Raw genomic sequence first — 267919 nt, forward strand, 5'->3', positions numbered from 1 at the left:
TCTGCTGTTATGTGGGTGTTCACGCTCATCATGCATTCATGATTAACAGTTTTATTCCTGTTTAATGTTCTTACTATTGCGAGTTAGTTTTAGACTCTTCAGTGTGGCCCCAAAAGCATTTTCAGCTGTGGAGATCATCAGGGAAATGTCGTGTGATGTAATTTCGAGGCCAGTAACGCTCTACGGTGCTTGCATTTTGTATTCCTGGGAAACCCATCCCAGTAGGTCCTGTAACCCCCTGATCTATTTATCCACGTTTGACTGCTGGGCAGGAGCACAGGAGCTCTGCTTTCCCTCAGCCTGCTCCCAGGGGAATTTGTTGTGGGTTTTTGAAGCATGGACGGGTTGGGGTGGGGAGGGCGAGGACGGAGCTGGGTAGTGTAGAGTGGGAACGGCTCCGTGGAGCTCGTTCTCAGCATGCCGTGGCTGTTGCCAGAAACTGTTTTCCCCCGTTGTCCCCGTGCCCAAGCATGCCTTTGTTCCTGCTTCCCTCGGGGAGCTCTCGCTAGTTTGCAGCCCTGGTGTCGCTCGGGCCCCAGAGCTGCCCGGGAGTCGTCGTGTGGTAGACGAGGTTGGTTCGCCTGTGAAACAAAAAACAAAAGTCATTTCTGCTCATTTTTCAGTGTTTTCCTCCCCAGGGAGCGAGGTGTTGGGCTCCCCTGCCTGCCTGCACAGGGTTTGGGTGTGGGCAGATTCCAGATCCCCCAGCAGGGGTGGAGGATGAGGATGAAGCTGCAGGTTTGGGGAGCACTAAAATCCCGAATTCCAGGATTTGGGTGCCTGTACCAAGCTCTGGCAGGGCTGGAGAGGATGAAGCTGCAGGTTTGGGGAGCAGTAAAATCTCAAATTCCAGGATTTGGGTGCCCGTGCTGAGCAGAGGTGGAGGATGAGGATGAAGCTGCAGGTTTGGGGAGCAGTAAAATCTCAAATTCCAGGATTTGGGTGCCCGTGCTGAGCAGAGGTGGAGGATGAGGATGAAGCTGCAGGTTTGGGGAGAATTAAAATCTCAAATTCCAGGATTTGGGTGCCTGTGCTGAGCAGGGCTGGAGAGGATGAAGCTGCAGGTTTGGGGAGCACTAAAATCCCGAATTCCAGGATTTAGGCGCCTGTACCAAGCTCTGGCAGGGCTGGAGAGGATGAAGCTGCAGGTTTGGGGAGAACTAAACACAAATTGTGTGTCCAGGTGCAACCTGACTGCCAATGCTGGATTTTCCTCCCTGCCCTTCCCTGCCTTTTCCAGCCCCGAGCACCCAGGGGAGTTGGCAGCTGAGAGGTGAGCGAAGAGGTGATGAGAATTTTCAGTCAGATTTGGAGAGGGAAGGGCAAATATTCATGGTAGAAATCTCATTTTGTCATATCAGAGGTGGCATCAGTGTATACAAACAAAGTAACTTGGGATTTTTTGTAATTGATATTCTCTTGTATTTTTTTTAGGTTGGATTAAGGGTTCTTGGTGACATGTTGAAACACGTTTTCTAAAGCAAATACTTGCAAATTATGCCTCTAGAAATTTAGGTTTCGTAGCTGACAGCTATGACTGATTCACGTTGTCATGTTGGAGGGACTTAGCTCAGAAAGCTCAAACCTTTTCAACCCCAAATTTGCTTTTATTGCCTTTTAATACTGACTTGAAATATGACAACTTGGTTTGTACATGAATATTGCAGTATTTTATTTCCATATATTAAGAAAATAACATTTCCACTCAGGACAACGGCGGTGTTTTCCTGGGAGGGAGTGGTATGAGTGTCATGACAATGTCATGTGATGGTAGAATTTCTTCATTGACGAATCTATAGTGGTTGTGTATACTTTATTTACCCATCGTTGCGTTCCTACCCAAAACCGGAGCCTTTCGTTGTTTCCTCCCTGCTGAGCCCTCCGGGGGCAGAATTGGAGAAAACCCCTCGCTACTGGGTCACTGACACCCCAAAAATCGTGCAGATCCCGGCGTTTTGGGTACGAGCAGCGCTGCAGGCGGTGGCAGAGCCCGAGTCTGCTGCTTTGGCCGAGCCTTGGATGCCTCCCCCAGCTGAGCAGCCTGGCTGAGACCAGCACCACTTCCCCTTCCTCCCACCAAAATCCGCTTTTTTCTCCTTTTTCTCCCGTTTTCTCTCCTGTTCCGAGCGGGGCCGGTCGCTCATTTTTGGCAGCAGAGCCCACCGGGTGCAGTTTGTGGGTTTTGGGGGGGCTGAGATTTGGGATGGGTTTGGAGCCGCCCCTGGGTGCTCCTGGCTGGGGTTTGGGTGACACCAGGGTGGCTCTGCCGTCCCCAGGGTGGCTCTGCCCTCCCGACCCCCCCTGTGCTGCCAGCCCCGATAATTCCCGTGTTTGTCTGTTCAGAACAACCTCTGGCATAACAAACTATTGACTGTTCTTAGGCGGTGGGGATAAATTTCCTTTTTTTTTTTTAATATTTTTTATTTCTCCCATGACTTTTCGTGACTGACTTCGGCTGTAAAACTTTTTTTTTTGGGGGGGGGTGGATTTTTTGTTCGATTATTTTTTGTTCGATTATTTTTTGTTCGATTATTTTTTGTTGTTCTCGTTCCGAGGTGTGTAATTCTTTCACGGATTTTTTTTTTTATTATTATTATTCTTTTTTTTTTTTTTTTCCTAACATTGCTTCATTAAACAACTAAATATTTAAAAATGTAATATTTGGACCAGATGTTGTGAATAATAGTAGATAAAGCTATTTTATTCTGTATTTTTAAAGCTGTTCAGTATAAATAAACGCGGGCATAGATGCAGTGGTTGTTCCTTTGGTGGTGAATTGTGCAATTACAGAATCCTGGGTTTGGGTTGGGAAGGATTTCTCCCTAATTGATCCATTTTTTCCTGATGGGTGATTGATTAATTGATTAATGGATTATTAATTTCAGAATCCAGGTGATGATGGCGAGACCCAACCCAGAGCCTTCCCTTTCTTGGGATTTCCTGCCTGTTCCTGGGATTCTTCCTGGGATTTCCTGCCTGTTCCTTTTGATTCCTGCCCCTTCCTGGGGTTCCCTCCCCATTCCTGGGGTTCTTCCTGGGATTCCTTCCTTCCAGGACATGGCAAAAATCAGGATTTAACCCCAATTCCACAGCCGAGATCCCCCTGTGCTCCCACAGGTCCCCACTCCAAACCCCTTGATTTCCATTTCCATTTCTATTTCCATTTCTAGTTCCATTTCTATTTCTATATTTCCATTTCCATTTCAATTTCTATTTCTGTATTTCCATTTCCATTTCTATTTTTCTCTTTGCATCCCCCCCAGAGCTGAGGGCCAGGGGAAGCTCTCCCCCTGTTTGGGGACAATTCCGGCCCCATTGTCCCCTGTCCCCACCACAAAGGGCCTCCCATCCCTGCCAGCCCTGGAGATGCTGCTGGAATATCAATCCCGACCCAGCCCCGCTCCCTTTCGCCGAGCCAGGCCTTCCCTGAGCCAGAACTTCTCATATTTTACACAGAAATCCAAGAAAATTGGGGAAAAAGGCCCATTCCAGCCTGCGCTGCCTGTTTGGCTCAAGCAGCTGCTTTGATTATTTCTTTGTTTTGGGGTTATTTGGGCTTTTTATTTTTTTTTTTTCCTTTTCATGTGGGCTGTTTCTAGGCAAATTCCTTCAAAAGAAAAAAAGCCCAGAGGAGCCACGAAGCTCTGGGAAAGGTCAGGGGCAGACAAAGGAGGAGGGACACGGCTGCTGCTGCTCTGGAATACTGAACACCCCCAAACTCTCTCCAAACACCCCCAAATTCCCCCCAAACACCCCCAAACTCTCTGTAAATTCCCCCAAACTGTCCCCAGGGTGCTGGGGCCGGACGGGCAGGATGAGACGCCGATCCTGGGCGCGCTCAGTGCTGCAGCTGCTGCTCCAGGCGGATTTAATTTGAATTTCTCTCCTCCTCCATCCCAGCTCGGGGGCGGTTTTGGATCCGGGTGGGATCCCGAGGCCGAGGGGAGCAGCCAAGCGTGTGTGTGCTCTGTGCTGGGCTCTGGCCCTGGATATCCCCGGATTTGGGGCTTTTTGGGGCAGAAACACTGCTCCAGCCTGGGGGATGCAGCCCAGGAATTCCCTCTGGGGATTCTGCACAGAGCTGGAGCCGATTGTGGGAGCATTTCCAGCCCGGCTGCGTGGGATGGGGATTCCTTCGGGATTCTGGTCTTGGCAGTGGGGTTGGAGAATCCCTTGGGATCCAGTTCCTCACATTGGGAATGGGGAATGTTTTGGGATCCAGTTCTGGCCATCAGGAAAGGGGATTCCTTTGGGATCCTGTTCCTGACACTGAGAATGGGGATTCCTTTGGGATCCTGTTCCTCACATTGGGAATTGGGCATTTTTGGGATTCTGTTCCTAACACTGGAAATGGGGAAACTTTTGGGATCCAGTTCCTGACACTGGGAATGTGGAACCTTTGGGATCCTGTTCCTGCATTGGAAATGGGGAATCCTTTGGGATCCAGTTCCTGACGTTGGGAATGGGGCATTTTTGGGATTCTGTTCCTCACACTGGAAATGGGCTTTGCATTTTTGGGGTCCTGGCTGTGACAGTGGGGACAGGGCGTCCTTTGGGACTCTGCCCTTGGCAGCAGGGATGGAGAATCAGGTGCTGGAGCCGCGGTGTCCTTGGGGAAGGCAGAACCTGCCCAGGGACGTTCCTGGAGCATCCCTCGGGATGTTTGGGCGGGGACAACGCGGCTCCCGGGGGTGCCATCCTTTGGGGTGCCCAGCCCTGGGGCCGGGCAGGGATCCGGGATGCGGGATGTGCTCCGGGATGCGGGTTCCGGGCTGGCCCCGGTTGCGGGAGGGAGGGATGGAGGGCGGGACGGGGCTGTCCCCGGGGAGGGACGGGGGTGTCCCCGCGCTGCCACCCCCGGCCCCGCCCGCGCCCCTCCCCGCCCCGCCCCGCCCAGGGGCGGCTCCGGGGGCACCGGAGCGAGCGGAGCGGCACCGGCTCCGGGTGAGTGCGGGCGGGACGGGGCATCCCCCTCATCCTCATCCTTATCCCCATCCCCATCCCCGTCCCCCGCGCCGGGAGCGGCCCCGGGGCTGAGCGCGCTCCCCCCGCAGCCGCGAGCTCACGGGAAACCTCCGGGATCTCCGGGATCTCCGGGCTCCGTCCCCCACCCCCGGTGTCACCTCAGCCCCCCCAGCGTCGCCCCCGAGCGGGGCTGGAGCAGCCGCGGGCTCCGCGCTCCCTGCCCGGCTTCGGCACCTTCTCCTCCCGTCCCGTCCCGTCCCGTCCCGTCCCGGGCCCGCCCCAGCCCCGGCTCCTCCCGAGGCTCCACCCGAGCGCGGCCGCGCCGGCCCCGAGCCCCGAGCCCCGAGCGCGGCCCCTCCGCGGGCGCTGAGCGCTCCCTCCCTGCCCCGTTCGTTCCCGCAGGACGGAGCGGCCGGGCCGCAGAACAATAGCGGCGCTGGGAACAATGGAGCGGCCGAGGGCAGAGATCCCGGCCCGGCAGTAGCGCAGGAACCGCGGCCAGCGCAAGATCCGCGCCCCGGGGTGAGCGCCGGGCTCGGTGCCCGCTCCGCCCGGGCCCGGCGCCGCCTGCGGGCGATGCTCGGGCACCGGGGCGGCCTCGGGCCGGGAGCGGCGGCGGGGAGGGAGCATCGCGGCCTCTCCGGGGATGGGATATTCCCACAATGCTCGGCTGCGCCCGATCCGCGCTCCCGCCCCAGCCGGGGATGCTGCCGGGGCGGGGTGGGACCGAGGCAGCGAAAAAACCCCAAAACCCGCAGATTTCTTTGCAGGAGCAGGAAAAAACATCGCTCTCCTGGTAAAACCGCGGGTTTGGGGGGTTTGGCTACTTTTTTCCTTGTTTTGTTGTGCTAGAGCGGGGCAGGGGCTGTGCGGGGCTGTGGATGCGGCCGGGCTGGGCTGCGGGGATGCGGGACGGGGTTTTGGGGGGTTGTTTTTGGGGAGGGGAACAAGTCCGAACAAGAGAAGGCAGAGAGGGCCGGAACCCTCCCTGGTTTGCCCCGGAGCTGTGCTAAAAACGCTTTTCAAAGCACCAAGAGAGGCTCGGGCAGGGCAAGGTGGAACCGAGGGGGAAACTGAGGCACGGGGGTGCCGGGAACGGAGCCGGCCCCAAACTGCCGGGGTTGAGCAATGCAGCGACTTCCACTTGGCCAGCGCCTTGATTTGGGTGATTCCCGGCCTGTCCCGGGTTATCCCAGCCTGTCCCAGGTTATCCCAGTTTTTCCCATGATATCCCATCCTGTCCCGGGTTATCCCAGTTTTTCCCATGTTATCCCAGCCTGTCCCGGGCTATCCCAGCCTGTCCCTGGTTATCCCAGCCTCTCCTGGCTGATTCCCAGTTTTTCCTGGGTTATCCCAGCCTCTCCCGGATTGTCCCAGCCTGTCCCGGGTGATTCTCAGCCTGTCCCGGGTTATCCCAGCCTGTCCCAGGTTATCCCAGTTTTTCCCATGTTATCCCAGCCTGTCCCGGGCTATCCCAGCCTGTCCTGGGTTGTTCCCGGTCTCTCCCCTCCGCCCCCAGCCCGGTTCTCTCTGCAGCCCCAAAAAAGGAAGAATTTGCCCCATTCCCAGCAGAGGAAGGGGATGTGATGACGGAGGAGGCCGAGGTGTAAACAGGAAACTCCTCGGCACGGGAGGATGAACCTGCGCGCTGGAGCTCCCCTTCCCACCCCAAAACGGGGATTTCTTATGGCTCCAGTTCATCCCCGTGTCCCCTTGGAGGGATTTGGGGTTTTGGGAATTGGGATTGGCCCAGGATGCTCTGGAAAAAAGCTCCGAGTGGTACCAAAGGCTCCACCCTGGGCTCTGCTGCTCCAGGAGGGGATTTTCACTCACTTTGATGATTTTACGGAAAAACTGAAGGTTTTTTCACTCGCTTTTGTGGTTTTCCTTCTCTAGGAAGGTTTTTCCCCACTCACTTTGGTAATTTTGCTGCTCCAGGAAGGTTTTTTTCACTCCCTTTGGAGTTTTTGCTGCTCCAGGCGGGTTCATTCCATCCTTTTTGGTGATTTTGCTGCTCTAGGAGAGGTCTTTCCACAATCTTTGGTGATTTTGCTGCTCCAGGAGGGTTCTTTTCACTCCCTTTGGTGATTTTGCTGCTCCAGGATGAGTTTTCCCGCTCACTTTTGTTGTTTTGCTGCTCCAGGAGGGTCCTTCTCCCTCATTTTGGTGTTTTTGGCACCATTTTCACATCTGCCATGTCCTTCAATCCCCCCTGAACCTCCCCAGAGCTTTTCCTTCCCCACCAGGGGATGCCCCTTGTGCCCCTCACACCTGGAACCCCAAATTTGGGGGTCCCACACTCAGCTGCTGCCCCAAAACCCCATGGGTTTATCCCAAACCCTTGACCCAGCTGCAAAATCCCCTCCTGGTACCACTTGTGGTGGATAAATTGGATTATTCCTGTGGGAGGATGAATGGAGGGAGGAGGTTTGGTGCCGGATTTTGCTGAATTTTGCTGAATTTGACCCGATTTTACCAAAATACTCCCACAGCTCATCAGGAAACCCAAAGCTTTGTCAGCTCTTCCGCGATTTCTCTTCTCCTTCTGCTTTTTCTCTGAGCCCCAGGGCTGGGCTGGGCCCATTTCCTGCCCTTCCCCTTTTGCCACCGAGGAGTTTCTGCTGCTGCAAATCAGATTTTCCCCATTTGTTTGTCCCACCGTGTGGGATGGAGCCCCCAGGATTGCTGCCCTGCAGGGTTTTAGGGTTTGGGTGCATCCCCTGGCAGGTTTCACTGCCCTGGCCTGGATTTTGGGGCGAATTTGGGGTTTTTCTTGCAGGAAAAGGGGGATTTGTGTCCCAGGGGGCTGGGAGGAAGCACATGGAGAGGTGGGAGGAAATCAGAGCCTTGAGGAGCAAACGCTTTTTATCCACCTCAGTTCCTCTTCCAGGAGAAGGGGAGGGAAGGAAAAGACCCTGAAAATTAAAGTTTTCCATGCAAAGAAAAGCATGACCCTAAAAATAATTTCATCATTTAAAACCACCCCAGTTCCCCATTCTGAGGCCTCAGATTTCCAAACTGAGCCCCCCAAACCCAAAAATCCCCCCGAGCTCCGAGCCAGGGCCTGTCCCGGGTGGGATTTGGGGTTCCCAAGGGTTTCTGTGGTTTCTGGGATCACATCGGCCCAGGATTTCTGCCCGCCGGGAAATCCATCCCAGGGGCTGCCCAAGGGAGCAGCAGCCGCTCCCAGCCCCGAGCCTTGCAGCTCCGGGAGATGGAAAAGAGTAAAAAAATCGGGAAAAAAGGACAATTCCCATTGCCCGGCCTGGCTGGGACACCCGCGGGGGCTGCGAATGCAAATGCGGCGGGAGCAGGGTAAGGAGATCTCCCTCCCGGGGATTAAATTTTCAGTGAGTTCGGCGCCTCCGGCCTTATCTGATCTCGCTCGGTCCCCGGAGGAGCCGCCGAGCCCCGCCCGCCCCCCGAGCCCTTTCCAGCCCCGGGGGGGTTGTTTCTATTTATTGAGTTCGTTAGGTTTCGGTTTAGTTTTAGTTTTTAGCTATTTATTTATTACATTGATTTAAATTATATTTATCTCCTTATCATTTATTTATTTATTTATTTATTTAGAGGTTTAGTTTTAATTTCCCATTTATTTATTTATTTTATAGTTTATTTTTTATTTATTTATTTAAAGTTTTATTAATTTATTATTCTATATTATTTTAAATTTTAATTTTAATTTATTTTGATTATTGATTAATTTTTATTATCTTTAATTTTTATTCTTACTTTTTTTTCTTATTTTTGGTTTGTTTTCATTGCCTTTTAATTTGTTATTTATTTTATTTTCATTTTTAATTTGTTTCGTTCTTAGCTTTAGTTTTACTTTTATTTTCATTTTTATTTCCATTTTTATTTCCATTTCCTTTATATTTATAATTTATAATTTATATTTATATTGCTGCTTTGGTTTTATTTTTTAATTTTTATTTCCATTATATTTATACATTTATACATTTATATATATGTATACCTATATTCTAAAATTATTTATATGTATATGTATATGTGTATTTATAATTGTGTCTATATTTATTATTGTATTTATATTTATATTTATATTTAATATTTATATTTATATCTATGTTATTTATATATTTCTATTCTATTTACATTTATATTTATAAAATATTTATAGTTATATTTATAATTTTTATTTATAAGTTTAATTATAATTTTATTTATAATTATATTTATATTTATGTTCATAAATTTATTTTATTTTATTTTTATTTTATTTTTATTTCCATTTTCAGTTTTCTCCCCCCGGGCAGGGTGGCTGGCTTGCCTTTCCTGACCCCGCCGTGTCCCCCCAGCCCGGCTCCCCCCATGCCCGCCCGGCCCCGCCATGGAGCTCAGCACGGGGGGCGCGGTGCCCTGCGGGAAGGACAAGTTCATCTCCAGGTGTGGGGACACGGGGGGACACGGGGGAAAAGGGCGGGACATGGTGAGGGACACAGGGGACACGGTGGGGAAAGGTTGGGGACACGGGACTGGAGTGTTCCTGGTGTTCAGGGGATGTGGGATATGGGATATGGGATATGGGATGGATGTGGGGTGTGAGATGTGGAGTATGGGATCTGGGATGTGGGGAGATGGATATGGGATGATGGATGTGGAGTATGGGGTATGGGATCTGGGATGTGGGATATGGGATATGGGATATGGGATATGGGATGGATGTGGGGTATGAGATGTGGAGTATGGGATATGGGGAGATGGATATGGGATATGGGGTGATGGATGTGGAGTATGGGATCTGGGATGTGGGGTATGGGATCTGGGATGTGGGATATGGGATCTGGGATGGATTTGCGATAGGGGATATGGGATGGATTTGAGATGTGGGATGTGGGATATGGGATGGATGTGGGGTATGGGATATGGGATATGGGACGGATATGCGATATAGGGTATAGAATGTGGGATATGGGATGGATGTGGGATATGGGATATGGGATATGGGATATGGGATGGATGTGGGGTATGAGATGTGGAGTATGGGATATGGGATATGGGGAGATGGATATGGGATATGGGGTGATGGATGTGGAGTGTGGGATCTGGGATGTGGGGAGATGGATATGGGATATGGGGTGATGGATGTGGGGTATGGGATCTGGGATGTGGGATATGGGATCTGGGATGGATTTGGGATAGGGGATATGGGATGGATTTGAGATGTGGGATGTGGGATATGGGATATGAGATGGATGTGGGGTATAGGATATGGGATATGGGACGGACATGGGATATGGGGTATAGAATGTGGGATATGGGATGGATGTGGGGTATGGGGTATGGGATATGGGATATAGGATGGGTTAGCTGGAACCTGAAATGGGGAATCTGGTGTGGGATGTGTTATCCGGAACCTAAAATATACAATATCTAACAATATATACAGTATCTTACAATATATACAATATACAACAAGATATACAATATCTAACAAGATATTCAATCTATATATTGTATTGTATATATACAATATATAACAACACTATCTAATGTATAATATATAATATATACAATATAAAACAACACTATAGAACGTGTAATATATAGCAATATCTAACAATATATACAATGTATATATTGTATTGTATATATATGATATTTAAAATATACAAGAATATATACAATATGTACCAACATATAACAATATATACAATATATAACAACACTGTGTAATATATAGCAATATCTAACAATATATACAATATATATACCATATCTAACAATATACAAGAATATATACAATATATACCAACATATAACAATATATACTATATATAACAACACTCTAGAATGTGTAATATATAACAATGTATAACAATATCTAACAATATATAACAGTCTATAACAATATATACTATAAATATATCTAGCTATTGTATTGTATGTATACTATATCTAACAATATACAACAATATATACAGCATATAACAATATATACAATATGTAACAACACTATCTCATGTATAACATATAATAATATACAACAATATCAAACAATTCCCAAGATTCGGGCTGGTTTCTATCAGCTGAGCATCCTGAACCTCTCTTGGCCAGCCCAGCTTTGGGAGCTGAGGATTAATTAATTAATTAATTAACTGGGAATTAATGCTGGAGGCATCATGTCCTGTGATCCTCAGCCAGCCTGGCGTGCCTCACTTTGATTTTTCAATGATTTCCATTGCTGTAGTTTATTTATTTTATTTTTGTTTCCATACATATCTTTATTTCCACCTTTTAATTTTTTTTTTAATCTCAATTTTTGTCCTTGTTTTTGATTTTTATTTTTATTTATTTTTGTTTTCCTCACCACTTTGCCCCTCGGAGCTTTGTTCTGAGCTGGAGGAGCCCGGCATGGCCACCTCGCCTGTGACCACTCGTGACTCCAGCGTGACCCCCAGAAATCTGATATAATTATTTGGTTTTCAGCTCGTGACCAACTGCCCCCAGCTCCTTTGGGGTTTCCTGTGCCTTTTGGGGACGTTTATGGGGGACACCCTCACGGGGAGCTGCTCCCCCTGATTGTGGCTGCAAAACGTTGGACCCCCACAAAACCTTCAATGAGGGAGGAGGAAAATGACGCAAATCTGCCTCAAATAAAGCAATTTTTGGGTCTCCAGCAGCACAGAGGGTTCCTCAGCCAGGGCAGCAATTCCTGCTTTTCCCATAGCAGCTCAGGGGTCACTGGTGGTGCCTGCAGCGTCTCACCCCAAACCCCATCTCAGCACCTTTTTTCCTAATTTTTAAAATTTTTTTTAATTTTTTCCCACAGGAATGAACTGCTCCTGCACCTCAAGACCTACAACATCTACTACGAGGGGCAGAACCTGCAGCTGCGGCACCGGGAGGTGAGAGAGGAGGGGAGTGAGGGGCACAAAAGGGAATCCAGGGGCAGCCACGGCTCCTCTGGGAATTCCAAATTTATATGATATATATATATTATAATTTTATATTTTTATATATGTATGTAATTTGCATTCACATTATATATATATATATATATATATATATATATATATATATAAAATTTTTACATATAAATCTACATATAAATACTATATACAAAATCTTTACACTATATATATACATATACAGTCTGCACTGGGATTTATATATATATTAAAAATATTTAGATTTTATGTATGTAATTTGCATTCAGTTTATATAGATATATGAATTTTTATATATCGCTCTATATATAATCTTTACATTATAGATAGAAAATCTGCATTTGGATTATATATATATATATAAAAAAGATCTTTATATATATGTAATTTGCATTCAGATTACATAGATATATGAATTTATATATATAAATCTTTACCATTTATATATATAAACCTTTACCATATATATTATATATTTGCATTACTTATATATATATTTACATTATATATATAAAATCTGCATTCTAATTATACATATATATATATGATTTTTATATGATATGTAGACCTTTTTATTCTATATAAATGTTTATATTATATATATAAAATCCTTATATTATATGTATAAAATCCTTATATTGCATGCATAAAATCCTTGTAGTCTACGTATAAAATCCATATATTCTGTATATAAAATCCTTACAGTCTACATATAAAATCTTTATATTCTGTGTATAAAATCCTTATATTCTACATATAAAATCCCTGTGTTCTGTGTGTAAACTTCCCATTTTCTGTGTGTAAAAATTCCCATTTTTTGTGTGTAAAATTCCCATTTTCTGTGTGTAACTGTGGCTGCAGGAGGAAGGGGAGCTGATTGTGGAGGGGCTGCTGAACATCTCGTGGGGGCTGCGCCGCCCCATCCGCCTGCAGATGCAGGACGACAACCAGCGCATCCGCCCGCCACCCTCCTCCTCCTCCTGGCACTCGGGCTGCAACCTGGGCGCCCACGGGTGAGTCAGGGCAGGGGCAGCCCCAAAACACAGCCCTGAAAACACGCAGACCTAAAAAACACAGCCCCAAAACACAGCCCTGAAAATCTCTGAAAAATACAACAGCTCTGAAAATACAGACCCGAAAAACACAGCCCTGAAAAACACAGCCCTGAAAATGAGCAGGCAGCCCCAAAACATGGCCCTGAAAACAAAGCCCTGAAAACCACACACCCAAAAATACATAGCCCCAAAAACGGGCAGGCATCCCCAAAAATACACACAGACAGACACAAAACCACACAGCCCCAAAACCACACAGACAGCACCCAAAAAGAGGCAGAGGGCCCCAAAACCACACACAGACAACCCAAAAACATTCAGCCCCAAAACCACACAGCCCCAAAAACCACACAAACAGCCCCAAACCCACACAAACAGCCCCAAAACCTCCCTCCAGCCTGTCAGGCTGTGCAGGGCAAGGCACCCCGGGACAGGGACCCAGGACAGGTCACCCACCCCTCTCTGTCCCCCCAGGTCCGTGCTGAAGCCCAGCACCCTGCCGGACATCCAGGTGACAGATGTGGACACGGCCACCGGCACGGAGAATCCCGGGAATGGTACAGGTGAGCTGGGCTTGGGTCCACTGGGACTGGAATCCACAGGGATCAGATCCACCGGGAGTGGTGCCAGGGCTTGGATCCACCAGGTTCAGATCCACTGGGATGGGTCCTGGGGCTTGGATTCACCAGGATGGGATCCACCAGGATCTGGCTTGGATCCACCAGGATAAGATCCACCGGGATTGGTGCTGGGGCTCGGATCCACTGGGAGTGGTCCAAGGGCTTGGATCCACTGAGATTGGATCCACCAGGATCAGTCCTGGGGCTCAGATCCATCAGGTTTGGATCCAGCAGGATTGGACTTGGATCCATCAGGATCGGATACACTGGGATCGGTGCTGGGGCTCAAATCCACTGGGAGTGGTCCCAGGGCTTGGATCCACCGGGATTGGATCCACCAGGATCGATCACAGGGCTCAGATCCACTGGGATGGATCACAAGGCTCAGATCCACCAGGTTTGGATCCACTAGGAGTGGTCGCTGGGCTTGGACCCATCAGGAGTGGTCCAAGAGCCCGGATCCATCAGGAGTAGTCCCAGGGCTTGGATCCATTGGGGTTGGGTCCACCAGGATCAGTCCCGGGGCTCTCCTGGGGCTCGGATCCTCCAGGATAGGATCCACTGGGAGTAGTCCCAGGGTCGGGATCCACTGCAGTGGAAGGTGTTGTGCAGCCCCCAGGGCAGAGGAGGCCCCGCAGCTGATGAGGACCCGCAGCGACGTCGGCGTCCGGCCCCGCGGCAGCGCCCGCACGGCCGGCGAGCAGCGGCGGCTGCGGCGGCACCGCTTCTCCATCAACGGGCACTTCTACAACCACAAGGTGAGCCTGGTGCCACCATCGGGCCTCAGGGGTGGGTTTCGTGGTGGTTTGTGATCCCAGAGTTCAAAAAGAACCATCACGGTACAAGGTGATGCTTCGTGATCCCAGAGTGCAAAAAGAACCGATATGGTACAAGGGGGTTTGCAGTGATAATCGAAACAAATGCAGCTTTATTGGAAAACCACAGTGAAATGTGATGAGGAGGAATTGCGGGGAAAAAAGGGGAAAAATAAAGAAAAGAGGGAGGGAAAAAAGAAAGGTATGTAGCTACCAAACTTAGAATGGCGGAGTCCTTCAGTGTCCAGCCCATGGAGTTCACTAGGCCCTATCCAGGGAGATCTCAGAGGTTCCAGTTCATCAAGACCCTAATTATACTCTTTTTTGATGAGGGAAGGGGACGAATCTTGATACCAAATCAGACGTTGTCTATTGTATCTTTGGGGGAAAGAATGGTGTTTGGGAAGGGTACACGCAGTCCGTGTTCTCAGCAGAGATTTCAGGCGGGGTCTTCTCTTCAGTGCTCCCCAATGAGGATTGTGAGGCAAAAATGAGAGGAATTTTGGACAGAATCTTACATAGGGCTCTGGGGAGGGGTCCAGGGGGTCCTGGCAGGGCTCTCAGTGCCCGCTGTGCCCCACAGACCTCAGTGTTCACACCCGCCTACGGCTCCGTCACCAACGTGCGCATCAACAGCACCATGACCACGCCCCAGGTGCTCAAACTGCTGCTCAACAAATTCAAGGTATGGGCACCACCCTCCGCTCAGTGCTCTGAGTGCAGCTTGTGTTGTGGTTAAAGTAAGTTAAAATGTTTTATAGGTTATATGTATAAAATCTGTGTTCAGATTATATATATATATATAAATTATTATTATTATATATTTGTATTTATATTTGTAATTGTATTTATATTTATATTTATATTTATATTTATATTTATATTTATATTTATATTTATATTTATATATTTATATTTATATTATTTATAGATCTTTATGTTATATATAAACATTTATATTATATATAATATATTTATATTGTATGTATAAAATCTGCATTCACATTTTATATATGTATATATGTATACATACACACACATATATGTATGTGTGTATATATATACACACACACACATATATATATATGTATATCTAGTATACCAGGGCAGAACCCATCCCTTTATCAGAGCTTTGTGTCTCCCCCCAGATCGAGAACTCAGCAGAGGAGTTTGCCCTGTACATGGTGCACACGAGCGGAGGTGAGTGCCCCAAACCCCTGGGCATGAGCACCTCAAAACCCTGGCTGTGAGTGCCCCAAATTCTCCTGGACATGAGTGCCCCAAATTATTCCCAAACTGCTGGACATGAGTGCCCCAAATCCCCAGCACCAGGGCCAAAGTGCTGCCACCTTGGCCCTGGTGTTGCCCAGGCACTGTCAGTACCACCCTGGCACTGCTGGTACCGCTCTGGCACTGCCAGGACCTCCGGTACCACTGGGGCACTGGCAGAACCACCCTGGCACTGCTGGTACCACCCAGACACTGCTGGTACCTCATGGGCAGTGCCAGTACCACCCAGGCACCACCGGTACCACTGGGGCACGGGCAGAACCACCCTGGCACTGCTGGTACCACCCAGACACTGCTGGTACCTCATGGGCAGTGCCAGTACCACCCAGGCACCACCGGTACCACTGGGGCACTGGCAGAACCACCCAGGCACTGCTGGTACCTCATGGGCAGTGTTGGCACCACCCAGGCACCGCTGGTACCGCCCTGGCACTACTGGTACCTTATGGGCACTGCCGGAAGCACTCAGGCACCACCGGTACCACTGGGGCACTGGTGGAACCACCCAGGCACTGCCAGAACCACCCTGGCACTGCTGGTACCACCCAGACACTGCCAGAGCCACCCTGGCACTGCCAGAACCACCTGGGCGCTGCCGGTACTGTTCTGCCACTGCTGGTAGCACCCTGGCACTGCCAGTACCACTCAGGCACTGCCACTACCACCTGTGCACTGCTTGTACCACCGTGCCCTGCTGGTGTTGCCTTGGCACCTCCAGTACCACCCAGGCACTGCCAGAACCACCTGGGCGCTGCCAGTACTTCATGAGCAGTGCTGGTACCTCATGGGCACTGCCAGTACCGCGCAGGCACTTCTGGTACCACTCAGACACTGCCAGAACCACCCTGGCACTGCCGGTACCCCGTGGGCACAGCCGGTACCGCGGTGCCCCGGCGGTGCCAAGGCCGCGGTTCCATCGCTGTCCTTGCAGAGAAGCAGCGGCTGCGCGGCAGCGATTTCCCGCTGCTGGCCCGCGTGCTGCAGGGCCCCTGCGAGCAGGTGTCCAAGGTGTTCCTCATGGAGAAGGACCAGGTGGAGGAGGTCACCTACGACGTGAGTGCGCCCTGGGGGTGCGGGGGCACTTTGGGGTGTTTGGGGAGAGCCGGGTTTGGGTGGGAGGGACCCCAAAGCCCACCCGGTGCCACCCCTGCCGTGGCAGGGACCCTCCCCTGGCCCTGCTGGCTCCAAGCCCCAGTGCCCAGCCTGGGGCGCTGCCAGGGATCCTGGGGGGGCTTTTTTGGGAACTCCGTGCCAGCCCCTCCTCACCCCCACAGGGGAGGGTTTGTCCCCGATGGACAGAGACGTGCTGGGGCTGCGGGAGCTGCTCTGTCCATGGAAACTCCTGATCCTCCAGGAAATTCCCCAGGGCATTCCCAGTGGGTTCCCAGTGCACTCCCAGAGCATTCCCAGTGCACTCCCAGTTCATTCCCAGAGCAGCCCCAGTGCATTCCCAGTATAATCCCAGTCCATTCCCAGTGCATTCCCAGTGCATTCCCAGAGCATTCCCAGTCTGTTCCCAGTGTATTCCCAGTGTATTCATTCCCAGTTGCCTTCCCAGTCCATTCCCAGTTCATTCCCAGTTGCCTTCCCAGTACATTCCCAGTTCATTCCCAGAGCATTCCCAGAATATTCCCAGTACATTCCCAGTACATTCGCAGAGCAGCCCCCAGTCCATTCCCACTCTGTTCCCAGTGCATTCCCAGTTCATTCCCAGTTCATTCCCAATGCATTCCCAGTGCATTCCCAGTGCACTCCCAGTACATTCCCAGTCCATTCCCAGTTAATCCCCAGTGCATCCCCAGCCCCGTTCTGCCATCCCAGCCCTGCCATCCCCAGAACAGGAATTTCCCAAATTGTTTTTCCGCCGGCTGGGAGCGGCTCCCTTGTGCCATCTGCCGGCTCTGCTCTGAAATCCCGCCCCAAACCCGGCACTTTTGGGGTCAATTTGGGATCAAACAGCTCCGAGACCTTGGGGACACTCAGAGCCACCTCCAGCAGCCAGTGGGTGAATTAAAATAAAAATAAAACAAATAAACCTTAGGCACATCTTTTCCCCATAATTATCCATTTGTTTCCACGAGCTGATGGTCACAAACATCATTTATTTTTTTTAGGGTTCACTGCAAAATTTTGGGATCTTTGGTGAAATCTAAGGGGAGGAATGGGCGTGGGTCAGCTCATCCCCCTCCTCACCATCTCCTGCCTCTCCCGTGCCCCTCAGGTCGCCCAGTACATCAAATTCGAGATGCCCATCCTCAGGAGCTTCATCCAGAAGCTGGAGGAGGAGGAGGACCGGGAAGTGAAGAAGCTGAAGCACAAGTACGTGGGGCTGGGAGGGAAGAAAATCCCAAAAAACAAATCTCATTTGTGCAGCCCTGGGATGCTCCAGCACTGGGATTTTCCCTGCCTGGCCATCCCTAATTTGGGGAAGCAGAGAGGGGGGGGAAATAGGAGGGAAAAATCCTCATTTTGGGATTTTTTGGTGTGATTTTCTGCCTGGTTTTGTGGTGAAAGTGGGGTTTAACGTCCCCAAACAGGGTTTGAATTATTGCAGGGTGGAAAAATCCTTTATTTAAAATTTCTGTGCCCCCTCCCCAGGTACTCCATCCTGCGGCTGATGATCGAGCAGAGGCTGGAGGAGATCTGCGAGGGCCCCACGGCCATGTGAGCATCCCGGGGATGTGCTGCACCAAATCCCCAAAACGCTCCTGGACGGCCCCGAGCCCGAGCCAAACCCCCCCACCAAAAACTCCATCCCTCAAAACCCTTGGGGGGCTCCTCCCAGCAGGGCTCTGGCTGGGGCAGCTCCAGCCAAAGCCTCAGATCCGGGGAAAAAAAGGCCAAAAAAATGAATAGAAAAAAGAGGAAATCTGTGAGCAGCACCGAGGTGGGGATGCCAGAACTGCAGAGCTGGGAATTTTGGGGGGCTCGGGTTGGAAATGCCCAATTCTGGAAAACACAGGGGGGAAAAAAAACAACAAAAAAAACAGAAAAGAGGAGAATTCCAGACCTGGAATTTTAGGGGCTCAGGTTGGAAATACCCAATTCTGGAAAACACAGCGAAAAAAAAAAAAAAACCCAACAAAAAAAAAGAGAAAAGAGAGGAGAATTCCAGAGCTGGAATTCTGGGGGGGGCTCAAGTTGGAAATGCCCAATTCTGGAAAATACAGGGGGAAAAAAAAATTTAAAAAAAAAGAGAAAAAAGAGGAGAGCTGGAATTCTGGGGGCGTTCAGGTTGGAAATTCCCAATTCTGGAAAACACAGGGGAAAAAAAATTTTAAAAAAAGAGAAAAGAGAGGAGAATTCCAGAGCTGGAATTCTGGGGGGGCGCAGATTGGAAATTCCAAATTCTGGAAAACACAGGGGGAAAAAAAACAACAAAAAAAGAGAGAAAAGAGAGGAGAATTCCAGACCTGGAATTTTGGGGGGCTCAGGTTGGAAATGCCCGTTGTGGCTCCCCGTGAAGGTCCTGCTGCTCGGCAGCAACAGAGCACAAAAAATTCCTCTTTTTTTTAATGAGAAAAGCACATTCCTGCCCCATCACCGCAATAATTCCCAGGTGTGGGGAGGATTTGTAAATCCCAAGGGTTGGCTGAGGTTTTGGGGGGTTTAACCTGACCTGGGGGCTCTGGGTGCGTTTCCCATTTTTCCCCCCAAAGCTGCAGCCACGGCGTGGCCCCTCGCCCCCCCTGTAATTTGCACTAATATTTCAGGATTTTGCAGAAAACCACGATGTCAAACCTCTCTGGTAGCTGAAAATGCCAAAAACCACAAAAGCGAATGGCTGAGGGCCTCGAGCGCCTCGAGGGGTCCGGGTGGGGAAAGGGGAGAGGCAGGAGGAGGCAGAAATAAGAGGATTTTGTTTTCCAAATCCGTTTTCTAGCCAGGAAACGATCCTGGTGAAACCAGGAAAAACCTCTTTCCTCCCCGGCTAAACCAGCAATACCCATTTTATACCTCGATGTGAATTAACCTCTGACTTTCCCCCCACCTCCCTTTGAGTTTTTGCAAATGCATCTTTGTAATTTTTTTCTTTTTTTTTTAATTTTTAATGTTTTAAATTTAAATTTTAATTTTAATGGTACCTTTTCCACCTTTAACTCGCGTTGGTGAAAGTATTTGTACAGCGAGAGGAGCTTTGGGTGTGTTTGAAGGATGATTGTGGCACTGCTGCGTGGATTAACAAGGAAATAAAATAAAATAAATAAAATAAAATAAAATATCTAGCAACTTCATGCAGAATCAAACCCCCCGAGTCAGAGCCTGGCTTTGTCCAGAATAAATCGCTTTTGTGGGTAGAAATGCCGTGGAAATGAGTAAAAAATGGGGGAAAAGAGTAAAATCCTAGTGGAGAATTCCCAAGGAGAAACGCTCTCACCTCCCAGATTTACAGATTCCCACCTAAATTTCTGGCAGATTTTTAGGGAATATTGGGGCAGGTTTAGGATTTACCCATCCCTTAGGAATTACCCATCCCAGGGATAATTTACCCCTGCAATCTGCAGGCTCCAGCCTTGGGCATTTCCCTCCAGCAGGTAAACCCACCTTATTTTGGGTTGTTTTGGGATATGTTGGGCTATTTTGGGCTATTTTGGTTATTTTTGGGTTATTGTGGGTTATTTTGGGCTATGTTGGGTTATGTTGGGCTATTTTGGTTTATTTTGGGCTATTTTGGTTTATTTGGGGCTATTTTGGGTTATTGTGGGTTATTTTGGGCTATTTTGGGTTATTTTGGGTTATTTTGGGCAATTTGGGTTATTTTGGGCTCTTTTGTGTTATTTTGGGCTATGTTGGGTTATGTTGGGCTATTTTGGGTTAGTTTGGGCTATTTTGGGCTATGTTGGGTTAGTTTGGGCTATTTTGGGCTAGTTTGGGTTAGTTTGGGTTATCTTGGGTTATTTTTTGTTATTTTGGGCTATTTGGGGTTATTGTGGACTATTTTGGGCTATTTGGGTTATATTTTGGTTATTTTGGGTTATATTTTGGGCTATTTTTGGCTATTTTGGCCCCCTGGAAGCCGCCCCGGGGCTGTCCCCGGGCCCTCCCCGCTCTCCCTCCCCTCCGGGGGCCGGACCTGCCCCGATCCTGCGGGAAAAGCCGAACCCGGCAGAGCCAGCGGGGCCCCGGCACGGGTAAGGGCAGCACCGCGCCCTTCTGGGCTGAAAACACCGGGAATCGGGTGCGGAAACGGCAAAAAAAAATAATCGGGGTTGGTTTGGCACAAAGCTGGGCTGGGGGGTGGGATGGATGGGGAGAGCCGCGCTGGATGCTCCGGCACTGCGATTTTCCCTGGATGATGATCCCGAAATTTGGGGAAATAGAGAGGGGGAAAAATAGGAAGGGGAAAAACAGGAGGGGAAAATCCTCATTTTGGATTTTTTTGGATTTACACCCGGTTTTGTGGTGTTTATGCCAACAGCTGGAAGTGCGGGACGCTCCTCGGCGCTTTCTCTAAAACAACCCCGAAAGCCGAAGGAGCGGGGCAGGAAAAGGAGGGGAATTAAGCTAAATTAAATGAATTTCCATGTTTTTGGAGCGCTGGGCCAGGCCTGGCAGGTTCCAGCGGGGCGGGAATCGCTGACACAGCCGTGCCGCGGCCGGGGGGGCTCTGTTTGTCCCAAATCCCTTTGTCGGGGCTGCGATGGCTCAGCAGCTCCGGCACAATGGGGGATGGATGTGTTTGCTCAGCCCCGGGGGAGGGGGACAGGGGGGGATCTCTGCCCTTCCTGGGGCCCTTTGGGCATTTTTTGGGTCTCTGCCCCGCGGTGCCCGCGCTCGCTGCTCGGTGGAAGAGTGGAATGAGGTAAAAATGTGAAATGATGAGTTAAATTAGGGAATTGTGGAATGGGGTGGGTGGGGAGGGGCCTTAAAAGATCAGCCAGGTCAGCCCCTTGTTAGGGGGAGGGTTACCTGCCACTGGAATGTATTAATTACCTATCAATAGAATATATAAAAATAGGTATAAATACATTAAAATGTAATAAAGTAATACCACACTCATTCATATAATAATATAATAATATAATAATATAATAATATATAATAATAGTATAATAGTATAATAGTATAATAATATAGAATATAATATAATAAATATAATAATATTACAATATAATAGTATAATAATATAATAATATAGAATAAAACATCACAATATACAATTATAGTAATATAGAATAAAATAACACAAGCTTATTAATATAACAACATAATAGTATATAAAAAATGTAATAACATATAAAATAGAATAACACAATGCTTAATAACATAATAATATAGTAATATAATATAATAATCTTATATTATGTGATAGACGACATTATCTATTATTATGTATTAATGGTCTCCATTAGAAATCATTGGTTATTGATCACATATTGTTATATATTCTGTATTAATCTATAATACGTAGCGACCTGGACAATAAATGAGTATATAAATCATAAAATAGAGTTAATAGAGGGATAAATAGAGACAATATAGAGATAATATAGAGAGGCAAATAGAGATAATATAGAGAGATATATAGAGATAATATAGAGAGATATATAAAGATAATATAAATAAATATATAGAGATAATATAGAGATAAATAGAATACATAGATAAATCGATAAATAGAAATATTATAGAAATAAATAGAGACAATATAGAGAGATGTATAGAGATAATATAATAATATAATAGAGATAATATAGAGAGATAAATACAGATAATATAATAATATAATAGAGATAATATAGAGAGTTAATTAGAGATAATGTAGAAATAAATAGAGACAATATAGAGAGATAAATACAGATAATAGAGAGATAAATAGAGACAATATAAATAGACAAATAGGATAAATAGATAAGTACATAAATAGAAATAGTATAGAGGTAAATAGAGACAACATAGAGAGATAAATAGAGATAATATAGAAATAAATAGAGACAATATAGAGAGATAGAGATAATATAGAAATAGAGACAACATAGAGAGATAAATAGAGATAATATAGAAATAAATAGAGACAATATAGAGAGATAGAGATAATAGAGAAATAGAGACAATATAGAGAGATAAATAGAGATAATACAGACATAGAGATAAATAGAGATCATATAGAGGTAAATAAAGACAATATGGACAGATAATTAGAGATAATATAGAGATAAATAGAGACAGTATATAGACATAAAAGCCACTGAGCTTAGCTTGGTGCTAATAACACCAAGTTTGGGGTGTTGAATTAGAATTAGAATTGGAATATGCTAAAGAACCCCAGACCCACAGAATGGTTGGAAAAGCCTCACAAAGGTCGGAGAAGACCTTTGAGGTCACCGAGTCCTCCCACCACCCAACCCAGCGAGGAGCCGCTCCCCATCCTCGGGGTTCCCTCGGAGGCAAAAAGAGACAAGCGCCCCCAAACCCCTCAGGCCCCCCGCTCTGACCCCTCAGGCCCCCCCGCCCCGCTCTGACCCCTCAGGACCCCCCGCTCTGACCCCTCAGGACCCCCCGCTCTGACCCCTCAGGCCCCCCGCTCTGACCCCTCAGGACCCCCCGCCCCGCTCTGACCCCTCAGGACCCCGCTCTGACCCCTCAGGCCCCCCGCTCTGACCCCTCAGGACCCCGCTCTGACCCCTCAGGACCCCGCTCTGACCCCTCAGGACCCCGCTCTGACCCCTCAGGCCCCCCCGCCCCGCTCTGACCCCTCAGGACCCCGCTCTGACCCCTCAGGCCCCCCCGCTCTGACCCCTCAGGACCCCGCTCTGACCCCTCAGGCCCCCCCGCCCCGCTCTGACCCCTCAGGACCCCGCTCTGACCCCTCAGGCCCCCCCAGACCCCTCAGGACCCCGCTCTGACCCCTCAGGCCCCCCCAGACCCCTCAGGCCCCCCGCTCTGACCCCTCAGGACCCCGCTCCGCTCTGACCCCTCAGGCCCCCCCAGACCCCTCAGGCCCCCCGCTCTGACCCCTCAGGACCCCGCTCTGACCCCTCAGGACCCCCCGCTCCGCTCTGACCCCTCAGGACCCCCCGCTCCGCTGACCCCTCAGGCCCCCCCAGACCCCTCAGGACCCCGCTCTGACCCCTCAGGCCCCCCGCTCCGCTCTGACCCCTCAGGACCCCGCTCTGACCCCTCAGGACCCCCCGCTCCGCTCTGACCCCCGTGTCCCGCAGGTGGGGCAGGATGCGCCCCCCGCCCCGCGCCCGCCGCCGTTCGCTGCCGCTGCCGCTGCTGCTGCTGCTGCTGCTCGCCCTGCTCGGCGCTGCCGCCGGCGGCCGCCGCGGGGCCCCGGGCCGGAGCTCCGCGCCCGGGGGGCTCCGCGGGGGCTTCCGCGCCGTGTCCCGCGCCGGGAGCGCCCCGGGCCGCGGCTCCAAGGTGGCCGGAGCCGTCGCGGCCGGGGCGGCGGCGGGGTACGGCATGGGGCTGCTGGGGCGCCCGCGGCCCGCCCGCCTGGGGCACGGCGTGCCCGCGGCCCGGCAGCCCCCGGCCGGGTTCCACGGGGCGTGGCCCGAGCTGGGCGCGAAGCGGGGAGCCCCCAGCGGAGCCCCCGGGCCGCGGAGAGCCGGGCTGGGGCTGGTGCTGCTGCTGGCATCGGGAGCGTGCGTGGTGAGCCACGGGATGCAGCGCTGAGGGCACCGCGGGCATCCCCGGGCGGGGTTTCGGACTGAAGCGACTTTCAAGTGACTTTCCTGGGAGATTGGATGTGGCTTGGGGAGGTGGGAGAGGCGCTCCGGAGATGGGGGCGCAGCGGGAGCCGGACCCTGCGAGCTCCGGCCGGGATCGGGTGGATCCTGCGAACACCAGCTGGGATCGGGTGGGTCCTACAAACCCCAGCCGGGACCAGGTGGCTCCTGAGAACCCTCCCGGGACCGGAGAGATTCTGCAAATCCACCCGGAACCGATGGATCCTGCGAGCTCAGCCGGGACCAGGTGGGTCCTGCAAACCCCACCAGGGACCGGGTGGCTCCTGAGAACCCACCCGAGACCAGAGGGATCCTGCAAATCCCCCCGGCACTGGAGAGATTCTGAGAACCCACCTGGGACCGTAGGGATCCTGTAAATCCCACCTGAGACCGGAGGGATCCTGCAAATCCACTCGGGACTGGACGGATCCTGCAAACCCCACCTGAGACTGGAGGGATCCTGCAAATCCACCTGGAAACGATGGATCCTGCGAGCCCACCCAGGATCGGATGGATCCTGTGAACCCACCCGGGACCAGAGGGATCCTGCAAATCCACTCGAGACCAGATGAATCCTGCAAACCCACCCCGGGATCGGGTGGATCCCACCCGGGACAGGACCTGCGTGAGCACGGGCAGCCCTGCCGGCACCTGCGGAGCTCGGCCCCCGCAGCCATCCCCGCTGCACGGCTGCCCCAAAACCCGCTCCTTTCCCCCCAAAAGAGCGCTGGGACTCGCGGGGAGGGGGGCGTGGGGCTGGGAACCCGAGGCCTCGGCCTCGCAATAAAGTTTGGCCTTGAGACGTGCTCTGGTTTTGACCAAATCCATCGTTCCTAGCGCTGGGATGTGTGACCGTGTTCACAGGGGTCCGAGGATGAGGGAAGAGATGAAGATCTGACTCCTTTCAGAAGGCGTGATTTATTATTTTATGGTATATGTTACATTAAAACTATACTAAAAGAATAGAAGAAAAGGTTTCATCAGAAGGCTGGCTAAGAATAGAAAAAGAAAGATAACAAAGGTTTGTGGCTTGGACTCTGTAATTCTATTCTATTCTATTCTATTCTATTCTATTCTATTCTATTCTATTCCATTCCATTCCATTCCATTCCATTCTATTCTATTCTATTCTATTCTATTCCATTCCATTCCATTCCATTCTATTCTATTCCATTCTATTCCATTCCATTCCATTCCATTCCATTCCATTCCATTCTATTCACAGCTGACTGTGATTGGCCATTAATTAGAAACAACCACACGAGCCCAATCACAGATGCACCTGTCGCATTCCACAGCAGCAAATAATCAATATTCGCATTTTATTCCTGAGGCCTCTCAGCTTCTCAGGAGGAAAAACCCTAAAAAAAGGATTTTCCATAAAAGACGTCTGTGCCAGGGACGGGAATCTCTGATGGGGATGCGCTTCCACAGGTGGGTGGAGGAGCCAAATCCAGGCATTTCCCAGCCGCACAAAGCCCAGCCGGGGTTTGGAGCGGATTTTTTGGCTTTTCAGCCCAAATTCAGCCGTGTAAAGCCAAGCTCGGACGGGAGATGGAGCTGTTGGCCCGGGATAAAACCAGGCTGAGATCCGGGCTCCTCTAAACCCGGCTGCTCCTCCTCCGGCTCTCTGCTAACCGGGCGGCCGTGCACCAAAATTCCTCCTTTTACGGCCTTTTCCAGGCAGGAAAAACGTATTCAGCTGGGTGGGGTGTTTATTTGGGGAGATGGGGGGTGCCAAGGGCTGTGGGATGAGAGATTTGGAGAAAACTCTAAAAAACCCTCAGATTTTATTGTATTTATATTTTTGGGGGGGGTATTTACATTTTGAGGTGGGTATTTACACTTTGGGGTGTATTTGGGAGATACCAAGATCTGTGTCATGAGATATTTGGCGAAAACTCAAAAAAACCCCTCAGATTTTATTGTATTTATATTTGGGGGGGGGGGTATTTACATTTTGGGGTGTATTTGGGGGATGCTAAGAGCTGTGTGAGGAGAAATTTGGAGAAGACCCTAAAAAAAACACCTCAGATTTTATTGTACTTACACTTTGGGGGGTATTTATGCTTTGGGGGGTATTTACACTTTAGGGGGTATTTAAATTTTGGGGGGGTATTTACACTTTAGGGGGTATTTACATTGGGGGGGGTATTTATACTTATTTTGGGAGGAATTTACACTTTTTGGGGTATTTACATTTTGGGGGAATATTTACACATTTTGGGGGGCATTTAGACTTTGGGGGGATATTTATACTTGTTTTGGGGGGTATTTACACTTTGGTGTGCATTTACACTTTTGGGCTATTTACATTTTGGGGTGTATTTATTGCCATCCTGGTAAATCAGAAACTCCTCCATGCCTGGCTCCTGTGCATGCTACAGGATTTGGAGTTTTTAGCTCATTAATTAATTAATTAATTAATTAATTTCTCTGCTTCAGCAGAGGTGTAATGTGATCCAGCTGTCCTTAAAGGACACAAGAGTTCGGGCTGTGTCACCCCACTTGGGTGTTGCCAGAGCCAGGAAAGTTCTGACCTTCCAAAAACCACCCCAAACCCCTGTGGAGGGTTAAAAACCAGAGCGTTGCGTGTGCAGGGTGGGGAAAAATGTTATTTTTGAGCATTGCCAATGTGTTTCCCATGACTGGGAGGGAGGGAATTGAAGGTTTTGGGGTTAAAAATGAGAAATTTGTAATTGTGCTGCTGCTGAGGTCAAACCCTCCCTAGGGGAGTTCAGCAAGTTCTGGGAGCCTCTTCCTGGAAATATCCACGAGTTCATCTCGGGAAATAGGGGATTTTAAAATCCATTCTTTTATTCCCTTCCTTTGGATGAGGCGAAGTTTTCTCCTTCCTGATTTGGGGGGAATTTCTCCTCCAATTTGGGGCTGTTGGAGGAGGGGCCCTGCGGTTGCGAAATGCAAATAAATGGAAATAAATCCCATTGAGGCCGATTTGCATCTGCTCAGGTGAGACCTCACCTGCAGGGCTGGGAGCCCACCTGGAGATGGGAAATTCCAGGGAGAGCTGGGAATGTTCACCTGGAGAAGGGAAATGCCAGGGAGAGCTGGGAATGTTCACCTGGAGAAGGGAATGACCCAGGGAGAGCTTCCAGCACATTCCAGGCCTTGCAGGGGCTCCAGGAAAGCTGGGGAGGGATTTGGGACAAGGGATGGATGGGCAGGACACTGGGAATGTGTAAAGAGAGATTTAAATGGGATTTTGGGATGGAATTCCCAGAGCAGCCAGGGCTGCTCCATCCCTGGATGTGCCCAAGGCCAGGCTGGAGCACCTGGCACAGTGGGAATCGTCCCTGCCCACGGCAGGGGTGGCACTGGGTGGGATTTGAGGTCCCTCCCAACCCAAATCACTCCAGGATTCCACAACGAAGCCTCCAGGATGGAGCAGGGCTCGGCTCGGGCTCGACGCCAGCGAAACAGCGAATGTAAAAACTCCTTTATTAGCACAGAAACCGGAATGAGACAGAAATTAGAAAACAACTCTTGGGCTGCAGCGAGACCATGGGTGGGAGGAGAAGAGGTTAACTGGGAATGCGGGGTTTGGGCCAAATTGGAGCTGGAAGGGAACAAAAGCTCCCTCAGGGCAGGGAGGGAGGATGGGGAGGGCGGAAACGCAGAAATGCGGGAAATGCAGAAATGAGGGAAATGCAGAAATGCGGGAAATGCAGAAATGAGGGAAATGCAGAAATGCGGGAAATGCAGAAATGCGGGAAATTCCGGCACACAAAGGAGGCTGCCGGGCACCTTGGCTTGATCCTGTTTTAATTTGTACCAGACGTGGAACACTTAGAAAAGGCTCAGCACGGCAAATCCCGGGCATGCAGCGTGATGACGGGGTTACAAAACATCCGCGCGTCGCCAAGGACGGGGCGCCTCAAAGCCCTGCTTTGGCTGTCCTGGAAGGTTTCTCTCTGTTTATACGTATTTATATATAATATATATATCTTCACTTAGCTTACACCGATGCAAAAAAGGAAAAAAATAATTAAAAAAAAAAATCTCATTTAGGACAGTGTTATTCAGTGCCTTGCAAAAATAAAATCACACGAGGGATATCGAACGCAGCGCCACGGGTGTTACAGCTCGCCCCCAGCCCAGCATCCACAGAGAAGCAAGAATTAACAATTCCACCCGTTGCTTCCACAGGGCAAAGGAATTACTCACAAAAGTGATTTTTTTTTTAGCATTTCCCTTTCGCAGGCCCGTTTTTCCCGATGCTGTTTGCTGTACCGGCGTGGTTCAGCTGCTTTCAGTCTCTCGCTACGTGCCTGACCCCCTGAGAATCCTTTGTGCTGCATTTTAACGTCCTTTGGGCCCACGTGCTGAAGCACGAGCACGGCTTGTCACCTGGAGCACCCAAACTGGCTTTTTCTGGGGCTGTAACACCGTTTTGGGGGTGTTTGGGGCATTCAGCAGCACTTTCTGCCTCCAAACACCGACCAGTGCCCCAGCCCCGCTGTGACAGGGAGTACAAAATGATTTATTTGGGTGTCTTGCTGCAGGGGGTTTGTGCAGCATGCAGGGTGTGCAGTGGCAGCTCCTTATGTACACGGGGAAGGGGCTTTTTTTTTGGGGGGGTGGAAGGGTTCAAATTGCAACTTGGCAGCTTGAGAACCCCAGGGGTACCCCAGGGAATGGGGGTGACGGGGGGTGAGACAAATCCCTGCCTGTTAACGAAGAGGATTTTTGGAAAAGCTCCTGCAGGGACGCCAAGGGGAGCTCCCCTCCGCCCGGTCCCTCTCGGGGCGACCCCGAGGAGGAGGATGAGGAGGCGAAGGCCGCGGTTCTGCGCTCCAGCACCATCCCGGAGCCATTTTTGGGGCAGAAAACGACATTTTCATCCCACCGCCTGAACCCCGAGGCGCCGCGATCACGCCGGGGGGCTCCTCACCAAAACCGAGCGGGACCGGGGCGGGCGTGGGGACCCCGCGGGGGACACCCGGGCCGCACGGGCCGCCCTAGTGCAGGACGACGAGGACGAGGAGCAGCAGGGTGGCCAGCGGGGAGTCGGCCAGGCGCTGCCACGCGCCCGAGGCCAGCCGGTACTCCTGGTACTGCTGGATGCACATCTCGCGGATCACCTTGGTCACCACGCGCGTCTCCAGCTCCGCCTCCGTCTGGTTGAGGGCGTCCGAGGCGTTGCCCTTCCTGGCGGCCGGGCCGATGTTGTGCTCGGTGACGGTGATGTTGAAGCAGTCGGCCACGAAGACGTCCTGCGGCACGGGGCCGCGCTGGTCGCGGTAGTCGCGGTAGTAGACCTGGTTGGGGTAGCGCGCGGCGTTCTCGTTCCACCAGCGGTACTCGTCGGGGCTGTCGAAGCGGTAGTGCATGCCCGACATCACCCTGCCCATGGCGTAGCCCCCCAGGCCCCCCACCACGGCGCCCGCCGCCGCCGCGCCCGCCACGTGCTTGAAGTTGGTCTTGGGCTTGGGCGCCTTCCAGGGCTTCTGGTGGTAAGTCCCTCCGCTGGACGGGTTGTAGCCTTGGCCCCAGCCCGGGTAGCCGGGGTTGTGGGGGTAGCCGGGGTTGTGGGGGTAGCCCGGGTTGTGGGGGTAGCCGGGGTTGTGGGGGTAGCCCGGGTTTTGGGGGTAGCCGGGCTGGCGGGGGTAGCCGGACTGGCGGCCGCCCCCGCCCCAGCCGGGTTTGCCTTTGCCCTTCTTGGAGGAGGCGACGTCGGCGCAGAGCCCCAGGAGCAGCAGCAGCAGCAGGCAGGAGGTGCCGAGGAGCCGGGCCATGGCTGCGGGGACAAGGACAGAGTCAGGGCAGGGCCGCGCTCCCAGCCGGGGCAGCCCTGCCTCGCCCGTGGGGCACAACAAACACAAACACGGCCGGTCCCCCCAAATCCAGCTGCAGAATGAACAGCGTTGGACTAAAGGTATTCATCATCCCCCCAAACCCTTCATTTATACGTAAATGTAAAATATTTTATATATTTTTATACATATATGTGGGTGTTTATATATATATATATGTACTTATATGTATACATATTCTTTTTATATATGTATATATATAAATACATATATTTTATATATGTATTTTAATATATGTATATGTATGTATTTTTATATATGTATATATATGTATTTTTATATCTGTATATATATGTATTTTATATATGTATATAAAAAAATTTATTCATTATATGTATATATTTTATTTATTATTGTATTATTGTATTTATATTTACTACTTTTGTCTGATATATGCTCATTTTATTTTTATCTATTTTTATATATTTACATATATGCATATATATGTATATATTTTTATATATGTCTATATGTATTTTAAATATATTTTAAATATGTATTTATATTTTAGTGTATGTATATAAAAAATATATATATACATGTATTTATCTATTTTATATATGTGGAAATGTATGTATTTTTTATAATTTTATATATATATATTTTTTATATATATATATATATATATATATATATATATATATATATATGTATGTATTAATTTTTTTTTTTTTTTAATATATTCCCCAACAGGACCCCTGCTGGCAATGGCAGTTTTAAGTGATTAAACAAAAGCTTTTACAAGCAAATGCTTCACGTGATTTTGAGGTAAAACCCCGCTTATCAATCCCGCCCTACCCAGCCTGGGGGCAGAAATGAGATCCCCGCTGTGCCACCCTCGATGCCAAGGGGCACTCGGTGCTGCAGGGAAGGCAGCGCCCAGCCTGGCCCCGGGGGATTCCTTTCCCAAATTCTGCCGTGCTTTACCCAAATTCCCGTTCATTAATGGGTATTTTTGGGATTCAGAGTTTCCCAGCATCCAGTGACTCACTGAATGCTGCTGGCATTCCGGGCATCTCCCACACTGCCCGGGGGATAAATCCCATTTCCAGGGGGCATAAATCCCATTTCCAGGGGGCATAAATCCCATTTCCCCCATTTCCAGGGGGGATAAATCCCATTTCCTCCATTTCCAGGGGGGATAAATCCCATTTCCAGGGGGATAAATCCCATTTCCCCCATTTCCAGGAGGGATAAATCCCATTTCCCCCCCCCCCCCCGCCGTGTGCATAATCCGGCCAGGACAAGGGACAATCCCCACCGGGGCTGCAAATCCTTTGGAAAACACCTCAAAGACCAAAAAAACAAAAAGGCCAAGCTGCCAAAACCCGCTAATGCCTCCTGGCAATGCCAAGGGCTCTGAGTCACTGCTGCCGTGGGTTTAAGGTTAAAAAAGGGATTTTCCATCCTGCCCCCCAAAATCTCCCCTCGCTGCTGGGGAGGGCGAGAGGAGCATCCTCTGTGTGGGTGGGTGTGTCAGCATCCCTGGATACAGCAAGAAATAATTCAGTTTGGGCCCCAACTTTATTTTTTTGCAGAAATTACGGAGCTACCCCAGGAATAATCTTAATGCGGGAATGAGATGCTGAACTTTCCTACAGCCACAAAGGGCAAACCCTGTTCAAGCCAGAAATTCTCCTGTTGCCACCTGGACAAGGATTTGTGGGCCAGAAAAGCAAATTCATCCTTTTGGGTTCATTAGTGATGCTTTTTCTGCCAAAAATCTGGGTTTATGCCCAGAAATGTTTGAATTGAAGGCCCTTCAAGCTCAGTGGTTTGGGTGGGATCGTTGGCAAGGCCCAAAATGAAAACTCAGGGGGATGCACAGATCTGTCTCTGATGATGGGCAGCAATTCCAGGTTTGGGATTTGCAGTTCCAGGTTTGGGATTTGCTCATGCCTGGTGATGGGCAGCAGTTCCAGGTTTGGGATTTGCAATTCCAGATTTGGGATTTAGAATTCCACCTTTGGGATTTGGATTTGCTCGTCCCTGGTGATGGGCAGCAATTCCAGATTTGGGATTTGGAATTCCAGGTCTGGGATTCGGAATTCCAGGTTTGGGATTTGCTCATCCCTGGGGATTCCAGGTTTGGGATTTGCTTTTCCCTGGTGATGGGCAGCAATTCCAGGTTTGGGATTTGCAATTCCAGGTTTGAGATTCGCTCTTCCCTGGGAATTCCAGGTTTGGGATTTGGAATTTCAGGTTTGGGATTTGGAATTTCATGCTTGGGATTTGGATTTGCTCGTCCCTGGTGATGGGCAGCAGTTCCAGGTCTGGGATTTGCAATTCCAGCTTTGGGATTTGCTTTTCCCTGGGGCAGGAATTCCAGGTTTGGGATTTGTCAGTCCCAGGTTTGGGATTTGCTTGTCCCTGGGGGTGAGAAGCAATTCCAGGTTTGGGATTTGCTCATCCCTGGTGATGGGCAGCAACTCCAGGTTTGGGATTTGGAATCCCAGGTCTGGGATTTGTCAGTCCCTGGGATTTGCTCGTTCATGGTGATGGGCAGCAATTCCAGGCCTGGGATTTGCAATTCCAGGTGTGGGATTTGCAGTTCCAGGTCTGGGATTTGCCCATCCCTGGTGATGGGCAGCAATTCCAGGCCTGGGATTTGCAGTTCCAGGTCTGGGATTTGCAGTTCCAGGTCTGGGATTTGCTCGTCCCTGGTGATGGGCAGCAGTTCCGGGTCTGGGATTTGCAGTTCCAGGTCTGGGATTTGCAATTCCAGGTCTGGGATTTGCCCTTCCCTGGTGATGGGCAGCAGTTCCAGGTCTGGGATTTGCAGTTCCAGGTCTGGGATTTGCTCGTCCCTGGTGATGGGCAGCAATTCCAGGTCTGGGATTTGCAGTTCCAGGTGTGGGATTTGCAGTTCCAGGTCTGGGATTTGCTCCTCCATGGACAATCCCGGCCTCAAGGAGCGGGCTGGGGCTCGCTGCCTCCCTCACCCTGCAGCACCCACCCGCTGGGGGCAGGGATGAGATCAGGGGGGTTAAAAATAGCCAAAAGGCAGGGAAAACAACCGGCTCCTTGGGTGCTCGGCAAAATGGGCAGCGGAGGAGGAAAATCCACAGAATTGGGCATTTTTCAAATATATTTTTGGAGGCGTCGCTCCCCGCTCTGAGCTCCGAGGGGTTAAAAACCAGGCCCTGGTTAAATTAAAAATTTAAAACCCTGGTTGGAGAGGGGTTCTGGCAAAGCTCTGCCATGGTTTTATTGAGGAAATCGCGGGGTTTGAGGCTGATTCAGGGATCCTGCTCCTCTAATTGCCTTCAGAGCGCTGATAAACAGGATACGGCGCTAATTAGCGAGCCAGGAGCTTCGCCCCAAATAAATGAGTTCCCTGGCCAAATCCCTGAAGGAGCTGCTTGCTGAGAATCCGGGATTTTCTCCCTTTAAAATCCCAGATTTCTCTCGGAGAAGAGAAACGCGGAGCTGGGATCTCTGTGCTCGGGAATTCTATTTATGGCCTGACCATGACATTAATATTGAATTACACATCGAGTGATTTCACTGGGATTTTTTTTTTATTTTATTTTTAACCTTTCTGGCCCAGATTCGCCTTCTCGGCGGACGCTGGAAATGACGAATTAATTCAGGTGGTTTGTGGCGGAGCCGATTTTTCTCCGCGCCGGAGGAACCCAGCGGAAAATGGAGGCTGCAAGCAGCAATTACGTGCTCGGCGTTGGCAAGGAGGAGGATTCGCTTCGGAGGGGAAAAACCAACACCCAGGTGCCAAAACACGCCTGGAATAACCTTGGGAAGGTCCCCGGGGAGGCGGAGGAGGAGAGGAGGGAGGTGGGGATGGGAGGATGCTCGGGGATGGGGGAGTCCGGACCCTCATGGGCTCAAAATCCCGGCCTGGGGCTCTGGAAATTTTAATTAAATCGGAATTTCTCTGAAAATATCACCCCTGGGTTTAGAGATCTCCCCTCACCCCTTTGTCTTTCTCAAAAAAAGGGGGAGCAGCTGGTGGGTGGGAGAAAAGCCAAAACCCTCGGAGGAGAAATTCCCGATGTTGAGTAACCGCTGAGTAAACCAGAGCCGGGCAGGAGCGGGGCGCTGGCTTGTAAGGAACCGCTGGAAATGTCAATTTTTCACGGGGAAAAGAGGCAGCCCCGCACTCCCGGCGTTCAAACCCCCCTCGCCCCGGGGTTCGTCCCGCCCGCATCCCCTCCATCCCGGTTTCCCCGGTACTCACCGGCTGCAAACGGCGCTGCCCGCCCGCCCCGAGCTGATTCAGCCGCGGAGCTCCGCGCAGGAATAAATAGCGAGAGGGAGGAGCCGCTCCGAGCAGCCCGGCCCCGCTGAGCCCTCACCCATCATCATCGTCGTCATCGTCATCCTTCATCCTTCATCCGGCATCCGTCCCCGGGGAAAAGCCGGGGCCGCGCCCCGAAACCGCGGCTGCGCCCCGAAGCATCCCCGGGGCACGGGGAGCAAAGGAGAGCCTGAAAATCGAGGGGGGGTCGTGGTTTGATTGGAGAAATGTCAGGGTTTGAGGGTGGTGAAAAAACCCCGGCAAACTGCAGAACGCGGATGGTTTTGTTGGAGAATTATCAGGGTTTGAGGCTGGTGATAAAACCCTGGAAAACCTCAGAACATGGATGGTTTTATGGAAGAATTATCAGGGTTTGAGGCTGGTTATAAAATCTTGGAATACTGCAGCATTTGGATTTTATACTGAAGAAATATCAGGGCTTGGGGCTGATTTAAAAATCTTGTGAAACCTCAGCACCTGGAGGATTTTATTGAAGAATTATCAGGGTTTGAGGCTGGTGATAAAATCTTGGAATATTGCAAAACATGGATGGTTTTATTGAAGAAATATCAGGGTTTGGGGTTGATATAAAACCCTGGAAAACTGCGACCCATGGATGGTTTTATGGAGGAATTATCAGGGTTTGAGGCTGGTTATAAAATCAAACTGCAGAACGCGGATGGTTTTATTGGAGAAATATCAGGGTTTGAGGCTGGTGGTAAAACCCTGGAAAACCTCAGAACATGGATGGTTTTATTGAAGAAATATTAGGGTTTGAGGCTGGTTATAAAATCTTGGAACATTGCAGCATTTGGATTTTATACTGAGGAAATATCAGGGCTTGGGCAGATTTTAAAATCTTGGAAAACCTCAGCACCTGGATGGTTTTGTGGAAGAATTATCAGGGTTTGAGGCTGATTTGAAAATCCTGGAATATCGCAGCGTTTGGATTCCATACTGAAGGGATGTCAAGGCTTGGAAAATCCTGGGAAATCGCAGCATCTTGGTGGTTTATTGAAGAAATACCGAATGGAATGAGGAGGTTTGGGGCCGTTTTGGGAATCTTGGAGAATCACAACACTTGGATTTTTTTAAATGGAAGAAACTCCAGGGTTTGGGGCGGGTTGGAAATCTCCTGGTTGGGAATCTGGGAGAGGCCAGGATGCTTTTAGCAGCTGCTTTTAGCAGCTCCAGATCCATTATCCCCTGGAGCAGAGCTGCTCCCAGGGCTGGTGAATTGGAAATCAAACCAGGGAGAAAAGATGGGTTTGCCTTTCAAAGCTGTGTCCAAGCAGAGGAGCAGAACTCACTCCTGCAACTCAATTTGTGACGAGGAATCCTGAAATTCAGTGTGAGGAAATGCCACAGAAAACAACTAAAAATCCCACGGGATGGCAAAAATGGGGGTTTTTTAGAGGGTAAGGACACAAGAGTGGAATATGCAGAGACAAGAATGGGAGAGTTTCCCGATTTTTAGGGTTTTCCCAATTTTTAGGGTTTTCCCAATTTTTAGGGTTTCCCAGGGCCAGCACCCTGGGACAATGGGAGGTGTCCCTGCCACGGGTGAGTTTTAAGGTCCCTTCCAACCCAAATCCCAGGATTTTATGATTTTCACACCTCCCAAACGCTCCTGAGGCTGCCCAGAACAGCTGGGCCAGGAATGACCATCCTGGGCCACATCTGGATGGAAAAGGGATTTTCCTGTGACCCACCTGGGTAATGTTGAAATGAATTAAATTAAAGTGGTTTCTCCCTGTAACACAAATGTTAGTCCAGCCAGGAGAGAGTGAAATCAGCAGGACTGAGGGCTGTGGGGCTGGGGAAGCCCTGCCTGCAGGAGGAGTTTATTCTGTGTGTGCAATGGCTCCTGCCTGCCTGCTTTGGGTCCAAATATTCACCCAAATTCCATGCCAGGAAAAGGAGCAAACCAGGAATGGGCTGGTTGGGCGGAATGAATCCTGCATTAATCCAAAAACCAGGGGTTTACTATAATAATAACTTATCCCAGGAGAACAGCAACAACAACAACAAGGGAAAGTTATTTATCTTGAAAAGAACGTTTACTGAAAGCAGCGCTGCGGCTAACGCTGAAAAATAAACCAATTTTTATTTTCGAGCAGCAGAAATTCTGTTTGCAGAAACAGAGCCACTGCTCGTCAATCAGCAGCACGGATCGTTAATGAATTTTTAATTCCTGGTGGAAGCCGTCAGGGCTGAGGCCTCCCCGCCAGCGCATCCAGGGCAGATTTTTAATGGATTTTTGGCATCCCAGGGTCAAATTCCTCTCAGGCTCGGGGCAGGAGCTGCAGCTCCTCGGGATCCTGGTGGAAACGGTGCCCCAGGCCCCGGGCCAGCCCAGCAATCGTTCCTGGGATGGGTTTTGCTCAGGAAATGCTGACTGTGGGTCTGGGGAGGGAGGAAGGTTCATCTCCTTCATGGGCACTCGTGGATTGATTTCGTGTTGCTTTTTATGGCTTGGGTTCATTGGAGATGATTTATTCAGCCAGCCCTGGCTGTGCAAAGGCTGGTGGATATTTAACCCACTGGGGTTAAAATCTTCCTCCATTGGGGTTAAAAAGGGTCGTTTATTTGGGTTAAAATGTTCATCCATTGGGGTTAAAAATGTTCATCCATTGGGGTTTAAAATGTTCATTTATTGGGGTTAAAATGCCCATCCATTGGGGTTTAAAATGTTCATCCATTGGGGTTAAAATGTTCATCCATTTGGGTTAAAATGTTCATTTATTTGGGTTAAAATGTTCATCCATTTGGGTTAAAAATGTTCACTTATTTGGGTTAAAACGTTCATCCATGGGGTTAAAAATGTTCATTTATTTGGGTTAAAATGTCCATCCATTGGGGTTAAAAATGTTCATTTATTGGGGTTTAAATATTCATCCATGGGGTTATAAATGTGCATCCATTGGGGCTGTGATTATTTTAGGGTTAGGAATCTTTATCCACAGGGTTATAAATGTGCATCCATTGGGGCTGTGATTATTTTAGGGTTAGGAATCTTTATCCACAGGGTTATAAATGTCCCTGGAGCTGCTCCAAGCTGCTTAGGGCCGTGCTGAGCCCTGGGTAAGCTCCTTACCCGGTGGTGCCACATCCAGGCCTGGCATCACCTGCGTGGGGCGCAGCCCCAAAAAATTCATTTTGGTCCCTCCAGCATCACCAGGGCGCTGGGAGGTAAAATAGCAGATTTTATTTAAAAAATACAGCATTAAAATGCTCGTTTGGGGGAAAAAAATTGAATTTAGGGACAAAAATTGGTAATAAAAGTGCTTTGAAATAGGGGGAAATTGAGTTTTTGAGGCTTTCATTAAAAAAAAAAGCTAAAATGCTCGTTTGGGGGAAAATTAATTTATGAGTAAAAATTGGCAATAAATGTGCTTTGAAATGGGGGAGATATTGAGTTTTTGAGGCTCTATCTTATCAACTTGAAAAACCGAGTTTTTGAGGCCTTTATTAAAAAAAACCAAAACGTTTAAATCCTCGTTTGGAGAAAAAATTAATTTAGGAACAAAATTTGGTCATGAAAGCGCTCTGAAGTGGGGGAAAATTAATTAATTTAGGGACAAAACCTGCTAATAAAAGTGCTCTGAAATGAAAGGAAAAATGAATTTTGGAACAAAGATTGGCAATAACATTGCTCTGAAATGGGGGGAAAATGAATTTTGGAACAAAAACTGGCAATAAAATTGCTCTGAAATTGGGGGGGGATGAATTTAGGAAGAAAAACTGGTAATAAAAGTGCTCTGAAACGGGAGGGAAAAAATGAATTTTGGAACAAAAATTGGAACTAAAAGTGCTCAGAAATGGGGGAAAAAAGAGGTTTTGAGGCCCTTTCTGGATGAATGGCTGGGAGCTGGAGCAGCCCGTCCTTGTTTGCTGCTCCAGCTCCAGCCCAGCACTGGAGACAAAAATAAAATAAAATAAAAATAAAAATAACCCAGCAGCGCCTGGGAACAACAACCCCGACAATTCCCTGCCGTGCCTGGCAAGAGCTCCCGGGAAATAAAGGCTCCTTGTGCTGAGAAATCTCCTTTTTCCTGCTGGAACAGAACCCAGAGCAAAGCTCGGGAGCGAAGCCGTTCCAGAAACGCCGGAATTCCCAGAAACTGCCCCCAAATTCCGTCACCCTTGGCAGGAAAATGGGAATTTTCCTCCTCGGAGCAGGCGTGACTCACAGGGAGAATTTTCCTTTTCTTCCTCCCGGTTTTTGGGTTTGTCGCGACCTGGAAGGGACCCGGGCGAGGTCAGAGCCCCGAAATGTCCCGGATGGGCCCGGGAGCTCCCGGGGCTGCCCGTGAGTCGCGGAAATTCAGATTTGAAATCCCGGGCGGGGAATTCTCCGTGCTTTCCTGGCTGGAAAAGGGCAGGAAAAATCAGATTTCCCATTTAGAAAATGGGTTTTGAAGTGAGCTGGGGAAAGCTGGACCCCCCCCCCAAAAAAATGCAAATTGTAATTTAATTTTTTTTTTTTTTTAAGTCAAGAGATAGACTGAAACAGAGAAATCATTTTTAAAAGTGAGTAATAATTTTAATGAATTTTTTAAATGAGTTAGATAATAAGAGAAATAATTTTACAACTAAATAATACTTTTAAAATAAGTTAATTAATTCATTAATTTAAAATAAATTAAATAATAGGAGAAATAATTTTAAAACTAAATAATAATTTTAAAAAATAAGTTAGGTAATTAATTAATTTTAAATAAATTAAATAATAAGATAAATAATTTAAAACTGAAGAATAATTTTAAAAAATAAGTTAGTTAATTGATTAAAAAAATAAGTTATATAATATTATGTAATACGTAAAATTAAGTAATATTTTAAAAATTGAGTCAATTAATTTTAAAAATAAGTTACATAATAAGAGAAATCATGTTTAAAATAAGTAATTTTTTAAAATAATTAATTAATTTTAAAAATAAGTTAAATAATAAGAGAAAATATGTTTAAATGAGCTATAAATTGACTTTCATATATTTTTTTAGACAATTTTTTTCCTCGTTACAGCGATTTTTGGCCCAGGTCTCCACCTTGTTTATTCACCTGAGGACTGAGCGAGTTTTTCTGCCCTGACCTGGTTTCTCAAGGAGGATGAGATGATGAAACGCAGCGTCAATCCTCTCATGGTGAGGAAATTTCCCTGCACCTTAAAGGCCCTTTATGAAATTTGTCTTCACTGAGACACCACGGAAGTTTTAGACACCAAATATTAATTAATAATAGAGAATAGCATAGAATAAATAGACTATTTTAATGATATTAATCCATCGTTATTTAGGAACAAAAACTGGTAATAAATGTGCTTTGCCCTTTGCCAATTTGCCCTTTGACTCTGGAAGTGGAGCTGCCCATGAGACTCTTTATAAAGTTTGTATTTATAAAGACACCAGGGATTAATATAAATGTAATATAATATAATATAATATAATATAATATAATACTATATTATATCATATTATATCATATTATATCATATCATATCATATCATATCATAGTATATATATTATATAATATCATATCATATCATAGCATACATATTATATCATATAATATATATTATATTACATTACATTATATTATATTATATTATATTATATTATATTATATTATATTATATTATATTATATTATATTTATATTATTCCATCATTAAATGTCCAATCTGACTTTGACCCTGGAAGTGGAGCTGCCCCCGAGGCTCTTTATAAGGTTTGCCTTTATTAAGACACCAGGGAAGTTTTACACACCAAATATCAATTAATCATTAAATTAATAATAATTTTATTATTTTTAAATAATATAAAACCATCATTAAATTTGCCCTTTGGCCCTGGAAGTGGAGCTGCCCACGAGGCTCTTTATGGAGACACCAGGGGAGTTTTATACACCAAATATTCCAGAATTAAATCTCGAATCCTCTGGCCCTGGAAGAGCCCATGAGGGGGAGCCAGAACTCGGAGTTAAAGCCCGGGGGAGGCTCCGAGGATGCTCCTGGGGTTGCCATGGGCACGGGGCCGTTGCCATGGCTACCGAGGATGCAGGAGACAAACCCTGCTGGTCCCTCCCTCACTGAGTAAAATCCAGCTGGGATCTCATCCCTCCCCAAATAAAATCCAGCTGGGAATTTGGATCTCATCCCTCACTGAATAAAATCCGGGTGGGAATTGGGATCTCGACCTTCCTTCCCCAAATAAAATCCAGGTGGGATTTGGGATCTTGTCCTTCCCTGAATAAAATCCAACTGGGAATTGGGATCTCATCCCTCAATGAATAAAATCCAATTGGGAATTGGGATCTCATCCCTTCCTATCCAAATAAAATCCAGCTGGGAACTGGAATTCATCCCTTCCTATCCAAATAAAATCCAGCTGGGAATTGGGATCTCATCCCTCACTGAATAAAATCCAATTGGGAATTGGGATCTCATCCCTTCCTATCCAAATAAAATCCAGCTGGGAACTGGGATCTCATCCCTCGCTCACTGAATAAAATCCAGATGGGAATTGGAATTTTGTCCTTCCTTCACCAAATAAAATCCAGCTGGGAATGGGAATTTCATCCCTTCCTATCCAAATAAAATTTAGCTGGGAACTGGGACCTTGTCCCTCATTGAATAAAATCCAGCTGGGAATGGTGATTTCATCCCTCCCTCACCGAATAAAATCCAGCTGGGAATTGGGATCTCGTCCCTCCCTCACTCCTCGCTGCAGAAAGAGCTTTAAAAGGAACATTTTGGGGATGGGGATGAAATTCTGAACAATCCCCCCGGGCAGCTGCTCTGTGTCTCAGCTTCCCGAGCTGTTTTTAGGGGATGATGAGAAAAGCGGATGGAAGAGGTCACGGGTGCTTTTTGTGGAGAAGAAAAGGAGGATGGTGTTCAGTGAAAAACAGGGAGAAAAATGGGGGAAATGGAATAAGAATGGGGGAATTGAATGCTGCTACAATGGCAGGAATGAGCTGATCCTGGCTGGACTTTTCCTGCATTTCTCCTCCGTTCCGGGAATAGAGAAGAACAATTTCTGCCCTGAAATAGGAAATTTATAAACAATTTCTGCCCTGAAATAGGGAATTTATGAACAATTTGTGGCCTGAAATAGGAGCTGGGCAGCAGCAGCTGGGCTGAGCAGAGCTGCCAGAGCTGCAGCCCTGTGAATTAATAAATTATTGATTATTTATGGATTATTGACACTTCCCAGGGCAGCAGGGCCAGCAGGAGTGAGGTGAGGGGCTGAACCCCAAGGGGGAAGGGAAATGGTTTAATCAACACCAGTTAATTAAGTGCTTAGAAAGTAAAGAACATAGATCCAGATTAACTGGGATAGAGAAAAAAAAAATTCAAAGAATACAGGTCCAGATAAGCTGAGATAGAGGGGAAAACACCTGAGAGAAAACAGATCCAGATAAAGTGAGATAGAGGGGAAAAAATTCAAATAATACAGATACAGATAAAGTGAGATAGAGGGGAAAAAAAAAACTCAAAGAACACAGATACAGATAAAGTTAGATAGAGGAGAAAAAATTCAAAGAACACAGATCTAGATAAACTGAGATAGAGGAAAAAACACCTCAGAGAACACAGATCCATGTAAGGTGAGACAGGAAAAAGAACTTCAAAGAACACAGATCCAAACTGAGATAGGAAAAAACCAAACACCTCTGACAGAGGAGACAGCAAACCTTTTTTTAAAATCCATTTAGCAGGTGGAAATGAGCTGATTTCAGTCTTTAATTTATCAATGCAAGTAATAAAGAGGAGACAAGGTGCCTCTGAGAGGGTGGGACTGCAGGTTAATCATGAATCTGGGGCTGCAGGTTAATCATAAATCTGGGACTGCTTGAGGTGAGGAATCATTATCCAGCTCATCCTTATTTTTATTTTTCCCCTAGTAAACAGAGTCCAGTTGGTCCAGGACAATTTTCTGGATTATTCGTGGGGGATTTACCATTAACTCAAAGATCCTCTCATTTTTAATCCATCCACATCCCAGGCAAGGAAGAGGGATATTCATGGGTTTATAACAAACATTTATTTTGGTGTGAATCCCTCTGCCATTCATTATTTATCTGCAATTTAGAGTGGCCCAGCTACGAGAAACAACCTCAGGAAGAAGATGCAGCCGAATTAATCTCATTTGTTTGCCAACCCACTGCATTTGATGACCTCAAAGGTCTTTTCCAGCCCAAACAACCCCAGGTTTGTCTCTCTGATTTATTTAATCAGTTAATGGACTTGGTAAATATTATTGCTTTTATGCTATTTAACATTTCGAGTCCATAATCCCTTTTTGCTCTCTTGCACCACCAAGTGGGGATTACAGTATTTAAAATACAGCACTGCTGTGGAGTAATAAATAAATAAAAATAAATAAAAATTAATAAATAAAAAAATTAAAAATTATTTATAATAAATTTATAAAATAAATTATAAAATAAAATTTAAAATAAAATAAATTTATTAAAATATATATAATAAAAATTAAACTCAAATTATCAAAATTATTATGAAATTAATTTATTATAATAATTTATTTTAAATATATTTTTTATTAATTATGAAAACCTCTTCTTTTTATTATCTCAGAATTTTGTGACATTCAAAATGGATCCAGCTGGGAGCTTTTTGTTTCCTGGCTGAACCCCAGGTAAGAACATTTTCCACACACCTCTCCCCACCACAACCCCCTCTGACCCCAAAATCCTCAATTTTAACGCTGATTTTTGGTGCCATCAGGTGGTTTCCATGTGGGCTGAGGACATCCCTGTGGATGGGGGCTCCTGCAGAAATCCTTTTGGGGTTTTCATTCTAAATCCCTTTGGAAAAATCCTTTGCAATGCTGACCTCTGCAGGCTGAGGGACTGCTGAAAACCCCGGGCAGCAATAACCTAAATAATGCATGAACCAGGTGTTTTACTGCTGCTGGCTGTGGGTAGGAAGAGCCTATCATAAAATAAAAAAAACTTATAAATAATGCATTAAAATGGGGCATTTCTCTCTCAGCTGGCAGACAGAGAACATTTATGGGGAGGGAAACCCTCATTTGGTGGGTCTGAAAACCCCAGGATGGATTCTGTGAATAATTTGCTGCTTGGACCAAGACCTGCCAAACCAGGGGGTGAAGGATCTGGATGAAAAACAGGAATTTCACACCAAAAAAATCACAAATTGGGAGATAAAGAGCTGAGCTTCCTTGGACCTCAGGCCTGATCCTGGACCCTCATGGCCATGTCACTCCCTCAGCCCCAGGGTCCCCTTTGGCCCTGGAGCCCCCACATCCCTGTCACCCTCTTGGTCCTGGAGCCCCCGTGTCCCTGTCACCCTCTTGGTCCTGGAGCCACCTCAGGCCTGGTCCTGGACCCTCATGGCCATGTCACTCCCTCAGCCCCAGGGTCCCCTTTGGCCCTGGAGCCCCCATGTCCCTGTCACCCTCTTGGCCCTGAAGCCACGTCAGGTCTGGCCCCGGACCCTCATGGCCGTGTCAGTCCCTCAACCCCAGGGTCCCCTTTGGCCATGGAGCCACCTCAAGCCTGGCCCTGTCACCTCCATGTCCCTGTCACCCCCTCAGCCCTGGAGCCATCTTAGGCCTGGTCCTTCAGCCCTCATGGCCGTGTCACTCCCTCGGCCCCAGGGTCCCCTTTGGCTCTGGAGCCCCCATGGCCGTGTCACCCCCTCAGTCCTGGAGCCACCTCAGGCCTGGCCCTGAACCATCATGGCCGTGTTACCCCCTTGGCCATAATCCCAGCCCGAGTCCCCCTCAGTCCTGGAGCCCCTTCAGCCATAACCTCAACCCTGATGTTCCCCTAAACTCCTTCAAATCCAAAGCCATGGGGTCCCCTCAGCTCCAAGGCCCCTCAGCCATGGGCTCCTCTCATCCCAAATCCCTCACCCCAAAGCCCCTCAGAGCCATTCCCTGTGGATAATGGGGACACAAAGGGGGTGCACAAAAGAGTCAGGGGCAGATTTTTGGGGAGGATTTTAATGTGCCCCACACTGCCCAGGGGTGCTGGCAGTGGGGGATCGCTGTGGGGTATGAGAGGGGTCGGGGAGCCTCCCCTTCCAGCCAGGCTCTGGGACCACCCAGAGACCCCAAATCTCCGGGTGTCCCACGCTCGGGAAGGACGCCAGACCCCAAAGGACACCGAGAAAGAGACGCCAGAGGGATCCCAAGCCCTGAGAGGTGCCAGAGGGATCTGGACCTTTGGCACGCCTTTGGATTTGTGCTGCTTTGGGGTTGGGTTTGGGTTTGTGGCAGCTCCTGGGGCGCCGCACCCGGCAGAGCCCCGTCCTAGAGCTTGAGCGCCGTGACACGGGGGATGTGGAAGGGACAGGTCTCCTCTGACCCCGTGGAGCTGCAGGAGAGATGGAGAACGCCCGAGGGATGGTCAGGGAGGGGTCCACAGCCCCGTCCCTGTGCCCTCCCTGTCCCTTTGTCCCCCTTGTCCCTGTGTCCTCCCATCTCCTTATCCTCCCCTCTTTCCCGTGTCCTCCTCCTTATCCCAGTGTCCTCCCCATCCCTTTGTCCTCCTTGTCCACATGTCCTCCCCATCCCCTTGTCCCGCTGCCCCATGTCCCCCTCATCCTCTTGTCCCCCTTGTCCCCCCTTGTCCCCCGTGTCCCCGTCTGCCCCTCACATGAGGCGGTTGCGGATGGGTCGGAAGTGTTTGGTGAGCCTGACGGCGAAGATGATGCTGGGGATGAGGAAGAAGGTGCAGCAGCCCAGGCTGAACCAGAAGGCGTTCTGCAAGGAGAACCGGCGGGGCTGAGCGGTGCCGGGAGGGCAGGGACAGCCCCGGTGCTCCCGGAGCCCCGAGCAGCGGAGTCCTCACCCAGGGCTCGGCGATGCGGTCGCACAGGATCACCCGCCCGTTGTCCAGCGCCGTGGCCAGCGGCTGGCACGAAGCCACGTCCTCCCTCAGCTGCAACGAGACAAGCACCACGCCTGGCTGCTGTGTGCAGTTTGCTTGGGGAGGGGGATCCATGGGGGCTCCTGGGCCCCGAAAATCCCCGCGAGGTGACGGGGGGGGCTCTCACCGTCTGCCCGACCCAGTTGAGGTACTGGGTGAAATAGCGCAGCTCCTTCCTGCTGAAGCAGCCGAGCTCCTGGGCAGGGACAGGCAGCGTGGAGGGAGAGTCCTGCACTTCCCAGTTCCGATTCAACCCCACAACTCCCAATTCCCATTCAACCCTGCGCTTCCCAATTCCGATTCAACCCGCACTTCCCAGTTCGAATTTAACCCACAGTTCCCAATCTGGATTCAGCCCCACACTTTCCCAATTCTGATTCAACCCCACACTTCCCAATTCCGACTCAGCCCCCTCAGTTCCCAGTCTGGATTCAACCCTACAGTTCCCAGTTCTGATTCAACCCCAGTCTGGATTCAGCCCCACACTTCCCAATTCTGATTCCACCCCGCGTTTCCCATCCCGGCTCCATCCCCACATTTCCCATCCCAGCTCCATCCCCACATTTCCCATCCCGGCTCCAGCCTCTCTCCGGGCCAATGCAGGCTGGGAAACGAGGCCGAAGGCTCCCGGTGCCCTCTTCTCCCTCTTTCCTCCGGGCTGTGGGGGATTCCAGCCCCGCTGATCCACCCAGCCCTGCCTCACCTGCCGCAGGATCTGCTGGGCCTGCAGGGGCAGCCGGGCTTCCACCGAGGCCGTGGTGGCCAGAGTCCTCCTCACCCGCTCCTGGGGAGGCACAGCGAGGGCAGAGCATCCTCAGGGCCCCTGGGTGCCCGGGGGGTGCAGGGAGAAACCCCAAATTGGGTCTGGGTGCAGGGAAAGGGGGATGTGCCCTGAGCAGGAAAACCCCTTTATAGTGGGATTTCTGGTTTGTGACAGCAAATCTAACCCTAAAGGAGACTGATTCTCCTGGCTGGCATTTTTCCTGGCTCTCCCATCACCCTGCAGCTGTATTTTTTTGGTTTTTGGCAGATGGGGCCCATGGAGCACCAGAGTTTTTGGGGCTGGAAGAGACGCGTGAGTACCTTGAGGTGCGGTGCCAAACGGGACAAGAACTGGACGCTTTCCCCCAGCTTTGCCTGCGGGACAGAGAGGTGAGAAACGTTCAGAACCCTCGTTTTCCCCTTCAAGGGAGTACCAGCAGCACCGCTGCCACCAGCCCGGCACGGACTCACCACCAGAGCCTCCTGCGACTGCACCGTGGAGTTCTGCATGTGCCAGAGCGCCCTCGCCTCCGCTGCGAGCCGCCCGGCCACCGTGCTGTTCCTCTGCGGGGCACAGGGGGTCAGCCCGGCCCCGAGACCACCGGGGGCTCCCCTTTTACCTGCCCTGACACCCTGAGGGTTCCCGCTTTGCCTGCCCTAAAAACCACCGAGGGCTCCCCATTTACCTGCCCCAAAACCACCGAGGGCTCCCCATTTACCTGCCCCAAAACTACCGAGGGCTCCCCCTTTTACCTGCCCCAAAACCACCGAGGGCTCCCTGCCCCGAGACCACCGGGAGCTCCCCCTTTGCCTGCCCTGAGACCACTGAGGACTCCCTGTTTCCCTGCCCCAAAACCACCGAGGGCTCCCCCTTTCCCTGCCCTGAGACCACTGAGGGCTCCCCCTTTCCCTGCCCCAAAACCACCGAGGGCTCCCCTTTTCCCTGCCCTGACACCACCGAGGACTCCCCCTTTGCCTGCCCCGAGACCACCGAGGGCTCCCCCTTTCCCTCCACCAAAGCCTCCCCCTTTCCCTGCCCCAATACCACCGAGGTCTCCCCCTTTTTCTGCCCCACCGCTCACCTGCATCTTCTGCAGCCCCTCCAGGTTCCTTGCCAAGCCGGGCAGGCTGGTCTGCACCACGGGGTTCTTCATCTGCGGGGAACCAGAGTCGGGGGCTGCCCAAAATCCAGCCCCACACCCCGCAGCGGGGTCCGGCTGATGGTGAGCACCCTCACCTCCTCCTGGAAGCGCCCGTAGTCCACCTCGTCCAGCCCGCTGCGGGCGAAGGTCTCCAGGTCCTGCCTGCCCTCGCTGCGGAGCAGCCGCACGTCGCCCAGGTCGGCCGTGAAGTCTCCCAGGCGTTTTTGGAAGTCAGCCGTGTACTGCAGGGCGGGACAAGGCGTTCTGCAGGGCTCCCGGTGACCCCAGTAAAGCTCCTGCCTCCCCCTGACCGTGACCAGCAGCTGGGCCTCACCTGGGGCGTTCTCAGGTGCTCATCCAGGTCGTAGGAGCTGTCGAGCTGCAGCACCTCCCAGAGCCCCGCGCCGCTCTTGCACTCCCTGCAAGGCAGAGGGGGCGTTGGAGGGACCCCAAATCCACCCTGGTGGCACCGAGACCACCCCAGATCCTGCCACGCTCACCTGTACGCCGAGCTGAGGTTGGAGTCCCTCCTGAGGTTCAGCTGCCGCGTGAGGTTCATGGAGGGAGGGAGGTTGCCCGGGGTGTCGATGAACTGGGCCAAACAGGAGGAGAAACGGGGTCAGGGTAAGGCAGGGGCGCTCCCAGCAGGGATTCTGGGGGTGCTCTGCCCTCGCAGGGGTATCCTGGGGGAGCTCATGGCAGCCTGAACTGATTTTCGGTTCATTTGGATATTCCCCACCGAGGAGCCTGGCCTGGTGTGTTTGGAGGGACCTGCCTGAGTGTGGCACTGCCATGGGGACAGCCCTGACCCCAGTGCCACTGCCCCATCACCCCCATCTGCCCACCCCAAGGACCAGGGAACAGCAATTAGGAACTGAATTAACAGCACAAAGGCGATTCCCAGCTGATGTTGCAAACCCGAGGAGCTAACCCTAAACTTAATCTCTGGTCTAGGACGGGGCTTTTCTAGTCAGGCTTAGGGGGAGGACACCGAGCCTTTGGAGGAGTTTTGGTGCACGGAAGGAGAGATTTACACGGTGAAGGGTGGATGTGTGGCCACCCACCTTATAAATCTCCTGGTTGACCCAATTCCTGCAAACCAGCGTCTGGATGTTGCCCCCGACCAGGAAGGTGGCGAAAACCAGGAGGATGAGGAGCCAGGAGAACAGGAAAGCCAAGCCCACGCCGCTGAAAGAGAGAGGTGAGGAGGCGCGGCCAGTGGCTTCGCAGCCCCGAGCGGGCAGGAAGGGACCTGCCCGTCCAGCTGCAGCCCCGCGGCTCCTTCCCGAGCCCGGGCACGCCGGGCTGGGCTGGGCAGGGCGTGATGGTGTGATGCCAACTCCCAGGGAGGAGCAGCTTCTCCCAAAGCTGCCGGCGCAGGCGGTGCCTTCAAAGCTTTTCCGCTGGGACCTCTCCCAGTCCCTCCCTTGGCTTTGCTTGGGGTTTTTTGGGGGGGTGTGTGTGAGATGGAGCAGCCCCCCAGCACCCAGATGAACACAGTGAGATGGAGCAGCCCCCCAGCACCCAGATGAACACAGTGAGATGGAGCAGCCCCCCAGCACCCAGATGAACACAGTGAGATGGAGCAGGCCCCCAGCACCCAGATGAACGCTTACACCAGGAGAAACTTGGCGCCAGCTTCCCCTCGGCACTCGTAGTCGCTGGGGTCCTCCCGCTTGGAAAGGCCGTAGGCCCCCAGGGCCATGCCCGTCGCGTTGCAGGCGAGGATGAGGAGGATGATGGAGCACAGCACCGTGCCCGCGATCCACCTGCAGGGGAGAGCAGCGGGGCGCGGCCTGGAGACGCGGGGCTGAGGCACCGGGGGCTCGGGGCCCTTCTCTGCCAGGAATGGCGTTCCTGTTGCCGATGCTGAGGCATGCAGAGGTTGTGGGGAGTGCCTTTTGGAGCCCCCCTGCTTTTTGGATATCTTGTTCGCCATTTAGGAGAACAAGATATCCAAAATGAATGATGGAGCCTGAGCACAGGAAGAGCACGGCTTTGAAGAATGCGTGAGTTGAGAAGTGGAAGAAGGCGAGTTCGGGGAGGTTTAGTCCGATTGTGACTATTATTAGTCCTAGCTGGCTTGCAGTAGAGAAGACAATGATTTTTTTAATGTCGTTTTGGGTGAGGGCTGCCCCCGGGCTCACCTGTAGCGCTCGAAGCGCTCCGCCTCCCGCAGGTACGGCCGGCTCCGCCGCTCCGCCTCCGCCAGCGCCTCGCTGGCCGGCCGCGTGTAGTCGGGCAGGGGGAAGCCGTCGGCGATGGACTGCACCTTCTCCGCCGTGCGGGCCAGGTCGGCACGCAGATCTGCGGGAACAAGTTCGGCTGGATGGTCCCTGCACCCCATCCCGCGTCCCCAAAAGGATTCACCGCGCGGGGATGTCCCCGCTCGCTGCGGCAGCCCCACTCACCCTGGATGACCTGTGCCATCCTCTCCACGGCCAGCTCCGGGATGGAGTTGAAGGTGCCGTTGCCCTGCAGGGAAAGAGGGGGTGCTGGAGCTGCCTGCGGGTGCTGGACCCCCCATGCTTCACCCCGACCCCCAAACCTGGCGAATCATCTCCGCAAAGTCACTTCGGGGCAGACCGGCCAGCGCCTTCAACACCTTCTCCACCGACGGCACCTTGGGTTGGAGAAAAGACCCCGTGAGTGCCAGGGCGGCGGCGTTGGGAGGCGACCAGGGCCACCAGGAGCCCGTGCCCACCTTGCCGTAGTCAGCACCCAGCTGCAGGCCCTGTGCCCTGCCCAGGACGCTGGCGCACGAGGTGCAGCGCGGGTCGTCGAGGAGCGCGACCACGCGGCGCCTCCGCTCCCGCAGCGCCGGCTCCAGCTCGGCCCGCGCCGCCGCCAGCGCCCGCGCCGTCCTGTGCACCGTCTGCAAATGGTGCAGCGAGCTCCGGAGGTCTGAGAGAGAAAGCCCAGGGCTCGGTCACGCCGCTCCGCTCGGCCGCCACGGAGAGGCCGCGGTGGCGGGGCCGGGGACAGCGGAGCTCCGGCCGTACCTCGGGCCCTGTCCCGCAGGTCGGCGAGCGCCGCGTAGGTCATGGCCTGGAGCTGTGAATGGATGGAGAGCCCCACGCTCCGGCTGAGCCCTGCAAGGCACCGAGGCTCCATCAGCACTGAGTCCATCCCCGGGGCAAGATCAGCACCATCAGTACCGGGACCATCCCCAGGGCGAGCTCGGGGTGCTGCCGGTGCCCTGCTTACCACCCAGGTCGGAGCTGATCTGCTTTCGGGGCACCTCGAACTTGTCCACCACCATCTGCACGCCCTGCCGGGAAAGAGGAGCCGCTGAGCCGCGGGCTGAGGGAAGGGAGCCCCGCGTTGCCATTCGGAACTCATTTTTATGGCAGCCACGTCATCTCCTCTTGCCTGGCCAACCATCCCCTGAGGGAAACGCGGCCATCCCTGAACAGAGCGCTGTGCCAGGGGCGAGGCCATTTGGGGACACACCTGGGGGACATTGGCAAGGTGCCGGGGGCAATGCCACTTGGGGACTCACCTGGGGGACATTGGCAAGGCCGCTCAAGGACTCACCTGGGGGACGTTGGCAAGGCCGCTCAAGGACTCACCTGGGGCAATTCGCCAAGGCCGCTCGGGGACTCACCTGGGGGACGTTGGCAAGGTGCTGCTGCAGCGTGCGCAGGGTGTAGGGCACGGCCCCCAGCCCCGGCTCCATCTGTCCCTTCACCCTCTGGCTGGTGACGAAGGCGCAGGTGACGCTGACCCTGCGGGGAGCGAGCGGGCGGTGACGGCGCGGCCCCGCAGGACGTGGCTCCCCCAGCCCAGCGAGGATTTTGGGGGTGGTCCGGGGGACTCACAGGATGACGAGGGAGGTGAGGGACAGGCAGGCCAGCAGGCAGCGGCGGCGGCAGCCCAGCGAGCGCCGGTGGGCGCGGAGGCGGCCCCCGCAGCGCCGCCGGCTCCGGCAGTAGCAGAAGCACATCCCGGCCACCGGCACGGCCACGGTGAAGAGCAGAGCCACGGCGGCGCACACGACGTAGCCCAGCTCGTACTGCACCACCTGCGCCACGGGAGAGCCTCCTTGGGGCACCTCTGCACCGAGCTGGGGCGCTCCAGGTGCCCTGTGCCGGGTGGGAACATCCCCGTGGCATCCCCTGCCCACGGCCAGGCTCACCTGCGACGTCCTCACCGAGCTGGGGTCGTTCAGGGCTGTCCTGAGCAGCTCTGCAAGAAATAAATCATGGCACAGGCAGAGGAGGCCCCACCCGGTGCGTCCCCAACCTTCCTGGAGCAGCAGCACCGGGACAGGGGCACAACCCTCCTCTGAACCCCTGGAACTGCTCCGGGACAGAGGCAGGACCCTCTTCTGAACACTGAGACCCCCTGGAACTGCTCTGGGACAGAGGGATTGCACCCAGCAGAACGCCCAAGGTCCTGGCAGCAGTGGGATCGCTCTGCTTGAGGTGAGGAATCATTATCCAGCTCATCTTCACTTTTTATTTTTTCCCCTAGTAAGCAGAGTGCCCCCCAGTTGGTTCAGGACAATTTTCTGGATTATTCCTGGGGGATTTCTCATTAACTCCAAGATCCTCCCATTTTTAATCCCTCCACATCCCAGGCAAGGAAGGGGGATATTCATGGGTTTATAACAAACATTTATTTTGATGTGAATCCCTCTGCCAGGTGTGAATCCCTCTGCCAGGTGTGAATCCCTCTGCCATTCATTATTTATCTGTAATTTAGAGCGACCCAGCTACAAGAAACAACCTCAGGAAGGCGATCCAGCCCAACTAATCCCATTTCTTCGCAAACCCACCGGATCGAACGACCCCAAATTCCTTCCCGCCCAGCTCGGGGCTCACCTGTGGGCAGCGGGTTCTGCTGGATGAGGTCCAGGCAGCGCCGGACGAGGCCATAGAGCGGATCCAGCGGGCTGGGCACGCGGTGCAGCGCCGGCACCCGGATCTCGGCGTGCCTGTCGGTGAACCTCAGCACCGGCACTGCCCCGGGCCCGGCGGGCTGGCACTGCCGGCTGCCCGCGCCCCGCAGCATCGCCCCGGCCAGCAGCAGCAGCGGCAGCGGGGCCGCCCGCATGGCTCCGGCCAGCGCAGAGCCGGGGGGCTCGCTCCGCTGCGATCCGCGGCTGCTGCTGCTGCTGCTGCTGCTCCGGCAAACCGGCCCGACGGCTCGGCCGGGCCCAGACGCTGCCGTGGCTTGTTCCCCCAGCACGGCTCCCCCGGGGCGGCTGCGTGGAGGCGTCTCCCAAACCATCCCGGGCGTGTTTGGCAAGCGCCGGCACCCCTGAGTCACCGCCGCGGGGTCCCCGCTGCCGAGGCTGTCCCCAAAGTCACGGCAAGGCGTCCTATCCTCAGATTTTTGGGGTTTTTTTGGAGGTGCTGAACCTCCCGTGCTTGGCATGGAGGGTGCTGGACCACAGCGCAGCCAGCTTGGGAGGAGGGATTTGGGATTTTGGGGATGGTTTGAGGGGTGGGAATGCGCTTGTGTGTGGATGTGGTACCCAGGAGTCAGAAAAGCATCCTGAGAGCTGGGGTAGCAACAAGGAGCCGAAATTCAGGAGGAACAGGTGCAGAGGGGCACCGAGGCCCAGCCGGGTGTGAGATGAGCTCCCCAGCCGCAGCCAGCGCCGGTCCCACACCCGCGGCTCCTTCCCAGGCGCGGATCCCGCTCGCCGGCCCGGCCCGAGCGCTAATTACAGGCCGGGCTGGAAGGGCAGGAGCTCCAACCGGATCCGTGCGAGCGGGGGAGCGGCCCCGCCGTGCCCAGACGGCCCCGGGGCACCCCGAGAGCCGCGATCCCGCTCGGCCGGGCGGGTCGGACCGGCCCGAGCCCCCCGCCCTGCCCCGGCTGCCCGGCGGGGATGCTGAGGCGGTGCTTCCCTCCCTGTGGGAAAGGGGGATCCTCCCGGGTTTGATCCAGGCTCATCCCCACCACCCGCACGGGAATGGGATGTTGGGGATGGGAGAATCCTGAACCGGCTCGGTTTGTCCCATCCCAGGCCAGGAAATCCTGGGATTTTCACGATTTCTGTGCCCAGCAAGGGAGCCCCACTCTGGGCACTGCACTCTGGGCAGTGATGGGGATGGCAGGGATGATTTCCCACCATGATTTCCCATTCCCACCGTGATTTCCCATTCCCACCATGGTTTCCCAACCCGTTCCCACGGTGATTTCCTAACCCCAGCCTGGATTTCCCACTCCCACGAGGATTTCTTATCCCCATTCCCATTTGACTTCCATGTCCATGAGGATTCCCAACCCACAATCATTTCCCATTCCCATGAAGATTTCCCATCCCCATCTCCACAATGTTTTCCCATCCCCATTCCCATTTGACTTCCATGTCCACGATGATGATTTTCCATCCCCCAATCGCTCCCTACTCCCTGGTTCGGTACTGGGGCAGCGATGTTGGTGCTGGTGGGGTGATGCCAATGCTGGCACTGGACTGGTGACACTGGGTCAGTGGTCCCGGTTCAGTCCCGGTTCTGTCCCGGTTCTGTCCCGGTTCGGTCCCGGTTCGGTGGCCCCGGTTCGGTCCCAGTTCGGTCCAGGTCCTGTCCCGGTTCGGTCCCGTTCTGTCTCGGTTCAGTGTCCCCGGTTCTGCTCCGGTTCTGTCCAGGTTCGGTCCCGGTTCTGTCCCGGTTCGATCCCGGTTCAGTGTCCCCGGTTCTGTCCCGGTTCTGTCCCGGTTCTGCCCCGGTTCTCTCTCGGTTCAGTGTCCCCGGTTCTGTCCCGGTTCTATCCCGGTTCGGCGGCGCCGCCGCTCTGTACCTGCAGTACCGCCCGTGACCGCTACGCGGCGCGAGAGCCCCAGCGCGCCTGCGGGAGGCGTGGCCTCTCAGCGATGGGCGTGGCCAGTGTGGCGCCGCGCGCACGTGCGGCGGGCGCGTAAGTGACGTCAGGCGCCGGGCGCGAAAATGACGTCACGCGCGGGCGCAGTGGCGTCGCCATCATGGCGGGCAGGGGTTCCTGCCGCGTCCCGGAGCGGTGAGCGCGGCCCGGGCTCGGAGGGGCTCTGAGGGGCTGGGGATGCCGGGGCTGAGGGGATACCGGGGCTCTGGGGCCAGAGGGTGTGAGGGGATACATGGTGTGGGGGGATACAGAGTGTGAGGGCTGTGGGGATACGGGGTGTGGGGGGATACAGAGTGTGAGGGGATACAGGGTATGGGGGGATACAGAGTGTGAGGGCTGTGGGGATACGGGGTGTGGGGGGATACGGGGTGTGGGGGCATACAGGCTCCGTGGGGACACAGCGTGTGAGGGTCCCCGGGCCTGGGGACGCTTCAGGATCTCTGACCAGGGTGGGAGTTGAAGGTCCCTGAGCCAGGGAGGATTTGGGGGTCTGGGGAAGGTTTGAGGGGGATTTGGGAATTCCAGGCCCGGGGAAGTTTGAGGGGGGATTTGGGGATCCCGAGCCCAGTGAGGGTTTGAGGGGAAATTTGGGAATTCCGGGCCCGGGGGAGGTTTGAGGGTCCCCAGACCAGGGCCGTGGTTCCCAGGCTGGGGTGGTCTTGAGGGTCCTCAGGACTGGGGGGAATTTGGGGGTGGACAGAGTTTGAGGGGTCCCCAGGAGAATTTGGGGGTCCCCAGGACAGAGGTTTTGGCCGCCCATGGGTCGGGGGTCCCTGGCTGTGGGGGGTTTTTCCCTGAGGGCTCTCAGTGCTGCTGAATTGGGGGTTCCCGGCCCTGGGGGTGTCTGGGGGGGCCGGCCCGGGGGTCCCTGTCCGGTGTGACCCCCCCCCCAATGGCTCAGGTGGACCCAGTACAGCCCCCTGGGCCGCAGGATGGCCGGCACGCGCTTCGTGGCCTTCAAGGTGCCCCTGAGGAAGGTGAGGGGGGCTTTGGGGGGCACTTTGGGGCTGGGGGGGCGCTTTGGGGTGCGCTTTGGGGCTTTGGGGGGTTCCCTGGGGGAATTGCTGACCCCAAAATGCAGAGCTGGGTTTGACAGGGGCAGCAGCTGGGCTGTGCTCCAGGGGATGGGGACAGGAGGAATTTCATCATAGGAAAGGTTGGAACAAGGACAGGAGAAGAAAAATCAGCTCCAGGCTGGGCATCAGGAGTGATTTATGCCTGGAAAGGGAAGGGAGGGTTGGGACAGGGACAGAAGGACAAAAATCAGCTCCAGGATGGACAGCAGGAAGAATTTTTTCCTAGGAAGGGTGGGGAGGTTTGGGACAAGAACAGGGCAAGAAAAATCAGCTGCAGGATGGACGCTGGATGATTTTAATGTGAAAATTAAACTGGATTATTTTAATGTGAAAATGAAACTGGATAATTCCAATGTGAAAACCAAAATGACAGTTTTAATTTTCACCCTAACCAGCCTGGAATTCAATGACCAAACTGTGATTTTCTATTTTTTTTGCCTGAGTTGTTGCGTGTGATCTCCAGCGCAGTCCAAAGCCAGGAGCCTCTCCCCACCCCTCACACCACCTCTAGATTTTAGTAACTGCTGTCAAACATCATTAACTGCTTTCAAATAGAATTTATTTCTTTAAACCCTCGTTTCCTGCAGAGCTTTGAGCAGAACCTGCTGCCAGAGCAGAGGTTTTCCCCCCGGGACCTCCTCAGGAAGGTGCAGGAGAGGAAGGAGGAGCTGGGGCTGATCATCGACCTCACCTACACCACGCGCTACTACAGCAGGGGGGTGAGTGCTGAAATGGGGGGTTCACCCCAAAAACTGCACTCCAGATGGGGGAATTCACCCCAAAAACTGCACTGCTACAGCAAGGAGGTCAGTGCCAAAATGGGGAGTGCACCCCAAAAAGTGCACCCCAAATGGGGGAATTCACCCCAAAAAGTGCACCCCAAATGGGGGAATTCACCCCAAAAACTGCACTGCTACAGCAGGAAGGTCAGTGCTAAATGGGGGGTTCACCCCAAAAACTGCACTCCAGATGGGGGAATGCACCCCAAAAACTGCACCCCAAAAACTGCACCACTCACTACTACAGCAGGGAGGTCAGTGCCCAGATGGGGAGTGCACCCCAAAAACGGCACCCCAAATGGGGAGTGCACCCCAAAAACTGCACTCCAAACGGGGGAATTCACCCCAAAAACTGCACTGCTACAGCAGGGAGGTCAGTGCTAAAATGGGGGAATTCACCCCAAAAAGTGCACGACTACAGCAGGGAGGTCAGTGCTAAGTGGGGAGTGCACCCCAAAAACTGCACCCTGGGGGGCTGGGGGGGCTGCAGTGCCCTGCCAGGGGCTGAGGGGAGCAGGGGATGGTTCTGATCAAGTCTCCAACCCCCGGGTATTTTATTACCTGTGATTGTGTAATTAATGAGAATTTTTCTGTGAGGAAAACTGGGGTTTTTTTTCTGGTTTGTTGCCTGTGTTTGTGTAATTAATCAGAATTTTGGTGCTTTTTTCTGGCAATTCCTGATTCTCCCCAGGACCTGCCCCCCTCCATGCGCTACTGCAAGATCCTGACCAGGGGCCACGAGATCCCCAACAGGAAAAGCTTCCTGAGGTTCAGGTCCCTGGTGAGGAGGTTCCTGATGGCCAACAGGGACAATGGTGAGCCTGGCAATGGCCAGGAATGGAAGAAATGGGATTTTCTGGGGGAAAATGAGCCCAAATCCTGATACTTGGGGCAGGGATGGAGGCAGAGCTCACCCCAAACACTGCAGGGTTCTGTGGGATTGGAGCCTTCATTGGGATGGAGCAGCCAGAGTTAATGAGCTGAGTGCTAATTAGCTCTGAGCGTGGTGATTGGTGTGGGTATTGCACTGGGGGGGTGGCACTGGGGGGGTTTGGGGCAGGTGGGGGGTTTGGGGCCATTTGGGCTCATTTGGGCTCATTCTGGGGATATTTGGGCTCATTCTGAGACATTTGGGCTCATTCTGGGGCCATTTGGGCTCATTCTGGGGCCATTTGGGATCATTTGGGGCCATTTGGGCTCATTTGGGGCCATTTGGGCTCATTCTGGGGATATTTGGACTCCTTTTGGGGCCATTTGGGCTCTTCCTGGGGCCATTTGGGCTCTTCCTGGGGCCATTTAGGCTCATCCTGGGGCCATTTGGGCTCATTCTGGGGATATTTGGGCTCCTTCTGGGGATATTTGGGCTCGTTCTGGGGCCATTTGGGTCCCTGGGGAGGGGAGGCAGCTCAGGGTGCCCTCCCTGTGTGTGTTGCAGATAAACTCATCGGGGTGCACTGCACACACGGCCTCAACAGGACTGGCTACCTGGTCTGCAGGTGGGTGCTGGGGGTGGCACTGCCAGGTGGGTGCTGGGGGTGGCACTGCCAGGTGGGTGCTGGGGGTGGCACTGCCAGGTGAGTGCTGGGGGTGGCACTGCCAGGTGGGTGCTGGGGGTGGCACTGCCAGGTGGGTGCTGGGGGTGGCACTGCCAGGTGAGTGCTGGGGGTGGCACTGCCAGGTGGGTGCTGGGGGTGGCACTGCCAGGTGGGTGCTGGGGGTGGCACTGCCAGGTGAGTGCTGGGGGTGGCACTGCCAGGTGAGTGCTGGGGGTGGCACTGCCAGGTGGGTGCTGGGGGTGGCACTGCCAGGTGAGTGCTGGGGGTGGCACTGCCAGGTGAGTGCTGGGGGTGGCACTGCCAGGTGGGTGCTGGGGGTGGCACTGCCAGGTGGGTGCTGGGGGTGGCACTGCCAGGTCACTTCTCCTGGTGGCACTTCCAGGTGTGTTCTCCTTGCCCAGGTGGGCTCAGTGTTGGCAATGCCAGGTGAGTTCTCCCGGTGGCAATTCCAAGTGAGTTCTCCTTGCCCAGGTGGGCTCAGTGGTGGCAATGCCAGGTGAGTTCTTGGCCAGATGAGTTTCAGTGGTGGCACTTCCAGGTCAGCTCTCCTGGTGGCAATTCCAGGTGAGTTTTTGGCCACAGGGGCTCAGTGGTGGCAATGCCAGGTGTGTTCTCCTTGCCCAGAAGGGCTCAATGGTGGCACTTCCAGGTCAGTTCTCCTGGTGGCAATGCCAAGCAAGTTCTCCTTACCCAGGTGGGCTCAGTGGTGCAATTTCAGGTCAGTTCTCCTGGTGGCAATTCCAGGTGAGTTGTCCTTGCCCAGTGGGCTCACTGATGGCAATTCCAGGTCAGTTCTTGGCCAGATAAGGTCCAGTGGTGGCACTTCCAGGTCAGATCTGCTTGTGGCAATTCCAGGTCAGTTCTCCTTGCCCAGGTGGCCTCAGTAGTGGCAGTTCCAGGTGAGTTATTGCCCAGATGAGGTTCAGTGGTGGCAATTCCAGGTGATTTTTTTGCCCAGAGGGGCTCAGTGGTGACAATTCCAGGTCAGTTCTCCTTGGCCAGGTTGGCAATTCCAGGTCAGTTCTCCTGGTGGCAATTCCAGGTGAGTTCTCCTTGCCCAGGTTGGCAATTCCAGGTCAGTTCTCCTGGTGGCAATTCCAGGTGAGTTCTTGCCCAGAGGGGTTAATTGGTGGCAACTCCAGGTCAGTTCTTGCCCATGTTGGCAATTCCAGGTCACTTCTCCTCGTGGCAATTCCAGGTCAGTTCCCCTTGGCCAGGTTGGCAATTCCAGGTGAGTTCTTGCCCAGATGAAGTTCAGTGGTGGCAATTCCAGGTGAGTTCTCCTGGTGGCAATTCCAGGTGAGTTCTCCTTGCCCAGGTTGGCAATTCCAGGTCAGTTTTCCTGGTGGCAATTCCAGGTGAGTTCTTGCCCAGATGAAGTTCAGTGGTGGCAATTCCAGGTGAGTTCTCCTTGCCCAGGTTGGCAATTCCAGGTCAGTTCTCCTGGTGGCAATTCCAGGTGAGTTCTCCTTGCCCAGGTTGGCAATTCCAGGTGAGTTCTCCTGGTGGCAATTCCAGGTGAGTTCTCCTTGCCCAGGTTGGCAATTCCAGGTCAGTTCTCCTGGTGGCAATTCCAGGTGAGTTCTCCTTGCCCAGGTTGGCAATTCCAGGTCAGTTCTCCTGGTGGCAATTCCAGGTGAGTTCTCCTTGCCCAGGTTGGCAATTCCAGGTCAGTTCTCCTGGTGGCAATTCCAGGTGAGTTCTCCTTGCCCAGTTCACCTCCCCTGGTGCCCCTTCAGCAGGAATCCAGACTGGAATAATTTCTGTGACCCCAAACTTGCAAAAATTCACAGGAGGGCATTTTTCCATCCCAAAACCCAGCATTAAATGCTGATTCTCCATAAATAAAAAGTTTAAAACTCCCCAGTCCTTTTCTATCTGTTTGAATCATCACCAGCCCATCGATATTTTCATAATTAATTGTGTAATTAGAGATGTTCTGCTGCTCTTTCAGGTACCTGATTGAGGTTGAAGGCATGGAGCCCAATGCTGCCATAGAATGTGAGCAAACTGCTGGGATGGGGATGTTCAGGAGGGAGATTATTTTAGAAGTAGCTTTAAGTGGCTTTTATTTTTATTTGGAAAAAGATTTTTTTTTTGAGAAAAGTGGCAAAAATAGTTTATTTAACAAAGTGTTTATAGATATGAAAAATTAATAATGTTAATAAAACTTTTTGTTGTTTTCAGGAGAAATTAAATTAAAATTAGATAAATAAATTCTAAATTAAGTTTAGATTTTTTTGGGGTGGGTTGTAGTTTGGTTTGCTTGGTTTTTTATTGGTTTATTTTGGTGTTGGAATGCAGTGTTTTAGGCTCTGGTGGTTTTTGGGCTTTTAGTTTAGAGTAGATTTGAACAGTTAAAAAAAAAGGGAAAAATTACAGTTCAGGGAACTTTTTTTGTTTGTTTTAGTTAGCTAAAAAGGAAGTGCAGAGTAGAGTTGGGGATGGTTCCAGCTGCTCTGGGGTAACTCTGTGTGTCCCCAGTGTTCAACACGGCTCGAGGGCACCCCATGGAGAGACCCAACTACATCCAGGACCTGCAGAGGAGAGCCCCGGGGTGAGGCTGGCTCAGGAACCCCAGAGGGCAGGGGGAGCTGGGGAGGAACCCCCCCTGGGAGGGCTGGGCTGGCACTCCCAGCAAATCTGGGGCAGGGAAAGGTGTCCCTGGGTGTCCCTGGGTGGGGTTCGGGGTCCTTTCCAGCCCCATTGAGGGGCTGGAGCTGGATGGAAAATCCCCCCAGGCCCCTCTCAGAGTGTGAAGAGCTCATGGGATCCCTCAGTGGGTGAAAAACTCCATTTTCCAGTGCAAACATCCAAATTTCTCTTTCAAATTCCCTTCCAAAGCAGCTGTGAGCTGAAGGCTCAGATGTGAGGGAGGAGAGCAGTGCCACAACAAAGCCCCAGAAGGAGCAGCCTAGGGCAGGGAAAGGTGTCCCTGGGTGCTTTGGGTTGGAAAGGACCTTAAATCAAATTGAGGGTCTGGAGCTGGATGGAAAAACCCCCCTCAGGGTGTGAAGAGCTGGTGGGATCCCTCAGTGGGTGAGAAACTCCATTTTCCAGTGCAAACATCTGGAATTCTCTTTCCAAAGCAGCTGTGAGCTGCAGGATGTGGGCTCAGATGTGAGCAAGGAGAGCAGGGCCCCAGCACAGCCCCAGAAGCTCCCCCAGCCCCCCCTGGCAGTGCCCAGGTAGGTGTTTGCCCCTTCCCCTCTCCCTCCCTTTGGAACAGCCCCAGCTGGATCTTTCCAGGCTCCCCCAGCTCTGGGAGGGTGAAAAAAAGAATTTCTGAAAGTTGTTGAGAGCCAGAGTGGCAGCAGGGAGGCTCCTGTGCCTGGGAATGCTCACAGAGCTTCTCCAGGGCAGCTTTGGGCACAGCTGGGGCTCCTTCCCTCTGCCCCAGTTCCTGATGCAGATTGAGAAAAAATCCTGATGGAAATGGAAAAAAATTCCTGATGGAAATGGAAAAAAATTCCTGATGGAAATTTGAGAAAATTCCTGATGGAAATTGGGGAAAATTCCTGATGGAAATTTGAGAAAATTCCTGATGGAAATTGGGGGAAAAATCCCTGATGGAAATTGAAAAATATTCCTGATGGAGATTGAAAAAAATCCCTGGTGGAAATTGATAATTCCTGATGGAAATTGATAATTCCTGATGGAAATCCTGTCAGAAATGAGGAGTGAGCCTCTCTGGGAGTTCAGGCTGCAGGAAAGGCTCTGGGTGCTCCCCCAGCCCTTTTTGGGGTGCTGATCCCAAATTTCCCTGCAGGAGCAGCAGCAGTGGCAGGCAGAGGCAGGAAGAGCAGAAAAATCTGGAGCAGAGGAAGCAGAAAAAGCAGAATCATCAGGAGAGAGAACATCAGGAAGAGAGGAAACAGAAAAAGCAGAATTATCTGGAGAGAGAACATCAGGAAGAGAGGAAACAGAAAAAGCAGAATCATCAGGAGAGAGAACATCAGGAAGAGAGGAAACAGAAAAAGCAGAATTATCTGGAGAGAGAACATCAGGAAGAGAGGAAACAGAAAAAGCAGAATCATCAGGAGATGGAACATCAGGAAGAGAGGAAACAGAAAAAGCAGAATTATCTGGAGAGAGAACATCAGGAAGAGAGGAAACAGAAAAAGCAGAATTATCTGGAGAGAGAACATCAGGAAGAGAGGAAACAGAAAAAGCAGAATCATCAGGAGCAGAACCATCTGGAGATGGAGCATCAGGAAGAGAGGAAACAGAAGAAGCTGGAGCATCTGGAGACAGAGCAATTGGAGGAAGGGAAGCAGAATCATCAGGAGCAGAGGAAGCAGAAAAAGCTGAAACATCTGGAGCAGAACCACCTGGAGCAGAGGAAACAGAAAAAGCAGAATCACCTGGAGCTGGAACATCTGGAAATGGAGCATCAGGAGCAGAAAAAGCAGAAGAATCTGGAACAGAATAATCTGGAAATGGAGCATCAGGAGCAGACGGAGCAGAATCATCTGGAACAAAGGAAGCAGAAGAAGCTGGAGCTCCAGGAGAATCTGGAGCAGAGGAAACAAAAGAAGGTGGAACAGCAGAGGCAGAATCATCTGGAGCAGAGGAAGCAGAAGAAGCTGAAACACCTGGAGCTGGGGCATCAGAAGCAAAGGAAGCAGAAACAGCAGGAACGGAATCATGTGGAGCTGGAACGTCTGGAAATGGAACATCAGGAGCAGAGGGAACATCAGGGGCAGAATCATCTGGAACAGAGGAAGCAGAAAAATCTGGAACATCAGGAGCAGAATCATCTGGAAATGGAGCATCAGGAGAGAAGGAAGCAGAAAAAGCAGAGACATCAGGAACAGAATCTGGAGCAGGAGCATCATGAGCAGAGGAAGCAGAAAAAGCTGGAACATCTGGAGATGGAGCATCAGGAGCAGAGGAAGCAGAAGGAGCAGAATCAGGAGCAGAGGAAGCAGAAAAAGCTGAAACATCAGGAGCAGAACCATCTGCAAATAGAGCATCGGGAGCAGAGGAAGCAGAAAAAATTGGAATGTCAGGAACAGAATCATCTGGAGATGGAGCATCCAGAGCTGAAGCAGCAGAAAAAGCTGGAACATCTGGAGATGGAACATCAGAAGCAGAAGAAGCAGAAGAAGCTGGAACATCTGGAGACGGAGCATCAGGAGAAAAGGAAGCAGAAGGAGCAGAATCACCTGGAGCAGAGGAAGCAAAAAAAGCAGAAACATCAGGAACAGAATCATCTGGAACAGAACCATCTGGAGATGGAGCATCAGGAGCAGAGGAAAGAGAAGAAACAGAAACATCTGGAGCAGAAGCAGCAGAATAATTTGGAACAGAATCATCTGGAACAGAATCATCTGGAGGTGGAGCATCAGGAGCAGAGGAAGCAGAAAAATCTGGAGCTCCAGGAGCATCTTGAGCAGAAGAAGCAGAGAAAGCTGAACCATCAGGAGCAGGGGAAACAGAAGAAACAGAAACATCTGGAGCAGAGTGATCTGGAGATGGAGCAGCAGGAGCAGAGGAAGCAGAAAAAGCTGGACAAGAGACAGCAGAGGAAACAGAATCAGCAGGAGCAGAAGAAGCAGAATTCCCTGGAGCAGGATTCTCTGGAGCAGAATTTTTTGGACCACAATAATCAGGAGCAGGGGGCCCTGGAGCTGCCCAGGAACTGCTGCCTGTCCCCACCCCCCAAGAAGAAAAAGAAGAAGCAGCAGCAGGAGCTGCCCTGACACAGCCCCACCAGGGGAACCCTCCAGGGCTGCTTTAATCTCATTTGAATCTCATTTGAATCTCATTTTTAACCTGGTTTCTCTCACTGCCCACAGCTCTGCTGCTTTTCCAGCAGGAACTGTTTTTAAGAAAATCAAGGCTGGTTTTTGATCTGGTTCTGTCACAGCTCCGGTGTTTTTACAGGAATTTTCCATCGGTGCTGTGAGTGCTCCGTGATCGTTCCGTGATATTCTGGAATGATCCTAAAGAAACTTCCTCAGGTGCCCCTGGGCCTTCAACAAAACGGGATTTTGTTGATTTCCTCAGGGCGAAGAACGGGACTGACCATGAAAATTCTGATTTTTAGTCTCTTTTTTACCCGGTTTTGCTATAATGGGTAAATCAGCAACATTTTTTACCCGAGTATAAGATTTTTACTTTTGCTAAAGTAAATTTCCACGCTGTGCAAACTCCAGCCTGGCTGCGGAGCAGTGATTTCCCGTGAGGGGGGGGGTCGGGCGCGGTTTTGGGGTGAGAACTGCCGAGTTTGGGTTGGGCGGAGCGCGGCCTTTTCAGGGGCGCTGCCCCTTTAAGAGCTACCGCTGTGACGTCACGCACAACGTGGTGCGGAAGCCGCTTCGCAACCGGGCGGAAGTAGGTGTGGCTTGTCCCATACCCGGATGTTGAGGCGGCTTCTGATTGGCTGCCGAGAGCGAGGCTGCGGCAGGTGGGGAAGAACCCGGAAGTGCTGAGGGGGAACGGCGGCCGCCCGCGCCAGGTCAGGGCCGGGCCGGGCCGGGAGGGCTCTGCGGGACGGGCGGGCCCGGGCGCCGCTCGGGGTCCCGCTGGGCACCGGGGGCGGCGTGAGGGGCCGGGACCGCGGTGCTGGGGAGCCCCGAGAGCAGGAGGGCTCCGGCCGGCGGGTCCGGTATGGCGGCCGGACAGGGGGACTGGAACCTTCCCTTGTGCAGGGTGACCGGAACCTTCCCTTGAGCAGGGGGACCCGGCCCGGGCCGTTCCGGCCGTGGGATGGTCACTTTAGGATGGAGGATCCCATCGTGGGGGGACCCTGGCTGTGGGAAGCTTCGCTTTAGGTTCCTGTCGTAAATCCTAAATTAATTTCCAGCCTGAATTCATTTGGAACCGCCATGGCTGGTGGGAACTGCTGAGACCTGCTCGGGGCTGGGGGAGGTTTCTGCTCAGGACAGGGGGATTCGTGTTGGGGCTCCCTTTGCCCCGTTGTGGGGGGAGGATTTGGGATGGAGCCCGTTGGGTCAGGATGGATCCTATTGGGTCGGGATGGGTTTGGGATGGAGCCTGTTGGCTCAGGTTGGGTTTGGGAGGATCCTGTTGGCTCAGGTTGGGTTTGGGAGGATCCTGTTGGCTCAGGTTGGGTTTGGGATGGAGCCTGTTGGGTCAGGATGGGTCTGGGATGGATCCTGTTGGGTCGGGATGGGTTTGGGATGGAGCCTGTTGGATCAGGATGGAGCCTGTTGGCTCAGGTTGGGTTTGGGAGGATTCTGGAGCCCTGTGATTCCCTGATTCTGTGATTCCATGATTCCCTGGTTCCCCGATTCAGTGATTTCTGTGATTCCCCGATTCCCTGATCCATGATTCCCTGATTCCCTGATCCATGATTCCCTGATTTCTGTGGTTCCCTGATTTCTGTGATTCCCTGATCCATGATTCCGTGATTCCCCGATTCCCTGATTTCTGTGGTTCCCTGATTTCTGTGATTCCCTGATCCATGATTCCGTGATTCCCCGATTCCCTGATTCCCCGATTCCCTGATTTCTGTGATTCCCTGATTTCCTGATTCCCTGATCCCCGATTCCCTGATTTCTGTGATTCCCCGATTCCCTGATCCCCGATTCCCTGATTTCTGTGACTCAGTGGCGCAGTTCCCCACACTCTGACCCCTCTCTCTCTCCCCGCAGCCCCGTGCCGTCCCGCAGCCATGCCCGGCCCGTCGGGCAGTGCCAGCCTGGCACCCGAGGAGCGGGTGCGGCGGCTGGTGCGGGCGGGCAGCCTGGTGCAGGTGAGCCCCGACGTGCCCCCGCGGCGCTACTTCCGCTCGGGGGTGGAGATGCTGCGCATGGCCACGGTGTACTGCCAGGAGGGCAACCTGGAGCACGCCTTCATCCTCTACCACAAGTACATCACGTAAGGGACAGTGCCAGGGGGCACAGGGAGACCCATGGGGAATGGGGGGCACTGCCAGGAGGGCAGCCTGGAGCACGCCTTCATCCTCTACCACAAGTACATCACGTAAGGGACAGTGCCAGGGGAGCTGGGCACGGCCAGGGGGGAATGGGGGAAAACCATGGCTCTGGGGTCTGCTGCTCAGGGATCTGCCCCTCAGGGGTTTGAGGTGCCAAACTGGGGTGGGGTTTGGGGTGCTGTGTTCCCTGAGGGGTTTGGGGTGCTCTGCTGCTCGGGGCTTTGGGGTGGTTGTGAGGGCTTGGGGAGGTGGGGGAGACCCACGGGTCTGGGGTCTGCTCCTCAGGGGTTTGGGGTGTTCTGCTCCTCAGGATTTGCTCCTGAGGGCTTCGGGGTGCTCTGTCCTGAGGGCTTTGGGGTGGCTGTGAGGGCTCGGGGAGGTGGGAGAGCCCCACAGGTCCAGGATCTGCTCCTCAGAGGATTGGGGCGCTCTGCTCCCTGAGGGGTTTGGGGGTGCTCTGCCCTGAGGAGTTTAGGGTGCCAAACTAGGATGGGGTTTGGGGTGTTCTGCTGCTGAGGGCTTTGGGGTGCTCTGTGCTCCTCAGGGGTTTGGGGTGTTCTGCTCCTCAGGGGTTTTGGGGTAGTTGTGAGGGCTTGGGGAGGTGGGGGAGACTCAGGGGTTTGGGGTGTTCTGCTCCCTGAGGAGTTTGGGGTGCTCTGCTTCTCAGGGGATGTACAGTTGGGGTGCCACAGCTCCTGAGGGGTTTGGGGTGGCTGTGAGGGCTCGGGGAGGTGGGAGAGCCCCACAGGTCTGGGATCTGGCCAGGGATCTGCTTCTCAGGGCTTCTGCTACTCAGGGATCTGCGTCTCAGGGGTTTGGGGTGGCTGTGAGGGCTCAGGGAGGTGGGGGACCCCCATGGGGCTGGGGTCTGCCCCTCGGGGATCTGCTGCTCAGGGATCTGTTCCTCAGGGGTTTTGGGTACTCTGCTCCCTGAGGAGTTTGGGGTGTTCCGCTCCCTTAGGTGTAAAAATAAATAAAACTAAAAGGTGTAAAAGAAATAAATCCTCAGATAGTCCCTGATCCCAAAGGAGGAACTCCCCGCCCCCTCAGACACAGCTGTGGGTGTTTAAAAGGATAAAATCCCTGATCCCAACATGGCAGTGTCCTGTTCCTGTAGGGCTTTCCCCACATCTGCCCTCCTGCTTTGCCCTGCTGTGCTCTGTGCTGTGCCCCCTGTGCCCAGACAGCGTTGGCATCTCCGTGGGCACCTTCCCTGCCTGCCCCCCGTGCAGGGCTGCTGCCCCTCACACCCAGCACATTTTTCTGTGGTTAGCTTTGCTCCCTGCCTCGCCCTTGCTGAGCTTTTATGGGCATGGTGGCGAGGCCAGGAGGCTGCTCAGGGAGCTGGGCAGTGTAAAACCTTCGGGAAAGGTTCCCAGCAGGGCCTTGGCAAGGCTTCCAGAGCCCTGAGACAGGAGGAGAAACGTTTTAACTAAACAGAGGAGCTGCAGGCTGGGCCACTGCAGCAGCCACAGGGGCTGGCTTGTGTCCCCAGTTGCTTTCAGAGGATTCTGCTGGAAACCTTTTCCACCAGGGAAAAACCTTCTTTCTGAAATGCTGACAGTGTGAGCTGCTGCCCAGAGATAGGAGCTGAATGCCACTGTCGTTCCTTCCAGCTGAAGCTCTGGGTTTGGGTTTTCCTACATTCTGATCATCAAACATTGTGGTCAGAGAGCAGGAGGAGGCAGCAGGGCTGTGCATGGGAGCCAGGAGCTCTTCCAGCCCTTCCCCTCCTCTCCTCCTCCTCCTCCTCGTCCTGCCCACGTCTTTCCTCCTTCCTGCCTTGTGCAAACCCGGCTGGCTCTGCGGCTTTTCCCACCCAGCATCTGCTCTTAATCCTGCCTAATGAATCCCTTTAATGAATCCCTTCCATTGGATCCTGGGCTGCTGGCAGGGCTCGGGGCGCTGTTGCGTCTCCCCAGCACCGTGCCCTGCCTCACACCCGGCTGGGTTTGGGGTTCTGGAGGGCAGCCCCGGCCTCTGCAGGGCTCCAGCTGTGCCCTGGCCCTGCTGGGCATCCAGGGGGCACAGAGTGCTGGGGGGCTTGGGGCAGCTGCCTTTGTTTGCTGCACACACGTGGAGTGTTGGCAGGGTTTCTGTGGCTCCTGAGTGCTCCCTGCTTGGCTTTGCTTGGTTTGTTCTGCTCTCTGTGGAACTATCTATTCCTTTTTTCCCTTTTCCTTTTTTCCCTTTTTCCCTTTTCCCCCTTTTCCTTTTCCCCTTTTTCCTTTTCCTCTTTTTGCTTTTCCTCTTTTCCTTTTTTCCCTTTTTCCCCTCCCCCTTTTCCCCTCCCTTTTTCCCTCCTTTTTCCCCCATTTTCCCCCCCTTTTCCCAGGGTAACACAGAGGAAGAGCAGAGCTTTAAATTGGATTTTAAGGTTAAATTCTTCCCTGGGAGAAGGGCAGGGAGCCCCTGGATCCCTGGAGGTGCCCCTGGACAGGGCTGGGATCACCCTGGGACAGGGGAAGCTGAGTGGGAGGATGCTGAGCTCAGTTTTTATTTCCCTCCCAGAGCCAGCCCAGCATTCTCCTTGGAATACCTGGGGAGCTCAGGCTCCAAAGGCTCCTTCAGCAGCAGCTGGGGCTGTTGGGGATTTGCTTTTTGCTCCCCTGAGGTTCTCCCTGGCAGGGTCTGAGCTGATTTCCCCTCCTTGCAGAAGGACAGAGAGCTCTGAGTCAGCCCAGGTGGGATCCAGGGACACTGCCAGGTGTGGGAGCTGCTCCCTGAGGCACCCTTGGTGCTCACAGCAGGTTGTTAATGATTCCCTTCAAAAAAAAAAATGTGTTTATTAATGGTTCCCTTCCAAACAAAAATATATTAATGGTTCCCTTCCAAACAGAAATGTTCGTCCAGGTGCGGGGAGAACCTGTGCGGGGCTCTCCCTTGGGGCTGAGTGAGCTCTGGGTGCCGTGCAGGGCTCCAGGGGCTGCTGTGGGATGGAGCCTTCCTGCAGCCAGCCCGAGGGGGCACAGGGGTGCCCCAGAGCCCCCCAGAGCCCCCTGACCTGCGGCTTCTGTCCCCCTTTCCAGGCTCTTCATCGAGAAGCTGCCGCAGCACCGCGATTACAAAACCGCCGTCATCCCTGAGAAGAGGGAGACGGTCAAAGTGAGTGGGGCCGTGGTCAGGGTCATCCCTGGGGCTTCCCTGCCTCTGGGATCAGTGATCCACAGAAATGGAGGAGCCTTGGCGTGGCCAGGCAGTGCTGAGCCCTCAGCAGTTCAGTTCTGGGCCCCTCACTCCGTGGGATCCACTGTGGGGCTGGAGCGTGCCCAGAGGTGGGCAGGGGGATGGAGCCCAGCGGGAGCTGAGGGGGCTGGGATAGCTCAGAGGGGGAAAAGGGGGATCTGGGGGGTCCTTCTGGCTCTGCACAGCTCCTGGTCAGGCTCTGCTCCCAGGGAACAGGGACAGGATGAGGGGAAACAGCCTCAGGAGAGGTTTAAGCTGGATATTGGGAAAATTCTTCCCCAAAAGCATTGTCCAGTCCTGGCAGTGGCTTCCACCATCCCTGGAAGTGTTCCAAGACATCTGGGGACATGGATTAGTGGGGGGAATGGTTGAGCTCAATGATCTTGGAGGTGTTTCCAACCTGAGCAACTCCAGGGTTACACTTTGGGGGGTTCTCACCCCGTTGCACTTGCAATGTGGTGTCCAGTTGGGGTGTCCTTCCTTCCCTGTTCCACTCCCTGCTTCTCAAAGACCATGAATGGTGGCTGGTGGCTTTCTTTGCTCCAAGGGAATCCTTGGAGATTCCCCCCACCCCCCAGAGGCTGCAGCTCCTCTGCTCAGCGCTGACAGAAGAGGAAAGGGCAGCACTCAGCACTGCCCCAGTGATCTTGGTGCTGCTTTTTGGGCTCCCCAGCTGCTCAGGGTTCGTTTCCCCTCGCCTTGGGGCTGCCCCAGGCTGATGCTGGGTTTCCTCCCCCAGCAACTGAAGGAAGTGGCCTTTCCCAAGGCCGAGGAGCTGAAGGAGGAGCTGCTAAAGAGGTACGCCCAGGACTATGCTAAGTACAAGGAGCAGCAGGTGAGTGACAGCACAGGCTGCAGGCTCTGCTCCCTGCAGCCCCTCAGCCTTGCAGGGCTCCCTGGGGGCTGGGCAATGGCCGGGCTGGGTGGCCCCAATGTCACTGCAGGTGGCTCTGTCACAGGTGGTGGCCCTGGCTCTGCTCCCCGTGCATCCCCAGCCAGCCTGGGCTGTGTGCTTGGCGTGTTCTCTCTGCCCCGTGAAAGGAAAGCACCACGTGATGAAAAAATAGGAGCAAAAATCAAATTTTAAAAGGGGAAGGGGTTGTAATTCCACCAAAACCCCAGGATCTGTGCCCTGGCTCTGCTCCCTGTGCACCCCCAGCCAGCCTGGGCTGTGTGCTTGGCGTGTTCTCTCTGCCCCACGGAAGGAAAGCACCACGTGATGAAAAATGTGGTGCAAAAATTCAATTTAAAATGGGAAAGGTGTAGGGGTTGTAAAATACCATCACAACCCCAGGATCTGTGTGGGCAGAGCAGTCACATCACCTCTGCAGTCAGTTTGGCTCTGGACTTTGGAGCATGGAGGGAAATCAGCCCGGGACTGTAATTCCCTGGAAAAGGGAGGGCAAAGCTGTGCTTTTCCTGCCCTTGGTGCAGCTGGCTCTGGATCTGTGCCTCACAAGCTGAAATCTCCTCGCACAAAATCTCACAAGGAAATTTTGTGGTTTGCTGGTGGCCTTTAGGAACAACCTGGGAACGGCCGGGGGTCTGCCCCGGGCTGGTGCCCCCCTCCCTGTCCCTGTTCCTCGTGCAGCAGGAGGAGTAACCTGCACCCCCTGTGGCCTTGCAGCAGCAGCTGGAGGAGGAGAAGACCCGCGTGGCCCTGATGAAGCAGCAGCAGGCGGAGCAGGAGCAGTTCCACGCCTTCGAGGAGATGATCCGGCAGCAGGAGCTGGAGAAGGAGCGCCTGAGGATCGTGCAGGAGTTTGGGAAGCCAGAGCCACAGGCTGTGGATGGACCCCTCATCCCTGGCGTGGAGAAGCCCCCAACAGACCTGACCCCAAAGGTTCCGGCCTCTGCAGTTCCCCCAGCGAGCCCAGCAGCGGGGACTGTGCCCTGCAAACCTCCCGTTGTGGACAGATCCCTGAAGCCCAGTGCTTTGGGGAGCACAGAGAACAGTTAGTACCTCTGGGAGCAGCCCTTCTCCCTGCTGGGCTGGGGCAAGCACGGCCAGCTGCTCTGGAGAGCCTCTGGGGGCTCTTCAGCTGCTCTGGAGAGCCTCTGGGGGCTCTTCAGCTGCTCTGGGGAACCTCTGGGGGCTCTTCAGCTTCTCTGGGGAACCTCTGGGGGCTCTTCAGCTTCTCTGGAGAGCCTCTATGGGCTCCTCAGCTTCTCTGAGGAACTTCTGTGGGCTCTTCAGCTTCTCTGGAGAGCCTCTATGGGCTCTTCAGTTTCTCTGGAGAGCCTCTGGGGGCTCTTCAGCTTCTCTGGGAACCTCTGTGGGCTCTTACAGTTTCTCTGGAGAGCCTCTATGGGCTCTTCTAGCTTCTCTGGAGAACATCTGTGGGTTCTTCTCAGTTTCTCTGGAGAACCTCTGTGGGCTCTTCCAGCTTCTCTGGAGAGCCTCTGGGGGCTCTTCCAGCTTCTCTGGAGAATCTCTGTAGGCTCTTCTAGCTTCTCTGGAGAGCCTCTGGGTTGTTCTCAGATTCTCTGGGAAGCTCTTGGAATCTCCTGATGCTGGGGCTCTGCTCTCCTGGGTCGCTGGGTGTTGTCCTCCCTGCTCTTGCAGCCCGTCTGCCTTTCCTTGATCCCAAAACCTGCTGGGGATTGGGGTTCAGCTCCTGCCTGAATCCTCCTCCTGACCAAACCCCACTAAACGTGGTTCCAAAACACTGATCCTGACACACCCGCTGATCCTGGCACATCCTGCTTTAAATAACACTCCCTGAGGGTGTGTGCTTTCATTTTCAGTAACCAAACACTCCTCCTGACCCCCTGCCAGAGGACCCTTCCCCTCTCCATGTCCCTTTCCCCGCTCTGGGTGAGGTGTGGGTGTCACAGTGGCACGATTCCCTGAGGAATTTGCACAATTTATTGGGAAATTGTGGATTGGGTGGATTTTCCCGGTGTCACCCCCTCAGCCCCTGCCCCAGGGCCCTCCCTGCCCGTGCTCACTGTGCCCCCCTGCCCTCCCCAGGTGCAGGAGTGGACGTGCTCCGCCAGGTCATTGTCCCCAGGGAGCTGTGCCACAAGTTCCTGCAGCTGGCTGACGCCAACACGGTGCGGGGCGTGGAGACCTGTGGGATCCTCTGTGGGAAGCTGGTAAGGACACAGCCCCCCAAAAACAGCCCCATGGGCACCCCAGAAGTGCCACAGGGGCTGTTTGTCACGGTGCCACAGCTCAAGGAGCCTGATTTTTGATTTTGGATTCTTCAGTGGGGTGTCAGGCTTCAAAGTGAGTGTTAGGAATTATGTGCCTCTCCCTTTCCTCATTTTTGGGTTAGGTTTTGCCACCCTGAGTCTCCATTCAGTTTTTTCTGTCTCATTGGTGATTGACTTTCCTTGTCCAAAAGTGCCACAGGGGCTGTTTGTCACAGTGCCATAGCTCAAGGAGCCTGATTTTTGATTTTGGATTCTTCAGTGGGGTGTCAGGCTTCCACGTCAGTGTTAAGGGATGATGTGTCTCTCCCTTTCCTCAATTTTGGGTTAGAATTCCCCACCCTGAGTCCCCATTCAGTTTTTTCTGTCCCACTGGTGGCATTCCTTGTCCAGAAGTGCCACAAGGTTTGATTTTTGTACTGGATTCTTGTGAGGTGTCAGGCCTCCATGTGAAGGAATTATGTGTTAGGAATGGTGTGCCTCTCCCTTTCCTCATTTTTGGGTTAGGATTTCCCCACCCTGAGCCCCCATCCAGCTCCTGTGTCCCACTGGTGACATTCCTGGTGGCATTCCCTGTCCTTTGGGTGTCCCAGCTGCTGGCCCTCAGGCTTTGTTCCCCCCCAGCCTTTGCGTGCCCAGCTTTTGGCAGCTCTGCCCTGAGCCACTCCCAGAAGTTTGCTTTGAAATGAAATTGTTTTGATGGAGCAACTTCCTGCAGCCCAGCTGCTTCCAGAGCCTGGGGATGCTTCAGGGATGAGGCATTGTCCCCTTGGGAGTGCAGAGCTGGGTCTGGGGGTGTCCAGGGCTTCTCTGAGCTCCTGGGGTGCTCTGCACAGCAGGGAGAGTAAAACAGGGAAAAAATCCTGGAACTCCTTGGGAAAAAAAATCCTGGAACTCCTTTGAAAAAAAATCCTGGAGCTCCTTTGGAGAAATCCTGAAACTCCTTTGGAAAAAATCCTGGAACTCCTTGGGGAAAAATCCTGGAACTCCTTTGAAAAAATTCTAGAACTCCTTTGGAAAAATCCTGAAACTCCTTTGGAAAAATCCTGGAACTCCTTTGGAGAAGTCCTGCAACTCCTCTGAGCTGCACCTGCAGATGGGTGGTGAATGCATCCATGTGTAGGACTTTGCCTTCTGTTGATGGAGTAACCAAATTACTCTTTGTCTCCTTAAACTTCTGGGTTTTTTGCCTTTTTTTCTCCTCAATTTGGTAAAAAAGACACCTCCTAAGACCCTTTGAGACTTCACTTTAAACTTGGGGCTGCCCAGCTGGGCAGAGGCCAAGAGGTCTGGCCTGGGTAATTCACTAGAAAAATAAGAGAATAAGGGAAATAATCCCTTTTGTGGGGTATTTTACCAGGAGCAAAAACCTCTTACCCTTAGCTCAGTTTTTCTCTGTAGGAACTTTGTTATTTTGCCTTTTATTAGAACTTTTTCTGTTTCCATCACTACCTCAGAAGCCACCCTGCTAATCTGATGGCATTCGAGTAGCTGAGCTGTCTCAGGTGGAATAAGTTCCCTAAAATCTCATAACACCTAACTCGGAGAGAAAACCACCACCCCTGGGCTTGTCCCAAGGCTCAGGAGGGCCCTGGGCTGTGACCTGGGTGTCACAGTGGCCGTGGTGGCCCTGCCTTGCAGATGAGGAACGAGTTCACCGTCACGCACGTCATCGTGCCCAAGCAGCTGGGCGGCCCCGACTCGTGCACCACGCAGAGCGAGGAGGAGCTCTTTGTCATCCAGGACCAGCATGGCCTCGTCACCCTGGGCTGGATCCACGTGAGTCTGCCTGCCCTGGCCCTCCCTGCATCCAGGGGAAGGGCTGCTGGGGCACGGGGGGATGGCAGGGAGTGGGCAGCAGCCTCTGGTACAGCCTCGTTCACTGCTGTGCTGGGGAAATCCAGACTGGGTAATTTTGGGTCCCTTCCTAAAGCATCAAACCCTTTGAGAAGGAAAGAGGAAGGGTTTAGATGAGATATTGGGAAGAAGCTCTTCCCTGTGAGGAAGGAGGAGAGGTTTAGATGAGATATTGGGGAAACTCTTCCCTGTGAGGAAGGAGGAAAGATTTAGATGAGATATTGGGAAGAAACTCTTGAGGAAGGAGCAAAGGTTTAGATGAGATATTTGGGAGGAAACTCTTCCATGTGTGGAAGGAGGAAATATTTAGATGACATATTGGGAAAAACTCTTCTTTGAGGAAGGAGAAAAGGTTTAGATGAGATACTGAGAGGAAACTCTTCCCTGTGAGGAAGGAGGAGAGGTTGAGATGAGATACTGAGAAGAAGCTTCCCTATGAGGAAGGAGGAGAGGTTTAGATGAAATACTAAGAAACTCTTCCCTGTGAGGAAGGAGGAAAGATTTAGATGAGATATTGGGGAAGAAACTTCTTTGAGTAAGGAGGACAGGTTTAGATGAGATATTGAGAAGGAATTCTCCCCTGTGAGGAAGGAGGAGAGGTTTGGATACTGGGGAGAAACTCTCCTCTGTGAGGAAGGGGAAAAGGTTTAGATGAGAGATTGAGAAGAAATTCTTCTCTGTCAGGAGGGAGAAAATGTTTCGATGAGATACTGGGAAAAAAACTCTTCTGTGAGGAAGGAGGAAAGGTTTAGATGAGATAATGAGAAGAAACATCCTTGTGAGGAAGGAGGAAAAGTTTAATGAGATATTGGGGAAACTCTTCCCTGTGAGGAAGAAGGAAATGTTTAGATGAAATACTAAGAAATTCTTCCCTGTGAGGAAGGAGGAGAGGTTTAGAGGAGATACTGGAAAGAAACTCTTCTGTGAGGGTGGGCAGCCCTGGAAGAGGTGCCCACAGCAGCCCTGGCAGTGCCCAAGGCCAGCCTGTGGAGCCCCCTGGGACAGTGGCAGGTGTCCCCCCATGGCAGGGGTGGCCCTGGGTGGGCTCTGAGCTCCCTCCAGCCCAGCCCACTCTGGGATTCTCTGGCAGTGCCATCTCAGACACGGAGCTGACGTTTCCTGCAGCTGAGCCAGCCCCGGTGGCTGCGTGGGGACGCCCCAGCTGCTCTCCTGGAGGGACAGACAGACAGACACACTGCCAGCCCCGAGAGCTGTGCCAGCTGCAGGCTCCTCCCCGGCTGTGCCCCCTGGGACCCCTGCCAGGCCAGGCTGAGCAGTCTGGAGAGCAGCAGCTGCTCAGGGCAGGGCAGGGCTGCCCCAGGGCTGTGCCAGCCTCTGAGGGCTGTGCCCTGTGCCCTGCAGACCCACCCCACCCAGACAGCCTTCCTGTCCAGCGTGGACCTGCACACACACTGCTCCTACCAGATGATGCTGCCCGAGTCCATCGCCATCGTGTGCTCCCCCAAGTACCAGGAGTGAGTCTGGGGTGCCGGGGGGAGTGTGGGGTGCCAGGGGTGTGGGCTGGGATCCATGGGATGGGATGGAAAGGGATGGAATGGGATCCATGAGATGGGATCGATGGGATGGGATGGGATGGGATGGGATGGGATGGGATGGGATCCATGGGATGGGATCGATGGGATGGGATGGGATGGGATCCATGGGATGGGATGGGATCCATGGAATGGGATGGGATGGCATGGCATGGGATCCATGGGATGGGATGGGATGGGATGGGATGGGATCCATGGGATGGGATGGGATGGGATGGGATGGGATCCATGGGATGGGATGGGATGGGATCGATGGGATGGGATGGGATGGGATGGGATCCATGGGATGGGATGGGATGGGATGGGATGGCATGGCATGGCATGGGATCCATGGGATGGGATGGGATGGGATGGGATCCATGGCATGGGATGGGATGGGATCCATGGCATGGGATCCATGGGATGGGATGGCATGGGATCCATGGGATGGGATGGGATCCATGGAAAGGGATGAGATCCATGGGATGGGATGGGATGGCATGGGATCCATAGGATCCATAGGATGGGATGGGATCCATGGGATGTACAGGGATGGGCCAGGCCTGCAGAGCTGCAGTTGCAGAGCTGCTGTTCCTGCTGCAGGACAGGGTTCTTCAGGCTGACAGAGCACGGCCTGGAGGAGATCTCATCCTGCAGGCAGCAGGGCTTCCACCCACACCCCAAAGACCCCCCTCTCTTCACAGTGAGTGCCTGGGGGCTCTGGGGAGGGCTGCCTGTGCTGGGGGTACACCAGAGCTGCTGGGAGGCTCAGCCTGGCAGCAGGGGCTGCTCTGCAGTGCCCAGAGAGGAGGTGCAGGAGCCTCCTGAGGTTCTGCAGGTGCTGGAAGTGCTGCAGAGCTGCAGGAGCAGGGCCAGGCAGCAGCCCAGGGCTCTTTGGGGTGGGGGATTTGTGTCTGGGGCCTGCCAGGATCCCTGGGTGCCTCCAGGCAGGGCCAGCAGGTGGGGGGGTGCAAGAACGGGATCTAAGGGCTGTTGTGGGTCAGCACAGGCTGTGGCAGGAGTTGGGAACACCTGAGTAACCCCTGTCCCCCCTTGTCCCCTCTTGTCCAGGGGCTGTTCTGGGTCAGCACAGGCTGTGGCAGGAGTTGGGAACACCTGAGTAACCCCTGTCCCCTCTTGTCCCCTCTTGTCCAGGGGCTGTTCTGGGTCAGCACAGGCTGTGCCAGGAGGTGGGAACACCTCAGTAACCCCTGTCCCCCCCTGTCCTCTCTTGCAGACGTGCAGCCACGTGTCAGTGGTGGAGAGGGACGTGGTGCTGCTGGATCTCCGGTGACCCTCCTGCCTTGTGCCCTCTCAGGAGCCACCCCCTCCCCTCAGGCCCTGCTAGGGACTCTTTCCTCTCCTGCAGCAGCTGATTCCTCCCCACCATGCTGTGACCCCTCCCTGCCTCCCCTGGAGGCCCTGGACCCTCAGTGCTGCTCCAGGCGTGGGCAGAGGCCGGCTGGGAGCCCCGAGACAGAACCAACACTAAAGCAGTTGTTTAACTCTACCCCACGGCCTCCTGGGGAGGTTCTTTGGGACCTGCTGCAGCCCCGAGGTGTGGAAACCTCTCCAAGTGCTTTTGGGACTTGCCCACTTTAGCCCTGCCCTGTTGTGTCCCATTCTGGGCTGCTGGAGCAGATAAACCTTTCCCTTGGTTCAAACCCAAGCCTTGCTGGCCCTTGTGAGCGCCTCACCAGCTCAGGGCTGCTGTGGGTACCTGTGTGTCTGCCTGGGGAGGGGAGAGGGCCCAGGGGGTCCTTTGGGATCCCTCTGGCAGCATCTCAGGGCTGGAAATCCTGAGATGTGCACCCCAGCTGTGTTTGGGGGTGTCTGGGCACTCATCCCTTTTCCTGGCCTGGTGGAGGAGCTCAGTCTGGCTGCCACCACCGCTACAGGATGGGATTCCAGCAGCTTTTACTGCTCCCATCCCAGTCCAGGATGGGATTCCAGCAGCTTTTACCATCCCAATCCCACTCCAGGATGGGATTCCAGCAGCTTTTACCACTCCCATCCCACTCCAAGGTGGAATTCCAGGAGCTTTGACCTCTTCTGTCCCAGTCCAAGATGGGATTTCCAGCAGCTTTTACCACTCCCATCCCAATCCAAGCTGGGATTTCCAGCATTTTTGACCACCCCAGTCCCACTCCAATATGGGATTTCCAATAGCTTTTACTGCTCCCATCCCACTCCAAGATGGGATTTCCAGCAGCTTTGGCCACTTCCCTGCTCCCAGGGGTAGGGAATCATTCCAGGATGGCACAGAGGGAGGGAAGCAGCAGAAATTCAGGATAGCAGAGAGAGAGGGAATCGTTCCAAGGTGCCAGGCAGCTGTTCCAGCCGTGCTGTTGTCCCCAGCAGGGTGGGATGGGATAATGGGATGGGATAATGGGATGGGATGGGATCCATGGGATGGGATGGGATGGGATAATGGGATGGGATCCATGGGATGGGATGGGATAATGGGATGGGATAATGGGATGGGATGGGATGGGATAATGGGATGGGATCCATGGGATGGGATGGGATCCATGGGATGGGATGGAATGGGATGGGATCCATGGGATGGAATGGGATGGGATCCATGGGATGGGATGATGGGATGGGATGTTCAGCACATGGAGAAGGGGCTGGGGCCCCCCTCCCCCCTGCCATGCAGACGTTTGTGTGGGGCACACACGGACGGGATTATCCGGGCGGGATTTCCCCCTCCTGTCCCCAGGGCCCTCGCTGGGCTGGGCTCTGCCCCGGGGGATCCTTTCCTTTGGCTGTGCCGCCTGTGCTGTGCGTGCCAGCGCCGCCGCAGCCTTTCCCCAGCCCCTTTTGGGAACAGCCTGGCCCGGGCTGGGAGGGAGGAGCCTTCGGGGCATCTCTGGGAACGCTTTTCCAGCCCTGATTAATTGAAGCCGTGCCGGGAGGGGGTGCAGATTCCGTGCTGTTCATCCCACAGCTCCTCACCCCAAGCAGCAGTGCGGGGACAGCGAGTGGAAAATCCTGCAAAGCAGCAATTCCTTCAGGTCCGTGGGGATTTTTCCCAGCTGCACAGCCCTGCAGCTCTCAGGTGTCAGCTGGTGGCACATCACCCCTTTGGTGCTGTCCCAGGGGCTGGTGAACCTTCATAGGAAATTTTCCTTGGAGCAGGGAGTTCCTGCTGCCACTGAGCTCCCAGCCCTGCTCCCTGAATTCTCACATTTCCACCCCATTTTTTCACCCCAGCTCCCTCAATCCTCACTCTGTGTGTGTCAATGAACGCCAGTATCCAGGCCCTGCTGCCCAGCCTGGCTCTCCAGCTGCGCCAGATGTGGCTGCCACACCTTAACCCACCCAAACTTGGGCTGGGATTGGTTTGGGAGGAGCTCACCCCGACGATAAGCCAGGAGTGATTTATTGGCTGTGAGTTCTGGGGGATCCCGCGGGCAGGGAGCGATGGGCGATGCTTATCTGCACCTCAGCACAGGGAAACACATCCACATCTCTCTTTTCGCATCTTTTTCCCTTCCCCAGCAGCATCCCCGGAGCCTCCAGCCCCGAGCATCCCCCGAGCCTCCAGCCCGAGCATCCCCCGAGCCTCCAGCCCGAGCATCCCCCGGGGCCTCCAGCCCCGAGCATCCCCCGGGGCCTCCAGCCCGAGCATCCCCCGCGGGCGGTGCCGGTCCCGGGGGTTGGGAAGGAGCGGGGCCGGGGCCGGTGCCTGTCCCGTTCCGGGGGATGCCGGGCGTTCCTGCGAGCATCCCGGGCCCGCGGGATTGGCTGCGGGGGCCAAACCTTTCCTTTTTAGGCTGCGCCCGGCTCCGCTCGGGGCTGCGCTGCCGCCGGGCCCCGGCCGGCCCGGGATGCTCGGGGATCGCTCCGGGCTCGGGGATGCTCGGGGATGCTCGGGGATGTTCGGGGATGTTCAGAAATTCAGCATTGCTGGATGGACTGGCAATGCTGGGGACACACCGTGGCCCTGCACTGCCCTGGGGAGTGACAGCCCAGAGGGGACAGAGCCATCCCTGGGGGACACTGGGGCTGTGAATAGACTGGTAATGGTGGGGACACTGTCCTGCTCCATGGGTGACAGCCCAGAGGGGACAGAGCCATCCCTGGAGGACATTGGGCTGGGAATGGACTGGCAGAGCTAGGGACACTGTGTCCCTGTCCTGCTCTTGGAGGGTGACAGCTCAGAGGGTACAGAGCCAGTCCTGGGGGTGCTGGATGGACCGACAGTGCTGGGGACGCACTGTGGCCCTGTCCTGCTCTATGAGGTGACAGACCAGAGGGGACAGAGCCATCCCTGGGGACACTGTCCTGCCCCAGAGGGTGACAATACAGAGGTGACAGAGCCATGCCGGGGGACATTGGGCTGTGAATGGACTGGCAGTGCTGGGGACACTGTCCTGCCCCATGGGTGACACCCAGGGCCCATTCCCTCCCTCTGGAACCGTGGGGGACACCAGGACTTTGTGTCCCTGCCCGTGGTGACAGCTCCATGCTGGGATGTCCCTGCCCCGGGCACAGCTGGGGATCACCCCGGGCCCGCCGTGCCTCAGTTTCCCCGGAGCCCTCGCTGGCTCGGGGGGTGACCCGGGGCCATCTCTGCTCAGGGCCCGTTGTCCTTAAAAAGGCAGCCGGGACTCGGGAGCCTCTGGTTGGGCTCTGCAGGGCTGGGGGTGGCCCCGGGCTCGGGGACAGCTCCCACCGTGTCCCCGGGGGGCTCTGAGCTGATCCTGATCCCCTCTCCGGAACCCCCGGGAGGGATCAGAACCGGCCTTGGCACTTGGACCCACAGCCCCCGGGCCGGCTCAGGCCGAGGACTTGGGGCTTTGGGACAGCAAAAGCCCAAAAATGGGGGCGGAGAGAGAGAAAAGGCATCCCGGGAGCGCCGGTGGGGGAGCGGGGCCGGGAGGAGCCGGGGCGGCTCCGGCAGCTCCGATCCCGGGGGTGTCCCCGGGCAGCGCCCCCAGAGCCGCCCCCCGCCCGCTCCCCCAGCGCCCCCCGGCACCTGGAGCCGCTCCCCGCTCCTGTTCCCGGCCCTCGCTTATAAGGACTTGAGTCTCGCTTGTTTATCGCAGCGCAGCATAAAAGGAACGGATCCCGGCGGGGCCGGTGCTCCCAAGCATCCCTGCCATACATTTCCCTACAATAATTACCCGCGCCGGGTCCCGCCGCCGGCCCGAGGTCAATTTAATGAAATAAAACACCTTATATGGCCATATGGCCGGCACACCATCACCGAGCCTATTTAGGGTCTTTGTTTAGAGCGGATCCGCCTCTGAGGTTCCTCGGGCTCGCCGGTATTTATACCCGGGGCGCCGGGGCTCGGTCCCAGAGGAAAGGAGCTCTCGCCTCCGTGGTGAGTACTGCCCTGCCCTGCCCTGCCCTGCCCTGCTTCTCTTCTCCTCGCAGGACATGGAAAACACCTCACGGGGTTTATTGGGGCGCCCCGGCGTTTCTGGGGTGGCACCAGCCGGGTGTGCCTGGCACGGAGGGGGTGCCAAGCTCGGCACGACCCCACGGTGGAGGTGCTGAGAGCTGGGCTGAGGCCAAGGCAGGTGGTGCTCTCGCAGAAATCTCCGTGATTTGGGGTTTTTCTTTTGCTTTCTCCACGATTTAGAGTTTTTCTTTTGCTTTCTCCGTGATTTGGGGTTTTTCTTTTACTTGCTCCACAATTTGGGGTTTTTCTTTTCCTTTCTCCGCAGTTTGGGCTTTTTTCTTTTGCTTTTTGGTTTTTGCCCGTTTCCCTCTGGATCGGGGAGCTCATCCCCCGGCACAGGGGGCACCCCCTGGGAAGGGCAATTGTTTTCCCCCCATTTTTGGGGGCGGATGCGAGGTCAGAGCAGCAAAACGCTGGTGAGGCTGAAGCGGATGAGGAGAGGGCACCACCTGGCACCCCCTGCCCGCTTCGGGGGGCACCAACCGGGCACGGCAGCACCCGGGGGAAGCTTTGGCACCAATTTTGGCCACGAAGAGGCTGCAGAAGGATGGAGCAGCACCCATGGGGAACGAGCATCACCCAGGGAGGATTTACGGGGCTGCCCCTCCCCGAGGACTCCGACAGCTCCGAGCCCAAATCCCCGGTGATGGCAGCGTGGGATGAGCCCATCCCATCCCGTGTGTAACCCCCTTTCCCCCCCGGGCAGCTTTTCCCCCAGGTCCCCCCAGCACCGAGCGCTGCCACCCCGCCATGTGCGACGAGGAAACCACGGCCCTGGTGTGCGACAACGGCTCCGGGCTCTGCAAGGCCGGGTTCGCCGGCGACGATGCCCCCCGCGCCGTCTTCCCCTCCATCGTGGGCCGGCCCCGGCACCAGGTGGGTACCCGGGGGGCTCTGGGGGAGCCCCCGGCCCCAGCTGGGCAGCACAGCCCCGCTGACGAGGCCTCCGTCCCGTTAGGGCGTCATGGTGGGCATGGGGCAGAAGGACAGCTACGTGGGCGACGAGGCGCAGAGCAAGAGGGGCATCCTCACGCTCAAGTACCCCATCGAGCACGGCATCATCACCAACTGGGACGACATGGAGAAGGTGAGGCCCGGGCGGGGCGGGGAGAGGGGTCAGCCCCGCCTCGGTTCGGGGTGACGCCCCCCGGTTCTGTGCCCCGCTCAGATCTGGCACCACTCCTTCTACAACGAGCTGCGCGTGGCCCCCGAGGAGCACCCCACGCTGCTCACCGAGGCTCCCCTCAACCCCAAGGCCAACCGGGAGAAGATGACCCAGGTGGGGCCCTGGAGATCCCCCCTGCATGGGGCTGGAGCCTCCAAAACCGCAGGGAGGGCTGGGGAGGATTTGTGGGGTGCACGAGTGGGGAGTGGGGTGAGGGATAAGGGCAGAGATCCAGTGGGAAGTTCCCACTACTGACCCCAACCCTGATGGCCCTGGGGGTCTCTTGGCATTTTGTGGACCTGCAGGATTTGCCCCACCACGCGTTCCCCACTCTGCACAGCCCCACGTGGCTCTGTGAGATGCTGTGGCCCCCATTTCCATGCCACCCCTCGGCCCTCGTGCTCCCCACTCTGTGCACGGCCCCACGTGGCTCTGTGTCCTGCCCTCAGCCACATTTCCACCTCTTGGCCCACGTTTTCCCACATCCCATGTGTTTCCCTGTCCTCTTCTCTGCCCCACAACCCCACCATCCACCCATTCCTTGATGCCCCACAACCCCACATCCACCCATTCCTTGATGCCCCACAACCCCACCATCCACCCATTCTCCCGTGCCCCACACCATTCCCGTGTTTCTCCATGCCCCACACCATCCCCGTGTTTCTCCGTGCCATTCCCTGACCCCAGGAAGGCACAGGGCTGGGCTGGGCTGTGCTGGTGACCCCCATGCCCACCCCTCACCCCCTGCCCCTCTCCCGTCCCCCCCAGATCATGTTTGAAACCTTCAACGTCCCCGCCATGTACGTGGCCATCCAAGCCGTGCTCTCCCTCTACGCCTCCGGCCGCACCACCGGTGAGTTGGGGACACCGTGGGGGACAGGGGCCGGCCCGGGGCGTCCCCTCCTCACCCTCCCCGTGTCCCAGGCATCGTCCTGGACTCCGGCGACGGCGTCACCCACAACGTGCCCATCTACGAGGGCTACGCGCTGCCCCACGCCATCATGCGCCTGGACCTGGCCGGCCGCGACCTCACCGACTACCTCATGAAGATCCTCACCGAGAGGGGCTACAGCTTCGTCACCACCGGTAGGGCACGGGGACGGGGACGGGGCGGCGGCGCCGCGGGGACGCCGGGCTGAGCCGCCCTGTCCCGCAGCCGAGCGGGAAATCGTGCGCGACATCAAGGAGAAGCTGTGCTACGTGGCGCTGGACTTCGAGAACGAGATGGCCACGGCCGCCTCCTCCTCCTCGCTGGAGAAGAGCTACGAGCTGCCCGACGGGCAGGTGATCACCATCGGCAACGAGCGCTTCCGCTGCCCCGAGACGCTGTTCCAGCCCTCGTTCATCGGTGAGCGCGCCCCGGTGCCCCCAGACCCTGTCCCAGTGCCCCCAGTGCCCCCAGACCCTGCTCCAGTGCCCCCAATGCCCCCAGACCCTGCTCCAGTGCCCCCGGTGCCCCCAGACCCAGTTCCTGTGCCCCCAGACCCTGTTCCAGCCCTCGTTCATTGGTGAGCCAGCCCCAGTGCCCCCAGACCCTGTCCCAGTGCCCCCGCATCCCCCAGACTCTGTTGATCTTTCCTTCATGGCTGACCCCACCCCAATTCCCCCTGGCCATGGTTGCCCCCCTCCCCACCAGCAGACAAACACCAAATGCCCCTCTGGCCATCCCCCAGCTCCCCTGGTGCCCCGTGGTGACGTTTTGGGGCTCCCCCAAGCCCTCGGCACCCCCCAGACCCAGGGCAGCCCCCGTGGCTGTTTTGGGGAGCCCTGTGGGGGCACAGGGAGGTGACAGGAAGGTGACAGCCCCCTCCCACACCAGGCATGGAGTCCGCTGGGATCCACGAGACCACCTACAACTCCATCATGAAGTGCGACATCGACATCCGCAAGGACCTGTACGCCAACAACGTCCTGTCCGGGGGCACCACCATGTACCCGGGCATCGCCGACCGCATGCAGAAGGAGATCACGGCCCTGGCCCCCAGCACCATGAAGATCAAAGTAGGCCCCGGCTGAGCGGCCGCCACCCCAAAGCCCCTCCTGCTTTTTGGGGTTTCGGGGTGATCCTGAGCCCGGTGTCCCCGCAGATCATCGCCCCGCCGGAGCGCAAGTACTCGGTGTGGATCGGCGGCTCCATCCTGGCCTCCCTCTCCACCTTCCAGCAGATGTGGATCAGCAAACCCGAGTACGACGAGGCCGGACCCTCCATCGTCCACCGAAAATGCTTCTAAGCCCCCTCCCCGCCCCGCGGGCGCCCCCCGTGCCCAGGCTGGGGGGCCCCGCTCCCCCCGGACCCCGCTGCTCCTCCCACGCCCACCGCGCATTAAAAAAGCCTTTTCTCCATCTCGGAGCCTTCCTGGGACACCTGGGATGGGGGGACTGGGGGATGAGGGGGGAAGGAGCCCTGACCTCACCTTGGTGGCGTGTCCTGCTGGTGGCCTTGGTGTCCCCAACCCCATGGCAATGCCCTCAACCCCATGGCAATGCCCTCAACCCCATATTGGTGACCCCAACCCCATAGATAAACCCTCAACCCCATGCTGGTGACCCCAACCCTGTGATGATGCCCCTGGCCCAATGTCAGTGACCCCAACCCTGCCATGATGCCCTCGACCCCATGTTGGTGACCCCAATGTTCTATTGGTGATCCCAATGTGGTTTTGGTGACCCCAGTGTGGTTTGGGTGAACCCCAACTTCCTGTTGATGTCCTTACTCCCATACTGGGACCCCAACCCCCTTCTGGTGACCCCAATGTGGTTTTGGTGACCCCAACTCCCTGTTGATGTCCTCAGCCCCATGCTGGGGACCCCAACCCCATGTTGGTGACCCCAATTTTGTATAGGTGACCCTAATGTGGTTTTGGTGACCCCAACCCCCTGCTGGTGACCCCAACATTCTATTGGTGACCCCAATGTGGTTTTGGTGACCCCAACCCCATGTTGATGTCCTTAGCCCCATGCTGGGGACCCCAAGCCCATTTTGGAGACCCCAGTGTTGTTTTGGTGACCCCAATGTTGTTTTGGTGACCCCAATGTGGTTTTGGTGACCCCAACCTCGTGCTGATGTCCTTAGCCCCATTCTGGGGACCCCAACTCCCATGCTGGTGATCCCAATATGGTTTTGGGGACCTCAACATGGTTTTGGTGGCCCCAAGATTGCTTTGGTGACCCCAACCCCATTTTGGAGACCCCACTGTTGTTTTGGTGACCCCAAACCCCTGTTGGTGGCCCCATTATTGTTTCGGTGACCCCACCCCCATTTCGGTGCCCTTGACCCTCGGTTGGTGCCCCCGACCCCCCATTTCGTGCCCCACCCTCTCTCCCCTGCACCCCCCCGCATTGCCCTGACGCGCTGCGGACAGCGTCTCATTTGCATAAATTACCATACCGCCCCCGTCCCGCCTCCCCTCCCCTCGCTGTTTCCGCCTCCTCCACCCCGCCCACTTCCCGCGCGCTGACGTCACGGGGCGGTGGCGCGCGCTGCTGATTACCATCTCATTAGCATATGACGCGGGAAGGCGGAAGCGGCGGCGGCGGCGGGGGCATGGGGCGGTGCGGGGCCGGGCTGCGGCTGGCCCTGGAGGGGAACATCGGTACCGGGGGCACCGGGGGTGTGGGGGGCACCGGGGGTGTGGGGAGCCGGGGGAGCTAATGGCGTTAATTAACGGCCGTAATTAGCTTAATTATGGCTGCTGGGGGCGCGCCCAAAAACCCCGAGCTGCTGGGAGCTGGGAGCGGGACACAAAGGGTGCCCCGGGTTAGGGACACAAAGGGTCACCCCGAATTCTCGGGGTCGGGTTGGAGTCACCCAGGGTCACCCCGAATTCTCGGGGTCGCGTTGGAGTCACCGAGGGTCACCCCAAATTGCCAGGGCAGGGTTGGAGTCACCCAGGGTCACCCCAAATTCTCGGGGTCGGGTTGGAATCACCGAGGGTCACCCCAAATTGCCAGGGCAGGGTTGGAGTCACCCAGGGTCACCCCAAATTCTCGGGGTCGCGTTGGAGTCACCGAGGGTCACCCCACACTCCCAGGGCAGGGTTGGAGTCACCCAGGGTCACCCCAGATTTTCGGGGATCAGGTTGGAGTCACCGAGGGTCACCCCACACTCCCAGGAGCCAGGAAGGGGCACCCCCAGATTTGCCCAGTAGCCGCAGTGGGGAAACGCCAGGTTCACCCCAATATTTCCCAGATTTTGGGTGGGGGGAACCCCAAACTCATCCCGAGTCCTGAGGGGGACACTCAGGCTCACCCCAGGATCCCCGGAGCGGGAATGGGGGACCCCGGCTCATCCCAGGAGTGGGAATGGGGGACCCGGGCTCACCCCGGGATTTGGGGTGGGGGCACCCCGGCTCACCCCGTGTTACCGGGATTTGCTGGGGGGACCCCCAGGCTCCCCCCACACCCCAGGCTGACCCTGCTGTCCCTCCCGCAGCCGTGGGCAAATCCACCTTCCTGCGCCTGCTGGCCGCCGCCTTCCCGCGCTGGCACCTGGTGACAGAGCCGGTGGCGCAGTGGCGCCGGGTGCCAGGGGCCGCTGGCACTGCCCAGGTAACGGGGTACGGCCCCAAATGTGCCACCCTGACCCCAAATGTGCCACCCCGGACCGCAAAATGTCCCTGCAGGTGTCCCGGGGCTGTGCCAGCCTGCTGCCACCCCCGACCCCAAATGTGCCACCCGTGACCCCAAATGTGCCACCCCCGACCCCAAATGTGCCACCCCTGACCCCAAAATGTGCCCGCAGGTGTCCCAGGGCTGTGCCAGCCTGCTGCCACCCCTGACCCCAAAGGGTTTAGGGTGGGTTTATGGGGGTTAGGGGGGTTTCGGGTGGGTTTTGGGGAGGGGGTGCAGCATCGCCTGGGTTTGTGCTTCCCACATTCCTTCCCTGCCACTGAGCCCCTCTCCTGTTTTCCTGCATCCTGTTTTATATTTCTATATTTATATTTATGCAAATATAAATATATTATAATTATAAATATATTTTATGTATTATATCATATTTGTATTTATAAAATGTATATATGTATATCTAGAAAATATATATTTATATTTATAATTATATTTATATCTATATTTATATTGATGTGTATTTATAGAATGTGTATGATACTTATATATATAATTTATATATTTGTAAAGATATAATTTTATATATTTATAAATATATAAATTATATATTGTATATATAAAAACATAAATATGTTTATGTATATATGTGTATATATAATATATATTGTATATATATTATATATATATAGTGTATATATATATTATGTATATATATAATATATATAATAGGTATATATATAATTATGTGTATATATATAGTATATATTATGTATATATAATATATATTATATTTATATATATAATATATATATAAAATTTATATAATATGTATATCTATAAAATGTATATAATATTGAAATTTATATATAAATGTATATTTATAAAATGTATATCGTATTTATATTTATAAAAATATTATGCTTATAAATATAAGTATTTTTAAAATATTAAGTATATAAAAATATTTTTATGTATATTACATATATACATAAAATATGGATATTATATATACACATAAAAGATGGATGAAATATAAATATCTGTGGCCTGCCCCGCAGGATCCGGGGGGCAGTGCCAACCTGCTGCAGCTGATGTACCAGGCGCCCGCCCGCTGGTCCTTCACCTTCCAGAGCCTCTCGTGCCTGAGCCGCCTCCGGGCCGTGCTGGAGCCCCCCGGGGGCAGCGGGGGGACCCCCGGGAGCGCCCCCCCCGTCAGGGTCTTTGAGCGCTCCCTGTTCAGTGACAGGTACCCGAAATGGGGGCGCGGGTACCCCAAAATGGGGGAACGGGTACCCCAAAATGGGCGCATGGGTACCCCGAAATGGGGGCACGGGTACCCCAGAATGGGGGAACGGGCACACCCAAAAGGGTGAATGTATATCCCAAAAAAGGGGGAATGGGCACCCCAAAAAAGGGGAACAGGTGACCCAAAATGGGGGCACGGGTACCCCAAAAAGGGGAAACAGGTACCCCAGAATGGGGGAACAGGCACACCCAAAAGGGTGAATGGGTATCCCAAAAAAGGGGGAATGGGCACCCCAAAAAAGGGGAACAGGTGACCCAAAATGGGGGCACGGGTACCCCAAAAAGGGGAAACAGGTACCCCAAAATGGGGGCACGGGTACCCTAGAAAGGGGAGCAAGGGTACCCCAAAATGGAGGCATGGGTACCCCAAAATGGGGGCACGGGTGCCCCAAAAAGGGGAGCAAGGGTTCCCCAAATGGGGGCACGGGTACCCCAAAAAGGGGAACAGGTACCCTAAAATGGGGGCACGGGGTTGGGCTTGGGCTGGGGGTGCCCAGGGTGGGCAGGGTCTGTCCCCAGAGGTGCCCAGAGGGGTTTAATGGCAGGAATGGCATTTTGGGGTCATTTGGGGGTGCCCCATGAAGGTCTTTGGGTGATGCCAGGCTTGGTGGGCACTGCATGGCCCCCACACTGGGGTATTTCCCTTAATTTAACCTTGGCTTTTTTACCTTAATTTAACCTTGGTTTTAACCTTTGTCTTCAAGACATCTTGTTGATTAAACACGTATTTTTTAATATATTTTATTGTATAAGTTTTATATTTTAAAATATATATAATATATATTCTATATGTATTTTCTGTATGTTATATACATTATATATTTTAATATACATTCTATATTTTTATATTGATCTCCTACTTTATATATATATTATCTATTTTTTATCTATTATATATATTTTATAGAAATAGTATATATAATATACCTTGAAATAGTATATATAATATACCTTATATGTTTTTATTTTATCTTTATATATTATTTATATTTTATATATATTTTGTATACACCAAGGAGGAGCACCTGCGGCTCCTCGTTTTTATCTATATTTTATCTGTATTTTATCTATACTTTACCTGTACTTTATCTAATTTTTTTCTAAATTGTATCTATTTTTTTAAATTTTTCTATATAATATATATAGAATATTTTTATGTATTTTATTTCTATTTTCTATATATTTCATGTATTTATATATATATTTTATATTCATCAAGGAGGAGCACCTGCAGCTCCTCGTTTTTATCTGTATTTTATCTATACTTTACCTATACTTTATCTATACTTTTATCTATACTTTACCTATACTTTATCTAAATTTTATCTAAATTTTATCTATTTTTTAATGTTTTTCTATATTGTCTCTATATTTTTCTATATAATATATATAGAATATTTTTTTATATATTTTATTTCTATTTTCTATATATTTCATGTGTTTATATACATATTTTATATACACCAAGGAGGAGCACCTGCAGCTCCTTGTTTTTACCTATATTTTATCTGTATTTTATCTATACTTTATCTATACTTTTATCTATATTTTACCTATACTTTATCTAAATTTTTTTCAAATTTTTATATTTTTCTATATTGTCTATATTTTTGTATATTATATATATAGAATATTTTTATATATTTTAATTCTATTTTCTATATATTTCATGTGTTTATATACATATTTTATATACACCAAGGAGGAGCACCCGCATCTCCTCCTGACTACAAAAAAACCCCAAAAACCCCAAATCTGTGCCAAAATTCCCCCTGTGCCCATCCGTGCCCAGGTACGTCTTTGCCAAGACCCTGCTGGAGAACGGGCACCTGCAGCCCCTGGAGTGGGCGATCTACCAGGACTGGCACGAGCTGCTGCTGCGGCACCTGGCACCGCACGCTGCGCCCCACGGCTTCCTGTACCTGCGTGCCAGCCCCCAGGTGGGCACCGGGCATGGGGCTGCCCCAGGTGGGCACTGGGCATGGGGCTGCCCCAGGTGGGCATTGCACAGCCCCCAGGTGGGCACTGGGACTGGGACTGCCCCAGGTGGGCATTGCACAGCCCCCAGGTGGGCACTGGGACTGGGACTGCCCCAGGTGGGCACTGGGCATGGGGCTGCCCCAGGTGGGCATTGCACAGCCCCCAGGTGGGCACTGGGACTGGGACTGCCCCAGGTGGGCATTGCACAGCCCCCAGGTGGGCACCGGGCACCTGGAGTTCCCCACCTGGAAATCCACACCTGGACTTCCATACCTGGGGGAACAGGGCCGGGTTTATCCTGTGGGTTTAGGGTGGGTTTAGGATGGGTTTTAGGGTGGGTTTGTGGGGTTAAGGTTGGTTTTTAGGGTGGGTTTAGGATGGGGTTAAGGTTGGTTTTTAGGGTGGGTTTGTGGGGTTAAGGTTGGTTTTTAGGGTGGGTTTAGGATGGGGTTAAGGTTGGTTTTTAGGGTGGGTTTGTGGGGTTAAGGTTGGTTTTTAGGGTGGGTTTAGGATGGGGTTAAGGTTGGTGTTTAGGGTGGGTTTGTGGGGTTTAGGATGGGTTTTAGGGTGGGTTTAGGATGGGGTTAAGGTTGGTTTTTAGGGTGGGTTTGTGGGGTTAAGGTTGGCTTTTAGGGTGGGTTTGTGGGGGTTTAGGATGGGTTTTAGGGTGGGTTTGTGGGGTTTTAGGGTGGGGATTAGGGTGGGTTTAGGGTGAGTTAAGGGGGGCTTTAAGATGGGTTTTACGGTGAGTTTAGGTGGGGTTTAGGATGGGTTTTAGGGTGGGTTTAGGGTGAGGGTTAGGGAGGGTTTTGAATGGGTTTTAGGGTGGCATTAGGGTGGGTTTAGGGTGAGCGTTAGGGTGGGCTCAGGATGGGTTTTAGGGTGAGTTTAGGGTGAGGGTTAGGGTAGTTTCAGGGTGGGTTTGGGGTGAGCGTTAGGGTGGGCTCAGGATGGGCTTTAGGGTGGGTTTAGGATAAATAGTAATTTGATAAATATATTTATTGTAAAATATTCCCCCCCAGACGTGCCTGGAGCGGCTGCGGCGCCGAGGGAGGAGCGAGGAGGGCGGGATCCAGCTGGGCTACCTGGAGCAGCTGCACGGCCAGCACGAGCTCTGGCTGGTGGCCAGGGCCACTGAGTGAGTCCCCATGTGTGCCCAGCCTTGGGGTCACCCCAAACCCCGAGTTTTGGGGTTTTTTGGGGGATTTTTTTGGGGTTTAACCCCTCCAGGAGGGCAGGATCCAGCTGGGCTGCCTGCAGCAGCTCCATGGCCAGCACGAGCTCTGGCTGGTGGCCAGGGCCACTGAGTGAGTCCTGATACATGCCCAGCTTTGGGGTCACCTCAAACCCCGAGTTTTGGGGGCTTTTGTGGATTTTTTGGGGGGTTAACCCCTCCAGGAGGGCAGGATGCAGCTGGGTTACCTGCAGCAGCTCCATGGCCAGCACGAGCTCTGGCTGGTGGCCAGGGCCACTGAGTGAGTCCCAAAGCGTGCCCAGCTTTGGGGTGCCCTGGATTTTGGGCTTTTTTGGGGTTTTTTTGGAGGTTTTTGGGGTTTTTTTGGGGTTCAGCCCTCGCCGTCCCTCCCTCTGCAGGATCCACTGTGAGGCAGCGCGGCGCGCGCCCGTCCTGGTGCTGGACGTGGAGCAGGACTTCGAGCACGACGGGGCCAGGCAGGGCCAGCTCATGGCACAGGTGGGTGCCACGGCTGGGGTGGCACAGCTGGGCTGGGTGGCGCTGCCCTGGTGCCAGCAGAGCCGGGGTGGGGTGTGCCAGGGACATGCTGGTGTGCCCGGGACATGCTGGTGCCACCCTTGCACGGTCCTGGTGCCACCCCAGTCCATTCCTACACTGTCCCAGATCCGGTGCCATCCCAGTTCCATCCCACTGCCATCCCAGTGCCATCCCAGTCCATTCCTACACCATCCCAGTGCCACCCCAGTGCCACCCTGGTGCCACCCCAGTCCATTCCTACACCATCCCAGTGCCATCCCGGTGCCACCCCAGTCCATTCCTACACCATCCCAGTGCCATGCCAGTCCATCCCCGTTCCATCCCATCCTGGTGCCACCCCGGTGCCACCCCTTCAGCCAGGCTGTCCTTGCAGGTGGAGGCCTTTGTGACATCCCTGGGTGCCCACTCTGTGCCATCCCATCCTGAACCCCTGAGCTCCGGGCAAGGGGCGGCGTCTGCCTGAGGACCCCGAGGAGAGGGGACAGTCCCAGGGACAGTCCCAGGGACAGGGGACACGATCCTGAGGACAGGGGACAGTCCCAGGGACAGGGGACACGATCCTGAGGACAGGGGACACAGTCCTGGGAACAGGGGACACGATCCTGAGGACAGGGGACAGTCCCAGGGACAAGGGACACGTCCTGGTCCCCAGTGTCCCCTCATCCCCTGTGTCCTGGCCAGGGCAGGATCCTCAGGGCCCTGTGGGGTTTTGGGGTCAGGATTCCCCAGGCCTTGCTGTGACCCCCCTGCCCCTGTTTGGGGTGAATTTCCTGCTGGAATTCCCGTGGAAAATCCCGGTGTTTAACCCGACCCCCCTCGTTTGTTATTTTGTATTTAATTGTTTCCTTTAAATTAACATCAAATCGCTGAGGAGCTGTTCTGTGTCTGGGGGTGGCCCTGAGGGGACACGGGGGGACACGTGGGGGACGTTGTTCCCCCAGTTTTGGGGTGCTGTGATGGGGGATGGCAGTGCTCTGTGGGTTTGGGGGAAAGCCAAGGGGATTTGGGTCCTAAAAGGGGAATGGGGGACGGTGCTGAGCCTGGTGTGAGAGCCTAAAAAACACAGGGTCAAGGGCTGGGATTGGGGTGGTGATTTGGGATTTGGGGGGATATGGGGCAGGAATGGGGGATCTGGGGTGTGGGGGATTTGGGGCTGTGGGGTGGGATATGGGGCAATCTGGGGTGTGGGGGATTTGGGGCTGTGGGGTGGGATATGGGGGAATCGGGGGTAGGGTTAGGGTGGATTTGGGAGAATGTGGGGTGGGATATCTGGGGCAGGGTAGGGGGGATTTGGGGGACTGTGGGGTGGGATATGGGGCAGGAATGGGGGAATCTGGGGTGTGGGGGATTTGGGGCTGTGGGGTGGGATATGGGGCAATCTGGGGTGTGGGGGATTTGGGGCTGTGGGGTGGGATATGGGGCAATCTGGGCAGAGTAGGGGGGATTTTTGGGGCCGTGGAACAGGATCTGGTTCCCCCCATTCCCCCCGGTGCTCTCCCCTTTCCCGTTTCCCCGTTCCCCCCGGGGTTCTCCCCCTTCCGTTACCCCCGAGATCTCCCCCGTTGACCTCCCCGTTCCCCCCGGTGTTTCTCCCCCTCCCCATTTCCCCATTCCCCCCTGGATTTCCCCAGTTCCTCACGGGTTTCTCAACCTCTCCGTTCCCCCGTTCCCCCCGTTCCCCCAATTCCTCCCCTTCCCGTTCCCCCAAGGTTCCCCCCGTTGTTTTTTCCCCTCCCCGTTCCCTCGTTCCCCGCGGTGTTCCCCCATTCCCCCCGGTGTTTCTCCCCCTCCCCGTTGCCCCCGTTCCCCCCGGGGGTCCCCCCATTCTTCCCGTTGTTGTCCCCCTCCCCATTTTCCCCGTTCCCCCCGGCGTTCCCCCATTCCCCCCGGTGTTCCCCCCCTCCCATTCTCCCCGTTCCCCCCGTTGTTTTCCCCCTCCCCGTTCTCCCGTTCCCCCCGGGGTTCCCCCATCCCCCCGGTGTTCCCCCCCCTCCCCGTTCCCCCCGTTGTTTTCCCCCTCCCCGTTTCCCCGTTCCCCCCGTTTCCCTCCCCCTCCCGTTCCCCCATTCCCCCCGTTCCCCCCGGTGCTCCCCCCCTCCCGTTCCCTCCGTTACCCCCCGAGCCCCCCGGTGTTTCTCCCCCTCCCGTTCCCCCCATTCCCCCCGGGTTTCCCCCCGTTGCTCTCCTCCTCCCCGTTACCCCGAGCCCCCGGCCCGGAGCCCCCCGTGCTCCCGGCGGGTCCCCCCGAGCGGGCGCTGCAGAACAAAGGAAGCAGCGGCAGCGGCGGCGGCGGCGGCGGCGGCGGCAACAGCAACGTGCGGCGGCTCCGGGCTCCCCTCGGGGTGCCCGCGCCATCCCGGAGCCCCCCGGGGTCCCGCCGAGCGCCCTCGGCCGCGGGCAGCGCGCCAGCCCCGGCCCGACCCCGCCGCGAACGCGGGGCGGCGAACCCCGCTTTGTCCCGGGGCCGGTAAATTGGATTTTTCCCCGTGGAAATTCGGGGATTTTGGGGGAGGCGGAAAGTTGCCGGTGCGCGGCTGAAGAAGTTGGGAAGTTGCGCGGGTTGTGGCGGGGGGGGGGGGAGGAGGAAAAAAAGGGGGAAAAAAATATTAAAAAAAAAAAAAAAAAAGAGAGGAAAGGAAAACGCGGTGGAAGAAAGAAGGGGTGGGATCAAAGCGCACCCCGGTTTTTGGGGCGGGGGGGTGAGGGGTGGGGACACAGCGGGGGCCGCCCCCCCCGGTGTGTGGAAATTAAAACTGGGGGTGACTCGCGGCTCTGTCCCGCAGCAGCCGCGGTGCCCCCGGCCCGGGGGTCGCGCTGACCCCGCCATGTCGCCGTCGCCCCCCGGGGGCTCCGCCAGCCCCGCCCGGCCGCCCCCCCGGCCGGGGGGAGCCCGAAATCTGACGCTGCCCCCCGGGATGGAGATGGAGCGGGCTGCGCAGGGAGGTGAGCGAGCCCCGGCTCCCCCAAACCCCGTCCGCCCTCTTGTCCCCACTTTTTGGGGTGATTTGTGACCCCCAACCCCATCTCTCCCTCTCATTCCCACTTTTTGGGGTGATTTGTGACCCCAAACCCCGTCCCCACTTTTTGGGGTGATTTGTGATCCCCAAACCGGTGATTTGTGATCCCAACCCCGTCCCCCCCCTCTCGTCCCCACTTTTTTGGGTGATTTGTGACCCCAAACCGATGATTCGTGACCCCAAACCCCGTCCCCACATTTGGGGTGATTTGTGACCCCAATCTCGTCCCCCACTTTTTGGGGTGATTTGTGACCCCAAATCTCGTCCCCCACATTTTGGGGTGATTTGTGACCCCTTTGTAGCGTCGCCGTCGCTCGGAGGGGGTGGGCAGGGAAAGCCCCTCCTTGGCTGGGGTGGTGGTTTTTGGGTTTGGTTTTTATTTTTAAGGGTATTTCCGTGGGAAATGGGACTTTCTGCTGCCTTAAAGGCCGCTTGGATGCTTTAAACCACCCCCCAAAAAAAGGAGAAAAATTAATCTCGTCCCTGGGACGTCCCCAAAGCAGCGCCGCGGGACGGGCGGAACAAAACCAACTTTAAACCGAATTCCTTGGGATTTCTCTCAAAACGCTACACGGAACCCACCCGGCTGCCCCCCAAAAAAAGAGGGGGTGCCAAGGAAAGGGGAGGCAGAGCAGTGCCAAGGCGGGGGCACCTCGGAGCCCAACAAGTTTGTGGTGTTTCCTTCACCCAAAAAAATTCCACCGCGCTCCTGGTCCGACCGGCCGGGCTGCTTGGAGCGGGGATTTCACATTTTGTGCCCACGCAAAAAAAGGGGGGAATGCTCCAGCTTGGGGGGTCCCCAGCGTGGGAGGGACAAACATCTGCTTGGCGTTGGTTTTGGTGCTTTTTCCCTAAAAAACCCCCCAAATTCGGTGTTGCTTTGCGCTTTTTTGGTGGTGTTTTCCTGCGAGGTGGATCCAGGGTGTTTTTCCCCTCGGGAGGGTGGCATGGGTGGCACGGACTCTTGGCACAGGTGGCTCGGCGAGGCACGGGAGGGACTTTGCCCTTGGCAAAACGCGGAAAAGCGGCGGGGAGGGTTTGTCCGCGCCGCTTTTCCAGGCAGGGATTTGGGGGGAAAAGAGGAATTTTGGGATTTTAGCGGCGATCTCCCGGTGCTGGTGCTCGGGCCGGGTGTGCCGCGATTCCCACGAGTCTCTCCCCGCACCAGTTCCTCCAGTTCCTCCAGTTCTCCTGCTCGGCCAGGCCCGCCTGCAGCTCTGCCGTCCCCCCGGGGCTGATTTCCTGATTTTTCCCCCATTTTCCCCGTCCCGACGGGAGGAAGAGGAGGAGGAGGATGGCAGAGGTCAAGGCTGGGCTCTCAGACCCTCTGCTGCCATTCCGGGCGGCTCTGGGTGTTTTTCCCACTCATTTGCATAATTAATCAATGTCTTGGGGAGCCGCTCATTAGCGCGGGCTGCCCCAGCCCAGGGAAGGATGCTCCGACCTGTCCCCTTCAGATTTGGGGGATAAATCCTAAATAAACCCATGGAAAACCCCATTCCCAGCAAGGATGAGGGCACCAGCCCTGGAATCGGGTTTATCCAAGCCTAGATTTGGGTTTATCCAAACCTGGAACTCGGGTTTATCCAAGCCTGGACTCGGGTTTGTCCAAGCCTGAACTTGGGTTTATTCAAGCCTGGATTCAGGTTTATCCAGCCCTGGACTCAGATTTATCCAAGCCCCAGACCCGGGTTTATTCAAGCCAAATGACCGATGTTCCCCAATTAGCGTTCCCAAATTAACGGACAACAATTAACGAGGTTCTCAGGGGTTTAATGGCAGGAGAATATTGAGGTGTGTGTGTGTGTGTACAGAGCTTTTTGGGGGCTCCCCGGCTGCTTTTGGACTTTTTGGCTGCTCCCACCCCCTGCCTCAGTTTCCCGGGGGACAGTGACACAAAGGGCAGGGCTTGGGGGTCCTGTGACCCCGTTTTGGGGCTGTGGGGTCGTGTGTCTGTGTCCCTGTCCTTGTCCCCCTTGTGTGCCACCTGCACCGCCCCTCATGTCCCCACGTCCTCCTTGTGTCCTCTGTGTCCCCTCATGTCCCCACATCCCCCTCGTGTCCCCTTCATGTCCCCCCTGTGTCCCCACATCCCCCCGTGTCCCCCTCATGTCCCCCCCTCGTGTCCCCTTCATATCCCCTCGTCCCTCCTCCGTGTCCCCCTCGTGTCCCCAAATCCCCCCATGTCCCCCTCGTGTCACCCTTCGTGTCCCCCCATGTCCCACTCATGTCCTCCCCATGTCCCCCCTCCGTGTCCCCTTCGTGTTCCTTTCATGTCCCCCTCCGTATCCCCCTCATGTCCCCACATCCCCCCGTGTCCCCCTTCATGTCCTTCTCATGTCCCCTCCGTGTCCCCGTCCGTGTCCCCCGTCCGTGTCCCCACATCCCCCCGTGTCCCCCCCCGCGTCCCCCTCATGGCCCGCTCCTGCGCAGCGCAGGGAGCGAGCGGGCGGTGCCACTGCGTGGGGGAAAGGGGGGGGGGCTGTGCGTGGGGGGGAAAAGGAGGAGGAGGAGGGGGAGGAAGAAGGAGGAGGAAGGAGGAGGAGGAGGAAGGAGGGAAGAAGAAGAGGAGGAGGAGGAGGACAGGGGGGGAGCAGGGATGCGGCGCTCATTTCCCCCCCCGGCTGCAGCGGGGCGGCGGTGAGGGAGCGCGGAGGAGAGGGAGACAAGATGGCTTCCTCCTGAGGGCCGGCGCCGTGCGGGGCCGGCGGGGGCTGCGGGGCAGCGCGGGGGCAGCGGCGAGGTAAGCGCACCCCTTCTCCCCTCCAAAACCCTCCCTTTGCATCCCCCCAAACCCTCCCCAGAAAACCCCAATCCCTCCTTGGCCTTGCGGGGCGGTGCGGGGGAGGTTAAAGACCCCCCCCCCCCCCCCCCCCCCCCCCGCGGTGTTGGCGGCCCCGCGGGGCCGAGAGGACAAAGCGGCGGGGCCTGGGGAGGGCCCCGCGCCCCCGGCCCCCTTTCGGGGCTGTTTTCCTGCTTTTATCCCTTTCCTTTTCCTGCAGCATCGCTTCGTCGTTGGGGGGGGAAGGGGGGGGTGATGGTGTTTAGGGATGGGAGGGCGATAAACCTCAAGGTGCACCCCCCTCTCCCCCCCCATATCGTCATTCCCCCGTGTGCTTTTTTTCGCCTTTATTAATCATTATTTCCATGAAAACCATCGCGCGATGTGCTGAGCTCAGAGGTGCGGCGGGGTGATGCGAACAAGGGCGATGAGGCTCCCCGCCGTGACGTCACCGTGACGTCACCCGGGGCCGGTGGCAGCTGTCATCCCTCGCCGTGACGAAGTCCCGGGGTCCGGAGCGGGCATCCCCCCGCGTTCCGTCACGGCACGGCGGAGGTGGGCACCAAAACCCGCTGCTCCTCCTCGGGGGGGGGCTCACCCACCCGCCCGGGCGCTGATTTTGGTGACATCCCGGCGCGGTCTGGCACTTTTGGGCATCCCGAGCGCCTGCGGGTGTTGGTGGCTCCAAGGGACATCGCCGAGGTCAGGGTGGGCACAGCGTTGCCAAAAACCCGAGTTGGGAGCCGGCGGTGAGCGGCGTTTTTGGCACCACGTGTGGGGATGCTTCGGATCTCGCGGCCGGCGCGTGCGCCCGCCAACGCCGGAGCTGCCTCCGGATGCTGTGCAAAAAAAAACCCGAAAAAAACTCTCAAAAATCAGAAATCCCAGCTGGAGCCGGCGGCAGGTGCCGCGGCGGTCGGTGGGTTGTGCCGGGATGCGGTGAGCCCCGAGGTTGCATCATGCTGGGAAGGGCTGGGCAGAGTCCTCTAGGGTGTTATGGTGGCCCCATAAACCAGCCCAGCTCTTGGCCTTTGGCACCTCGTTAGCTGTGACCGGGTTTGTTTTTCGGATTTCCTGACATGGACTCTTTTTTGCAGGTAATTAAGGGGAAAGGTGGCTCTGGTGGGGTCTGGGACATGTGTGTCCCCAGGATTTTGGCCTTTTTTGAGGGGCTTTGCTGGCCCAGCTGGGAATGGGGATGGCAAAGTGGTGGCATAATGGCTCGGGGACATGTGGTTGTGCTGTGGGTCTGTGTCCCAAAAAGCCCTTGCTGGGGTGTCCCTGGGGCTGGCACGCTGGGGGTGAGCTGTCAACCACCCGTGCATGCTTGGCTCCCTGCTCCTGCAGCGCTGGCATTTCTGATCCCTTCCCTGTCTGTGCAGGGTCCCCTGTCCCCATTCCCATGCCATTGGGGTCCCTTGTCCCCATTCCCATGCCAGTGGAGTCCCTTGTCCCCATTCCCATGCCAGTAGGGTCCCTTGTCCCCATTCCCATGCCAGTGGGGTCCCCAGTCGCCTACCTGCCTGTGCTGGGGTCCCTTGTCCCTATTTCTGTGCCATTGGGGTCCCAAGTCTTCTACCTGCATGCACAAGAGTTCCTTGTCCCCATTCCCATGCCATTGGTGTCCCCAGTCCCTTCCCTGTGTGGACAGGGCTCCCTTGTCCCCATTCCCATGCCATTGGGGTCCCTTCCTGCCTGTGCAGGGTCCCTTGTCCCCATTCCCATGCCATTGGGGTCCCTTGTCCCCATTCCTGTTCCCCTGGGGTCCCTCCCTGCCTGTGCTGGACCCTCTGTGACATTGGGGTCCTCGGTGCCAGCTTCCCCTGTCCCTGTGGGTCCCCATTCCCTGTCCCCACCGTGTCCCTGACTCCTCGTGTGCCCAGGGTGTCCTCTCAGGGGGACATCCTGAAGGTGCCAGCCCCAGACCCAGCGTCCCTGTCCCCTCGCTGTCCCCTCTGTGGGCTGGGATGGGGGAGATGCCCCCAAACCCCTCCTGGGGACACCCCCATCTCCGTCCTGTGCCAGCTCTTTAATCTCGGTGCTTTGAGCTCTGTGGAGAAGGGTGCCAGACCGTTTGTGAGGATGAAAGAGCTTTTTTTATTTATCCCCCGCTCGCCGGGCCGCCGTCCAAGGGGAGATGAAATGGAACGGGGAGAGGCTGGAGGTGAAACAGCTGCGCCGGGCCCGTCCCCACCGCACATCTGCCCGCCACACCAACCCGGCTCAGCCCCTCTGTCCCGGGGCCAAAACCCCCTGTGCTGCAGGCAGGGACAATGCAGCGTGTTTGTTTGCTACAGCTAAAATGGCAGTTCTTAAGGGGGAAAAAAGAGAGCGAGAGCCAAGTGCTTCTGCACATCCAGTCGCCGCATCTTTCGATTAAATGAGATTTTGCTGTCGAAGGGGGGAGCTGGGGACCACGAGCTCCTGAGCCTGCAGTTCCCATCGCAGCCAAATGAGGGGAAAAAAAAATTCTGAACCACACCAAGCCCTGAAAATGCTGTTAAAAAAAAAAAAATTGGATTGGAGCAAGTTGTAAATGCTGCAGTTGTCAGTGTGGGGTGGCCGGAGGGTTTGTCACCACAGGGGCTGGTGGCACGGTCTGCTCTGCTTCTCAGGCTGGCTGGAAAGGATGGAGAAACATCCCAGGAGCTGGGATGGAGCAGGGAATGTGGGGCAGGATGAGTGAGGGGCTCCAAATGTGGGGCAGGGTGAGTGAGGGGCTCCAATGAGTGAGGGGCTCCAGAGGTGGGGCAGGATGAGTGAGGGGCTCCAAATGTGGGGCAGGGTGAGTGAGGGGCTCCAGTGAGTGAGGGGCTCCAGAGGTGGGGCAGGATGAGTGAGGGGCTCCAAATGTGGGGCAGGGTGAGTGAGGGGCTCCAGTGAGTGAGGGGCTCCAGAGGTGGGGCAGGATGAGTGAGGGGCTCCAAATGTGGGGCAGGGTGAGTGAGGGGCTCCAATGAGTGAGGGGCTCCAGAGGTGGGGCAGGGTGAGTGAGGGGCTCCAGTGAGTGAGGGGCTCCAGAGGAACCCACTGCGTTGCAATTGCAGCCTCTGCACTTGAGGCCGTTGCCTTGAAGCTGCTGCAGTTAAAGCTCAGGCGCCTAAACCTGCACCAATTAACGCCATGGCAATTAAAGGCCCGGCGCTTAATTAACGCCATGGCTGCACCAGCCATGGTGGCAGTGCCAGCGTCTCCCAGCTGTGCCAGGTGTTTCTGTGAGCCTCCCTGGCTGGGATGGTTGGTGTTGGAGCACACAGCCTGTCTGCCAGCTGGGGAGCACTGGGAGCACTGGGAGTGCACTGGGAACAGCCTGTCTGCCAGCTGGAGTGTATTGGGAGCGTACTGGGAGCACTGGGAACACCGTGTCTGCCGGCTGGAGAGCACTGGGAGCATACTGGGAGTGCACTGAGGGAGCTGGGATCACGCTGGGATCGTGCTGCGTACTCTCTGGGTCACACTGGGATTGCACTGGGAATGCACTGGGATCACACTGGGAGCACAGCTGCCCTGTGGATCTCCGTGCTCCCCTCTGGATCACACTGGGATCACACTAGGATCGTGCTGGGGTCGTGCTGGATTTACAGTGGGATCACCCTGGGATCACCCTGGGATCGCACTGGGACCATACTGGGATCACACTGGAATTGCACTGGGCTCACGCATGCCCTGTGGATCATACTGGGATCGCACTGGGATCACCCTGGGATCCCATGGGATCATACTGGGATCCCACTGGGATTGCACTGGGATCGCCCTGGGATCCCACTGGGATCATACTGGGATCGCACTGGGATCGCACTGGGATCGCCCTGGGATCATACTGGGATCCCACTGGGATTGCACTGGGATCGCCCTGGGATCCCATGGGATCGCACTGGGATCACACTGGGATCGCACTGGGATCCCACTGGGATCATACTGGGATCGCACTGGGATCGCCCTGGGATCCCACTGGGATCCCACTGGGACCATACTGGGATCGCCCTGGGCTCACTCCGCCTGCCCCGTGGCGCTCCCTCCCCGCCTCCGGCCGGCCCAGCACGCTGCCTGCCCGCACATGGCTTTTTTTAGGTTTACAAACACCACGGCCCCGTGCACGCGCAGCTTCCCCCCTCCTTCCTCCCTCCTGCCTTCCCCGTGAGTCATCAGAGCCATCATCATCAGCACCACCAGCATCACCGGGCCGGGGACACCGGAGGCGGCCGCGCCGCTTTCCCCGCGCTGCTGCTGGCCCCAGCGAGGGGAAAAGGAAAAAAGGCAAAACCTGATTTCATTTTTGTGTTCTTTCACCGTTTGGTGCCTTCCCCCACGGTGCTGCCGACCCCAGTGAGGAGGAGGGAAAGAAAAAAGGCAAAACCAAATTTCATTCTTCTGTTCTTTCACCATTCAGCGCTTTCCCCCGTGCAGCTGCTGCTGACCCCAGCTAGGAGTTGCGAAAAAAGGCAAAACCAGCTTTAATTTTTCTGTCCTTTCACCATTCAGCGCTTTCCCCCGTGCTGCTGCTGACTCCAACTAGGAGAGGGGAAAAAAGGCAAAACCAGATTTCATTTCTCTGTCCTTTCACTGTTCCATTTCCTCTTTTGGCCAGCGAGGAGGGGAGGCTGAGGGTGGCTGCCGTCCCGGCCCGCGGGTGGTCTGTGTGAGGTGTTTTTGGAGAGGACCACGGCGCGCTTGGAGGGTGGGAAGGTCGGAGACGTCGCCGGCTTCCCCGGCGCGCTCACCCTTTGCCGGTTGTGTTTCTGTGGTGTTGGGTTCGCGCTGTGGTTTCGGGGACGGCTGAGGAGGAGCTGCCGAGACCCCGGAATGCTGGCAGAGGTGTTGGCAGAGGCTCCGGGGGCCTGGCAGAGCCGAGGAGCAGCGTGGAGATGCCAAACCCCCGCGCTGAGCTCATGGGCTGAGGTGACTCAGCAGAGCCGGCGCTGACTCAGCGGCCCCGGCCCCCGGGGAGGCTGTGGGATAGCGGGAGAGACTCAAATGTTTGGGTACAAGAAGGGAGTTCTTTGTGCGGCGTGCTGCACTTTGCCGGCGCCGCGCTGCCGACACATTTTCCTCCAGCTCTGGGGAAGGGATTTCATCCCAAGGGGCAGCGTCTCCCACCTGCCACGGGATGGTTTTCCCCACGGGGAACGGGACGTGGCGGCGAAAGCGGCCGTGGCTTTGGCAGGGGAGGCGTTTCCCTGCTCCCGGGCGGGGCAGGGCCCGGCTCCCACTCATCCCCGGCTCTGCCCGCCGGCCGGCGCGCCAGCAGCGTGCCCGTGCTTGCCAGGCGGCACACGCGCCTCTCCTCCTCCTCCTCCTCCTCCTCTGCTGAAGGTTGGGCTGTGCGCGGCGTGAGGAGCCCCACGTCCTGGGCAGGGGGGCACAGCAGCATCCCCCAGGTATGACGGGATGGGGATGATGTGGAGGGGGCTGAGCACCCATGGGTACTGGCTGGCACATCCCTAATTTCCACCTGAGAAGCAGGGGGGGCACAGCAGCATCCCCCAGGTGTGATGGGATGGGGATAACTTGGAGGGGAGCTGAGCACCCATGGGTGCTGGCGGGCACATCCCTGACTTGTATTTGGGGACCGGGGGGGACACAGCAGCATCCCCCAGGTATGACGGGATGGGGATGGCCTGGAGAGGGACTGAGCACCCATGGGTGCTGCCTGGCACATCTCTGGCTTGCGCCTGGGGATCAGGAGGGTGCAGAGACTCCTCCTCTGTTCAAAGCCTTGGAAGCTGGGCTGCAGTTTGGTCAGTGCGTGGCTGTGGATGAAACCTTTCCTCCTCGCTGCCCCAAATCTGGGATTTCTCCCTGATTTGCAGTGCAAAGGAATTGGAGGGGTGGAAATGCCCCCACTGGGGGCTGGAGCGGCTGGGAGGGGACGGAGCCTGGTCCTGTGGGGCATTGTGGGGCAGTGAAACTGGGCTGGAGTGGGCTGGGAGGTGCAGCTGGGCCGGGTGGCAGGCGAGGAGAGGCCCCAGGCCTTTCCCACACAGCTCATGTGCTGCCACTTCCTTCCCATGTGTGTCCTTGTCCTTCCCTGTTCCTGTCCCCTTCCTCCTTGCCCTGTTCCCATTCTTCCCCTTGTTTCCCTTCCTCCCCATCCCCATCTTCCTTTTCTATCTCCCCTTCCCCTCCTTGCCCATCCCCTTTCTCCCATTCCTTCTTCCCCTTTCTTCCCTTTTTCGTTTTTCTTCCAATTTCTCTTCATTCCCTTCTTTCCCTTCTCCTTCCCCTCCTTCATCTCCTTCCTCTTTGCCTTCATTTCCTTCCCCATATTCCCCTTCCACTTCCCCCTTCCTCTTCCTCTTCCCCTTCCCTTCCTCCCCTCCTCTCCCCACCCAGGCTGGGTGATTCAGCCGTGCCAATCCGGGAGCCGGCACGAGGGCAGCCAGCTGTGTTTAAGGCAAAAACCGCTCCGAGAAACAAAAATAGTCCCGTGGGGTGGTTTGTTTTTTTTTTGTTTTTTTTTTTTTTTTTTTTTTTTTTTCCTCCTTTTTTTCCCTTTCAAGAGCTGGGCTCCGGGCCGGGGCCGGCAGCTGTGCCGTGCCAAGCCTTTCCCGTGCCTGTGCCAGCTGGCGGCTCCCGGTGCTGTGCTGGGAAGGCTCAGCAGCCCCAGCAGCGTGCTGGGAGCTCAGGCGAGGGCATTCGGCCTCCCAAAATCTGCTCTGCTGGGAGCGGCCACTGGGAGCAGCTGCGGAGGCAGTGCTGAGCATCCCCGGGTGCCCCTGTCCAGGGTGTCCTGCTCCAGGTGTCCCTGCTCTGGGTTTTCCTGCTCCTTGTCCATGTTCTGTGTCCCTGCTCCCTGTCCCTGCTTCATGTCCCTGCTCTGGGTTTTCCTGCTCCTTGTCCCTGCTCTGTGCTCCTGCTCTGAGTGTCCCTGCTCCAAGTGTCCCTGCTCCATGTCCCTGCTCCATGTCCCTTCCCCAAGTGTCCTGACCCCAAACATCTTCACCCCAAGCATCCCCAAAGATTCCAACCCCAAGCCTTCCTGCTTCGAACATCCCCTTGCCGAGCATTCCTGATCCCAAAATCCTCAACCCCAAACACCCTAACTCTTAGCACCCCCACTCTTGAGCATTCCCACCCTGAGCCTCCATTCCCAACCATCCTGACCCCCAACATCCCCACCTCAAGCTTCCCTTCCCTTCCTGGAGGAAACGAGGCATTTGGAGGTGGGAACAAATCCTCCATCTCCCTGGGAAGCCCCCGGTACTGGTGGGGTGGGGAGTGGGATTCTCTCACGTTCCAGCTCGTCACACCCCAAAGGAACAGGAAAAGGGGGTGCAGTGTTGCTGGGGTGGAAGGGCTCGTGCCGTGGGGGTCCCCAGGAGACCGGAGCAGATCAGAGCCAGGGTTCCCGCAGCGGAGGTCAGCTCAGCTCCGGGGTTACTCCGGCTTTGCTCCGGGCTAAATGAGGACAGGAGCGAGCGGCTCAGCCCCGCCGGGGTCAGCCCGGGCCGCGGAAGCAGCTCTGGAAACAGGGCGGGACCAGGGCGGGTACCCGGCCACGGGGGGGACCCGGGGGCTCTCACTCAGCCCTCGGCCTTCCCCTTTCCCTTGAATTCCCCTTTGCAGGGCAGCGAGTTGGATTTAGGTCATCTGCTCCTCTGCGGCCTGCCTCCCGCTTCTCCTTTCCCTTCATCTCCCTCCCCTCACCTCCTTCCTCTTCGCCTTCATCTCCTTCCCCGTATTCCCCTTCCACTTCCCTCTTTCCTTCCTGTGCCTGTCCCCTCCTCCCCGCAGCTGGGGGCTGTGGAGGGATCGGGATTGGGATGGGAAGGGATTTCCCATCTCTGGGGTCTGGTGGCGCTCCCAGAGCGTGCTGAGATCCCACAGCGTGGTGCGATCCCAGCCCTGGCACAGCCCTCGGGCTGTTACTGCAGGGTCTGCAGCGCTCAGGGCTTCCCCGGCGGTGCCCCAAAGCCACCATCCCACAGAGGAGGATCCCCGGGGCGGCTGCCAGAGGAGGAAACCGCGATCCGAGTGCCGGGGCTGGCCGGGCTCCACCGCAGCTCCAGCGGGGCCGGCGGCCAAAGCTCCCTCTGGGCCGGCCCGTGCCGCCGGCTGGCAGCGGCTGCTGCTGACCTGCACAGCTCCCGGCCGTGCCCTCGCTGCAGCCCCGGCACCCGCTGCCCCCTGAGCCACCCCGGTGTTCCCAAAACCACCCCAGTGTTCCCTGAGCCACCCCGGTGTGCCCTGAGCCGCCCCGGTGTTCTCAGAGCCATCGTGGTGTTCCCAGAGCCACCCCGGTGTCCCCTGATCCACCCCAGTGCCCCCAGGAAGGGCTCAGCGTTGCCACCGAGCTTCCTCTGGCCCCCAGATTCTCCACTTTTATTCAAATTGTGTGGTTTTTGCATGGGATGACACCGAGCTGTGTGTATGCTCCGTTCTCCGCTCTCTGCTCTCTGTTCTCTATCCCTGACCCCTTTGGCACCGTCCGTCCATCTATTCATCATCCATCCATCCATCATCCATCCATCCGTCCATCCATCCATCCATCCATCCATCCATCCATTCATCCATCCATGCCTCCATCTGTCCGTCCATCCATCCTTCCATCTGTCTCTCTGTCCATCCGTCCCTCCGTCTGTCCATCCATCCATCCATCCATCCATCCATCCATCCAGCCATCCATCCATCCATCCATCCATCTGTCCCTCTGTCCGTTCATCCCTTCCTCTGTCCTTCCGTCCATCCATCCCTCTGTCCATCCGTCTATCTGTCCGTCCGTCCATCCACCCATCCCTCTGTCTGTCCATCTGTCCCTCCATCCATCCTTCTGTCAGTCCCTCCATCCTTCTGTCCATCCATGCCTCCATCCATCCGTCCGTCCATCCCTCTGTCCGTTTGTCCTTCCATCCATCCCTCCGTCCGTCCCTCCATCCCTCCGTCCATCCCTTCCTCCGTCCATCTGCCCGTGCCTCCCTCCGTCCCTCTCTCCCTCCGTCCGTCCGTCCGCCGGTCCGGCCGGTCCGTACGTGCGCGCGGCGCGGGCGCCAATGGCTCCGGCCGCTGCTGTGGCGGGGGGCGGGGAGGGCCGGTGCTCCCGGTGCTCCCGGTGCTCCCGGTGCTCCGCGGGCCGCGCTCGCTCGCTCCCTCCTGCCCCGGCCGGTGCCGGTGCCGCCGCCATCGCCTCCCGCCCCCGCCCCGTGCGCTCCGGGCCGTTCCCAGGGAGCGCAGCCCGGGCTGGAGCTGCTCCAAGCCGCCCTCAGCCTCTGTGCGCCTGATTTCTATTTTTTTCCCTTCCTTCTCTCTGTTTACGGCATTTAAACTGGGGGGGATTTAAAAAGGGAGGAAAAACCGATTTAAAAAACAACAAAAAAAAGTTGTTGTCCTCACGGGGATTTTTCCCCTTTTGTAGGCTGCAGAAGGGGATGTGCTTAACCCCAACCATATCGCTTGGTTTTCTCTTTATTTTAATTTAAAATTTAAATTATTTTAATTTATTTCCTCCCCTCCCCAGCTTTTATCCCTTCTCGGGGTGAATGGAAGGAGGTTTGGGAGCTCTGGGAAAACTTTTTTCTGAGGAAAATAATCCGAGGGCAGAGGAATTGGTGCCCACGGCATTGAGGGGGGATCGATTTTTGGGGAGAAGCTGCGGGGTCTTAACATCTCCCAGGCAGCAGGGCTGGAACAAAAGGAGCTGGATGGGATGGCCAGGGAAAAAATTGTTTTATATATATATATGTATATATGTGTGATTTGTGTGAAGTTTTATTCCTGCACTGACTTAGGAGGGTTGTGGCTTTCGGGTTAACTCTTTAGGAGCAGCGGAGGATGTTCGCTCCTCCCTTTATTTCACACGATGAACTATTTTCCTGCATTCCCAGCCCGGCTCCATAACCCAGTTGATGGGCTGGAGCAGCCCAAGGTGCCTCCCTGGCCCCGCGGCTGATTTTTGGGGCTTCCCCTGCCCTTTCCCCGCAGGTTCTCCCCCGGGCAAACCCGGAGCGGGGCAGGTTTGCCCTCATTTCCCTGCGCTGCCGACCCTGGGGGCACCGGAGCCTTTGAGAGGGCGTTTATCTCCCCAGCGCTTGGGAAAATCCCCTTGGGCTGGGCAGGAGGAGGAGGAAGATGAGGGCGGAGGAAGGACGGGCGAGGCCGTTCCCTGCCGGGTTTGCAAAGCAGAGCGGAGGCGTGCTGTGCTGTGCTGTGCCGTGCTGTGCTGTGCTGTGCCGTGCTGTCCCCACCCTGCCCGGGCTGCGCTTTCTCCCCGGACCAGCCGGACCGGTCCCATCGCCCCGAAGGCACCGGAGCCCCTCTAAAATCCCTCTGAAAGCATCACGGGGTGATGCTGTACCAGCACCTGGGGGGATTCTCCGCTGGGGAAAAGGGGATTTTTGGATAGAGACCTGCTGGGAGTGGTTCCTGCGAGGTTTCGCCGGAGTCAGCAGCGCTCTTATCTCTGCAGCGTAGCGTTCTTATCTCTGCGGCGTGGCTGTGCTCACGCTCTCACAGCGAAGGGTGCAGGACTCTGTGCCGAAGCCGCGGTGCCTGAAGGGTTAAAGCGGCCACACTTTGAACACTCGGAGCCGTAACTTTGTATTTAATTTTGTATTTAACTTTGTATTTAACCTTGCATTTAACTTTGTATTCAACTTTGTGTTTAACTTTGTATTTCGGCTCGAATCTGGGCTGGGGATCCTTCCCACGGGCCGCTGGCGGCCCCATCCCGAGGCAGGAAGCTCTGCCCACAGCCTCTGCTTGCTTTGGCATGGTTTTTCCAGCGAACTCTGCTGTATTTTTAGCTCGCCGGAAGCTCCCCTTGCTTATCAGCAAACGGCACCGAAACCCCCGGTGCCGAGGTGGGACAGCACCAGGGAGAACAGAACAATCCCTCCGTCCCTGCAGAACCCCTGGGGGGATCTTAACCCCCAGGGTCGATGTTGGGGTCCCTGGGTGGCACCGGGTGGGTTTGGTGTGTGCCTGGCACAGCCCTGGCAGCCCTGGCCGGCCGTGTTGATGCAGACACGGGGTTATTTGAGGTGAGACAGCCCCTGGCACCGGCGTAGCCAACTCGGCGGCTTCCTGCCGTGCCGCGGCCGCCGGCGAAGGGGCCGGGATGTTCGCTCCTGGCACGGCTCCAGAACCCCCCTCTCCTCCTCGTGCTGCCTTCGGCCAAACCGTGCCACCGCAGCCAGGGACACCCTGCCTGCCCCACGGCGTGCGGGGCGCCCTCGGCGGCTGATGGAAATCCCGAGCGGTGCCGTGAGTGATTTCGAAAGCGAGTGGCGGGGCGGGGACGTGGGTGGCACGGCGGAAAGTGGCCGCCCTCAGAGCCGAGCTGCTCGTCACTCAGCCAGCCGGGCAGAACACGCGTGCCTCGTCTGCGTCTTCATCTCCTTGGTCAGAAAACGAAGTGGGGAAAGGGGAACTAAAGGAAACAGAGGAGAAAACTTAGGGTTTGGGCATGTGAAGATGCTCACGTCTCTTCTCTCTCCCTCCTCACAGACAGGTTCGGCGGGCGACGCGGTTGATGGACCCAGCAGAAGCCAAATGGAAGAAGGGCCAATTAATTATGTGGAAGAAAGGCGGCTGAAGGAGGGCAGCGGGCTCAGCCTGGTGAATGGGGGCCGGCCGGAGCCGGGGGGTCCCGTGCTGATGGAGCCCAGCGGGTGGTCGCCGGGCCAGCCACCCACCACTGGCAAAGCCCACTTGGAAGACGTGCGGAACCTGGTGGCCTTCTCAGCGGTGGCCGAGGCCGTTTCCTCCTACCGGCTCCCGCCGCCGGCGTCGCCGTCGCTGCTCTACGAGAAGTTCGACTCGGAGATGAGCCGGGGCGGGCTGGGCGCGGCGGACGGGGTGCCACGAGGAGAGGACCTGCACGCCCTCAAGGCCGCCCTGGCTTTGGCCAAGCACGGCGTGAAGCCCCCCAACTGCAACTGCGACGGCCCCGAGTGCCCCGACTACCTGGAATGGCTGGAGCAGAAGATCAAGACGGCTCTCGGAGAAGAGCCGGCGTCGCCGCGGCCCCGCACCGCCGCCGTCCCCCCGCCTCCTCCCCCAGAAGGTGCTATCGACCCCCAGCCGGTGCCTGAGGCTGCCGAGCCGTGCCCGCCCGACGGCCTCCCCTTTTCCCAGAGCGCGCTGACCATCGCCAAGGAGAAGAACATCAGCCTGCAGACCGCCATAGCCATCGAAGCCCTGACGCAGCTCTCGGCCGCCCTGCCCCAGCCCGCGGGCGATGGGCAGCCCCCGCCGCCGCCGCCCCCCGCCGTCCCCTTCGGCCCCGGCCCCCTCGGCCCGCCGGGGGCCGCGTGGCAGCGAGGGGACGAGCCCCGCTACCCGCCGGAGCCCGGAGCGGCCCCTGAGCCGTTTTTCGGCGCGGCGCCTCCGCGGGGGAGCTTCGCTTCCACGTGGGGGCTGGAGGCCGAGGGGGCAGCGGGGGCTGGAGACCCCATGGCAGAGCTGGAGCAGCTGCTGGGTAACGCTGACGACTACATCAAGGCGGCTTTCAAGAGACCCGAAGCCACGGCCGGCAAAGTGACAGCCCCCAAAACGGAACCCCCCGAGCGAGCAGCCAGCAAAGAAGCACCGGGCGGGCCCCGCTTGCCGCCGGCGCCTCCAGAGCCCGACCTGCACAAGAAGACGCAGCTGGTCCTGCAGCAGCATCTCCACCACAAGCGCAGCCTCTTCCTCGAGCAAAGCCTGGCGGCAGCAGCGGCGGCACCCCCGGAGCGGCCGAGCGGCTGGTGGGCTCCCGGCGCCCCCGCCGCGCCCCCCAAGCCCTTCGAGAAGCAGCCCAAAGAGAAGAAGAAGAAAACGCCTCCCGAAAAGCCCCCGCCGGCCAAACCTCTCCGCAAGCAAGTGCAGATCAAGAAGGCGAAGCAAAAAGACTCGCAGCCGCTCTTCCCTCCCCTCTGGCAGATCAGCCTGGAGGGGTTTCGGGCGCCCGCCGAACCCCCCGCCGAACCCCCCGCCGAAGAGATGCAAACGGAGCCGCCGCCGGCCTTCCCGCACCAGCCGCTTGCACTACCCCTGCCCGCCGCATGCCCCCCGCCACCAAACCCCCTGGACGGCGCCCCCCCGGCTCCCGACTCTCAGGAAAGGGGTGCCCCCGGGGGGGGCCCCCAAATTCACTCGGCGCCGGCGGGCTCGACCGGCTCGGAGGAAGCGCCGGCTGCCCCGCCGCCGGCCGGCTCGGCTCCCATCATGGTGGATGACAAGTTGGAAGAGCTCATCCGACAATTTGAAGCCGAATTTGGGGAGAATTTCAACCTGCCGCCCCCCGAGACGCCTGCCCCGCTCGGCCCCGGGGCTGCCGAGCTGCCGGGGGGGACAGCACCAGCTCCACAAGGGTCCCCCACCGTGGCCGCCGCCACCACGGCCACCACCACCACGGCCACCGCCCCGGCTCCCAGCAGCGCTGCCCAAGCCGGACCCAAAAGCGTCTCTCCAGGGAAGGGGCTGCTGTCAGAGCCGCCCTTCACTGCCCGCTCCCCCAAACAGATCAAAATCGAGTCTTCTGGTGCTATCACCGTGGTGTCCACCACGTGTTTTTACTCTGAGGAAAGCCAAAACCCCGACGTGGACGACGTCGACAGAACGCCCACCAAGGACGAGGTGCCGCTGACGCCCACCCTGAGCGGCTTCTTGGAGTCTCCGCTGAAATACCTGGACACGCCGACCAAAAGCCTCCTGGACACCCCTGCCAAGAGGGCACAGGCTGAATTCCCCACCTGTGACTGCGTTGGTGAGCCGGGGGTGGTGGGGAGGGTGGCAGAGGTGGCTTTGCAGGGTGGGAAGGTGACAGAAGGCGTGGCATCAGCAAAGCTCTGGTTTCTGGGGAGGTAAGGCCCTCACGTGGTGAAACCCCGGTGCTGTGGAGCTCCCTTTTGGTTTCTCTCCTCCTCTCTTGTTTTTACAGTTGGATGGAAATGGCTGTGTCACCCTGGGGGTGGCACTGGTGTCACTGGCTGTGCTGGAGTGGGGGAGTTGGATGAGCAGCAAAAGCAAAGGGCTGTTGGGTTTTCCTTCTATTTAACCTTAACCAGCTGAATCCTCCGAATTCATGGTGGTCCCAGTGCCCAAACCCACCTAAACTCCCTCTCACCTGGTTATCCCTGGTGTTTTCAGCCAAATTAGCTGGTTCAGTTTGCTTTGAGTAACCCAAACTTTAGTTTGATGCTTGGCTTGCCACTGGAGAAATACTTGCTGCTGCTTGCCTTGTTCACTGGCCAATCCCACTGAGATGCATTGAAAAATCACCAAACTCTTGGACTTGTGAGGTTTTTTTTTGTGGTTATTTTTGATGTGCATTGACTTTGTTAGACTTTGCAGCAAGTGCTGGAGAATTCCTCCCCAGTCCTTCCAGTCCACCTCCATCCAAGCGTGGGGAGCTGGATATTCCCTCCCCAGTATTTAGCCTGGACCTGTGTGCTCCCCTGGGAGCAGCAGGGTGAGGATTTTGGGGGGCATCCGCCCAGAGGATGCCCTGGGCTAAGCACAGGCTGCAGTTTATTAGTGGAGCTTATGATTCTTTATTTATTTGCTTGTGAATGGCAGCAGCAATGAGCCCAGACTCCATGGAGAGGAGGGAAAGCTTTCCTGAAGCCACTCAAACCCAGCCTCGGAGTTTGCCGGGAAAAGATTTGTTTAGGGGCTGGGAGAGGGGGGATTCCCCCCCTTCCCCTTCTCTGTTTTCTCAGGGAGAAAGAAATGCAGCAGGAGAGGGCTCGGTGCTTTATTGGGCGCGGGAGCTGTTGGAGGCTGGAATAAAATGAGCTTTTTCCAAGCCTCCCATATTGATCCCTGTCTGGACAGCTGCAGCCCAGCTGAGCCCGGCTTTCTCCTCCGCCTGGCTCCCGGCCAGCTGGACATGATGGGAATGAAAATCAGGCTGGTGAGAGAGCAGAGGGATGCAAACACAGAGCAGCCCTGGCCGTGGTGCGGGGCACATCCCAGCTGGTGGTTTTGGAGCACCCCCGTGTGCTTGGGGCATGCATCGCTTCCCACCCCAGCTCCTTCATGCCCTGAAAGCGGTTTGCTGTGTGCAGGGCTGTGTCCCAATGTCCTTCTGCAGCTCCAGGATCCTCTTCTTGCAACCCCAGGATCCTCCTGCAGCCCTAGGATCCTCTTCTTGATGCCCCAGGATCCTCCTGAAGTTCCAGCATCCATCTCCTGTTACTCCAGGATCCTCCTGTAGCTCCAGGATCCTTTCCTTGCAGCCCCAGGATCTTCTCCTTGCAGCCCCCAAGATCCTCCTGTAGCCCAAATCCTTCATCCATAGCCCACATCCTTCTCCCATAGCCCAGATCCTTCTCCTGCAGCCCAGATCCTTCTCCCATAGCCCAAACCCCTGAAGCAGGCAGGAAGAGCCTCCTGCCCCCAAAATCATCCCATGATGGCAGCATCCAGCTGGGCCAGTGCCTGTGAGAGGTTCTGGACAGGAGCCCTGGGTGGGAGCAGGGTGAGGAGGGGGTTTGGGGTCTCCGTCTCCCACCCAGCAGAGCTGCAGTGGTCAGAGCAGATTCCCTGCATGGAGCTGTGCTCACTGCCAGGGTGCTTCCAAGGGCTGTGGCTCCTCAGAAGGTTTTTGGGTCCCAAAAAGGGTTGGGTGTCGATGGGTGAGGGTTCTCCAGCAGCATATCAGTGCTGGCAGAATCTTCCAGAGCAGGGAATGAGGAGTTGCTGTTAACAAAGCCTTGATTTTTGGTGCAGAAGAGCTCGGGTTGAGGGGATTTGAGTGTTTGGAATCCTTCAGGGCAGCCAGCAAAGGTGAAAGCCCCAAAATCTCCGTTCCCCTCCTGTCTGTGCAGAGCAAATCGTGGAGAAGGATGAGGGGCCCTATTACACCCACCTGGGCTCGGGGCCCACCGTGGCCTCCATCAGGGAGCTCATGGAGGAGAGGTAAGAGCCCCTCACCGTGGGGCTGGGGTCCTGTCAGGGGAGTGGGGAGAGTGAGTGAGGTCCTGTCAGGGGAGTGGGGACTTGAGAGAATGACTGGGGGACTTGTGAGAGTGAGCAGGGTCCTGTCAGGGGAGTGGGGAGAGTGAATGGGGTCCTGTCAGGGGAGTGGGGATTTGTGGGGGTGACTGTGGTTTCCTGAGGGTGCCTGGGGGCTCCTGAAGGGCCCATGAAGGGACTGTGTGTGGCCGTGCCCTGGCAGGTATGGTGAGAAGGGCAAGGCCATCCGCATCGAGAAGGTCATCTACACGGGCAAGGAGGGCAAGAGCTCCCGGGGCTGCCCCATCGCCAAGTGGGTGAGTGCCTCTCATCCCCAGGCTCAGCCCCTTTGTGCCCCTCGGGGCTCCCCACGTTTGGCACTGGGGATGGCATGTCCAGAGCCAGCAGCTCCCCCAGACTGCCAAAATCCATGGGAACATGCCCAGCTCTGCCCTCCACACCCCACAGGGCATTGGGGAAGGCATGCAGGGCATAGCCCACATCCTTCTGCCATAGCCCAGATTCTTCTCCCATATTACAAATCCTCCTCCTGTAGCCCAAACCCTTCTCCCATACCGCAAATCTTTCTCCCGTACTCCAAATTCTTCTCCTGTACCCCAAATCCTCCTGTAGCCCAAACCCTTCTCTGTATCCCCCTTATCCTCCTGCCTCTCCCCCCTGCAGCAGCAGCTCCTTCCTGGCATGGGCTCAGCCAGCTCAGGGCACCCCAGGGCTTGTGGGATTCCCCATCCCGGCAGGTCTGACCCAGCCCCTCTGGTTCCAGGTGATCCGCAGACACAACCAGGAGGAGAAGCTGCTGTGCCTGGTGCGGCACCGCGCCGGCCACCACTGCCAGAACGCCGTCATCATCATCCTCATCCTGGCCTGGGAGGGCATCCCCCGCACGCTGGGGGACACGCTCTACCAGGAGCTCACCGACACCCTCACCAAGTACGGCAACCCCACCAGCCGCCGCTGCGGCCTCAACGACGAGTGAGTGCCACCGGCAGCGCGCCCCGGGGAGAGATGGGGTGGGAATGGGATATGGGATATGGGATATGGGATATGGGATATGGGGTATGGGGTACGGGGATGGGGTACGGAAATGGGATGTGGGGTATGGGATATGGGGTACAGAAATGGGGTATGGGATATGGGGTATGGGATATGGGAATGGGGTACAGGAATGGGGTACAGGAATGGGATATGGGATATGGGGTATGGGATATGGGGTATGGGATATGGGGTACAGGAATGGGGTACGGGATATGGGGTATGGGATATGGGGTACAGGAATGGAGTATGGGGTATGGGATGTCAGGTACAGGATACAGAATATGGGAATGGGGTGTGGGAATGGGGTACAGGATATGGGGTACAGGATATGGGGTACGAGAATGGGATACAGGATATGGGGTGTGGGGATGGGGTACAGGATATGGGGTACAGGATATGGGGTAGGAGAATGGGGTACGGGATATGGGGTACAGGATACGGGGTGTGGGAATGGGGTACAGGAACGGCGTATGGGAATGGGGTACGGGAATGGGATGTGGGAATGGGATGCAAGAATGGGGTATGGGAATGGGGTGTAGGTATGGGATGCAGAATCTGGATGCAGGAACAGGATGCAGGAATGGGATGCAGGAACTGGTTGCAGGAATGGGATATGAGAATGGGACGCAGGGAATGGGCTGGGGGCTCCCTCCCGTTCCCAGAGCTGCCGTCACCGCGCGGCACCGGCAGCTGACACTCCCGCCCCGTGTCCCCCCCCAGCCGGACCTGCGCGTGCCAGGGCAAGGACCCCAACACCTGCGGTGCTTCCTTCTCCTTCGGCTGCTCCTGGAGCATGTACTTCAACGGCTGCAAATACGCCCGCAGCAAAACTCCCCGCAAGTTCAGGCTGGTGGGAGACAACCCCAAAGAGGTGGGTGATGGAGGTGGAGCAGGGGCAGTGGTTTGGAGCTCCTTTCCTGTCAGGACTCTGAAAATAGGATTCCTTGAGGGGTTTTTATGGGCTAGAGATGAGGAAAGGAAAGGTGGCAGGAATGGGGCCTCTAGAAATCCCAGGGGACAGTGAGGCTGGAGCTTGAGTGGCCAAATCCTCACGAGGAATTTAAGCCACGTGCTTTGTGCTGTGGTGGATATTGTGGGAAGGTTGGCTGCCGTGTGGTGTCTGTGGGCTCTGTCCTCAGTTCCATCCCTGCCGCCAAAACCCCTGGGTGACATCCTCCTCCTTTCCCTACCACAGGAAGAGCTGCTCCGGAGAAGCTTTCAGGACTTGGCCACCGAGGTTGCTCCGCTTTACAAGAGGCTGGCGCCGCAAGCCTACCAAAACCAGGTCCTGCTCATCCCGCCCTTGGCACACACGGCTGGAATGGCTGTGGGGTGCTGCTGTTGGGGGATTTTGGGTGACCAGCTCCTCCTTCCACAGGTCACCAACGAGGATGTAGCCATCGACTGCCGGCTGGGCTTGAAGGAGGGGAGGCCGTTCTCGGGGGTGACGGCGTGCATGGACTTCTGTGCTCACGCTCACAAGGACCAGCACAACCTCTACAACGGCTGCACCGTGGTAAGCAGGCGCCTGGCAGGGCTTTTCGAGGTGCTCCCCTCTAATTTGGGATGCTCCTTTTTGAGGGGCTCCGTCCCCAGTTGTGCCACCCTCGTGACTCCAGGTGTTTGGTGTGGGCACACCTCACATGAGCTGCTCAGGTCTAACAGGGACCAGCATCAACTTTTGTCCAACCCAGACCCCATGGGAGATTTCTAAATATCAGGCTGGCGGGGTGCCAGGCTGCTGTGGCTTCATGTCAATGTGGGGAAGAAGTGGGAGGTTTGGCTCGTCCAGCACAGCCACATCCATCAGCATCCCACTGACAGCACCTGCTCTGGCCAGGTCTGCACGCTGACGAAGGAAGACAATCGTGTGGTGGGGAAAATTCCCGAAGATGAGCAGCTGCACGTCCTCCCCCTCTACAAGATGTCCAGCACGGATGAGTTTGGCAGCGAGGAGAACCAAAACGCCAAGGTGGGCAGCGGGGCCATCCAGGTGCTCACGTCCTTCCCCCGCGAGGTCCGCAAACTGCCCGAGCCCGCCAAGTCCTGCCGGCAGCGGCAGCTGGAAGCCAGGAGAGCTGCTGCTGAGAGGAAGAAACTGCAGAAAGAGAAGCTGATGACGCCAGAGAAGATCAAGCAGGAAGCGCTCGAGCTCCCCACGCTCCAGCCAAATGCAGGTAACGGGGGCACAGGTGAGGTCCTGCCACCCCGAGCTGCCCGGAAAGCGCGTGAGGGGATGGGGATGGGGTTGGGGACTTTTTTTGGGTTGCTGTGTTGTGGTGCTGGATGGCACCTCTGTGCCACCTGGGTTTTCGTGAAGGTGTGAATCGATGCCGGTGCGCCAGGCGATGGCAGGTGATGCCAACCTCTGCAGTTGGCTGGCAAACCCATCACCGTGGGATATCTGAGTCTGGCTGACCGTTTTGGGGTCCTGGCTCCCCTCCGGTGGCTCCCTCGGCCGGCAGGTCACGGGGGCTGTGTGTGCTGTCCCACAGGTATGGCGTTGAAAGGCGGGATACCCCCGCAGCCGCTGAAACCTTCCATCAAGGTGGAACCCCAGAGCCATTACAACGCCTTCAAGTACAACGGCAACGCCGTGGTGGAGAGCTACTCGGTGCTGGGCAGCTGCCGGCCCTCCGACCCGTACAGCATGAACAGTGTTTACTCTTACCATTCCTACTATGCACAGCCCAATCTGCCTTCCGTGAACGGGTTTCACTCCAAGTTCGCGCTTCCCTCCTTCGGGTATTACGGCTTTTCCAGCAACCACGTGTTCCCCTCGCAGTTTCTCAATTACGGGGCGCCCGAGAGGAGCGGGAGCAGCTGGGTCAGCAACGGCTACGAGAAGAAGCCCGACGTCTCGGCGCTGCAGGAGAACCTCAACCACACCTACGGGAACAGCAGTTTCCCCGAGCCCATCCCGCACGGCGTGCGGGGCAAAAACCATCACCAGCGCACCTACGAGCGAGCCAACCGCTACGCCAGCCAGCAGAAAGCGGCGGCGGCAGCGGCCGGGGCGCACAGGACTAGCTCGGGCTCGGAGGAGGCACCGGCGTTTGCACAGAACTGTTTCGGCAGCCGGCCCATCAAGCAGGAGCCTCCGGACCCCCCGCCCGCCATCGAGCCCCTTCCCAGCCCTGCGGCCGTGCCCGGCGCCGGTTTAACGCTGCCGGCCGTCCCCGCGCACGGCGCGGCGCCGGAGCAGCGCTGGAGCCCCTTCAAGGCGCCGCGGGGCACGGCGTCCCCCGAGAGGACTAGCACGGCCGAGGGCTCGTGGAGCGCGCTGGCGCCGGGCTCGGGCGGGCGGGAGAAGCTGAGCGCCTTTGACGCCGCCGCGCGCCTGCCGCCGCCGGAGAAGCAATGGTCCAACGTCCTGGCGGGAGAGCCGGCGGCGGCGGCGGCGCACGGCTCGGGCTTGCTGCCGAAACCGTGGAGCCCCTGCAAGCTGGGGGAGACGGCGCTGGCGGGCACGGGCAGCCCGGGCCTGCTGGGGTCACTGGGGTTCAACTCGGCTCTGCCGGGGCTCCCCGGCTTCCCCGAGGAGCCGTGGGGCTCCGTGAAGGTGGAGGAGCGGAGGACGCCGGCGCCCAGCCCGGGGCTGGCGGAGAAGCCGTGGGAGGCAGCGGTGGGTGAGAAGGGGGCGGCGGGGCCCCGCCAGGAGAAGACGTGGGACCCCTTTGGCCTGGAGGAGGATCTGCCGGAGAAGGCGGTGAAGGAGGAAGAGGAAGAGGAGGAGGAAGAAGAGGAGGAAGAGGAAGAGGAGTGGTCGGACAGCGAGCACAACTTCCTGGACGAGAACATCGGCGGCGTGGCCGTGGCGCCCGCCCACGGCTCCATCCTCATCGAGTGCGCCCGCCGCGAGCTCCACGCCACCACCCCGCTGAAGAAACCCAACCGCTGCCACCCCACCCGCATCTCCCTCGTCTTCTACCAACACAAGAACTTGAACCAGCCCAACCACGGCCTGGCGCTGTGGGAGGCCAAGGTGAAGCAGCTGGCGGAGCGGGCTCGGGCCCGGCAGGAGGAGGCGGCGCGTCTGGGGCTGCCGCCGGACGCCAAAGCCTTTGCCAAGAAGCGCAAGTGGGGCGGCGCGTTGGCGACGGAGGCGCCCAGCAAGGAGAGGAGGGACTCGGTGCCCACGCGGCAGGCGGTGGCCATCCCCACCAACTCCGCCATCACTGTGTCCTCCTACGCCTACACCAAGGTGACGGGCCCCTACAGCCGCTGGATCTGAGAGCGAGGCGACCGCCATGGCCCCATCTTACCTCAACCCTCGGCAGCGCCGCAGCCCGGCGTTGCTTCGTGGTGCTTTCTCCTCGGGCGTGGGGGAGAAGAAAACAAAAGTAAATAGACGAAACCGAAGCGAAACACAGCAACCATAAAAATAAAAAAAAAATCCAACCCATAGGAAACGAACCCAACGCGCGCGCTCGGGAGCAGCGGAGCCGGCGCGGGCTCACGCCGTCGGAGAGCTGCGCCCGGCGAGGAGTTGGCAAAGCAAGCAAAACTTGGTTAAAAAAACCCAAGAGGAACGATGCTGTTTGATGATTTTAGGTAATCTCATATTTATATCTCCATGTTTTTTAATCTAGCCTCGGATGAATTTCCTAGCGACCTTGCGCAAGGAGAGGTTTTTAATTCTACTTAAAATGGCCTGTTTGTTGGATTTGATTTTATTTTATTTTTTACTCCGATGACAACGACGAAGCCGATCTTCGAAAGAGAAGCCAACATTGAAAAACCACCCTAATCATGAATCCAAACCAACCTGAACACCAAACCAGCTCAAAGGCAAGAGGTGACTCCCTCCATCTCCTCCGCGTGGGGGCTGGTGGGACCGCGTGCTTTACCGTCAGCGGGACACGCTGAACATCCAATTATTTTTATTCCAAGGACCTAAAAATACCAATTTTGCAGCTCGAGGAGACCTTTCTCACAGCAACGGGAGCCCGCGAGCGAGCGGGCCGTCCCGGGTCGGCGCGTCTCCGCCCGGCTCCTCGCCTCCGGCGGGATCGGCTCTGCCGCCGCGGAGCAAAGCCGGCGTCGCTCCTGGCGCCGGAGACCTCAGGACACGTCCGGGCCGGGGAGCGCCGCTGCCGGGGGGCCGAGCTCGGGCTCGGACTTGGGGCTCCTTTGCCCACGGCCTCCGGAGCGAGCGGCAGCGGCGGCATCTCCGTAGGAGCCGACGGGACAAAAAGAGAAGAAAAAAAAGAAAAAAAAAAAAATTTACAAAAAACAGGAAAAAAACACAAACCAACCCCAAACTGTGAATAGCGAGTGTTGCTCTCTGTACATCACTGTTGCTAAAGTCTGGTGCTTTCCGTCTCCGGGGGACTTTCTCTCCGTGCAATCGGCTCTGGGAAGAGCGAATCCCAAGACTTGGCTGGCCAAAACCCCGCCGGGTCCGCCTTCCCCGCCGGTGCCGGCGAGCCGCGGCCAGCGCCGCCGGGGCTCGGTGCTCTTTTCTCTCCCCGGGTGCCATCCCTCCTTCCTACGGATCACCGTTCTTCCCTCAAAAAAACAAACAAAACAAAAACCCCAACCCAACCAATAACCCAGCAACGACGACAACCGCGTGGTGCTTCTGGAACACTCTCAGTCGAGACTTCCCGCCCGGCGCCGGGACGGACGGAGCGCGGCCGAGCTGCCCCGCGGCGCGGCCGGGGCCGGGGGCCGGCGTCCCCGGGCGGGGTCGTTGCTTTTGCACTTTGAGGTGCCTTTTGGAGAGCCAGCGAGGCAGCGCCGACGCCGTCGCCGTGCGGGATCACCTCGTGTTTACCGTCACCCTCCTTCCCCCCAACCTCGCGCACGGGCACGGATCAGCAGGATCTCGGTAAAACGGCCTGAACATTGACGTGGTCTGATTTTAAACCTGTAAATAGGGAAAGAAATTTTTTTAAAAGCACTTTCACCTAGATTTAAAAAACAAAAAAAGAAAAAAAAAAGAATGAAAGCGAAACTTAAAAAAGCAAACAACTCCCCTCTTTCCTCTCCCCCCACTCCCCCCCAACTTGAAGCAGTATGTTTTAAACAAGAGTATCGTGGGAGAACTGTAAATACTGGCAGAATATTTAACATGCTTTGTCCGTCCTTCATCATTAATATTTTTTTTTTTTGGTTTTTTTTTATGTTTTCTGTTCGTTTTTTAACCGTAATCTGTAAAGTCGCGTATATTTGACAAGGAAACTCAACGAGCTATTCCCGCTTTTCTTAGAAATACCCAATAGCATATCAGGATTGTAAGAGTCAGATTCTAGGGACGCCGGGGACCCGCCGCGTGGCCGTGCTTGGGGGCGCGGAGCGGGGACGATGCGGGGCCGGGTTCGGGTGCCGGCCCCGCTGTTGTCGCCCGGGGTCTCTGGCTGGCGTGACGGGGGTGCCTTGGAGGGGAAGGAGCGCTGGGAGAAGGCGATGGTCCGTGTAACCTGTCTAAGTCCTGCTTCCTCAGAGGTTTTTCGGTGCAGGGAGGGGTCGGTCCGGTTCAGCCCGGGAGAGCGGGGAGCTGCCGGCGCCGCGGGTCGGGGAGCGAGAACTGCTGCAGTCTCAACGTTTTTACACTACATAAACTTTGTCTAACCTACCTCAACTCTCAGTCATTACGAATTCGCACGCTTCAGACTTCTACACAAACTCGAAATCTATGCACAGCTCTTTACCCCTTGCTGCTGAGAGGCTGTTTCCAAGCAAAATCTTTTTTCCCTTTACCCGTCCCGGCGGCCGCGCTCGTCCCGCCCGTGCCGAGGCCGCGGGGGTCGCGGAGCTCGGCGGGGAGGGATGTTTTTAACGAGTGGGATGTGGGGACCTGGTTTTGCAGCAGGTCGTGGCCACAATGGTGCTAGAACAACAGCCGTGGTGGAAACCCCAGGGAGGGCTCGGCGCGGGGAGCCCCGACCGGCTCCTCCGTCCCGCTTTGGTTTTTCTGGCCGCGGTGCTTCGCCTCGGGCAGGAAACGAGGGATGCAATTTGGGTCCCCCTCCATCTCGATGCTCTCGGGATGAGGCATGGGAAGGAGAAGGAAACCAGAATCCCTGAGGTGCCTCAATTGCTGATTTTTCCTTTTAATACTGGAGTACGCTTTGTGGGCTCTATAAGGCATATTTTTATTAAATGAAATCTTGTAATACAAACGGTGCTATGGTGTTTTAACAAACTGTATCACGCTTCTGCCTGATTCCATCTCGCTGAGGTGCTACTAATGTATATATCAAATTAAGGAACCAAGATAAAAAAAAAAAAACAAAAACAAAAAAAAAAATACAAAATTTAAGCAATGTCGTTGAGAAGGAAGTTTACCTTTCCGGAGCGACAGCTCGAGGCGTGCCGGGAGCCGGTTGGGTTTATGCAAACTGAAAGAGGCGCCGCGTCCGAGGCGTGCCGCCGGCCGGGGTCGTGATGGAGCCGTTCCCTGCGGGTCCCAGGATGAGGTGCTGGAGGTGATGTCCAGGTGCAGGGCTTGGCCAAGGGTCCACAGGGCTCGGACACGTGTGTGGTCATGGTGCTTGGCCAGGTGTGTGGTCATGGTGCTCAGACAGGGTGCTCAGTCAGCCGTGTGGTCATGGTGCTTGGCCATAGTGCCTGGACAGGTGTGTGGTCATGGTGCTTGGACAGGGTGCTCAGCCAGGTGTGTGGTCATCATGCTTGGACAGGGTGCTCAGCCAGGTGTTTGGTCATGGTGCTTAGCTGCAGCACTTGGCCAGGTTTGTGGTCATGGTGCTTGGACAGGGTGCTCAGCCGGGTTTGTGGTCATGGTGCTTGGCCACTGTGCATGGACAGGCTGTTCGGACATGGCGTGTGGCCATAAGTGCTCGGACGTGGTGCTCAGACTCGGTGCTCAGGCTCAATGCTCGGCCACAGGTCATGGACATAGCGTGGTCATGGACGTGGTGCTCGGTCATGGTGCTCAGCCACAGGTCATGGACATAGCGTGGTCATGGACGTGGTGCTCGGTCATGGTGCTCAGCCACAGGTCATGGACATAGCGTGGTCATGGACGTGGTGCTCGGTCACGGTGCTCGGCCACGGGTCACGGACATAGCGTGGTCATGGACGTGGTGCTCGGTCATGGTGCTCGGCCACAGGTCATGGACATAGCGTGGTCATGGACGTGGTGCTCAGGAACAGTGCTCGGCCACTGCTTGTGGACATGGTGCTCGGACATGGTGCTCGGGTGTGGTGCTTGGACATGGTGCTTGGTCCCAGTGCTTGGCCACACATGATGGACGTGGTGCTCAGACGTGGTGCTCAGACATGGTGCTTGGACAGCTTGGACATGGTGCTTGGTCCCGGTGCTTGGCCACTCATGATGGACATGGTGCTCGACCACGGTGCTTGGACATGGTGCTCGGACACGCATCATGGACATGGTGCTCGGACGCGGTGTGCGGACATGGTGCTGTGTTTGGTGCTTGGACTTGGTGCATGGACATGGTGCTTGGGCACGGTGCTCTGCTGTGGTGCTCGGACATCGTGTGTGGACATGGTGCTTGACCCCAGTGCTCGGACATGGTGCATGGACGTGGCGTGTGGACACAGTGCTTGACCCCAGTGCTCGGACATGGTGCATGGACGTGGTGTGTGGACACGGTGCTTGACCACAGTGCTCGGACATGGTTCTCGGACATGGTGCATGGGCATGGTGCTCGGGCATGGTGCTCAGCCATGCACCATGGACGTGGTGCTCAGCTGTGGTGTGTGGACATGACGCGTGGACAGTGCTTGACCGCAGTGCTCGGACACGGTGCATGGACATGGTGCTCGGGCACGGTGCTCAGCCATGCCGCCGTGGACGTGGCGCTCGGACATGGTGCTCAGACATGATGTGTGGACATGGTGCTCAGCCAGGGTGTGTGGACATGGTGCATGGACCTGGTGCTTGGACAAGGTGCTCAGACATTGGTTCTTGGACATTGGTGCTTGCACACAGTGCTTGGACATGGTGAGTGGACATTGGTGCTCGGACATACTGGGTGGACATGGTGCTTGGACATGGTGAGTGGACATTGGTGCTTGGCCATGCACTGTGGACGTGGTGCTGGGACATGGGTGGACACCGTGCTCAGAGGTGGCACATGGGCACGGGTGCTCTGCTTGGTGCTTGGCCATGGCTCCTAGACCCGTGCTCTGCCGTGGCGCTTGGACGTGGCCCATGGTGCTCGGCCACGATGTGATTTGACCACGTGGTGTGGACGTGGTGCTTGAGCGTGGTGCTCGATGGTGGTGCTCAGGCGTGGACACGGCACTTGGCCACACACCCCGGACACGGTGCTCGGACACGGTGCTCAGACATGTGTGGGTGTGGGGCTGGGCTGGGGTGTGTGGACACAGCGCTCGGCCAAGGGGCTTGGACATGTGGGCTTGGCGTGTGGGCATGGTGGTTGGGCATGGAGCATGGACATGGTGCTCAGACACGGAGCATGGACATGATGGTTGGGCACAGAGCATGGACACAGTGGTTGCTCACCCTGCATGGGCACGGACACGGTGGTTGGGCACAGAGCATGGGCATGGTGCTTGGGCACGGAGCACGGACACGGTGGTTGCCCAGAGCATGGATATGGTGGTTGGGCACAGAGCATGGACACGGTGGTTGGGCACAGAGCATGGGCATGGTGCTTGGGCACGGAGCACGGACACGGTGGTTGCCCAGAGCATGGACACAGTGGTTGGGCACCCCCATGGCACCGCTTGGCCAAGCTCAGTCCTGGTGCTGTTCCCCTTCAGCACCAACCTTGAGTAACCAACCCTGTGCTCCTGGTGCTCAGCCCTGCGCCAGCACCACGTCCGTCCCGTGTCCATCCCGTGTTCATCCCATGTCCATCGCTGTGCCCATCACCATGTCCATCACTGTGTCCATCCCATGTCCATCACCAGGTCCGTCACCCTGTCCATCCCATGTCCATCCCGTGTCCATCACCATGTCCATCCCGTGTCCATCCCATGTCCAGCCTGTGTCCATCTCACGTCCACCCCGTGTCCATCCCGTGTCCAGCCGTGTCCAGCCGTGTCCAGGCTCCCCCAGCTCCTCGCTCTCATCCCCTCCCGCCTCCCCCAGCTCCTCCCGCCTCTCTCTTTCCCCTTCCCCTTTTTTTGGGTTGATTTTCCTTTTTTTGGGGTTTCTTGGTGCTACTTCCCCCCCGCGCCCCCCAGCAGATACCTCAGCCCCAGCCCCGGGTGCAGCTCGTGCAGGATCAGGGATCCTCTCCCACATTTCCAAAATCCTTTCTGAGATCCTTTCCCGCATTCTGGGGTCCTCTCCTGAATTTCTGGGATCCAGGATCCTCTCCGTTTTCCCTCCTTTTCCCTTTTCCCTTTCCCGCCCGGGTTTTCCCCATTTCTGCGCCTCCTTCAGGGATTTTCGACCCCGCCGCAATTTCCTCATTTGGGTTCTGGGAGCGAGGAGGGGTTTTGGGTCAGTGGGGTTTTTTATTTTGGAAATGTTATTTTATTTTATTTTATTTTATTTTATTTGGAATTTTTTAAATTCAATTTTTTTTATTTTGTTTTGGAAATTCTATTTTATTTTATTGGAATTTTTTTCTTTTAAATTCTATTATTTTATTTTATTTTACTTTATTATTTTATTTTATTTTATTTTATTTTATTGGATTTTTTTCTTTTAAATGCTATTATTTTATTTTATTTTATTTTACTTTATTTTATTTTATTTTACTTTATTATTTTATTTTACTTTATTATTTTATTTTATTATTTTATTTTGTTTTATTTTGTTTTATTTTGTTTTATTTTACTTTATTTTATTTTATTTTATTTTATTTTCTTGCACCATGGCAATTCCAAATTCACAACCTGAGTCTCGTTTCTTCTGGGATCTGGGAATTGGGCCGTAGGCGGGGCGGCTCTTCCGGCGCTTTTTGGGATTTTTTGGGGATTTTTTTGGGATATTTTCAGGGATTTTTTTCTGGGGTGTTCCAGCATTATCTGGGATTTATTTTGGGATTTTTTCCTGGGGTATTCCAGCGAGTTTTGGGGATATTTTTTTGGGTATTCCACCAGGTTTTTTTGGGATTTTTGGGGGACTTTTTTGGTGGGTTCTGGCATTGTTTGGGATTTATTTTGGGATTTTTTGGGGGATTTATTTTGAGATTTTTTGGGGGGTATTCTGGCACTTTTTGGGATTTATTTTGGGATATCTTTTGGGCAATTCAGGTGTTATTTGAGATTTATTTTGGTGGGTTTTTTTGGTGATTTTTTTCTGGGATGTTCTGTGGCTTTTTGGGATTTTTTGAGGGATTTTTTCTGAGGTGTTCCGGCATTATTTGGCATTTCTTTTGGGGATTTCTTCTGGGGCAATCCAGCACTTTTTGGGATTTATTTTGGGATTTTTTTGGGGATTTTTTCTGGGGTGTTCCGGTGCTTTTTAGGATTTATTTTGAGATTTCTTTTGGGCTGTTCAGGTGTTATTTGGGATTTCTTTTGGGGAGTTTTTTTGGGATGTATTTTGGGATTCCTTTGGGGATTTTTTGGGGGGTATTCTGGTGCTTTTTGGGATGTATTTTGTGGGGATTTTTTGGGGGGATATTCCAGTGCTTTTTGGGATTTATGTTGGGATTTCTTCTGGGCTGTTCTGGTGCTTTTTGGGATTTATTTGGGGATTTTTTCTGGGCTATTCTGGCGTTATTTGGGATTTATTTTGGGGTGTTTTTGCAGTTTTTTTTGGGCTGTTCCGGTGTTATTTGGGATTTATTTGGGGATTTTTTCTGGGCAATTCCGGCATTATTTGGGATTTATTTGGGGATTTTTTCTGGGCTATTCCGGCATTATTTGGGATTTATTTTGGGGTGTTTTTGCAGTTTTCTCTGGGCTGTTCCGGCGTTATTTAGGATTTATTTTGGGGTGTTTTTGCAGTTTTCTCTGGGCTGTTCCGGCGCTTTTTGGGGCGCTGTGGGGTCGGCAGCAGCTGCGGGGAGGCACCGGGGTTGTCCCGACCCCTCTGGGGTTCCTGGCTGGGCTCGCTCTGGGTTACTTGAAATGAAGTTTGGGGGCGGATCGAGGAGCGGTAGAATTTTTTCCCACGTCTCAAGGCAATAGGATTAATTAATTAATGAATTAATTAACATGTAATTAAACTGTAGATACTCCTAGGACAGGAAATCGATGCCGATAATTTTATTTTGTATCATTTTTCCCTTTCTCTCTGTGTTGTTTTTTCCCCCTTTTCCCTCCTTTTCTTTCCCCCCCCCCGATGTTTCAATGAATTTATTTGTTAGGATTCCTAAAAATCGCAAGTTTGGATCCTCCCCTCCGGTTTTGGTTTTGTTTTTTTGGGGTTTTTTTGTTCTGTTGTTGTTTATTTTTAATTTGTATTTTATTCTGAGTTGGGCTGTGTTATTATTCCCGATACCTTTAAAATATTGTGGGTGTTTTAATAAATTTTATATTTATTTTTTGCACTCAACACCAGGCTCGGCTGCAATTTCTGTGGGATTGGGTTTCTTGGGGTTTTTGGGGTTGGGGTTTTTGGGATTGGGGGGGTCTGGGTGTGGGAATTTGGGGCAGGATTGGGGTTTTGAGATTGGGATTTTTTTGGGGTTTTGGGATTGGGGTATGAGGTTTTGGGGTTGGGGTTCTTGGGGTTTTTGGGGTTGGGGTTTTTGGGATTTGGGTTTGTGGGATTGGGGGATCTGGGAATGGGAATTGAGAGCAGGATTGGGGTTTTTGGAGTTTTTGGGGTTGGGGTTTTTGGAATTGGGGGCTCTGGATATGGGAATTTGGGGTCCTTTGGGGGTAGGTCAGGATGGGGGCTCTATCTATGGGATGAGAGGGGGATGAAATCTTTTTGGGATCCTTTTGGGGGTCGGAATGGGACCCTGGATATGGGAATGGAGTGGGGGGAAGAATGCGACTTTTTTGGGGTCAGGACGGGGTCTTTTTTGGGGTCAGGATGATGCCTTCTATGGGGTCAGGAGTGACTTTTTGTGGAGACAAGTGGGAGCTTTTTTTTGGGGTCAGGTGGGGGCTTTTTGTGGAGTGAGGGTGGGGATTTTTGGGATCAGCATGGGACCTTTTGAGGGGTCAAGAGGGGGCTTTTTTGGGGTCAGGTGGGGGCTTTTTGTGAGGTCAGGGTTCAGCCATTTGTAGGGTCACTATGAGGCCTTTTGTGGGATCAGGAGGGGATCCATTATGGGATCAGGAGGGGGCTTTTTATGGGGTCATGATGGGGCTTTTTATGGGGTCAGGGTGGAGTTTTTTATGGGGTCAGGAGGGGATTTTTTGGGGTCAGGATGAGACCCCATGTGGGGTCAGGAGGGGGAATTTTTTTGGGGTCATGAGGGGCCTTTTTATGGAGTGATGACAGGCCTTTTTTGGGGTCAGGAGGGAGCTTTTTATGGGGTCAGGAGGGGGAATTTTGTGGGATCAGGAGGGGGAATTTTGTGGGTTCAGGAGGGGGAATGTTGTGGGGTCAGGAGAGGGAGTTTTGTGGGCTCAGGAGGGGGAATGTTGTGGGTTCAGAAGGGGGAATTTTGTGGGCTCAGGAGAGGGAATTTTGTGGGTTCAGGAGGGGGAATTTTGTGGGCTCAGGAGGGGGAATTTTGTGGGTTCAGGAGGGGGAATTTTGTGGGCTCAGGCCGGGGCCCTTTCTCGGTTCCCTTTCGGGACCATCGCGGTCTCTCCGAGTCCTCCGCGCCGCCGGGGGGCGCTCATGAGGGCGCAGCGCTGGCCCCGCCCCTTTGGCCAGCGGCGCGCTCTGATTGGCTGAGGCGGAGGTGACCCCGGGCGCGCCCCGGGATGGCGGCGGCGGGGCTGAGCCGGGGCCCGGTGAGTGCCCGTCAGTGCCCGTGTCGCTCTGTCCCTCTGTCCCTGTCCCTGTGTCCCCCCGGTGCCGGTAGCCGCGGCCCCCTCCCGGTGTCCATCTCCGGGCCCGTTCCCCACCGTCTCCCGGCGCTCCCCCGTTCCTCGTACCGCTCCCGGCGCTCCCGCTCCTCGCAATATCCCCAGGCACGGGTAACCCCTCCCGCCCTTCCCCAGCCCCGCTCCCACCGCCCGGTCCTCCGGTGACGGCAGCTCCCGTTCCCGCCCCTCCTTCTCCCGATTCTCCCGCATCTCCCGGGGCTCCGCAGCTCCCTGTGCCCCCCTCCGGCCCCTTCCCCTTCCCCCGTTCCCGGGGTGTTTTTGGGGTCCCCCCGGGGCTCTCAGGGCCGTTTCCCCGCAGCTGTTCCTGCGCTGCCGCTCCTGGCGGGGTTTGGCCTCCGCTACCGATGGGGAGTCGCGCCTGGCGCGGCTGCTGAGGGAGAAGTTCCCGCGGGCCTCGGCCATCAAGGTGGTGGACATCTCAGGTAGGGCCTAAATCTGCTCTTTATTACCCTAAACCTGCTTTTATTGTCCTAAACCTGCTCTTTGTGGGCCTAAACCCGCTCTTGGTTGCCCTAAATGGGTTTTTTATTGCCCTAAACCTGCTCTTTATTACCCTGAACCTGCTTTTTATTGCCCTAAACGGGCTTTTTATTGCCCTGAACCCACTCTTGGTTGCCCCAAACCCACTTATTACCTTAAACCTGCTCTTTATTGCCCTAAACCTTCTCCTCGTTTCCCTAAACTCACGCGTTATTGCCCTAAACTGCTCCTTCTACCTTAAACCCACTCTTTGTGGTATTAAACCTGCTCTTTATTACTCGAAACCCACTCTTGGTTGCCCCAAATCTGCTCTTTATTGTCCTAAACCCGCTTTTGGTTGCCCTAAACCCACTCTTTCTACCTTAAACCCGCTCTTTATTGCCCTAAACCCATTCTTGTTGCCCTAAACCTGGTTTTTATTGTCCTAAACCCACTCTTGGTTGCCCTAAACCCAGATTATTTTTTTAAACCCACTCAGTCTCCCGCTCCCTCAGGCTGTGTGCATCCCCAGACGGGGCAGGAGTGTGAGGGTGCTCAATCCCTGACTTTAATTCACTTTAATGGATTTTAATTGGCATTAATTGGCATTAATTTGCCCTGGTTGCCAGGAGGCTGCGGTGACATGTACGAGATCCACGTGGAGTCGGAGGAGTTCCGGGAGAAGCGGCCGGTGCAGCAGCACAGGATGGTGACACAGGTGGGAGGAACGGGGAAAGAGAACAGGGAGAGGGAAAGGGAACAGCTGGAATAGGGGAGAGGGAATGGAGAGAGGGAAAGGGAACAGCTGGAATAGGAGAGAGGGAATGGAGAGAGGGAATGGGGAGAGGGAAAGGGAACAGCTGGAATAGGGGAGAGAGAATGGGGGAGAGGGAAAGGGGGAGGGGGATGGGACAAAGGGGATGGGAATAACTGGAATGGGTGTGAGGGAATGGGAGAGAGGAAATGGAGGAGAGGGATGGGGAGAGGGAATGAGAGAGAGGAGAGAGGGAAAGGGAACAGCTGGAATAGGGGAGAGGGAATGGGTTATGAGGGAATAGGAGAGAGAGGGGATGGATGTGCCCTGAGCTGCGCTTGCCCCGCAGGCGCTGAGCGAGGAGATCAAGCACATGCACGGCCTGCGCATCTTCACCTCGGCCCCCAAGGGCTGAGCCTGCCCCGCCACAATAAAGAGCTCCAGGAGGGGCCCAGGGCTGCCCCCCTGGGCGTGAACCCCACCTCGTGCCCTGTGCTCCATCCTGGGGAATGGGTATTATTATTTATTATTTCTGGTGGTCCCAGCCCAATTTCTGGGGTGCTTGGCTTTATGGGGAGGGGTCTCTGGGGGTCCCAGCCCCACTCTTGTGGGGGCTTTGTGATTTGTGCGGGTGGCGAGCGACGCACTGAACCAGCAGAGATCAGCCACAGCATTTTATGTGATTTTTGCCAATTTTATTTTGTCCTTTACCTTTGGCAGGCCGGGGCGGTGGCCGAGCCCCCAATCCGGGAGCCCGGCGTGGTCCCTCGGTGCCCCGGGTTGTCTGTCCTTACCTTTTGCTGAGCCGGGGGTGGTGTCCGACCCCCCAGTTTGGGGGTGCCGTGTTCTCCATCCCCTTACCTTGGCCAGGCCGGGGCGGTGGCCGAGCCCCTCCGGTTTGGGGGGGCCCGGCGTGGTCCCTCGGTGCCCCGGCGGGTCTCGCTCCTTACCTTTGCTGAGCCGGGGGTGGTCCCGGTGCCGATCCCGCTCCCGTTTGGAGGGGCCGGTACCGAGAAGGTGGCGGTGAGAAAAGGCGCAGGGGCGGCGAGAAGCGGCGCATCGGCGGATCCCGGTCCCTCCCAACCTCCCTCCAAAGACCGCCCCGTATCGGGGCTCTGGGCGGGCGGGTCCGAGGGCTCAGGAGGTGCCGGAGCTCCGGGGCTGAGGGTTCCGAAGGCTCGGCCGGTGCTCCGGTGTTGGATGTTCCGCTCCTCCCGGCCCGCTCCGATGCCGCCGCCCGAACCGAACTAAGCCCGGCGCCCCCGCCACCGCTTTATATACGCATGCTTAGCCCCGCCCTCTCGACCGCAGCCAATGGGATCCGAGCGCCAACAATGAGGGGCGGGGCATGGAGCGCTTTGCTTTGTTGGGGAATAATGAGGGGCGGGGCTGGAGCGGGACGGAGCGATGTGATTGGCTGAGAGCGTTCCGGGAGGGGCGGGGCCTGGGCGTACCGGGCGCTGTCACCGGGAGCGTTCGCCTCGCACCGGGGCAGGGCCGGACCGGGGCTGGGACATCTCCGCCCTCCTCGGCCCGGGGATGCTCCGGGCGGTGTCCGTCCTTCCCCCGGCCCGGCCGGTCACGGCGCTGAGGGGCAGAGGCGGTGCCGGGGCTCCGGTGCAGAGCGGGCATGGCTGCCGGTGTCGATAGTATTTCTCTCGGTGTCCGTAGTCGTTGTCTCGGTGTCCATTGTCGTTTTCCCGGGGGATGCTCTGTCGGCATTCATTGCCCGTAACCCCGGGGGATGCTCCCGCCCGTGTCCGTCCTTGCCCCGGCCCGGCCCCGCGGTCAGGGCACCCGCCTGGCTGTTCCGCTCCACATCCCGCCGTGATCCGGGACCGGGCGCCGCTCCCCCGTCCCTCCCTCCCGGCCGCCCTGCCCGGGGTGTCCCCGTCCCGCCCGGGGCACGGGGGCTGGTGATGCTCTTGGGGTTAGGGCAGGAACTGGGGCAGAGCTGGGACTGGGGTGGGGCTGGATTTGGGATCGGGACTGGGCTTGGGGTGTCCGTGCCCCCCCAAGCCGCCAGAGACGGGGACGACGCTGCGGTGCTGCTCGGACACGGCTTTGTTCAGCAGGGAACGTGCATGTTCAGCTCCCCCGGCGTTCCGGGGCCGATCCCCGCTGCAGATCCCACCGAGGACATCCAGAGCAGCTCCGGAGGGGTTTGAGAGCCGGGAAATTCGGGAACCGGGCGGCTCCTCCTCAGCCTTCGCTCCGGGGATGCTTCGTGGCCGGCAGGAGCGGGGGCGCCTCAGCCACCTTCACCCTGAGGGTGCTCTGCAGGGGACACGGGCACTCAGAGCGCGTTCAGGGGGGACAGCGGGAGTTTGGGGGGCGGTGCTGACCGGGAAGAAGGAATGGAGCAGCAGGAGCAGCAGCAGCGCCGCCAGCCCCAGCCCGAGCCACAGCAGGCAGTGCCAGCGGACGCCGTAGCGGATGAGGCGGAGGGGAGAGGTCAGCCACAGGAACGAGGACTTGGGGCGCCTGCGGGGACACCGGGCTGAGCCACCGGGGACAGCGGGCCCGGCCACCGCCTGTCCCCTATTGAGGGGCCAGCGGGGACACTGGGCTCAGCCACCGCCTGTCCCCTGCCCATGGGGACACCGGGCTGAGCCACCGGGGACACCGGGCTCGGCCACCTCCTGTTCCCGGGCTCAGCCACTGCCTGTCCCCTTCCTGGGGGGACACCGTGCTCAGCCTGTCCCCTGTCCCCTCCTGCTGTCCCCGGCTCACCTGGGCTCGGGCAGGGTCGGGTGCTTGTTGGGCTCCTCCCGGCCCTTCCCCACCGGCCGCTCCTCGGCCTCCTGCGCCGACAGCAGCTCCAGGCTCAGCTCCAGCTTCCCCTGCAGGCCCGGGGGGGGGGGGGGGGGGGGGCGGTTGGATCTGTCCCCGGTGTCCCCCAGCCCCGTGCGGGTGTCCCCAGCCCGTCCCCAACTCACCGAGAGGCGCTGGCCGCCGTCCTCGTGCATGGTGCAGGGCCACCAGCCCCGCGCCCTCCGCCTGCGGAACAGGTTCAGGGGCTGCAGAGCCCGGGCGCCGAGCCAGCGCCGGGAGAGGCGCCGGGAGAGCCGCGCCAGGGGCAGCCCGAGCCGGGAGAGCCGCGCCAGGGAGAGCCAGGCCCGGGAGAGCCGCGCCCGGAGGAAGCCGGGCAGGGAGAACCAGGGCCACGAGAACCAGGGCAGCTCCGACGGCGAGGCCCGGCACAGGCGGGCGCTGCGGGCCGGGCGGGGCAGCCGGGTCAGCTCCAGCTCCAGGATCCCTGCGGGACAGGCCAGGGGACGGCTCTGTCACCTGGGGAGCTCCTTGTCACCTGGGGGAGCTCCTTATCATCAATGGTCCTCCTTATCACCAGTGGGAGCTCCTTGTCACCAGTGGGAGCTTCTTATCATCAATGGGTCCTCCTTATAAACAGTGGGAGCTTCTTATCATCAATGGGTCCCCCTTATCAACAGTGGGAGCTCGTTGTCACCAGTGGCAGCTCCCTGTCACAGGTGGGAGCTCTTTGTCACCAATGGGAGCTCCTTGTCATCGGTGGGAGCTTCTTATCATCAATGGGGCCTCCTTATAAACAGTGGGGGCTTCTTATCATCAATGGGTCCTCCTTATCACCACTGGGAACTCCCTGTCACTGGTGGGAGCTCCTTAGCACCAATGGGTGCTCCCTGTCCCCACTGGCCACTCCCTGTCTCCACTGGCTGTCCCCTGTCCCCTGCAGTGTCCCCCCGGTGGTCACAGGGTCTCTCACCCAGCAGATCGTCCGCCTTGAACTTGTCATTGTCCCACACCTGCAGGATGAGCTTGGGCGGCACCTTCAGCAGGGTCTCGTCCAGGCTCCACACGTGCTCCTGCCCGGGGACAGGGCAAGGTCACAGATATCCCCTCGCTGTCCCCTCGCTGTCCCTTCCCTGTCCCCTCCCTGTGCCCCGACCTTGCGGCGGATGGCGCAGAGCTTCTCAGCCGCCAGGAACTCGAAGGGGAACACGAAGCGCCAGTTGAAGGCGCCGCGGCCGTCCAGGGAGCGATAGTGGATGTCGGTGTGCTGCCGCTGCTCGGGGAGCCCGTCCAGCCACCTGCGGGGACAGCGCTGTCACCCGTGTGCCACCACCCCAGGGGACACCGCTGTCATCTGTGTGCCATCCACAGGGGACACCACTGTCACTTGTGTGCCACCCCCCAGGAGACACTGTACCCATCCCAGCCCATCCAGCCATCTGTGGGGACAGCGCTGTCACCTCGGTGCCACCACCCAGGGGACACCGCTGTCACCTTTATACCCACCCCAGCCCATCCAGCCACCTGCAGGGACACTCCTGTCACCTCTGTGCCACTCCAGCCACTTGTGCCACCCCAAAGGGGACACTGCTGTCACCCCCGTGCCACCCCAGAGGGGACACCACTGTCACCCCTGTGCCCACACGGATGGGGACACCCTGGCGTGACAGGGACCCTGGGGACCCTGTGGTGACAAAGGACCTGCCGGGGGCTCTGGGGCGAGCAGGACAGGAGCTGGGGGGTGACAGGGGACACGATGGGGACACACCCGGACACGTAGATGTCACTCATGCGCTGGCCCAGCAGGTTGATGTCCCCGGGCTCCGTGTCCCGCACGTTCCACACCACGCAGCGCAGCTCGTACCTCGGCAGGGACAGGGACAGGGACGGGTCTGTCACCTTCTGCCGGGGCTGGCCCTGTCCCCACGGGGCTGGCCCTGTCCCCATTGGAGTGTCCCTGTCCCCACGGGGGTGTCCCTGTCCCCATGGGGGTGTCCCTGTCCCCACAGGGCTGTCCCTGTCCCCACGGGGCTGTCCCTCTCCCCACGGGGTTGTCCCTGTCCCCACGGGGCTGTCCCTGTCCCCACAGGGGTGTCCCTGTCCCCACGGGGCTGTCCCTGTCCCCATTGGAGTGTCCCTGTCCCCACAGGGGTGTCCCTGTCCCCACGGGGCTGTCCCTGTCCCCACAGGGGTGTCTCTGTCCCCACGGGGGTGTCCCTGTCCCTCACTCACCCCTCGGCCTGGCGGGGGTCGATGTTCACGGGGGGCCCGGGGGGGCCGAGGCTGGTGGGGAAAATGTCCACCCACATCTGCACCTTGCCCTGGGGACAGCGGGATGGGCTGGCACCGGCCCCATGTCCCCAAGTGTCCCCCAGTGTCCCCTCACTGTCCCCATGACCCTAGACTCTTCATCACTGCGGGGTCCCTTTGTCCCCCCCAGCACCTGTCCTTGTCACCCCCCTGCCCCATCACCCACTCCTGGGGTCCCTGGCACCCACCCCAGTGTCATTGTCACAACAATGTCCCATCCCCAGTGTCCCTGTCACCCCAGTGTCCCCATTCCCAGTGTCATTGTCACCACAGTGTCCCCATCCCCAGTGTCCCTGCCACAGTGTCCCCATTCCCAGTGTCATTGTCACCCCAGTGTCCCCATCCCCAATGTCCCTGCCACCACAATGTCCCCATTCCCACGTTCTCTGTCACCCCGATGTCCCCATCACCCCTCCCCGCCAGGTGTCACTGTCATCCCCAGCCCGGTGTCCCTGTCCCCGTGATGTCCCCGCTGTCCTCCGTGTCCCCATTGTCCCTGTCCCCACGATGTCCCCGGTGTCACCTGCTCGAGGCCGGGCCGGGCGTGGCTCTGCAGCCCGCGCGTCTCCAGGTGCTCCGGGACGAGCTCGCACCGGTTCAGCACGTGCAGGGCCAGGCGCTCCCGGGGGGCCCCGGCGTGGCGGGGCGGGGGGCGGCGCCGCTCTGGGACACCGGGCCGCTGTCACCCGCCCCGCTGTCACCCCACAGACACGCCCGGATCCTCCCCAGAGCCACCCAGAGACCCCAGATCTCACAAATCGTCCCCAGAGCCACCCAGACCCCCTCAACACCCCCAAATTACCGCAGACACCCCAGACCCACCCAGAACCCCCAACCCTCCCCCTCAGATTCCCAGAAACCACCCCAGACCCACCCTAGACACCCCCAAATTACCCCAGACACCCCAGACCCGCTCATATCCCCCAACCCCTCCCCAGATCCCCACAAACCACCCCAGACCCTCCCCAGAACCCCCAAACTCCCACCAGACCTTGCCCACATCCTCCCAAACCCCCTCAGATCCCCGAAACCGCCCCCAGAACCCCCCAAACCCCCACCAGACCCTCCCAACATCCTCCAGACCCCCCCAAATCCCCACCAGATCCCCCCAAACCCTCCCCAGAACCTCCCAGACCCCTACCAGACCCTCTCCACATCCTCCCAGCATCCTCTAGACCCCCCCAAATCCCCACCAGATCCCCCCCAGACCCCCCAAACCCCCACCAAATCCACCCCAAACCGCCCCCCAGACCCCCCAAACCCCCACCAAATCCACCCCAAACCGCCCCCCAGACCCCTCCAAACCCCTCCCAGCCCCCCGGTGCCCCCCATTCCCCCCTCACCGAAGTGTTTGAGCAGGAAGCGCTGCCCGCCCAGGCTCAGGGCGGTGCCCCCGCGGCTGAAGCGGGGCCCGCGCAGCCCCCGGGCGGCCGCCAGCAGCTCCAGGGCCCGGCTGGGGCACAGCTGGTCCCGCCAGCACGCGGGGCCCGCGCTGGGGACACGCCAGTGGCACCTCTGCTCTGCTGGGAGCCACCCCTGTGCCCGCCCCGGCCCTCTGTGCCCACTCCCTGCCATCCTCCTGTGCCCCCCATCCTGCCCCTCCTCGTGTCCCAAATCCCTCTGTGCCCACTCCATGCCACCCTCCTGTGCCACCCAAACCCTTCTGTGCCCCCCATCCTACCCCTCACCATGTCCCAAATCCCTCTGTGCCCGCTCCCTGCCATCCTCTGGTGCCCCCGTGTGCCCACCATGTTCCCTCCTGTCCCCTCTCCCAGCTCCTTGTGTCCCTCCTTGTCCCTCCATTGCCACCTCCCCCTTTGGGTCCCCTCCCTGTCCCACCTCCTGTGTCCCCTCCTGTCCTGCCCTCTGTGCCCCCTCCTGTCCCCCCTCCCAGCTCCTCGTGTCCCTCCTTGTCCCTCCTGTGCCCCCTTCCCGTGTCCCCTCCTGTGCCCCCTTCCAGTCCCCCATGTCCCCTCCTGTGCCCCCGTGTCCCCTCCCTGTGTCTCTGTGCCCTCTGTCCCCTCCTGTGCCCCTGTGTCCCCTCCCTGTGTCTCCGTGCCCTGTGTCCCCTCCCTGTCCCACCTCCTGTGTCCCCTCCTGTCCTGCCCTCTGTGTCCCCTTCTGTCCCCTCTCCCAGCCCCCTGTGTCCCCTCCTTGTGCCCTCCCAGCCCCCCGTGTCCCCTCCCCATGTCCCCTGTGTCCCCTCCCCATGTCACCCCCGTGTCCCCTCCCCGTGTCCCCTCCCCGTGTCCCCGTGCCACCCACGTGTGGTACAGGCCGGGCAGCCCGCAGTGGGCGCGGTGGTGGGACAGCAGCCGGTCCTCCAGGTCGATGGTGGTGCTGCCGATCTCCTGGTCCGGGGGCACCTTGTCGTGGTCCATGATTGTCACCCGCAGGTCCTTCTCCAGGGGGATGGTGGCCGTCAGCTCGAACATCCTGGGGGCAGCGGCGCCATCAGCCCGGGGGTGGCGCGGGGACAGGGAGACCCGCGGGGACAGGAGAGATGGGGACACGGGACATGGCAGGGCAGGGAGTGGGACAGGAGGGGACAGGGCAGGACAGGAGACAGGTGAGGGCACAGGGAGTGGGACAGGAGGGCACACAGGGACATGGCAGGACAGGGAATGGTTCAGCTGGTGGCACAGGGAATGAGACAGGTGGTGGCACAGGGACATGGCAGGACAGGGAGTGGGACAGGTGGGGACATGGCAGGACAGGGAATGGGACAGGTGGTGGCACAGGGAATGGGACAGGTGAGGGCACAGGGACAGGGCAGGACAGGGAGTGGGACAGGAGGGGACACGGGGACATGGCACCAGTGATGGCACAGGGAATGGGACGGCTGGGGGAACAGGGGATGGGACAGGTGGTGGCACAGGGAATGTCACAGGGATCTGGTGGCACAACAGCACTGGCAATGGCGACCTGCTGAGTCCCCCCCAGTGCCCCCCGGGGGTGACAGTGCCACCAGTGCCACCCCCCCGGGGGTGACAGTGCCACCAGTGCCACCCGTGCGCACCTGCCGAAGACGGGCTCCAGGGTGTTGGGCACGTAGTGGTCGCGCTGCCCCAGCGTCCTCTTGCCCAGCGCCACCCGCACGTAGGGATCGCTCTGGGGGGCACGAGGGGACACCGGGGCGGTGACACCGGGCCCGCCCCGCCCCGCCCCGCCCCGGGGGTCCCCGCTGTCCTCACCAGGCCGGTGACATCGCGGGGGGACAGGTCGAAGGCTCGCACCACGTAGACGCGCACCAGGCAGGGCTGGGGCTGCGCGGGCGGCAGCCGCTGGAAGCAGCGCGGGCCGGGCGGGGCCGCGGCGCCCTCGGGCACGGGGTAGATGCGGAACAGCCCCTGAGAGACCCCGCGGTGCCTCGGGGGGTCCCGCCCGCCCCGGGGGTCCCACATTTGGGGGGTTCACCCACCTTGAAGGTGCCCACGGGCTCGGGGGCGCGGCCGGGTTTGCACAGGGGGAAGCTCTGGCAGAAATCCTGCAGCGCCTGGAACTCGGGCACGGCCTCCAGCTCGCAGCCGTAGATCTGCGGGCAGGGCCGGGCTCGGGGCAGCCAGGGCCAGATCTAGGGCAGCTCCCCACGGCAGCCCCGGGCCCTTCTTCATCCTTGTCCCCAGTCCCTCCTCGTCACCATCCTTGTCCCCATTCCCTCCTCACCCTCATCCTTGTCCCCAGTCCCTCCTCATCCTCATTCCCTCCTCACCCTCATCCTTGTCCTCTTCCCCACCTTCATCATCATCATCCTTGTCCCCATTCCCTCCTCATCCTTGTCTCCTCCCCAGCTTCATCATCATCCTTGTCCCCATTCCCTCCTCATCCTCATCCTTGTCCCCAGTCCCTCCTCGTCATCATCCTTGTCCCCATTCCCTCCTCATCCTCATTCCCTCCTCATCCTTCATCCTTGTCCCCAGTCCCTCCTCATCCGTGTCCCCTCCCCAGCTTCATCATCAACCTTGTCCTTGTCCCCATCTTCATCATCATCCCTGTCCTTGTCCCAACCTTCATCATCATCCCTTATCCACTCAGTTTCATCCCCATCTCTTGTCCCCATTCCCTCCTCATCCTCATCATCATCCCTGTCCCCCTCAGCTTCATCCCACTCCTTGTCCTCACTCACTCCCCTCATCCTCCCTGTCCCTGTCCCCATCCTGTCCCTCTCTGTGTCCCCATCCTGTCCCTGTCCCTGTCCCCATCCCAGGCTCTGGCTCACCTTCAGCCTGTCCCCGTTGGTTCCCCATGGAGATTTGGGCTCCTTGTCCTCCATGGATGCATAGAATTTGCTCCACCAGTCCCTCTCCCTCTCCTCCTCCTCCTCATCGTCCTCATCCTCCTCGTCTTCATCCTCCTCGTCCTGGCAGGGAGCAGGAGCAGGTGGGCACAGGTGGGCACAGGTGGGCACAGGTGGCCCTGGTGGCCTCCCCGGCGCCCCCTGTCCCCGTCCCTGTGCCCACCTCATCCTCAGCCCGCCTGCTCCTCAGGTAGCCCAGCAGGTCCTGCAGGGAGCAAAGGGCTCTTGGGGAAACTGAGGCACGGGGCCGGGCAGTGCCAGCCCCCAGCGGTGCCAGGGCTGGTGCCAGGTGACATGGGGGACTCACCTGAGCCATCCTGGCCGGGGACATGGCCATGGCCAGGAACTGGGAACACCAACGCCTGCAGGGGCTGGAGGAGGCGGGCACGGAGAGGAGCTCGTCTGAGGGACACAGGGACAGCGGGGATGAGGGAGGGGACAGCTGGGATGGGACAGGGGACAGTTGGGATGGGGCAGGGATAGGGCAGGGGACAGATGGCATGGGCAGGGGGTACAAAGGGTGAGGTAGGGATGGGACAGGTGGCACCTGCAATGGGCAGAGATGGGACAGGTGGCACCAGGGACAGGCAGGGATGGGACAGGTGGCACCAGGGATGGGACAGGTGGCACCAGGGACGTGCAGGGATGGGACAGGTGGCACCAGGGATGGGCAGGGATGGGAGGTGGCACCAGGGATGGGACAGATGGAACCAGGGATGGGCAGGGATGGGACAGGTGGCACCAGGGATGGTCAGGGATGGCACGGGCCGTACCTGGCATTGACACAACTGTGTCAGAGCCGTTGCCAGGCTCCTGGCAGGGCGGGGGGCACCGGTACCGGCCCAGCTCCCTGACGCTGGCCTGGCCCAGCAGCAGCTGCCGCTCGGCGCCCGCGCGGTGCCAGAGCCGCAGGCGGACGGGCGGCACGAAGCGCTCCTGCTCGGGCAGCGCCTGCGGGCACGGCCGGGCACAGGTCAGGGACAGCCCGGTCACCGCAGCCACCCCCGGGCCCGCTCCTGCCCTCACCAGGGTGAGCAGGAAGGCGTTGCTGGGGAAGTTGGGGTTGGTGGCCATGTCCTCGATGGGGGGCGTCCACAGGCTCTGCTCCCCCCACTGCAGCTCCAGGCGCGGCTCCCGCACGGCCCCGCGCAGCCCCCGCAGCCCCCAGGCCAGCACCTGCGGGACACCGGCCTGGCACCTCGGGGGGGCCTCAAGGTGCTGTCCCCGTCCGTGTCCCTGTCTCCATCCGGGTCCCTGTCCCCACTCCTGTCCCCGTCCGTGTCCCTGTCCTCACCCCTGTCCCCATCCGTGTTGCTGTCCCCACTCCTGTGCTGGCTTTGCCTCCTCCCCTCTGTGCCCGCGCTCATCTTGGCTCCTGTTCTTGTCCCTGTTCTGTCCCCATCCCATGTCCCTGTCCCCAACGCCAGGAGCTTCAGCTCTGCCCACACCCTGTGGCACGCCCAGGATGCATCTCCAGTCTTGTCCCCATCTCAGCTTTATCCCTGTCCCATCCCTGTCCCCATCCCTGTCCCATCCCACCTTTATCCCTGTCCCATCCCTATCCCCATTCCACCTTTATCTCACTCCCATCCCCGTCCCCATTCCAGCCCTGTCCCCATCCTATTTCCTGTTCCCCCCTTGTCCCCACCCTGTCCCCATCCCTGTCCCCACCCCGTTCCCTGTTCCCCCCTTGTCCCCCGGGCTGTCCCCACGCTGTCCCCTCCCGCAGGTGGCTCCCACCTCCAGCGCCACCCACTGCAGGCGCGGCCGCAGCTCCGGGGGGATGCCGAACCCGTCCTTGCTCAGGGGCGGGGGGCTGAGCGGAGCCGGGGACCCGTCCTGCCATGGAGGGGACACAGTGACGATGCCACCCCTGCCCTGGGTGCCCTCTGTGTCACCCCAGTGTCACGCAGTGTCCCCGCCTCACCTGGGGCTCCTGCAGGAGCTCGAAGGCCGCCAGCAGCTCCCCGGCCGCGCCCCGCGGGCCCCGCAGCGCGTGGGGCTGCAGCCGGGGCGGCTCCCGGAGCGCCGCGTCCAGCCAGACCCGCGGGGAGCACACGCAGCGGCCCAGGAGCACCGCGGGGCCCTGGGGGAGAGCCGGAGCAGGGGCTGGCCCGGCCGGGGCTGTGCCTGCCCCTCCAGCCCCGACAGCCCCATCCTTCCAGCCCTGATCCCTGCCCCTCCAGCCCTGATCCTGCTGTCCGTCCATCCCTGATCTCTCTGTTCTTCCATCCCTGACATCTCCATCCTTCCATCTCTGATCCCCTTGTCCCTTGATTTCTGACCTCTGTCCCTCCATCCCTGAGCCCCTGTCCCTCCATCCCTCCTGCCAGCCCTCCATCCATGTTCCATCCATCCATCCCTCCCTCCATCATCCATCCATTCCTCCCTCCTTCCATCCGTCCATCCATCCATCCATCCATCCATCCCTCCATCCATCAATGTCCCATCCATCCATCATCCATCCATCCCTCCATCCATCCATCCCTCCTTCCATCCATCCATCATCCATCCATCATCCATCCCTCCATCCCTCTGCTCCCACCCTTCCCTCCTTCCCTCCCTCCTTCCTCCCTCCCTCTCTTTTCACATCCCTCCATCCTTCCATCCCTGACCGCTCATCCTTACCCCTGATCCCCCATCCCCATCCCCTCCTTTGCTCCCATCCCTCCCTCCCCGTGCCCGGAGTGTCCCGTACCTGTCCCCGCTGGTCCCACACCTCCACCACCACGGCCGGGGGGTCCCTCCCGACGCCTCGGGGGTCCCCGAACAGCGGCACCCGGGGGAACAGCAGCGTCTGCTCCCAGCGCGGGTCCAGGGCCCCGCGCGCCGTCCCCGTGCGCTGGCTCAGGGACACGAACGACACGTGCGCGGTGGCATCTGGGGACGGCGACGGCGTCAGCGCCCGGGGCTGCCCGCGGGGCGGCGTCCGGGGACAGGAGGGGTCTCACCTATGGAGGTCCTGGAGCTGCCGGGCGCCAGATCCAGCGCCTGGAAGATGTAACAGCGGAGCTGGAAGCGGCCGGGGCCTGGGGACAGCCGGGGGTCAGGGGGGGCTGGAAGTCCCCGGTCACTCCCAGTCACTCCCAGTTCCCCCCCGGCCACTCCCGACCCTTCCCGGTCACTCCCGGTCCCTCCCAGTCACTCCCAGCCTGTCCCCGGTCCCTCCCGGCCCCGGGCTCACGTTGGAAGCTGCAGAGGATGAAGGGCGGTGGCTGCTGCAGGGCCACCTCTGGACTGTCCTGGGCCGGCTCCTCGGTGTCCTGGGAGGGGACAGGGCTGGGCTGGGGGGACCCTGCTGTCCCCTGTCCCCCTGTCCCGTGTGCGACTGTCCCACCATGGCCCCGCTCCACAGGGCTCCATCCGTCCCTCTTCCCTCCCTTCCATCTCCACATCTCCCGTTCTCCCGGGTCCCTCCCGTTCGTACCGGGGCTTCCCGGAGCAGGAACACGGGTGCCACGGTGGCCCCGGGCTCGGCGGGCACCAGGCAGCGCTGCCAGCGCCGCCGGCGGCACCGGGGCCCGGCCGGGACCTTGGGCTGGAAGGTGCAGCCCCAGAAGCACTCGGGCTGCCAGGCCTCGTCCTCCCACAGCTCCTCGGGGTCCTGGAGGGGACACGGGGACACGGGGACTCAGTGACACGGGGACAGTGTGGCACAGGGACTGCCGGCCTCATCCCCATCACCCCCTTCCCTCTCGTCATCGTCCCATCACCCCAACCCACCACCCTCATCCCCCATCACACCCCATCCTTGTCACCTCTCTTTGTCACCTCCATCCCTGTCACCCCCACCCTGCCACCCATCCTTGTCACCCCCCGTGAGTGTCACCAGGCTGCTGCAGGTGTCCGTGTCCTGTGCCCAGCTGTCGCTGTCCCTGTGGCGGACCCGGAGCCAGCGCCGGCGCCGCAGGGTGTGGCACTGCTGTCCCTCGCTGTGCCACGCTGCCGGGGGGCTGCCATCCTCCGTGCCCACCCCGTAGTGCCAACCTGCACACACAGGGCTCAGCTCCTTGCCACCACGTACCTGCCACCGTGTCCCTTGTCACCCCCATTTTGTCACCTTCATCCCTGTCACCCCCATTTTGTCACCTTCATCCCTGTCACCCTCAGCCCTGTCACCCCATCCCTGCCACCTCCATCCCTGCCAGCCCCTCCTGTCACCCTCATTTTGTCACCTCCATCCCCGTCACCCCATCCCTGTGCCCCCCACTCTGCTGTGCCCACCAGGGACCCCCCACTCACCGTCCTCATCCTCAGCCCCCTCCACGTCCACCTGCCAGTCACTGGTGACGTGCCAGCCCTGGGGACACGCCACCTCTTCTTTTGGTGGCACTGCCACTCCCTTCTGTAAAACCAGGCGGGCGCTGAGCTGTGACACTCCGGTGTCACCCGTGCTGTCCCCACGCTGTCCCCCACTCACGGCGTCCGTGCTGGCCGTGCTGGTCCAGTCCCCACCGGGCTCTCGGCTCTGGTTCTCATAGAGCTCCTCCAGCACCACGGTCCCTGCGCCCTCTGCCCGTGCTGGCACCCTGGGGACATCGGGGACACGGCTGGTGTCACCCTGGGGACACCGGGGAACACTTCTGGTGTCACCGCGCTCCCGCAGGGACAGGGGTGGCCGTCCCCCGCGCTCACCGCCGCCGCGGCCGCTCCACGCTCCAGGGCCCGTCCCAGCTCCATCCCTTGGGGGGCCGCAGCTCCTCCGGGGGGGGCAGGGCCCGGCCGGAGCTGTCGGAGAACGTGGGGCGCCCCAAAAACAGCCGGGGCCCCCACGTCCCCAACAGGCGCGTCTGGTTCTCGAACTGCGGGGACAGTGCCTGGCCTTAGGGACACTGGGCCTGGCCTTAGGGGACACTGTGGGGTGCTGGCCCCTCCCAGGTGTCCCCTCCCAGGTGCTGCCTCCTCCCTGCTGTCCCCTCCCTGCTGTCCCCTCCTGTTCTGTCTCTGCTGTCCCCATGCTGTTCCTGTGGTGTCCCCTGTGGTGTCCCCTCCCTTGTCCCCACTGTCCCCATGCTGTCCCCTGTACTCTCCCCGTGCTGTCCCCTCCCTTGTCCACGCTGCACATCCCCATGTCCCCAGCTGTCCCCTGTGGTGTCCCCATGCTGTCCCCATCCCTGTCCCCACTATCCCCATGCTGTCCCCTGTACTCTCCCTTTACTGTCCCCGTGTTTTCCCTTTGCTGTCCCCTCCCCTGTCCCCCAGGCTGTTCCCTGTATTCTCCCCATGCTGTGCCCATACTGTCCCCTCCCCTGTCCCCACACTGTCCCCATCCCTGTCCCCTTGCTGTCCCCACCATCTGGCAGTAGAAGCGCAGGCTCCCCCCGAGCAGCCCGGCCAGCTCGCCGCTCTCGGCCACTCGGCCCAGCCACAGCCACACTCGCACCTGGGCCTGGCTGTCCCCGCAGCCCTGGGGACACAGAGTGTGGCACAGTGTCACCCGGAGTGGGGACACACGGGGGGACAGACAGGGGACATGGGGGGACAGACAGGGGACACGTGGGGGGACACAGAGCAGGGACTTGGAGGAGATGAGGTGGGAATAGAGAGGGGACATGGAGCAGGGACAGAGGGGACATGGAAGGCACAAGGAAGGACAGCAGGGGACACCGAGAGGACACGGAGGGACACCAAAGGGACATGGAGGGACACCAAGGGGACACAGAGGGGACATGGAGGGACACCAAGGGGACACAGAGGGACAGCAGGGGACACCGAGGTGACACTGAGGGGACACAGAGGGACAGCAGGATCTCCCACCAGGAACAGGGTGACGATCCTCCCGCAGAGTTGGCCGCAGGCGCCGGGGCCGTTCGGGGAGTGCAGGACATCGGTGGCGGGGACACGGGCCGAGGCCACCCGTGTCTGGCCCCGCAGCAGCCACAGCTGCACGTCGGGGACACCGGCCTGGGGCTGCGGGGACACGGGGACAGGGGTGAGAGTGGCACCGGGACGGGGACAGGAGCAGCCCCACAGGGACCCAGCCTCAGCACGGCGGGGTTGGGGTTGGTCCCACTTTGGGGTTTTGGTGTCACCTCCACGGCCAGCGCGGCCGCGCGCCGCAGCCACCCCCGGGCCACCGTCCCCAGGGTGTCCCCGTGGCGGCCGTCGGCCCTGGCCTCGCGCTGCAGCCGCTGCAGGAGGCGCCGCCGGCAGCTCCGCAGCTGCTGGTCCAGGGCGGTCAGGACGGGCTGCTCCTCCAGGTACTGCAGGGTGGCCCTGCAGGGCCAGAACAGCCCAAAATCACCACAAAATCATCCCAAAAAACATCCCAGAATCAACCCAAAACCACCCCAGCCCAGGGCAGCCCTGCAGGACCCAGGACAGCCCAAAATCACCACAAAATCACCCCAAAAAACATCCCAGAATCAACCCCAAACCATCCTGGTCCAGGGCAGTCAGGACGGGCTGCTCTTCCAGGTACTGCAGGGCGGCCCTGCAGGGCCCAGGACAGCCCAAAATCACCCCAAAAACATCCCAGAATCAACCCAAAAACACCCCACAATCAACCCAAAACCATCCCAGAATCAACCCAAAATCACCCCAAAAACATCCCAGAATCAACCCAAAAACATCCCGGTCCAGGGCAGTCAGGATGGGCTGCTCCTCCAGGTACTGCAGGGCGGCCCTGCAGGGCCCAGGACAGCCCAAAATCACCCCAAAAACATCCCAGAATCAACTCAAAATCACCCCAAAAAACATCCCAAAATCACCCCAAAATTACCACAAAAAACATCCCAGAATCAACTCAAAAACATCCCAGTTCAGGGCAGCCCTGCAGCGCCCAAACCAGCCCAAAATCACCCCAAAATCATCCCAAAACCCCCCCAAAACCTAAAGGATCACCCCAAAACCCCCAGTTTTACCCCTAAAATTCTTTGCCCCAACAATTCCTTGGTTTTCCCCCAAACGCTCCATCCTCCCACCAAAACCCCATTTCCACCCCAAACACCCCAGTCCCCCTCATCCCATTTCCACCCCAAACTGCCCTCCGGAATGTCCCACTGTCCCCCAAAGTGTCCCAAATCCCCCAGACCCCACTGCCAGCCCCGTTTCCCCCCCGATTCGGGGTCCCCCGGCCCCAAACCCCGATGTTGGGATTTGGGATCTCTCACTCGCAGTCCTGCTCCAGCTCCCGCAGCAGCTTCGTCCCGATGTCCCCGCTGGTGTCCCCGTGGTGTCCCTGCAGCTTGGCCAGGTTCTCCTCCTGGGAACGGCCCCAAAAATGGCCCCAAATGGATTTGGGATCGATCCCACCCCAAACTATTCCCATAGGGATTTGGGATCAGACACAGCCCAAACCATTCCCAAATGGATTTGGGGTCAATCCTACCCCAAAATGTCCCCAAATGGACTTGGGATCAATCCCGCCCCAAACTGTTCCCATAGGGATTTGGGATCTTTCACAGCCCAAAATGTTCTCAAATAGATTTGGGTCAATCCCACTCCAAACTGTTCCCAAAATGATTTGGGGTCATTTCCACCTCAAATTGTTCCCAAATGGATTTGGGTCAATCCTACCCCAAAATGTCCCCAAATGGATTTGGGGTCTATCCCACCCCAAACTGTCCCTAAATGGATTTGGGATTTTTCACAGCCCAAACTGTTCCCAAAGGGATTTGGGGTCAATCCCATCCCAAACCATTCGCACTAAGATTTGGAATCAATCCCACTCCATCCCAGCTGGATTTGGGGTCAATCCCACCCCAAAATGTCCCCAAATGGATTTGGGGTCATTTCCACCTCAAACTGTTCCCAAAGGGATTTGGAGTCAATTCCATCCCAAACCGTTCCCAAATGGATTTGGGGTCAATCCCACTCCAAACTATTCCCATACGGATTTGGGATCAGACACAGCCCAAACTGTTCCAAAATGGATTTGGGGTCAATCCCATGCCAAACCATTCCCACATGGGTTTGGGATCGATCCCACCCAGATTTGGGATCATTCCCAGCTGGATTTGGGATCATTCCCACCCAGATTTGGGATCATTCCCAGCTGAATTTGGGGTCATTCCCAGCTGGATTCGGGGTCAATCCCACGCGGATTTGGGGTCATTCCTGCTCGAATTTGGGGTCTCACCAGGTGCTGGCACAGCGCTCGCAGGAGGTTCAGGCTGTCCCAGCGGTGCCCGGCGTCCTCCCACTGCGAGGTGACAGCGGCCACAGGTTTGTCCCCAAACCACGGCAGGTAGTGGTAGAGGTTCCCTAAATCCGGGAAAATTCGGGAAAATTGGGGAATTTGGGGTGAGGAGGGACCTGGCCTCGCTGCTGAGGGGCAGCTGCGGCTTCCTGGGAGGTGTCATGGGATCATCTGAGATTCCCAAATTGTCCCCTTGATCCACAGGTGACATCACCCAGGTGACACCCAATCCATGTCCCCAACACCCCAAAACCACCCCAAAATCACTTCAGCCCAGAGTGTCTTTGCAGCACCCCAAAATACCCCAAATCACCTCAGAATCACCCAAAAAACATCCCAAAACACCCTAAAATCACCTCAGCCCAGGGCATCCTGGCAGCACCCCAGAACACCCCAAAATCACCCCAGAATCACCCCCAAAATCACCCCAAACCATCCCCAAACTGCCTAAAATCCCTAAAAACATCCCAAATCACCCCAAAGTAACCCAGAATCAACCCCAAACACCCCAAAATCCCCCAAAACATCCCCAAACACCCTGAAATCCCCCCAAACCACCCCCAAATAACCCCAAACCTCCCACACAGGCAGATCAAACCCTCCAATAATTAAATAATTACCCTAATTAACCAGCAATTAGTCACACCCCCACCGTCTCCCCGCCCCCTTCCCCAGTTCCCCCACCCGGGGCAGGTGACAATGGCCCCAGGGAGGTGACAACGGCCCCGGTGCCACCCGCGCTGTCCCCGCTCACCGTCGAAGGCGGGCAGGGCGGGCGCGGTGGCGGCCGCGGTGCCACCCATGCCCAGCTCCAGGCTCAGCGCCTCGGGGCCGCCGGGCACGGCCGTGGCCGAGTAGAAAACCCCGCAGAGCCCCAGCTGGCAGCGGGGCAGGCGGCTCTGCGGCGAGAGAGACCCCAAAAGCGCTCAGCTGGCACCGCGGGGTGAGGGTGGCACCGGCCCGAGGTGTCCCCGCGGTGTCCCCGCGTCCCCACCTGCGCCCGCTCGGCGTCCACCGGGGCCACGGCGTCGCGCTGCCGCCCCGGCGGGGTCCCCGTGTGGGTGCAGAGCTCCAGCAGCAGGCGGCCCCGGAAAACCGGCCCCGAGTCCTGGGGAACGAGCCCGGGGTGTGGGGGCAGCCCAAATGTCCCATTGTGCCCTAAAGTCCTGCCCCGACAATTCCTGTTTTCCTTTAAATGCCCCATTCTGTTATCACCATCCCATTTTCACCCCAAATGTCCCATTGTCCCCCAAAGTCCTGCCCCGACAATTCCTGTTTTCCCCCAAATGTCCCATTCTCTGTTACCCCATCCCATTTTCATCCCATTCTCCATTTTCCCCGTCCCATGGCCACCCCAAATGTCCCATTGTCCCCCAAAGTCCTGCCCCATTGTCCCCCAAAGTCCTGCCCCGACAATTCCTGTTTTCCCCCAAATGTCCCATTCTCTGTTACCCCATCCCATTTTCATCCCATTCTCCATTTGCCCATCCCATTTTCACCCCATTCTATTTTCTCCATCCCCATTTTGCCCCATTCTCCATTTCCCCCATCCCATTTACACCCCAAATGTCCCATTGTCCCCCAAAGTCCTGCTCCAAAAATTCCTGTTTTCCCTTAAATGTCCCATTCTGTTATCACCATCCCATTTTCACCCCATCCTCCATTCCCCCCATCCCATTTCACCCCATTCTCTGTTTCCCCCATTCCATTTTCGCCCCATTCTCCATTTGCCCATCCCATTTACACCCCAAATGTCCCATTGTCCCCCAAAGCCCTGCCCCAATAATTCCCGGTTTCCCTCAAACGCCCTGTTCTCTGTTCCCATCCTATTTACACCCTATTCTCAGTTTCCCCCCACCCCATTTCACCCCAAAACTCCCACTGCCCTTGAAACCACCCCAAACTCCCTTTCCCACTCCCCAAACCCTCACTGACGACCCCGATAACCCCATTCCCCCTCCAACCCCCCCATTTCCCCCCGCATTGCCCCATTCCCGCCCCACACATCCCACAGCCCTCAGAAACCCTTCCTTGGCCCCAATAACTCCCCATTTCCCCCCCAGACACCCCATTTTCCCCCAAAAAACCCCATTTGCCCCAACCCCTGCTCCGTACCCTGGCAGCGTCCGGCCGGGGGCCGTAGAAGGGCAGGAAGCTGGGCCCGAAGGTGGGGGAGAACCCGGGGGTCCCCTCTGGGGGCAGACAAAAGGGGGGTTCAGGGTGGGCTCTGGCTAATGGGGACCCCAAAAAGGGACAGCCCCGCTCACCCTCGAGCTCCTTGGGCTCCCGGGAGATTTGGGACAGCCGCAGGGTGGCCCTGCCCACGGCTTTGCCCCGGCACGACCTGGGGGGACACGGTCAGGGGTCCCCTGAATGCGGGGGGGTCCCCAAATCCGAGGAGTGTCCCCCAATCTCAGGCATATCCCCCCAAACCCGCGGGGGTGTTCCCCAATCCCGGGGATGTCCCCCCAAACCCGCGGGGTGTCCCCCAAACATGAAGGTCGTCCCCCAAACTCGAGGAGTGTCCCCTAATCCCGGAGATGTCCCCCCAAATTCGCAGGGAGTCCCCCAAACCTGAGGGATGTCCCCCAAACCCGCAGGATGTCCCCTAATCCCAGGGATGTCCCCCCAAACCCTCGAGAGTCCCCCAAACCTGCGGGGTGTCCCCCAAGCCCGGGGAGTGTCCCCTAATCCCAGGGATGTCCCCCCAAACTCGAGGAGTGTCCCCTAATCCCGGAGATGTCCCCCTAAACTCACAGGGAGCCCCCCAATGCTGGGGATGTCCCCAAACCCCAGGAGTGTCCCCCAAACCCGCAGGGTGTCCCCCCAAACCCTCGGGAGCCCCCAAACCTGAAGGTCGTCCCCCAACCCCGGGGGTGTCCCCCTCTCACCCACGCAGGATTTCCAGCAGGATCTCGTCGCAGATGGGCGGCAGCTGCGGGGACAGAACAGCGCCCGGTGTGGCTGCTGTGGGAAATGGGGGCGCCCCCCCTTTTTGGGGTGCCCCCGTTTGGGGCCGGGGGCGCTCCTCACCCGCAGGGGGAAGGACAGAACCTCGTTCCACTCGGGGCTGGCATCGGCGGGGACCCCGCGGGTGCAGAGCTGCGGATGGACGGCCGTGAGCCCCCAAAAGGATGGGGCACCCCAAATTCCCAAACTGGCACCCCAAATTCCCGGCCCCGCGCTCACCGTCCTGCCCGCAAAGCCGACCCGCACCGACGCCTTCAGCGAGCCCGCGGCGCCGCCCAGGCACGGCCGCGCCGGCTCTATTGCGAGGGGATGGCGAGCAGAGAGATTTTGGGGGGTCCCCAAATCCATCCCCACCCCAAATCCCCCCCGGTTACCACCCTGCGGCAAGGAGGGGGTCCCCAAATCCATCCCCACCCCAAATCCCCGGTGTCGCCACTCTGTGGTGAGCAGGATGGTCCCCAAATCCACCCTTCACCCCAAATTCCCGGTGTTCCCACTCTGTTGGAGCAAAGAGGTCCCCAAATCCACCCTTCACCCCAAATTCCCCCATGGCCACCTTGTGATGAGAAGGAGGGTCCCCAAACCCACTCCCACCCCGAATTCCTGGCGTCCCCACCCTGTGGCGAGCAGGGGATCCCCAAATCTGCTCCCACTCCAAACCCTGGTGTCCCCATCCCAATTCCCGGTGTCCCCACAAAGCCCAATGTCCCCATTCCAATTCCCGGTGTCCCACTCCAATTCCCATGGTCCCCACCCCAATTCCCGCTGTCCCTACGCCACACCCCGGTGTCCCCACGCCACACCCCGGTGTCCCCACCCCACGGCAGGTCCTCGGCGCGGAACACGCGGATCTGCAGCGTGGTGGCGCAGGGCGGTGGCCGCAGCAGGTTGGCCTCCACGTCCTCGTCCCCCGGCGGCACCTCCTGCTCCTGGGGGTGGCGTAGGGGGCAGGTGACAGCGTGGTGACCCCCAGGAGGGTTTTGGGGCGCAGGGGAGGGCGGGGCGCTCACCTGGGCGCGCTCCCCGGCGCGGCGCACCACCAGGCTGACCTGCAGGAAGCCCTGCGAGCGGCGGTCGCGGTGCCGCGGGTGCTGCAGGCTCAGCCACTTCCCGCTCAGGCTGCGCCCTGCCCGGCCGGGGACACCGGGGACACCGCAGTCACCTCCCCGGCGCCACCGGAGCCATGCCTGAAACCTCCCCAAAACGCTCGGTGCTCCCCCAAAATGGGGCTTCACCCCTGGCTAGCGCTAGTGTGAAATGTCGCTCAAAATGTGTCACCCCAAATGTGTCACCCCAAATGTGTCACCCCAAAATGTGTCACCTAATGTCACCCCGTGCCACCCCAACCCTGTCATTACCTGGGGCAGAGTAGATGGTGCCAACGTCGAGCTGTGGGAATGGCAAATGGGGCAAGAGTGCTCTGAGAACCCATTCCCAGTGCCCCATTCCCAAATCCCCAATTCCAAGCTCCATTCCCAAACCTCAATCCCCAAAAAGCCAATCCCAATCCTCCATTTCCAAACCTCAATCTCAATCCCCCATTCCAAATTCCAATCCCCATTCCAATCCCCCAATCCCAAAACCCAATTCCAATCCCCCATTCCCAAACCCCATTCCCAGTGCCCCATTCCCAAATCCCCATTCTCAATCCCCAATTCCAAGCTCCATTCCCAAACCCCAATCCTCAAAGGCCAATCCCAATCCTCCATTTCCAAACCTCAATCTCAATCCCCCATTCCAAATTCCAATCCCCATTCCAATCCCCCTATCCCAAACCCCAATTCCAATCCCCCATTCCCAAACCCCATTCCCAAACCCCATTCCCAAACCCCAATCCAAATCTCCCATTCCCAAATCCCAAACACCAATCCCAAACCCCATTCCCAATCCCTCACTCCTCACCTCAAAGACGCCAATGATGGGTTTGGTGCAGATGTTTGGTGAACGGAGCACCTGGGACAGGGAAGGGGACACGGCTGTCCCTGTGTCCTTGTGTCCCTATGCCCCTGTCCCTGTGTCCCTGTCCCCCCAGTGCCACCTCTCTGCCCCACCTGGATCTGGATGGGCAGTGCCACCAGCTGCTCCGGCGCCATGTGGAAATCCTGGCAGAACACCTGAAAACCCGGAGAAGGGACAGTGAGGACGGGCCGAGGGACAGCAGCGGTGCCCGTGTCCCCTGCGCGGCGTCACCTCGTTGAAGTAGGGGTTGTTCCCGCTCCGGCTGCGGCTGTGGAAGCGCTGCCTCCCGATCTGCACCCTCACCACGGGCTTGATGGCATTGCCCCGCAGCTGGCGGCCCTTGATGACCCTCACCCGCACCTGCGGGGCGGCACCGACGTGTCACCGCGAGGGGACATCGCCCCCTTGGCTGCCACCCTGTGCCCGTGGGTGCCCTACCTGGAAATCCTCTTTCCTGTCCGCAGGTGCCACCTCCGGTGGCTCCAGGGCCACCTGGCCGTGCCCGGCGGTGACAGGGACGTCCCCGGGCTCGCCGTGCGGGTCGTGGTAGCAGCGGAGGGTGACGGTGCACTGCAAGGGGACAGTGACACGGAGACAGTGCCACCCCGGGGTGCTGTGGGGTGCTGTGGAGCTGCGCTCACCCCCGTGGGCCGCTCCCGGTGGTCCAGCAGCGGGATGTCCCTGACGGCCATCGGCAGCCTGGGGCTGGCCACCAGCTCGCTCAGTGACACCGTGGTGGCACCCAGGTCCCTGCGGGAGGGGGGACACGGTGAGGGTGGCCCTGGTGAGGGGGTGGCCCTGCTGAAGGGGTGTCCCCCCAGGGCTGGCACTCACTCCCGGGGCAGCAGGCAGTCCCCACGCCACAGGCGCAGCCCCAGCGTGTCCGTGGCTCTCAGGGGACACGTGTCCAGCGGCCACACCAGCTCCTGAGGGGGGTGACACGGCTCAGGGGGGTGACCCCATGTCCCTGTGCCACCACGGGCCACCCCGGGGGCACCTCACCTCATTCCAGGTGAGGCTGCGCTCCTCGGGCACCACCCGGGTTCTCCTGGGGACGCCTGTGAGGGACAGGAGGGGTGGTGGCACCTCAGGATGGGGACATGGGGCACTGGCCACATGCCACCCTGTGCCATGGCGTGTCCCACACCCCGCAGTGTCCCCAACCCCGCCGTACCTCGGAAGCAGACGGACAGCAGGACACCGGGACCGAAGCCGGTGGCCCCGGGAATGTGGACGGCGACCACGTGGCAGCGCAGCATGGCCACGGAGCGCTGGCACCGGGGACAGAGCTGCCACCGAGGGGGTGCCACCAACGGGACACCCCCGAGGCGCTGTCACCGGTGATGGCTGCAGGTTTGTCACCAAAGGGGTGCCACCGCAGTGCCACCCCCGAGGCGCTGTCACCGGTAATTGTCACCGGTAATGACTGCAGGTTTGTCACCAGGGGGCGACACCAGTGTGCCAACCCCGCGATGCTGTCACCGGCTGCAGGTTTGTCACCAGGGGTGCCACCGCAGTGCCACCCCCGAGGTTCGGGCACCGGCGGCAGGTGTGTCACCGAGGGGCTGCCACCGCAGTGCCAGCCCCAGGTGCCACCAGCCCGCTGGCCAGCAGCGCGGCGGTTGGCTCGCCGTGTCCGAGCGCCAACGGCGGGTGGCAGCGCGGGGGCTGTCACCGGTAACCGCGTCCCCGAGGCGTCCCCACGCGGGACGCCCCGTGACACCCCGCGGGAGCGCGCAGTGTCCTGTGCGGGAGGCTGGATGAGCCTGGAGTGTCCTTTCCCAAGGGGACATTAATGGGGACATCCCAGGGACACTCCCTGGTCCCGTGGGTCCCTTCCCACGGGGACATTCCCCGGTCCGCGCGGCAGCGCGCCCCACGCACGCACACCGAGAGACGGGAGCGCGCCCGGCGCAGGCGCGCTGAGGAGGGGCGGGAGCGCGCCCCGCGCACGCGCGCTGAGGGGCGGGCGGCGGCGGCGGCGCTGTCGAGAGGGGCGGGCGCAGGGGGCGGGGCTCCCGCCATGTCGCAGCGCGCCGGGGACCGCGATCGCGACCGGGAGCGCGAGCTGCAGTGGTCGGCCCGCAGGATGGGCACGTCGCTGCTGCTGCAGCTGTCGGCGCACGAGCGGGAGCTGGACCTGGTGTGCCTCGACCACAGCTACGCCAAGCCCTGGAGCGCGCACCCCGACGCCAGCGCCGCCCGGCCCGCACGGCTCCTCTTCCTCACCCCGCGGAGGCACCTCGGCAGCGCCCCGTGAGAGACCGGGCGGCGGAGGGGACGGGAGGGGGTCGGGAGAGGGGAACTGGAGGGGGGCTGTGAGGGGAAAGGAGGGGGTCTTGTAAGGCTGAGGGGGAAGTTGAGGGGTGTCCTGTAGGCCTAAGGGGCTTTGAGGGGAAAGGAGCGGGTCCTGTGGGTCTGGGGGAGCCGTTTGGGGTCTGCAGGGGTCCTGAGGGGTGGGGAAGGGCGGGGCTGTGAGGGAGGAGCTGGAAGGTCCTGTGGGCTGGGGTTGGTCATAAGGGCGAGTGGGGGAATTGTGAGGGGAAAAATGGGGGTCCTGATGGTCTGGGGTGGGGTCCTGATGGGCGAGGGGGGCAGTGAGGAGTCTCGGTTTGGGGTGTCCAGAGGTCTCAGTTTGTGGCGGCCAGTGGCCATGGTTTGGGGTTCCAGGGGCCGTTATTTGTGGGCTCCAGGGGCTCAGTTTTGGGGCTCTAGGTTTGATGGTCCAGGGTGCTTGGTTTGGGGCGTCAGGGAGATGGGTTTGGGGGTCCAGGATAGGTTTGATTTGGAGGCCCAGAGGTCTCAGTCTGGGGTGTTCGGGCACCATGGTTTGGGGTTCCAGGGGCCCTCATTTGTGGGCTCCAGCAGTCTCAGTTTTGGGGCTCCAGGGCTCTAGGTTTGGGGCTCTAGGTTTGATGGTTCAGGATGCTTGGTTTGGTGCTTCAGGGAGATCGGTTTAGGGGTCCAGAGGTCTCAGTTTGGGCTGTCCAGGCACCATGGTTTGGGGGTCCAGGGGCCCTCATTTGTGGACTACAGCAGTCTGAGTTTGGGACTCCAGGGGTTTGTTTTGGGGCTCTAGGTTTGATGGTCCAGGATACTTGGTTTGGTGCAAGCAAACCAACGTTCCTCCCTGGGGTTCAGGGAGATGGGTTTGGGGGTCCAGGATAGGTTTGATTTGGGAGCCCAGAGGTCTCACTTTGGGGTATCCAAAGTGCTTGGTTTGGTTGCCAGTTGGTTGCCCATAAATACCAACATCCCTGGGTCAGTCCCACCCTGGGAGCGCTGCCCAACCCCTGGGACCCCCCAAACCCCCTGGATGCCCCCGGGTGCCCCATCCTTGCCCTGACCCCCGTGTGGGCGGCAGCAGGGAGGCCGATGTCCCCATCGACGTGGAGACGGTGACGCCGACGCCAGTGCCGCTGTACGACAACCAGAAGGCTCGGAGCGTGATGAACGAGTGCGAGCGGCACGTCATGTTCGCCCGCACCGACGCCGACGCGCCGCCGCCGCCCGACGACTGGGAGGAGCACGTCAACAGGTGGGGATCTGGGGATGGGAATGGGGCTGGGAATGGGAATAGGGGCTGGGAATGGGAATAGGGCTGGGAGGAGCACGTCAACAGGTGGGGACGTGGGAATGGGAATGTGGGCTGGGAATGGGAATGTGGGCTGGGGATGGGAATGGGGCTGGGAGGAGCACGTCAACAGGTGGGGACGTGGGAATGGGAATAGGAGCTGGGAATGGGAATGGGGCTGGGAATGGGAATAGGGGCTGGGAATGCCATGGAATAGGGGCTGGGAGGAGCACGTCAACAGGTGGGGATCTGGGGATGGGAATAGGAGCTGGGGATGGGAATAGGAGCTGGGAATGGGAATGGGTGCTGGGAATGGGAATAGGGGCTGGGAATGCCATGGAATTGGGGCTGGGAATGCCATGGAATAGAGACTGGGAATGGGAATAGGGTCTGGGAGGAGCACGTCAACAGGTGGAAATAGGGGCTGGGAATGGGAATAGGGGCTGGGAGGAGCACGTCAACAGGTCGGGATGTGGGAATGGGAATAGGGGCTGGGAATGCCTGGGAATATGGGCTGGGAGGAATACATCAACAGGTGGGAATATGTGCTGGGAATGGGAATATGGGCTGGGAATGCCATGGAATATGGGGTGGGATTGGGAATGTGGGCTGGAAATGGCAGATGATGTGGGAATGGGAGTATGGGTTGGAATGGGAATGTGGGCCAGGAATGCCATGGAATCCAGATTGGAAATGGCAGGAAACAGCAGGGAATCCAGGCTGGAAATGGCAGGGAACAACAGGGAATCCAGGCTGGAAATGCCATGGAATCTAGGCTGGGAATGGCAGGAAACGGCAGGGAATATGGGCTGGCAGGAGCACGTCAACAGGTGGGAATGGCAGGGAATCTGGGCTGGGTGTGCCAGGGAATCTGGGCTGGGAATTCCAGAGAAAGGGGATCCAAGCTGAGAATTCCAGGGAATGGGAATCCAGGTTGGGAGGAGCACATCAACGGGGGGGTGGCAGTTCCAGGGCAGCGGAAGCAGGAATGCTTTGGTGGGTTTGTGGGTGACCCCGCTGTGTCTGTCCCCGCAGGACGGGCTGGACCATGGCCCAGAACAAACTGTTCAACAAGATCCACAAAGCGCTGCAGTCGGACAGGCTGGCCCGCCTGGCCAACGAGGGGGTGAGAGGGGCTGGGCTCTGCCCTTGCCACTGAACCTGGGCTGGTCAGCGTGGGAATGGGGCCCTGGGGTGGCCTTGAGGAGCAGGCAGCTCTGGGCTTTGTGGGGTTTGTGGGACCATTGAATGTCCTGGGCTGGGAGGGACCCGCTGGGATCATCAGTGCAACCCCTGGGAGCCCGGCACAGACACCCCAGAATCCAAAGGCTCCTGGAGCTCTGGGGAGCCCTGCACAGACACCCCAATATCCCACCCTGGCAGCCCGGCACAGACACCCCAGAATCCAAAGGCTCCTGGAGCTCCGGCAGCCTCGGGGCTGTGCCCATTCCCTGGGCAGTGCCCAGCACCCTCTGGGGACAGAACCTTTCCCAAAATCCACCCTGAGCCTCCAGCTCCAGCCATTCCCTGGTCCTGTCCCTGTCCCAGGGATCAGAGTTTCCCTTTGGGAGTTCTGGATTGCTCTGAGGGCTCCCCTCAGCCTGCTCCTCCTCACACAGATGTTGTCCTTGCTCCAGATGTTTGGGCAGCCACCCTGACCTTTCCCTGGGGATGGGGCTGCAGTGCCATGCTCCATCCTCCTTCCCCTGAGCTGTTTTTTGGGAATTCCTGCTTGCAGGCCTGCAACGAGCCCGTGCTGAGGAGGATTGCTGTGGATAAATGCGCCCGCAGGGTGCGCCAGGCCCTGGCCAGCGTCAACTGGGACACCAAGCTCATCCAGTGGCTCCACACCACGCTGGTGGAGACCCTGAGCCTGCCCGTGCTGGCTGCATACCTGGATGCCCTGCAGACCCTCAAGGGAAAGGTGATAAAAGCAGGAGCAGCTCTGGCTGGCACAGCTGGCAGAGGCTGGAGTTGTTGTCCCGTGGTTTGGGTGTGTTTTCTCACTCCCCCTGGTCTCTGCTTGCAGATCCCTGCACTGATAGACAGGATGCTGCTCTCCTCCACGGCCAAGACGGGAGCAGCAGGGGCTGAGGCGCTGTCCCTGCTGCTCAAGAGACCCTGGGACCCAGCTGTGGGTGTCCTGTCCCATAATAAACCAGTGAGTGCCCTGGGGGGTGTGGGGGTCCCGTGGCAGCTTCAGTCTCCCCATGCTCTGCCTCTGTCCTCTCCCTGGGCTCCTCTGCCCCTGATTTACACCTGAATGGAAGGGACACAGCAGGATCATCAGTCCAGATATCCTTGCACAGACACCCCAGAATCCCCCCCTGGGAGCCCTGAACAGACACCCCAAAATCCACCCTGGGCATCCCTGGGACCCTGCACAGACACCCCAAAATCCAAAGGCTCCTGGAGCTCCAGCAGCCTCAGGGCTGTGCCCATTCCCTGGGCGGTGCCCAGCACCCTCTGGGGACAGAACCTTTCCCAAATCCCACCCTGATCCCACCCTGGTTCAGCTCCAGCCATTCCCTGGTCCTGTCCCTGTCCCAGGGAGCAGAGCCCAGAGCTGTCCCTCAGAAAGGAGAGTCCCTTCTGCTGGAGAATTTCTCCTGGGTATCCCGAGGGAGCTTTGGCTTGGGAAGACAATGAAAGAGCTGTGCAAGATCCTTCCCTGTGGGGCAGGGAGGCCCTTCCTGGGGGCGCTGCTGTCCCTGACAGGCTCCTGTTGGACCTTGCAGAGCAAACTGCCCGGATCCCCCCTGATCCTCATCGCCTCCTCCGGCCCCGCCAACTCCCTGTTCCCCACGTCCCGGCGGCACCGCTTCTGGCAGTCGCAGCTCTCCTGCCTGGGAAAGGTCTGTGGGGCTGGAGCTGTGGGGCTGGAGCTGTGGGGTTCCTCTGTGGGGCTGGATCTGTGGGGTTCATCTATGGGGTTCTTCTTTGGGGCTGGATGTGTGGGGCTGCCTCTGTGGGGTTCTTCTGTGGGGCTGGCTCTGTGAGATTCCTCTGGGGTTCTTCTGTAGGGCTGCCCTTTTGGGGCTGGATCTGTGGAATTCTTCTGTGGGGCTGGGTCTCTGGGGTTCCTCTGTGGGGCTGCCTCTGTGGGGCTGGATCTGTGGAATTCTTCTGTGGGGCTGGCTCTGTGAGATTCCTCTGTGGGGTTCCTCTAAGGAGCTGGATCTATGGGGTTCTTCTGTGGGGTTGGGAATCTGTGGAATTCCTCTGGGGTTCTTCTGTAGGGCCGCCTCTTTGGGGCTGAATCTGTGGGGTTCCTGCTGTTGTCCCCAGCCCCGCTGGCTGGTTCTTCCGCTGTCCCCAGCCCCGCTGGCTGTCCCGGCTGTCCCCAGCCCTGCTGACTGTCCCTGCTGTCCCCAGCCTTGTCCCTGCTGTCCCCAGCCCTGTCCCTGCTGTCCCCAGCCCTGTCCCTGATGTCCCTTTCCCTCGCAGGTGATCCCCATCGCCACGTCCCTGCTGAACAACGGCAGCGGGGTGGGGGTGCTGCAGTGCCTGGAGCACATGATCGGCGCCGTCAGGGGCAAGGTGGCCGAGGTGAGGACAGCAGGAGGTGCCCCCTGTGCCCCCTGCCCCCCGTGCCGCCCTGGGCATCGTGCCGGTGTCTGTCCCGGCGCTCCAGCTGTGCTTTGTGTCCCACAGATCCACAACCACTTCTCTCACAAGCAGATCATCCTGATCGGGTGGAACACGGGTGCCTTGGTGGCCTGTCACGTGAGTGCCCCACTGCTCTGTGTCCTTGCTCCATGCTGGAAGTGTCCCAGGCCAGGCAGGAGCACCTGGGACAGTGGGAGGTGTCCCTGCCATGGCAGGGGTGGGGTGGGATGGGCTCCAAGGTCCTTCCCAAACCATTCCAGGGTTCTGTGATTCTCCAGAGCCCCTTGGCAGCCTCAGCTCAGGGATGGATTTCAGTGACTGCTGGGGTTCTCTCTGTCCCTGTGTTCATTCCAGGGCCTGCTTTGACCTCTGTGTAATGGGTCCTCTGCAATTTGAGTCATTTAATCACTGTGTTAATTACCAAGGTGTTGCTATTAAGGTCCCTCTGTGCCTGGCTGGAGCCTGGCAGAGCAGCCTTCATTCCTGAGATGTGCTGGGCTCTGGGAATGCTGACCTGGGGTGGGATGTGTCCCCGCTGGACTCATCCTGCTGGGCTCTGGGGATGCTGGCTGATGGGATGTGTCCCTGCTGGGCTCTGGGAATGCTGACCTGGGGTGGGATGTGTTCCTGTTGGGCTCTGGGATTGCTGGCTGATGGGATGTGTCCCTGACTGCTCTCTCCCTGCCCAGGTTTCTGTGATGGAATATGTCACTGCTGTCGTGTGCCTTGGCTTCCCACTGCTCACCGTGGACGGCCCCAGGGGGGTAAGGACCAGGTGGAGCTGCTTGAAGAGCTCTGCTTGTCTTTTTTTGTGGAATGGTTCCTGGATAATTAGCTGATTCTTTGGGGAATGTGGGTGTGACTGTTGTTTGGAGCAGCTGTTGCTCTCAGAGGAGGAGCTGTAGCAATCCTGGTGGGATTCCTGATCCATGGCTGTATGAGGAGTGCTCTGGGCTTGTCTGTGCTGTGGTGGGGTTTTGGAGCTCCTTCCTGGGGCCTGGATCCATCATTATCCATGGGGGATCCCTCATTGTCCATGGCCTGGATCCCTCATTGTCCATGGCCTGTGTCCATCATTATCCATGGGGGATCCATCATTATCCATGGCCTGTGTCCATCATTATCCATGGGGGATCCATCATTATCCATGGCCTGTGTCCATCATTATCCATGGGGGATCCATCATTATCCATGGCCTGTGTCCATCATTATCCATGGCCTGGATCCATCATTATCCATGGCCTGTGTCCATCATTATCCATGGCCTGGATCCATCATTATCCATGGCCTGTGTCCATCATTATCCATGGCCTGGATCCATCATTATCCATGGCCTGTGTCCATCATTATCCATGGCCTGGATCCATCATTATCCATGGCCTGTGTCCATCATTATCCATGGCCTGTGTCCATCATTATCCATGGCCTGGATCCCTCATTATCCATGGCCTGGATCCATCATTATCCATGGGGGAATCCATCATTATCCATGGCCTGTGTCCATCATTATCCATGGGGGATCCATCATTATCCATGGCCTGGATCCATCATTATCCAGGGCCTGTGTCCATCATTATCCATGGCCTGTGTCCATCATTATCCATGGCCTGGATCCATCATTATCCATGGCCTGTGTCCATCATTATCCATGGGGGATCCATCATTATCCATGGCCTGGATCCATCATTATCCATGGCCTGTGTCCATCATTATCCATGGCCTGGATCCATCATTATCCATGGCCTGGATCCCTTGTTATCCATGGCCTGGATCCATCATTATCCATGGCCTGTGTCCATCATTATGCATGGGGGATCCATCATTATCCATGGCCTGGATCCATCATTATCCATGGCCTGGATCCCTTGTTATCCATGGCCTGGATCCATCATTATCCATGGCCTGTGTCCATCATTATCCATGGGGGATCCATTATTATCCATGGCCTGTGTCCATCATTATCCATGGCCTGGATCCATCATTATCCATGGCCTGTGTCCATCATTATCCATGGCCTGTGTCCATCATTATCCATGGCCTGGATCCATCATTATCCATGGCCTGGATCCCTTGTTATCCATGGCCTGTGTCCATCATTATCCATGGCCTGTGTCCATCATTATCCATGGGGGATCCCTCATTGTCCATGGCCTGGATCCCTCATTGTCCATGGCCTGTGTCCATCATTATCCATGGCCTGTGTCCATCATTATCCATGGCCTGGATCCATCATTATCCATGGCCTGGATCCCTTGTTATCCATGGCCTGTGTCCATCATTATCCATGGGGGATCCATCATTATCCATGGCCTGGATCCCTTGTTATCCATGGCCTGTGTCCATCATTATCCATGGGGTCTCCCTCATTATCCATGGCCTGGATCCCTCATTGTCCATGGCCTGTGTCCATCATTATCCATGGCCTGTGTCCATCATTATCCATGGCCTGGATCCATCATTATCCATGGCCTGTGTCCATCATTATCCATGGCCTGTGTCCATCATTATCCATGGGGGATCCCTCATTATCCATGTCCTGGATCCCTTGTTATTCATGGTCTGTGTCCATCATTATCCATGGCCTGTGTCCATCATTATCCATGGCCTGGATCCCTTGTTATCCATGGCCTGTGTCCATCATTATCCGTGGGGGATCCCTCATTATCCATGGCCTGGATCCCTTGTTATTCATGGTCTGTGTCCATCATTATCCATGGCCTGTGTCCCTCCTTATCCCTGTCCTGCTCCATTATCCATGTCCTGTGTCCCTCATTTTCTGTGTCCCTCTTCTTCCCTGTCCTGGTTCCCTTATCCCTGTCCTGTGTCCCTCATTTTCTTTATCCCTGTCCTGGCTCCCTTATCTATGTCCTGTGTCCCTTGTTATTTCTGTCCTTCCTTATCCCTGTCCTGTGTCCCTCTTTATCCCTGTCCTGGCTCCATTATCCCTGTCCTCTGTCCCTTGTTTTCCATGTCCTGTGTCCCTCTTTATCCCTGTCCTGGTTCCCTTATCCCTGTCCTGTGTCCCTCACTTTCTGTGCCACTTCCACAGAGCCCACATTTGTCCCTTTGGGGTGTGACTGGGCAGGGACTGGTGACACAGCCAGGCTGGGAAGTGGCTCCTTCCAGGGGCAGAGGAATCCCTTTGGAAGGAAAGGCTCCATTTTCTGCAGATTGAGCAGAATTCCCCTCTGGCCTCAGGAAATCCCACTGGGAGCTCCTCAGCCCCACCCAGGGCTGCAGCTCCATCCCTGCCCTGTTGCAGGACGTGGACGATCCCCTGCTGGAGATGAAGACCCCGGTGCTCTTCGTCATCGGGCAGAACTCCCTGCAGTGCAACGTGGAGGCCATGGAGGATTTCAGGGAGAAGATCCGGGCAGACAACAGCTTGGTGGTGGTGGGAGGAGCAGATGACAACCTCAGGTGAGGCTCTGCCAGCTGGGCTCTGTCCTCCTGGGGGTTCTGGGCAGCACCATGGGGGTGCCAGCCCCAAATCTGGTGCTGGAACGAGATGGGAGTTGCATGGGAATACTCCAGACTTGTGTAGGAAAAACCTGTATGGGAATGGGCCTGACCTAGGGCTGGGCTCAATTTAGGGCTGGGCTCGATTTAGGGCTGCACCCAGCAGCACAGAGGAGCTTTTGGAGCATCACAGGAGTCAGGGATCTCTAGCAGTGAAAATCCATAAAGAAAAGGAAAGAAAAAACCCTTAAACTGACACTGTGTGTGAAGGCAGAGCCCTGAAATGTCAGGCTGGCTTTGCAAAATGCTTTGGGGAGTTGCAGGAAGGATCTTTGTCCTCATCAGGTGAAGGATGCTCGTGGAAAAGTGTGGATTTCCACCTGGTTTGGTTCTTTTTTTTCCCCCCAGGATAAGCAAAGCCAAAAAGAAGGCAGAAGGCCTGACCCAGAGCATGGTGGACAGGTGCATCCAGGTACCCACAGGGATCAGGAGAAGGAAGGAGGCAGTGCTGGAGTGTCCCAGGTTACAGCAGGGCTGGGCTGGATTGGATTGGATTGGATTGGATTGGAGGGAATCTTCTCCTCAGGGGGGTTTGGAAGGGAGGTGTGAGATCCTGGGGGTGCCCCTTAACCTGAGCAGTTTCCTGAGTGTCCCAGCACATCTGCTTGGGGACACAGCATCATTTTGGGAGAAACCACTGTGGTTTTTCCCCAACAATTCCTAAATCAGTGCTTTGTGAGCTTCACTGAGAAATCCACATCTCTCTGTGATCTTTTGGGGGTTTCCCGCAGAATTCCAAACCCACAGATCCTCACCCACGTACCCCCTTGGCAACGCCTCATTTCCTTGCTCGGAGCTGTGGAGATGCATTGCTCAGACACCTGCCCAGCCCTGAATCGCAGTGTTTCTCCCCAAAATGCCCAGGATGAGATTGCAGACTTCCTGACGGGGGTGCTGACCCGGGCCGAGAGCCACTCGGGCTCGGAGCCGCGCGACCTGGACGCCGAGAGGAAGAAGAAGCCGCGCGAGTGCGGCAGGAGGGACCTGTCCTTCGAGCTGCCCGAGAGGAGCAGCAGGCCCGCCTCCCCCGCAGCCAAAGTGCCAGCCTCACCCTCAGGCTCCGAGGTGGGGGCTCTGCCCAGCCTGGTGCCAGCTGGGGGTGGGCACAGAGCGGGGTTTGGGCCGCCAGAATCTCCCAAATCTGTGCTGAGGGAGGTGAGAGGGGGATGTGGCCTCAGGAAAAGGTTTAGGTGAGAGATTTGGGAAAATTAAATCTCCCAAATCTGTGCTGAGCGTTGGGAGAGGGAGGTGAGAGGGTACCTGGGGGATGTGGCCTCAGGGGAGGTTTAGATGGGAGATTTGGGAAAATTTAATCTCCCAAATCTATGCTGAGCGTTAGGAGAGGGAGGTGAGAGGGTACCGAGTGGGATGTGGCCTCAGGGGAGGTTTAGGTGAGAGATTTGGCAAATGAAATTTCCCAAATCTGTGCTGAGGGAGGTGGGAGGGTACCCGGGGGGATGTGGCATCAGGAAATGGTTTAGGTGAGAGATTTGGGAAAATTAAATCTCCCAAATCTGTGGTGAATGTTGTGAGAGGGTACCTGGGGCCTCAGGGGAGGTTTCGATGAGAAATTTGGCAAATTAAGTCTCCCAAATCTGTGCTGAGCATTGGGAGAGGGAGCTAAGAAGGTCCATCACCATGGGGATGTGGCCTCAAGGGAGGTTTAGATGAGAAATTTGGAAAACTAAATCTCCCAAATCTGTACTGAGCTTTGGGAGTGGGGTGTGAGAGGGTACCTAGGGGATGTGGCCTCAGGAAATGGTTTGGGTGAGAGATTGGGAAAATTAAATTTCCCAAATCTGTGTTGAGTGCTGGGAGAGGGAGCTGAGAGGATACCTGGGGGGATATGGCCTCAGGAAAAGGTTTAGATGTGAGATTTGGAAAATTAAATCCCCTCAAATCCATGCTGAGCTTTGGGAGTAGAGGGTGAGAGGGTACCCATGGGGATGTGGCCTCAAGGGAGGTTTAGGTGAGAGATTTGGGAAAATTACATCTCCCAAATCTGTGCTGAGTGTTGGGAGTAGAGGGTGAGAGGTACCCAGGGGGATGCGGCCTTAGGAAAAGGTTTAGGTGAGAGATTTGGGAAAATCGTCTCATGGGAAGCTTTGGAGCAGGCTGGTGGAGTCACCACCCTGGGGTGTTCAAAGCACAGCTGGGTGTGGCCCTGGGCACAGGGCTTGGTGGTGACAATGGCACTTGATCCTGAAGGTCTTCCCAGCCTTAAAACTCCCAGATTCTCACAGAGAGGGCAATGAGTGCCCAGGGTGCCCCAGCAGCCCGGGCTGAGTGTCCGTCTGTCCCTGCAGGACCTGTCCAGCGTGTCCAGCAGCCCCACGTCCAGCCCCAAGGCCAAGGTGGCCGCGCTGGCGCTGCCCAAGCCCAGCCAGGTGTGCCCCGCGCAGCTGCAGAGGAGGCAGGTGCCCAGGCCCGAGCCTGTCCTGAGCCACAAGCAGGCACAAGGTAACTCCTGCCCCTTCCCCACCCTTCCAGCTGCTGCACTTTGGGCTTTGTCTCTCTGGACCTGTGTAGGGTTTTATTTCCTCTGTCCTGTGCAGTTTTGAGTTTTCTCTCTCTCTGGACCTGTGCAGGGTTTTATTTCCTCTGTCCTGTGCAGTTTTGGGTTTTCTCTCTCTGGACCTGTGTAGGTTTTTATTTTCCCTGTCCTGTGCAATTTTGGGGTCTCTCTCTCTGGACCTGTGCAGGTTTTTATTTTCTCTGTCCTGTGTTGAATTCCAAGCTCCCTGTGGCAGCTTTCTCTGCAGCTCAGCTCCTGTCACTGCTGGAGGGCTGGAATTGGGTTGGAATTGGGTTTCTGCAGCTTGTGGAGCCTTGCTGCTGTTGGAAATGGGAAGGATTCTGTCTCTGGCTGACCCTGTAGCCATGCCCCGATCCTTTTGGGACACCCAGGGCTGGTGTCTCCTTCAGGGCTGCCTGGAGAGACCCTGAAGGTGCTCAGGAGATGCTTGAGGCTCTTGAATTGAGGTGGAAACTGAGATTTGGGGAGTTCCAGAACCATCCTGTGGAAAACCAGCTGTGGAGAAGGAACCAGCTTGAGCCGTGGGGTTTTGTGGTTTTGGATAAAAACGTTGAGTTTGGTGAACTTTGGCAGTTCAGGGATTTGTGGCTGAAGATCCCTCCTGGCAAACTCCAGCAGCACCTGGGGGACGGCTCTGCATCCTCCTTTCATTCCTTGCTGTGCTCAGGACAGACCTGGACAGTGTCACCTTCAGCAGTGACCCTGCACATCCACCATTGTCACCTTCAGCTGTGACCCTGCACATCCAGCAGTGTCACCTTCAGCAGTGTCACCTGCAGCTGTGACCCTGCACATCCACCATTGTCACCTTCAGCAGTGTCACCTGCAGCTGTGACCCTGCACATCCACCATTGTCACCTGCAGCTGTGACCCTGCACATCCAATATTGTCACCTGCAGCTGTGACCCTGCACATCCACCATTGTCACCTTCAGCAGTGACCCTGCACATCCACCATTGTCACCTTCAGCTGTGACCCTGCACATCCAGCAGTGTCACCTTCAGCAGTGTCACCTGCAGCTGTGACCCTGCACATCCACCATTGTCACCTGCAGCTGTGACCCTGCACATCCAATATTGTCACCTTCAGCAGTGTCACCTGCAGCTGTGACCCTGCACATCCAGCAGTGTCACCTGCAGCTGTGACCCTGCACATCCACCATTGTCACCTTCAGCAGTGTCACCTGCAGCTGTGACCCTGCACATCCACCATTGTCACCTGCAGCTGTGACCCTGCACATCCAATATTGTCACCTTCAGCAGTGACCCTGCACATCCACCATTGTCACCTGCAGCAGTGTCACCTTCAGCAGTGACCCTGCACATCCCTCCTGGCTCAGGGATGGGCTCCAGGGGGAAGCTGGAGCTTGGATCTGCCCTCATTCCTCAGCCCAGGGGCTGCAGGGTTGTGCTCCTGAGGGAGGCACTTGCCAGGTGACACAGGGGACGCAGGAGCTGTGTCCTGGTGCCTGGTTTGATTGGGAATAAAACCAGGGCTAGTAATTCTTGGTGCTTGGTTTTGTCAGGAATGCCATGATGATTCCTGGTGCCTGGTTTTCTTGGGAATGCCATGGTGATTCCTGGTGCCTGGTTTTCTTGGGAATGCCATGGTGATTCCTGGTGCCTGGTTTTCTCAGGAATACCGTGGTGATTCCCATCTGGAGCTGCTCAGGGCCCTGCTGGCTCTCACCTCCAGCTGCTCTCAGGTCCTTGGCCCAGCCCAGCCCAGCCCTGCTCTCTCTCCACCCCCCTGGCTGTGTCAGGCTCTCTGTTGGAATGAGCCCCCCCAGGCTGTGCTCCCACGGCTGGATCTGTCCTGTCTGGAGCTCTGCCTGCTCCAGGGTCCCCTCTCGGTGTCCCCAGAGCCCCTGTGCCCTGCAGAGCCTGGCTGTGATCCTGTGGTTCTCTCTGATTCATTTCAGCTCACTTTGCTGCTTTTCTGAAACAAAACATGCTGGTGAGGAAGGCTCTTCCTCCTGGCACCTCCTCCTGTCTCTGTGGTGAGTATCTCCTCACTGGCTCTGCCTGTCTGCCTCCTCCTCTCTGTCTCTGCTGCCTTCCTCCATCCTCCTCCTCTTCCTCTGGGGCTGTGTCCCCAGCGTGTCCCTGGTGTGTCCCCTTGTCCCCTGCTTTGTGCTGCTCTGCTCCTTGGAGCTGCAGCCCAGGGCCCTCTTTGCTTCCCAGATCTCAGGCTTTGCTGAGCTCCTCCTGCTCCTCCTGGATAAATCTCAGCTTTGCTGAGCTCCTCCTGCCCCCAGGGATAAATCTCAGCTTTGCTGATGGATCCTTGATAGCCTTGGGAAGGTTCTGATGGATCCTTGATGGCTTTGGGAAGGTTCTGATGGATCAGGGATGGCTTTGGGAAGGCTCTGATGGATCAGGGATGGCTTTGGGAAGGTTCTGATGGATCAGGAATGGCTTTGGGAAGGCTCTGATGGATCCTTGATGGCTTTGGGAAGGCTCTGATGGATCAGGGATGGCTTTGGGAAGGTTCTGATGGATCCTTGATGGCTTTGGGAAGGCTCTGATGGATCAGGGATGGCTTTGGGAAGGCTCTGATGGATCCTTGATGGCTTTGGGAAGGCTCTGATGGATCAGGGATGGCTTTGGGAAGGTTCTGATGGATCAGGGATGGCTTTGGGAAGGCTCTGATGGATCAGGAATGACTTTGGGAAGGCTCTGATGGATCCTTGATGGCTTTGGGAAGGTTCTGATGGATGCTTTGCTGCAGCACCTCCTTGGCTTTGCTTGGTGCCTCTCAAACCCTGCCCAGCTCCTGGAGGGGACCTGGGGGATGCTCTGTTCCTCTGTGCCTGTGCTGGAGCTGCAGCTCTGACCCTCTGTGCTGCAAACCCTCCCCTTGTCCCTCCCTGCCCTGCAGGGCTGCTGAGGGGCTCACCCCGGGATTTTGGGGTGCAAATGCCCCTGTGGGGCTGAGGCAGCCGTGCAGAACCTGGGCAGCACACCCAGCTCTGGGCTCTCGGAGGGTTCCTGTGCAGGCTGGCACAGAGGGAGCTGTGCATGGGCACGTTCCCCTCCTGGCACCCCGGGCACTCCAGGAGCCCCTTCTGTGTCCCCCAGTTGCAGCAGCCCCCCAGCCCTCGGAGGGGGCTCACAGAGGTGATGGCAGAGAGCAGCTGAAGAGGCAGCAGAGCCCCAGCCCGAGCCCTGCGTGCACCAAGGCCTCCAAACGAGCCAAAATCAAGGTGACCATTGTGTCCCACGGCGATGCCACGGGCACCGGAGCAGCCCTGAGCACCCAGGCTGAAAGTGAGTTGGCACCTGGCTGTGGCACTGCAGGGCTGCTGGGGGGAGCTGTGCTTTGCTAGGCCTGGCTCTCCTTAGTCCTGGGTTTAGCTTAGCCCTGCTTTGTGCTGGGCCCTGCTTTGTGCTGGGCCCTGCTTTGTGCTCTGGGCCCTGCTTTGTGCTCTGGGCCCTGCTTTGTGCTCTGGGCCCTGCTTTGTGCTCTGGGCCCTGCTTTGTGCTCTGGGCCCTGCTTTGTGTGCCGGGCCCTGCTTTGTGTGCTGGGCCCTGCTTTGTGTGCCGGGCCCTGCTTTGTGCTCTGGGCCCTGCTTTGTGCTCTGGGCCCTGCTTTGTGTGCCGGGCCCTGCTTTGTGCTCTGGGCCCTGCTTTGTGCTCTGGGCCCTGCTTTGTGTGCCGGGCCCTGCTTTGTGCTCTGGGCCCTGCTTTGTGTGCCGGGCCCTGCTTTGTGCTCTGGGCCCTGCTTTGTGTGCCGGGCCCTGCTTTGTGCTCTGGGCCCTGCTTTGTGTGCCGGGCCCTGCTTTGTGCTCTGGGCCCTGCTTTGTGTGCCGGGCCCTGCTTTGTGCTCTGGGCCCTGCTTTGTGTGCTGGGCCCTGCTTTGTGTCCCGAGCCCTGCTTTGTGCTCTGGGCCCTGCTTTGTGTGCTGGGCCCTGCTTTGTGCTCTGGGCCCTGCTTTGTGCTCTGGGCCCTGCTTTGTGTGCCGGGCCCTGCTTTGTGCTCTGGGCCCTGCTTTGTGTGCTGGGCCCTGCTTTGTGTGCTGGGCCCTGCTTTGTGTGCTGGGCCCTGCTTTGTGCTCTGGGCCCTGCTTTGTGTGCTGGGCCCTGCTTTGTGCTCTGGGCCCTGCTTTGTGTGCTGGGCCCTGCTTTGTGCTCTGGGCCCTGCTTTGTGCTCTGGGCCCTGCTTTGTGCTCTGGGCCCTGCTTTGTGCGCTGGGCCCTGCTTTCTCCTAGCCCTGCTTTGTGCGCTGGGCCCTGCTTTGTGTGCTGGGCCCTGCTTTGTGTGCTGGGCCCTGCTTTGTGTCCCGGGCCCTGCTTTGTCTCCTGGGCCCTGCTTTCTCCTAGCCCTGCTTTTTGGAGGATTTAGCTGCAGGGAAAGGTGGAGACTCCAGGTGCGAGTGGCTGGGGGGGACCTTGGCAGGAACCATTTTTCCATGGCCTTGGAATTCCACACTGCTGAGAAAGAGCCTGGAGCTGGGAGGGGATCCTGCACCTCCCTCTGGTCAGGCACCTTCCTCTGGAGGCCTGGAGCTGCTGCTAGGGGCAGGATGGATACTGGTGCTGCTGGGAGCTACTGGGAGCAGGATGGATACTGGTGCTGCTTGGAGCAGGGTTCTGGTCCTGCTTGGAGAAGGGTTCTGGTGCTGCAGGTCCTGCTGGTGTTACTGGGAGCAGGGTTCTGGTGCTGCTGGTGTTACTGGGAGCTGGGTTCTGGTGCTGCTGGTGCTGCTGGTGTTACTGGGAGCAGGGTTTTGGTGCTGCTGGTGTTACTGGGAGCTGAGTTCTGGTGCTGCTGGTCCTGCTGGACCCCTCTCTCCGCGTTCCTCTCCCCGTGACCCCGCTGCTGCCTGAGGGATCGCAGTGAAGCTGCTCCCTCTGTGCCCTCCAGATCCCCCACCCAGCTGAGCTGCTCCCCCTGGGCTGGAGTGTGCCAGGCACCCCTGGGATCCCCATCCCAGCAAATCCCAGCAAATCCCATCCTGCCTCTGCACCTGGAAAATGCCCAGGAGGAGCTGCTGGGCTCCATCTTCCTGCCACAGGACACAGATCCACATCCTTCTGGAAGGTTTCGCTTCGTCTTCTGGCAGCTTTGAAAAGTTCTGCTTTCCACAATCCATCTTTTTAATTTTATTTTTTTAATTTTCCCAACTTTACTTCTTTCCACAGAAAGGAAATGAGTTGCAGAAGTAAACATGAACCCAAACAAGAGTTGCCTCTTTGCCAGGAGGAATGCACAAGGAAGGAATGCAGTTGTATCTATCCCCCAGTGCTGCAATAAACAAATGAACAAATTCCGTGGCTTGTCGCATCCCTGTGTATTTTGTAAAGTGTCTTGAAGCAAGAATCCTTACAAAATCCTTACAAAATCACCCAGATCTCAGAAATCCATCCATGGAACAGGAGGGGAATAGTGGAGAGAGCCTTGAGGAGAGAGATTTGCATTTGATGGCAGGGCCTGAGGTTCCTCAGGGATTCTGGGAGGCGATTCCTTCCCTCCTGCCTCTGCAATTCCGTATTTCCTGTGTTCTAACTGGATTTTGCTCCCCCCAGTATGGGATTCCGGCAGGAGATGCTCTGGGAGCTGGCTGGGGACTGGAAAAGGGGATCCCAGAGGGTTTGTGGGCACAGGAGCTGAGCTTTGTCCCTTTTGTTTTGCAGTTGTGTCCGGGAAGCCGCTGCCCCTGGGCCAGGCCGTGCCCAGCACCAAGGAGCTCTCGGGGCTGCTCTCCACCCCCAAGTGAGTGGGAATTGGGGAATTTTGGGGTCTTTCTCTCCTGCACGTGGAGTTTTCTGGCGTGGGGGAGGCTCTGGGGCTCCTGGGAGTGGCAGGAGTGGAGATGCTGTGGCTGTGGCTGCTGTGCTCTCCCATCCTCGGGTTTGTTTCTCTCTCTTTGTGGTGGCTTTGGCAGAAGTTCTGTCTTTAAGTTCTGTCTGGTTTCACGTAAATAAAATTTATTTTATATATATATTATATATTATAATATATATATATATAATATATAGATATATACTACAATATATATATTATGTATTACATGTTATACATTATACATTATACATTATACGTTATATGTTATATATTATATATATGTTATATATTATGTATTATATGTTATACATTATACGTTATACATTATACGTTATATGTTATATATTATATATGATATGTTATATATTATATATATTATGAAGAGCTGGTTTCAAGTAAATAAATTTTATTTTGTATATAAAAATATATATAATATACATATATAATATATAATATATAATATATATTCTACATATAAATTATATATTATATATATCTATATATATATATAGATATATATAATATATATTTATGTACATATAATATATATATTATATATAAAAATTTTTAATATATATATAAAACTTAAAAAATATTTATTAAATTGAAATTTTAAATAAGTAAAAAGTGGGGTTTAGGCAGGGACAGTGCCCTGCAGGCTCGGTGCCTTTGGGGCAGGGTGACCCTGGGAGCTGAACACAGCCACCAAGCTCTCTCCCACTTTGGAAATCCATGGATTTGGCTGCTGCCAAAGCCTCTGTTGGAACTGATGATGTTTAGGGTTTCTCCCAGCCCCGGCTGTGCGGTCAGTGCCGGCTCTCAGTGCCAGCTCTCAGTGCCAGCTCTCAGTGCCAGCTCTGTGCCGGCTCTCAGTGCCAGCTCTCAGTGCCAGCGCTGTGCCGGCTCTCAGTGCCAGCTCTGTGCCGGCTCTCAGTGCCAGCTCTCAGTGCCAGCTCTGTGCCGGCTCTCAGTGCCAGCTCTCAGTGCCAGCGCTGTGCCGGCCCTCAGCGGGCTCTCTCCCTTCCCTTCCCTTCCCTTCCAGGCTGAGCTCGGGCGCGGAGCCCTCGCTGAGCGCGGCCCAGCCCGGCCTCCCCGGCAGCGGCAGCGGCTCCGCCCCCAGCGCCTTCCACGCCCTGCAGAGCCGGCTGGTGGCCAGCGGAGGGCACGGCCTGCCCGCCCCGCCCGCCGCGCTGCCCGGTACGGGAGAGGGGCTCAGCGGGGCTGGGGAGCCTCGGGGGGCTTGGGAACGGGTCTGTACCCAAAGGGGAGGGGGTTTGGGGAAGGGTCTGTCCCCAAAGGGGAGGGGGTTTGGGAAGGGGTCTGTACCCAAAGGGGAGGGGGTTTGGGAAGGGGTCTGTCCCCAAAGGGGAGGGGGTTTGGGGAAGGGTCTGTCCCCAAAGGGGAGGGGGTTTGGGAAGGGGTCTGTACCCAAAGGGGAGGGGGTTTGGGAAGGGGTCTGTCCCCAGAGGGTGCTGGGCACCGCCCAGGGAATGGGCACAGCCCTGAGGCTGCCAGAGCTCCAGGAGCCTTTGGATTTTGGGGTGTCTGTGCAGGGTCCCAGGGATGCCCAGGGTGGATTTTGGGGTGTCTCTGCAGGCTCTCAGGGTGGATTTTGGAGTGCCTGTGCAGGCCCCCAGAGCTGGGTTGGATGATCCCAGTGGGTCCCTTCCCACTCAGGACATTCCCTGATCCCATAACCGAGCTGTGGGAAGACCCCCAGTGCCCTCAGGTTGAAGAGCAGCTCTGCAGCCCCAGCACAGCCCCGGAATTCGGTGCTGGTGCCCCCTCCCAGGCTGACCCTGTCCTTCCCTGGGTTTTCAGGAGCAGCCTCTGCCAGCAGCCTGCTCCAGGGGCTGAGCTTCAGCCTGCAGGACATGGGCACCAAGGCCTCCAGCCTGGCCCCCAGCACTGCCACCGGCTCCCCTGTGCAGGTGAGGAGCCCCTGGAGAGCCCACGGGGCAGGGGAGGCTCTGGGTGGGAGACCAGGGCTGGCTCTGGGTGCTCCTGAGGGGCTCTGTGAGGAGCTGTGTGTGTGCAGGGAGGGATCAGTGGGAAAAGCCGCTCTGGGAACTCTCAGGGTCCCACTTTGAGCCACTCAGAGTGCCAGGAGGGATCAGTGATCATTCCCTTGGGAAAAGCCACACTGGGAACTCTCAGGGTCCCACTTTGAGCCACTCAAAGAGTTCCAGGCTGGGAGGGACAAATCCCCCAGGACCAGCCCTGCCTGGAGAAGTGTGGGACCCCCAAAGGTTCTGCTGGAGAGAGGAGTGGCCATGCCAGCCTGGCCTGGCTCTGCAGGAGCTCAGCTGTGCCCTGTCCTTGCAGAGCTCAGCTTAGCTCGGGCCTGAAGAGCTCAGGGCTGCTCCCTGGCCCTGCAGGAGCTCAGTTTTGTCCTCTGTTCCTGCAGGGCTCAGCACTGAAGGCCCCTGCAGAACTCAGTTTGCCCTCTGTCCCTGCAGAGCTCAGTTTGCCCTCTGTCCCTGCAGAGCTCAGCTCTCAAGGCCCCTCTCTCCCTGCAGAGCTCATTTTACCCTCTCTCCCTGCAGGGCTCAGCCCTCAAGGCCCCTGCAGCCCTGCAGAGCTCAGTTTGCCCTCTCTCCCTGCAGGGCTCAGCCCTCAAGGCCCCTGCAGCCCTGCAGAGCCTGGCTGCCCTCAGCACAGACTCCTCGGGCTCCGTGGTTCGCACCATCCCCGTGGCCGCCTCGCTGGCGCTGGGCGCCTCGGCCGGCAGCAAGCCCACGGCCATCCAGCAGCTGCTGAGCAACGGGGGGCTGGCCAAGCTGGCCAGCAGCCTGCCAGGGCTGGCCCACATCTCCAACCAGGCTGCAGGTCGGTGTCACACACGGGGGGTTGTTTACACGCACCGACGGGACGGGGCTGCTGCCGAACGCGCCTCGGGCTGGTTGATTTTCCAGCATCGCTCTCATTGTGACAATGGGAAGATGCCAGCAGCTCACATCCCAGGCAGCAGGCCAAAAAACTTCATGTTACAACTCTCTTTATAAACTTCTTGACCCATCCCACAAAGCAAAAGCACATTGACAGCATTTATATCTGTATAGTATATATTCTGTATTGACAGTGGTTCCATCCAGTCACCATAAGCACAGGTTCCTTGGGTTAAACAATGCTTGCTGATTTTGAGTACAATGCCTGCTTGTGAGCCTCAACACACAGAGCTCCATTATTAAGCTTTAACCTTCCTAATATCTCACTACATAAAGTTTTGTAGCTTAGAGAGCTATTCAGACAAGCATTAATACACAGATCATTATTCTATTTGTGCTTTTCTACAGTTTAAATAATTTTTCTGCTGACCAATGTCATGGCTGTGCTTGGCTCCAATCACAGTTCTGCTGTCTCTGAGTCTCCCTTTTGCAGCTTTCCCAAACCCCTCTGATTTTGTGGATTCCCACACGGAGGGAGGGATGGAGGTGCTGCTGGTACCTGGAGCTTTTGTCCCAAAGCTCCTCCTGCTCTGTGCTCCCCCAGAGGTCCCTCTGGGCCCTGTTTGGAGGTGGCCTCACCCTCCCTGTGTCTCAGGAACGTCTCTGTGTGCTCTGCAGGCCTCAAGGCGCCGGCCACCATCACGGTGACACTGCGGGGACAGCCCGGCCGCGTGGGCACCCTGGGCCAGGCAGGGCTGGCCACGGCCCAGCCCCAGCTGGAGGAGCAGCCCCAGGGCCCTCAGGTAAGGGGGGCGCCTCTCCTTGCTCACCTGGGCAGCTCCTGGCCCTGCCAGGGATGGGGGGTGAGGAGGGGGTGACAGGAGCCAGGGCGTTGTCACTGTGTCACTGTGTCCGTTGGGGTTTGACTGCCCTTGATCCCATGGAATCCTGGGATGGTTTGGGCTCAAAGGGACCTCAAATCCCACCCAGGGTCCTTTTGGGGCTGAAAGGGACCTTAAATCTCCCACAGTGCCCTTTTGGGGATCAAAGGGACCTCAGATCCCACCCAGTGCCTTTTGGGGGTGAAAGGGACCTCAAATCCCACCCTGTGCCCTTTGGGTTTAAAGGGACCTCAAATCCCACCCGGTGCCCCTTTTGGGGATCAAAGGGACCCTAAATCCCACCCAGTGCCCTTTTTGGGTTTAAAGGGACCTCAAATCCCACCCAGGGCCCTTCTTGGGTTTCAAGGTGTCCTGGGTGTCTGGGTGCCCTGGCAGTGGAGCTGTGCCAGTCTGGGTGCTGGATCTGGGGCTCTGGGTGCCCTGGGAATGGAGCTGTGCCAGTTTGGGATCCTGGGGCTCTGGGTGCTCTGGGAATGGAGCTGTGCCAGTTTGGGATCCTGGGGCTCTGGGTGCCCTGGGAATGGAGCTGTGCCAGTTTGGGTGCTGGATTTGGGTGCCCTGGGAATGGAGCTGTGCCAGTTTGGGATCCTGGGGCTCTGGGTGCCCTGGGAATGGAGCTGTGCCAGTTTGGGTGCTGGATTTGGGTGCCCTGGGAATGGAGCTGTGCCAGTTTGGGATCCTGGGGCTCTGGGTGCCCTGGGAATGGAGCTGTGCCAGTCTGGGTGCTGGATTTGGGTGCCCTGGGAATGGAGCTGTGCCAGTCTGGGTGCTGGATTTGGGTGCCCTGGGAATGGAGCTGTGCCAGTCTGGGTGCTGGATTTGGGTGCCCTGGCAGTGGAGCAGCCCCATTTTGGGCATTGTGGTTGCCCTGCCTGGGCTGTGCCAGTGCTGGGGGCTGAGCCAGGCTCAGGGTGGGGGCTCTGCAGCCCAGGGTGTCCCCAGGATGTCCCCATGGCACTGACCCTGTCCCCTTGTCCACAGTGAGCACCACGGAGCCCCTGTGCTGTGGGAGCCCGGCTGTGGCACTGCCCAGGCTGCCCTGTGCCAGCCTGGCACCTCCAGGACACTCTGGGGACACTTTGGGACACTTTGTGGGGCCGGCCAGCAGCAGCCGCGCTGTCCTGGGGGCTGTGGGGACCCCCAGAATCCCTGGAGGGTGGGAATGGGGGGATGTTTTTCTAGATTTGTTGCTGTTTAATTAAAAAATTCCTTTTTTAAATTTTTTTTTTTTTAATTTTGTTGTGCTTTGGGACTGAGGTGGTTTTTGTTGGGGGTGGATTTTGTGAGTGCTGAAGGATGTAGGGACAGAGCAGGGAAGGATCCATGGAAGGATCCACACTGGGGCAGCTCCCTGAAATAATCAGAGAATCCTGGAATCTCCTGGGATCATCAATCCAGCCCCTGGCCCTGCACAGACACCCCAAAATCTGAGCTTGGCCAGCCTTGGCTTGGTCTGGAATGGCTCGGGTGGAGCTGCTGGGGGCAAAAAGGACCTGGAGGCAAAAGTCACCTGGAGGGAAAAAGGACCTGGAGGCAGAAAGGATTCTGGAGAGGCAAAAATGGACCTGGAGGCAAACAGGACCTGAAGCAAAAAGGACGTGGGAGGCACAAAGGACCTGGAAGCAAAAAGGACCTGAAGACAAAAAGGACCCAGAGGCAAAAATCACCTGGGGGTAAAAAAGGACCCCGAGGCAAAAAGGACCCAGAGGCAGAAAGGATTCTGGAGAGGCAAAAAAGGGACCTGGAGGCAAAAAGGACCCAAAGCAAAAAGGACTTGGGAGGCACAAAGGACCTGGAGGGAAAAAAGGGACCTGGAGGCACAAAGGACCCGGAGCTGTTGCTGGGTTGTTCCCAGCTGGACTCGTGGCTGCTCCATGGAATTGCTGCCATTCCCCCAAAGCTGAGGTGGGCAAGCTGCTCCTTCCCTGCCCACAGAGGAGTTCTCAGCCCCACAGCTCTGGGCTCAGGGAGAGGATCCCCCCCAGCCCTGCCCAGGACACCCCAAACTCTGCCGGGCACGTTTGTTCCCTTTGCACCCCTGGCGGAGTGACCCAAACCCGGCTGTGGGGGCCAGGGATGGGAACAGACACCTCCAGCACCGCTTTTGCTCCCTTTTTTATAGATTTGTGTGTGGATATATAGAAAACAGAGAGAACCGTGGGGCGCCCCCAGCTCTGAGCTGGGCAATGAGAACGGCCCGGCCCGGATTATCCCCTCGCTGTCCCCTGGCTGTCCCCGGCACAGCGCTAGGGCCGGCCGTGGTGCGGGAAGGCCGGGACGTGTGGGGAGCGCTGCCCGTGCCACGGAGCCGCCGCGTAGAGCCGGGCCGAGCTGCCGTAGGCCGCGGGCAGGCGGGCACCGGGCAGCGGGCGGCACAGCTCGGAGGGCACCACCAGAGGGCTGGGGAAGGCCGGGATCACCACGGGGCCCACGGACAGCGCCGGGGCCGCGGGCACGCCCTGCGCGCTCCCGAAGCCGCCCGGGAAGCGCAGCGCGGCTCCCGTGAAAGCGTCCGGCGGCGGAGGCGGCGCGGGGAACGCCGGGGCGGCCGCCACGGCCTTGGGCTTGGCCAGCGCTCGGGGAGCGCCCGGCGAGCGGCTCCGCCCGGCCCTGCCCGAGGGGGACACGGCGCGGCCCAAGGGCTCCTCGTCCTCCTCTTCATCCTCATCATCGTCATCATCTCCCTCCTCCTCCTCCTCCTCGCGGCCGGCCCGGGGCGCGGCGGGCCCGAGGGCGGCCCCGGGGGGAACCCAGCAGGCCTGGACGGCGGCGGCCCGGCCCTGCCACGGCCGCAGCTCCGCGGGCTGCTCGGGCTCCTCGGGCCGCGCCGGGAGGGCGGAGGGCGGCTCCAGAAAATCCTTCAGGCGGGAGAAGTAGCCCCAGAGCGGGGCGCAGCCGCCGGGCTGCGGGCCCTCGCTGCGGTACGCGTGGAAGTAGCCGGTGAACACGGCGGGGGCCGCGTCCTGCGGGCAGCCCTGGCTGTCCCTGCCCGCCGGGGATGCGCTGCGGGCCGGGCCCGCCTCGCTCGGAGCTCGCTCCGGAGCTGCCCAGGGCTCCGCGCTCCTCTGCTCGGCCGGCGCGGGCCCGGGGGGCTCGGGGCCGCTGTCGCTCGGTGCCCGGCGGCCCTCGGGACAGTGGCGCTTGGGGCAGGGCAAGGACTCGGCCTTGCTCACCTGCGCCAGCAGCTTCTTCTTGGCCAGCGGGGACATGATGGGGTGGTTCCCTTTGGAGTAGAAGCTGGAGAAGAGGCGCTCGTAGGTCTCGCTGTGGCTCCTGCAGGGGCTGGGGCACCTCCCCGAGGGGCTGGGGGCCGGCACGGCCGGGATGGCCGGGCTGGAGCGTCCGTCTGTGCCCCGGCCCCGCTCCGCGTCCGTCTGTCCCTCCGGCCGCGCCTTGTCCGGAGCCACCTGCGAGGAGCGGAGGGGTCGGGCCGTGGGTGCCGCACCCCGGGCCGGGCTCTGGGCTCCCAGCCCCGCTCTCATTGCCCGGCCCGGCCCTCCCTGCCCTGTCCTGCCCGGCCCCGGGCGGGTTCCGCACCTGCTCGCGGCCCTTCTCCTTCCTGGCCCTCTTGCTCTTGTCGTCCTTGGAGACCTTGTACTGGCGCCGGGGTTTGCTGGGGGGCAGCGGTTTGTCCTCCTCGCCCTTGAGGTGCCGCACGTAGGGAAGGACGAGCCTGCGGAGCGAGCGGGGAGCGCGGTGAGCGCCGCGCCGGGGGAAACTGAGGCAGGACAGAGCCCCGGCCCCGGCCCGGCCCCACCTCTCGTAGTGGCGGCGGGTGCAGGTGGCAGCGCTGGTGCTGCCGGGGCTGCCCCCGAGCTCGTCGTAGACGTTCTTCCAAAGCCGGCGGCCCGTCACCTGCGGCGGGAGGGACGGACAGACGGACAGAGTGAGCCCGGGAATCCTGGGGGGCATCCTGGCACCCAGGGGACACGTCCTGGTGCCCAAGGGACATCCTGGCACCCAGGGGACACTCGGGTGCCCAAGGGACATCTTGACACCCAGGGGACACGTCCTGGTGCCCAAGGGACACTCGGATGCCCAAGGGACACCCTGGTGCCCCCCGGCTCCACGGCCACCACTCACCAGCTCGTAGGCTCCCAGCTTTTCCACGGCCTTGTAGATCTTCCAGAGGTTAACTGGGAATCAATCAAGGGGAGAATCAATCAAGGGGAGATGCTGAGGGTCAGGAGGACGCGGGACCCGAGCACGGCCACCCCCTGTCCCTGTCCCTGTCCCCAGGTAGGGGGGCCATACTCTGCTTGAAGCCGAGGTGCGGGATCCTCTCGATGGGCGTGTGCCGCTCCTTCATGAACTTGTAGAGGCTGACGAGGAAAGCCTCCTCCTCCTCCTTCTCCTTGTCCTCGTCCTTCTCCTCCTTGTCCTTGTCCCCACCTTCTCCCACCGCTCTGTCCCTCTCGGCGCCATCCCCGGCCCCCGGCGCGTCCTGCGGGACACGGGGCTGAGATTTGGGGGAGCCGCGGCCCCGTTGCCCCCGCAGCCGGGAGAGCTCCGGGCCCGTTCCCCGCCGCTCCAGACCCGTTCCTCGCATCCCAAGGAGCTCCGGACCCGTTCCCCGGTACCGTTTGGGGAGCTCGGGACCCGTTCCCCGCATCCCGAGAAGCTCGGGGCCGTCTCCTGGGGAGCCCCGTTCCCGTTCCCCGGTGCTGTTTGGGCAGCCCCGTTCCCGTTCCCCGGCAGCCCCGGGCGGGCCCGCGGCCAAGTTGGTCAAAGCGCTGGATGCGGGTGCGAACACGAGGAGCGGCTTCCAGGAAAACAGACGGGCAGAAATTCCGAAATTCGGCCCCCCCCGCGCCGCCGCCGCCGCCTTTCTCAGCTAAAAATGTTCCTCGTTTGTTTGTTCTACATTTTCCGGAGTTATAAAACTTGTTGCTATTTTTGGGCAAAGAAGCTGCTCGGCTCCCAAGTCCGTCCTTTTCTATTTTTTTTCAGTCTTTTTTTTTTTTCTTTTTTTTTTCTTTTTTTTGTTCTTTCTATTCATTTCACGGCTTGTGACAGACACCGGATTTTAACGGCTCAAAGAGTTCAAAGCTTTCTTTTTTTTTCTTTTCTTTTTTTTTTCTTTTCTTTTTTGGGTTTGGTTTTTTTTTTTTTGTGTGTGTGTGTGACATAAAAAGCTGCTGGGGGGAGGGAAAAGCTCCAGCGCCACAAAATCCAAACCCCTTTTCCTCAGGAGGATAAAAAATATTTACAAAAACGATCCCGTTCCTATGGGACCGATCATTTCTCCCCCCCCATTTTTGGGTGCATTGCCCCCCTCGCCCCCCACCCAAAGCCGGGAATTTCCCATTTCTCTGCCCCGTCCTCACTTCCACCGGCGGCCAAAGCGCTGCTCGCCCTCCTCCCGCCCTCCCCCGAATTTTGGGGCGTTCAGCACCCCCAAAACCCGCGGGGCGCACTCACGGCGGGCTGGGCGGGACTGGGGGGGTCCCGGGGGTCTCCTTGCGCCTCTTGGTTCTTCTCCATGGGGGGAAATCGCTGCCCGTGGGTTCGGGACGGGACCTGGAGGGGAAAACAGGGGAGGGTGAGACCCCAGATTGCTGCTGCTCCCCTAAAATGACGGGGCAGTCGGGAGCATTTGGAGCGGCCCCTCGGGCACCGGAACCGGCCCGAGGCTGCTCCGGTTCCCCCCTGCGTGCCTCCCCCTGCGCCCCCGTTCCGGGCTCGCCGCCCCCAAATCCCCCCCGTGTTTTTGAGGAAAAACGCCGGGAAAACGGCGAATAAGCGGCGATGCCAACCTGGGGAGGGAGCGGGGCGGGTCCCGAGGGGGGTCCCGGTGCCCCCCGGTCCCACCCGAGCCCCTCCGGTGCCCCCGGTCCCGCTCGCGCTCACCGGCCGCGCCCGCGCCACGTGACCGAGGGGCGGGGCCGCCGCGCCCCCTTCGCTGCCCATTGGCCGGAGCCAACACGCCCCTTCTCCTATTGGTCGGCAGCGCTGCCTGTCCCCGCCCCCCGCGAGGGGCACGCCGGGAGCTGTAGTCCTGAGGCGGCAGCGCGGCACGGCTGTGGGTGAGCGCACCTGGGCACAGGTGAGTGCGGGGCGAGTCTGTGCGAGAGTGCGGGGCACGCGCGGGTGCCCAGGTGTGTTCACACGGGCACAGAGGTGCCAGGTGTGTGCAGGTGGGCACGGCCAGGGGCGTGTGCCCGTGTGTGAGTGTGTGTGTGCAGGTACAGGTGTGCAGCGGGTGTAGGTGCCACACACACCTGTGTGTGCAGGTACACGTGTTACGCGCACACAGGGGTTTATCAGTTACAGGTGTCCCACACACACACACCTACACCCCCCTGTGTGTGCAGTTACCGGTGTCACACCCCCCAGGTGTTTATCAGGTACCGGTGTCACACACACATATCTGTGTTTATCGGGTGCCGGTGTCTCCCCCGTGTCCCGCCCCCGCCGCCCCGGTTCGGTTCCCGGCACCGCTGACGCGATTTCCTCGTTTCCCGGCGCCGCTCCGAGCGCAGGAAACCGCGGCGGCTTTTGGGGCAAAACGCGGCCGGTTCGGGGCTGAGCGAGCCCCGCCGGTGCCAACAACCCCCGTAACCCCCGAGCCGCCGGTACCGGGCTGGGGGCGGCACCGGGCTCTAATTACACCCTTAATGAGATAACACCAATCATTATCACAGCACTCATCCCGGGCGCTTCGGCGGCGGCGCTTCCCGAACTCCTCCCGGATCCCGCCGCGCTCCTCATTCCCGGGGCCGCTCCTCCCCGGATCACCCAAACCCCGCCGGTTTAGGCCCAAAGCGGCGGGGCTGGAGCGTCACGGCCCGGAATAGCGCGGGAGCGCTGCCAGGCCGTGACGGCGGCTGAGTAATGGGCTGAAGTCATCCCCGCTCCCCTCCCTTCCCCATCCCGCGCCGCCGCTCCGGCCGAACCCCCCCCGCCATCCCGGGGGGCTGCGCAGGGCCCGGGGACCCCCGGGGGCGGCCGCGGCTCGGGGACCCCCCCGCGCTCGGGGCTCCCGGTGCGTTGTTCGGCGTCCCGGGGGTCCGGCCGGTCCCGCTCGTTGTTCGGTGTCCCGGGGGACGCGCGGCTCGGGGCGACGCCCGGGACCCCCCCAGCCCCCCGCGACCCCCGGACTCACCGGCGGAGGCTCGGGCGATGCTCCGGGGCGGCCGGAGCGGAGCGCGGGTGTCGCGGAGCGGGACCGAGCCCGGGATGAGTCAGCCCCGCTCGGGGAAGTGGCGTGTGCGAGCCGCGGCCATTGACTCTTTCCTTACCGGAACGGACGCGCTTTTGGGGCTTCTCCCCCCGCGCCCCGAATGACTGGGCCGGAGTTTCCCGGCCCCGGAGCGCGGAGGAGCCGCCCCGAGGGCGGGGACAGGGCGGGACGCGCCGGGATCGCGGCCCCGCTCCCTTCCCGAGGGTCCCCGGCGTTCCCGGGATGATGCCCCTGTCCCTTGTCCCGGGATCGCCAATCCCCGTCCCAATCCTGACAAACCGGGCTCAGCCCCCCGAGAATCCCCCCCCGCTTCGGGAGTCCCGAAAAATGAGAGAAAAAGAAGAAAAATCCCCCGGTGACTCATTTTGGGCCAAAAAGCCGCGAAAGCAGCAGCGGGGGAAGGCGGGAGCGGCTCCATCCCGGGTGGGGAGGGGGTGAAGGAGCCCCCGGACCCCCCCTAACCCGCGATAAACCCGGGGGATGGGTGAAAAACCCGAGAATGGGGGAAACAAACCAGCGAAAAGCCCCGCTCGGGGTTTTATTCCCGGTCTTGTCCGGGTTGGGATGCCCGGAGCTGCGGGAAGGGAAGGGAAGGGAAGGGGGCCCTGCCTCAGTTTCCCCTCGCTCCCGGTCCAGCCTTCCGACTTCTGTCGGCGCTGGGATGGAAGGGATTCCAGGGATAAATAAAGGGTTTTAAGGAAGAGCTCGGGGTTCAGGAATAAACGGGATTTTTAGGAACAGATCGGGTTTCAGGGATAAATAAAGGGATTTTAGGAACAGGTTTCAGGAATAATCGGGATTTTTAGGAACGGCTCGGGTTTCAGGGATATATAAAGGGATTTTAGGAACAGGTCTCAGGAATAATCGGGATTTTTAGGAACGGCTTCGGGTTTCAGGAATAAATAAACGGGATTTTAGGAACAGATCGGGTTTCAGTGTCCCGGGGGCAGCTGAGCCCCCCTGGAGCACAAATCCCTGGAATATCAACCCCTGGAAGAGCAATTCCTGGAGCATCAATTCCTGGAAAATCATCCCCCGGAGCAGCAGCAGCCTCTGGAATTCCCATCCCTGGAGAAATCCCGGGAAGGGCGAGGGGGGTCGGGAATTGCGGCTCCGGGTGTTCCCGAGGGAGCTCCACCCCCAGGAAAAGCAGGAACGGAATTCCCGGGGTCCCAGCAGGAGGAGATCCCAGAACTGATCCCATTCCCACAATTCGGCTCCTGGATCCCGTTCCCAGCTGCTGCTCCAGGCTCTGATCCCTGCATTCCCATTTTTTCAGGGATTTGTCCCCGTTTGCAGCCCCCACCCCACTCCGGGGTTGTTCCTTCCAGGCCCCTCTCCAAAGTGTGCAAAATTTATTATCCTTGAAAACAGTAAAAAAAAGGGAATAATCCCAGAATGGAGGAATGGGGGCCAGGAGTAACAGTCCAAAAACTGGGAATTACAGACTGGGAAGGACACAGGGACAGACAGACAGAATTTTGGGACAAACAGACAGGAAATTTTGGGATACGGAGAGGAAATTTTGGGACACGCAGAGGAAATGTTGGGACACGGAGCAGCCTGGGTTCACAGTGAAGTGCAGGAATTTCCAATCCCAGGGAAAAGCTGCTGGATCCTGGTGGGACCTGTCCAGCCAGGACATCCCTGAATCCCAACCTTGCCAGGGGTTTGGGATTCTGGGATTTCTCAGCATTCCCTGCTGGATCTGCGGCGGCTCCAGGGTCAGTCCCCCCCTCTCACCAGGATATCCGACAGCCCCTCGGTGCTCTCCAGCTTCAGGTTCTGGGAAGGAAAAGCTTTGGAATGAAATCCCCTGGGATGAGGCTTGGGAACAACCCCAGCCCCTCCTGCCCTGCCCTGCCCAGGGGCTTTTCCAGGGAATGGGGACAGAGCAGGAATTCCCTCATGGGTTGGAGTCTCCATCCCTGCAGGAATTCCTGGCTGTGGAAGGAATCCCGGTGGGGATTGGGCACGTTGTGACCTTGGAGAGCTTTTCCAGCCTCAGGAAATCTGGGATTTTTGGATTCTGTTCCATTATCCAGAGTCCAGAATGCTCGGGATGGCTCTGAGGGACAAACCCTGCACGAGCTGGGAACATTCCCATTCCCCGGCAAAACTGGGAATGAGCTGCATTCCATGGAAAACCTGGGGTGGGTGGGACAAGCTGCATTCCATGGAAAACCCGGGATGGATGGGACAAACTGCATTCCATGGAAAACCCGGGATGGGTGGGACAAGCTGCATTCCCTGGAAAACCTGGGATGGGTGGGACAAACTGCATTCCATGGAAAACCCGGGATGGATGGGACAAACTGCATTCCCTGGAATCCCCGGGGTGGGTGGGACAAGCTGCATTCCCTGGAATCCCCGGGGTGGGTGGGAATCTCTCCCTGCCCTCACCTTCTCGTTGGCCAGGTGCAGCAGGGACACGAAGGCCAAGGGCACCGACAGCTCCGTGGCCATGGTGGGAGGGAGCCTGCGGAAAAGCAGGATCGGGATCAGAGCCTGGAATGCCAGAGCAGAGCAGGGACTGGGCCCTTCCCTGGAACACCCTCAGGGGTTTGCCCTGTCCTGCTCCCAGCCCCATCCACATTTGGGATTTTTCCTGTCCCATTCCCATCCCAACATCCAGAGGGATTTTCCCTGTCCCATTCCCATTCCCATGAAGGATTTTCCCACTCCCATTCCCATGTGGGATTTTCCCATTCCCATTGCCATTATTCCCATCCCCATTCAGGATTGTCCCATTCCCATTGCCATTATTCCATTCCCATTTGGGATTTTCTCTGTCCCATTCCCATTATTCCCATCCTGGATTTTCCTATTCTCATTCCCATTATTCCCATTCCCATTTGGGATTTTCCCTCTCCCATTCCCATTCAGGATTTTCCTATTCTCATTCCTATTATTCCCATTCCCATTTGGGATTTTCCTTGTCCCATTCCCATTTGGGATTTTCCTATTCTCATTCCCATATTCCCATTCAGGATTTCCCCATTCCCATTATTCCCATTCCCATTTGGGATTTTCCCTGTCCCATTCCCATTATTCCCATGTGGGATTTTCCCATTCCCATTATTCCCATTATTCCCATGTGGGATTTTCCCATTGCCGTTATTCCCATTCCCATTTGGGATTTTCCCATTCCCATTTGGGATTTTCCCTGTCCTATTCCCATTATTCCCATGTGGGATTTTCCCATTCTTCCCGTTATTCCCATTATTCCCATGTGGGATTCTCCCATTCCCATTATTCCCATTCCCATGTGGGATTTTCCCATTCTTCCCGTTATTCCCATTCCCATTTTCCCATTATTCCCGTTATTCCCATCATTCCCGACCTGTGCCGCAGGTCCTTGATGAGGTCACTCAGGCTTTTCTCCCCGGCCACCTTCGCGTCCGTCCCTTCCCCGGCCTCCTCCTCCTGCTGGGGAAATCCAGGAATGCAGAGCCCCAGATTCCAAGGAAAACCCCTGGGAATCTCAGCCCGCGCTGGCCAATGGGAAACTTGGGGCTGATCCCATGGAATTGGGGTTTATCCCATGGAATTGGGGTTTATCCCATGGGATTTGGGTTCACACCATAGGATTGGGGTTTATCCCATGGAATTGGGGTTTATCCCATGGGATTTGGGTTCACACCATGGGATTGGGGTTTATCCCATGGGATTGGGGTTTATCCATAGAACTGGGATTTATCCCACGGGATTGGGGTTTATCCCATGGAATTGGAGTTTATCCCATAGGATTGGGGTTCACACCATGGGATTGGAGTTTATCCCATGGAATTGGGGTTCACACCATGGAATTGGGGTTTATCCCATGGAATTGGGGTTCACACCATGGGATTGGGGTTTATCCCCATGGAATTGGGGTTTATCCCATGGGATTGGAGTTTATCCCATGGGATTGGGGTTCATACCATGGAATTGGGGTTTATCCCCATGGAATTGGGGTTTATCCCATGGGATTGGAGTTTATCCCATGGGATTGGGGTTCATACCATGGAATTGGGGTTTATCCCATGGGATTGGGGTTTATCCATGGAACTGGGGCTGATCCCAGGAACTGGGAAGGAACCCCTGCAGAATTCCCAGCAGGAATTTCCCTTCCTGACCTCTCCCTGCTCCGTCAGCAGCTCCCACATGTTCCTCTTGAGCCTCCTCATGTCCATCCTCTTGGCTGTCCTGGCGTACTGGATGGGGATCTTGTGGACCTGAGGGGGAAATCTGGGATTATCTGGGATCATCATCGGGATCATCATTGGGATCACAGCCACAATGCTCAAAATTCCTGATTTTCCACGGGAATAACAGCGAGCGTGGCCTTGCTGCCAATCCCAGTGTTTAACCTGGGAATTGTTCCTCTGGGAACGCCAATCCCAGTGTTTAATCTGGGAATTGTTCCTCTGGGAATGCCAATCCCAGTGTTTAACCTGGGAATTGTTCCTCTGGGAACGCCAATCCCAGTGTTTAATCTGGGAATTGTTCCTCTGGGAATTGTTCCTCTGGGAATGCCAATCTTGGCAATCCCTGCAACCACGGGGGTTTATCCCATTGGATTGGGGTTTATCCTCATTGGATCAGGGTTTATCCCCATGGAATTGGGTTTATCCCCATGGGATTTTTAACCCTGGAGGTGCTGAGAGGTTTTTGCTCCAGCCCAGCCCAGGGAGGAATTCCCAGTCCCAGGGAGAAGCTTCCAATGCCAGGAGGAATTCCCAGCCCAGTGCTCCCAGTCCCTCCTGTCATTCCCAGTGACCTTGGGGGGCTCGGCAATCAGCTCCAGCTCCCCGCAGCCGGGGCCGTTGCCGCCGTTGATCCCGGGGTGCTCCGGAGCCTCGGGATGAGCCGGGAGCGGCCCCGCCTGGCCCAGGAATTCTGCGGGATCGGGATCGTCATCGCTGTCAGGAACCTGCCAGGGGACACAGGGGGACACCAGAGTCACCTGGGGGGAGCCAGAGGCAGCAGGAGCCGCTCCAGAGGGTGGGAATTCCTGCCCGGCTTCCCCGGGGGATTGGGGTTATCCCCACATGGAATTGGGGTTTACCCCATGGAATTGGGGTTTATCCCCATGGAATTGGATTTATTCCCTTGGGATTGGCGTTTACCCCAGGGGATTAGGTTTATCCCCATGGGATTGGGTTTATCCCATGGAACTGGGTTTTTCTCCATGGGATTGGGGTTTATCCCCTTGGGATGGGGATTTATCCCCATGGGATTGGGATTTATCCCCTTGGAATTGGGTTTATCCTCATGGAATTGGGTTTATCCCCAGGGGATTGGGGTTTATCCCCACAGGATTGGGTTTATCCCCACGGGATTGGGTTTATTCCCATGGGATTGGGGTTTATCCCCACAGGATTTGGTTTATCCCCACGGGATTTGGTTTATTCCCATGGGATTGGGGTTTATCCCCACAGGATTGGGTTTATCCCCACAGGATTGGGTTTATTCCCATGGGATTGGGGTTTATCCCCTTGGAATTGGGGTTTATCCCTTTGGGATTGGGGTTATTCCAACGGGATTGAGGTTTATCCAATGGAATTTGGTTTACCCCCATGGGATTGGGGTTTACCCCGTGGGATTTGGGTTCATCCCCATGGAACGGGGCCAAAGCTGAAGCCAAGGGAGCTGCAGGGAGCAGAAATCCCAAAGTTTTCCCACTCCTGGGAATGTCCAGGCCAGGCTGGACGCCAGGAGGGCCCCGCAGCTCCCATTCCTCCCCTCAGGAACTGCCTGGCCATGGATTCTATCCCAGCAGGAATTCCCAGTCCCAGGCTGTACCTGCAGGGCGGGGCAGAAGTTGGAGGTGTCGTTGGGGTTGTTGTAGTCGTAATCCTCAATCCCAACCTCGCTGTCCAAGGCTCCCTCTGGATCCAAGCTTGGGCTGAGCTGGGGGAAAACATTCCAACACATTCCTGGGAAAAGCCTGGGCCTGCCTTGGCCCTTCATCCCCCTTTTTGCCTTTTCAGGAGGGTTTGTGGTGAGAGCAGAACATCCAGAACATTCCCAGGGTTTGGTGAGGACGGGTTTGGTGTTGGGAATGATTCCCTGAGATGATTTGCCTGGGATAATTCCCAGGATGATTCCCTGCAATGACACCTTGGGGTGATTCCGCAGGACGGTTCCCTGGAACGGCTCCCCAGGACGATTCCCTGGAATTCTTTTTGGGAATTCTCACCTTGATGTGGGGCTTGAGGAAGAGCTGCCCCAGGCTCTTGGGGTCGTAGTTGAAGTCTGCAGGGAGCGTGGTGCTCCGGCTGTTCTGGCTCTCCAGGATGGATTTGGCCAAAGTTGTGGATGCCTGGGAATGGGACAGGACAGCTCCATGGAAAAACGGGAAGCTCCACCAGTTTTCCATGGAAAAACGGGGAGTGTTTTGTCTGGGAAGGGGCAGGGTGGGAGGTGTCCCCCAGGACACGCAGCTGGAGCTGCCCAAATCCCGGGAATTCCGTGGGAAAAGGGCTCTGGGGGCACCTTGGTCTTCTGGAAATGGGCCTGGAAGTCGATGTCCTCCTGGAAATCCAGCTCGAAAACCTTCCTGGGAATCCTCTGCCGGGAATCCTTCTCCAGGCCTGGGGCTGCTGAGGGACACCAGGGAAAAGGGGGAAAGGAAAAAGCTTGGAATTCCAGGATTGAGCCCTTCCCAGTCTGGAATTCCAGAACTGAGCCTTTCCCAGTCAGAATTCCAGGATTGAGCCCTTCCCAGTCTGGAATTCCAGAACTGAGCCCTTCCCAGCCCAGAATTCCAGGATTCCAGCCCAGAATTCCAGGTCTCCCTGCCCCGGGCACTCACGGGGCTGCCGGGGCCGGAATCTCCAGTGCTCGGGGCCGGCCCACATGGAGAGCACGCGGGGGCTGAAGTAGGAATATTCCCCGGGATTCAGGGACACGTGCAGGCTCATGGTGCCGATGCTCCCCTCTCCCAGGTCAGCTCCAGCGCTCCTGGAAAAACAAGGAGAAGGATTGGCAGCAGCTCAGAATTCCATCGGCATTCCTGGGGTTTGTTATCCCCGCTCAGAATTTCTGATGTTTGTTATCCCTGCTCAGAATTCCCTCAGCATTCCCAAGGGATTTGTTATCCCTGCTCAGAATTCCCAAGGGATTTGTTATCCCAGTTCAGAATTCCCTCGGCATTCCCAAGGGATTTGTTATCCCTGCTCAGAATTTCCGATGTTTGTTATCCCTGCTCGGAATTCCCTTGAGATTCCTGGGATTTGTTATCCCTGCTCAGAATTCCCTTGGTATTCCCAAGGGATTTGTTATCCCTGCTCAGAATTCCCTCAGCATTCCCAGGATTTCCTCCCTGGCACTGGGAACTGCCCCGGAACCCAGCCCAGCTCCCATCCCTGGCTCCAGCCCCACCTCTGGCTGTGGCCCAGGGAGTCTCCGTTGGGCTGGAATTCCCGGTGGTTCCCGTCGCCGGCCGGGGATTCCGGCAGGAATTCGGGCTGGGAGGGGGCCCAGCCCTCGCCCTCCTCGCTGTCGGGGTCCAGGTTGGGGTCGAAGGCGTGCTCGCTCCTGCGGAACTTCTCCAGCAGCGCCGACACCGACTGCAACACACCAGCGCCCAGCCTGGATTGGGAATTCCCACCTGGATCGGGGATCCTGCCTGGATCAGCAATTCCCAACCCGGACTGGAAATTCACACCTGGATTGGAAATTCCTAATCTGAATCAGGAATCCCACCTGGATCTGGAATTCCCAACCCGGATTGGGGATCCTGCCTGGATTAGGAATTCCCAACCTGGATCAGGAATGTGGCTCAGGAACCCCTAATCTGGCTCTGGAATTCCCACCTGGATCAGGAATTCACACCTGGCTCTGGAATCCCTAATCTGGCTCAGGAATTCCCACCTGGATCAGGAATTCCCAACCTGGATTGGGGATCCTGCCTGGATTGGGAATTCCCAACCTGGATCAGGAATGTGGCTCTGGAATCCCTAATCGGGCTCAGGAATTCCCACCTGGATCAGGGATTCCCAACCTTGCTCTGGAATTCCCAACCTGGCTCAGGAATTCCCAACCTGGCTCAGGAATCCCTAATGTGGCTCTGGAATTTCCAAACTGGCTCAGGAATCTGTGTTAGGAATTCCCACCTGGATCAGGGATTCCCACCCGGCTCTGGAATCTGGCTCAGGGATTCCCACCTGGATCAGGGATTCCCAACCTTGCTCTGGAATTCTCAGCCTGGCTCTGGAATTCCCACCCACCTCGTTGTGGGACTCCTCATCCCACTGGGTGAACTGGAATCCGGCCAGGGAGGAGCAGATCCGGCGTTTTTCCAGGCACGGGGCCAGCAGGGCTGCAAGAGGGGGGATGCAGGTGAATTCCTGGGATCCCAGCAGGAACTCCCACCTGGATCAGGAATTCCCACCTGGATCAGGAATTCCCAACCTGGCTCAGGACCTCAAACCTCCAAAATTCCTGCACAGGATCCCAAATTAGGATGGGGGGGAGTGGAGAGGGGAATCCGGGAATGGAGGGGGGAATTAGGGAATGGAGAATGCAGGAATGAAATTCAGGAATTCCCACATGGCTCTGGGATCACTAATCTGGCTCTGGAATTCCCAACCTGGCTCTGGAATTCTCACCTGGCTCTGGAATTCCCAACCTGGCTCAAGAAATCCCTAATCTGGCTCAGGACCTCAAACCTCCAAAATTCCTGCACAGGATCCTAAATTCAGGGATTCCCACCTGGTTCTGAAATCCCTAAACTGGCTCTGGAATTCCCACCTGCCTCAGGACCTCAAACCTCCCACATTCCCAGTTTTCCAGCAGCCTGGAAAACTCCCAGTTTTCCATCAGTTTTCCAGATCCCGGGGATGCGAGCAGCGAGCAAACACACGGGAGAAGGAGCTGGGTAAGGGCAGGAAGAGCAGGGAAAAGGCTGGGAAAGGGCTGGGAGAGGCCAGGAAAGGCTGGGAAAAGGCTGGAAAAGCTGGGATTCACCTTTCAGACCCGGCACGGTGACGGGGTGGGAGCTGGGCAGGGCCAGGCTCTCCGAGGAGGGCAGGGGCACGAGCTCAGAGGGGAACAGGAGGCGGCTCTGGCAGCCCCGGGAGCGCAGCCCCGTCAGGAAAATGCCGGCGGAGCTGCACTCGTCAAACGAGGCGACGGCGCGCTGGAACAGGGGATCCACCTGGAAAAACAGGAATCGGGGAATGGAGAGGGGAATTAGGGAATGGGGATGGGAATGGGAACCCAGGAATGGGGAGGGGAATCAGGGAATGGAGGGGGAATCAGGGAATGGGAATGGGGATCCAGGAATGGGGATGGGAATGCAGGAATGGAGGGGGAATCAGGGAATCAGGGAATGGGGATCCAGGAATGGAGAGGGGAATCAGGGAATGGGGAGGGGAATCAGGGAATGGGGAGGGGAATTAGGATGGGGGAGTGGAGAGGGGAATCGGGGAATGGGAACCCAGGAATGGAGAGGGGAATTAGGGAATGTGGATGGGAATTAGGGAATAGAGAGGGGAATCAGGGAATGGGGATGGGAACGGGAAGCCAGGAATGGAGGGGGGAATCAGGGGAATAGAGAGGGGAATTAGGATGGGGGAGTGGAGAGGGGAATTAGGGAATGGAGAGGGGAATTCAGGAATGGAGGTAGAAATTGGGGAATGGGAGTCTGGGAATGGAGATGGATATTGAGGAATGGATCTGGGAATCAGGAATGGATCTGGGAACCAGGGAATGGGAATCAGGAATGGAGATGGGAATCAGGGGATGGAAAATCAGGACAGAAGGGCAGCGAGGATGAGGAGCAGGGCAGGGAGGATGAGCAGCAGCCCAGGCCCACCTCAAGCCTCTGGCTGCCCTCGGGCACGTTGATGTTGCTCAGGTTCTGCTCGATGGTTTTGCAGCTTTGCTTCTTCTTTGGCTGAGCCTTCCTGGCAGCCTCGGGGGCTGGGCTGGAGTCTGGCATGGCAAAAGGGACAAATCCCACCTCAGAAGGGCTGGGATACCCCAAAGGAGGGAGAAAACCTGGCATTTGTACAGCAAACTGCAGCGGGCATTGGAATCCCTCAGGATGTGTGGGCACCAGCAATGTTCTGCTGGCTTTTTATGGACCCCAAAGTGCAGCCTGAAATCACTGAGAGACAGATCCAGCTCCTCCTCCCAGCCCTCCCTGCTCCAGCATTCCAGGAGAACCCATCTGGGACCTCCCAACCCTTGGAAAACCCAATTAATCCAACGAACCCCAAACTCTTCAGAGCTCCCGAGGAGCGCCGAGGCTCCCCCCGATCCCGGCTGGGAAACGAGGGAATCCCCGGGGATTTTGGGGAGGAAAAGAGGGAATTCCCACCTTCCTGGGGGCTGTCTGTGTCCCGGGCAGGGGGCGGCTCCTTGCCCAGGTGGCCCAGGACCCTGAAGGTGTCGGTGTGCACGGAATCCACGCGCATGGCGTAGATCTTGGCGCTGGCGTCAAGTCCCAGCTGCCACCTGTGGGGACAGGGAATTCCCAGTTGGGACAGGGAAAACCCCAGCCTGGGACAGGAATTCCCAGCTGGGACAGGAAATCCCAGCTGGGACAGGGAATTCCCAGCTGGGACAGGGAAACCCCAACCGGGGACAGGGAAACCCCAACCTGGGATACGGAATTCCCAGCTGGGACCAGGGAAATCCCAACCTGGGATAGGGAATTCCCACCTGGGACAGGGAAACCCCAGCCTGGGACAGGAAACCCCAACCTGGGACAGGGAATTCCAGCTGGACACAGAAACCCCCACTAAAATTTTTAACCCTTTTTCTTGCATGATTAAAACCTTACAAATGCTGATCGTCCTAAAGCTGAGTAAAAGGGACAATAAGAAATAAAATTAAAAAAAATAAAAAGAGAGAAGTAAAGAAAAATCTTCCTCAGCTGTGTTTCCAAGAGCAGCCTATAGCACAAACAAGAATCCTCGCTCCTTAATAACTGAGAATTAATTATATAAAAAGTAGTGATAGACCCAAAGTTAGTAATCTGAAACATAGATGTATTAGAAATTTAGTGAAAAAACAAAGAAATGTTTTTAGAACGTTCTCATTCTTTCTGGTGTTTCTTTTACATATATATAGTTGTGTGCTAGTTACATACAGTTTTGTCTTCTTTATTTCTAAGTAGAGGCCTGCTATGCTTATTCTAGTCACATCTCGCAGCAGACACCAAAGAAATGAATTTTAATAAAAGGAGTGAGAAGAAGCTGAGAAGCAAGAAGAAGATGATAAGGAGCTCTCTCCAAGCTGTGACCAAGGAGACCAGGAGAACGAAAGATAAGCGATGACCGCCTCAACAGCACCATTGGCTTCTGCTTGTGATAAACGTGAATTATTACATCTGATTGTCTCACCCTTCATGTGAGAGTGAAATGGAGCACAAGTTCTTGAAACACTCTCAGCTGCCCCATCTCTGGGTCAGAAAAGGACCTGATCCCACAGAAATGAAGCAGCAGCAGGGACCCCTCTGACCTGGAAGTTGGTGAGCTCCGAGTTCTTCTGCTTCAGGATGTCGGTCATGTAATCGATCAGGTGCAGCCAAAGGCGTTCTTGGTGGTGATTTTCTGTAAGAAAGCCCCAGAAGAAAAAGCTGGGACCCTTCCCCTGGCCAGGGACACCCCTGGGGCCCAGCATGGGACGAGAGGAACGGGCAGGAAAAATTCCCACAGGAACTTTTTCCTGGGATTGCCCAGAGATATTCCAGAAGTGTGTGCACAGCGCCCATGGCCCAGCTGGGACAGGACACCCCTTTGTGGTCCTTTAACCTGCCAAACCCCGCTGCTGAGGGGTTTTAAACCCCGCAGGGCCCGAAGGTGGCGGCCCTGACTCACGTTCTCGGTGGAGAGCTTGATGCAGGTGCTGTAGTGCTCCGAGATCTGCGCGTTGGTCCATTGGGGCAGCGGCGGCTGCCAGCTCTCGGTCCTGCGGGACACAGCGGGGTCGGTAACCGGGGCTCTCCGCAGCCGGGACACAGCGGGGTCAGTACCGGGACACCCCTCAGCCGGGACACAGCGGGGTCGGTAACCGGGACATCCCTCAGCCGGGACACAGCGGGGTCGGTGCCCGGGCTCTCCCCTCAGCCCCGCGGGATCGGTGCCCGGGCTCTCCCCTCAGCCCCGCATTCCCCCTCCTCGGCCCAGGCATCGCGGGACCGGCCCTACCTGAGCGATGGGGAACCGAGGCCCTGCAGCGACGAGTCCACAGCCCTGGAGCGGCGGCGCTGGCGCCTCTCGCGCTCATCGTCGTTGTCGGGGCACTCAGCGAACACGGGGGTGCCGGTGCTGCCGGGGGCCCGCAGGATCGGCGAGAGGAAGGCGGCGGCGGTGGCGGCCGGGCTGGGGCTGCAGGCAGCCATGGCCATGGCTCCGCGCGGCGCAGACAGCGAGCCCGCCATCCCCGGGGCCACGCCCCCTCCGCGCCTTCCAGCCAATCAGCGCGCGGCGCGCCCGCCCCCGAGGCGGGTTTGAACGGCGGCGCGCGCTCAGTAACGGTCGTGAGGGTGAAGGGGGCGGGGCTTCGCTCTGAGGGAGCCGTGAGGGGGCCGGCGAAGGGGAAGGGGCGGCCTCGCCATTTCCCCCGTTTTCCCCCTAATTCCGGGGCCGGAGCGGGGTCAGCGTGCGCTTCGGTGCTGCTGTGGAGCCCCCCCGGAAGGCGGAGGAGCCGCCAGAGCCGCGCCGCTAACCTCGGAATCGCTGAGGTAATCTTGGAATCTTTGGGATCACCGAGTCCAAGATGGGCCCGATCCCCACCTTGTCACTGAGTGCAGCATCCAGGCCTTCCCCTTCAGGTGGGTCCCGATATTCACTTTGCCCTTCCAGGTGTGTTCTCACATTCCCTGTCACTCTTCAGGTGTAATTCCCACATTCCCTGTCACTCTCCAGGTGTAATTCCCACATTCCCTGTCACTCTCCAAGGTGTGTTCCCATATTTCCTGTCACTCTCCAAGGTGTGTTCCCACATTCTCTGTCACTCTCCAAGGTGTGTTCCCATATTCCCTGTCATGTATTTCCCACATTCCCCGGGACCCTCACCTGGCTCCAGGTCCCACATCCCTGGCAGACGCTCCTGGGAGAGCCCCGAGCTCCAGTGCCTGAGGCAAAGCTCCACCAGGAGGGAAGCAAATCCATGACTTTTCCTTCTGGAGCATCCCTCGTGCTCTGGGAGCTTTAGAAAAAAAAATTGGGATGGCGTGGATGTGCCAGATCCGTCCCCAAAGCTTGGGAATTCCCAAAGTTTGGGAAGAGGGTTTGACTCCACGGGAGCAGGAGTTTTTCCGGAATTTGGGGATTTAGGGATGCTGCCGCTGGGTGCCGCCGTTTTTCCCGGCGGTTTTTCCCGGCCGAGCCGCTGGATGGAGCAGGAGGAAAAGCGTGGATTGATCTCCGCAGGAATGGTTCCCAGGATTTCCCCTCCCCGCACGGAGCAGCCAAGGGGTCACAGAACCGTGGAATTGTTGAGGGTGGAAAACACCTTTGGGATCATTAAATCCGAGCTCCAGCGCGGGATGGAGCCGCGGGATCACCCTGGGAAGGGGGGAAAACCTGGATTTAGGGAATGGTGTCCCTATCCAGGATATTCCAGGCTCCCGGGAAGGGCTGGTCCAAGGAAACACCACCCAGCCTGTCCCTAGGATGGGAGTGACAGCTGGGTTTCCATAGAACCCCTTCCAAACACAGCCATCCATCAGCCAAACAAGGACAATCCCATTTTTCCTAAGGAATGTGTGGATTTAGGGTGATCCTTAACCCCCAAATCCCAGTTTGATTTTGGCCCTGGAGCTGAGCTTGATCCACACTTGGGTTTTTATTCCACACACAACAACACATCAACCAAACAAAGAAAATCCCCTTTCCTCAGTTTAGCCCTTCCTGGGCTCAATTCACAGTTGAGTTTTTATAGAACCCATTCCAAGCACAGCCATCCATCAACTGGAAGCAAACAAGGAAAATTCCATTTTTCCTGAGGAATATGTGAATTTTGGGTGGTCCTCAACCCTCAAATCTCAGTTTTATTTTGGCTCCATCTGTTCCTCTGGAGCCAGGCCCCATTCCTGCCAGGACGGAGCCGGAGGGATCTCAGCTTTGCCTTCATCCAACCCCCAAAAATGGCAAAGGAATCACGCTTGGAGCCTGGAATCTCCTTGGAAGAGCAGCCTGGAATCTCCCTGGAAGATTCCCAAACCTGGAGGATCTGAACCCCTTTGGGGTTTTTTTTGTCCCCCTGATAATGTGGGGGGCTGAGCAATGAGGTCGGTGCCTTCCCTCGGCTGCTCCAGGATATTTGGGAGAGGCTGGAAAATCCCCGGCTGGGTTTGGGATGTGTTTTCCTGGGAGCAGCCCCCGCTTTCCGTGGCTGCTGTAAACAGATCAATCTCTGCAGCTGAGCCCATCCCGGAGGAGACTCCAAGGAATTCTGACAGGTTTTATGCCCGAATAAATCATTCCTGCCCTGGCAACCGCATTGGATTTTCCCCCGGCATCAGCAGGAGCGTTCCCGGATGGAAGGGGGAATTGAGGGAATGGATCACTGTGACAGCAGTGGTACAAAGGGCTGTGATCCCTCCCCGGCTCCAGAAATCCCTGCCAGGACTCCATTCCCAGCTCCCCACATTCCCAAAATCCTGGGAGGATGTGGGGATGCTCCTGGGTGCAGGGAGAGGTTTCCTTTGGGAGCTGCTGGGAATTTTCCAGCCGGGCTCGGGAAGGGTTTGGGAGGATTTGGGGCCCTGGGATGTCCCCGAGCTGTGGGGTGGGAAACTTGGGAAAAGGGGAGGGAATGGGGATTGGAGACTTTGCCTGGAATGCTCAGGGAATGGGCAGAGAATCCCACCCTGGGACCAACTGACCATTCCCTGGCTATTCCCTGAATGGAGCCTGGAAAAGGCCTCGGATTTGGGATTTCAGGGCATTCTCCCCCTGTTTTCCCCTTCCAGGGCCGTGTCCATCCCCTCCGGCCGCGGCTCCAGGGCCGCGAGGGAAAGCTCAGGAGAGGGAAAGGGGTTGGATCTTTCCAGGATTTCATTGGGAAGCTCTGTTCTGCCTGGCTGCTGCACGCCTCGCTCGCATCCAGCTGGGATGGATTCTTTTCCCTTTAGTGGGAATGTTCTGGAAGAGGCTGGAGTGTCACAGACCTCAGGGTGGCCCCAATCCCTTCTCCTGGTCCTCATTCCCTGGGAATGGCCCCAATCCCTTTTCCCTGCCCTCATTCCCTGGGAATGGTCCCAATCCCTTTTCCCTGCCCCTCATTCCCTGGGAATGGTCCCAATCCCTTTTCCCTGCCCTCATTCCCTGGGAATGGTCCCAATCCCTTTTCCCTGCCCTCATTCCCTGGGAATGGTCCCAATCCCTTTTCCCTGCCCCTCATTCCCAATGAGCAGTGAGGATCTGACCTCTGCTGCTCTCATTCCCTGTGTTTTATCCCCAATTCTTTTGCCACAAATCCCAGGATTTCCCAGAATTTTGGTGCCCTGTCCAGCCTGCCCTTGGACACTCCCAGGGATCCAGGGGGAATTCCATCCCAGCCCCTCAGGGAGGAATTTCTTCCTAAAAAAATCCTGGCTAGAGCGTGGATCCCCCAGGATTCCTTAAATCCTCCTGCATTCCCTCGGTTGCTCCAATGAATAATTAATTCTAATTAAGCCCATCCTTGTGGAAGCAATTCCTTCTCTCCCCTTTTCCCTTCCTTCCCTCTGGAACTCCCCGATGCCCAGGGGGTTCCTCAGCCCTGGAAACACCAAATCCAATTGAATTCCTCATTTCCCACCCCAAAATTCCCACCCAGCCCGGGCTGGTTCCTAATGGCTGCTGCTGGCAGCTCCTGTTCAGAGCTCAGTAATTACCAGGGTAATTAACGCTAATTACTGCTGGGAACAAGCTGGAATTCTCCACCCTCCAGGAACCCCAAATCTGCCGGAATCTGCCCCAAAAATAAAACTGGGCATTCCTGAAAATCGTGAATTCACTTCCATGTGGATGTCCTGAACCCAAATCGTTCCTCCCCTGAGCTCTGAGTTTTTGGGAAGCATCCCAGAGCCCCCGGGTGCCATGGAAACTGCGGGATCCACCCAGGAGCTGCCTTGAGTTCCCGGGGTTTTTTATTTTCTGGGATATTTTGGACTCGGCATTAAGCAAACATTTATGCAAAACGCTGGAATGCATCCATGGAAATGAGGCTGAACCAGAGAGGGAATTGAGCGGGATGGGCTCGCTCAGAGCTGCAGATCCCACTTGGAAAGCATCAAAAATGACAAAATTTGGGGGGTTTTGTGGTCAGCCCTGATTTTGGGGTGTTTCCTGTGGAATTGGAGATGGAGGGATAACACAAAGCCCCGGGAATGTGGAATTCCCTTTCCTTGTGTGGCTGAGGGGGAGTTTTGTGCCTCATTTTATGGGGTGGGGGTGAAATTCCCCATTAGGGACAGGGCTGTTAAAGGGATGGGATGATGCTGATGGATCTGTTGGGATCTGAATCCCAGCAGGAGGGATAATCCCACTGAAGGAAACGGCTCTGTTGGGATCTGAATCCCAGCAGGAAGGGATAATCCCACTGAAGGAAACGGCTCCGTTGGGATCTGAATCCCAGCAGGAAGGGATAATCCCACTGAAGGAAACGGCTCCGTTGGGATCTGAATCCCAGCAGGAAGGGATAATCCCACTGAAGGAAACGGCTCTGTTGGGATCTGAATCCCAGCAGGAAGGGATGATCCCAATGAAGGAAACGGCTCTGTTGGGATCTGAATCCCACCAGGAAGGGATGATCCCAATGAAGGAAACGGCTCTGTTGGGATCTGAATCCCAGCAGGAAGGGATGATCCCAATGAAGGAAACGGCTCTGTTGGGATCTGAATCCCACCAGGAAGGGATAATCCCAGTGAAGGAAACGGCTCTGTTGGGATCTGAATCCCAGCAGGAAGGGATGATCCCAGTGAAGGAAACGGCTCTGTTGGGATCTGAATCCCACCAGGAAGGGATAATCCCAGTGAAGGAAACGGCTCTGTTGGGATCTGAATCCCACCAGGAAGGGATGATCCCAATGAAGGAAACGGCTCTGTTGGGATCTGAATCCCACCAGGAAGGGATGATCCCAATGAAGGAAACGGCTCTGTTGGGATCTGAATCCCACCAGGAAGGGGGATCCAGCATCCAGCCCGGCGTTCACAGGAATCTCAGCCAGGAACGTGTGGATATTTATCTCTCCTTTTTCCCACATAAAATCACCGATGGAAAACCAACAGCCGGAATTTACCGGGCCCGTGGGGTTGAGCTGAGCCCGGGAACGCTGCTTTAATTAAAATCCAGAATTCCAGTCGGCTGGAACTGCCAGCAGGGGCGGGATGCTCCAGCAATTCCCACCTGGAATATCCTGCTTGGAAAAGCACAGATTGTGTGTTCCCGGCGGAGCAGCGGGATTTGGGAAGCCCAGCCCGGGACGGGGAGCTGGGATCCATCAGGGACACAGGAAACACCAGGAATCACCCAGAGAACGGAGCGGCCCCGAGCCCTGCCCGTGCTCCAGGAGGGATTCATGAATTTCCATGATTTGGGAATCAGTGCTGCCCTCCCAGCCCTGAATTTGAGGAGGAATTTTGGGAATTGTCCCTTTTCCTGTTTCGGTGGCGTTTCAGGGCAAACCCCTCCCACTGAGGGTGCCCCAAACCCATCACCCATCCTTTTTATGGGATTTAATGGAATTTTCCCACCTCGTCCCACTCCCACCCCTCCTCCCCTCATTAAGGGATAACGAACCATTCTCCACATCAAAGGAATATTTATCCATGAAAATCCACACTGGGACAATCCTGAGACACTTTGGGAAGGACGGTTGGGTTCCCTCTCTCTTGGGATGCTCCATGGGAAGAACGTTCCAGAAAGCTCCTTCCAGCTGCTGCCAGCCCGAATTCCCCAGGGATGTCAGAGTCACAGGGATGGGATTTGGGGTGGATATTCCACAGGGATGGGGTTTGGGGTGCATATTCCACAGGGGTGGGATTTGGGGTGGATATTCCACAGGGACGGGATTTGGGGTGCATATTTCACAGGGGTGGGATTTGGGGTGGATATTCCACAGGGACTGGATTTGGGGTGCATATTCCACAGGGGTGGGATTTGGGGTGGATATTCCACAGGGATGGGATTTGGGGTGGATATTCCACAGGGACTGGATTGGGGTGCATATTCCAAGGAAAAGGGGGATTCCCATGCTAAACTTTGCGTTATAATGGTTGTGTCCATCTTTCAGCTGAACACAGGATTTGGGGCGGGGTTTGGGAAAGGAATAAATCCCAAAATCCCGGAATCCCAGAATGGGGAAGGCTGGAAGGGCCCATGGTGGGTCCTGAAGGCTGAAAATCAGAATTTTTTCAGATTATGGCAATTTTAATGGGAAATAAACCCCGGGAGCTCCCGGGCTGGGCTCTGTGACCTCACACCAGGGCTCCAGCAAGGACACGGAAATCCCAAAAAACCCAAATCCCGTCATTCCCTGTGGGAACGCTCCGCAAACAGCGGATCCTGCGCTTCCCTCCTGCAACGCTCGGCCATGAGGAGCCCTCGAGGGACAGAAAATAAAAACAACAATAAAGGCAAGGATGGGCGGGGCAGGCCTTGTATCCACGGCAATCCCAGAAAAACGCTCCGAACAATGGGAATGGCTCCCGGATGGATCCTTGGCTGCAGCTTCCAAAGGAGCCGCGGTTCTTGTGCCAAACAGACCCAAAGCAGGGCCAGGCCTGTCTGAATCCCAGAATCTGTGCAGTGCTGATGATTCCCCATGCTGCTGGAAAAAGCCTTTTTGGGATTTTGGGATTTGGGATTCAATTTCATTCTCCCTGCATATCCAGCAAGGAGAATGAAATTAAGGATGGGAGGAGGGAGGTGCAGGATGGGGTCGTTTTCCATGGGTGGGATGCACCGAGAGGTCCCTCCTGCCTCGCAGAGGGCACGGAAGCGCCGGCCAGCGTTGGGATTCCAAGGAAAACCTGGCTCTGTCCCGTTCCTGCATCCCCTCCATCTCCAGCCAGGCAGTGAAAACATTCCTGATGTCCAGCCCCACAACGGAACTCATCCCAAAGAAAAAGAGACGGGAAAACAACACGAGAAACGCCGGCACGGCACAAGCAGGGCGGTGACACCGAGGTGGCGCTGAGGGGACATCCCTAGGTCAGGGTGTTGGAGTAGAAGCTGAAGCTCTCGGAGACCGTCTTGGAGTCGCTGCGGGAGGAGCCGTTGGAGGTCATGTCCAGGGAGAGCCGCTCGGCCCCGGCCGGGCTCGTCCAGCTCCTCGTCGGCCGCGCGCCGAGCGCCGAGGCCACGGTGGTGGTGTCCATGCGGCTGAGCTTGGACACGGAGCTGTGCGTGTGCAGGAAGCGCGCCGAGCGCAGCTCCAGCCCCTCGTACTCGCCGGCGCTCACACACGGGCACCAGCGGAAGGCGTGCTTGAATCCCACCCGGAACCTGGCCACGGTGACGGGATGGACACGGGCATGGGCGGGGAAAGATGTGGGGATGGACAGAGGAATGGGATGGAGATGGACAGAGGAATGGGATGGACACAGACAAAGGAATGGGATGGAGATGGACAAAGGAATGGGGATGGAGATGGGCAAAGGAATGAGATGGAAATGGACAGAGGAATTGGGTGGAGATGGCCAAAGGAACGGGGTGGAGATGGCCAGAAGAATGGGATGGACACGGAAAAAGGGACAGGATGGAGATGGACAAAGGGAAGGGAATGCAGATGGACAAAGGAATGGGATGGAGATGGCCAGAGGAATGAGATGGAGATGGGCAGAGGAGCGGGATGGAGATGGGCAAAGGAATGGGATGGAGATGGCAAAGGAATGGGGAAAGACATGGAGATGGACAAAGGAAGAAGGAGAGAAAGCTGAGCTTTTCTAAACATTGCCATCTTTCACTGAGGAGAGGAAAAACCCTCCAAGAAATGAAAAACCCACTGAGAAATGGAAAACCCACTGAGAAATGGAAACCCCCTGAGAAATGGAAACCCCCATAAACCCCAATTAGGAGTTGGGATCATTTCAGTTGCTGCTTGCCCTCAAAACCCACAGGGATTAGGAAAGACTCCAGGTGAGAATTGTGCCACCCCCACCCCTGCTGGAAGTGGCAGATGGTTTTTTTGTGCCATCCCAGAAAACCCCATCCCTCCTCTCCGTTGGGACCCCCCGCTCCGCGTTCCCGAGCCGCGCGGCGCCCACCTGTCGTTGAGGCAGCAGTAGATGATGGGGTTGTACATGGTGGAGCTCATGGCCAGCCACATGACGGCCAGGTAGACCTGCTGGATGAAGCTCTGCACGTACCACTCGGGCCGCAGGTACTGCAGCGTGAAGTAGACGTGGTAGGGCAGCCAGCAGAGCGCGAAGGTGCACACCACCATGATCATCATCTTCACCACCTGCCACGGGAGAGATTCCAGCCTCGGGAATGGCCTCTGGGATTGGCCAGGAATTCTGGATCCAGCCCCTCCCAGAGTTCCTCACCTTCCTCTTGGCCAACACATGCTCATGGTTTGGGATTGGCCAGGACTTCTGGATCCAACCCCTCTTGGAGTTTCTCACCTTGTGGAGATTGGCCAGGAATTCTGGATCCATCCCCTCCCAGAATTTCTCACCTTTCTCTTGTCCAAGACTGTTCATGGTTGGGATTGACCAGGAATTCTGCATCCAGCCCCTCCCAGAATTCCTCACCTTGTGGAGATTGGCCAGGAATTCTGGATCCAACCCCTCGTGCTGCTCAGTGCCACAATCTGATTTTCCCAGCCCTAATTCCATTTGGGATGGCCTTGGCAGGGCTGGATTTCGTTTGCCTCATTCCAAAGGCATCTTGGCAGCTCCAGAGGAGGATTTTGTGAAGATTGGCCAGGAATTCTGGATCCATTCCTTCCCAGGGTTCCTCACCTTTGTGGGGATTGGCCAGGAATTCTGGATCCATCCCCTCCTGGAGTTCCTCACCTTGTGGAGATTGGCCAAGAATTCTGGATCCAGCCCCTCCCAGGGTTCCTCACCTTGTGGGGATTGGCCAGGAATTCTGGATCCAGCCCCTCCCAGGGTTCCTCACCTTGTGGGGATTGGCCAGGAATTCTGGATCCAGCCCCTCCCAGGGTTCCTCACCTTCCTCTTGGCCGACACCTGCTCGTGGTAGCGGTCGGAGGAGTCGCCGGGGATGGCGCTGGCCCAGAGCGTGCGGCCGACGGCGGCGTAGGCGCAGCCGATCACCAGCAGCGGCAGCAGGTACAGCAGCACCGTCATGGAAAAGTGGTACCTGGAAAAAAACCAGGATAATCCCTGAGGATCCAGCAGGATGGACGTGGAAATGGTGGGATCTGGAAAAAAACGGGATAATCCCTGAGGATCCAGCAGGATGGACATGGAAAAGTGGGACCTGGAAAAAAACGGGATAATCCCTGAGGATCCAGCAGGATGGACATGGAAAAGTGGGACCTGGGAAAAAAAATGGGATAATCCCTGAGGATCCAGCAGGATGGACATGGAAATGGTGGGATCTGGAAAAAATACAGGATAATCCTTGAGGATCCAGCAGGATGGACGTGGAAATGGTGGGACCTAGAAAAATGGGATAATCCCTGAGGATCCATCAGGAGGACCTGGAGAAATGGTGAGACCTGGAAAAATGGGATAATCTCTGAGAATCCGGCATTGGGAATGCCATGGAAGTGTTGGGAATGCCATGGAAGCACTGGGAACAATGTGGGAGCACTGGGAATGCCGTTGGAATTCTGGGAATGCCGTGGATCAGTGAGGAATTCTGTTAGAGAGGAATGGTTTAAATGGAAATCCAATAATTCTGGGTTTAAGCACAGGAGGGGATGGAAGCTCCAACCCTGTGGAAAATCCTGGAAAATCCTCTCTTCCCTAAAACCTGAGTCCACAAACGTGGCTGGTGCTGGCTTGGAAAACTCCCCAAATCCTGCCTGGTTAGCGGGAATTTCCTTCCCAAGGCTCTGGGGTCTCTGGGCTCCAATCCCAGCTCCTGCATCTTCCCAAGGATTTGGGCTCCAATCCAGCCCTGCTCCCGCTCCCCCTCCTGGGAGCTGGGGCTGAATCCCAGCTCCAGAGGGTGAGAGCGGCTCTGGGAATTCTCCTGCAGGGACCGGGGCTGCTGCTCGGCGCCACAATCTGATTTTGCCGGCCCTAATTCCATTTGGGATGGCCTTGGCGGGACTGGATTTCGTTCGCCTCATTCCAGAGGCGTCTCGGCGGCTCCGCGGGAGGATTTTGTTGCGGTTCCCATGGAATTGCGGATCCTCAGAGCGCCGCAGGAACGTCTGGAGGAGCTGCGGGATAACGTCAGCAGCGCAGAGCCCCGTTCCCAGAGGGGTCTGGGCTCCCAGAGCCGTTCCAGGCAGCTCCAGGAATCCTTTGGGATCTAGGCATGGAAAAGCACTGGGAATTGCTCTGCCTGCAGCATTCCCGGGATTGGGGTTTGCAGCTGGAAGGGGTTTAGGATCTGGTGTGGGATGGATGGAGGATCCCGTGATGCCGGAGGATGGAGCTGCCACCTCCTTTTCCCTGGGAATCCCGGGAATGTTGGCGTGGAAAGGGCATCCCTGAATTCCCAGGGGATCCAGGGACGGCCTCACGCTTCCCTCAAAACCCCAAACGGAATTCCTGATCCCTTTGGGAAGCAGGGATCGATGTCCAGCTGGAATCCTGCAGAATTCTCAGCTCTGGCCAAAACCAGGGATGTTCTCCAGGGAAAAACCAGCTCTGGTACCCTCTGCACACCAGGGCTGTGCTCCCCAGAGGTTTTCCAAAGGAATTCCCCCAGAAGTGTTGGAATTCTCCTGTTTTCCCTGGGTTTTCCCCCTGTTTTCCCTGAGAGCTGGATAAAGGATGGAATTTTTCCCCCTGGCGCCACAAACGGAGCAGCTGCCACCGGAGCATTCCCGGAATATCCACTCCGAGGCCATGGAGCGGGGAAGGGCCGGAATGGCACCTCTGGAATGACCCAAACACCTGTCCCGAGTTATTTAGGGCAGGAAAATCCCATCCCGGGATCTGCTCATGGGATTCCCGAGGACTGGAGACGCCACTGAGTTCCTCCCAGCCCCCAAATTCTTTGGGATTTGCCATCCCAAAGCTGCCAGGGATCTCCTTTTCCCACTTTTCCCACTTTTCCCAGTTTCCCAGAGCGCGGGATGCGGATCCATTGTGGATTTAACAGCACTGTTTTCCTTTGGGATCAGCCTTTGGAAAATCCACCCTGGGAATATTCTGGGATGGAAGGGGCCCCCGAGGACGAACTCTGGGAATGAGGTGACAAAGGACACGGGGAGGGTTTGGATCTGACACCTGGCCCGGAATTCCAGAGTGGAATTCCACAGCCCCAGTTCCTCCCTCCTCAGGGCTGCAGATCACAAACTCCTTTTTTTATTCCCTTCTTTATTCCCTTTATTTATTCCCTTTTTAAAATCCCTTTTTCATTCCCTTTTTCATTCCTCCCCATCCTTTTTTTCCTCAACACCTGACATTTAACTCCCCTTGGCAAACCATTCCCAGACCCTTTGGAAATTCAGGACTTCCCTTCCCTTCCTTTTCCCCCTTTTCCCCCCCCCTCTTCTTTTCCTCTTTCCCCCCTCTTTTTTTCTCTTTTTTTGCTCCTTTCATTTTACTTTTCCCTTTCCCTTTCCCCCTCTATTCCCCCCATTTTTCCCCTCTCCTGTTTTTCATCCCATTTTTCCCTTCTCCCACCCCATTTTCCCCTCTCCCACTCCATTTTCCCCATTCCCACCCCCATTTCCCCCATTCCCACCCCATTTTCTCCATTCCCACCCCATTTTTCCCCATTCCCACCCTGTTTTTCCCCATTCCCACTCACGTTTTTCCCCATTCCCACCCCGTTTTCCCCATTCCCCTGTTTTTCCCCATTCCCACCCCATTTTCCCCCATTCCCGCCCCGATTTTCCCCGTTTTTCCCCATTCCCACCCCGTTTTTCCCCGTTTTTCCCTGTTTTTCCCCATTCCCACCCCATTTTCCCAATTCCCACCCCATTTTTCCCCATTCCCACCCCGGTTTTGCCCCGTTTTTGCCCATTTTTCCCCATTTTTCCCCATTCCCACTCACGTTTTCCCGGACTCGGCTCCGCCGGGCTCCGGCCACTCCACGAGGCAGACGAGGCGCCCCGGGAGCTCGGCGGTGACGGAGAAATATCCCTGTGGGAAGGCGAGCAGCAGCGCCAGCAGCCAGATCAGCCCCATCACGGCCTTGGTGGCCGCGGCCGAGAGGCGCGGCCGGAGCGGGTGGATGATGGCCATGTACCTGGGAGGCAAAATGGGAAAATCTGGGGGAAAATCCCGGGGTTCTGGGTCTGGGAACAGCGGGAATATGGCCAGATGGATGATGGCCATGTACCTGGGAGGGAAAATGGGAAAATCTGGGGGAAAATCCCGGGGTTCTGGGTCTGGGAACAACGGGAATATGGCCAGATGGATGATGGCCATGTACCTGGGAGGGAAAATGGGAATATCCTGGGGTAAAATCACGGGGTTCTGGGTCTGGGAACAGCAGGAATTTGGGCTGGAAAATCCCGGGGTTCCTTTTGGGAGAAGGGGGAATTAGGGATGGAAAATTCTGAGGTTCTGGGTCTGGGAACAGCAGGAACTGGGGCTGGAAAATCCTGGGGTTCTGGGTCTGAGAACAGCAGGAATATGGCCAGAAAATCCCAGGGTTCTGGATCTGGAAACAGCAGGAATCAGGGATGGAAAATCCGAATGTTCCAGCTTTGGGAACAGTAGGAATCAGGGCTGGAAAATCCCAGTGTTCCAGCTTTGGGAACAGCAGGAATTAAGGATGGAAAATCCCGGGGTTCTGGGTCTGGGAACAGTGGGAATTAGGGCTGGAAAATCCCAATGTTCCAGCTTTGGGAACAGCAGGAATTAGGGATGGAAAATCCCAGGGTTCTGGGTCTAGGAATAGCAGGAATCAGGGATGGAAAAAGCCAGAGTTCCCTTTGGGAAAAGTGGGAATAAAGGCTGGAAAATCCCAGTTTTCTCTTTGGGAAAAGGGGGAATCAGAGCTAGAAAATCCCAATGTTCCAGCCTTGGGAACAGTGGGAATTAGGGCCAGAAAATCCTGGGGTTCCCTTTGGGACCAGTGGGAATTAAAGGCAGAAAATCCCTGTGTTCTCCAGCTTTAGGAACAGCAGGAATGGGAGCTGGGAAATCCTGGCATTCCCTTTGGGCAAACAAAGGATGGGGTGGGAATTTGGGAGCCGAGGGAGCTGCCAGGCCCCGAATCCTTTGGGATTTTCCTGAGGCACTTCCCGCAGTGCCAGCCCCATCCCGAATTTCCTGCCATTGTCTCGAGTGTTCGGAACAACTTCCGTGTGTTTTTCTTTCGTGCCCAGGGCTGGAGCAGCTCCAGGGGAAGGAGGGGATGGAGACGCTTCCAGCAAAAATCCCGCATGGATCCGTGATGGATCCCACAAAAAATCCCACTGGGGAGCCTCTGGATCCTGGGAAGTGCCCGGGGCTGGGCTGGACGGGTTTGGGGCAGCCTGGGATTGGGGGTCCTTCCCAATCCCAGGACTTGGGGAATACGAGGCTTTTTCCATGCTGCTTCCCTGATTTTTGGTGGGAATTGGGAATTCCATCCTGGCTGTGACTGGAACCCCAACACAGCCCTCCTCATTCCCATTCCCAGCTCTGCGCATTCCCAGCTCTCCCCATTCCCATTCCCATTCCCATTCCCATTCCCAGCTCTCCCCATTCCCATTCCCATTCCCAGCTCTCCCCATTCCCAGTTCCAGCTCTCCCCAGTCCCATTCCCATCTCTCCCCATTCCCATTCCCATTCCCAGCTCTCCCCATTCCCAGTTCCAGCTCTCCCCATTCCCAGTTCCAGCTCTCCCCAGTCCCATTCCCAGCTCTTTCCATTCCCATTCCCAGTTCCAACTCTCTCCATTCCCATTCCCAGCTCTCCCCATTCCCATTCCCATTCCCAGCTCTCCCCGTTCCCATTCCCAGCTCTCCCCATTCCCAGTTCCAGCTCTTTCCATTCCCATTCCCAGTTCCAGCTTTCCCCATTCCCATTCCCAGTTCCAGCTCTCTCCATTCCCATTCCCAGCTCTCCCCATTCCCATTCCCAGTTCCAGCTCTCTCCAGTCCCAGTTTCAGCTCTGGCAATCCTCCCTCCCAGGCCCCTGGAACACATTCCTGCTTTTCCTGCCTTTCAGCTCCATTGGCAGCTCCCAGCTGCAGGAAAAAGAAGAATTTTCCCAAGGTTTGGATGGGATTTGGGGTTTGTTCCCTTCCCCGTTCCTGGCTGGAATTTGGGATGCAGTTGGAGCTGCGGCTTCCGGATGGGAGCCTGGATGTTTTGAGAAAACCAAGCTTCTCCTCAGGGTTTGCAGGTGCGGGAAGATTTTTTGGGAACGCTAATCCTGAAAAAATTCCAGCCCCAGCCTCCCAGAGCTCCCTGCTTTACTGCAGCTTCCCTGGATTTCTCAGGGTGGATCAAAGGCTGTAAATTAAATTATTCAGCCCAAAAAACAATCCCTGGAATTCATCCCAGCCCCAGAGAGGCTTTTGCAGCCGATCCCAAGGATCCTCCTGGAACTGCACCATTGGAAAGGAACTGGAAATATCCCGGTTTTTATTGATGATTGCCTCAATTCCCGTGGATTTCAGGGAGAGGATTTGGTGACAGAACCAAACCTGGGGCTGGTTTTAATGCCCAGGGAGCCTCACCCACCCCAGCCCTGCTTCCCACAGGGAATCCCGGAGGCAGCGGCTCCAGAGGCACTGGAAAAGGGCAGGAAAAGCGCCCGGATCCCTGCCAGAATTCCCTTTATTCCCTGGGAACAGGAGAGGGGCAGAGCCCGGCTGGCTCCGGGAACGGGGCCTTGGAAAAATCCGAAATGCTCAGAGGGAGCCACGGGGTGAATCTGGAGCTGGGGCTCCGGGGGAAACGGCCCTGACCCCAAATTCCTGGAGAGGGAAGGGACATCCGGGGGGTTCTGGGGATTTGGGGTCCCCCAGTGCCACTGGGATCCGGCTGAGCTTGGGATCGTGGATCCTGTGGGATCTGGGATAACGGCTCCAGTGGGATCTGGGATCTGGCTGATCTTGGGATCATGGATGCAGTGAGGTCTGGGATCATGGATCCAGTGAGATCTGGGATCATGGATGCAGTGGGATCTGGGATCATGGATGCAGTGAGATCTGGGATCATGGATGCAGTGGGATCTGGGATCATGGATGCAGTGAGATCTGGGATCATGGATGCAGTGGGATCTGGGATCATGGATCCAGTGAGATCTGGGATCATGGATGCAGTGGGATCTGGGATCATGGATGCAGTGAGATCTGGGATCATGGATGCAGTGGGATCTGGGATCATGGATCCAGTGAGATCTGGGATCATGGATGCAGTGAGATCTGGGATCATGGATGCAGTGGGATCTGGGATCATGGATGCAGTGAGATCTGGGATCATGGATGCAGTGGGATCTGGGATCATGGATGCAGTGAGATCTGGGATCATGGATCCAGTGAGATCTGGGATCATGGATGCAGTGGGATCTGGGATCATGGATGCAGTGGGATCTGGGATAACAGCTCTAGTGGGATCTGGGATCTGGCTGATCTTGGGATCATGGATGCAGTGAGGTCTGGGATCATGGATCCAGTGTGGTCTGGGATCATGGATCCAGTGGGATCTGGGATCATGGATGCAGTGGGATCTGGGATAACAGCTCTAGTGGGATCTGGGATCTGGCTGAGCTTGAGATAATGGATCCAGTGTGGTCTGGGATCATGGCTCCAGTGGGATCCAGGATCCAGCCGAGCTTGGGATCACAGTGGGATCTGGGATCCAGCTGAGCTTGGGATCATGGCCCCAGTGCAGGAACTGGGCAGGGAAAACCCAACCCTGGTCACTGACCTGTCGCCATGCTCCGGCCAGGAATGTCCCCATCACTGACCTGTCCCCAACTCTGACCAGGACTGACCTGTCCCCAACTCCGACCAGGACTGACCTGTCCCCAGCTCTGGCCATGGATGGATGGACCCACCACTGACCTGTCCCCAACTCCAGTGACCCCATCACTGACCTGTCCCCAACTCCGACCAGGGCTGACCCCACCACTGACCTGTCCAGCGCGATGGCCGTCATGGAGTAGATGCTGGCGAAGACGGCGGCGATGGGGAAGAAGTTGTGGAAGCGGCAGTAGGCGGCCCCGAAGTACCACTCGTTGTGCACGGCGTAGCTGAAGTTGACCACGGTGTTGAGCGCGGCCATGGAGGCCTCGGCGAAGGCCAGGTTCACCAGGAAGTAGTTGGTGACCGTGCGCATCCGCTTGTGCGCCAGGATGATCCACATGACCACGGCGTTGCCCACCACGGCCACCACCACGACGAGCGCGTAGGCCGCGGCCCACAGGGCCACCTGCCACGGCGGCTGCACGAACGGGTTGGACCAGGACGCGTTCAGCGACGCGTTGGGCGGCTGCGGCTCCGGCCGGGCCGCCAGCGGCGGGGACTCGTCCATGGCCGCGGAGATCGGGGTGAGGAATCTCAGACCAGCAAAACTGGGGTGCAGGCACCTCTGGATTTGCCAATTTGGGATGTAGGGACCTCCTGATCAGCCAGTTTGGGGTGAGGGACCCCCTGATCGGCGAAACTGAGGTGAGGGACCTCTGAAGCAGCCAATTTGGGATGCAGGAACCTCCTGATTGGCAAAATTGGGGTGAGAGACCTCTGGATCAGCCAATTTGGGATGCAGGGACCTCCTGATCAGGGAAATTCAGGTGCAGGACCTTCTGCTGAGCGAAATTGGGGTGAGGGACCTCCTGATCAGCAAAACTGAGGTGCAGGGACCTGGATCCTGGATCGGCCAATTTGGGGATGCAGGGGCCTCCTGATTGGCAAAATTGGGGTGCAGGACCTTCTGCTGAGCGAAATTGGAGTGCAGGGACCTCCTGATCAGCCAATTTGCGCTGAAGGACCTCCTGCTCAGGAAAATTGGGGTGAGGGACCTCTGGATCAGCAAGATTGGGGTGCAGGGACCTCCTGGCTCAGCCAGTTTGGGGTGCAGATCCCTGCTGGTTTAGGGTGCAGCAGGATCAGTGCACAGCCAGTTTTGGGGTGCAGGGCTCTGCTGGCTCAGCCCCTTTGGGGTGCGTGGCTGCTTCGGGGCATGGGCACCTCCCGGTTTGGGGTGCAGGGCTGGCTCAGGGTGCAGCGGGTTTGGGGTTCCGGTCCCTCCGGTGTCCGGGGGCAGCTGGAGCCGGGAGCGCGGCCATGGCACGGCTGGCTCGGGGTGCGGGTCCCGCCCGGTTCGGGGTGCGGGTCCCGCCCGGTTCGGGGTGCGGGTCCCGCCCGGTTCGGGATTCAGTCGGGTCGGGAAGCAGCCGGTTCAGGATGCGGCTCCTCTCGGTACCTGCTGCAGCCGGTTCGGGATGCAGATTCCCCGGTTCGGGATGCAGATTCCCCGGTTCGGGATGCAGGCGGTTCCGGATGCAGGCGGTTCCGGATGCGGATTCCCCGGTTCGGGATGCGAAATCCCGCTCGGTTCGGGAAGTGAAATCCTGCTCCGTTCGGGCTGCAGGTTCCCCGGTTCGAGATGCGGATCCCCGCTCGGTTCGGGGTGCGATTCCCCGGTTCAGGCTGCGATTCCGCGGTTCGAGATGCGGATTCCCCGGTTCGGGATGCGGATCCCCCTCGGTCCCGGCCGCCGGTTCCGCCCGGCCCAGCCGCGGGCTCGGGGCGCAGCCGGTGCCGCGGACCCGACTGCGGCGGGCGAGGCACGAGCGGCGCTTTTATGGGCGGCGCGGGCGGTGCCAGAGCGGGGCGGGCAGAGCCGGCCGGGGACAGCCCTGCCCCGCTCCCCCCGCTCCCCCCGCTCCCCCCGCTCCCCTCTCCCGGTTCCCCCCATCCCCTCCCCGCTCCCGGGACCTCCGCAGCCGCCGCTGCCGTTCCGAGGGGTGCAGATTCCTCCTCCGCCTTTCCAGGCACCCCCATCCCAAATTTCCCTCCCCCCATCCCCTCTCCCACCTTTTCCCCCCCAAATCTCCCCGGGCATTTTTGGGCCCCGACTCTAAAATCATTGGGAATTGGAAGATCCTGGTGACGGCAAAGCTCCGGGGTTTTATCGATGATTTTACCGATTATTGATTGGTTTTATTTTTATTTATCGCGAACCTTCTCAGCTCCCCCCAAAACGGGCTGGAAATTCCCTGTCCCTGAAATTCCCTCTCCGTGACATTCCCTCTCCCTGCAATTCCCTCTGCCTGAAATTTCTTCATATCCCTAATTAATTTAATTAATCTGAGATCCCTTCCCGCAGCCCGGGTTCGTATCCAGGGATCTGAGCTCCGCTGCTGCCAGATCCATCCCGGCGCTGCCGCTCGCTCCAGCCGGGAATCGTGCCAGGAATTCTGCGGGAATGCTGCTCCTCCCTCGGGATGCGCCGCCGCTTTTCCCGCTGTGGCCGGGGATGATCCCAAACCCCGGGATTTTGGGCAGAGGAGCCGCTCCCAGGTAAATCCCGCAGGAATTGGGGCCGGGAGGAGCCGCTGGAATTCCTCGCTCCCACAGCGATCCCGGGGTTTATTCCAGGCGGGAATTAATAAATGGCAGAGCTGGGAATGCAGGAATGGGAGCTGGGAATGTGGGAATGGGAACTGGGAATGAGAACTGGGAATGGGAACTGGGAATGTGGGAATGGGAACTGGGAATGTGGGAATGGGAGCAGGGAATGGGAATGTGGGAATGGGAACTGGGAATGTGGGAATGGGAACTGGGAATGGGAGCCAGGAATGGGAACTGGGAATGCAGGAATGGGAGCTGGGAATGGGAACTGGGAATGTGGGAATGGGAACTGGGAATGTGGGAATGGGAACTGGGAATGGGAGCCAGGAATGGGAACTGGGAATGCAGGAATGGGAGCTGGGAATGGGAACTGGGAATGTGGGAATGGGAGCCAGGAATGGGAACTGAGAATGTGGGAATGGGAACTGGGAATGTGGGAATGGGAGCTGGGAATGGGAATCGGGAATGGGAGCTGGGATGTGCTGGAGTTTGTGAAGAAGAGGAGAGAGCCCAAAATTCCTGGAAAAATCTGGAATTCCCAAGTGGGAATCACATCCTGGACAAGGATGTGACTCCTTCCTGAGCAAGGGGACCCCAAACCCCCAAATCCCAGAGGAAAATCCATCCTCATCCTATCGGGAATTTCCCATCCTGGGAGGTTCCAGCTCCTCCACCGAGGGTTGGATCCCAAAATCTGGGATTGAGGAGCACCAGGAGCAGCTCCAGGCTCTCCCAAACCCCTGGAATTGATCCCATTGATCAGGGCCTCCCTTTAATTGGGGTCCCCCTTTATTGGGATCTCCCCTTTTTTGGGGTCTCCCAAATTCCCTCCAAACCCCTCAGTCCCGCCGGGCTCAGCTCTTTGGGAAAGAACTTTCCAGATTTTGGGAAGTGAAGTTTTCACTCTGGGTTGTTCAAAGTGAAGGTGGAAAAAATAATAAATTTGAGGTGTATCCAAAAAAATAGAAAAATAAAATTTGAGTGGGATCTAAAAATCCAAAATTAAAGGCAAATTAAAAAAAAAAAAAATCAAAATCCAAGGGGCTGAAAAGGATGAAAAACTGAGGAGATCTAAAGGGTCAAAATTGGGGACCAAAAAAGTAAAATTCGAGGTAAGTAAAAAAAATTTTTATCAAAATCCAAGGGGCTGGGAAGGATCAAAAACTGAGGGGATAAAAAAAAAAAAAAAGGAAAAAAAAAGAAAAAAAGAAAAGAAAAAAATCAAAATCCCAGGGAATAAAAAGCTGAAAATCCTTGGGAACCCAAAGCAATTCCAGGTCCCTGCGTGGCTGCAGCAGCCTCGGCAGCGCAGGCGGTTCCTCCTCATTTTCTCCCGGGATTATTTATTTATCCCTGCTGGAAAATCCCTTCCCAGGCGCTCCTTCCCGCAGCCTCCAAAGGGTTAACGCGGCCGCGCTCGGCCCTGCGGGCGGAAACGGCCCCGGGTTCGAATCGCCCGCAGGAACCGCGGGAGCAGCCGGGGGTTCCCGATCCCCTCTGGAGGTTCCCGATCCCCGCCGGGGGTTCCCGATCCCCTCCGGAGGTTCCCGATCCCCGCCGGGGGTTCCCGATCCCCGCCGGGGGTTCCCGATCCCCTCTGGAGGTTCCCGATCCCCGCCGGGGGTTCCCGATCCCCGCCGGAGGTTCCCGATCCCCGCCGGGGGTTCCCGATCCCCGCCGGGGGTTCCCGATCCCCTCCGGGGGTTCCCGATCCCCTCTGGAGGTTCCCGATCCCCGCCGGGGGTTCCCGATCCCCTCCGGAGGTTCCCGATCCCCTCCGGGGGTTCCCGATCCCCGCGGGGGGTTCCCGATCCCCGCCGGGATCGCGGCCGGGACGAGCCGGGCATGGGCCGGACCTGCCGCGAGTCCAATTTTTATTACTACAGCATCAAATTCGCGCTCTCCGCCTACGCCACGCTCTTCTCGGTACGTTCTTTCCCCTTTTTTCCCCATTTTCTCCCCGTTTTGCCCATTTTCCCCCATATTTCCCCCCATTTTCCCCCAAATTTTCCCCCATTTTCTTCCCGTTTTCCCCCATTTTTTCCCCATTTTTTCCCTATTTTCCCCCATTTTTTTCCCCATTATTTCCCCATTTTTCCTCCCATTTTCCCCCCATTTTTCCCCATTTTCCCCTGTTTCCCAGCGTTTCTCCACGTTTTTCCCAACCAAAATTGTCTTTCCCAGCCCCTTTCGCTTTTCCGCGTCTCAATATCCCCTTCCCAGACCCCAAATCCTTCAGGAAAACCCGCGGTGCCTCCAAACCCCTTGGACCACCCCAAGCAATTTAGGGCGATTTTGGGCTCCAAACGTGGCGATTTTGGGGTGAACCCGCGGGTTTTGGGGTTTTCTCCCACCTCATCCTCCCCCGTGATTCCTTTGTGGCCACGAGTCCCGTTTGGAGCAGAAAAAAACTAAAAAATTCAAAATTTTCACCCCCCAGGTGCCCCCTGCAAACCTCGAGGGGGTTTCAGCCGCGTTTTTGCCGGGAAAATCCCAAATAAATTTAAATAAATTGAATTTTAGGCGGTTTTGAAACCCTGGACTCTGCTCGGGGCGGGATTTCCCCGCACCTGGGAGCTGCAAACACCTGCGGGAGGAAGGGAGGGGAAAACCGGGAATTCCGCCCTTTTGGGGTCTCTTTTTGGGGTTTATTTTGGGTAATTCCGACTTTATTTCCAAATATTTCCTCCCCAGGGTTAAATAACCTCGGGTGGGGCCGATTTTTCAGGTGTGAGCACAGAAATTCCTCTGCAGGTGCCCGGAAATGGTTTTAATTCCGGTTTTTATTGATTTTTGACACATGAATGAGCTCAGCCATGGCCAAAAATCACCAAAATTTGGGGTTTTTTGGGATTATCCCCCAGATTTTCCAGGCTCTGCCATCTCCGAGGGGCCAGAGCTCTGTGACATTCCCAGAAACCCCAAAAATTCCGGGTTTCTCCCACGTTTCTGGCTCAGGGTGGAGTTTTGGGTGGGATTTGTGCAATATTCCAAACAAATCTGGGGCAAATCCCAATATTTGGGTACCTAAGGAGCCAATCCCACCCAGTTTGGGGTTTCCCAGAGGTTTTTGGGGTGCTGAAGGAATTGTGGGGTTTTCCTCCCAATTCCACTCTGGGAATCGTGGATGAACCCTGGGACAATTCCCGGATTTTTGGGGGAATTTTGGGAGAGCTCCATGGGAAATCCACCAACGAGGGGCTCGGATTGGTCCAAAAAACGGGAAAACAACCCCAAAAAATGGGAAAACAACCCCAAAAATCCCCATTTTGGACGGTTTAACCCCTCCCACCTCCATCCCTGAGATGATCCCAGACAGGAATTCTGCTCCAGGGAATCCGGAGCCTTTCAGCCTGACCTAATTCCGGCCTCATTTGCATAATTACAGCCCAATTAATTGCTGGACAATTTCTTTTCCCGCAAAACGGAGAGCGGGTGTTTGAACTGACCCCGATAATCCTGAAAACCCCAAAAATTCCTAAATTTCACGGGTTCAGAGTCACCACCATGGTTTGAGGATCCCAAGGAGGGAATTCCATGGATTCAGAGTCCAAACCATGTCTGAGGAGTCTTTCTTGAAGAATTCCATGGATCCAGAGTTATTGCCAGGGTCTGGGGTCCTGGGGAGGGAATTCCATGGATCTGAAAACCCTAAAAACCTCCAAAACCCCTGGAAATCCCAAAACCCCCCAAAAAACCCTAAAAACCCTGGAACCCCGAAAACCCCTAAAAACTCTGGAAAACCCTAAAAACCCCGAAAACCCCTAAAAACCCTGAAAACCCCTAAAAACCCCAAAAACCCTGGAAATCTCAAAACCCCCAAAAATCCTGAAAACCCCCAAAACCCTGGAAATCCCAAGATCCCTATAAACCCTGAAAAACCCTGAAAATCCCAAAACCCCTAAGAACCCCATAAATCCCGGAATAATTCCCGAATTTCCCCCGCAGCTGCTGGGGCTGCTGCCGCTGGCGCTGGGCGCGGAGGCGGAGCGGCAGCGGCACCGCACGCTCGAGGGGATTTTCCTAAAAACCCCAAAAACCCTGGAAATCCCAAAACCCCTGGAAACCCCAAAACCCCCCCTAAATCCCATAAATCCCGGACTAATTCCCAGTTTCCCCCGCAGCTGCTGGGGCTGCTGCTGCTGGCGCTGGGCGCGTACGCGGAGGCGGAGCGGCAGCGGCACCGCACGCTCGAGGGCGTTTTCCTGGCGCCGGCCGTGCTGCTGCTGCTGCTGGGCTCCTGCGTGTTCCTCGTGTCCTTCGTGGGCATGGTGGGCAGCCTGCGCGACAACCGCGCCCTGCTCCGCACGGTGAGCGCCGGCCGCGGAATTCTGGGGATTTGGGGTTATCTGCGCCAGTCTGGGGTCACATCCGTGGAATTCCATGGATGGCGGGGTCATCTCTATGGAATCCCGTGGGCCCGGTGTCATCTCCATGGATTTGGGGTCGTCGCCATGGATCCGGGGTCGTCTCGATGGAATTCCATGGATTATGGGTCCTCTCCATGGATCCGGGGGCACATCCATGGAATTCCATGGATTTGGGGTCATCTCCATGGATCCGGGGGTACATCCATGGAATTCCATGGATCTGGGGTCATCTCCATGGATCCAGGGTCATCTCAATGGAATTCCATGGATTTGGGGTCATCTCCATGGATCTGGGGGTACATCCATGGAATTCCATGGATCTGGGGTCATCTCCATGGATTCCAGGGTCATCTCCATGGTTTGGGAATTCCATGGATTTGGGGTCATTTCCATGGATGCAGGGTCATCTCCATGAAACTGGGGTCACATCTGTGGAATTCCAGGGATCGCGGGATGATCTCCATGGATCCAGCGTCGTCTCCATGGATCCGGGGTCACATCTGCGGAATTCCATGGATTCCGGGGTCATCTCCATGGAATTTCATGGATCTGGGGTCATCTCCATGGCTTGGGAATTCCATGGATTCCGCGGTCATCTCCATGGATCTGGGGTCATCTCCCTGGACTTGAGGTCATCTCCATGGAATGACCTCAAGCCCATGGATCTGGGGTCATCCCGATGGAATTTCATGGATCCGGGGTCACCTCCATGGATCCGGGATCATCTCCATGGCTTGGGAATTCCATGGATTTGGGGTCATCTCCATGGATCCGGGGGCACATCCATGGAATTCCATGGATTTTGGGGTCATCTCCCAGGAATTCCATGGATCCAGGGTCATCTCTATGGACTTTGGGGTCATCTCCATGGAATTCCATGGATGTGGGGCCATCTCCTTGGATCCGGGGTCACATCCATGGAATTCCATGGGTCTGGGGTCATCTCGATGGAATTCCATGGATCCAGGGTCATCTCCATGGATCCGGGGTCATCTCCATGCAATTCCATGGATTCCAGGGTCATCTCCATGGATCCGGGGGCATCTCCATGCAATTCAATGGATTCTGGGTCACCTTCATGGATCCGGGGTCATCTCCATGGAATTCCATGGGTCTGGGGTCATCTCCATGGAATTCCATGGATTGTGGGGTCATCTCTATGGATTCTGGGGTTATCTCCGTGGCCATCTCCCTGGTTTGGGAACTCCATGGATCCCGGGGTCATGTGCATGGTCATGTGCATGGAATTCCATGGATTTGGGGTCATCTTCATGGAATTCCATGGATCCAGGGTGGTCTCCATGGAATTCCATGGATCTGGGGTCATCTCCATGGATCTGGGGTCATCTCTATGGTTTAGGAATTCCATAGAGGGAATTCCATGGATTTGGGGTCATCTCCATGGTTTGAGGATCCATGGAGGGAATTCCACAGTGTTTTCCCTCTCGATGTCCATCCTGGGGTGCGAATTCCCAAGAAAATAGAATTCCCAAGGAACACCAAATTCCCAGAAAAAGCCAATTCCCAGGAAAATCCAATTCCCAGAAAATCCAATTCCCAGAAAATCCAATTCCCAGGAAAATCCAATTCCCAGCAGCGCCTCCCCCTCCATGCCCAAACCCTCCCGGATTTGTGGGCCGGGAATTGCCGAGGGCAGGAAGGAGCAATCAGAGCCCTCGTGGGATGGGAATTGTCCCTCCCAGGAGAATTCCCAGAACAAAAGCAAATCAGGGAGAGAGGCCCTGGAGGAGCTCTTGGAGCCGAGCTGGGCCTGGCAGCTGCAGCTTTGGGGTTTTTTATGGAAAAACGGGGAAATTGTGTTTAAAAGGATCCAGATTTGTGTTTTAAATGGTCTGGGGTTGTCTTTAAAGGGACTCAGAATTTGTCCTTAAAAGGATCAGGATTTGGATTTAAAAGGATCTGGGATTTATGTTTTAAAGGATCTGGGATTTGGATTTAAAAGGATCTGGGATTTGTGTTTTAAAGGATCTGGGATCATCTTTAAAAGGATCTGGGACTGGATTTAAAAGGATCCAGGTCCATGTTTAAAAGGATCAGGATTTGTGTCTAAAAAGATCTGGGATGGTGTTTAAAGCTGGGTTGTGTTTTAGAGGATTTGGGAATCTTGTTTAAAAGGATCCAGGGTGGTGTTTAAAACTGGATTCATGTTTAAACCTGGATTTGGGTTCCAAGGATCTGGGATTGGTGTTTAAACCCGGATTTGGGTTTTAAAGGATCTGGGATTGGTGTTCCAAAGGAGCTGGGCTGGTTTCTCCCCTGGTTTCTCCCTGGGGCTGTGCAATTCCCGCTGGAATTTGGCTGATTTGTGCCTGCTCTGTGCAATTCCCGCTGGAATTTGGCTGATTTGTGCCTGCTCTGTGCAATTCCCAATGGAATTTGGCTGATTTGTGCCTGCTCTGTGCAATTCCCGCTGGAATTTGGCTGATTTGTGCCCGATCTGTGCAATTCCCACCGGAATTTGGCTGATTTGTGCCTGCTCTGTGCAATTCCCGCCGGAATTTGGCTGATTTGTGCCCGATCTGTGCAATTCCCGCTGGAATTTGGCTGATTTGTGCCCGATCTGTGCAATTCCCGCTGGAATTTGGCTGATTTGTGCCCGCTCGGGTGCAGCTGACAGCTCCATCCATCTCCCACCTCCACAGCATCCACTGGGAACACCCCGGTCCCAACGGCCCCAAATGCCCGGGATCGATGGCCTGGAAACCCCAACCCCAACCCACGGGATTTGGGCTCCGGAGGGACAGAAATTAAACCCAAATCTGCCCCGGAGGGACAGGAATTCACCCCAAATCTGCCCCGGAGGGACAGGAATTCACCCCAAATCTGCCCCAGAGGGACAGGAATTCACCCCAAATCTGCCCCGGAGGGACAGGAATTCACCCCAAATCTGCCCGGAGGGACAGGATTAAAGCACCCAAATTGGGTGTCCTGGGGCTGGAACGTCCGGGTCTGGGGATAATTGAGGAGGAACCGAAGCTCGGAGGTCGTTAAGGGAGGGAAGGAGCAGCTCCCAGAGGGATCCCTCAGCTCCCGAGGCTGCTGCGGGAATTGGGATTGATGAGCTCGTTAGCGGCCCGCGTTAATTGAATCGGAATTGAGCGGCTCTGCCTGACTCAGCATGCGGGGCCGGAGGGAGATTTCCTCGGGAAGTTCCTCCAAGAAATCCGGAATTTGTTTGGAGCTTTGTGCTGGAGGAGACCCTCGGGCTCCTTCCCGATCCCTTCCCGACCCTTCCTGATCCTTCCCAATCCTTCCTAATATTTCCTGTTCCCTTCCTTTTCCCTTCCCAATCCTTTCCTGGTCCTTCCAATCCCTTCTCAACCCTTCCTGATACTTCCTAATCTTTCCTATTCTCTTCCCAATCTCCCTTCCCAATCCCTTCCTGATCCTTCTTAATATTTCCCGTTCCCTTCCCAATCCCCTTCCTGATTCTTTCCCAGTCCCTTCCTGATTCCTTCTCAATTTTCCCGATCCTTCCCAATCTCCCTTCCCAATCCCTTCCTGATCCTTCCTTATCCTCCCTAATATTTCCTGTTCCCTTCCTTTTCCCTTCCCAATCATTCCTGATCCTTCCCAATCTCCTTCCTGGTCCTTCCTGATCCTTCCCAATCCCCTTCCTGATCCTTCCTAATATTTCCTGTTCTCTTCCTGTTCCCTTCCCAATCATTCCTGATCCCTTCCCAGTCCCTTCTTGACCCTTCCTGATTCCTTCTCAATCCCTTCCCAATCCCTTCCTGGTCCTTCCTAATATTTCCCATCCCCTTCCTGATCCATTCCCATTCCCTTCCCATTCCCTTCCTAGTTCCTTCCCAATTTTTCCTGATTCCTTCCCAGTCTTTCCTGATCCTTCCCAATCTTTCCTGATCCTTCCCAATCCTTCCTGACTCCTTCCCAGTCCCTTCCCGATCCTTCCCGATCCCCTCTCTGGGATGGACGGTGACACACGGGGACACCAAGGTGGAATTTCCGCCAGAATCCCAGAAAATCGGAATTCCGGTGGTGAATTCCTCATTTCTGGGTGTCCCATCGGGGTCAGACCTGGGACCATCCGTCCTCTCCTCCCGCAGTTTCTTCTGGGTGCTGCTGCTGATCTTCCTGACGGAGCTGCTGCTGATCCTGGTGGAGATCATCTTCGAGAGCAAGGTGGGACACGGACACGGACACGGCCGGGAATCCCGGGAATTCCATCGGCGTTCCCGAAAATGGAGCGGTCATCCCAGAAATGGGGTGGTCATTCCTAAAAATTCCATTGTCATACCAAAAATGGAATGGTTATCCCCAAAAATGGGATGGTTATCCCCCAAATGGAATGGTTATTCTAAAAATGGGATGGTCATCCCATAAATGGGATGGTTATTCCCAGAAATGGTATGGTTATTCCCGAAAATTCCATGTCATCCCAAAAATGGGATGGTCATTCCCAGAAATGGGATGGTCATTCCCAAAAATGGGATGGTCATTCCCAAAAATGGAATGGTTATTCCCGAAAATTCCATTGTTATCCCAAAAATTGAATCATTATTCCCAAAAATTCCATTGTCATTCCCAAGAAACAGAATGTTTATTCCCAAAAATTGAATGGTTATTCCCAAAAATTCCATTGTCATACCCAAAAACGGAATGGTCATCCCCTAAACGGGATGGTCATTCCCAATAAATGGAACTTTTTTATTCTTGACCATGGAATTGTCATTCCTGAAAACAGGATGGTCATTCCCAAAAATGGGATGGTTATTCCCAAAAATTGAATAAATATTCCCAAAATTGAATAATTATTCCCAAAAGTTCCATTGTAATTCCCAAAAAACCAGAATGGTCATTCCAAAAAAACCAGAATGGTCATTCCAAAAATGGGATGGTTATTCCCAAAAATTCCATTGTTATTCCCAAAAAAACCAGAATGGTTATTCCCAAAAATTCCATTGCTATTCCCAAAAATGGAACGGTCATTCCCAAAAATTGAATTTTTATTCCTGACCATGGAATTGTCACTCCCAAAACTGGAATTGCAGCTCCTCGAGATGGAACTCTGGGATGCAGCAGGAGTTTTAAAGTTAAATTAATTTTAAATCAATTTTAATTAATCGGGATGATATCAAAAGTGAATTAAAGGCCAGATAAGGGGGGAATTGTGGGAAGCACAAATCCCCCTCTGGAACAAGGGATCTTCATCAAACCCCAATCCCAGAATTAATTGGATTTCAGGTGAAATCAGCCATATGCAAATCAGCTTTGTTGATATGCAAATGAGCAAAAATCAGGCAGATAAAAATTCCTTGGGTTGGATGAGGCAGGAACGGATCCAGACAGCTCCAAAATTGTGGATTTTATCCCAAAAAATCACCCTGGGATGGGTAAATCCCTGCTCTGGTGTGGAAAACGTGGAATTTTGTGTTTTCCATGGATTTTCCCAACTTTTGTGTTTCTCCATCCCAGATGAACGAGGTTTTCCACTCCAACATCCAGGAGGGAATCCGGCACTACTACGACGACCTGGACTTCAAAAATATCCTGGATTTTGTGCAGGAAAAGGTTTGGGTGGGAAAAGGGGAAATTTCCCAAGGAATTCTCAACCCCATGCCCCATTTCCCCTGGATTTTCAGGATTTTTCACTGAAATTCCCTGAATTTTCAGGGTTTTCCCCTGGATTTTCCCCCTGGATTTTCCCCCTGGATTTTCAGGATTTTCCCCCTGGATTTTCAAGATTTTGCCCCTGGATTTTCCCCTGGATTTCCCTGAAATTCCCTGGATTTTCAGGATTTTTCCCCATGGATTTTCAGGATTTCCCCCCTGCATTTTCAGTGTTTTCCCCTGGATTTTCAGGTTTTTCCTTGGAAAATGGGAGCAGAGGGAAAAACCTCTCCCAAAATCTTCTCCTGGATTATTTTAGTGCTTAAAAAATGAGAATATCCAGCCCAGGCTCATTTTTATTCCATGGAGGATTTGGGGTGACTTTGATTGGAATTTTTTTATCTTTGCTGCAGGAAACAAAGAGATTTTTTTTTTTTTATTTGAATTTTTTCCCTTTGTAGCTGCAGGATTTGATCCCAATTTATCCTGACAGGAAGAGAAATCCCTGAGGGGCTGCTGGGGATTTTGTGGGGTGGCTGAGAGCCCCCAGATCCATCCCTGCCTGGGGAAAAAGGGATTTGTCACCTGGAATTAAAGTGTGGAAATGGGGATGGCTCTGAGCCCCTCTGAAACGGGGATAAATGGGAAAAATTCCCTTTTTTTAACCCTTCAACTTCCCTGGGAGCAGGGAAAATTGGGAAGGGGAATGGGATTGGAATTCTGGGATGGTTTGGGGTGGATGGGATCCCAAAATTCCTCTTTTTCCATGGGTAAGAAACCCTTCCCCTATCCCAGGTTTTTCCAGCCCCGGCCTTGGACATTTCCAAAGGATCCAAAATTCCCTGGGAATTCCATCATCCCAATTAATTATGATCCCAATTAAGGATCTCCCATTATCCCTGAATCCATTTCCTGTTCTCCCAGGGCTGATCCCAAACCCCTTTTCCAGGATTTTTAAGGAATTTCCAGGGCTGGGAAATTCCCTGGGAATTCCATCCCAACCATCCCAGGGAGGGATTTCCTCCCAAAATCCCAACCCCAAATCCCTTTGGAGCGGGAATCCCTCCCCATTTCCCCTGGAATTTTGGGGTTTCCCAGCTCTTTGTTTTCCCTGTGTTTTTCCTGCAGTTTCCCCTGGAATTTTGGGGTTTTTCAGCTCTGTGTTTTTCTTGTGTTTTTCCTGTGTTTTCCCTGTAATTTTGAGGTTCCCAGCTGTTTGTTTTTCCTGTGTTTTTCCTGTGTTTTCCCTGCAGTTTTCCCTGGAATTTTGGGATTCCCAGCTCTGTGTTTTCCCTGTGTTTTTCCTGCAGTTTTCCCTGGAATTTTGGGATTCCCAGCTCTGTGTTTTTCCTGTGTTTTCCCTGCAGTTTTCCCTGGAATTTTGGGATTCCCAGCTCTGTGTTTTTCCTGTGTTTTCCCTGCAGTTTTCCTGCTGTGGAGGGGATGAATTCCAGGACTGGGAGGTGAACCAGTACCTGGAATTTTGGGGTTCCCAGCTCTGTTTTTCCTGTGTTTTTGCTGTGTTTTTCTGCAGTTTCCTCTGGAATTTTGGGGTTCCGAGCTCTTTGTTTTCCCTGTGTTTTCCCTGCAGTTTTCCCTGTGTTTTCCCTGGAATTTTGGGGTTTCCAGCTCTGTGTTTTCCCTGTGATTTTCCTGCAGTTTTCCCTGCAGTTTTCCTGCAGTTTCCCTGTGTTTTCCCTGCAGTTTTCCCGCAGTTTTCCCGCAGTTTTCCTGCAGTTTCCCTGTGTTTCCCCTGCAGTTTTCCTGCAGTTTCCCTGTGTTTTCCCTGTGTTTTCCCTGCAGTTTTCCCGCAGTTTCCCTGTGTTTTCCCTGCAGTTTTCCCTGTGTTTTCCCTGGAATTTTTGGGGTTTCCAGCTCTGTGTTTTCCCTGTGGTTTCCCTGTGTTTTCCCTGCAGTTTTCCCGCAGTTTTCCCGCAGTTTTCCTGCAGTTTTTGCTGTGTTTTCCCTGCAGTTTTCCTGCTGTGGAGGGGATGAATTCCGGGACTGGGAGGTGAACCAGTACCACCGGTGCAACGGCAGCGGGGCCCTGGCCTGCGGGGTGCCCCACTCGTGCTGCGTCCGAGGGGTGAGTGGGAAACGGCCCAAAATCCCTGGGGAAATGTCCCAGAAATCCAGGGAAAAAAATCCCAGAATTTCTGGGGAAATATCCCAGAAATCCAGGGAAAATATCCCATATTTCCAGGGAAAAAAATCTCAAAATTCCTGGGGGAAATCCCCTCTGCCCCACTCCTGCTGCGTCAGAGGGGTGAGTGGGAAATGGCCCGAAATTCCTGGGGAAATATCCCAGAAATCCAGGGAAAAAAAATCCCAAAAATTCCGGGGCAAAAAATACCAGAATTCCTGGGAAAATATCCCAAAATTTCTGGGAGAATTATCCAGAAATCCCAGGGGAAAAAAACTCCAAAATTCCAGGGAAAAAATCCCAAAATTCCAGAGAAAAATCCCAAAATTCCAGGGACAATATCCCAGAATTCCATGGAGAAAATATCCCAGAATTCCAGGGATAAAAAACCCCAAAATTCCAGGAGAAAAATCCCAGAATTCCATGGAGAAAATATCCCAGAATTCCAGGGGAAAAATCCCATCATTCCTGGGGGAAATCCCAAAATTCCTGAGAAGTCCCCTCTGCCCCACTCCTGCTGCATCAGTGGGGTGAGCAGGGAAGTCCCAGAATTCCTGGGAAAAATCCCAAAATTCCAGAGAAAAACACCCCAAAATTCCAGGGAAAAATCCCAAAATTCCCAGGAAATCCCCTCCAAAATTTTGCTAAAAATTTCTTTCCGCCAACCCCAAAATTTTGCTAAAAATGAATTTCATCCATCCCTGCTCCAGGATTCCATCCCAGGACGAAACCTCAGGATCATGAAAACCCCAAATACCCCAAAGCAGGGCCAGGAAAGTTTGGGATAAATCCCAAAAAGGCAGCGAGGAGAATTCCTCATCAATCCCTCATTGTTCTTAATGGAGAAACAGGGAAATGTGAAGGGGTTTAATTAGGCTGATATGCAGATGAGATGCAGATTTGAGCTGCTCTCTAATCAAGGCCTTGATTGAGGCTCCTGGAGATGGAATTCCTGCAGGGAGCTTTTTTGGGGTGTTTTTGGGATAATTTGGTAAAAATAAAACCTGGGCAGGGGGAAGGGAGAGGGGAAAATTCCCTTAATCCAGAGGGGGAGAAATTGGGGAGGATTTTTGGGAATGCTGGAAGTGGGCTTGGAGCAGCCTTGGGATTTGGGGATTTTGGGATTTTGGGATTTTGGGATTTAGGGCCCCTTCCCACCCAAACCACTCCAGGATTGCCTGAGCTGGGTCTGGAGGGTGAATCCATGGAATCTCCAGGAACCCTGGAATGGTTTGGGTTGGGATTTGCCCTCAGCCCCAGGGACACCCCAAATTCCGAGGGGCCCCTCCAGAATTCCCAATTTCCTTTGGATTTCTGGTGATTTCCCCAGGATAACCCCTCCCCTTTATCCCGGGTTAACCCCTCCCCTTTATCCCAGGTTAACCCCGCCCCTATCCTGGGTTAACCCCGCCCCTATCCCGGGTTAACCCCGCCCCTATCCTGGGGGGGGGGTATAGCCCCGCCCCTATCCCGGGTTAGCCCCGCCCCTATCCCGGGTTAACCCTTCCCGTGCCGTTCCCCGCAGGCTCCCGGAGCAGTTGTGAACACCCTGTGCGGGTACCGCGCCCTGGACAAGGAGGTGAATTTTGGAATTTTTGGGAATTTTCTGCTCCTTTTTCCCCCCAAATCCCAAAAATCAAATTCCCCTTCCCCAGCCGCTCCCAGCTCCGTTTTGGGGCTTTTCCCGGGAATTTTGGGGCACTTTTGGCGCTCTGGGATTCTCACCTGGGAGTGGCCTCAGCCCTTCCCAGCGGGAGAGGGATCCAGGGATCCCTAAGTGCAGAAATGTGGGAATTCCTGGTGGCAGAATTCCCTGCAGAAATGTGAACATTCCTGGCAGGATTCCCTGCAGAATTCTCTGCAGAAATGTGGGAATTCCTGGCAGAAATGTGGGAATTCCTTACAGGAATTCCTTACAGGAATTCCCAGCTCGGGCAGGCCCCAGCTGAGGGAACGCTCCAGGATCTCTCAGAGCCCCAAAGTTGGGATTTGTTCCCACCTCAGCTCCTTTGGAAGCCCAAGAACAAAAACCCCTCCCCTGGGGTGGTGATTTGGGTCCAGATCCCCCAACCTGAGCCAAAATTCCCGGGAAAGCCGCGGATAAATCCCAGAATTCCGGGAATTTGTGATCCCATCTCCTCTCGGCAGCGCCTGGAGCTGCTGGGCACCATCCACGTGCGGGGCTGCATCCACGCCGTGGGGCTCTGGCTCAAGGACAACTTCCAGGCCACGCTGGCCATCGTCTGCTCCCTGCTGCTGCCTCAGGTACGCCTCAAACCCCAAATCCACAAATCCCCAAAGCCCCAAAGCCCCACTGCAACTCCCAAATCCCATCTGCAGTTCCCCAAGCCCGGCTGCAATTCCCAAATTCCCACCTGCAGTTCCGAAATTCCCAAATTCCAGCTGCAATTCCCCAATCCCGCCTGCAATTCCCCAATCCCGGCTGCGATTCTCAAATCCCTGCTCCAGTTCCACAATCCCAGCTCCAATTCCCAAATCCCAGCTGCAATTCCCAAATCCCAGCTGCAATTCCCAATTTCCACCTGCAATTCCCAAATTCTCACTGCAATTCCCCAATCCCAGCTGCAATTCCCAAATTCCCAGCTGCAATTCCCAAATCCCTGTTGGAATTCCCAGACTCCCAAATTCCCAAATTCTCGGCTGCAATCTTCAAATCCCACCTGCAATTCCCAAATTCCTGCTCCAATTCCCCAATCCCAGCTGCAATTCCCAAATTCCCACTGCAATTCCCAAATTCCCACTGCAGTTCCCAAATCCCAGCTGCAGTTCCTGGGATCAGGGCTGACCCCGCAGTTTTGGGGTTCCCAGCACTGAGGGTTCGGCTCCTTTCCCTGCTGGATGTGGGGAAAAATCCTTTGGGATCCCAAAAAATCCTTTGGTGGGGCAGGAAAAGTCATCCCGAGTCCATTAACAGCGGGCTGCTAATTAGGAATGCTAATGAGGAATGCTAATGGGGAATGCTAATGGGGAATGCTAATGGGGAGAAATCCACGGGAATGGAGCCCTGATGGGTCTGGAGTGGTGCCGTTAATGGGGAGTGCTGGGGGGAAAAATTGGGAATGCTGATGGAGCTGGAGAGGTGGGGGCAAAAATCCCTGGAATGCTGGGGGACAAATCCCTGGAATGCTGGGGGACAATCCCCGGAATGCTGGGGACAAATCCCTGGAATGCTGGGGGACAATCCCCGGAATGCTGGGGGACAATCCCTGGAATGCTGGGGACAAATCCCTGGAATGCTGGGGGACAATCCCCGGAATGCTGGGGGACAATCCCTGGAATGCTGGGGGACAATCCCCGGAATGCTGGGGGACAATCCCTGGAATGCTGCTGGGATCCAGCACCGAGCAGGAGCTGCTCCTGCAGCTTGGGGAGAATCCAGGATCCCCCAAATCCAGGAGCATCCCGGCCCTTTTAAAGGGAAAACCCCGATCCCATGGGAGAGGTTTTGTTCATTTCCCCTCCACTGGGAGCCAGGCACAAACTCTGCCTCCATCCATCCATCCATCCATCCATCATCCATCCATCCATCATCCATCCATCCATCCATCCATCCATCATCCATCCATCCATCCATCCATCCATCCATCCATCCGTCCATCCATCCATCCATCCATCATCCATCATCCATCCATCCATCCATCATCCATCCATCCATCCATCATCCATCCATCCATCCATCCATCCGTCCATCCATCATCCATCCATCCATCCATCCATCCATCCATCATCCATCCATCCATCCATCCATCCATCATCCATCCATCCATCCATCATCCATCCATCCATCCATCCATCCGTCCATCCATCATCCATCATCCATCCATCCATCCATCCATCCATCATCCATCCATCCATCATCCATCCATCCATCCATCATCCATCCATCCATCCATCCATCCATCCATCATCCATCCATCCATCCATCCATCCATCCGTCCATCCATCATCCATCCATCATCCATCCATCCATCCATCATCCATCCATCCATCCATCATCCATCCATCATCCATCATCCATCATCCATCCATCCATCATCCATCCATCCATCCATCCGTCCATCCATCATCCATCCATCATCCATCCATCCATCCATCCATCATCCATCCATCCATCCATCATCCATCCATCATCCATCATCCATCATCCATCCATCCATCATCCATCCATCCATCCATCTATCCATCATCCATCCATCATCCATCCATCATCCATCCATCATCCATCATCCATCCATCATCCATCCATCCATCCATCCATCATCCATCCATCCATCCATCATCCATCCATCCATCATCCATCTATCATCCATCCATCCATCCATCCATCCATCCATCATCCATCCATCCATCATCCATCCATCATCCATCCATCCATCCATCCATCCATCCATCATCCATCCATCCATCATCCATCCATCCATCCATCCATCATCCATCCATCCATCCATCATCCATCCATCATCCATCCATCCATCCATCCATCCATCATCCATCCATCATCCATCCATCCATCCATCCATCCATCCATCATCCATCCATCCATCATCCATCCATCCATCCATCCATCATCCATCCATCCATCCATCATCCATCCATCATCCATCCATCCATCCATCATCCATCCATCCATCCATCCATCCATCCATCCATCCATCTCTCCATCCATCCATCCATCCATCCATCCATCCATCATCCATCCATCCATCCATCCATCCATCCATCCATCTCTCCATCCATCCATCCATCCATCCATCCATCCATCATCCATCCATCCATCCATCCATCCATCATCCATCCATCCATCCATCATCCATCCATCCATCCATCCATCCATCCATCCATGGATCCATCCATCCATCCATCCATCCATCCATCCATCATCCATCCATCCATCCATCATCCATCCATCATCCATCCATCCATCCATCCATCCATCATCCATCCATCCATCATCCATCCATCCATCCATCCATCATCCATCCATCCATCCATCATCCATCCATCATCCATCCATCCATCCATCATCCATCCATCCATCCATCCATCCATCCATCCATCCATCTCTCCATCCATCCATCCATCCATCCATCCATCCATCATCCATCCATCCATCCATCCATCCATCCATCCATCTCTCCATCCATCCATCCATCCATCCATCCATCCATCCATCATCCATCCATCCATCCATCCATCCATCATCCATCCATCATCCATCCATCCATCCATCCATCCATCCATCCATCCATCATCCATCCATCCATCCGTCCATCCATCCATCATCCATCCATCCATCCATCCATCCATCATCCATCCATCATCCATCCATCCATCCATCCATCCATCCATCCATCCATCCATCATCCATCCATCCATCATCCATCCATCCATCATCCATCCATCATCCATCATCCATCCATCCATCATCCATCCATCCATCATCCATCCATCCATCATCCATCCATCCATCCATCCATCCATCCATCCATCCATCCATCATCCATCCATCCATCATCCATCCATCATCCATCCATCATCCATCCATCCATCCATCCATCCATCCATCATCCATCCATCATCCATCCATCATCCATCCATCCATCCATCCATCATCCATCCATCCATCCATCCATCATCCATCCATCCATCATCCATCCATCATCCATCCATCATCCATCCATCATCCATCCATCCATCCATCCATCCATCCATCATCCATCCATCATCCATCCATCCATCCATCCATCCATCATCCATCCATCCATCCATCATCCATCCATCATCCATCATCCATCATCCATCCATCCATCATCCATCCATCCATCATCCATCCATCATCCATCCATCCATCATCCATCCATCATCCATCCATCCATCCATCATCCATCCATCATCCATCCATCCATCCATCCATCCATCCATCCATCATCCATCCATCCATCATCCATCCATCCATCATCCATCCATCCATCCATCCATCCATCCATCATCCATCCATCCATCCATCTATCCATCATCCATCCATCATCCATCCATCATCCATCCATCCATCCATCCATCATCCATCCATCCATCCATCCATCCATCATCCATCCATCATCCATCCATCATCCATCCATCCATCCATCCATCCATCCATCCATCCATCCGTCCATCCATCATCCATCCATCATCCATCCATCCATCCATCCATCCATCATCCATCATCCATCATCCATCCATCCATCATCCATCCATCCATCCATCTATCCATCATCCATCCATCATCCATCCATCATCCATCCATCATCCATCATCCATCCATCATCCATCCATCCATCCATCCATCATCCATCCATCCATCCATCATCCATCCATCCATCATCCATCCATCCATCCATCATCCATCCATCATCCATCCATCCATCCATCCATCCATCCATCCATCCATCATCCATCCATCCATCATCCATCCATCCATCCATCCATCATCCATCCATCCATCTCTCCATCCATCCATCATCCATCCATCCATCCATCCATCATCCATCCATCCATCCATCATCCATCATCCATCATCCATCCATCCATCCATCCATCCATCATCCATCATCCATCCATCCATCCATCCATCCATCATCCATCCATCATCCATCCATCCCTGTGAGTTATTGTCCGTCTGTCCGTCCCTCCCTCCCCGCAGTGCCGGAGATGGACGAGCCCATTCCGTGGAAATCGCGGAATTTTCCCCGCCGGGCGTTTTCCATCTCGGGCTGACAGGGACGGAGAACACTCAGCGTTTCCTGGGAAGATTAATTTGGGATTTGTTCCTTCTCCAGCCTCCCCCGGGCTCCGGGGGGAGGGAAAAGGGAACCAGTGGGGGGGTTTGGGATTTTTCCATCCGAGCGCTGCAGAAATCCCAATGTAGGGAATGGAAAGCCAAAAAAGGAGGGGGGAAAAAACCCAGTTTGGGTTTTGTAAACTCTGGGGAAGTTCAGCATTCCAGGATCCAGCCAGAACTGGGGAATGTTCCCAAATTGCCATGGAAAAGGGATTTTAATGTTTTTTTATGGAATCCCATAAACTCCTGGGATTTATGGATTTTTTATGGATTCCCATAAACTCCTGGGATTTATGGATTTTTTATGGATTCCCATAAGCTCCCAGGTTTTATGGATTCCCAAAGCTTCTGGGATTTATGGATTTTTATGGATTCCCAAAGCTCCTGGGATTTCTGGTTTTTTTTAGGGATACCCATAAACTCCTGGGATTTATGGATTACCAAAGCTTTTGGGATTTATGGATTTTTTATGGATTTCCAAAGCTCCTGGGATTTATGGATTTCTTATAGATTCCCATAAATCCCATAACTCTTGGGATTTCTGGATTTTTTTTAGGGATTCCCATAAGCTCTTGGGATTTCTGGATTTTTTATGGATTCCCATAAGCTCCCAGGTTTTATGGATTCCCGAAGCTTTTGGGATTTATGGATTTTTTTATGGATTCCCAAAGCTCCTGGGATTTCTTTACCCCCTGGATAAACACAAAATCCTTTCCCGTGGATTTTCCCCCCTTGGGCACTCAAACCCCAGCCTGGGGAAGCTGAAATTCCATCCAGGAAGAACAGGCGCACCCCTCAATCCCAAACCCCGCAATTCCAGGATCCCAATCCCAGATAAAATTCCATTTTCAGGTTTTCCAGCCCAGCCCTGCCCCGCCGCGCTCCCGTTTCCCCGCGGTGCCGTGAGCGCGGAGCCGATATTGGATCCATCCATAACCCTGACAGCAGCGGGGCCTCGGGATCGGGATCGGGATCGGGATCGGGAACGGGAGCGGGGCCATGGCGCAGAGCAGGGGCGGGAGAGGGGGTTGGGATGGTGGCTGGGGGGTTGGATTGTTTTATTTCCTTTTATTGCCCGTTTTCTTTGAGATTCGGGATTTTAGATGGCTTCATTCCCTTTTATTCCCCATTTTCTCTGGGATTTGGGATCCTGACTGAAGCCTTTGGATGGTTTTATTCCCTTTTATTCCCCATTTTCTCTGGGATTTGGGATCCTGACTAAAGCCTTTGGATGGTTTTATTCCCTTTTATTCCCCATTTTCTCTGGGATTTGGGATCCTGACTGAAGCCTTTGCGTGGTTTTATTCCCTTTTATTCACCATTTTCCTTGGGATTTGGGATCTTGGATGGCTTTATTCCCTTTTATTTTATTCTCTTTCATTTTATTCCCTTTTATTCCCCATTTGCTCTGGGATTTGGGGTTATGACTGAGGGGTTTGGATCATTTTATTCCCTTTTATTCTCCATTTTCTCTGGGATTTGGGATCTTGGATGGTTTTATTTGCTTTTATTCCCCATTTTCTCTGGGATTTAGGATCTTGGATGGTTTTATTCCCCATTTTCTCAGGGATTTGGGATCCTGACTGAAGCCTTTGGATGGTTTTATTCCCTTCCAGAGTTCCCCATTTTCTTTGGGATTTGGGATCTTGGATGGCTTTATTCCCTTTTATTTTATTCCCTTTTATTCCCCCATTTTCTCAGGGATTCATGATCCTGACTGAAGCCTTTGGATGGTTTTCTTCCGTTCCAAAATTCCCCATTTTCTTTGGGAGTTGGGATCTGGTTTGGATGCTTTTATTTCCTTCCAGAGTTCCCATTTTCTCTGGAATTCAGGATCCTGGCTAAAGCCTTTCAATGGTTTTGTTCCCTTCCAGAATTCCCCCTTTTCTCTGGGATTTGGGATCCCCATTGAGGCCTTTGGATGGTTTTATTCCCTTCCAGAATTCCCCATTTTCCCTGGGATTTGGGATCCCCATTGAGGCCTTTGGATGGTTTTATTCCCTTCCAGAATTCCCCATTTTCCCTGGGATTTGGGATCCCCATTGAGGCCTTTGGATGGTTTTATTCCCTTCCAGAATTCCCCATTTTCCCTGGGATTTGGGATCCCCATTGAGGCCTTTGGATGGTTTTATTCCCATTTTTTCTGGGATTCCTCAGCAGAGGAGCAGGAGCCATCCCAGCCCCAGCCCCGGCTCTGTTTCCATGGAACTCACACACAAATCCTGCAAGGCAAAAATGCCAAATTTGCCCCAAATCCCCCATTTCCAAGGGTTTTTCTGGCTCTGGGGGATCGGGATTGGGATTTTAATGGGGGCTGGTGACAGTTCCATAATGGGAACGAGGCTGCAGCCGACACCCATGGAAATGGGATTGCAAAAACACCAAATTCCCAAGGGTTCCCTTGGGGTGGGGATCAGCACAATCCCAGTGTTAATTATCCCATTGTTAATTATCCCATTGTTAATTATCCCATTATTAATTATCCCATTATTATCCCCTTATCCCAGTGCTGTCCCTGACCCTTTTAGGATATCCCTGCCCCTTTTGGGGTCTCCCTGACCCTTTCAGGATATCCCTGATCCCATTAGGGGTCTCTCTGACGCCTTTGGGGTGTCCTTGACCCCTTTTAGGATATCCCTGCCCCTTTTGGGGTCTCCCTGACCCTTTTAGGACAGCCCTGCCCCCTTTTGGGATATCGCTCATCCTTTTAGGATATTCCTGTCCCCTTTAGGATATCCCTGACCCTTTTGGGGTGTCCCTGTCCCCTTTTAGGATATCCCTGACTCTTTTGGGGTGTCTCTGATCCTTTTAGGATATCCCTGACTCTTTTAGGATATCCTTATCCCCTTTTGGGGTCTCCCTGACCCTTTTAGGATATCCATGTCACCTTTAAGATATCCTTGACACTTTTAGGATATCCCTGACCCTTTTGGGGTCCCCCTGACCCTTTGGGGTGTCCTAGACCCCTTTTAGGATATTCCTGTCCCCTTTTAGGATATCCCTGACCCCTTTGCGGTCTCCCTGACCACGTTAGGATATCCCTGTCCCCTTTTAGGATATCCCTGTCCCTTTTGGGGTCTCCCTGTCCCTTTTGGGGTCTCCCTGTCCCTTTGAGAATATCCCTGACCACTTTAGGATATCTTTGTCCCCTTTAGGATATCCCTGACCCTTTTAGGATATCCCTGTCCCCTTTGGGGTCTCCTTGCCCCTTTTGGGACCCCTTTAGGACCTCCCTGCCCCTTTTGGGGTGTCCCTGACCCTTTGGGGTTTCTCTCCCCAGGTGCTGGGTCTGGCCATGGCCTGGCTGCACTGGCAGCAGCTGAACGAGCTCCGTTCCCGCTGGGATTCCGTGGATTCCCGGCCGGGCCCGGGCGCGGCCCCGCTGGATCTGAGCGGAGCCGGCTGCTGCTGGTGCCTGCCCCGGGACGGAGGATACGGGAACTACGGGAACACCGGGAACACCGGGAATAACGGGAATAACGGGAGCACCGGGAATAGTGGGGACACCGGGAACACGGAGAGCGCTGGGAGCACCGGGAGCTACAGGAGCACCGGGAACACCGGGAATAACGGGGACTATGGGAATAACGGGGACACTGGAGACACCGGGAATAACGGGAGTGACGGGGACAACGGGGACACTGGGAGTGCCAGGAGCATTGGGAATAACGGGAATGGCGGGAGCACCAGGAATAAGGGGAATGACTGGGACACCGGGAGCATCGGGAACAACGGGAATAACGGGAACAGCTGGAATGGCGGGGACACCGGGAGCATCGGGAACAACGGGAACAACGGGAATAACGGGAACAGCTGGAATGGCGGGGACACTGGGAGCATCAGGAATAACGGGAGCACCGGGAATGGCGGCTGGGAGGAGGGGGAGGAGTTGGATGAAGGAGCCGCCTTCCTCCGCAAAGTGTGAGGAGCACTCGGACTCATAGCAGAGCAAGGAAAAAATGGGATTTTTCCTCTCAGGTCCCAAATTTTCTTTGCAAAAAAATGGGATTTTTTCCTCTCAGGTCATGGGTTTTCTTTGGGGAAATTGGGGAAAATGTGGGGTTTTTTTATTCTCAGGTCCTGTTGGGAAAAGTGTGAAAAAATGGGATTTTTCCTCTCAGGTTCTGGATTTTCCCTTTGGGCAAACTAGGATGAAATGGGATGGGATTGATTGATGTTCCCATAAAAGGCTGCAGGGAGCAGGGCCGACCGTGAAATCATGGGGTGGAAGGGAAAACGTGGAGTTGGGAACAATTCCAGGGGAAATCCTGACCCCAAACCTGGGAGGGATCCCTTGGTGGCTGAGCTCGGCTCTCCAGGGGATTTGGGATCATCTCAGTGCTGGATTTGGGATCATCCCACTGAGGGAATTTGGGATCATCCCAGTGCTGTATTTGGGATCATCCCATGGAAAGGGGTTTGGGATCATCCCTGTTCTGTATTTGGGATCATCCCATGGATGGGGATTTGGGATCATCCCAGTGCTGGATTTGGGATCACCCCACTGAGGGAATTTGGGATCATCCCAGTGCTGGATTTGGGATCATCCCATGGAAAGGGGTTTGGGATCATCTCAGTGCTGGATTTGGCATCATCCCTGTGCTGTATTTGGGATCACCCCACTGAGGGGCTTTGGGATCATCCCATGGATGGGGTTTGGGATCATCCCACAGCTGGAGCTCCCTGCCATTCCCTAAACTCCAGAGCAGTTCCCTCCCGAATCCCCCAAACCCCACAGAAATAAATCCCCCAAACCCCCCAGACCCAAACCCCGCAGCCTGGGCTGGATTCCCCCCATCCCAGCGATCCCACACGGAATCCCCATCCCCGTGTGGGGCCGATCCCGTGGGTTCCCCCCTTCCCCTTCCCCTCCCCCGGAGCTCCCGTGATGCTCCGGCCGCCATCGATCCATCGGCATCGGCATCGCTGGGATGCTGCAAGGGCAGCTCTGACTCCTGCCAGTCCCGACTGCCCTGACCCCACAGCCCGATCCCAAAGCTGTCCCTGGGGAGCCTCAGGTGAGTTTGGGAAATTGGGAAATTGGAAATTGGTTTTTTGGGATTTCATGGGATCGGGGCTGGCGCTTTGGGGTCGCTGGCAGAGCAGCAGTGACTCCCATCAATCCCACTTTTCCCTGACCCCACAACCCAATCCCAAATAACTCTTTTTGGGGAGCTTCTGATGGGTTTGGAAGGGGAAATTGGGAAATTGGTTTTTTGGGTTTCATAGGATCAGGGCTGGCGCTTTGGGGTCGCTGGCAGAGCAGCAGTGACTCCTGGCAATCCCACATTTCCCTGACCCCACAGCCCCATCCCAAATCTCTCTTTGGGGAGCTCCAGGTCAGTTTGGAAGGGGAAATCTCCTTTTTCGGGAAATCTTTTTGGGTTTCATAGGATCAGGGCTGGTGCTTTGGGGTCGCTGGAAGAGCAGCTGTGACTCCCATCAATCCCACTTTTCCCTGACCCCACAACCCAATCCCAAATCTCTCTCTGGGGAGCTCCAGGTGAGTTTGGAAGGGGAAATCTCCCTTTTGGGGAAATCTCCTTTTTTGGGGAAATCTCCCTTTTGGGGAAATCTCCTTTTGGGGTTTCACAGGATCGGGGGCAGCGCTGGGTTTGGCTTTCCCTGCCCGGATTTCCCTGGAATTCCAGTTGGGTTTTCCAGCTCCAATTCCTGCTCCTGGCTGGGTTTTGGGGATTTAGGGGGGAAATCTCTGTGGGAAAAATCCCAGCTTGTCCGAGCCCGGGATCGATCGGAGCCTCCATTTAACCGTGCCTAACAAAGCCTGGCTTTACCCGGGGGCTCTCTGTGCTCCCAGCTCATCCAGATCCCCAAAAATCCCATTTTATCCCAGAATGATCCCAGTTTAAAGGGTTTGAACCCCAATCCATCTCACTGGAACCTCAACCTGCCGGGATTTCCCGGGGTTTGGGATTTTTTATTTTTTAAAAGATCATTTTTAGAGTAAAGATATTCCTAGGGGTGTTTTCCTGCTTTTTCTGCTTTTCCAGCTTCCCAAAATCTTCAGGTTCACCCCAGAATGTTTTTGGGAAGCCAAAGCTCGATGTTGTCCCTAAAACTGCCCAGTTTGGGTTGCCCTCCTGAGGGAAAACCCTGAATTTGTTTCCCTTAAATGAAATCAATCCTGCCAAAAGCATCGGATTGACGGAAAAAATCCCAAATCTTGGAAATTTAATTTAAATCTCAGCTGGGATGGGACTGGATCTGGACTGGGATAAACTGGATTTGAGTTGGATTGGGGTAACCTGGATTTAATTTGGACTGGTATTAACTGGATTTGAGCTGGACTGGAATAAACTGGATTTAATTTGGACTGGGATAAACTGGATTTGAACTGGTTTGGGACAAACTGGATTTAATTTGGACTGGGATTAACTGGATTTGAGCTGGACTGGAATAAACTGGATTTAATTTGGACTGGGATAAATTGGATTTTCTCAGGTAAAAGGGAATATCCCCACTGGGATAAACTGGATTTAAATTAGATTGGGGTAAACCAGACTTGAGTTGGACTGGGACAAACTGGATTTAATTTGGACTGGGATAACCTGGATTTAAATTGGACTGGGATAAATTTGATTTAATTTGGACTGGGGTAAACTGGATTTAATTTGGACTGGGATAAATTTGGTTTAATTTGGACTGGGATAAATTTGATTTAATTTGGACTGGGATAAACAGGATTTAATTTGGACTGGGACAAAGTGGATTTAATTTGGACTGGGACAAACTGGATTTTCCCAGGTAAAAGGGTCAGGAATTCCCTCCCTGCCAGCCCCAGCACCCCGGCCGTTCCCATTTTTGAGGTTTTGGCCGGATTTGGGGTTTTTGTCCCCGAAAGAGCTGGAACCTGCGGGAATCGCCCTCCGAGTGACTTTGGGAGCATCGACCGGGCGGGAATGGAAACAACCGGGGCAGCCGAGTGTGAAAGGCAATCGCTGGGGCTCGGCTAATTAGGGAGCCGTTAATTAACTCAGCAGCAGCGTCCGGGCAGGCGCCGCCGGGATCAAAGGGGAAACGGCTGGGAGTGGAAAGGAAAGGTGGGATCAGGGCTGGGAAAGGGAAATTTGGGGTGGGAAAGCCCTTTGGGATGCGTGGGGTCACCCCAGAATAATGGAAATTATTATGGGGAAATTCCAGGGAAATGTGGAATCAGAAATGGGGAAAATCTCTCTGGGATGTGTGGGGTCACCCTGGAATTCTGAGAAATTTCAGGGAAATGTGGGATCAGGAATGGATAAAATCGTTTTGGGATGTGTGGGGTCACCCCAGAGTTCCTGGAGATTCCAGGGAAATGTGGGATCAGGAATGGGGAAAATCCCTCTGGGATGTGTGGGGTCACCCTGGAATAACGGGAAATTATTATGGGGAAATTCCAGGGAAATGTGGGATCAGGAATGGGGAAAATCCCTTTGGGATGTGTGGGGTCACCCTGGAATAATGGGAAATTATTATGGGGAAATTCCAGGGAAATGTGGGATCAGGAATGGGGAAAATCCCTTTGGGATGTGTTGGTGTCACCCCAGAATAACGGGGGGCTCTGGAATTCCTGGGAATTGGTGTCGGGAATTGTGCCAGGCTCTGGAATTTGGGAAATTCGTTTCCAGAATTGTGCTGGGAAATCTCTGGAATGTTCTGGAGCCTCTGCCCAGCAGGAACTGGAGGACGGGGATGGGATCCCGGGGGAATTTCGGGAATGCGGGGAGAGGAGAGCGGGGGTGGCACAGGAGGTGCCCGAGGGTCCCCACGGATCCCATTGGGAATCCCATTGGGAAGGGTCCCGGAGCAGGGAGCTCCTGGCAGGTGTGCAGAGAGCTCCTTCCCCTCCCAAACCCCACAAAATCCCAAATCCAATGAAATCCCAGATTCCGTAAAATCCCAGATCCCATTAAATCCCAAATCCAATAAAATCCCAGATCCCACAAAATCCCAGATCCCAATAAAATCCCAGATCCCATAGAATCCCAGATCCCACAAAATCCCAAATCCAATGAAATCCCAGATCCCACAAAATCCCAGATCCCATAAATCCCAAATCCAATGAAATCCCAGATCCCACAAAATCCCAGATCCCATAAAATCCCAGATCCCATAAAATCCCAGATCCCATAATCTCAGATCCCGTTCCCAACCCTTGCCAGCTCCCCGAGCAGCCGGACCATGCTGGAGGATGAGGATGGGATGAGCGAGCGCGGCCTTGGCGGCGCCCGGAGGAGATTTGAGGATGAGGAAGGTGAGAGAAATCCAGCAATGTCCTGGAGATTTAAAAAAAAATTTATTCCAATTATTGCTCCATCCACATCACTTTCACCAAGAATTTTTCTCCCAGAAATATGAGTATTTTATTTCAATTTTCCAATCATCTAGATACTTTTCACCAGGAATTTTTCTCCCTGGAAAATCAACTTTTCACTGCAATTATCACCCCATCCACCCCATTTTCACCAGGAATTTTTCTTGCAGAAAAATGACATCTTTTTCAGGAAAATGAATTTTTTATTCCAATTTTATTCCAATCCACATCATTTTCACCAGGAATTTTTGAATTTTTTTATTACAATTTTCTTTCCACCCATGCCATTTCCCCCAGAATTTTTCTCCCACAAAAATGAATTTTTCACTGCAATTATCACCCATCCACATAATTTTCACCAGGAATTTTTTCTCCCAGAAAAATCAATTTTTTGCTGAAATTACCACTCCATGTAGATCATTTTCACCATGAATTTTTCTCCCAGGAAAATGAATTTTTTTTTTCAGGAAAATGTATTATTTTATTCCAATTATCACTCCATCCACATCACTTCCACCAGGAATTTTTCTCCCACAAAAATGAATTTTTTATTACCATTTTCTTTCCACCCATCTCATCTTCACCAGGAATTTTTCTCCCACAAAAATGAATTTTTCCCTGCAATTATCCCCCCATCCCCACCGTTTCAAACCGGAATTTTTTAACCCCTTCCTGTCCGGTTCCCAGACTACCACTCCATCTACATCGGGGTGCCGGTGCCGCGGGGGTTCCGCAGGAAGCGGCGCCGCCGGCGCTCGCCGGGCTCCAGCCGCGACCGCAGCGGCAGCGAGCGCCACTTCGGGCCCCGCGAGCCCTCGGACACGGACGAGGGGCAGGGCTGGCCCGAGAGCGCCAACGACAACGCCAGCAGGACCAGTGAGTGCCGGGGCGGCCGAAATACAGGGGGGGATTTGGGGTTGGATTGGGTCGGGGTCGCGCTGTGGTGACGCTGACCCGCCCGTCCTGAGTTTGGTGGGGCCGTTGGGATGGGGTTGGAGGGGGTTCCTGATGGGATTGGGGTTCTGCGCAAGCTTCACATCATGTTCCTGAGGGGTCTTTCCCATTAAAATGGGGTTGGAGAGGGTTCCTGATGGAATTGGGGTTCTCCACACCCTTCACACCGTGTTCCTGATAGGTTTTTCCCATTGAAATGGGGTTGGAGAGGGTTCCTGATGGAATTGGGGTTCTCCACACCCTTCACACCGTGTTCCCGACGGGTTTTTCCCATTGGATTGGGATTTGGATGGAGTTTCCCCACTGGGATTGGGGTTCCAGAGAAGCTTTGGGAGTCACACCTTATTCCCGATGGGTTTTTCCCATTGAAATGGGGTTGGAGGGGGCTCATGTTAAGATTAGGGTTCTGCACACCCTTCATGCCTTGTTCCTGGTGGGTTTTTCCCATTAAAATGGGGTTTGGAGGGGATTTCCTGCTGGGATTGGTGTTCCAGACAACCTTTGGGAATCACACCTGGTTCCTGATGGATTTTTCCCATTGAAATGGGATTTGGGTTGGGGTTGGAGGGGGTTCCTGATGGGATTGGGGTTCCCCACACCCTTCACACCGTGTTCCCGATGGATTTTTCCCATTGGATTGGGATTTGGATGGAGTTTTCCTGCTGAGATTGGGGTTCCAGAAAACTTTTGGACATCACACCCTGTTCCCAATGGGTCTTTCCCATTGAAAGGGGGTTGGAGGGGTTTCCTGCTGGGATTGGAGTCCTCCACAACCTTCACACCTTGTTCCCAATGGGTTTTTCCCAATGAAATGGGATTTGGAGAGGTTTTCCTGGCTGGAATTGGGGTTCCAGAAAACTTATAGACATCTCACCGTGTTCCTGATGGGTTTTTCCCATTGAAATGGGGTTGGAGGGGGTTCCCTGATGGGATTGAGGTTCTCCACAAGCTTCACCCCTTGTTCCTGATGGGTTTTTCCTGTTGAAATGGGTTTGGATGGAGTTTTCCTGCTGGGATTGGGGTTCCAGACAAGCTCCAGGAACCACACCTTATTCCCAAGGGGTTTTTCCCATTATAATGGGATTATGGGATTTGGAGGGGGATTTCCTGTCTGGAATTGGGGTTCCCCACACCCTTCACACTGTGTTTCTGATGGGTTTTTCCTATTGAAATGGGGTTGGAGGGGTTCCTGTTGGGATTGGGGTTCCCCACAACCTTCACACCTTGTTCCCAATGGGTTTTTCCCAATGAAATGGGATTTGGGTTGGGTTTGGAGATGTTTTCCTGCTGGAATTGCAGTTCCCCACAGCCTTCAGGAACCACACCTTATTCCGAGTGGGTTTTTCCCATTGGAATGTGATTCAGATGGAGTTTCCCCGCTGGGATTGGGGTTCCAGACAGCCCTGGGGAATCACAGCGTGTTCCCGCCGGGCTCTGCCGCTCCTCAGGGGGGAAATCTCCTTAGGGCAGATTAACATTTCACAGGGGAGCGAACACAGGCGGCGGCCGAGCCCTTCCATGGGCTGGGATTTTCCACCCCGCTGCTGGAAATTTGCATTCGGGCTCAGGCCCAGCCAAAGTTTTCCCGGTTTTTTTGCATGGGAAGAGATTTTTGATTTGCTGGCGGCTCCTTCGTGCCCTCGGCGGAGGCGGGAGCAGGGGCACGTCCCTTCCTTCCTTTCCCCTCCTTTTCCTTTCCTTTTCCCCCTTCTTTCCCCCTCCTTTTCCCCTATTTCCCCTCTTTTCCTCTCATTTTCCCCAATTTTCCTTCCTTTTCCCCTATTCTCCTCTTTTTCCCCTTTTCCCTCCTTTCCCCCTCTTTTCCCCCTCTTTTTCCTCTTTTTCCCCTATTTCCCCTATTTCCCCTCCTTTTCCCCAATTTTCCTTCCCTATCCCCTATTCTCCTCTCTTTCCCCTTTTCCCCCTCCTTTTCCCTCTTTTCCCCTCTCTTTTCCCTCCTCTTTTCCCCCCTTTTTCCCTCATTTTTTCCCCTTTTTCCCCCTTTCCCTCCTCCCCACAACCACCAACATCCCCTCACCAACAACTCCACCCCACTTTGGCGGCTTGGACCAAAATCCTCATTTTCCATATTAAAAACAAAACAGCCCAAACCCAAATCCTCAACCCCACAACCACCAAATCTCCCTCATCCCTGTACTTTTTTATCCCCCCTGAAAACCGCTGCAGATTTGGGGATTTCAGGCTCTTCCCACAGATTTGGGGACTTTGGGCTCTTCCCACCACAGATTTGGGAATTTGGGCTTTTCCCTCAGATTTGGCGATTTCAGGCTCTTCCCACCTCAGATTTGAGGATTTTGGGCTCTTCCTGCAGATTTGGGGATTTCGGGCTCTTCCCGCCGCAGATGGGCTCTTCCCGCCGCAGATTTGGGGGATTTTGGGCTCTTCCCACTGTGAATTTCGGGATTTTGGGCTCTCCCCGGCGCCTTCCCGAGCGCATCCCGGCGCTTTGGTAACTTCCCGTCATGGGAGCCGAGCAGGGCAGGATTTTCGTGCCGTAATCTGCTCCCTAAGCCGGGAGTTTAGCGAGCTGCAGTGCATAAAGGAGAAAGGAGAAAAAGGAGAACGGGGAAACTCCGGCTCTCGGCGGCGGTTTGGGATCCTGCGGCGAAACTTTGGGGTTAAAACGGGGAGAAATGGGGGAAGAAATGGAAACAACTCCAGGTAGGGTTTGGGGCTTTTATTTTTTGTTTTTTATTTGGGGTCCTGCAGTGAAACTTTGGGGTTAAAACAGGGAGAAATGGGGGAAGAAATGGAAACAACTCCAGGCAGGGTTTGGGGTTTTTATTTCCCAGCATTGTGGTGGGAGGGGGAAAAGATCCTTGGGGTTTTTTTGGTGGTTTTTCCCTCAGAAAAGCAACTTTGGGGCTTGTAAAAGGGCAGAGGACTAAAGCTCATTCCAAAAATCAATGGGGCAGCTCCAGCTGCTCCTCAGGGGAAAAGTCAGTTTTTGGAAGGGTCAGAAATATCCCAAACCTGGGGATTTTGAGAAAACTTATCCCATGGGATGGGCATCCCGCTCTCCTGGGTTTTGGGGCACTGGGGACTTGTCCGAGGCGGGAAAATGCAGAAAAAAGCTGTGGAGAACTCACAGGAATATTCAGGGAAAAGCTGTGGAGAACCCACAGGAAAATCTGGGAAAAGCTTTGGAAAATCCACAGGAAAATCCAGGGAAAAACTGTGGAGAATGCACAGGAAAATCTGGGAAAAGCTTTGGAAAATGCACAGGAAATTTCAGGAAAAGCTGTGGAGAGCCCACGGCAGCCCCTGGATAAGGCTGGACTTTAAACCAGGCTTAGTCCTGGCTCAATTGCAGAGCCCCATTCCCTGATTTCCCGATTTTATCCCAGTTTAGTGGGAATTTTGGTTTGGAAAAGGATCCCCAGGCGAGGTTTCATTGTGGGGTCAGGGTTGGGATGTGAGGGTGAGGCTGCACCTCGGATAAATGGGATTTAAATCATTCCTGTCCTGTTCCCCATGGAAATGATCCTGAATATTCCCTGGGAATCCACAGTGGCTGAAATCCCGGAGTTTTCCCATCCTAAAACCTGATTCAAGGAGATCTGGAGCTGATTTTGGGGTGTTTTATGGGATTTGTGCCACTTTTCCCCCTCTCCAAGCAACACCTGCAGCTCCCTGGGGTTTTCTGAGCCGGGTGGAATTCCCAGGAACGCAAAAACCCCAAACAGGAGGAGCTGGGAGGTTGGAATAATTCCCTAAAATCTGTCAGGACAAGGGAAAGAAGCTAAAAAAGCTCTTTCTGCAGGAGAATTCTTTCAGATTTTGGGGTTTCGGGGGTGGCAGAGACCCCAAAATGAGGCCCTGAGGAGGGTGGGGAAGGACAGATCCAATTTTAGAGAGGGAATTTGGGCAGAGCCGGGAGCAGCAACCCCAAAATCAAGCACAGGAATCCAAATCCCAATTTTTCCACCAGAGACCTCAATTTCCAGCAAAATCCCGATTTATTTTTCGTGAAATTTGGGGGTTTTTTTTTGGTAATATTAGGGTTGGCTGAAGGATTGACCAGAATTTCACCCGTTTCATCCCTTTTCCGAGAACAAGCCCAGGCTTAGGGAGCCTGAAACCCTCCAGGCACGGAGCCCAGCCCCAGAATTCCCTGGAATATTCGGAATTACAGGAAGGGATTGGTGGGAATGGCAGCAGGGCTGGACCTTGGCAGCCTTTGGGCTCGGCTCAGAGGGGCTTAAGGGGTTTAAGCAGGCTCAGCCTAAAGGGACATCCTCTCCTTTTGGGCCATGGGCTCATCTGCTTTGGGCAGGAAAAGGGGCACAATTCCCATTTTCCCCCCATTTATCCATGTCATTTCATTCCCTGATTTTTTTAAGTGCTTCATTACCCAATTTAGTTATTCCCAGCTTGGAGAAAAGGAGCATTTTGCCCCAAAATTCCCATTTTCCCCCCCATTTATCCATTTAATTTAATCCCCTGATTTTTAAAGTGCTGCATTACCCAACTTTGTTATTCCCAGATTTTGCCCCAAAATTCCCATTTTCCCTTTTTTTGCCATCCCAAGTGCCCCTCAGGGCCTTTCCCTGCAGGATGGAGGGGGATTTTCCATGGAATTCCAGCACAGGGAATTCGGGATGGGATCACTTGGAGTTCCCCCATTTCCTCAAAACATTTCCCTTCCATTTCTATCCCTTTTTTTTTTGTGATCATCCCATTTTCCATGGAATTCCAGCTCTTTTTCCTACAGGGAATTCGGGATGGGATCACTTGGAGTGCCCCATTCCCTCAAACATTTCCCTGGATTTTCATCCCTTGTTTTGTGATCATCTCATTTTCCATGGAATTCCAGCTTTATCCCACAGGGAATTCAGGATGGGGTTCCCCCATCCCCTCAAACATTTCCCTCCATTTTCATCCCTTGTTTTGTGATCATCTCATTTTCTATGGAATTCCAGCTTTATCCCACAGGGAATTCAGGATGGGGTTCCCCCATCCCCCTCAAACATTTCCCTCCATTTCCACCCCTTTTTTTGCCCCCTTTGGGGCCGTTCCCCCCGGGCCCATCTGGAATTCCAGCACAGGGGAATTTGGGATGGAGCTTCCCCATCCCCTCAAGCATTTCCCTCCATTTCCATCCCTTTTTTTGCCCCTTTGGGGCCGTTCCCCCCGGGCCCATCCCATTTTCCCCGGAGTTCCAGCACATGGAATTCAGGATGGGATGATTCAGAATTCCCCCCATTCCCTCAAACATTTCCCCCATTTCCATCCCTGTTTTTACCCCTCTGGGCCATTCCCAGGGGGCCCATCCCGTTTTTCCCTGGAATTCCAGCACAGTGAATTTGGGATGGGATCATTCAGAATTCCCCCCATTCCCTCAGACATTTCCCTCCATTTCCATCCCTGTTTTTGCCCCCTTGGGCCGTTCCCCCCGGGCCCATCCCGTTTCCCGCCCGGGAATTCCATCGGTTTTTCCCGCAGTGTCCCCGGCCGCGGAGCGGCTCCGGTACATCCTGGGCGAGGAGGACGAGGCGCCCAACCCCAACGCTGTTCACCGAGATGGACACGCTGCAGCGCGACGGCGACGACATGGAGTGGAAGGAGTCGGCCAGGTCAGGGATCCGGGAATGGGGAATGGGGGAAATCCCCGTCCCAAAATGTCCCTGCAGGGAAGCAAGGTTGGGGAACGAGTGTTGGATTTGGGGGGTTAGAAAAGGGCATTTCTGAATGGGGGAAATGGGGGGGAAAATGGGATTTTGAAAATGGAATATCAGGGAATGAGCATTGGGGGAAAAAAGGACACTCCTGAATTGGAAAATGGGATTTTGAAAATGGAATACCAGGGAATGAGTGTTGGATTTAAGGGGGTTAGAAAAGGGCATTTCTGAATGGGGGAAATGGGGTTTTGAAAATGGAATATCAGAGTATGGACATTGTTTATAAGGGTGTTAGAAAATGGCATTTCTGAATTGAGAAAATGCAGGAAAAATGGGATTTCGAAAATAGAATATCAGGGAATGAGAGTTGGATTTAGGGGGTTAGAAAAGGGCATTTCTGAATGGGAGAAAATGCTGGAAAATGGGATTTTGGAGGGTTTGGGAATGGAATGTCATGGAATGAGAGTTGGATTTGGGAGTGTCAGAAAAGAAAATGCTGAAAAATGGGATTTTGAAAATGGAGTATCAGGGAATGAGTGTCAGATTTAGGGGGGTTAGAAAAGGATATTCCTGAATGGGGGAAATGCTGGAAAATGGGATTTTGGGAGGGTTTGAAAATGGAATCCTCGGCAAAGGAATCCCGGGATGCCGATGGCGGCACAAAGGTGTCGCTGGAGCCGTGCCCCAATCCCACAGGGATTCCTGCCCCAATCCCATAGGGAATTCCCTGTCCCAATCCCACCCAATCCCCACAGGGATTCCTGCCCCAATCCCACCCAATCCCGCAGGGATTCCTGCCCCAATCCCACCCAATCCCACAGGGATTCCTGCCCCAATCCCATAGGGAATTCCTGTCCCAATCCCACCCAATCCCGCAGGGATTCCTGCCCCCAATCCCACCCAATCCCACAGGGATTCCTGCCCCAATCCCATAGGGAATTCCTGTCCCAATCCCACCCAATCCCGCAGGGATTCCTGCCCCAATCCCATAGGGAATTCCTGCCCCAATCCCATAGGGAATTCCTGTCCCAATCCCACCCAATCCCACAGGGAATCCTGCCCCAATCCCACAGGGAATCCTGCCCCAATCCCACAGGAATTCCTGCCCCAATCCTAAAGGGATTCCTGCCCCCAATCCCACTCTCCATAATGACCCAAATTCCTTGGAAAACGGGGCAGAAGGCAGAGGAGCAGCGCCCTAATCGGCTTTGGGGGAGCGGCGGCGGCGCTGGGCGGGGAGTTTGAATTCCATCCCAGGAAAGAGGAAGGGTTGGAGATCGGGATTCTCCAGAGAAATCAGGGATGGGAGGTGTGGGGTGGGGCTCTGTCAGGGCTTTTCCTCCACCCCACAGCTCCCAGATCCCACAGGAGCGATTTGAGGAGGGATAAATCCATGGATTTGGGTTTCCTGCTGGGACTGGGAGCTTCTCCTTCCCCCCACAGCTCCCAAACCTCTCAGGAGCAATTTGAGGAGGGCAAAATCCATGGATTTGGATTTCCTGGTGGGATTGGAAGTTTTCCTCCATCCCACATCTCCCAAATCCCACAGATACAATTTGAGGAGGGATGAATCCATGGATTTGTGTTTCCTGGTGGGATTGGGAGCTCTTCCTCCATCCCACATCTCCCAAATCCCACAGATACAATTTGAGGAGGGATAAATCCATGGGTTTGGGTTTCCTGGTGGGATTTGGAGCATTCCCTCCCTCCACAACCCCACGGGCAGCACTTTTGGGAATGCTCCACCAGATCCTCCCTTCCCACCCTGGATAACGAGCGAGAACCCTGTGAGATGAATCAATCCAGGCTCTCCAAGCAGGGAAACTCCCCAGGAAGGAAAAGCCGTTCCCAGCTCCTCACACCTGCCCCGTCCTGCTCCCGTTCCAGGTGGATCAAGTTCGAGGAGAAGGTGGAGGAAGGCGGTGAGAGGTGGAGCAAGCCCCACGTGTCCACGCTGTCCCTGCACAGCCTCTTTGAGCTGCGGACGTGTCTCCAGACAGGAACGGTGCTCCTGGACCTCGACGGATACTCCTTGCCCCAAATTATTGGTAGGAGCCCCTGGAGGTTTTTTCCCCCATGTCCTAAAATGGTGGGAATGGATTGAAATACTTTTTTTTCTCCTGGATTTGTCCAGGAATGAGCAAAGGGAGGAGTTGGGAGCCATCAGCTGCTCCCAGAAATGTTGTGTTGAGGTTTTGGGGGGTCTGGGGGTCGTTGCTGAAGCAGCAGATTCTGGGGGGAATTTTGGGGTCACCCCTGGATCACCATGGATGGGTGTGTGCAGGTGATGTCATCGAGGAGCAGATTGAGGACATTTTGGGGACATTTTGGGGACATTTTGGGGAGGGTTTGAGGGTCACCACGGCAGACGATGTCATCGAGAAGCAGATCAAGGATGGGATATTTTGGGGACATTTTGGGGAGGTTTTGGGGATGTTCTTGGAGTCACCATGGCTGCATTTTGCAGACGATGTCATCGAGAAGCAGATCGAGGATGGGACATTTTGAGGACATTTTGGGGATGTTCTTGGGGACATTTTGGGGGGGTTTTGGGGGTCACCACGGCCGTGTGTTTTGCAGACGATGTCATCGAGAAGCAGATCGAGGACGGGCTGCTGAAGCCGGAGCTGCGGGAGAAGCTCAGCTTCGTCCTCCTGCGCAAGCACCGGCACCAGACCAAGAAGCCGATCCACCGCTCGCTGGCCGACATCGGCAAATCCGTGTCCTCCAACACCGGTGAGCGCCGGGCAGGGACGGGGAACCGGGGCTGGGACACACCCGGGAGGGCGGGAGGGGGCCCAAAACTCTGCCCTGGTGGGGGTGGGGGTCAGTGGGAGGTGGGGACAAGGAGGTTCTGGGGACAGGGACAGTGTGGGACAGGGACAGCGCCGTGTGAGGGATGTGGCTGCGGCAGGGACAGTGTCACCGTTTGGTGACGTCATTGAGTGATGGCATCGTTGTGTGAGGGGCAAGATCACAGTGTGATGGTAATGTCAGTGTGTGGTGATGTCATCGTGTGATGGCATCATCGTGTGATGACATCACCGTGTGAGGACAATGGCACTGTGTGAGGATATCATTGTGTGATGACATCATTGTGTGATGACACCACTGTGTGGTGACAATGCCACTGTATTATGACATCACCATGTGAGGACAATGGCACTGTGATGACATCACTGTGATGACAATGGCAATCTGTGATGACATCACTGTGGAAACAATGGCACTGTGTGATGATGCCACCATGGGGCCAAGGTCACTGTGTGGCATCAATGTCATTGTGGGATGACATCACAGTGGTGACAATGACTGTGTGATGATGTCACTGTGGGGGTCAGTGGTACTGTGTGATGACATCACAGTGGGGCAATAGGTGATGATGACATCACCATGTGTTGATGACGTCACTGTATGATGATGACGTCACCGCGCGCTGGCGCCACACAAGGACGGTGGCACCCGCCGGCGCCGGGCTCGGTGCCGCTGGGCTTTGCTGGCGCGGCGGCCGCAGACAAATCCGGTCTGGCCGCGGCTGATCCCGCTGTCCCTGCCCTTACAAAAGGGGATTTGGGCCCGTTCCCGATTGTTCCCGCGGGTTTAGCGGGAGGTCACTCGCTGCTGCAGGCTGGGGTTGGTCGCCAGCAGCTCCTGGAGCATCCTGGTGTTCCCTGTGGGGTCCGGTCCTGACATTCCCAATGGGATTCTGCCCCACATTCTAACGGGATCCTGTCCCCACATTCCCAATGGATCCTGCCCTGATATTCCCAATGGGATCGCGTCCCCACATTCCCAACGGGATCCTGCTCCTGATGTTCCCTATGGGATCTTTCTCCTGATGTTCGTTCCCCACATGATCCTGTCCCCACATTCCCACAGGATCCCACCCCACATTCCCACAGGATCCCATCCCCACATTCCCACAGGATCCCACCCCACATTCCCACAGGACCCCACCCCACATTCCCACAGGATCCCTCCCCACATTCCCACAGGATCCCATCCCCACATTCCCACAGGATCCCATCCCCCATTCCCACAGGATCCCACCCCACATTCCCACAGGATCCCCTCCCCACATTCCCACAGGATCCCCTCCCCACATTCCCACAGGATCCCACCCCACATTCCCACAGGATCCCATCCCCACATTCCCACAGGATCCCCACCCCACATTCCCACAGGATCCCACCCCACATTCCCACAGGATCCCATCCCCACATTCCCACAGGATCCCATCCCCACATTCCCACAGGATCCCACCCCATCTCACCCTCTCCCCTCTCTCTCCCCAGCCCGCAGCCCCGTGCGGGGCCCGGCTGCCGGCGCCGCCTTCCACCGCTCCACCGAGGACCTGCGGCTGCGGCAGAGCACCAGCTACGGCCGCCTGCGTGAGTGGGGCAGGGCACCGGCACTGACCCGGGCACCACAGCATGCCCTGGGGCACCACAGACTGCCCTGGGGCACCAAATGATTCCCTGGGGCACCACAGACTGCCCTGGGGCACCAAATGATTCCCTGGGGCACCAAATAATTCACTGGGACACCAAATAATTCACTGGGGCTCCACAGCCTTCCCTGGGACACCAAATAATTTATTGGGGCACCACAGCCTTCTCCAGGGCACCACAGCATAACCTGGGACACCACAGCACTTTCTGGGACACGAAATAATTAAATGGGACACCAAATAATTCTCTGAAAACTAAACAGTTCCCTAGAGCACCAAATAATTCACTGGGATACCACAGCCTTCCCTGGGACACCAAATTATTCCCCAGGACACCACATTATTCTCTGTGACACCATATCATTCCCTGGAAATCCAAATAGTTCCCTGGGACACCAAATGATTCCCTGGGATACCAAATGATTCCATGGAACACCAAATAATTCCTTGAAAACCAAATAATTCCCTGGAGCACCAAATTCCCAGCCCCAGGGGCAGAGTGGGGGGTTGCAATGAGGTCCCACCACAGAAGTGCAGCAGGGATTTGGGATGAGCCGGTGTGGGGTGCAGGAAAAGATTCCTTGGAGTCTTTAGGGAGGGAGGGAACGGCGCTGGAAGAGGGAGGGAATCCTGAAAGATTGCTGGGCTGGGAGAGGGCAGCTGGGACATCCCAAAGGAACCCTGGTTTGTGTGGCCGAGACTGGAAACGGGCCCATCTATGGAGCTTTGGGATCATCAGGGCTGGAAAAGCCCTCTGAGATCAGGGAGCACCACGGTGTCCCCAAGTGCCACATCCAGAGGGTTTCTGGGCCCTTCCAGGGATGGGGACTCCATCACTGCCCCCTTCCCACCCTTTCACAGGAGGAATTTCCCCTAATTCCCGCGTTTTCATGGCACTGCTGCTGCTTTGCAAGCCCAGACACCATCACCAATATTTTATTTCTTGTCACAAACTCCCCTCACTGGGTTTTCTCCTGGCTCCTGGGGCGGCTTTTCCCTTTTCCTCACCCTCCCTCCCTTCCCTCCAGGTCACGCCCAGAGCCGGAGCATGAACGACATCTCGGACACCCCGAGCACTGACCAGGTACCCAAAATCCCAAATTCCCAAAATCCCAAACCCCAGCACGATCCCTGCTGGGTGTCGGGTCCATGTGAGCCGCGGCTGGGTCGATGCCCACACAAACTCCTAATTAGGGCAGTTAATTGCTGTATTGATCGCCGTGGGGAAGCTGCCCCAGAGGTGACACCCGAGCTCTCAGCACGGGGTGAGGGACGAGCCAGGAGCCCAAATCCACCAGGGTGGGGCAGAAATTCCCTCCACATCTGCAGGGAGCTGCTTGGAAATGTGGGAATCCTAAAGGGAGAGGGTGGCAAATCCCATCCGAGCTCTTAAATGCAGCTCTGGGGGTGAGGGGCTGGGATTTGGGGTGGGATTTGCTTTTTCTGAGGTTCCCCAATGCAAAGCTCAGCCCAGAGGCCTTGGGGGGCTTTTCCTTGTGGGGTTGCTTTCAGGAGGAGCTGGGGATGGGATGGATCAGTGGGATTTTTGTCCCCTTCCCATCCCAGATTTTTCTGGGAATGGCTGGTTCCCTGTATGAGCTTTGCTTTGTTTCTGTTCCTGATTTCACCATAAACCAAAGGCAGAATCACCGACCCTGGGGGATTTTCAGGAATGGGATGGGATTACAACTTCCTTTGGGGTTTTAGGGAATGGGATGGAATAACAGCTTTTTTTGGGGTTTAGGGAATGGGATGGGATGGGATGGAATAACCACTTGCTTTGGGTTTTTAGGGAATGGGATGGGATGGGATGGGATAACCACTTCCTTTGGTTTTTTAGGGAATGGGATGGGATTACAACTTCCTTTGGGTTTTTAGGGAATGGGATGGGATAACCACTTGCTTTTCCCCTGGGATGTCCTCACTGGTCTTACCTGGGGTGATGCCCTTTAGGGCAAGCCCAATCACAATAAATAATGTTTGATTCCCTTGGATTTCATGGATGGAAATCCACGTTCTGCAGGGAGCCAGGGGACAGGGACACCACCTGAAATGACTCCATCCCAGTGGTGCCCAGTCAGGAACCCCAAATATCCCCTCCAGCAATGGGGTTCGGAGGGTTAATCCCAAAATATGCAAAGCATTTAGGTTTAATCACCCTATTAGGCCCACTACAAAGGGACTTTTTAAGTGTTACACGAAGCTTAGTGGCCGCTGGTAACTCCTGCTCTTATTCCGAGCAGAACTGGAGGAGTTGCTTTATTATTATTATGATTTTTTTTTTTTTTTCCATTTGGATTTAGAAGATTAGGCCGGGGCGAGGCGGCTGCCCGGCTCACATGCCTGCCCTCATGCTGCCATATAGATTATCATAACTCCCTGCCTGGCTGCCTATTGAACCCTTTTAGGCTGCAATGAAAAGAGCTGCAGGGGAGAAGAGACCTGGGGAATAAATCCATGGATGAGGTTTTCCTCCTCCCATTATTGTTCCAGCTCCCACAACGGGGCTGGGGAGGCACAAAAACCTCCCCCATGCTGGGCTTGGGGGTTCTGTGCCATGAGGAGATGGAAATAAACTCTAAAAATGTTCCTGGCTCGCTGCAGCACCCCTGGGGTTGGCTCAGGTTTTCCACAGGGGCGTTTCAGGGAGTTTTCCTTGCAGAGAATCCAGGAGAGCAAAAGCAAACGTTGCTGGTTGGGTGGTGGAGCCCTGGGGGTGCAGTTTAGTCTCAGTTTTTGCCACGTTTCTGAAGAAATTTGGCTTCTTTTTCCTGGCTCCTCAGTCCTCACCTCTGGGAGTCCTGGGACAACCAGAGGTGAAATCTTGGAGCCTGAAGCTCCAATTTTGGTGGGGAAAAAATAGGGGGAAAATCCAAATTTTGGCAACCGCTCCCTTCCTCGATCTCGTCTTTGCCGACAGCTGAAGAACAAGTTCATCAAGAAGATCCCCAAGGACGCCGAGGCCTCCAACGTGCTGGTGGGGGAGGTGGAGTTCCTGGAGAAACCCTTTGTGGCCTTTGTGAGGCTGCTCCAGGCCACCATGCTGGGCGGGGTGACCGAGGTGCCCGTCCCCACCAGGTGAGCGCTGCCCCTGGAAGGGCGTGGTGGCACCAGGGCTCCCAGGTGGCCAACACGGCTCCTCTTCCTCCCCAGGTTCCTCTTCATCCTCCTCGGCCCGGCGGGAAAGGCCAAATCCTACAACGAGATCGGCAGGGCCATCGCCACGCTCATGGTGGACGATGTGAGTGGAGGCCACCCCAGCCCTCGTGTGGGACCCAGAACCCAGCAAAAAAATCAATTTCCACTTTATCACCCCAAAAATTGAGATTGAAACCCCCAGGAGGACGTGGGGCTGGAGGTGACCCTGTCCCGTGTCCACCCCCAGCTCTTCAGCGACGTTGCCTACAAGGCCCGGGACAGGGAGGACCTGATCGCCGGCATCGACGAGTTCCTGGACGAGGTCATCGTCCTCCCGCCCGGCGAGTGGGACCCCAACATCCGCATCGAGCCCCCCAAAAAAGTGCCCTCGGCTGAGAAGAGGTGGGTGGGGCTGCACCAGCCCGCGGCCACGCCCGCGTCCAGTTCTGGGGGGCAGAGCCTCGCTTGGCTGCATCCCTGGAAGTGACGCCTCCAGACGTCCCAGACACGCTGGGTTTGCAGCAGGGTTTGATCCCAGCTCGGCTCAGAGCCGTTTCCACCCTCCTGGGGCAGGGGGAGGTGACCCTGCCCTGGGCAGGAGTTGAACTGGATCATCCTTGGGTTGGAGTCCCTCCCAACCCAACCCAACCCAACCCAACCCAATCCAATCCAATCCAATCCTACCCAACCCGTGGCTCCACAAACTGACCAAACCCAGCTCTGAATCTGCCCAAATTCACCCCAAAACCCACACTCAGTGCAAGCTCAGAGCTGCACCACAGCCTTGGCCATGGTCCTCACACCGGGGCCATGTGCCCATCCAGCGGTGCCAACCTGGCAGCAGTGCCAATATGGCAGTGTTGATCGAATGGCGTCGATCCAGCAGTGCTGATCCGGTGGCACCAGTGTGGCAGTGCTGATGTGGCAGTGCCAATCTGGTGGTGCTGATCCAATGGCACCAATCCGGTGGTGCCCATCCAGCGGTGCCAACGTGGCAGTGCTGATCCAGTGGTGCCAATCCAGTGGTGCCCACCTGGCAGTGCCAGAGGTGGTGCCAGTCCGGTGGTGCTGATCCAGTGGTGCCCATCCGCCGGTGCCAATGTGTCGGTGCCAACGTGTCGCGCAGGAAGTCGGTGTTCTCGCTGAACGAGGTGGGGCAGATGAACGGCGCGGCCGGCGGGGCGGGCGCCGGGGGCGGCGGCGGCAGCGACGATGGGGAGATGCCCGAAGTCCACGAGATCGGGGAGGAGCTGGCCTGGACCGGCAGGTGAGCCGGGAACCACCCCCAGAACACCTCCAGAAGGTGCCAGAATCCATTGGCGTCTCCTGTGGGCTCATCCTGGGGTGAAACCCTGGTGGGAAGGGGTTTTGTCAGCACCAGATCTATTTATGTGTCAATATATAAATTATATTTATGTAGCAATATTTATAAATCTCCCAGCTGGCCAGAGGAGCTGTGGATCCCCAGAAGTGCCCAAGGCCAGGCTGGACAGGGCTTGGAGCAGCCTGGGACAGTGGGAGCTGTCCCTGCCATGGCAGGGGTGGGATGGGATGGGATTTAAGGTCCTTCCCAACCCAAACCTCTCCAGGACTCCAGGATTCTGTTTTGGTGGAAGTCACCAGGTGTTGGTGTCACCTTGGTGGTGTCTCCGCAGGTTTTGTGGTGGCCTCTACCTGGATATCAAGAGGAAGCTGCCCTGGTTCCCCAGCGACTTCTACGAAGGTTTCCATATCCAGTCCATCTCCGCCATCCTCTTCATCTACCTGGGCTGCATCACCAACGCCATCACCTTCGGGGGGCTGCTGGGGGACGCCACCGACAACTACCAGGTGTGGCCCAGGTGTCACCGGCCTGGGGACAGGCAGGGGTGGGATCAGTGGGATGGGATCCATGGGATGGGATCAGTGGGATGGGATGGGATGGGATGGGATCAGTGGGATGGGATGGGATCCATGGAATGGTAGAGGATGGGATTCATGGAATAGGATGGGATGGATGGGATCCATGGGATGAGATCCATGGGATTGGGATGGGATCAGTGGAATTGGGATGGGATGGCATGGGATGGGATCCATGGGATGGGATGGGATGGGATTGATGGGATCCATGGGATTGTAATGGGATCCATGGGATGGATTTTACCCCACTTGTGCCATGCCAAGCTTCTGGGGATGGACGTTCTCTGCCAGGTGGGATGGGCAGCCCTGGAGCCCCGGAATCCCTCCATGGCAATGCCAGGAGCAATGGGACACGGTCCCAACCATCCCGAGCGGGTCCCTCAGCCCCATCTCCATCGGGGGGTCCGTGGGGACGTGGCATGGCCTGGCACCCCCGTGATGCCCCCTCTGCTCCGTCCCCAGGGGGTCATGGAGAGCTTCCTGGGCACGGCCATGGCCGGCTCCATGTTCTGCCTCTTCGCCGGGCAGCCCCTCATCATCCTCAGCAGCACCGGCCCCATCCTCATCTTCGAGAAGCTGCTCTTCGACTTCAGCAAGTGAGTGCTGGCCCACGCCAGGGGACACCAGGGCCTGTCCCCACGGGGCTGGGACGTGTCCCCAGTGCCCAGCTGCTCTCACAGGGCCGCCTGTCCCCTCTTCCAGAGGCAACGGGATCGACTACATGGAATTCCGCCTGTGGATCGGGCTGCACTCGGCCCTGCAGTGCCTTATCCTGGTGGCCACCGACGCCAGCTTCATCATCAAGTACATCACGCGCTTCACCGAGGAGGGCTTCTCCACCCTCATCAGCTTCATCTTCATCTACGACGCCATCAAGAAGATGATCGGGGCCTTCAAGTACTACCCCATCAACTCGGACTTCAAGCCCGACTACGTGACCATGTACAAGTGCGAGTGCGTGGCCCCCGACCCAGGTGAGTTCACCCCGGGGCCGCCCGGGCAGCAGCCGGGGGTGGGAGGGTCCTGGCGTGGATCAGTCCCGGCCCAGCACGTGGGAGGAGGAGGCAGCTGGGCTGGAGACGCCTGGAACTCATCGTCCTCCCCCGAGGGGGCTGTGGAGATGGAGGAAGAGCCTCGTCCCCCTTGGATGAACTTCTGGGACACAGCGGATGGAGAGTTGGGATCTCAGCCTGGAGCAGCCAGACCTGGATGGATAAAGAGGAATTATGGAAGAAAGAAAAGGACATTTTGGGTGATTCCTGCCTGCTGCTGATGGAAACTGAGTCTCCAGGGAACACCTGGAGAGGTTCTGTGCTCTGCGGTGTCTGGGACACCCCGGGATGTCCCAGCTGGGTGTGGAAACCTCCATGGACCGTTTTCCTCCTTTTTCCACTCCTCCTCCAAAAGGAGAGGCCATCGGGCCCTGAGCTGAAGGTCCTTCCATGGTTTTGCTCTTGGGGAGATGTCCTGGATGATCCCAGATCTGAACTTGGAGCTCCTGGAAGGGAGCAGAGACGGCTTCGGGCTCACGGCAGCGAGCGGCTGCTCCCCCAGGAGCTGAATTATGTCAAAAATCCAAATTCTGGGGAGCACCAGCTGCAGCCAGAGGAGACTGACAGTGGGTGGAGGTGAAGGCGGATGAAGATGACGGTGAAGGAAGACCATGGTGGATGAAGATGATGATGGATGAAGGTGACAGTGGATGAAGGTCACAATCAATGAAGACGGTGGATGAAAATGATGATGGATGAAGATGATGGTGGATGAAGGTCACGGTGGATGAAGATGATGGTGAAGTTCTGCCCGTCTCCTTCCTTCAAGAGCAGCACCCAAGCCCCTCCACCCAAGGCATTCCCAACACATCTGGCACTCCAAGGAGAGCTCTCAGCCCGTGGCACTCGCAGCCTTTGGGTTGAATTTCACATTTTTCCTCCACTCCTGCTCATCCACCCCTCGTGAGCGCCGCGACCCCACTGGGAGCCGGGACCCCAGAGCAGCACCAGAACCAATTCCTGCCCCCACCCCGACCCGCAGAGAGCGAAGCCGGAGCCCCCAGAGCCGGAATTCCGGGACGGAGCCGTGAGCACCCCCGGGAGGAGCCTTCAGCCTCCAGGGAGGTCTCCCCCAAGCCCCCACCCCGAGCAGCCCGGAGGCATCTGCACCCCAATCCCCGATCCCGCTCCTCCCCTGGCTGCCCGAGGCAGCCGTGTCCAGGCTGGATTTAAAATCCCCCTAGAAATTATGTTTATTTCCCTCTCCATCCTTAATTTTTTTTTAATTCCCTTTTTTTTTTCCATCCCTGCTGATTTTTGATTATTTTAACTGATTTGTCCCATATTTGTCTCTGCTGCACACATCAATTGGGGCTGATTTCAATCTCAAGTGAGTATCACCTTCTAAATATTAAAACTATTTTAATATTTGATACTCTCCCCCCTCGGGGGGGTTCCATTGTTATTTTTTTTTTTTCCATGTATTTGACTTTTCTCTCTCTCTAAAAAGGTTTGTGTGGAGCCCTCAGGGCTCCTCTGTTAACCCCACCGGTGCCGTGCCGCCCTTTAAAGGCATAGAACCCCCAAAATAGGGTTTGTGGAAAGAGAAAAGGTTGTGGAGGAGAGAAATGAGAACAAACCCGATGTTTTTAGGGCTGAGTTTGTCCCCAGAGCTCGGTCCCGGCAGCCCTGGGCTCTCTGTCCTGACCCAGCTCTCCCTCATTAACCCCGGCGCCGGGGCCGGAGGCGGCGGCCGAAGAGGATGGAAGAGGGGGCGGCCAAGCCATCCCAGAATTCCTGAATTCCCAAATTCCCTCTTTTAGGGGCACCCCGAGACAGCCCGGGGGTGCTCCCGGAGCCGCGGAGCCGCGTCGCTGAAGAGCCGAGGAGGAGAAGGTGCCGGGGGCTCGGAAAGACGGAATTTTGCACCAAAGACACCAAAACACCCCCAAACTATTTTTTAAAAAAAATTAATAATAATTTTAAAAAGGCAAATCGAGTGTGATTTGGGGTGATTTGGGTGTCATCTCTCAAAAAAAAAAAACAAAAATAAAACCACGTGAGGGTGCTTTCCCAGCTTTCCACCATGGTGGTTTTAAGTCTGCCTTGTTCCTGGCAGCTTCCTTGGGAAGCTCTTGGGAAATTTTAGGAACTGGGAAGCTCCTGGAAATTTTAGGAACTGGGAAACTCCTGGAACTGGGAAATTTTAGGAACTGGGAAGCTCCCAGAAATTTTAGGAACTGGGAACTCCTGAAATTCCCCTCTGGCCCAGCCCCACAGGGAGAAGCTGCCGCAGGAGCCGCCGCGTCCTCCCCGGCGCGCGGGATTAATCAGGGAGAAGTTAGAAAAAGGGGGATTTGCCCCCAAAATGCGGGGATGCCGATCCCTGGCGGGCTCGGCAGGCCAAGCCCAGCTGGGGTTTAACCCCCAGAGCTCGGGTTTAGCCCCAAAGCCTCAATAACCGACTCCTCTCCCGCAGCCAACGCCACCTTGTTCGATGCTTCAGCGCCAGTGGCACCCAACAGCACTAACGTGTCTCTGGTAAGGACTGGGAGCTGCTCAGCCCTGGGGAAATGTGGGATCAGGGAGGGGGAACTGAGGGATTCCAGCACCCAGGAGTGGGATGGGCCAGCTCGGAGCGAGGGGAACTCAAATTGGGGTTTTTTTCCCCAAAATTTGTATCAGCTCTGAGGGTTTGGGTATCCCCAGAACTCTGGAAATTCACCTTTCCTTATGTGCTGAAATGGCTCAAAGTGTTCTTGTTGGGGTTCGAGCAGGAAATTTCCCTGTTTTGCAAAAATGCTGGTTTTGCTCAAATTCAGTTATGAAATCCCATTTTTCTTGCACAGCGTGATCCTAAAAGTACAAATCTGGGGTTTGGACAAGAGATTTCCCTTTTCCTGCACATTGCAATCCCTTAAAGCACAAATTTGGGGTTTGGACAGGAAATTTCCCTTTCCTTCCACACTGTACCTTAAAAATACCACCTGTGCTGGATTTGGGCTGAAACCCCCCCTTTCCCTGCACACCACAATAATTCTTAATTTCACTAATTTTGCTTTTTTTTGGGTTTCTTGCCAGTCCAATGCTCTCAACCTCACAGCTCTGGACTGGACCCAGCTGAGTAAGAAGGAATGTCTCAAATACGGCGGCAGCTTAGTGGGAAAATCCTGCAAATTCGTGCCCGACCTGGCCCTCATGTCCTTCATCCTCTTCTTTGGCACCTACTCCATGACCCTGACCCTGAAAAAATTCAAATTCAGCCACTACTTCCCCACCAAGGTAAGGAGAGAACCAAATCCTGCAGATCCTTTCCCAAAAATGAGGGGAAACGGGAACTGCTGGGAGGTTTGGGAAGGTTGGAAGCAGAGAACTCCAGGAAAATAAATCCCTGGTTTTAGGAGGGTTTGGCCATGATTGGGGTCCTCCCCGAGGTTCTAGACCCTGATTTTTATGGCATCCTCCTCTCTGAACTGGAGTTGGGTTAATGGTGGACAATTAACGGGTGGACAATTAATGAACAAGAATTTGTGGGATGATGGATGAGGGATTTGTGGGATGATGGATGAGGAATGGGTGGAATCATGGATGAGGGATTTGTGGGATGATCCCACCCACAGGGAAGTGGTGACCAGCCCAGAGTCTGATGGACATCAGTGACCAGTAGTGACCAGGGCTCCCATCAGGGCCAGCATTAATTAATGTTCTCATTAACGATGGAAACAAAGGGGTTTGCAGGTGACACCAAGGGACAATTCCGGAGGATGGGGACATCCACAGAGACCTTGACAAGCTCCCTTCCCACCCCATAAATCCCCTTCCCCTCCCATTAATTCCCTTCCCACCCCATAAATCCCCTTCCCATCCCATTAATTCCCTTCCCACCCCATTAATTCCCTTCCCACCCCATTATTTATCCTTCCCACCCCGTTAATCCCACTTCCAACCCCGTTTCCCTGTCTTGCCTCCAGGTCAGGGCTTTCATTGCTGATTTTTCCAATGTCTTCTCCATCCTGCTCTTCTGTGGAGTGGACGCCTGCTTTGGACTGGACACCCCCAAACTCCACATCCCCAGTATCATCAAGGTTGGGTCTCCTCTCCTCTCCTTTCTTCTCCCACGCTCTATTTCCAGGTTCTTTTGGGAATCTCGCAGCTCCAGGCACTGTCTGAAAAGCTACTTCAACCTTTCTAACAATACTCTAATTTTCTGACTTTCTTTCCTCTCTTTTTTTGTTGTTTTTCCTCCCTTTTTGTTGTTTTCCCTCCTTTTTTGCCATTTTCCCTCCCTTTTTTGCCATTTTTCCTCTCCTTTTTGCTGTTTTTCCTTTTTTGCCATTTTTCCTCCCTTTTCTTTCTCTCTCCCCCCCTGGCTGGCAGCTCCGTAAGCTCATTAGCGATTTCTCCATCTTTATGTCCATACTAATGTTTGTGGGGCTGGATGTGCTTTTTGGACTCAACACCCCAAAGCTCCAAGTGCCTACCGACTTCAAGGTAAAAACCCAAAATTCCACAGAACCCCATTCCAGAAGGATTTCTCCTCTCCCAGCCAGGGGGTGACCTGGGGATCCCAGTGAAGATCCCAGTGGGGATTCCAATGGGGGCCCCAATGGAAAACCCAATGAGGATCCCAGTACGGATCCCAGTGAGGATCCCAATGGAAACCCCAGTGGGGACCCCAATATGGATCCCAGTGGGGACCCCAATGGGGATCCCAATGGAGAACCCAAATGAAAATCCCAATGAGGACCCCAGTGGGGATCCCAGTGTAAACCCCAGTGAGGATCCCAATACAGATCCCAGTGAGAATTCCAATGGGGATCCCAATGGGGAACCCAAATGGAAATCCCAATAAAGATCCCAGTGAGGACCCCAATGGGGATCCCAATGGAGATCCCAATAGAAACCCCAAGGAGGATCCCAATAGGGGTCCCAGTGAGGATCCCAATGATGATCCCCATGAAGATCCCAATGGAAATCCCAACAAGAATCCCAAAGGAATTCCCAACAAGGATCCCAGTGAAGATCCCAATAGAAACCCCAGTGAGGATCCCAGTGACAATCCCCATGAAGATCTCAATGGGGATCCCAGTGGAAATCCCAACAAGGATCACAGTGAAGATCCCAACAGAAATCCCAATGGGGATCCCAATCATGGACCCCAAGGAGGATCCCAGTGATGATCCCCATGAAGATCCCAATGGGGATCCCAACAAGGATCTCTCCCAACGGGGATCCCAATGAGGATTTGGGGGCTGTTTGGAGCACGAGATTTAGGATGGATCCGGGACAGGGCTGTCCCCAAACGCCACCCCTTGGGTTCTCCCAACCCGTGCCCCGTTGCCGAGGTTCCGACCCCGCTGTCCTCCCCAGCCCACGCGCGTGGACCGGGGCTGGTTCGTGTTCCCCTTCGGCAAGAACCCGTGGTGGGTGTACCTGGCCAGCGCCCTGCCCGCCCTGCTGGTCACCATCCTCATCTTCATGGACCAGCAGATCACGGCCGTCATCGTCAACAGGAAGGAGCACAAGCTGAGGGTGAGAGCCCCGGGGATCCCCCACAGCACCCAGGGCACCCCGGGATCCCCCCAAAGCACCCAGGGCACCCCAGGATCCTCTACAGCACCCCATGGATCCCCCAAATCACCCAGGTTTGGGGTGGGATCAGGGGCTGCCCCTGGCCTCAGCCAGCTGCGGGTTTGGGGTGATGGAGGGCCTGGGGGTGAAGTTCTCTGGGTAACAGGGTGCAGAGGGGTGATATGGGGTGACACAGTGGGATGTGGGGTGATATGGGGTGACACAAGGTGCCCCATGTCAGTGTGGGGCACACCATGGTGACACCGGGTGCCCCATGTCTATATGGGGTACATCAAGGTTACACCAGGTGTTTGGGGTGACACCAGGTGCCCCAAGGCCCTGCCTGTGGGACACCCCCAGGGCAGAGCCCCCCGTGCAGAGCCCCCCGTGCTGTGTTGCAGAAGGCAGCCGGGTACCACCTGGACCTCTTCTGGGTGGGCATCCTGATGGCCGTGTGCTCCTTCATGGGGCTGCCCTGGTACGTGGCCGCCACCGTCATCTCCATCGCCCACATCGACAGCCTCAAGATGGAGACCGAGACCAGCGCGCCGGGGGAGCAGCCCCAGTTCCTGGGGGTCAGGTGGGCCTGAGAGGGGTCCTGGAGCTGGGGGGACATCCCTGTCCTGGGAGGGGACAGCAGGGATTGTCGTTCACGGGGACACCAAGGACAGGCAGGGATTGTCCTGTCCTGAGGACATCAGGGTGTGGCAGGAGTTGTCAATTGTCCCATTCCCACTGGTGGTTCTCGGTTCCTCGGGGGTTCCTCGGGCTGACCCTGCTCGTGTCCCCTCTCCAGGGAGCAGAGGGTCACCGGCATCATCGTCTTCGTGCTCACGGGCATTTCGGTTTTCCTGGCTCCTATCCTGAAGGTAAAAATCCCATTCCCCCTCCCTGCAGAGGTTTGGGGACATGGGGACAACAGCTGGGTCCTGTCCCGTCCTGGTGACCTCCAGCGCTGTCCCTGTCCCTGGGGAGGAGCCGCTGCCTTCCCCGGGTCAGGCTGTGCTGTTCCCTGTTCCCAGTACATCCCCATGCCGGTGCTCTACGGCGTCTTCCTCTACATGGGCGTGGCATCGCTCAACGGCATCCAGGTGAGTGCCCTTCCTCCTCAGCATCCTCCTCATCCTCGTCCTCTTCATCTTCTTCAAGGTTGTCCTCATTCTCCTCATGCTCTGTCTTCATCCTCATCCTCCTTATCCCCATCCTCCTACTCTTCATCCTTGTCATTCTCCTCCTTCTCATCATCCTCATCCTCCTTCTCCTCCTCATCCTTGTTGTTCTCCTCCTCCTTCTCTTCATCCTCCTCCTCCTCCTCACTGACCACAGACTGTCTCCAAAAGGAGGATTTTTACTCCAAAATTTCCATGTATGGGACAGCAGACACCCAAAACCCTCCCAGAAACACCAAAACCCCACAAATTCCCCATTCGGGGGGGATGAAAATAGGGTTTTCCTGGGCAGCCTGTGGGGTGGGGCTGAGGATTAACCCTGGCCTTCCTCCCGGGCAGTTCTGGGATCGCTGCAAGCTCTTCCTGATGCCGGCCAAGCACCAGCCCGACTACGTGTTCCTGCGGCACGTCCCGCTGCGCCGCATCCACCTCTTCACGCTGGTGCAGATCGTCTGCCTGGCCGTGCTCTGGATCCTCAAATCCACCGTGGCCGCCATCATCTTCCCCGTCATGGTAACCCCATCCTCCATCCAAAGGGGTTTTTTTGGGATTTTATGGAATTTTTGGTGTGGTCCCACCATGGCCGCCATCATCTTCCCCCTCATGGTAATCCCATCCTTGATCCAAAGGGTTTTTTTGGGATTTTTGATGTGGTCCCACCATCATCATGTTCTCCATCACGGTAATCCCATCCTCCATCCAGAGGGTTTTTTTGGGATTTTATGGAATTTTTGGTGTGGTCCCACCATGGCTGCCACCATCTTCCCCATCATGGTAATCCCATCCTACCTTGGAAGGGTTTTTTGGGATTTTTGGCATGGTCCCACCATCATCTTCCCCATGATGGTTATCCCATCCTTGATCCAAAGGGGTTTTTTGGGATTTCTGGCATGGTCTCATCATGGCCACCATGATGTTTCCCATCATGGTGATCTCATCCTACCTTGGAAGGGTTTTTTAGGATTTTTGGTGTGGTTCCACCATGTTTGCCATCATCTTCCCCATCATGGTAATCCCATCCTTGATCCAAAGGGTTTTTTGGGATTTTTGGCATGGTTCCATCATGCCGCCATCATGTTCCCCATCATGGTAGTCCTATCCTCACCCCAAAGGAGTTTTTTTGGGATTTAAGAAGATTTTGGCAGTCCTACCATGGCCACCATCATCTTCCCCATCATGGTAATGCCATCCTTGATCCAAGTGGGATTTTTTGGGATTTAATGGAATTTTTGGCCTGGTTCCACCATGGTCGCCATCATTTTCTCCATCATGGGTAATCCCATCCTCGCTCCAAAGGGTTTTTTGGGATTTAAGGGATTTTTGGCTTGGTGGTCACCACCAGACCTTGGGCTGAGCTGCTCCTGGACCTCTCCCCTGTCAGATCTTGGCCCTGATCCTGGTGAGGAGGCTCCTGGATTTCGTCTTCTCCCAGCACGACCTGGCCTGGATCGACAACATCATCCCCGAGAAGGAGAAGAAGAAGGAGGACGACAAGAAGAAGAAGAAGAAAGGCAACAAAGGCGACAGCAGCAGCGACGAGGAGGTGGGCACGGGGTCACCCGAGGACAGGGGGACACCCCAGAACCGGGCAGGGACAATTCCCACCGGGAACTGGGACGAAGCTCTGGGGTCACCTGGGCAGTGTCTCAGCTCTGTGTCCCCCCAGGAAAGAGGGCCTCCCCCTGGAGCTCTGCGTTCTGACTCGTCCCCGAACGGCTCCGACATGGACCGCAGGTAACCGGGACCCCAATCCCATCCCTGGGGGGAAATTTGGGGTCCCCTCAGGTCAAAACCTCCAGGTGGGTTTGGGGCGGGGGCAGCACCCCCAGGGTGGGTTTGGGGCAGGTTTGGGGCAGCCCCCCTGCTCACCCCCCTCTCCCTGCTGCCCCCCAGTATCACCCTGCACCTGAAGATCTCGTGCCCGTCGTCTCCCGCCTTTAACTACTCCCGCAACCCCATCTGTGCCGTGCCCCAGGTGAAGATCGAGATGGAGTCGGACTACGAGGACAGCGACACCGAGAAGGCCCCGCGGGACATGGGCAGCGAGACCACGCTATAGCCCCGCCCGCCGGGACCCCAAATTAATTTAATTTATATCTAGGATAGGTAGAGATAGCGCCGCGGTCACGGACGGATAAAGGAAACGGGGGGCGTTCCTCTCTGCCGGACAGGCGGCCCTGGCGGCCCCAAGCCCCAGCAGATTTTAGGGTCCCACACCCCAGTGGGTTTAGGGTCACGTGCCCTGGTGGGTTTAGGGTCACGTGCTCCATAATTCCCCTCTCTTCCCACTGGGTGAAGGCAACGCCGCTGGCGGCGAAACGGGGCCAGAAAGGTGGGACTGGTGATTCTGGCACAGGAAGGGTGGGATTGGTGCTTCTGGCACAGGAAGGGTGGGATTGGTGATTCTGGCACAGGAAGGGTGGGATTGGTGGTTCTGGCACAGGAAGGGTGGGATTGGTGGTGTTGGACCCAGAAAGGAGGAAGCGCCTGGGATGGGGATGGAGGAGGCTCCTGGGACAGGGCTGAGGAAGAGAAGGCAGCTGGGATGGGGATGAGGAGAAGGAGGAGAAGGAAACACAAGATGGGGATGAAGAGGAGGAAGAGGCTCCTGGGATGAAGAGGGAGTCAGGGATGGCTCCTGATGGAATGCAGGCTGCTTTCCACAGGGAAATGGCAACGGTGGCTGCAGCAAGGTCCTCTGGTCACCCACCCCACATCCTCACCTGTAACCTCTGCCAGGCCTGGGAACAGCCCCAGGGAAATCCAAGGATGCTCCCTGGAGGCTCCTCCCTGGAGGAATCCAAGGATTTTCCCTGGAGGATTCTCCCTGGAGGAATCCAGGATTCCCTCTGGCTCTGCTGCCCAGAGGCTCCGTTCCCAGCTGGGGGGGAGAGCAGCCCCTGCCCCCAGTGCTCCCAGTTCCACCCAGCAGCTCCTCCCAGTGCCCAGCAGCGTTCTGGGGTCCCCAAGGGGCTCTTCCCACCAGGCTCCCTCCAGCTCTTCCCAGCCATGGTGAGGGTTTAAAGGAATTTTCTTTTTCTCCACCCACAGCCCTGGTTTAGGAACGCTGCTCCCAACACCCCTAGAATCGATTTTTTCTCATTTTTCCTGGATGAATCCTTCAGGTTTCTCGCTCCCAGAGCCCCCAGGCCCTTCCGTGAGCAGAACTGACCTGACACTGACACCAGCAGCACTGGGGCTCTTCTGGGACACCAGTGACACACACACTGCAAATGGGACACCAGTGACACACTGAAACTGGAAACCAGTTAACACTGGGACACCAGTTAAACCCTGTAACTGGAAACCAGTTCAACACTGGGACACCAGTTAAACCCTGTAACTGGAAACCAGTTCAACACTGGGACACCAGGTAAAGACTGGGACACCAATGACACATGATTGCATCTGGGACACCAGTTCAACATTACTGAACTGGGACCCCAGTTGTACACTGTACATAGGACACCAGTTCAACACTGGGACACCAGTTCAACACTGTAACTGGGCACCAGTCACACATTTTAACTGGGACACCAGTTCAACACTGTACATAGGACACCAGTCAAACACTGCAAACAGGACACCAGTGACACCAGTTAACTGGTCACCAGTTCAACCCTGTAACTGGTCTGTTGCTGACCCCTGTAAATATCCCAATCCTCCAAGGCCATTCCCTGTTCATGGCATTGCTCATTCTGGTTCTGGCACAGCCCCGGGGACTCGAGGCAGAGCCCAACCCCTGCCCTGGCACTGCCCAACCCCTGCCCTGGCACTGCCCAAACCCCTCCTGTAGCTCCTGTGCCCACCCCGTGCCAGCTTCAGAGTGCTCTGGGCAGCTCTAAGGTTTTAATCCTGGTTTAACTCTTCCCCTGCTGCCCTGGGCTCTGGACAGGTTTAAGGTTTTAGTCCCAGTTTAATTCTGTCCCTGCTGCCCAGGGCTCTGGGAGCTGGGCCCTGGGGCAGAGCTCGGTTTTGGGCTCAGTTTGTCCCTTCTGGGCTCAGTTTGTCCCCTTTGGGCTCAGTTTGTCCCTTCTGGGCTCAGTTTGTCCCCTTTGGGCTCAGTTTGTCCCTTCTGGGCTCAGTTTGTCCCCTTTGGGCTCAGTTTGTCCCTCCTGGGCTCAGTTTGTCCCCTTTGGGCTCAGTTTGTCCCCTTTGGGCTCAGTTTGTCCCTTCTGGGCTCAGTTTGTCCCCTTTGGGCTCAGTTTGTCCCTTCTGGGCTCAGTTTGTCCCTCCTGGGCTCAGTTTGTCCCCTTTGGGCTCAGTTTGTCCCCTTTGGGGTTTTGTACCCAGGCTCAGCCTCCAGCACGGCCCCACTGAACCAGGTTGGATTTCTCTCAACACAAACCAATAAAAGCTTCCCACAGCCTGAGCTCTCCTGTGCTTCATTGGGAACCCCAAATTCCCTCCCGGGGGTGGGGCACGAGGGGCCTTTGGGAACCCTAAAAATGAGAAATAATTCTATTTTAAAAATATATAACTCTCTCTATATAAATATTATATATATAAAATATATCATATATAATTATATATAAGATATATTATCATGTATAAAAACTATAAATAGATATTATATAAATATCAAATATATAATTAAATATTAAAATGTAAAATGGAATTATATAAAAAATATATATAATTCTATATTAAACATACATAATTATATATAAGATATGTAATTATATATAAAACTATAAAATAGATATCATTTTATAAATATAAAGAATATATAACTATAGATA

At 55.9% G+C, this 267919-nt stretch overlaps 16 protein-coding genes across 24 annotated transcripts; 10 read left to right on the plus strand and 6 right to left on the minus strand.

Moving 5' to 3' along the window:
• The first annotated feature begins 9265 nt into the window (after positions 1-9265).
• Positions 9266-18507, plus strand: RASSF2 (Ras association domain family member 2). Its single transcript, XM_054289230.1, has 10 exons — positions 9266-9372; positions 11759-11834; positions 12738-12889; positions 13406-13509; positions 14164-14309; positions 14950-15051; positions 15515-15566; positions 16588-16709; positions 17878-17975; positions 18255-18507. Exons 1-10 carry the CDS (start codon positions 9317-9319, stop codon positions 18322-18324), a joined length of 978 nt encoding a protein of 325 aa, XP_054145205.1. The 5' UTR covers positions 9266-9316; the 3' UTR covers positions 18325-18507.
• Positions 18508-28925: 10418 nt separating this feature from the next.
• Positions 28926-34451, minus strand: PRNP (prion protein). The gene is made up of 2 exons (XM_054289242.1): positions 34358-34451; positions 28926-30086 (listed from the first exon to the last, which is right to left on the minus strand). The coding sequence occupies exon 2, from the start codon at positions 30082-30084 to the stop codon at positions 29308-29310; it is 777 nt and encodes a 258-aa protein (XP_054145217.1). The 5' UTR covers positions 30085-30086; positions 34358-34451; the 3' UTR covers positions 28926-29307.
• Positions 34452-44662: 10211 nt separating this feature from the next.
• Positions 44663-52302, minus strand: PROM2 (prominin 2). The gene is made up of 23 exons (XM_054289213.1): positions 52071-52302; positions 51383-51432; positions 51066-51268; positions 50852-50972; positions 50452-50515; positions 50247-50336; positions 49949-50148; positions 49793-49867; positions 49656-49719; positions 49392-49551; positions 48861-49013; positions 48309-48432; positions 47745-47836; positions 47579-47663; positions 47340-47486; positions 47185-47256; positions 46574-46666; positions 46424-46477; positions 46044-46124; positions 45468-45536; positions 45263-45352; positions 45068-45174; positions 44663-44785 (listed from the first exon to the last, which is right to left on the minus strand). Exons 1-23 carry the CDS (start codon positions 52300-52302, stop codon positions 44722-44724), a joined length of 2490 nt encoding a protein of 829 aa, XP_054145188.1. The 3' UTR covers positions 44663-44721.
• A 1868-nt stretch (positions 52303-54170) lies between these two features.
• DUSP11 (dual specificity phosphatase 11) lies at positions 54171-65219 on the plus strand. Its single transcript, XM_054289160.1, has 11 exons — positions 54171-54216; positions 54983-55058; positions 55745-55876; positions 56628-56751; positions 57372-57432; positions 59447-59493; positions 59977-60049; positions 60582-60680; positions 61262-63116; positions 63772-63831; positions 65115-65219. Exons 1-11 carry the CDS (start codon positions 54182-54184, stop codon positions 65217-65219), a joined length of 2667 nt encoding a protein of 888 aa, XP_054145135.1. The 5' UTR covers positions 54171-54181.
• Positions 65175-76793, plus strand: STAMBP (STAM binding protein). Its single transcript, XM_054289177.1, has 9 exons — positions 65175-65340; positions 68428-68503; positions 69324-69419; positions 70215-70539; positions 71559-71683; positions 73382-73519; positions 74960-75072; positions 75733-75832; positions 76367-76793. The coding sequence occupies exons 1-9, from the start codon at positions 65264-65266 to the stop codon at positions 76421-76423; spliced, it is 1107 nt and encodes a 368-aa protein (XP_054145152.1). The 5' UTR covers positions 65175-65263; the 3' UTR covers positions 76424-76793.
• Positions 76794-80103: 3310 nt separating this feature from the next.
• Positions 80104-83948, plus strand: ACTG2 (actin gamma 2, smooth muscle). The gene is made up of 9 exons (XM_054289131.1): positions 80104-80464; positions 81252-81421; positions 81504-81632; positions 81714-81824; positions 82479-82563; positions 82635-82796; positions 82867-83058; positions 83530-83711; positions 83798-83948. Exons 2-9 carry the CDS (start codon positions 81296-81298, stop codon positions 83939-83941), a joined length of 1131 nt encoding a protein of 376 aa, XP_054145106.1. The 5' UTR covers positions 80104-80464; positions 81252-81295; the 3' UTR covers positions 83942-83948.
• A 1267-nt stretch (positions 83949-85215) lies between these two features.
• DGUOK (deoxyguanosine kinase) lies at positions 85216-91784 on the plus strand. Its single transcript, XM_054289235.1, has 7 exons — positions 85216-85303; positions 86143-86258; positions 87335-87522; positions 89374-89521; positions 90584-90699; positions 91155-91254; positions 91667-91784. Exons 1-7 carry the CDS (start codon positions 85216-85218, stop codon positions 91754-91756), a joined length of 846 nt encoding a protein of 281 aa, XP_054145210.1. The 3' UTR covers positions 91757-91784.
• A 2334-nt stretch (positions 91785-94118) lies between these two features.
• TET3 (tet methylcytosine dioxygenase 3) lies at positions 94119-119972 on the plus strand. Its single transcript, XM_054289161.1, is given in 18 exon segments — positions 94119-94236; positions 95479-95624; positions 96941-97053; positions 97596-97794; positions 102174-102261; positions 102264-102309; positions 102311-102355; positions 102357-102415; positions 102418-102470; positions 108535-110776; positions 112842-112932; positions 113192-113285; positions 113753-113961; positions 114745-114895; positions 115220-115309; positions 115403-115540; positions 115865-116201; positions 116520-119972. Coding segments are annotated over 18 exon segments (5958 nt in total). The 3' UTR covers positions 118259-119972.
• A 7753-nt stretch (positions 119973-127725) lies between these two features.
• BOLA3 (bolA family member 3) lies at positions 127726-129590 on the plus strand. Its single transcript, XM_054289240.1, has 4 exons — positions 127726-127800; positions 128195-128318; positions 128985-129073; positions 129459-129590. The coding sequence occupies exons 1-4, from the start codon at positions 127771-127773 to the stop codon at positions 129522-129524; spliced, it is 309 nt and encodes a 102-aa protein (XP_054145215.1). The 5' UTR covers positions 127726-127770; the 3' UTR covers positions 129525-129590.
• Positions 129591-131311: 1721 nt separating this feature from the next.
• FER1L5 (fer-1 like family member 5) lies at positions 131312-153582 on the minus strand. Its single transcript, XM_054289162.1, has 52 exons — positions 153442-153582; positions 152879-153301; positions 152732-152828; positions 152560-152615; positions 152392-152483; positions 152199-152307; positions 151996-152127; positions 151789-151917; positions 151650-151712; positions 151501-151551; positions 150957-150987; positions 150609-150724; positions 150374-150527; positions 149818-149894; positions 149662-149730; positions 149520-149563; positions 148896-148972; positions 148744-148820; positions 147623-147736; positions 147383-147527; positions 146569-146693; positions 145601-145692; positions 144521-144704; positions 144246-144398; positions 143782-143895; positions 143124-143290; positions 142731-143017; positions 142318-142475; positions 141916-142092; positions 141673-141751; positions 141440-141517; positions 141187-141368; positions 140416-140574; positions 140229-140327; positions 139262-139664; positions 138796-138890; positions 138652-138693; positions 137613-137726; positions 137386-137541; positions 137211-137302; positions 136457-136627; positions 135535-135683; positions 134715-134854; positions 134114-134202; positions 133650-133745; positions 133038-133179; positions 132855-132954; positions 132244-132368; positions 132049-132129; positions 131843-131952; positions 131455-131593; positions 131312-131386 (listed from the first exon to the last, which is right to left on the minus strand). Exons 1-52 carry the CDS (start codon positions 153580-153582, stop codon positions 131312-131314), a joined length of 6570 nt encoding a protein of 2189 aa, XP_054145137.1.
• KANSL3 (KAT8 regulatory NSL complex subunit 3) lies at positions 153573-175575 on the plus strand. Of its 5 annotated transcripts, XM_054289169.1 has the most exons (21): positions 153573-153813; positions 154925-155095; positions 156167-156257; positions 156870-157055; positions 157161-157292; positions 157870-157986; positions 158579-158680; positions 158786-158857; positions 159430-159504; positions 162003-162160; positions 162608-162671; positions 163124-163324; positions 164566-164719; positions 166717-166794; positions 167876-168064; positions 170430-170508; positions 171623-171777; positions 172402-172511; positions 173187-173409; positions 174147-174271; positions 175352-175575. In XM_054289169.1, exons 1-21 carry the CDS (start codon positions 153581-153583, stop codon positions 175352-175354), a joined length of 2718 nt encoding a protein of 905 aa, XP_054145144.1. In that variant the 5' UTR covers positions 153573-153580; the 3' UTR covers positions 175355-175575. The 5 variants fall into 5 exon arrangements, with proteins under 5 accessions (XP_054145144.1, XP_054145140.1, XP_054145141.1 ...); XM_054289165.1 differs by lacking the exon at positions 166717-166794 and having other exon boundaries at positions 175352-175574; XM_054289166.1 differs by lacking the exons at positions 166717-166794; positions 167876-168064 and having other exon boundaries at positions 175352-175571.
• A 520-nt stretch (positions 175576-176095) lies between these two features.
• Positions 176096-181688, minus strand: ARID5A (AT-rich interaction domain 5A). Of its 3 annotated transcripts, none has more exons than XM_054289227.1 (8): positions 181476-181688; positions 179792-179890; positions 178625-178814; positions 178454-178506; positions 178128-178225; positions 177908-178043; positions 176199-177777; positions 176096-176162 (listed from the first exon to the last, which is right to left on the minus strand). In XM_054289227.1, exons 2-7 carry the CDS (start codon positions 179852-179854, stop codon positions 176617-176619), a joined length of 1701 nt encoding a protein of 566 aa, XP_054145202.1. In that variant the 5' UTR covers positions 179855-179890; positions 181476-181688; the 3' UTR covers positions 176096-176162; positions 176199-176616. The 3 variants fall into 3 exon arrangements, with proteins under 3 accessions (XP_054145202.1, XP_054145204.1, XP_054145203.1); XM_054289229.1 differs by lacking the exon at positions 181476-181688 and adding an exon at positions 180221-180241; XM_054289228.1 differs by lacking the exon at positions 181476-181688 and adding an exon at positions 180127-180205.
• Positions 181689-182935: 1247 nt separating this feature from the next.
• Positions 182936-193073, minus strand: NCAPH (non-SMC condensin I complex subunit H). Its single transcript, XM_054289236.1, has 15 exons — positions 193002-193073; positions 191866-191995; positions 191359-191477; positions 190509-190698; positions 189770-189861; positions 188922-189109; positions 188353-188501; positions 188034-188140; positions 187738-187860; positions 187341-187448; positions 186316-186468; positions 185672-185770; positions 184897-184982; positions 183957-184032; positions 182936-183338 (listed from the first exon to the last, which is right to left on the minus strand). The coding sequence occupies exons 1-15, from the start codon at positions 193056-193058 to the stop codon at positions 183279-183281; spliced, it is 1737 nt and encodes a 578-aa protein (XP_054145211.1). The 5' UTR covers positions 193059-193073; the 3' UTR covers positions 182936-183278.
• A 7298-nt stretch (positions 193074-200371) lies between these two features.
• Positions 200372-210060, minus strand: TACR1 (tachykinin receptor 1). Its single transcript, XM_054289233.1, has 5 exons — positions 209663-210060; positions 205637-205831; positions 202663-202813; positions 201751-201947; positions 200372-200989 (listed from the first exon to the last, which is right to left on the minus strand). The coding sequence occupies exons 1-5, from the start codon at positions 210058-210060 to the stop codon at positions 200692-200694; spliced, it is 1239 nt and encodes a 412-aa protein (XP_054145208.1). The 3' UTR covers positions 200372-200691.
• Positions 210061-213900: 3840 nt separating this feature from the next.
• On the plus strand, positions 213901-234973 carry LOC128945412 (tetraspanin-15-like). The gene is made up of 8 exons (XM_054289163.1): positions 213901-214028; positions 216227-216412; positions 220562-220636; positions 221930-222025; positions 224037-224150; positions 225733-225786; positions 226356-226472; positions 234329-234973. Exons 1-8 carry the CDS (start codon positions 213948-213950, stop codon positions 234971-234973), a joined length of 1368 nt encoding a protein of 455 aa, XP_054145138.1. The 5' UTR covers positions 213901-213947.
• A 5209-nt stretch (positions 234974-240182) lies between these two features.
• SLC4A5 (solute carrier family 4 member 5) lies at positions 240183-265522 on the plus strand. Of its 3 annotated transcripts, none has more exons than XM_054289173.1 (24): positions 240183-240238; positions 245783-245913; positions 247846-248006; positions 248539-248694; positions 250254-250349; positions 251437-251492; positions 253329-253486; positions 253562-253649; positions 253794-253948; positions 254673-254813; positions 255202-255376; positions 255908-256041; positions 256148-256419; positions 258917-258978; positions 259519-259719; positions 260409-260522; positions 261808-261969; positions 262410-262588; positions 262805-262877; positions 263031-263099; positions 263517-263690; positions 264559-264720; positions 264844-264911; positions 265071-265522. In XM_054289173.1, the coding sequence occupies exons 2-24, from the start codon at positions 245861-245863 to the stop codon at positions 265234-265236; spliced, it is 3075 nt and encodes a 1024-aa protein (XP_054145148.1). In that variant the 5' UTR covers positions 240183-240238; positions 245783-245860; the 3' UTR covers positions 265237-265522. The 3 variants fall into 3 exon arrangements, with proteins under 3 accessions (XP_054145148.1, XP_054145149.1, XP_054145147.1); XM_054289174.1 differs by lacking the exon at positions 260409-260522 and adding an exon at positions 260815-260928; XM_054289172.1 differs by lacking the exon at positions 240183-240238 and adding an exon at positions 242946-242998.
• Positions 265523-267919: the final 2397 nt, after the last annotated feature.

Source organism: Melozone crissalis, unplaced genomic scaffold, assembly GCF_028551555.1.
Source record: "Melozone crissalis strain CALT ecotype California unplaced genomic scaffold, PUWL_Pcris_2 ptg000064l_1, whole genome shotgun sequence".
NCBI classification, from domain to species: domain Eukaryota; kingdom Metazoa; phylum Chordata; class Aves; order Passeriformes; family Passerellidae; genus Melozone; species Melozone crissalis.

Excerpts from the sequence above, each read along its gene's own strand:
- RASSF2 (XM_054289230.1), top strand. The coding sequence starts at position 9,317 with ATGGAGCTCAGCACGGGGGGCGCGGTGCCCTGCGGGAAGGACAAGTTC. Across the intron at positions 14,310-14,949 it reads GGCACTTCTACAACCACAAG|ACCTCAGTGTTCACACCCGC; the intron begins GTGAGCCTGGTG and ends TGTGCCCCACAG. Across the intron at positions 15,052-15,514 it reads TGCTGCTCAACAAATTCAAG|ATCGAGAACTCAGCAGAGGA; the intron begins GTATGGGCACCA and ends GTCTCCCCCCAG.
- PRNP (XM_054289242.1), bottom strand. The coding sequence starts at position 30,084 with ATGGCCCGGCTCCTCGGCACCTCCTGCCTGCTGCTGCTGCTGCTCCTG.
- PROM2 (XM_054289213.1), bottom strand. The coding sequence starts at position 52,302 with ATGCGGGCGGCCCCGCTGCCGCTGCTGCTGCTGGCCGGGGCGATGCTG. Across the intron at positions 51,269-51,382 it reads GCTCGGTGAGGACGTCGCAG|GTGGTGCAGTACGAGCTGGG; the intron begins GTGAGCCTGGCC and ends CCCGTGGCGCAG. Across the intron at positions 45,175-45,262 it reads ACCGCATCGCCGAGCCCTGG|AACGCCTTCTGGTTCAGCCT; the intron begins GTGAGGACTCCG and ends TTCTCCTTGCAG.
- DUSP11 (XM_054289160.1), top strand. The coding sequence starts at position 54,182 with ATGGCGGGCAGGGGTTCCTGCCGCGTCCCGGAGCG. Across the intron at positions 56,752-57,371 it reads GATGGCCAACAGGGACAATG|ATAAACTCATCGGGGTGCAC; the intron begins GTGAGCCTGGCA and ends TGTGTGTTGCAG. Across the intron at positions 57,433-59,446 it reads ACTGGCTACCTGGTCTGCAG|GTACCTGATTGAGGTTGAAG; the intron begins GTGGGTGCTGGG and ends CTGCTCTTTCAG.
- STAMBP (XM_054289177.1), top strand. The coding sequence starts at position 65,264 with ATGCTGCGCATGGCCACGGTGTACTGCCAGGAGGGCAACCTGGAGCAC. Across the intron at positions 68,504-69,323 it reads AGAAGAGGGAGACGGTCAAA|CAACTGAAGGAAGTGGCCTT; the intron begins GTGAGTGGGGCC and ends TTCCTCCCCCAG. Across the intron at positions 73,520-74,959 it reads TCACCCTGGGCTGGATCCAC|ACCCACCCCACCCAGACAGC; the intron begins GTGAGTCTGCCT and ends TGTGCCCTGCAG.
- ACTG2 (XM_054289131.1), top strand. The coding sequence starts at position 81,296 with ATGTGCGACGAGGAAACCACGGCCCTGGTGTGCGACAACGGCTCCGGG. Across the intron at positions 81,633-81,713 it reads ACTGGGACGACATGGAGAAG|ATCTGGCACCACTCCTTCTA; the intron begins GTGAGGCCCGGG and ends TGCCCCGCTCAG. Across the intron at positions 81,825-82,478 it reads ACCGGGAGAAGATGACCCAG|ATCATGTTTGAAACCTTCAA; the intron begins GTGGGGCCCTGG and ends CGTCCCCCCCAG.
- DGUOK (XM_054289235.1), top strand. The coding sequence starts at position 85,216 with ATGACGCGGGAAGGCGGAAGCGGCGGCGGCGGCGGGGGCATGGGGCGG. Across the intron at positions 86,259-87,334 it reads GGGCCGCTGGCACTGCCCAG|GATCCGGGGGGCAGTGCCAA; the intron begins GTAACGGGGTAC and ends CCTGCCCCGCAG. Across the intron at positions 87,523-89,373 it reads CGCTCCCTGTTCAGTGACAG|GTACGTCTTTGCCAAGACCC; the intron begins GTACCCGAAATG and ends ATCCGTGCCCAG.
- BOLA3 (XM_054289240.1), top strand. The coding sequence starts at position 127,771 with ATGGCGGCGGCGGGGCTGAGCCGGGGCCCG. Across the intron at positions 127,801-128,194 it reads CGGGGCTGAGCCGGGGCCCG|CTGTTCCTGCGCTGCCGCTC; the intron begins GTGAGTGCCCGT and ends GTTTCCCCGCAG. Across the intron at positions 128,319-128,984 it reads CAAGGTGGTGGACATCTCAG|GAGGCTGCGGTGACATGTAC; the intron begins GTAGGGCCTAAA and ends CCTGGTTGCCAG.
- KANSL3 (XM_054289169.1), top strand. The coding sequence starts at position 153,581 with ATGTCGCAGCGCGCCGGGGACCGCGATCGCGACCGGGAGCGCGAGCTG. Across the intron at positions 163,325-164,565 it reads CCTCACCCTCAGGCTCCGAG|GACCTGTCCAGCGTGTCCAG; the intron begins GTGGGGGCTCTG and ends CTGTCCCTGCAG. Across the intron at positions 172,512-173,186 it reads CCACCGGCTCCCCTGTGCAG|GGCTCAGCCCTCAAGGCCCC; the intron begins GTGAGGAGCCCC and ends CTCTCCCTGCAG.
- FER1L5 (XM_054289162.1), bottom strand. The coding sequence starts at position 153,582 with ATGGCGGGAGCCCCGCCCCCTGCGCCCGCCCCTCTCGACAGCGCCGCC. Across the intron at positions 151,918-151,995 it reads ACAGGAAAGAGGATTTCCAG|GTGCGGGTGAGGGTCATCAA; the intron begins GTAGGGCACCCA and ends GCCGCCCCGCAG. Across the intron at positions 144,705-145,600 it reads GAGCTGGAGCAGGACTGCGA|GGCCACCCTGCAGTACCTGG; the intron begins GTGAGAGATCCC and ends CTGGCCCTGCAG.
- ARID5A (XM_054289227.1), bottom strand. The coding sequence starts at position 179,854 with ATGGAGAAGAACCAAGAGGCGCAAGGAGACCCCCGGGACCCCCCCAGT. Across the intron at positions 178,226-178,453 it reads AGCTGGGAGCCTACGAGCTG|GTGACGGGCCGCCGGCTTTG; the intron begins GTGAGTGGTGGC and ends CTCCCGCCGCAG. Across the intron at positions 177,778-177,907 it reads AGGAGAAGGGCCGCGAGCAG|GTGGCTCCGGACAAGGCGCG; the intron begins GTGCGGAACCCG and ends CGCTCCTCGCAG.
- NCAPH (XM_054289236.1), bottom strand. The coding sequence starts at position 193,058 with ATGACCGACATCCTGAAGCAGAAGAACTCGGAGCTCACCAACTTCCAG. Across the intron at positions 188,502-188,921 it reads TCCCTGGGCCACAGCCAGAG|GAGCGCTGGAGCTGACCTGG; the intron begins GTGGGGCTGGAG and ends TTGTTTTTCCAG. Across the intron at positions 185,771-186,315 it reads TGATTGCCGAGCCCCCCAAG|GTCCACAAGATCCCCATCCA; the intron begins GTCACTGGGAAT and ends TTTCCCCCTCAG.
- TACR1 (XM_054289233.1), bottom strand. The coding sequence starts at position 210,060 with ATGGACGAGTCCCCGCCGCTGGCGGCCCGGCCGGAGCCGCAGCCGCCC. Across the intron at positions 205,832-209,662 it reads ACGGCCATCGCGCTGGACAG|GTACATGGCCATCATCCACC; the intron begins GTCAGTGGTGGG and ends TTTGCCTCCCAG. Across the intron at positions 202,814-205,636 it reads GGAGCCGAGTCCGGGAAAAC|GTACCACTTTTCCATGACGG; the intron begins GTGAGTGGGAAT and ends GTTTTTTTCCAG.
- LOC128945412 (XM_054289163.1), top strand. The coding sequence starts at position 213,948 with ATGGGCCGGACCTGCCGCGAGTCCAATTTTTATTACTACAGCATCAAA. Across the intron at positions 220,637-221,929 it reads AGATCATCTTCGAGAGCAAG|ATGAACGAGGTTTTCCACTC; the intron begins GTGGGACACGGA and ends TCTCCATCCCAG. Across the intron at positions 222,026-224,036 it reads TGGATTTTGTGCAGGAAAAG|TTTTCCTGCTGTGGAGGGGA; the intron begins GTTTGGGTGGGA and ends TTTTCCCTGCAG.
- SLC4A5 (XM_054289173.1), top strand. The coding sequence starts at position 245,861 with ATGGACACGCTGCAGCGCGACGGCGACGACATGGAGTGGAAGGAGTCG. Across the intron at positions 263,691-264,558 it reads CCATCATCTTCCCCGTCATG|ATCTTGGCCCTGATCCTGGT; the intron begins GTAACCCCATCC and ends CTCCCCTGTCAG. Across the intron at positions 264,912-265,070 it reads GGCTCCGACATGGACCGCAG|TATCACCCTGCACCTGAAGA; the intron begins GTAACCGGGACC and ends GCTGCCCCCCAG.